The sequence below is a fragment of the Ischnura elegans genome, chromosome 8 (assembly GCF_921293095.1).
Source record: "Ischnura elegans chromosome 8, ioIscEleg1.1, whole genome shotgun sequence".
Classification (NCBI taxonomy): Eukaryota; Metazoa; Arthropoda; class Insecta; order Odonata; family Coenagrionidae; genus Ischnura; species Ischnura elegans.
Genome location: NC_060253.1, coordinates 47175705 through 47464062, shown reverse-complemented (window position 1 = coordinate 47464062; position 288358 = coordinate 47175705). Strand labels below are relative to the sequence as shown.

General features: G+C 39.2%; 6 protein-coding genes across 12 annotated transcripts; 3 read left to right on the top strand and 3 right to left on the bottom strand.

The window, feature by feature from the left end:
* Positions 1–25990: 25990 nt before the first annotated feature.
* Positions 25991–45962, bottom strand: LOC124163655 (nucleoporin NUP42-like). Its single transcript, XM_046540708.1, has 6 exons — positions 45758–45962; positions 45340–45490; positions 43716–43887; positions 38052–38138; positions 34762–35158; positions 25991–26777 (listed from the first exon to the last, which is right to left on the bottom strand). The coding sequence occupies exons 1-6, from the start codon at positions 45837–45839 to the stop codon at positions 26530–26532; spliced, it is 1137 nt and encodes a 378-aa protein (XP_046396664.1). The 5' UTR covers positions 45840–45962; the 3' UTR covers positions 25991–26529.
* Positions 45963–51892: 5930 nt separating this feature from the next.
* Positions 51893–137202, bottom strand: LOC124163338 (putative thiamine transporter SLC35F3). Of its 3 annotated transcripts, none has more exons than XM_046540172.1 (13): positions 137124–137202; positions 99325–99633; positions 93322–93449; positions 90333–90542; positions 88068–88465; positions 87177–87478; positions 85809–85987; positions 84863–84991; positions 83800–83989; positions 82968–83057; positions 80256–80385; positions 68558–68587; positions 51893–57825 (listed from the first exon to the last, which is right to left on the bottom strand). In XM_046540172.1, exons 2-13 carry the CDS (start codon positions 99557–99559, stop codon positions 57711–57713), a joined length of 2136 nt encoding a protein of 711 aa, XP_046396128.1. In that variant the 5' UTR covers positions 99560–99633; positions 137124–137202; the 3' UTR covers positions 51893–57710. The 3 variants fall into 3 exon arrangements, with proteins under 3 accessions (XP_046396128.1, XP_046396127.1, XP_046396129.1); XM_046540171.1 differs by lacking the exon at positions 137124–137202 and adding an exon at positions 119456–119709; XM_046540173.1 differs by lacking the exons at positions 68558–68587; positions 137124–137202 and adding an exon at positions 119456–119709.
* On the bottom strand, positions 134475–151981 carry LOC124163339 (enoyl-CoA hydratase domain-containing protein 3, mitochondrial). Its single transcript, XM_046540174.1, has 7 exons — positions 151893–151981; positions 149664–149791; positions 147834–147969; positions 143154–143341; positions 140399–140559; positions 139151–139265; positions 134475–137333 (listed from the first exon to the last, which is right to left on the bottom strand). Exons 1-7 carry the CDS (start codon positions 151923–151925, stop codon positions 137207–137209), a joined length of 888 nt encoding a protein of 295 aa, XP_046396130.1. The 5' UTR covers positions 151926–151981; the 3' UTR covers positions 134475–137206.
* Positions 151982–152088: 107 nt separating this feature from the next.
* Positions 152089–200623, top strand: LOC124163337. The gene is made up of 14 exons (XM_046540169.1): positions 152089–152167; positions 153141–153292; positions 156604–156798; positions 158606–158821; positions 164944–165097; positions 168580–168736; positions 170077–170151; positions 181307–181509; positions 184820–186592; positions 186679–186952; positions 192737–193012; positions 193713–193967; positions 194069–194386; positions 198337–200623. The coding sequence occupies exons 1-14, from the start codon at positions 152089–152091 to the stop codon at positions 198617–198619; spliced, it is 4410 nt and encodes a 1469-aa protein (XP_046396125.1). The 3' UTR covers positions 198620–200623.
* A 7302-nt stretch (positions 200624–207925) lies between these two features.
* LOC124163640 (androgen-dependent TFPI-regulating protein-like) lies at positions 207926–216584 on the top strand. Of its 3 annotated transcripts, none has more exons than XM_046540688.1 (6): positions 207926–208051; positions 211724–211934; positions 212986–213129; positions 214910–215133; positions 215227–215378; positions 215850–216584. In XM_046540688.1, the coding sequence occupies exons 2-6, from the start codon at positions 211773–211775 to the stop codon at positions 215876–215878; spliced, it is 711 nt and encodes a 236-aa protein (XP_046396644.1). In that variant the 5' UTR covers positions 207926–208051; positions 211724–211772; the 3' UTR covers positions 215879–216584. The 3 variants fall into 3 exon arrangements, with proteins under 3 accessions (XP_046396644.1, XP_046396646.1, XP_046396645.1); XM_046540690.1 differs by lacking the exon at positions 207926–208051 and adding an exon at positions 208100–208263; XM_046540689.1 differs by lacking the exon at positions 207926–208051 and adding an exon at positions 208412–208698.
* A 3792-nt stretch (positions 216585–220376) lies between these two features.
* LOC124164159 (insulin receptor substrate 1) lies at positions 220377–287389 on the top strand. 3 transcript variants are annotated; one of them, XM_046541356.1, is made up of 17 exons: positions 220377–221122; positions 231484–231662; positions 233496–233605; positions 235548–235750; positions 237543–237724; positions 238810–238952; positions 239809–240041; positions 248689–248886; positions 251675–251960; positions 258863–259080; positions 259474–259844; positions 261541–261622; positions 262344–262505; positions 263945–264200; positions 268673–268729; positions 280471–280807; positions 281397–287389. In XM_046541356.1, the coding sequence occupies exons 2-17, from the start codon at positions 231558–231560 to the stop codon at positions 284664–284666; spliced, it is 6213 nt and encodes a 2070-aa protein (XP_046397312.1). In that variant the 5' UTR covers positions 220377–221122; positions 231484–231557; the 3' UTR covers positions 284667–287389. The 3 variants fall into 3 exon arrangements, with proteins under 3 accessions (XP_046397312.1, XP_046397314.1, XP_046397313.1); XM_046541358.1 differs by lacking the exon at positions 248689–248886; XM_046541357.1 differs by lacking the exon at positions 268673–268729.
* Positions 287390–288358: the final 969 nt, after the last annotated feature.

Genomic DNA, 288358 nt, shown 5'->3' with positions numbered 1-288358 from the left:
ACCCCCAACGACGCATCCCCACGGAATTTATGTGAATGGATGGTGACCGCCAGGAGTACACACATTTAAACCCCCGGTATCCCCTTGAAATCCCCCCCAAACGTAAAATGTGTCATTTAGTCTCCTATTTGGGAACTTCTCGCAAACATTACGCCGCACTACCCGTCCCCTCTGAGCTCTAGATCCGGAATATTTGGTGAGGGCGAGCCACCATAAACCATACGGGAAAAATACCAGAAAACCCCCGATCACCTCCTGGAACATCGCCGAAAAAAAAATTAAACAAATTTAAACTCGCCTTTCCGAATAGTTTTCGACACAATTTAACCGGTGCCCCTACCACTTATTAAAACCCCCGATAACCCCGTGAAACCTCCCAAAAAATTTCTAATAAATAGCCTCTCCAGGGAAAAGAATCGTAAGACCACTCTTCCGGTCCCCTAGGACTTATCGGCACGGAATTTATGAGAACTATTAGTGACCACGGGTTTAACACAAGTATATAACCCCCGGTATTCCGTAGGAACCCCCCGAAAAAAAAATGAAAAACATGCCATTAAGTCTTCTTTTATGGGTACTTGTCGCCACTATTAATCCGCATTGCACTACCTTTTACAATCATCGCTACATGATCACTGTGGACTTTTGTGACCGCATGCATAACACATTAAAATCCCCGAATCGCCCTGGGCATCCCTCTCGGTGGGGAAGACCATTTATAAGGACTAGGCGGAGCAGCCGCGGGGGGGCTCCTCAACCCCAAGGCGGCGAAGCCGCCCCACAACGAGAAACTGGCGTAGGCGAGGGGGAGCTTCAGCAACCCCCGGGCGGCGTAGCCGCCCCGATGTTCAAGCGGCGCAACCGCTCTGGACTCCCCCCACCTCTGGGCGGCGAAGCCGCCCCTTAAACGAATAACGGTGAAACAGTTCCGAAATGCCCTCGCCATCTGGCACACTAAACCCCCAGGCGGCGAAGCCGCCCTTCAGCGAGGAACGGCGGAGCCGTTCCGAGAAATGAGTGGGGCACCTCCCTACCCCCTGGCCGGCGAAGCCGGCCCCTAGCCGTGTTGAGATTATTCGAACTTCAAAAGTCTTCGAACGACCACAAATGTAGACGGCGAAGCCGGAACCGGGGTTTTAAGGGGCGGAGCCCCTTAACGAGCGCGCGGAGCGTGCGAGTATATATATATATAATCATAATAACACATAATAGAAATTGAAAGAAAGAGATAGAAACATAAATGCAAGACGATGACACACTGTGGCGTGGAGATGGAATGATGGCCGAAAACACATGGAAAAAAGTTCACCTGAACCGGGAATCGAACCACGGACCTTCGAAGGCGTTGGTAACGATTCCTAGGAACGCATGGCTTATTAAACTTGATTTGAAAGATGCCTTCTGGCAGTTGCAGATTGATAAGCATCACAGGAAATATTACGGTGTCTATTACAAAAACCAAGGTTACATTTGGAATAGACTCCCGATGGGGCATACATTAGCGCCCGCCATTATGCAGAGATATGCAAGGGCAGTGGCGGAGCAAATTTTTAACAAATTCGGTATTTATATGTTGTGCTATTTGGATGACTGGCTGTTGGTGCTTGATGCAGACCAAATTAAACTGGTCGACAGTGTAATTGAATTTGTAACATTAGACTTAGGTATTGTTCTTAATGAAAGTAAATGTAATCTGTTTCCACAGCAACATATTAAGTATTTGGGTGTAAGAATCGACACACAGAATTTATGTTTAAAACTGACAGTGTCTACACTCCAACGAGTGCACTATATTATGTCTATTATCACCCGTTTAAGAAAACGGGATGTGCCAAAAGCATTAGGATTTCTATCTTGGGTAGTGTATGTCTTGAATCTCCCATTGTTTCTAATAAAAGACGCGGCCCAACGCTTCCTCAGATGGTGGCATCAGCTGTGGGATGAACTTGTATTCCATGGGCCGAGGTATTTCGTGAACTACAGTGTGAATGTTGATGTATATAGCGATGCGACGCCGTGGCAAGTAGCATGGGTCGCACCGACAATGGACATATGTGAAATCTGGGTATTACCTAGAGAAACAGCAATATATCGTGCAGAGTGTGTGGCGGCAGTGATGGCAGCGTGCCATATCTTGAGTATCACACCCATTGGGACCAACGTTATTGTACACACGGACAATATGGCAGTGATGTATACCCTCATTAAAGGGAAAGGTGTAGCTTTTAAGAGCAATTATGTAAGAAAACTGTACTTAAAAATAATAAAGGATAAGTCGCGTGTAGTGACCTGGTGCTATGTTCCTCCCGCTCTGAATCCGGCCGACTGTCCGTCCCGGACCGTCCTACCTCCCTATGCCAAGTCGGCGGCTCATTCGCGAGCTGCCGGCTGGGTATATAGGTGGGATGAAGCCTGGGATGGGCAGTCGTTTGAGATTGATCAGAGTGGGAGGACATAGCGCCAGGAGATTAGATTAGCCTGGATAGCTCGGTGGTCTGAGCATCTGCCCGGAAAGCAGAAGGTCCGTGGTTCGATTCCCGGTTCAGGTGAACTTTTTTCCATGTGTTTTCGGCCTTCATTCCATCTCCACGCCACAGTGTGTCATCGTCTTGCATTTATGTTTCTATCTCTTTCTTTCAATTTCTATTATGTGTTATTATGATTGTATATTCGCCTGTGGCGACCTGTGTGAATGTGAATTTGAAATGTATATGACCTATATGGTTCGTTTCCTCTTCTTGGGATCAGCGTTCCCCGAAACGCATGTTCTATATCTATCCTGCTGTGTGTGTGATTGTGACCATCTTTAATTCCATTTCTTCTTCTGTCCGCGTTGAATTCTTCGTTCGTGGCGGGACCTACGCCCAGAGCCATCTCTTGGCCAAATGATAGGGCTAGACCTCGGGGGATTTGGTGTATAAACCCCCGCCGAAAACACTGGAGATTAGATTAGCCTGGACAGCTCGGTGGTCTGAGCATCTGCCCGGAAAGCAGAAGGTCCGTGGTTCGATTCCCGGTTCAGGTGAACTTTTTTCCATGTGTTTTCGGCCTTCATTCCATCTCCACGCCACAGTGTGTCATCGTCTTGCATATATATATATATACACTTACAAACAATGAAAAGGATTACTACATGAAAAACAAAGTAAAGATCACATATTAAAATAATAATTGGCCCATTAGTCACAAAGACCTGTGAAGTCCCCAGACATGTATTCTTCAAAAGAATATAGGGGTTTCCTACGCAACCATTTCTGGATCGTTTTTTTTTTAAATTATTAGTGTCTTTTAGTTTCACCTCTCTTGGCAGTATGTTGAATGCCTTAATAGCCATGTTTTTAAAACTGTTTTTGGACTTTGACAATCTATAGAAAGGTGTATCATGGTCTTCTTTATGCCTGGTGTTGTGTGTGTGTACATCAGACCTACTAGTCATAATTGTAAGGTTGTCTTTGGCAAATTTTAAAAGCTCAAATATATAAAGAGAATACAGTCATAATTCATGACTGGAGGAAAAAAGGCTTGCAGTGGTCCATATGCTTTAGATTGAAAAGTGACCTTATTGCTTTCTTTTGTAGCAATAGTACCTTATTTGCCTTGGGAGCATTACCCCACAATATAATCCCATAGCTGATGTGACTTTGAAAGCATGAGTAATTTACATTCATCCATACTGCCTTAGATACAATGGGCTTTAATTTTCTAAGAAGGTACAGAACTCTACTTATTTTATTGCAAATTTTATCAATGTGGGTATCCCATGACAGCCTCTGGTCTAAGTGAAAGCCCAGGACCTTGACTGACCCTACTTCGTTGTTTAGTATATATTTACTACATAGTTATTTCTGAAGACCTTCTTCAGTATTTAAAGAGAATTGAGAAGACGCAGCTGGAAATTTTAAAGGAAATTCGGGCTTTGAAAAGAGCTAAGTCGAACTGCCAGATGAAAGAGACAACGACTTATTATTGACCTGGAAATTCCCCATGGATACAATGGAAGAATTTGATGCCCTGGAGGTGGAACTCCTCAAAAAGCCATTCCACGCAGCTCTGGTAAAATAAAACTTTTGAGTGTCATTTGTTTGATGGGCTTTTATAAGTAGCTATTTGTGAGTTTTTTTGTGTTGTAAAAATTCCTCTGATTTTTCAGACTGTACAGTTATGCAGACGAGGTCGGAATAACATTACTGAGGGTGTTTTCGGCATGTTATACCACCTATTTACCAATAACCTTGGTCGGAGATTTTCATTTTTCGGCCATTCCAAAATGAACACTAAAAAATCCAGTTCTGTGCCACCAGAACGTGTGCCTGTATAATTGGTATGTTGTGCTTATAAAATTATTTCAAAATGGGAACTGTTCAATAAAACTACTTGTGTCTAAAATCCTTACTAAAATTTAATTTCAGATGCTTTCCGTTGCAAGCCCACATTAAAGGAATATGGCCATAAGCACATAAAGGAGAAGGCAATTGACTGGTTCAGGCACGCTGAGTCAAGGCATCAGAGGGTGGAGGAAAGGAAAACAAATTGTAAATAAGGAATAATAAAAAAAATTCCTTTGAAACGACACAATTTAAAGTATTATTTATTAAAGGTTGCATCACGTTACGCTTCTGGTGGCGAAGATTTGTGAAAATGTAGTAAGGATTAAATTTTGACAGTAAATTGGTTGACGTGAGACGTAGCTGCAACGTTGTGGCAACCTATATGGTTTACAGAAGGTTGCAGGCAGGTTGCAATCATGTTACGTGTCACGTTGCAAAGATGTTGTGAAGACGTTGTGAAAACGTAGTACGGAGGACGTTTGGCAGTAAATAAGACGTTGTCACAACGTTGCATGGAACTCCCAGTTGGTTGCCGTGAGACGTTGCTGCAACGTTGTGGCAACCATTATGGTTTACAGGGTTTCAGATGGCTGACTGCTGGTTGGAAAATGTATCATATTACATGGGCTTTGTTAGATCAAGATTTATGTGAAGTGGATAACACTTCAACTGTTGTCAAAGCAAGTGTATCTTTTTTGTCATTATATAATTATATTATCTTTGCTGGGACTCCATCTATACCTGACCTTGAACTGCTTCAGCTGAGTTTGGATATGACTGACTTTATTTCCCTGTCATCACATATAAGTAAGATAAGAGTTAGGAGGTAAGGAGTAAGTAAGATAGGAGGTTAGGAGTTTGCTGGAAGTCGTCTTCGAGTTAAGAGTATATCGAGTCCACGAGTTGGTTGTGGCGTGTCAGTTATACGAGTGATATTTCTTGGAATTCTTGTGCACTGGAGAGTGATGCTGAGGAATGAATGATGGCCGATAAGTACGTGTGTGGTTCATGCCGTACGAAAGTGAATAATAATTCTCAGCACATAGTGTGTTCTAAATGTGATGTGCTCTTTCACAAAAAGTGCTCTAAGTTGAAGGACTCATTATTTAAAGTATTAATTTCTGAGCCTGAACTTGAATGGTTTTGCCATCGATGTAACCCGCTAGCGTCTACATCTCAAACGGACGGGATAAATGATTCCACATGCTGTTCTTCAGTTTTGGACGACATAAAAGCACTGATCGGTTATCTAAGGAAGGAAATAGAGGCTCTTAAGAAACAAATCGGGGCTCCTGCAGTAACTGCAGAAGTTATTTAATAGTTAACATCCGCGTACAGTAGGTCGAAATGGCTTATAACTCCCCGACAAGTGTTCAGGGTTCGGTGAACCTCCACTGTCACTGGGATAACGTGAATCAGTTTCATATTAAGAACCTAATCACTTTGCGCCTGATTTGCCGTTTCGATCAAAAGGGACCCATCCCGTAACCTTTTGGCCGATTTTATATCACCTGGCACCGTAGAAGAGAGGACTTAACGAATTAAGAAAGGAGACACATTTTTTAGTGTTTCCCCCTCCCTTCTGACATTTCATTATAAGAAATTTATTGTTTCTCATTTCTCCCCCATTCGTTTCCGGACGGGATCTTTTCGTTGGAGGTAAGAAGTTATTATCCATACACATATACAAAATTCATCCCCTGGGCTCCCCACCCACCACGGAGCCACACATTCGGGACGCCACCCGCAAGCCGGAATGGACGTCAGGGATACCCAAGGGATATAGGAACCTTCGATAGGAGGTCTCTTTTGGGTTAGAACCTCCAGCGCGGGGGCCCTCCGAACCCACACGCCTTCGGCCGCCCTACGGAGACCCCCATATCGCCAGCACTAACCCGTCCTGGCGTACGCTCAGAAGGAGTCGCCAGGAGCCGATTGACCGAGCTGGGCTCTTCTCGGCCGCCCGTTTTGCGGGGAATCCAGGGCCGAAGTGGGGTATTCAACTCCGGCCCATACCGGGTTTCCGACGCCCAGCTGGGTGCCGGAGAACTCACCCACCAGGATCCCTTTCTCCCCCATGTACGGGTCTCCACGCACGGCAAACACGTGGGTGATTCTGGACGCCAGATGTTACGGCTACTCAGAACAGCAGAGTCACATGCTGTCTGGACATTGTCCGAGCGAGCGACGGGGTTTTTTTAACGAGCTTGTCTCCTCGGTGGGCTCGGGTCCGTGGGGGCGCGGCTCCCCAAAGGAAGAGATTACTCTCTCCCCCCGTGCGGGGGTGTACATTTGCGTACACCTTTTGTGTACACCTTTGATTATTTCTGTGACACAATATTCGAAAAGCCTGTCTTCTGCTCATATGTGCTTATGTTCATAAACAAGTACTTTCGTTACAGTACAGTTTGTTTCGCAAGCATAGTGTGTTGAGGTGTAACACAACTTCGCTGAACTAACCCGGTGGGGCCTTCTTGATTGCCTTCCGAAAAAAATACCTGTCTACCGATATATACAGGGTGGTATCCAAAAGTAGTAGGACTGAATTTTAAAAAAATTATTTATTGAACATTTTGATACATCGACTCAATACTCTTTTAAATAGGCCCCTTGGGCATCCACATACTTCTTGTAGCGAGTATTCCAGGTCGTGAAGGCCTTCCGGAAGTCGTCCTCCGGGATGATGTTCAGCGCCCTCGTCGTCGCCGCTTGGACCGCTTCCACCTCATCAAAACGATGCCCCTTGAGGTGCCTCTTGATTCTGGGGAACAGGAAGAAGTCCTGTGGTGCCACATCAGGGATGTAGGGGGGTTGAGGCAACGTGGAAACGCCGAATTTGGCCAGGAGATCCCTCACAATCCACGCGACGTGGCACGGTGCATTGTCGTGGTGGAGCTTCCAATTCTCCACCAGGTCTGGTCGCACGCCTGAGATCCGATTTCGCAGTCATGTTAGCACTTCCACGTAAAATCTTGCATTTACAGTATGTCCAGGAGGTACAAACTCCTTATGGACAATTCCACGACGGTCAAAAAATGCATTCAACATCGATTTCACTTTCGATTTCGAGATTGACGGATGCCCGGCGCATTGGTCATCCTCGACGACCTCCCTGCCCTCCCGAAACAACTTGTGCCACTCAAATGTCGAGGAACGACTCATGTTAACCTCCGTGTAGGCCTGCGTAAGCATATTTTTGGTTTCAGTTACCGAGTTTGTAGCAAAACTTGATGACGTACCGCTGCTCTAAATTTTGCTCCATCACAACCAACGACTAGTAGTAGTAGTAGTGTTTATTTTATACAACCAACGACGAGGCGTCAAAACAGGAGGTCACGAAAACAGTTGTCCACACTCAACTAATGCACACAGGCGAATGCCACACATCAAAATCTGTTCCCAAGGCTCCCCCCCACAACATCCGGTCTTGCAGACCCCCCTCAATCTTTCTGCCCGTGCGGAAAAAAAACAGCCCGACTACTTCTGGATACGACCCTGTATTCAGGCCATACACACTGACTCAGAATATAATGAGTTTCGGCGATGACAGAAACCCGGAAGGAGGCTTACTTATCATTAAATTCTTCACTTATTTAATATCCCAGATGTTTGAAAAACACTGCCTTATAATCCCCGTATATCAAGTGGTTATATCGTCGCATTATGTTGATGAATTAGAAATCACCCGACTGAAAACAAGGGCAGCATTCTAGTGCGTCATTAGGTACGGACGTACGCATGAAGTAAAATGACTTAAGAGTAATTCGTCGTAATTTTCGTCATAAAATAATTAATTAATCAAGGTACCTGGTTTGTCATTACAACCATGAACAATACGTAATTATACATTTTCATTAGAAAATTGTGAGAATATTAAAGGTACAGTGTGCTAACGCGTATTAACAACAGTATATTTGAACAGTAGCGATCGAAAAAATAGTTGTTTTTTTCTTTCAAGTACGCCTTCCAACCCGTATCCTTGACTAGTACACTGCAGTGTACAATCTAGGAAGATGGCGGCGTTATTTCTTTAGGTTTCCGCTAGAGGGACTGACGGCCACAGAAACATCAAAGGGACCGCCAGGAGTGACCATTCTGATTCCGTCAGGTTTCTATTCTGTGACATGGCACCAGTTCTAGAGCCAGGTCGCGCTCTCGCCCCCGCGGCCGTTCATATACGGGCAATTCACGTGACGTCAGTGGTCACGTGATATGAGCAACTGACCGTGCCGGTAGGCAAAACAATGATTTGGTGGGCACAGTACACGTGGAAACTGCAGTATATATTTAAGTTAAAATCGAATGTATTGTGTTAAAAGTTTGCATTTATAGTGTGGTACACTATAAATCAAAATGCCAACAAGCTGTGTGGCAGTAGGATGTGCAAATAGGCACAGAAAGGACTCGAATATTCGTTTTTTTCCGGTTTCCTCGGGACGATGGTAAGAGGCGTCTATGGATTGCGAAAATGAAACGAGCCGATTGGAATCCTAAAGAAGGAGGTCGTATTTGCTCGGATCATTTTTTAAGTGGTAAGTAAATCTAATCAGTCGTATATTTGAGGAACTGTGATGTAGGGGAGACCGGGGGAATCGCGCCACACTGGGCAATGCCGCCACCCCTTGTATCTCGCCAGCGGTTGAGTGTGGAGGGGGGCTGTGAGTGCTGACCCCTAGCGGGAAACACAACAATCAGTAGTAGAGACGCTTATGGCCGTGCGTTGTGTTGGTGTACAGTTATAACAAAAAATACGATTTTCAGTGAGTGTCATCTAATTTTGCGTCTTCTGAAACTAAGAGGTAAGTGACTGTCATCCTTAAGTTAGATAAATCAGTTATATATAGTTGAAAAGAGCAACTATTTGGCTATGTTTTGAAGTTGTTAGTTTGGACGCTAGGCTTGCTACCTTCCCCTAAACAAGCCATCTACGCCATTTTGTCTTACCGGGGTTATGCCGCCACATCACTCTGGGGTTATGCCGCCATCCTTGGCTGGGTGGCGGCATAACCCCATAAAATCGAGATTTCATATATTGGTCCTACAACCTATCCGTTTTCTTTCCAGATGCCACGTATCCGGAAAAGAATAAGTGATAAGGCCAAATGGACAGAAGAAACATTAAAACAAGCTGTCCGGCTGGTTTCAGAGGGAAAATCAGTAAAAAGTGTAGCTGTACAGTTTGCCATTCCAAGGTCAACGTTACGAGACAGACTAAAATCAGAAAAAACGTGCAAGCCTTGTATGGGGAGAAAGCCTGTGTTTAATGAAGAGCAGGAAAAGAAGTTAACAGCCAGAGTTATCGATTTAGCTAACATGTTCTATGGAATTACCATAACAGACTTGCGGCGGTTGGTGTTTTCTGTAGCAGAAGAGCTAAATATCAGCCACAGATTTAATAAGGAAACCCAGATGGCTGGTGAGGATTGGGTTGCAGGATTTCGAAAAAGAAATCCTCAGATCAGTTTGCGGAAACCATCTGCTACAAGTCTTCGCAGAGTAATAGGCTTCAACAAATCTGAAGTAGACTTATTTTTTAAGAACCTTGAAAATCTAATGGACAAATACAAATTCCCAGCCAGTCGAGTCTTCAACATGGATGAAACGGGGATTTCATCAGTTCAGAAGCCTGGCCACATTCTAGCGCCAAAGGGCCAGAAACAAGTTGGTGGGGTAACTAGTTGGGAAAGAGGACGAAACATCACCGTAGTCTGTGCCTTCAGTGCATCCGGCCAGTATGTACCCCCGATGTTTATTTTTCCTCGCAAAAGAATGACGCCACTTCTTGAACACGGTGGACCACCCGGTTCGATTTATGGTTGCTCTCACAACGGCTGGTCTAATGAGCATCTTTTTTTGGACTGGTTACAACATTTTAAGCGGTTTTGCAAACCAACTGAAGACGAACCGGTTCTCCTAATTCTGGACAACCATGGGAGCCACATTTCCTTGGACAGCTACACATTCTGCCGCAAGAATCACATTCACATTCTGTCGATACCTCCTCACACATCACACAAGATCCAGCCACTAGATGTGTCCTTTTATGCTCCACTGAAAAGCGCTTTCAATAAGGAGTGCGACAAGTTTATGAGGGCTAATGCTTATCAGAAAATTACACCCTACGACATTGCTCACATTTTCAACCAAGCTTATATGAATGTGGCAACCATAGAAAAAGCCATATCAGGCTTTGAAAGCACAGGCATTCATCCAGTAAATCGAGACAAGTTTAAAGAAGAAGATTACGTGTCTGAACGCCTTTTAAGAGCACCTGTCATTGAGGAACCAGATGGCGAGGAAAATCTTCAAGAAGAATCTCCAACCAAGTCTAACAACAACCTATCTCAGACACCTGTGAACAACGAACCTACGATAGAGCAAAATGAAGTCGCTGGAGAACCAACAGTTGCTATCAATAAGCAGGATGGTTACTTAGGCCTGCCAGGTCCACCGGGAATGTCAAAGAAAATCCCTTCAGAAACAGCCTCTGACAGCAGTGGAAATATTACATCAGTTATAAATAAGTTTTCTCCACTCCCAGCTTTGGCAGCTGAACAGCTAAAGGGCAATGATAGGAGGAAAGGACAGTCATCAATTCTGACATCAACTCCAATGAAAGCAACTCTTGAAGAAGCTTTAGAAAAAAGGAAACAAAAAGACTTGAAAAAATCAAATGCTGCCAAAAGGGCAACAGCAAAACTATTGAAAATTTCTACAAGCAAGTTCGACATAGGCCTTCAGCCTAAAAAGAAACTACGAATTAAGAAAGAAGAAACAAGAAAACCTGGGAGGAAAACGAACACAAAACGTGGCACCTGTAGACGTCAAATAGACTTTGACTCTTCTTCAGAGGAAGATGTGCCATTAACCCATTAAATCCCAAGCATGTTAATAACTTAAAAATTCCAAATATTTTGATGAATTAGCAATAAAACAGACTCAAATAAGGCAAGTTATCGATTTTTATATTTTTATTGTTTTTAGTTTGCCGTTGGTGAAACGTTGCGTATACGCAACGTTGGGAGTTCCCCTGGTCAAATGAGCCGTTTTGCCTTTTTTCGGAACTCTTTTCTTTTAGCAAACAATTCTTTTTTATTATAACCAAAACATATAATTAACCGAAAATATTGATTAAACTTTGTATTGTTCATGAAATTTAGAAGAGCAATCAGTATGTAGATGAATATTGCACTTTTGGTAATCACTAATTTTCTGGCTGCTACAAACTCGGCATCTTCATCGTGAATGTTTCTGTCACGAACAATATTGTGGCCAACCTTGTCTTTCCTTACTGTATTTCGCAAACTATGTATTCCCTTATGTCCTATATTACACACAAAATATATGGAACAAGTAAAGAGAGATGTGAAAGAGAAGAAATACGTAGGTGTGAAAAGATTAGCTGATAGGAGAACTGAGTGGAGAGCTGCGTCAAACCAATCCTAGGATTGTTGACCAGTGATGATGATGTCCTATATTATGGCAATTTTAGTTACTATAAGGGTAGTTTTATTTTAGTTATAATTTTAGTTGTCTAAATCGAAACTTGAAGCTTGTACGTGGTGGAAGGATCCATATTATCAATAACAGACAATTTATGTCACCCACAAAGTATTTACAAAAATTTATAGTACTTGACCGGTTTCGGCTGTTACACCATTATAAAGTACAGAAAATATAAAGCAACCGGTCAAATAATAGGAATTTTTATATCGCGAAAGTAACAAAGTGTCTGCTATTGAAAATGAGTAATTTCTCCTTCACTGTTTCATTTTTTCTTGAGGAAACATAACACTATTTCTGAACAAAAATATGCCTGACTGATGGTTGATCCAATTACAACTTCAAATTTACAAATGGATCCAATATACCGAAATTTGGTAATACATTTAGTTACATATCAAGCCAACTCAAAGAATAACGCATTCTTTTTACCGATAATATAATCAAAACAACCTTACTTTCCCTTGGACAGTTCCTTTTGAGTGCGAGGAAGGCAACTTGCGACTCTGTTTTCTCTCACACTACAAAGTATTCTTTAGTCATAATTGGGAAAAATCCCATTTGAGACAAAAGTATCAGTAAAAAATAACTTGAAATTATTTTCAAAATACAATAAGTGATACCTTGCATCTTCAATAACTTTTGCCAGGCCAACTAGAACCCTTTCCACTAAACTCAAAGACGTATCAGTTTTTTCCAATGCTCATCCATAGACAGAAAAATTTCCCAAGGAAGATATCATCCTCCGCAAATTTATGAGAAATTTCATCAAACCGTAGAAATATTTGGTTGAGGTCGCAAAGTATGGACGTATCTTAGAAAACTTATCCCCCTGGTCCAAACTTCTGTAACCAGTAAGGCGTAAGAACATTTTAGGTTCAACAAAACGCTTCCGGGACATCGTTTGACGCACATTAGGAACGCGTCCTTACTCCAGTAATATTTTTTGCTAAGGTGTAATAACCACTAAACATCAGAACGGAAGAAATATCACGCTATTGTAATATTTTCTGAGAATTTCACGCACTATGATCACTGACGATAGTGAACAACTTAGGCTGCAAATGTGAGTTCAGGTTATTTGGAGGGAACGATTGTTCAACAGATAACCACAGATATAGTAAAAGCAGATGGAACGGAACATCGCCCCTTCTATATACCGTGATACCCAGAAAGCCCTTTACCTGAGTCAATATACCAAGAAATATTTTTCTTGGAATCCCTGTGCATTCATAGTCACTCATAGTTCTCAAAAATGTCTTTCGAAATGACCTGCACCCTCATTAGGAGCCTTACCAGCTCATTATCGTCAGCGGCCAGTGGGCATGAATTTCTCAGAAAATACTGCGATAATGAGATCCCTCTTATCTCTCCATTCATTTTGCTCACTCGCCAACCCCCGCTGTGCACGGAGACCCATTGGTGCCGGGATATCCCCGCCCAGCCTAACTGCTTTTTACCCTCCCGCTACCTTCCCTTTGGATCCTAGTCAACAACACCACGTAAATATGAATTTACGATCTATTTGCTAACCCTCACATACTCACTTGCTTTTTGCATACTTGTCAACTGTGGTAAGCAGATCGTTCTTACCTTAGGATGCCAGTGTATCTTGAAATTGCAGACGCCTACAGAAATCATTATATTTTCTGGACAACTCTATGGCAAAGTTTTTATGCATCCTTTGTTTAGGTCACAGTAAACTTCCACTCTAGCACAAGTAAACGCTGATGTAATCTTGCTCGATGCGTGAAGTTAAAAATATCAAACTCAACTCATCAAAGTCACAACTCGGTAAAAACTCACCACCTGCCAAACATCCTAATAAAGACCCTTCAACACTTAGGTAGATGTATATTTAGGACTAAAATACTGTAAAATTGCCTAACACTAAAGTTTCACCATAAAAAGGTAACATATTCTTGATAAGCTTTTCATTTGTCAGTCCAAAAAGAAACGCTCTACACGACTACCGCCGCGGCGCGCCGTTTCCCTAGATTACCGGGGTCCTCCCAACGTTGCGTGAACGCAACACTTACTTTGTTCTTAAATAATTTGAAAACCACTTAGTCAAAATCACCCAATTTGTTGCAATGGCCTAGACCACAAATGCATCATTGTATTTGCAGAGAGATATAATCATGGAGTGCCTCAGATTTAACATAATATGTAAACTTGGAAGATAACATAAAATAACGACTTACATATAAATGAAAAGGCCATTATAAAAACAAAAGTTATTAAATTTCTTCCGTGAAAAAATTCATAACATTTAAGAAAGCATTGAACTACCTATGTTTAAAATATTAACTACTTATCAATAAAAAATACGGAGAAAAAAAATCGCAAAGTTTGCGTTGCGTTCACGCAACGTTGGGAAGAAATGGGTTAAACAAAATATGTGACGACAATGAAGACGACGATACTTTTGATTTGTTTCACGATGACGTTGAAAACTGTTTAGTGTGTGGGGAGTATGGTCCTACTTCTGAAATGTGGTATCGGTGTGTAATATGTGGAAAATGGGCACACTCAGAGTGCAGTGGTTACGATTCCCCAGAAAACTATACATGTGATTTTTGCTCAGATTAGAATGACAGACTAGGCCTCATAGCCAGTTACTAGGCCTACATATGTTTTTTTAAGAATAGTATGGCATAGACTAACTAATAGTCATTTACTACACATTTTACTTTGTTAAGAATAGTAAGACTATGGCAGAGGCTAAATAATAGCCATTAACTACATGTATGATTTTTGTTAAACTTCTTAATTAATTTCTTAATTTAATTAAATCTAATTTAGTGCTATATGTTGTGCTTTATTACGTCCTTTTCCATTATTATAGATGATTTGCTGTGTTTTGATGGTGTGGTGGCATAACCCCAGTGGTGTGGCGGAATTACCCCAGCCACCGGGGTAATTCCGCCACTGTGCAAGCTTTTAGAAAAAAAAAAATTTTCAGTTTCTATTAAAGATTTAAATTTAAAAAATCACTACAAGATAGGAAATGAACTGTAGTATGCTATATTTATTACAATTTACATTAATTCTAACACAATTATGCATGAAATTTCAATTTCCCTTAAGGTGGCGCAATTCCCCCGGTCTACCCTATCAGCGTTGTTCAAACTTCATATAACTATGGTATTGCGATGAAATGTTTTCATGTACACGGAAATCACACAGTTTACCTAATACAGAGCATTCATTATATTAAATCCAGGGAAGCCTAATATAAATCCGGAGCATCCTGATTATTGCCCCACTGTTTTTGTGTTCTCTCCAAGAAGAGATATCAAAGTTGAGAGATATAAGAGGAAACTGAAGCGGGAAATAATCAATGTGGTGGCCAACGTCAAAGAACCTGCTACTGCTGAAGAACCTGCTATTCCAGAAGAACGTGCTATACCGGAAGAACCTGCGTTGGAAATAAATGAAATAAGTACAATGGACGAGAGTGCTGCTTATGCTTCGCAAATGAACTCGAAGTTCAAGGAAATGGGTGAGTTTTATCTTTCCAATTTATTACTGAAAGGATACTCAAAGGGGATTTGTTTTTGTCATTAAAATAGCTGATGGCCTCCAACTAATAGTTGAACTGTTGCTTTTTTCACTAGCATTCGATGGGGCAAATAAGTCATCAAACTAGTGTTTTTGTAGTGTCACAAGTATCATCATATGAATGGGCAATGTACGAATCCATTGAATTAATACAGAAATTTTGAATGTGTTTTCACTAAGAGTGAGAAATACGGTGTGGAAGCCACTGCAACTTAAAACTTGGATGAAAGCAGGAAGACAGAATTGATTAAATTTTAAATAATTAAAATCTATACTGCAAGCTTTTTACTAATAATATTGCTATTGGAACTATTAAATACAAGGTGTGACTCACACACCTCATATGATGCAGTAGAATTATGCCAGTGTTGCCATGGTCCGTTTATGAAGCTTCTTTGCCTTTCTCACAATGTATCAGCTATGGCTCCAAGTAATGTAAATTTGAATTTTCGTTTCTATTTCATGCTTATCCTTCTATTTACAAAGGACAAGTGTATTCTGAGCATTATAGCCCTTTCCCCATTACCTAATGTTTTAATTAATATAAAATCTCTGCAGTTAGACTTGATCCTATGCTTACTTCATCACTATCGTGAAAATCTCCACCTTTCTCAATGCACAATTTATCCTCTACTGCACACCACCAGTTAAAGTAGCAAAAAGTTTGCCGGCCTCGATGGCGGCGGGGTAAAGTCCTCGCCTGCCAAACCGAAGGTCGCGGGTTCGAGTCCCGCCTGGGTAGGTTGCCCCTATCCAGGGCATGGTTGTGTGTGATAGTTGTTGTTTCATGTTATACCCTCCGATGTAAAAGGCCTTGTGAGCTGTTTTCGGGGCGATGGAAATAAATAAATAAATAAATAAATAAAAGGCAATAGATACATTTAGGATTGAGTAGTTTATGATTGAAAGTAGTATGGAAGTGCGGTTCAAAGAGAGTACTGTACGTGACGAATTATTGTTTTAATAAAAATTATTCACCAGTAATGGCCGTTTTGACAAAATCATTTTTCTTTTATTTCAGGCACCCAGACTGAAAATATGGATGAGCCTTATCTTGAAAAAATAAAGAAGCTGGAAATGGAGGTGGAATTTTTGAGGAGAGAAAAGGAGGAGGTTAATTAGGTTAGGAGGAGGTTAGGAGAAGCTAAATTATGTGCCAGTCGATTTTCGGTGAAGTGCCTAAATGACAGGAACGTTAAATTTTATACAAGCTTCTTGATTGAAGCTTTTATTTATACAAGCTTGTATAATATGCAGCTGTTCATGTGGGTAGTGAAGTTAATTTATGACGGCTTGATTCCTGTAAAGTCAGTGTTTAAGGAGGACCAAGTTCTCATCACTCTGAAGAAGATAATACTAGGGCTCCTCCATAAAGATATCGCTCTGAGATTCAGCACATCACTTTCGACCGTGTCACGCATAATTTCAAGAACTCTACCCTTGCTGGCCGGCCGCTTGAAGTTCTTAATAAGATGGCCAAGTAAGGATCAAATCCAGAAAACACTTCCAAAATGCTTCAGGAAGCATTACCAAAACTGCCGTGTGATTATTGATTGCTCGGAATTGTTTATTGAGCGACCTTTAAATTTAACTACCAGAGCCCAAACATTTAGCTCTTACAAGCGACGCAACAGTGAAGTTCCTTGTGGGCATCACTCCATATGGAGCCGTGAGTTTCATATCGGAGTGTTGGGGAGGTAGAATTTCTGACAAAGAACTCACTGAAAGATCAGGATTCTATAACCTCCTAGAAGCAGGGGATATGGTAATGGCTGACAGGGGATTCACAATTTACAACGAAATTTCATTTCATGGAGCGCAGTTGGTGATTCCTCCATTTACGAGGGGAAGAAGCGGCTATCCGGTTAAGTGGTTGAAAGTGCAAGAAGGTTGTCTTCTGCCAGAATTCATGTGGAAAGAACCATTGAAAGAATAAAAAAATTTAGGATACTAAAATGTACTTTGACGCCATCTCTAGCCCAAGCTAGCAGTGATTTTGTTTGTATTTGTGCTTGTCTTGTAAATTTGCAAAAAAAATATATCCAAGTGACATTTGTTCAGTAATTTTGCTTTCACAATCCATTCCTTTGTAGGTTACTAATCTGTGATGAAGATAAAACCCTCTCAAGCTTTTCCCTTATTTGACTCATGCACTTCATATCAAAATGAATTGGTAAACATTGTGTAAGAAAAAGGTAAGGTTGTATGACATCTTTGTTCTTCAATAAGGGTTTAGTTTGTTTCCTCCTCTCTCAGGCACATTTACTTTATCTATAAAAAATTTCTGTCTTTTTATGCAGCATTTGATAGGTTGCAGAGGCTTAACTGGGAAGTGATATTCTATGTTATTTCATCAAGGCATGACACCCATTGATACGGATCTGGATAAAACTTGGCCATTTTCATCCTTCCATGTGCGAATGAAACCATGTAAAAAAAATCTTGGCTATCTGTACTAGTTTTTTTCATGTGCATTTGAAGTTTGGGTTAAATTACAATTTTCCACAGAATTTCACCACTTCAAGGGCATTGGTACCTGCAGAGGTAAACAAATTGTTTTTTCTCATTGTATTATTCATCCAATTGTAATGAAAATTTGCAGGTATATCATGGACGGCATTAAAATTTCCAAATATTATTTGAGAAATGTCCTAAGATATATTGAAAATTCTCTAAACTCACATGTTTCATATGATTTTCGAAAATTTGAAGTCGAAGACATAGTTGCATAAGACATCCAGGAAACCGGCGTGAGAGCCATCAGCGGCGACGGACCATTCCACGAGCTACTCCGCCGTTACCCGGTAATTACGCAGCCTGCCGGGAGACCCCTATCCGTCAATCACGATGCATTTTCTCCACACGACACCCGGACCGCCGCGGCGGTCTCCAGCGAACCCCGCAGACTCAACCCAGACAGATTGGACGCCGCGAAGCGCGAATTCAAAGAAATGATCCGCCTTTGAGTTGCGCGGCCATCCAATAGCGCGTGGTCATCACCTCTGCACGTAGCGTCCAAGAAGAGCGGAGAATGGAGACCGTGCGGAAACTAAACGCCCGGACAGTGGACGTCAGGTACCCCGTGCCGCATCTCCATGACTTCACCCACGCCCTTTTTGGTAAAACGGTATTTTCGACTATTGACTTAGTGCGGGCCTACCAACAAATTCCCGTCAACCCAGCAGACGTTCCGAAAACCGCCGTCACTACGCCCTTCGGATTATGAGTTTCCCCGTATGTCCTTCGGGTTCAAGAACACCGCGCAAACCTTTCAGAGGTTTATGGATACTGTGGTGCGTAGCCTGGATTTTGTGTACGTGTACATTGATGACGTGCTCGTGCCGTCTTCTTCGGAAGCGGAAAACGAAGAACACCTGCACAAACTTTTCGATCATTTCGCCAAGTGCGGGATCCTAATCAACCGTTTCGAAGCGCGTCCTAGGAGCCCCGGAAGTTAAATTCCTCGGACACACAGTGACGACGAACGGGATTCGCCCCTTAGACGATTAAGTGTCGGCAGTGACAAATTTCCCAACACCTAATACGGTGAAGGAACTGCGGTGTTTTTTGGGAATGGTTAAATTCTATAGGCGGTTAATTCCGAACGCGGCTGCCATCAAAGCTCCCCTACACAGCGCTCTCGGAAAGAACGCCAAAGGCAGTCATCCCGTAGTGTGGACTCAGCAAATGCGACATGCATTCGAAAGTTGCAAGGCATCCCTTTCCCAAGCAACGCTATTGTCTTACCCTGACCCATCCGCCCCTCTTGCAATAATTACCGATGCCTCCCAGGTGGCTATCGGAGCGGCGCTACAACAGCAGTGCGCAACAGGTTGGCAACCGCTTGCATTTTTCACCCGGAAGCTATCCGCGGCTGAAAAAAATTACAGCGCCTACGATCGAGAGCTGATGCCGGTGTACTGTGCTAACCGACATTTCCGACACATGGTCGAGGGCAGACAGTTTTATATCCTTACTGACCACAAGCCGCTCACGTGCGCCTTCCAGCAAAAGGCCGACAAGTGCTCGCCGAGGTAATTCAGGTATTCGGACTACATCTCTCACTTTACCATCGATATACGCCATGTGCCGGGGGAGGAAAATACAGCAGCCGACACGTTGTCACGAGTGTAAGCTATTGACGCCGCCGTGAGCTACGAAGATCTCGCATCCGCCCAGGAATGTGATGACGAACTGACTGCCCTTCTAACATCAAACTCCACTTCCCTCAACCTCCGCAAAATCCCCCACCCCGAAGCTAGTACAAACTTATTCTGTGATGTCACCCGTGCTACCGCCCGCCCTTTCGTACCCGCCGCTCTGCGGCGGAAAGTGTTTACTTCACTCCACTCACAGTCTCACCCAGGGATCAAAACATCGGCTAAACTAGTAACAGACCGATTCGTGTGGCCATCCATCCAAAAGGACTGTAGGAAGTGGGCGCGTGAATGTGTTCCGTGCCAGAAATCCAAAGTGTCGCGGTACGTTTCGTCCCCCATTGAAGAGTTCAAAGCACCGGGATCTCGCTTCGAACGCGTCCACATCGACATCGTTGGTCCCTTTCCGCCCTCCCGTGATTACAGATATTGCTTCACCTGCCTCATCTTCGCCAATGTTTTGCTAAATAATTACACCATGTATATGATTGACCAATCCTCCAGAAAAATGAGAGCCAGCAAAATAAGGAAACTTTAGACCAGGACCAAATGCAGTAGAGCGTGTAAGTGAATTTTTTTTTTCCAGTTGATAAGTCCAGAAGAAAGGGAAAATGGCTTGGTTTAAAAGCCAAAATATAATATCCAAAAAGAAATCATAATCAGCAGTAATGAAGAGAACAAAGCATGTCTGCCATGATCAACTGACATTTCTCAATTGTATTCAAGTAAGTGCAACAGACAGCTATTTCAACTCTGGATCAGGGTCACAAATCATTGATACCAATGACCAACCACCCCAGACAGGTTGCACAGCATGGCTAAGAGCCACCAAAACTGGAATACATTACTTGGACTAATATATTCATCATTATTGTTACTTGACAAAGTCGAAAATGAACAGTCGGCAATCCCTGAGAACTGGCTGGGCTGAGCCCTAATCATCTAGAAATGTATTTCAGGGGCCATTCACTTACAAAATACCCTTTTAGTCGCCTCTTACGACAAGCAGGGATACTGCGGGAGAATTCTCCATCCCCCTCACCGCAGGGGCAGTAAAATCACCTGTTAGACAAGCACTGCATCCGGATGGCATCATTCTGCTGTAGAAAAACTGCAGCATTAGCACCATAGCTAGATGGCATTTTTCGTGGAGGTGCCATAAGCACCAAATCAGCGGTCGCACCACCACATAATGCAAGTGGAAGCACTGATTAACTTACTGCTCTATGACCATTCTTTTTGCAGTCTATTTGTCAGGTCTGTACCTACAGAGATGCACCCTTTCCGTATTTGACAAATAGGACCACTCACTGATACTCACCAAAAATTCAATAAGGTACATTGCGAATATCCCTTGGATGGTCAAAGTCTCCTTCAGATCAGCTTTCGATGAGCTATTCTATGGTAGTAGTATTGGTACATTTTATCAATGACATACTATGCACATATGATGGGAAAAACAGCTTAGACTTTGAGTCCTCTGACGCTATTCCTTTGTATGTGCAGTCGAATTGTAATGCACGAACTGTCCATCTACACCACCCATCAAAAGCTGACATGAGAAGAGACATGAGTCTACATATACCGCATTTTCTGTCACCATTTAGCTGACAGATGACATGTTCCTTCACACGGAGCCCTTTCAAGGCCACCATACTCCAATATACTCACTTATCATTCAAAATGTGGCACACACTATGTTTTTCAGTGCCTGAACTCACCCAGACAAATTCACCTTTGAAGTCAACTTTTAGAAATTCTAAATCCGATGCTGAAGTGCTTATTTGGCTATAACTAAATAAAACAACATGTAAAAAGGTCATTCAATAGGTGTCTCAAATTAAAAAATCATGCACGGAAAACCAGGGACAGGGAGCAAGCATATGTCACCCTGACAAGCAAGACTTATGAGCTAACTAGACTACTAGTTTACATATCTGAATAAGACACAATAATGATGAAGTTTTTGGAACACATTTGGAAGCCATAAACAGAATATTTGAATTTATCTACTTTACAGGTGGTATGGTAGTCGGTTGGGTGCGCAAGTGTTCTACTATATTCAATTGATCAGGAAGAATGGCATAGGGGGCTGATATGCCAACACACATCTCTTGCCATAGTGGGCAATAAGGTAGGAATTCAGACGGAGAGCACCAACACCACACTGTGCCGCACAATATATGGTGCCAACTGATAATTCATTTTTACATTTTTTTAAAGATTCCGAGATCCCAGACGTTTCCCATCTTTTCCCAGTCCAATCAGCTGCATTTATTTTCCCTGTTCTCCCGGTTTGCTGGCACCTTGATAAAACTGGAGGTTAAATGTTACTAAATTTGCTCTCTAACTCACCAATATTCAGTGACACAGACCGAAGATCAATGCATTAGCAATGACTTCTCGAGTAACGATAAACGAAAGGACCTTGAGTAGTATTCGTAAAGAATTTGATAAGAGCCAAAAAGGCAAGTCTTGAGCAATTGCTTAGAAAATAGTATCACAAAGAAAACAACTACAGACTTCATACTGACTGAATTCATCAGGGCAAAAAATGACTAAAGACAAGCATGTAATACTTGGTATGTCAGGTACTTATGAAAATTCATTATCTACACTATGATTAGGAATTTCAAAATATTTTTCCAACACAGTTACTAAAGTTTTACGTATCACAGTTTCATAAATACAGGGTTATTACAAATGATTGAAGCGATTTCATAAATTCACTGTAGCTTCTTTCATTGACATATGGTCACGACACACTACAGATACGTAGAAAAACTCATAAAGTTTTGTTTGGCTGATGCCGCACTTCAGATTTCTGCCGCCAGAGCGCTCGAGAGCGCAGTGAGACAAAATGGCGACAGGAGCCGAGAAAGCGTATGCCGTGTTTGAATTGCACTCACATCAGTCAGCCATAACAGTGCAACGACACTTCAGGACGAAGTTCAACAAAGATCCACCAACTGCTAACTCCATTCGGCGATGGTATGCATGTGCCAGAACTGCGAGCTCGCATCAACGATGCTTTCGAACTCATTGATAGGGACATGCTGCGCCGAGTGTGGGAGGAACTTGATTATCGGCTTGATGTCTGCAGAATCACTCATGGGGCACACATCGAACATTTGTAAATGCCAAAAAAAACTTTTTGAGCTTTTGTATGTGTGTGCAAAGTCTTGTGAAAATATCTCAAATAATAAAGTTATAGTACAGCGGTGAAATCGCTTCAATCATTTGTAATAACCCTGTAAATAAATCAACAGTGTGACATCTCAAAGAAAAATTCAGAGTATATGAATGTAAGTCACTTTCAAACATTTTAGGACTAAGTTTGTGGTGCTACTTCAGCTTCTGAGGGAAATTTAGTTTCCCTCAACCCATTTGTTGTCCTTGGTTACAATCCTCTGATTTACTTTGATGGTGCGAGAAAATATGTGTACTCAAAGGGAGAAGTTAATTCGTTATTCCAAATTTATCATTCCCTTGCTATTTATGTTATTTTGTGTGCATTTACTACTTACTTGCCCCAGTTTTCACTGTTGCTTTGTAATTAACAAATTATACGACTTACATTGCAAGGAGCTGCTGTGGCCTGGCAAAGACCATGTGCTGCTGAGGAAATAAAGTCTAATTATACATATATTAAAAACAGAACTGACCAGCCCTGATGCACATAATAACATAAAACACTTAAAAAGAACACTCACACAACAAAAAATATTTGGAGCTTACAAAACCAATTGCATCTTTCACAATTAGTAGGAGACGACTGACCAAGTCAGAGCAGCAAGAACTAGGGATACCATTGGACGAGAGAAAGGGAGGGGGAGAAGGGGTGATGATGGATGGGGTTAGCAGGATACATGCAGACCAGGGGAGCTGCAAGCTTTTAGGTGCCAAATATAGGCCAATTCAAGGGTATGGAGGTTGACCACTGAGTCTGAGGGGGGAGGGATGCAACAATAGAAACCTTGAAAAAAAGAGTTGCAGAGTGCCCCCTGGGACAAAGGATGCAAGGGAACAGGGAGGGATGCTTGGTGGGATGACAAGCAGCAGGAGGCACGATGATTATTAATTCTGAGGATAAGGGAGTAGAATATTGGCCTACATAGAATGCCGGGCAGAAGTTGTAAAGCGAAAGGTGAATTATGTTGTGGATGTACAGGTGGCGAAGGGAAATATTAGGAGCGGTATAAGTATGGGAAGAAAAGAGGCTGGGGTGGAGAATATCCTGCAGGTTTTGCATCTGGGATGGTTAAAAGGGTAAGCTAGTGACAGGCAGGGATTTTTGAAGTAGTCAGGTGGCTCTAAATATGGTGCTTAAATTTGGTGGCCTTTTGTATGCATTATACGGAATATAACAGAAAATCTGTGAAGTGGATACAATATAAAGTGGCCAAACAAGCATCATAAATAAAACTTATTCTTCCCCTAAAGTGGTCATACAAAAATGCTTAAGATAGTAAAAAAGAATTAAAAGGTAGAGCTCGCGGAGATAGTTTGCTCTAATTTTCGATGGAAAGCAGCCAATCTTTCTCAAGAGAGGAGAGGAACAGGAACTAGGGAAACCAATGAGGAAAAAAGAGAAGGGTGCAATGAAGAGGGTAAATATGGAGGGAGAAAAACAGAGATTAGTGGTGCTTTAGCAGGCACAGTTGATCCCTAATGCAGTAAACATAATAAAAGTCTATAATGCATCCCTGTTCCAAGTCCTTAAGCTCTAGGGGGCATGTATGGCAACTAGAAGAGAGGCAGAATGAGAGGATTCAATATTATAAGAAGAGCGATATCCATTCATTCGGATGCACAGGGGGGTATTGGATAGGCCGATGTAAAATGCAGGGCATTTCTGGCATAGCCAAGAGTACACAACATTTTTTGTAGTAGGTACATGAAAGGTCTGATATTGAAGGGAGAGGGAAAGTGAAAAATATATCGGGAAGGGACTTGGTTATTAGGACACGACGATATATTACATCTTGTGCTGGTTAAGTGAGGGCTGAGATTTTATTGCTGATCTATACAAAGATAATGGTACTTTTTTTTTTAAATATGCATGCCATATATGGTGGTCTCTTGAAGATGAACGCAGGTCAATGCGGGAAGAATCTGGAAGTAGTCAAATTGACCGAAAAGATGGAGAAAAGGCATTTTGGTGTCCTCCATGATGTGCCAACCCCCCAGAAAAAAAGATAGCATAGAGGAATAGTGTGTGTATGGAAATGTCCACATCTTGCTGTTTTGGGACACATGGTTTTCTTCAAATTTTTTGTCAAAGAAGGGATGCCAAGTATTCCTTTTGCTGGAGGGCAAGGTGTAAGGCCTTAGATAGGATGAGTAAAGAGAACTTCTTTTGAGATCTCTGGCATCACAGGAAAAGAGACCTTAGTAAGGCAAGCAAAGTATGATTTGCTGAGGGAAAGTTGGTAATGCATTGGCTAATTATTTAAATGAGGGATGAAATATGTGAATAATATTTGTTAACCAGGTAATGTAATGTGTGAGAACTGATTGGCAGAATTGAAATGAGATTTGGTAGGCAAATAAGTGAAAGGAAGGATGCAGGACAGGTGGCAGGCCAGTCAGGGGAAGTTTGGTAATGAGGCAGTTAGGTATGATACCAAGGCATAAGAATATTGAAAGGAACTCAGGGCGACTAGCGAATTGTGCTAGCTTAATGGAGTATTTTTTTATGGGTTTCAACGTGGGATTAATCATGTCCCCCATGGGCTGATTGGTAGGTAGGTGTGTTTTAAGCAGAAAAAAATTTTAGTGTCCCACAATGGGGGAGCGATCCATCAACAATCATGTTCACAGCAGGACATGATCTCCCACTACGCCACCACAGCTACCAACAATGATAGTTTCATAATACTTAAACTACAAACCAACATGGAAAACTGGGGCTAGTATGCAGTAAATGCGCATAAAATAATCATAAAATCCCACAGACTGAAATATAATCACAAATTTTCAATAAGGAAGTCACTTCTCCCTATGAAGTATGAGTACATATATATTCACACAAAAACAAAATTTTTGCAATGTATAATCAAGGACAAAAAGAGGAGTAAGGGAATCTAAATTTCTTTGAGAAGCAGAAATGGTGCCACATACTTTGTCCTAAAATTTTTGAAAGCGACTGTATATGAAGCATGAATTATGACCTATGAAAACACAAACAGAAGCTAATTAGCATATAAATTCCAAATAAAATGGGTATCTTGGTGCAGGATGATAAACCTATTTATCATTTAATCATCAGTAATTATTTGGAACTAATACAATTGAATTCGTTGAAGTTAATGAGGACAGGGAAAATGATGAGATCTAAAGACAGTCGATAATAATTCTCTCCATGACAATAAATAACTTTCAAGACACTTCAGAAAGTTGCATAATGATACACTCAACAGACTGAATATGTAAAACTCACTCTCAATAACTTTTAATCGGAAGGCAAATCAATTACAATAATAATAAATTCACTCAATCCCCTTAGATAGTTGGAATTATCACCACCTTGTACACAAAACTAGTGTACATGCAGCCATAAGGCGAATGATAAAACATGCACAATAACTTAAGAATACATATCACAGAATACAGCACCATGCTTTTCATTCAAAGGGGTCCTGTCCTAAGGGTCTGATGGCTAATGGTGCATCAAAATTTCGTAAGAAAATATATCCCTTCAGACCATACCTGTAGTGATTATTTTTTTACATTCTCTACCCTTGATATAAAATACAAAAAATGTGAACTGCTCAAAAAAATCACAAACCTGACTCTCGTGCTTCTCTGGAAGCATCTTAATTTCCAATCTCTCTATATTTACTGTTTTAAGTCCATTGTGGTCATTTCATACAAAGCCACAAGTCACAGTGAAAGACTGAAAAATTGGACAACCTTAGGGCAATGTTGGGACTCGTTCATGGAAAGAGAGACCTTTGCACATAAACATAAGTCTCTCACACGCACAATTCCCTTGGAGGGGGGCACAAGGGGATGCAGCCTAGGGTGAACGTCACAGCTGAGAACTCCCTCTGCTCCGCCTCGCTCAGCTCTCCAAGGGGAGTGTACACATTTTGTGCCACCTGCTCCGATCCCGTCTTTGCATGGAATCCACTCGTGCCAAACCCAGATGGAGAGCTAGTGTGCGCAGAGCCAAATGCTGGGCCCTGCTTGTCACCACCAGGCTGCTGACTGCCAAAGAACACTGAAATATTTTGGAAACTTAATGATTTGGACATCATGAGGTCAATAAATGTCAGTAATAAATAACTCCAGGCATACCACAGTGAAACCTTTCCATTATTATTATTATTATTATTATTAAATAATTGGTTACAAGTCGACCATGAAGTCAGGTGGTAACATAAAGTTATTACACAATAATATACATAAACCAAAATGCAAAACAAAATACTTAGTACCACAAAATTTTTAAAAAGCCCTCAAAAAAACCATTTTTACACAATACATGTCCCCGTATGCATAGCACCAAATCAACAAAAATACAATACATATCTACATTTACATTGCCCTCAAAATCCATTTTTACACAATAATATACTAAGACCAAAGAAAAAAAGACAAGAAACACCAAATTTAAAAAATATACTATTACAAAGCCCTCAAAATTCAATTTTATCTATCCTTTTGGTAAATATAGAGGCGTGAGTTGGAAATGGCTCCGAAAAAATTTCTTCCGGTAAGCCATTCCAATCCTCTATCCCCCCTCTATCCGATGTAGGAAGGAAAATTTTATTCTATCTGTGAGCTGTCTTGGGGCCTTAACCTTATAATTATGATCCCTCCTCCCTAGATAACTTGGTCCTTTTAACCGCTTCGTTAGCTCCCTCCACGCAAGATCACCACTGTAAGTTTTAAATACACACTTCAAGCGTGCTTTCTTCCTCCTTGATTCTAAAGAATTCCATCCCAGCGTTTTTAACATTTCCGTGATGCTTGCCTTCCTTCTGAAATTTCCCAAAACAAATCTAGCTGATAATCGCTGAACTTTTGCTAATTGCTTGATCTCACGATTCAAATGAGGATCCCATACTGATTCTAGAATGGGCCTAACAAACATTTTATACGCGAATTCCTTTGTTTATGGAAAATAAAAGAGTAAAAATTAGTTAAGCCGTGTCCCAATTGGCCATTTGGCTATGCCAATTCCAGGATTTAGCCATGACGCCATCTTGGAAGGATGTCCCAACTCGTTAGCCAGCATAAGGGAGGGAATTTAGGCAGCTAACGCGGCCACCAGATTTAGGCATCGAGGAGTGCATCCTTCGCCCCACTTTTCCCATGATTCAAAGCGTGCAAAGCGTCATCAGGAGAAAGGGCATCATGGCTGTCAACAAGGGATAGTACTTGTTTGCAAGTAGTGTTGATATTTTGAGACTTGTTCGAATAATTATTAATTTTTATTTTGTTTATAATAATGAAATTGCGTTAATGGAAGTGTAAGAATTACGGAGAAATTAGTTGAAGAGAAGGCGGAGTTAATTTTAATGCTAATTAATGTTTATATGCTTCTTGTGTATGTATATGTTATTTTATAACTTTTTATACCGATCACATGTTATCTTTTGCTACCGTTTACTTTTCTAACGTGTTAAATAATGCTTATTGATGTTTATATGCTTCTAATATATTCTTAATTATGTAACACTATGTCTAAATTCTTATTTAACACTTTTTGTAAATTAGGTTAACACCCGTAAGAATAAACAATTATTATTATATGTTATTGGACAAAGTCCCAAAATTGGAATCGGAATAAGTAACAAAAATTAAAATGTATGGTGATTAAAAGATGATACCGAAACCTGATTTATGTACGTAAACCATACTTTAAATAAATTTTGAAAATAAATCCCAAATCAGACGGTAACCGTTTGAATAGACTAAATAGATCTGTTCTAATCATACAAAACTAAAAATTAAATTGCTAAAATATAAGGAATTCAAAAAAGTACTCGGTTGAGAGACGATTTAAATATTACAAACCAATTAAAAGGGATATACGTTAACATTTCGCCACAAACTTAGCTAAAACCTCTTTAACAAAACCATACGGAACTAAAAATACGAATTTGAAAGTATACCCCTACTTTACTATTACAAAAAGGTTGTCTAAGATACTAAAATTATGATTAAATACTCTTCTCCGACATCTAATACTCAAAATCACATTTTAACAATTTAGGGTGGGTTTTGTTCATCATTTGTTCAAATCATTCCGATTATCTCTTGTTTTGCATTGGCCTAGTGCCCAGTAGATGGCAGCACCTCCATAAGGATGTCCCAATTCATGCTCCCTTGTGGTTGGCTGCCCAGAATCTGGCTGGCTAAATACATGATGCCTAATGGCTAACGAGTTGGGACACGGCTTTAGGTTCACTTGCCTATGTAAATGGGTATTATTTAATGTAACTAAATAGGCTGGGTTTCATAGCATAGTAAGACCTTCAGTATAACTGACAAGGATGTCGCACCTAATTAAACATGCAAGTGAACCGATCAAAGTTTTATTCTTTCATCTCAGGTGAAAGACATGTTATCCTGAATGAGATTGAATGTTCACATTTTCATACCGATAAACACACAAAATTTAAAAACAATAGGGTAGTTTCCTTCATCAAAGAAAACGATAGGCATTGATTGCGATTCGTTACCCACCATTAGTGTATTCATAATACACAAATTTTTTGGTTTTTGAAATACCGGTTTAGAAGAATGGCAAGGGTCAAATTTTATCCTCATTTGAAAAAGGCCAGATTGGCACCCATGCGATTCCACTCCGCGTGACGTCACAGGGACCTAGTTTCTACACGAGAGGATAGGAGTTATACATCGTATGAGGTTACCAATGCATGCATGAGGCACAGAGCTCAGGGAAACATGTCTTAATAATCACCTATTAAAACTGGCCTATTATAAAAATCACCTATTAAAGGTCGGAATGTTTTCTTCGTTTGATAAGGTATTAATAAACCTTTTTTAAGCCAAGCGCTACCATTCAGCAAGGTACTCAGCTATCCGCTAGCATCCTGCGTCCTATCAGCGCTCAGAGCCTCGATCAAGGTCACTTCACAAGGAGAGAGGGGGAACCAGAAATGCGTCGCACGGACTTTCCTACTTACGCGTCGCGTTTTTGCGCGCTTGAAATTTTTCACTTTTCATTTAATCGCGAAAAATAGATATCGTCATTTAAAAATTTAAAGCGCGAAATACGTACTCTAGGAGTAATAATCTTTCGATTTAGGCAATAAAAAAATAATAGGAAACCACCCTATTCAATCCCTACAAAATTTCCCCAACACAGAAAACTTCACACGGTGGATCACAAGCTATCTGATCAAGTGTGTCCTTTTGCACAGCAGTCTTAAAAACTCCAAACAGTATGTCCCTTCTCTCTTGAAGTCAATAAAGAAAAGTGAAGGCATTACAAAATGTAAATATTTTAGTGACAGAACTGCAAGCCAGCATAAAAATTTAAAAATATAAAAAATATATGCTTGCATTAATCAGGCTTTGATTTGTCAGCAGAATGGCATTTTTTGCTACAAGTCATGGAAAAAGTGTACGTGATTAATCGGGGGAACGGTAAAATGTTTACCTACAAGAGCCTGTTTACAACAACCCAGAGGACAAAACATTTTATCAGTGTGTGATTTGAGTGAGTTGATAAAAATGTTGAAGGCATAAAAACATCGTATGTTTCCAGTGATGATGTAGAGATTTGGAAACCAAAATTGAACATGCGGTTTTAAAACTCTAAAACAATTAAGGGACAAGACCTCATCACTAAAACATTTCAATCAGTGAAAATGAGTAACAATTCAGTGGACTTTCTCTGCCCAAGTTCAGAGTGCCGAAAAAAGTTGATTTACAAAATAGAAAAGGAAAATCATGTGCCAAGAACATTATTAAAAACCCTGGAACTTATGCCACCATGGTATATAAAAACAGATGGTACATTGGCTGTGTTATTCAAACAGTTGAGGATGCTTACCATCAGGCTTAGAGGTCAGAGGTATGTACTTATCCTTCAAATAGGTACATATTCAACCAGTTTTTGCCTAATTGCAAATATCTAGTAAATCCATATATTTGCCAATATGTTTCCATTTTATACTATTTGAAAATTAAAAATAGATTGCCTGCTAAATTTAAAGAATGATAGGGGTTTACAGGAACTTTGATACTCAAATACAACTCCCCTTTTGGGAAAAGCCCTGAAACGTAAGTGCTGTAGCCCGCCATTTTACAACCATCAATAAAATAAATCATAGAAGCACTATCCATCACGGGAGCAACTTCAGGCTTAATTTTCCTGAAAGAGGGAGTATATAGCAAGTTATATTAAAAAACTCATTCACCTAATTGGTGTCCCTTTTTTGTTATTAGAAGTTGAAAAAGTGGCATTTTTCAACAATAAACATTAGCGGAATGATGATTTTCATAAGATTTATTAACAAATAAATCCAAAATTGCCCAAAACCTCACTCTATATTAAAGTTGGTGGTCTTTACCATGCTTACAGAGATTTTTATGGCTTTCATTTGATATATGTGATTTTTACAAGTATTTGAAAATGTCACTTTTTTGTCGAAATTTGTCAAAAGTGCAATTTTTGAACATTAATAGAAAAAAAAGTTGTAAAGTGAAAATCGTTTTGATAACATTTTTGAAAACTATAGCAGCATGTATAGAGCCTTCAAAATCTTTACTAGCTTCACTCGTTTGGTTTAGGTTTTACAGGGGCACAAATATGGTAGTTTTGAATAATGTGACCGGTGCGCAGAATTTTTGTGTGTGCCTCATTGACTTCAAACACTCATATCTTGGAAAATACTTGCAATGTGTCTTTAATATTTTGGATTTTTCTTAACTAAGGTTGAAACTAACAACAGGGAAAAAATTATCAAAATCTGAGATGGTGAGCGTGGGACCCCCCAAAAATTGGTTGAGTTGACATGGAATGACCCAGCAGCATCCAAGGATGAGGATAAGAAAACCAGGAGAATGGAGAAAAAAAAGGCATCGATAAATGTATGGACGTGGAATGTGAGGACAATGATGACGGAAGGTAAACAAGAAAATATCAAAAAGGAAATGGAGAAAGGAAGGATAGATAGATATCTTAGGATTATGCGAAGTGAGGTGGAAGGACGGGGGAGACTGGAGTGATGGGTACAGGGTTATTTGTAATAGTGGTGCGGAAAGTCAACGAGTAATAGCTTTAGTATCAAAAGGGAAGATGGGTAAGTCTTTTGAATGATCATTCGAATTAAATTCATTCGCCGGTACCGCTATACATGGTGAATGATTTCGGCAAATATTCTGTCTAGAAATGATGTGCACTGCTGCGACTATCGATAATGTATTTCGATTTTAACGATATTTCCGACCGTTTCTGATCACATGATTTGTTTTGGAAGTCGCAGACGACAAAATGCTTTGTTTACATGAGCGCTTCAATATACTTTTGTATTGCTTTGACTTTCGGTGGGATATGACGTACTAAGTAATGTGAGGAATTAGAATGGTACAAATTGATAGTGGAAAACCACTTTAATAAATTGTGCATTTTGTGATCCCGTAACGAAGAACATAATAGGTTGTTTTCGCTGCACAGCAACGATGATTATGCTTCAAGATAGTGTGCTCTAAAACATGATCATAAGGAAACTTACTCTTCAAATGGCTACCAGAGATCTTTTCCCTTCCGATTAAGTAAATTATAAAGTACGGGAAAAAATAATTGTGGGCAAAACTGCGCATTATTTCTCGCTCAGAAAAATCCTACCTTATGGAGATGAGTCCCGTATTGATGCCGCACTGCCCAGCTCCAATTAAAATAATACAATAAGATTAAAGCAAAAGCTCCACAAGGGTGAAGGCTGGTTGACAATGAGGTTTTATGTTTGGGGTCCCTTCGGGTACACAGCCTTCACAATGCAGTCGAGCAAAGGTCATTTCTGTGCGAGAGAAAAAGGTACCGGGAAGTGAAAAAAGGAAGGGACCTGCTCTATTTTTGAAGGAGTGCACTTCATCATGCTCATACTTTCTACTATGAAGTTGGCTCAGTGTTATCTCATTGCTTGCCACTTCCCCATTACCGCAAGGCTACGAATGCTCTCAAGGTATCTTGCGGGATATCTTGAGAGTGACATTCATGGGCTAGCTTATGGGGTTGTAGGCAACCCTGTAAGATTTTGTCTTCCTAGGTGGGCCAATATGATGTCACGGCTCGTTTTGGTTAGAATGTGTTCAACGAATGAACAGAGATTTTGTCATTAATTGGAAGTCTCACCCCAAACTTTAGCCTTCAAATCATTAAATATAGTTAGATAATTGTAAATCTAACAAAATATAGACACAATCGAGGATAAAAACGATGTTTTTTAACTTAAAAAATCCGGAATGTTTTTTTGGAATTACCCTATTTAGAGAACTGATATGGTGAATTTACTTTCTTTCAAAGTAAATATTAATTATTTGAGCTATCGCATGGGTTGCTATGCTTCCAAAGTTTTTATACATGATCTTAAAATTCAGAGGTGTATGCCAATGGCAAGATGGAAGCCGTGCGCTCATATCATTCGCGGAAATCATTCAAGCTAATTAGAACAGGCCTGAAATTTCAATTGAATGATCATGGGAAATTTCTGCTACACACGGTGAATGATGGTCATTCGAATGATCTTTCAAAAGATCTTTCGAATGATCATTCACCATGTAAAGCGGCCTTTAGAAAGAAGAAGTAGATGAGGAGTATGAACAGCTTAATGAAATAATTAGAGAAACTCCAGGTAAGAAAAATCTGGTATTGATGGAGGACTGGAACCTTTTAGTAGGGGAAGGGAGGAATGGAAACGATGTTGAAGAATTTGGACTAGGAATTCAGAACGACATGGGAGAGAAAGATGCAGAATTTTGTAGGAAAAACAAGTTATTCATCACAAACACTAAACACTTGGTTTAATCATCATACAGGGTGAAGGTACACACGCAAAAGTCCAAGGGAATACCAGATACACTACTTCATGGTTATACAGAGGTTTAGGAATAGTGTGAAAAACCCTGGCAGTTTCCCTGTAACAGATGGGACTTCAGACCACAATCTAGTACTTATGAAATGCAACTTAAGATTCAAAAGGCTCATGAAAGTTGGGAAGGCAAGGAAACGGAATGTAGAGGCTCAGAAGGGGAGTACAAGGAGAGAATATATAAGGAACTTGTGGAAAACAATACCTGGGAGATTGAACAAGACTACAAACTGTAGAGGAAAGATGGGATAATATTAAAACTGGAGTAGTCACAGCAGCTGAGAAGTCAATTGGCTACATTGACAGTAGAAAGATAAAGAAGCCGTGGATAACGGAGGAAATGATAAAAGATGGAAGAGAGGAGAAAGTGGAAGAATGTGGACAGAGCAGGGCAAAAGGATGTATAGTCAAATAAATAATTGATTACGGTGTGAAACAAAAAAGAGAGCAAAGGAGGTTTGGTGGAAAAAAGTGTGAGGAAATAGAAAAGTTTCAAAAGGAAGGAGAGGTGGACGCGTCGTACGCCAAAGTTAAGGCTAATGATGGGAGGATGCTAACAAAGTGAGAAGAGGTACAGAGTACATGGAAGGAATACGTGGACTTGAGAGGCCAGTTTGTCAGTCACAACGATCGGACGTCCACTCTATTTACACTGAGAACATTAGTTTGGCCATTTTTAACCCATTTCCCAGACAGAAATTTCATTCATTACACTGTTTCCATTCACTTCACTGACTTGATAAATTTCTATCTGTTTTAAGTTCGTGGCCAACAAAATCATATCACTGACCATACCTCAAAACTTCCAGTATTTTAAATTGCAGTTTTCAATTTGAGCTTCAAAAGAATGGGCAGCACAGAGATGTGCCTGTCATCACAACTGGGTACCAACTGAAGAACCAATCTCACAGACACCAAGATATATGGGACTGGTGCGGGCCAAACAGAGACAGGCAGAAAGGTTCCTTACTTTGTGAATAGCCCCAGCATATATGAGCATAATTTTCAAAAAACGCAAACTCAGATAATCGATGGTCCGGGTTTGAGTGGATAAAAAAATGCCACCTAATATAGGGAGTTGACAAATCCAACAAATCACAGCATTTACAAAGAAATAACAATTTGAGACATTACCAGAAGAGGAGGTTCCAGTCGTTTGCTGTTGCCCAATATCGCCACTGCTATTCCCTCCAAACATCATTCCGCCACTCTGACCAAACGAGGGTGCTGGGGATGCCATCCCAAATGCAGCCGTGCCAAAAGGTGTTGTTGCAGTGGTTGTTGCTGAGCCAAAAGGGGAGTTGGCAGGAGGGGAAGGTTGAGGGTCCAGCGAGAAAGTAAAGTTGGATGCGGGCAAAGAGGGTTGGCTAGGCTGGGAGGAAAATGCTGGTGCTCCAAAGGCAGCATTGCTACCCAAAGAGAAAGAGCCAGTAGGTGGAGCAGAGGATGAGTTGAAGGATGCTGTGAAGGAGAACGATGTCAGTCCACTGGAGGGCTGCGACCCCACTGCCTGCCCACTAGCCATTTTCTCCTGGAAGGACATTCACCATAATTGAACACGGACAATAAGTGGTTGTACATGTAAAATACTCTCCAATAAATGATGCTATGGGCATACAAACAAATGTGCACACAGCGCCACAGCCAGAGAGCAGGCCCGGACTTGGAACACATAGAGGTATTCGCTCTTGACTAATCGTGTTAAGTTATCACCATAGCTAGTCCTGGTATACTTAAAATTATTCAAGTGCGAGCACCTCTGTGCATTCCAAGTGTGCGCTTGTTCTCCACTGTGCGCACGATTTAAACTGCTTGTGGCATCATATGCTAAGCAGTCCATAACACGTAGTCCAGTTGTGTCCACAGATGTTTTTGGTTTTACGCTGAAAGTTTCATAAGTGAGGTTCTACTGTATTTTTCCAATTTCTGAACAACGTATCAACAAATGAACCATCATTATTGGCAGTCACCATTAACGTGATGTTTTCATACTGGAAAAAGTTGATATGGTCAAAGTTAAATAAAACCTTACATACAGTAGAACCTCACTTATGAAACTTTCAGCGGAAAACCAAAAACAGTTTCATAAGTGAGGAAGTTTCATATGTGAGGTTTTTCGGTATTCAGCATGAAATCCTTTCCTATAGGGGCCGGTTTGTTTCCAGGATGCAATTACTCATTTGGAGGCAAGAAATTGAAGCCTAATAATCTTATTTTCACACAAGCAACACCACAGATGATGTGTTACGTTAAGAGAAATATAATTCTACATTCCTGAACAACATTATCCGCGGTTGAACATCTAGCATTTCTGGTACTGATCTGCAAGGCTATCATACTGGAGAGATTTCGGAATGATGACACTAAATGTTCACAGAGAAGCCAATTTTTTAAAAAAGTTGACTCATTAAAAGCAGTTTCAGGAAATTCATTTCACCACCTATAGGCAAACCCATGATTGTAGATTAAAGAAATGAAATACCTAAGGAAAGTCATCCAAATTAACCCCATAACTAGGGAGCAAAATTTCACTAATGTATCACGAAGGCTTCCCACCCTATGGACCAGGGTTCATGTCATGGCCGAGGCAGAAAGTTTTCAGAGATGGCTGTATCCCTGCTTGAAAGTAGTGTGGACGGAACTTCCAGTGCAACACCATGTCCGGCAGATGGAACATTAAGCCCTGGTTAAGCCTATTGTTACAACCTGGCTAATTCCAACACAGGGTTTCTATACTCCCTCCCTTACCTCATGTCGAAAATGACCCCAGCTGTCGGTTTCTTCCCTCTAAATACCATGCCATAGATAATATGGAGCACCCGGCAGTGGCGTAAATATGGTGGGTCGATGAGGGGATAGATCCCCCTCCAAAGCCGCAGAGAATTGAAAAAAAAAAATTTAAAACAAAAGTCTAGCTTTGATAAACAACAACTGCATCTACTCAAAGTTAAATTTTAGGAGCCAAAATGATGTAAAAGATATTTACAGGCATGCTCTTTTTTTAAATTTTCCGGGAATCCCCGATGCCTCGGGGGGGAGGGGGGGGGGCGCCCCTCAGGTACTACCATCACCCCCAAAGCATATTCCTAGTTGCGCCACTGGTATCCGGGATATTCCGTGACTAATTGTAAGACTTTTCCGGTGCTTAGATCACTTTTTTTAAGTGAGCATTTGAAATAACCGCACAACTGCCGTCAGTGATGATTGAACAAAAATATATTAAGAGCTCGAAAAAATCTCCCCTCTCAAAAATGTTTACGCACTAAAAAAGAATTTTTCCGTGAAATTTTAGCAATAGTAGATTGAATCTACCGGGTATAGCTTCTCTGTCGGCATTCTTACGCGAATTCAGCGCCGGGAACTTCGACTCACAAGCCGTGTGACTCATCTTCACGTAATATTTTGCTTCCCCAAATCTGATCACAACATCAGACTGTTTTTGTACTTCGGTATAATGGTTATAAGTCATTCCAGAGTCGAAAGGAACTGCCTTATCTTTCGCGTTTTGAATTTGACTTTAATGATTACGTTACGACTGACGACGCGAGTTATTCTCAGAGGACATTCGTACTAACTCTCGTTCAGTTAAAAAATAAACGCTTGCCAGCAGGCAGACTCAAGCTAATAGCTACTCAAGGTCCAACTTTGTTTGATTTAAACCCACTGAGATACAAGTTAGGTCAATTTTGATCGGCGCGCCGCGTAAGCAACTTTCCCCCGGCTCAATTCGTCCCGCGGATGCGGGATTAGCCCGCGGAATGAGACCATGCATGCTGTTTTTACCATCGTGTTGAATCACCATCGACTTACATCTATACTGCAAATACGATAATCTCTTTTGGATGACCTTGGAAGCCAAATTTTTGGTACGGGAGGATTTTTAACGGCTCATTTAGGTGTTATTTCGCTGGGGCGACTGAAAACATAACCTTGGAAAATTCTAGACAATCTTCCGTTAGAGATAGATATTCCGCATTAACGATCATCTACTGCAGTTAAAATTAATATCTAATAAACAGCATCGCTCATTATTAAAACTTAGTATTCTTCATTGACATATCTATGTGATGAGCACATACTACCCCTGCTCCTGTGACTAAAATCGGCGCGCGTACCGCAATCTTCTCGTAGAGCAGTTATCTGAAAAGTCGTATAAGTGAGGTATTTTATCTCATTGGACTGGGAAAATACGTTTCGTAACCGAGTTTGTCGTATAAGTGAAAAGTTTCATAACTGAGGTTGGAAATACATGGGTTCATATGGGGTTATTCACCGGACCAAAAAAAATCGGCGTATAAGTGAGGTCATCGCATAACTGAGGGTCGTATAACCGAGGTTCTACTGTATTTAAATAATAAAAAATAAATAGTTAGTAGCTGTTTACAATTCACTGCTAATGGAATGTTATGTTCAACATCACTTACAATAACACTCATCACTTGTCCAGATGGATTCTTCAGCATTCCCCATTTCATCCTAGTGGCTTGCATTAGGCTCTCAAATTTCTTGATCTGCAAGAAAATAGACCATTACGTTTAAAAATAAACATTTCTCAATTCAACACAAGAAATACATGTAAAACTTCATAAAACTACCCTTTTAGCAGCATCCATGGTCATGATTGGGGGTACAGTGGAACCCTGATTTATCGTTCCCGCATTCATAGTTTTCCCGCATCCATCGTTCGCCGTCCCTGGTCCCAAAAAAGTCCCATAAAGACAATGTAATTTTTTCCCGCATCTATCGTTCCCCGACGTATCGTTTTCCCGCATTTGTCGTTCGAAGATCACGGTCCCGATGTATTTTTTTCCCGCATTCATCGTTTGACAAAAATGAAACGACGTATTTACAATGTGACATTCGCGGATTCGACCGGCACATAGTATTAATCTTCCCCAAGAGATGGAAGCACCATAGGGCCCTCCGGAGCAGCTCGGGGCCGTGGGATTGTCTACGTTGCACAGTTCTCACCGTTCTCACAATCAGCTACCCCCGTCAGCCCTTGTCCCCCACCCCCTCCGACTCTTTCTTCCTCTCTGAAACCAACCAAGAGGCATTTAACGACCCGGGTCAGGTTTCGCGACGGGTTCGTGTTACGAAGACCATAACTCATTAGCTTCGAAAGGAAATATCAAGTTACCCGAGAATGATAGAAAAGTATTTCACCCCTCCTCCTTTCGCTCCCCCTGACCTTTTTCATCTTCAAAGCTCACATTTCTGGAAGCCAATTGCTGTCTGAGTCACCATTGGCCCCAAAGGTGAGTAACAAATGACTGGTAAAAGAGGAGGCAGACGAAACTCGATACCCTGGCATTTGAGCTTCTCGGCCGTTGATCCAACATTTTTTTACGTAAACAATATCAGATAACATACTATGACTTGCTATAAATCTCTCTTGTCAGATTCACAAACAAAGGGATATCTCAGGATATTTTGTTACACACTTTGGTCGCGCTTCACCCTCGACAATTGGCTTAGCGTCAGTTCCGAACTTCACCTCGTACGAGTGGTTCCGTATTTTCCTGTGTTCGCTGAATTAAAGCCAGTGTTTTCTTTGAGGCTTTGCGAAGCCTGGTGTCATTTTAATTAGTTCAATTTTTATTCGTCTTCTGACCATGGCCGTCCCGATGAAGCAAAAGAGAACTTCGAAAGATCGTCTCAAAATAATTGAAGAAGTGGAAAAAAATCCGAGGGAAAAGCGAGTTGACATTGCAAAACGTCTCGGGTTGCCAGCAAGTACATTGAACTCTATAATGGCCAAGAAGAGTGAGATTCGAGAGCAAATAGACAGATGTGGAAGCGCATCCAAGAAGAGAAAGACTGGCAAGGAGTCTACATTTGCCGAATTGGAAACGGTGCTCTTCAATTGGTTCCAGCAGGCACTGGAGTCTAATATTCCCGTTGATGGAGTGATATTAAAGGAAAAAGCGAAGATTGTTGCCACCCAATACTCTAGAAAGAATACTCTAGAAAGTGTTGGTGCCCCACAGGCACAATTCGTCTTCAGAACTCCGACGAAAAAACAGGCCTGCAACAGATTTCGGAATACACTTCTGATGTGCACAAGTTTTGACTCAAAGCATGCGTATTTTAGCATGCAGTTGAATTTCGGTGATGAGAGATGGTCGTAATAAGACTGCCGAATCCGTCGTGGCAGTATGAATGCTGAGACGGCGAGCAAACATTTTTTAGTGAGGTGTCGCATTCCCAAGGATTATTGAAAGATATATTAGTAGAACCAAGTATATGCCCAAAAGTATTACATAAAATTCAAATAAAATATTCAAATAGAAAACAGCTATATTCCTGCATGAATCCTTTATAGAATATCACTATTACGCGCCAACATCCTGCGTTTCCTGCCGCATAGGCAACCGCGCCAAACTTTCCCGTATTCATCGTTTTCCCACATTCGTCGTTCATTTCGTCCATCCCCTTGAAAAACGATAGATCGAGGTTCCACTGTATTAAAAAACTGTCCTTTTAACAGCATGTGCACTAAAATAATATGGGTTCACATATTTTGAAAAATTCGACCATCTGAATTAAACTAAGTGTTTTGCTTATGTCCTTTGCAATAGGATTGTGCACCACTGTTGAATATGGTGAAGGAAATGGTTGAATATTAGAGTTAGAGTGTGAAGTACAATTTTAAGTCCAGGGAACCTCTCTCATATGTAAAGCATGAAAAAAAAATACGTAGAAGGCCACCAAAACAGGAGGCCATGCCAAAAATTTGCCATGACATCAGCTGGAAGTAAAAATTCTCTGTTTCAGAAGAAAGAAAACACTATGCGAAGGAACGCCCAAGAATTACTCGGCACAGAGAAGACAGGAGATTTCTGATAGTCAACCTGACCACCACTCACTGCACACATCACGGCTGTCGCACCCCAACACCAACTGACTTCCCTTAGATTTTGAAGGTTTTTATACTCAAAATCTTGTCCCCCAAGCCTTATCTCCCCTCTGGTGGACCTATAGGAGCATATGGGGCTCTTATTTTAACTAGGACGTGGAGTGTTTGTTACGACGACTCCATGGCATCAAGGTGTCGATCTTCCACTTTCTCTCCAAAAGTATTTTTGTGTGCCATATATTGCTTTCCCTTTCCTCGCCTTAAGCCATCCTCCCCTACGCCTCACTTTGCACGCATAGGCAACTTCTTGACCAATTTGACGCAAATATTTTTTACCAAATTTGCTGTCACAATACCACTCCCCGCGACTCGGAAGTGGATATTAGTCACGTACAGAGGCGGAGAGAGGCCCCCCGTCCACTCGGCAGAGCACGTCAATTGACGTACTCCATATTTCAGCTTAGACGGGACCACGTCAATTGACGTGCTCCGCGCTGAATGTCTTAAGAGACCAAAAAAAACCAAAGATAGAGTTCAAAAAAATAAAAATGCAAAAGTTCTCCACCCCGGGCTTCAGTCCAATGCCTGTAGGCGATGCCATCTACTCTCCACTGGACCTCAGACAATGGCCAGGGCTGAAGATTGAGATTCGGCACGTCTGGGTCATCAACCGTGTTGAAGATTAGGGCTGCATAGGTGCCATTGGGGTCCCGGAACCGCAAGAACCCCCACACATCTCGTCTCCCGTCTTTTGCTCCTGCCACAGGTGGCTCTCTGTCAGTTGACCGGCCACCTTCACGTCCCGCAGCTGTTGATCGATCCTCATTTCCGGCCTCAGGCCGTCCACCCTCACCCACCAGGGTTCCCACTCCAACTAAATTATAAAATTCACGGTTTTTTCCTGGTTTTCACGGTTTAAATGTCGTCAAATTCACGGTTTGTTGACAAGTCATTTTTTATATAAATATTGATCACGTAAAAATCACAGGCCGCACGTTAACTAAAAGTAAAAAAAAAAACGTGACAGGCGCCTTGAATGCAAACGCAGCTCTGTAAGTGTTACCTCTAATGACGTCACCTATCTTTAGCAAAACTCAGGGCCGGCTAAAGGTTGTGAGTGGGAAAATTGAGGGTAGCAGGGAAGTGAAGAAGTGTCTGATTTTTTTACAGGGTTAATGAAAACTAAGCCTACCCGTCTTCCAATCACAGGCTAAAGGCTCTGTGTAGTCATGGCACACGGACCAATAATTGCGCTTCGAGTATACGCGTGCAGATAAATGCGTGGACAATGTCTGTGAGTGATTGACATTTTTGATATTGATTTTTCTTTTAATCTGTCAATTCTACAATCAAGTTTGAGGGGTTTTTAGGGTTTTATGATGAAATTCACGGCTATTTCTAGGTTTTTTCATGGTAGACGAAATTCACGGCTTATTATCAGTTTTAAGGTTTTCACGGTTGAATGGGAACCCTGCCCACGTGCTATCTAGCATCTACCCGCCGTACCGACGCCCAACGGGGAAGGGATGAGGTAAGGTTTGGGAAGGACGTGATGAAGGCATAAGTGGTCTAGGATGTTTTGGTGGATCACGTAGCATGGCGTGGACCACAGATATGGCAAAGAGAAGAGAAAAAACAACATAAGTTGAAATAATCGGAGAAATAAATTTGTTTTTTAATTGCTACTGTGGAGCTTGTAACATCTCCATCTCCTCAGGTGCTGATGGTGCAGGCAGGGGTAGAATTGACCACTTCAGGAACCGGCAGAAGATAGCGACCCCCACTGCGCCAATGTCGATCCCTATCATAACGACCAGGCCAAGATAGAAGACTGTGGGTACAGTGGGTACGCAAGATGTTTCTTCCTGGGATTCCGCTTGTTGGAGCATCTTGTAGATGTGCTCCACCGGGATACCTTCCCGGCTCCCGAAGGTGCAGTGAGACTGGTGGGCAAGGTTCTCCATTCTCCACTGTTTCTCCACCAAAGGACTGTTGATGTAGTGATGTAAAGGCCTTGCAAAGTGTCCCTTATTACCAGCATGCAGATGCCTCTCTGTCAGGTGGTGAGGGCCAGTTTGTGACCGCAAATTTTGGCACAAGCTATTCGCATCAAATTTGGTCACAGATGTATTTGCGCCCACTCAAATAGGTGGCTATGCATGCGAAGCGAGGTGTAGGGGAGGACAGCTTAAGGCGAGGAAAGCATAAGCGAAATATATAATAAAGGCACACAAAAATACTTTTGGAGAGAAATGGGAAAATCGACACCTCAACGCCATGGGAGTCGTCGTAACAAACACTCCACTTCCTAGTTTAAAATAAGAGCCCCATATGCTCCTATAGGTCAACTAGAGAGGGGATAAGACGTGGGGGGGGCAAGATTTTCAGTAAAAAAAAAACCTTTAAAATATAAGGGAAGTCAGTTGGTGCTGGGGAGTGACAGCCAGGGTGTGTGAAGCGAGCAGTGGTCAGGTGGTACAGCAGAAATCTCTTGTCTTCTTCGTGTCACATTTTGCAACTCTGTTGGCAAATACCTTCTAGCACAATCTGCAATCCTCATAGGAAAAGGGCGAAAACATTACTCAGTCAGAGAGTTGCAGACCTGCTGAACATTCCCCTTCTGTCTGTCTCCACGATCTTTGCCCACATAGCCGTAGTAGGCTTTTCTTTGGAGACCCAAAAGTAAAGTGCCTTTTCTCTTTTTATCAGAGTACAGTTTGAATCCATTCATTGCTATTGGCACCCAAGGCAAGAACCCACACGGCATAAATCACGTTCAATCCCTGTCTCCCAAGGGAGCATGGGGACCGACACAACACATGTTGCAATGGATATTAATGACTTTTTCTAAAAGCCTCTAAACATGATACATTCACATATACGAGTTATTGTCCGATTGCATGAACATTTTTATGGACTGGAACAGAACATGTAAACATGTACGAATCAAATTAGAGCCGGTCCTATTATCTGTTCACTCATACACACAAGTTGGGTGGTTACACGGTGAATTTCAGTGTTCATTCTTAAATTCATAAATTTGGGTATGCACTTGTACGAGCTAGTGTACGATGTAAACAGGCCGTAAGAGACACAACTTTTACCCAATAAAATGGGACCTTAATAATCCTAATCTTACGTTGCTCACTGATTTCACACAAGTATCAATATTCATCAGCCACAGTAAGTGTCAGGACTTCTAACTAAGCATGCATGTGCCTACACTTACATACTGGTTGAATGTCCCCGAGGAGAGAGCTTGGTATGCTTCATAGCGCACTTCCTCCACCGATGTGTCATGGAAACCAGGAAAGCAGCCTAAGTCTTTGGACGGAGTGTAGCAAGTGAGTGGCCACTGGCCCCCTTCCTCCATTGCCACCACATCCTCCTTGATTGCCTCCCTGCAGTGCAAACATTTCATCACATTAAAAAACATCAGGGAGCAATGAAATCCTCAAACCTGATGTGGAGAACAGATAAGAGAAATATTAGTGATAGAGCCCGAAAGAAGCTGGGAACCATCAAGCATGCCATGGGAACATCCTTGGATGAAAAAGTGAGAGAGAGATGCTACTTTGCAATCATCAGGCTGTACCTCAAATACATGGCAAGCCGAAATTTTTAAATTGCCAACAAGTTGGAAGTCATCAGGTACCCTGGCACATAGAACTTTCTTGGTCCATTGTGCCAACGAAATGTTTATCTAGTAGACAGCAGGCAAGAGAGCCTTTGGTTGGTTTCGATAGGTGTGGGTGCAGCTCAACCCGGAATATGCCAAAGCATATGAGTAACAGTGAGTGAGAATTTAACAAAAAAGGGCAGGGGGCATTTCCTTTCTCTAAAAGACCTTCCACTTTGTACAACAAACAAGGTCAAAGTCGTCTGTTAAATGTCGTCAAATTCACAGTCTGTTGATAAGCCATTGTAGGCAGAAATATTGATGACGTAACAATAACCGGCCGCACGTTAACTAAAAATTTATCAAACGCAACTGACGCCGGGAATGCAAACACAGCAATGAAAGTGCTATCTCTCATGACATCATCTATCATTAGCAAATTCAGGTCCGCCCAAAGGTTATGAGTGGAAAATGGAGGGAGCAGGGAGGTAGGGAAGTGAAGAAGTGTCTGATTTTTCGCCAGGGTTAATGAAAACTTTGTTTACCGGTCTTCCAATCACAGGCTCAAGATCGATACGTCGTCAAGGCACAAGGACTGATAATTACGCTTCAAATATACGCGTGGAGATAAATGCGTGGACAGTGTGTGCACATGGCACGGCCTTGAAACATGATCCAAAAATCTATTATTCTTTTCATCTGTCAATCGTAGTTCTACAATCTAATTTGAGAGATTTTTAAGGTTTTAAGACGAAATTCACGGCTATTTCCAGGTTTCTTTTACGGAAGACTAAATTCATGGCTTATTCACCGTTTTAAGGTTTTCACAGTTGAGTGGGAACCCAGGTAACGAAAACTCAAGGCGGACCCGCGAGGATACACTCCTAGGACCAGCCCCATAGGTCAGAGACCGCTATTAGAAGGCACCTAGAAGGGAGGGCAAAGGGTAGGTAAACAGGACAGAAGCACCGCCGCGAAAAGGACCCCGCCGACGCCTCCAAGGTAGGTGCGGAGAGGAATGGATGAAGAAATCAGACTACGGCATGTGGACGATGTGGACTACCACTAGCAACACCGAATTTACTATTCCGAAAGAAATGGGAGACCATTATATTATAATGATTATTCTTTAGATTCCACAAATAATAAAAGCTGGAAACAGATGAATTAAAGTGTAAATGGATTCACCAAAATTTATCATTCATCGTGCTTGTGAACGATCCGATTTACTTACGCCAAATCCAGAGGATTTAGGGAGGCTGCGAGTGGAAGCTGACCGCCAGAGACAGGCGAATTAGCCCTTCTGCCATAGTGATCCTCCTCGTGCTGAGGCGGTGCATGCCACGACCGGTTGTAGCCACGGTAATTGGACACGGGGCTAGGACCTGAAAGCAAATGTAGATGATTGGTTCATAAATAGACTCTATTTAAAAAGGAGTCCTCAAAATAATTCATGGAAATATCAGCAAAAAATACATGAGCTCAGCAACGAGACTTAATGTACTAACAACGGTTCATTCATCCAAATCCAAAGAACTAGTTAAAAATACTAGAGTTAACCACTCAGTAAAATGATATACATGAAACACTCCGAAGTACCGAATATGTACTTAATAATTTTCAGCAAGACGCAAATATGCAGGAAGACTTACTTCGATTTTCTTGATAATGCTGGTATCTGCAGCGGTCCCCAAACTTACAGTAACCTTGAAGAAAGAATCTACAAACAACCATTTTCGTTAAGTAATCACGGTGAACTAATTCAAAAGCGTAGAAAACATTTATTTTTTGGATAAACACTTCGCGCCCATGCTGTCCTAAGTCCGAATCGAATATTCCGTTGATCGAAATGGATCGAGTTAGGTCGAATATCCGTTCCACGAGGTTCCACGGTTCGACTTGCTGCAGTCGTTCCTGCAATCGGTCGTTATCGGTATTTATTTCGATATGTCGGTCTCGATAATAACCCGGGAGAATACATTTTAATGTAATATCATGATGTAATGTATTAACTGGTATTACCCATGATAATAACTGATAATAGCAATCAGTAAGGTATTATTTCTTGCTTGGAGTAGCTTGTACGTGAGAGTGTCAAAATTTTAACTTGGTTAAAATGTACCTATATTACACTAACTATATCGTGTTGCTTTGTTTAAAAAAGAAGCTGAGTTGGTACTAGATGTTCATCCAAGAAACCTGTTAAATAATTGCTTATTTTTAATATTTAAACGAGTCATTTGTTTACCGTTGCCTCAAATTTCTTGAAAATTATGCCATAATGTGCACTTTCGTATTTTCTTCAAAATAAAACAAGAATCATTGCTCTATAGGCTTTGGTTTCATGGTGGTGTTTATGTGATTTTTCATTTTTTGCTCCAAGGCTTGACGCACCCATGGTCAAAGGTTCATAACTTTCCATAGTTTAGATTCTTTCACTTTCATATAACTTGATAAGAGCAATCAGGGATGGTCATCTGACGTACCCCTCCACCTGATTAGAGATGAAATGGCTCTGCTATGCCATCAAAATGGCACTTAAAATTCATCTCATGTAAGTATATAATATTATTTCCATAAAATATGGAATTTAACATCGAAAATGACAAATTCATTTATTACTTTCACAGTGATAAACCATAAAAAGTCTTCCTACTACTTATACCAACACAATTATAATTTGGCGACATTTGATGGGATTTTTGCCCCTTAGTTGCTCCAATGTTTATATTAATGTATTCAACTGTTTCTTTAAATTGTCGATGGAAAGTTGCTGTAATTTACAGGGCAACTGCCTGTATTGTTCTGGCTGGGTAAGGTTGATTCAATGAATCAAATGAATGGCACAGAGAAGCAGGGAGAACTAAGATGCGCATCCAAATATTTGTCGAGTTTGAAATCACTACGGCTCTGGTTGTATGATTTATTAACACCTACAAAAGTTATAATTAAAATGCACTGTATAAACAACCAACTAATACAAATCCATGAACAGAAAACAGAACCTTTCTTATTCATTTCTTGCATTTGTACTTGAACCTTTCCAGCCCAAAAAATCATTTATGTATTCACACATTGACGTTAATCCATATGGGATAATATATCGTGTAAAGCCCTTAGCAGAGCTGTATAATGCACGTGAACAGACCTCGCATACAAACTTTTTCTCAGAGGGCCCAGCTTCTGTAGTAAAATGCACACAAAGATGTACCCACAGGCCACCAAAGTCCTATTTCAGGTGGCTGATAGAGTAAATATAGGTGCTCATCATGAACAATCAGTGGCCTACCACCCACATGCAAACAGCATGGATGGAATCTTCCATTGCCATTTAAAGGCTGCCACTTATGCTGAGGTGGAGTAACTATTGTTTGGCTGCATTACTAACATGATGGAAGGACAATTCTAGCAGTGATAAGGGGCACCTCCACCAACCATATACATATGCTTTTGATTCCTTGCAAGGCTTTTCCAAGACAGCAAGTCTGCTGTTGGCAAGTGCAGCAATATGCACGGCCAGAAAGCCTTTATTGTTCACGGTGCCTAAGTCACCCATCCATCATGAGAGATATATAGCCAAGCAATTTCCTCCACCTCGGCACAATTTGGTAGCCTTTAACTGTTGATAGAGGTTTTCATCCACTCCCCAAGTATCGTTGGTAGGTCACATAGGTTAATGCTTGACACCTGCTAGCTCTGCCAGCCCCTGGATTGGGATAGCTACCCACACGGTAAATAGATATCTATATATTGTCTATTTTCATCTATGTATAGAGATAAAAATCTAATAGATGCCTATTAGACATCTACTATTACATATATCTCTCTATGTAAGACATCTATTAAATGCACAGGTGACGAGGGGTGGTTTTGGATGCATCTCCAAAGTGTCTTTTAAAACGCGATTCATGAGCTATGGAAGCGATTTAACATTTGATGAAGGGACAAATTTTTTGGTTCCTTACTCGAGCGATGGCAGACTTGACAAGCGTCGAATGATGCCAACTGCACGACGTCAGCAATCATCTGTTCCCCCTAGCTGCCGTTCCCTTTGCTGCCATTCCCCCTATAAGAATTAAGGTGATTAGTACTAATAATCATAATTATTATAATTACATAAGATTTTTCCTCCCCTAACTGACAAGGGGAGCCCACATACCTTGCTCCACCTTTTTCAAAGCCATATTTTTTATGGCATTCGGAATAGCGAACACATCTCTGAACTGATAGTGGTTCTATTAAATGGGCCTTAGTTTGGCTGTAATTAATTAATTTCCGAGCAGTATTTTTAACAAGCATTTTATAATCCCACTATCTCTCCAAAAGGATCGGTTGGTCTAGTGGTGAGCGTGTCCGGCTATCAAATGGGGGGACCAAGTTCAATACTTTGTCACGACAGTAAATTTTGTAGTTTTCATTTTGATCATATACGGCAACAAGTTTTTCACTAATGTTAATTGCAGCAAGCACAGGCATGAGAAATTTTTTTTATAGATATAGATAAGTACAGAACACATAGATCAGTTATAGTTATCTAATAGACATCTTTCCGTAAATGGAGCAGGATACCAAAGTCGTCTACAGACAATTCCGAGACCCGACGCCGTCCTCAGTCGGTCACCCATGTTCGACCACTTGGGGGAGGCATCCCGTCTGCGCTGGATACGCCCCGGGAGCCCCGGTTTCCCCGATCGGCAAGTGGGCTCGGATGCCGACGCACCCCTAAGCGAGGCGCGTCGACTAAGAGCAAGAAAAGTGTCTCGAGCCTGCCGGCTCTCGGGTCTCCTCAAATCACCGTTGCCTCATCGGCTAGAGGGGATTCTGCCTTAGAGGCGTTCAGGCATAATCCCAAGGATGGTAGCGTCGCACCATCGGCCGCTCGACCGAGTACGTGAACCAAATGTCCGAACCAGCGGTTCCTCTCGTACTGAGCAGGATTACTATCGCAACGACCGGTCATCAGAAGGGTAAAACTAACCTGTCTCACGACGGTCTAATAGACATGCTGCTTCTATTAGACATGCTGCTTGTTTTGACAATAATAGGTATATCTAATAGATATCTACGATAGATGTCTATTAGATAACTATTTATCTATCTTCAGATATCTAATAGATGTGTATTTTCAGTGTGGGTGCTTGGTACCCACCCAAGGTACACCCTTGGTACCCACATGGATGTACCCCGCCAACAATTTCCACCAAATTTCCTACTTATCATCCATGTGGTTTCCACCAACTTGTTCTCTCGAGGCTGTGCAGCACATACTGACGATTCTAGTAGTCTGAGGTTGGTTACACATAACTTAATTAATAATCACTTGGTATGCTAATATTTCACTCTTTCGTAACCAAATATGGCACAAAAATACAATTCCAGCTCATTGGCTGTAACTGCTTTGCAGACATTTTAATTCCCATCTTGTTTTATATGACGATACCTCTAATACTCACATAATTTTTTCATTGCAATCATTCATTTTATGAACACATTCAAAGTCTACAGAAAAATCTTAGGATCATTCTTCTCAAGGATGGTCACCCAATTCAAAAAGTAAATTTGGTTTCGCTAGTGGTAGCCTGCATCACCCTAATGATGGCATTGGAATTCCCAACGTTTCCATTCTGAACCTATCCCTATCCCCAGGAGCGTCGGTGAGCTCCTTATCACAGCAGTGCCTTCTTTCTTTTTCCTTTCTCTGTCCTCCTCTTTACATCAGACTTATGATGTATTTCTGCAGGCTCACCCTGGTTTTCTGTGACCATTACAAATTCCACATGCCTTCCTCATTATTATTAATACCTTATCATACTAAGTAAACTTTCCGACCATAGGCAGTAGGTGATTATTAAGAGATGTTTCCCTGAGCTCTGTGCCTCATGCATTCATTGGTAATCTTGGATGATGTAAAACTCCTATCTACTCACATAGAAACTAGATCCCTGTGACGTCACGTGGAGTGGCATCGCATGGGCACCAATCTAGCCTTTTTCGAAAGCGGTCAAAAGTCTTGTACCATAGAAGATGGCTCAGCAGTGGCGGCGCGTGCGTATACGCATGTTAGCAAGTGCACACCCAAAGATGAATAAATTATAAAAGAAAACTATTCCTTTGCAGCGCGAAGGATAAAAGTACTGTCTGCATATGCACGAAACATGAGCCTCCGAATGCTACAGCTATCTCCTTTTCGAATTCACCGCTCTACAAGTGTGCGATCCCGTGGCATCATGCCGGGCGCATTTTCGGTCTGTGCGATCGCTTGAGGGAGCTCTGGCGGGACGAGGTAAGCGGGGGGGTATGTGCTGTTCAAAGGGGTGATGGGAGCAGACTCAAAACCATGCAAATGCGCACGCGCATGTTTTTGGTGACTGACTAGCAGGTAGTGTAGTGGTGTAGCCGCCACCTACACTACCTGCGCCCAGGATCCTAGTCCGTCTACAGAGCCATCTATATAGCCGTTTTCTTCACTACTTCCTCATAAGGTGTAAGGAAAAGAGAATGAATTTCAACTACCGTCACTTGTAAAGGTGTGTTGAGAATAATTATTTTCATACATGCTAATATTATTTCTGTTCATGCAATTTTAAGGGTAGAGTGTACCAGTGATATGTTTTGCTTGCTATGTATTCTATTACAACGAAATATGACGCTCATGGATTAGGATTAACATAATATAATCATCCTATATCTGCTCTAATGCACACCCTAGATAAATTACCACCAGCTGCCACTGTGGCTCAGTGAGCCGAAACGCATTGTACGCATTAAAAAATCTTGTGGAAAAGCACTACGATCTTTTATTTATTTAAATTTGACCATTGCCATTCGTCTAAACTGGGATTTCTAAAAAACCAAATAATTTGTATATTATGAATACACTTAACACTTTGAGTGCCGGCTGCTAAATTTAAAGCCCTACAAAAAAATCCAGCCATTTTTACTATATTCGTACATTTTTTAAAACATTAGCATCAAAATTATATTTATATCGATGTGCATTCCAATAAAAATTGACTTTGCTCTTCTATATGAATGAGTTGAATAACATTTATTGCTAATTTTTAAATATATAATTTGACATTGAAAACCTACTGTTTTTGAAAAATAAAAAAGTTGCAACATATGATGTACCGCCATAACATGCATTATATTTTTTAATACGCTCAATTTGAACTGTTTAAAGCATGGAAATCATAAAAAAGCATTGTTCCAAGCAAAGCATTATAAATCCTGGATGACAAAAAGGGTCAATGCACCCTCAACGAACGGTCCATTGGCCCAAAGAATTTTCACATAAAGTGGCCTAAGATGAGGATGCCGGTAGCTACAGAGAACTTTTCATCCTCAAGACATAAAGTGAACTCTTTTTCCATCGAGCAGTTGATTTTTGAAAAAAACAGAACCCCTAAGCAGTAAACTGGAAAAGTACCACGGGCGAAATATTACGGCTTCACGCATACAAAGCCAATTAAATGGAAAGACGTAATATTACGTCCATGGCAATCCTCAGAAGGATTAGCACGACGTAATATTACGTCCATGGCACGCAAAGTGTTAAGGGTGGACAACGAATCGCAATCAATGCCTTTCATTTTCTTTGACGAAGGAAATTACCCTTTTGGCATAAAAATGCACTGTAAAGGCCCTTAAGCAGCCATCACACGCCACCTATATTTCACTCTTTTAAGATCCAAAAGATCAGAAGTTTCATTCCTATTCCCTCAGCAACTTCCACGCACCACTCTAACATTAAAAATATGGTAAGGTGATAAAATGAAACTGCTTTGTTAAAACATTGTTAATTAATGTTTATTGAAACACATATCAAAACATCAATGGATCATTTTCATCAAAGACATTTAGTTGTTCTTAATGCACTAGAAAAGATGTCTGAAAATGTTTTTGTAAAGATTTAATGATGAGATTTACATTTATAACTATAAGAGGAAAGTGTTATTTAAAATACCCTGTCAAACAACAACACTGAAAATATCCACACTAAGTCTCTTCAATGACTTGTGAATATTTGAAGGGAAACAGACAACAATGGAAGAAGGGCGTAGGAAGGACAAAAGTGATATGTACGTGACAAGAGCATTCATTAAACAGTTCATCATTTGATGACCTCAGCCCTTCTATATCTACTCCCAGGCTGCAGCCAGAAAATTTGTTGGGGATTAAACTGGGAGGGTTTCACCTCAGGCTGTACTGCCCAAAAAGTTGGGGGGGGGGGGGGGGGTTTGACCCCCTGGCTATAGTTTTGTTCCTCACAACATCACCATCATTATACTCATTAACATTTCAACAAGAAAGTACACAAGGAAAATGGGTTGTTTCCTTAACCGCGAATTTGATCAACTATGGGATTCAAAAGGAACTTTGGCACAATAATTCATAATGATGCTAGTTGAAATCATTTCGCCCAAGCTCCCACATGCCTAAAGACACAATTCCTCAGACTGCTCTCGGAAAAGATATAACTACCCTTAAGTTTCCAGGAGACTAGAAATTCTGTTCTGCTGTGAGATGCACGTAATCATGATATCAGCACATAGCATCAACAGGCCAACATTTTTCCTCATTGCAAAAGTAGATAGTTGGCCGAGGGAGATTTTATATAATTGTGTTTTCTGATTCTCTGGCCACCATGTGTGTCGGTACGTATTGATTAGAGCAAAAAATAATTCACAAATCCTTCACATTATGGAACAAAAGACTATTGGCATTGCAGTCAATAGAGTGATACCTTTGAATATCTACATATTTTCACCACACTCACCCACATTTTGTGATTAGCAGTAGCATTACTGCAGCATTCACTTATGCAAGCATCACTTAACTGTGGCGATGAAAGTTGACTGACCTCAAGAAAATACCCAAAATTTACATAAATGTAAAATTTGAGCAAAGAAGAAAAGGTTTTTCTTACTAAGAATCTGAGGAAATGGGTTTGGCAACAAAAGGCACACATCAGAAAATCAAATTTTAAGCTGTAATTCAATTTACACATCATCATAATGCTGCTTATATGACTCCCAGAATCTCAAGTGAGGAAGCATCTTGTATCACTCATCACTTTATGAACAATTTATCATTTCATGCCAGAAGGCCAATCCATTGGGCCATTTCCCAGGAGTGTTAACTTTAGAACTTAATTCTTTCCAATTTTTTTTCTGGAGTAGTAAATACAAAACGAATTTTCTTATTATTTTAAAAGTACTACGGGAGTAAAGAAAAATTCAGCTGCAACACGTTCACAGTAAGTAGGCCTCAAATACATTTAAGAGTACAGACATAAAATTTCTTCAACACACCCACTGCATTCTTCATGGTATCTTGGTAAAAGAGTCTGGCTGTGGAAGGGTATAATGACTTGATCTCCTAAATGCTAGAGGATACATTTACAAAGGATATTTTCAGGCAGGTTAATTTTTGGAACAATATCCATTGATAAAAACACAATCCTGTTCAGATGTGATGGGTAGGATAGAAAAAGAACTTGAAAATTAAATTGGGAAGCAGCCAATTAAAAATTTGCATTATATATACAAGGGTCACTTGAAATGTTGCCAGAATTCCAGATCTTAGAGTAGTTACAAACTGTATTCAACTCTCAGAAGGAATAACTGCCTCTAGTATTTGTTCCATTCCAACATTATTCAACTAATTATGATCGATTATCTGAATTCACATGCTGAGTCCCTAAACACATAAATACACAACTATTTTCCAGCAAAAATTCTAACTTATCCTCACAGCTGTTTCCTCTAATGGACTGTTAATTATGCTCTTTTAGCTATTGTATTGACTGATGGATAGCCACATTTCAACCAAAGGCCTTTCATATCTTGGTTTTCAATGTAAAACATGCACCAAATTGGGGAAATTATTTTCTTAAAGTAATAATTCATACATAGTTTAAGGAAAGGGATAGCTTGTTCATTCACATTTAGGAAAAGGGACAGCATGGGAGGGTTTTTGGTTTGAGCTATTGGATACATAGTGTTGGGAACCTGAGTGAAATGCATAGCATTGCAGTGACAACAACAATTGACATGCACTGTGTAAATATTGCACTACTGCAGCCTTGCAGCCAGTTCTTGTGTAATACAGAGAAAAAACGAATATATGCAAATATGAATCTGCTTGGTCTCTTGTGTGTAGGTTAAGTAGCTATGTACCATCTAAGTTTTAATAAGCCCATCTGGCTATGAATAAACATCCATTCCTGAAACTTACTTGAAATCCTGAACCAAACACTTGATCAGTTTGGACTCCTGATTTCATAGAAATATCAAACAATTTCATCATGACTTGAAAATAATGGGTGGAGTAGCTGCAACTCCACAGGATAATAATGTGGTGGTTTCCCCTCACATGAAAAATTCAAATGTCAGTTGGTGGTGGAAAATAAGATGGAAATATTTTGAATGTTTCGTGAAAATTATATTCCCTTAGTCTTTTCATGGAACTTCCTTATAGCATACCAAAATTTTTTCAATATATTCTTCGTTAGTGGCAAGTTTCATAATTTTTAATTTCTAGGATGAACTGGGTTCTCATACAACCTAAAAGGGCTCATTAGGTACTGCTTTTTCTGAAAGATATTACTATCGTGCACTCTTTTTCAGGGGGATATCATTAAAAAAATACATTTATTGTATCTTAATGCTTAGCAGTCATTTTTCAAGGCAATTTAAAAAGTTGTTTTATAGCACAGGCACAATGCAAAGGTCCAACACAATCTCCTTAAAAAAACACTTCGTTCTGAAACGCTTATCCAAGGAAACCTTGAAATGGATATTCCTTCTTTTATAATGGGGGCATGACAATTTCAACTTTTACACCTTTGAAGAGTAAATGTTCTTAAGTTCTTTATCAGCAATCATCTAAAGCTCAGCACATCAAACAAATATTCAGTGGTAGTATATCTTTCAATTCTATTCCATTCAAGTAAAATCTCAAGTTGATAGAGCAGGTTTAAAGCTGCACAGTTCTTTTTTGTTTTCACTGTCTATAAAGATTAATATCTGTGAGATGGGGTAGCAAAAATGTTGTGCTCATCAAAAGAGTCCATATTTCGACTGCCATTATGTACGAAAGACTTTCACCGACTAAGCACCATCAATATATTAGCCATTGAGAATGAAGACTCAATTTTTCCAAGGCCAAGGCCATACATAACTTTCAATTCACTGCATTTCCAAAAATTATACATTATACCCCCTCAGCTTAAATAAAACTATTTCTCGAAAATGTTTTTGTAAACCAAAAAGATGAGCACTTACCTAAGTACTGGGTGAGTAGCTACCTATAGCAATAGCTCCCACACAATGAATTGACGGAAGAAGTGATTGTCTTAATTGAAAATGTTTCTATAAACATTTTTCTCTGTCAGCTAATTCAAAAGCTATGGAAATTAGTCACTATAATGAGTCATCTATTTGAAGAGACGTTAAGAAATATGAATTGATGAATTTTGATTAAACAACAGACGGGTATAATTATGACCAATAACTACATACTTTGCTAAACAGTAAGATGTAAAAATTAGGTTCAAAATTTAAATAGGCAACGAGAGAATCTTTGTTCGCCAGATTGAAAATTATGGAATGAGGAAAATGAAAAACAGCACTGCCATATTTCAAAGTCAATGTGAGAGTCTAAAATTTTACTCCTCTGTGAGAAACATAATCTAATGAATACCTACACTGAACTTTCGCTATAATGTTCAAAATTTTAAAGAAGGACATATAAATAACAAAGTGAGTTTTTCAGAGAATGATACTTATAATTTCCATCGCAATCTCTTTATATTTTCATACCACTGTGGATGCTGTAAGAGCAAGAGGAATAAAGGTGAAGTGGGCACATATACAAACTTATGCATAATTGTATCCACTATCTTTTACGAGCTTTGCAAATAGTAAATTGGTACACGTACTCTGGCAATGAAAATAAAGAGTTCGATTGACACTGACAAGGAGCACTGAGGCTTAGCTTACTAAGACAACAAAATGAATAATGTTCTAACATTCATCCTTTGGAGGTATATATCATATATAAAGAGAAACCACAATTAGAATAATAATTTGCTGTCTCATTAGCTAGTAGGTATTAGTCTATTGAAATTTTTGAATATTTTGTGTAACTCACAAGATTCCAAAGCAGTTATAACTGTGAAAGGCAGACAAGGGTTTCATGCTCCATTCGAATGGATCCCTGTAGGCTGCATGGTCAATTTTTGCGTAGCATCCATAGGGCACATATCATCTCACAAAGACCCTAATTTTTGCTTCATAACCATCCATCACCTGAAATTTCTGCAACTCAAATTATGAATTAGCTCATTCTCGACTACTCCAAATTATGGATATAGGTGCATCTATTCTATTTCACGAGAGGGACATGGCTTGGTCACTCAAGTGCAAAAATCTCTACACTACATACATTGTTACTTTACAAAGAGGACTTTCCAACTGACCCACAATTTGTTGAGAGAGAATAAAAACACTCGTATTTAAGAATGCATATCATCAGCCCGGTCATCAATAAATAAAATATTTGCTGGGCACATATTCTCTGCCTAGTCTGTTCTTAAATACCCTATTTAGCCTCATTGAGCTACTGAATGATAAATAGCATGAAAGTGGCCAAGGACTGACCATAAAACAAAACATCTACGGACAAGTGATTGTCATTTGAGAGAGGATACAGCAAAAATTCATGCTGTTGTGATAAGGGAAGAATAAAAAGCTTTGAAATGAGTTTGAATGTTTGATGTCCTACGAAGAAACAAAGTGCAACAAAAGGTTAAGGCACACAATGGATTGGTTCACGAGTCACAACTTCTTCTCTCATAGAGGAATTGGAATTCATAACACCTTGCTTTGATATATTAATTATAAAATCCAAAAATATCCTGAAATCATTATGCATGAAAATAATAGAGAAAAGAGTTAAATTGCACATCAGTGATATAGCTACATAATGTTTAAATAAAATAATATGAATTTGCTGACAACCTAATTCTCTATTTCCTGACTCAAATTCAAAGTTGACAAATGAGAGCTGAATGTAGGGCAATGAAGTGATAATAGACTCCACACAAAAAGTGGAATACTATGATTCCAAACTATTTTGAGCTAAATATTCAATTATTTGGGTTGAACATTACCAAGAGTTGTGATTGGCCTTTTGTACAAGGAAGTAACCACATTTGAAAGAGAGAGAGAAAACTCAAAAGCAACAGATGAGAACTACTGCATGTCAAGAATATAAAAAGTCCCTGTCGTGTGATGCATAATATCTGTATTGGTGACAGACGTCGGAGGCATTTAGAAAGAAGACTGTTGTCAGTGTGAGTTGTTGTCGTCATTGCTGTTGTTGTTGAAAGAGACAAGCCACCCAGAGGGAGAAGGCGCCGCAGAGGCATGCGCAGCAGAGGAGCATCCACGCATGCACGCAGGGCGCACTCTCGGAGGAGGGAAAGGAACTAGCTCTGGCATGTGGGGGGAGGGAGGTTTTTGCATAGTGGGTCATCCCTTAAGGGGCAGACCCATCCCCACTCCCCTCGCCATCCTCCTCTGGGTGGCTGGGGTCGGGTCATCTAACTCGTCCCGATGGCGATCGCAGGTGGCTGCGGATGTACCCCGTGCGGTAATCAATGACGTCGCGGCGCTGCCCAACCGTGGCTCCATGCCGCTGCCTCCTACTCCACCTGCAACGGGGAAACAAGTCTGAGAAGAGGGACCAACAGTAAATTGCTTGAGTGTGGCCATGCAACACTTCTTCAAAACGTTATTTCCTGCCTTAATGTGGTGACGTTCTTGCATCCAGATCATAGTCAACTCAAACATTCTTTAGATATTTATGAGATGGAAAAATTTTGTGTACTCACTCTCTCTTTTAAGAATATCACATTTAACTTTATAGGAATTAAGCTCACATCAAAGAGTGATTAATTCCATTTTAATTCCCCTGATTACAAATAATAATTAGTGAATGAGTTGCAGCTCAGCTGTTTTCATGGACTACATGTAGTGGAGAGCCCATCATCTGAGATAAAGGCAGCCAATCATTGAAAAATATACATAATTTGTTAATTCCTTGAAGTTTTGAATTTGGTCTCCATACCATTCATTGCATTTTATGCCAATTCTATTGAATTATTCATTGTACTTCTTGCAGGAATGGCTTGTGAGAAGATAAAAGTCAGCAAAACCTTACTCAGATGCAATGTGTTGCAAAAAAAATTGAGCAGCTAAGCAATGTAGATGACGTGGCAGCTGTCGGTGAGAGTAAATTTAGAAATGGTATGAGGAGGGAGAGACTGGTTGACACAATTTAAAGAGTGATTAATCAAATGACACTGAAAATTGGCATTACCCTGTGTAAATCCAGAAAATTATCTAACAGATGATCCCTGAATTATGGACAAGAAACATACTGATACATGATTCATACTGACGTCAAATTCTGATGAATAGTTGAGTCGACAACTGGAATGGCTGTTTCACCTTCCAGAAATGTTTAAGGTTTACTTCAAACAAGTTTTCTATTTCCAGAAAGAAAGGAGAATATGATGGTGTAATGAATTACTTAAACCCGAATAGTCTTCGATGTAGAAGAAAACAATTTGATGATATATTTCTATATTGTTTTGAACAATTACATAAAGTGCTCAACTTTATTATCATTTCTCTCTTTCAGAGTACCTTTGGTGAATGCCAGACTGAGAAATTTTTTTAATGTTCCTTATCTACTGAATAATTACTCTTTTTACATGCCACTGTACCGTGCAATGAGAGATGCAAATAAAATCTCAAGGGACATTGACTTTTTTGCCTCCTCTTCAAGCACCTTCAAAAGATATGTGAGAAGCAATGTTTCTTGACCGTTTTGCCTTATTTTATGTAATGTAATATCTATATTCCTATTTAAAATTTTTCTTATTTCAGTTGTTACTATTGTCATGACATTTTTATTTGAAGTTTTTCCTTTACACCCTTGATGTTTCTTTTTTTCTTTCTACTTTGAATACTTGTAATCAATGTACAACAACATAAAGGGTTTTCTTAATAACCCGTTAAATAAATATATTACTATTATTTCAATGCCCACTGATTCTTTCCATGCAATGATTAAAAACCAATTACTTTCTGTAAATAGATGCCAGTATTTTTCATCAATAATGTCCTTTCATTCTGCCCATGAAACTTCCTAAAACTGTTGAATTGAGGTTACCTAATTATCCTTACTTAAAACTTTTGTTTGTGAGAACAATCAGCTTTTAAACACTCTCAGGTAAGCCCTTAGATTAGGAACTGCCTACAATTGGTATCTCTTACAAAAAGAGTTATAAATGTGCCATTGAGTCGAAGACACATACAATTTCAAATTTATGGAGTTATGCATATCTAAACATTGTAGCTTAATATTGCTATATCCAAGCCCATACCTGAAAATGCCACAGATGTTATCTTTACTCTGGGAACTTACAGGACAAGAAAAGTATGTATGTACCTGCTCCAAATACTTTAATTACCTAATGAATGTGTTATTGATGACATCATTCATGCAGATGCTATGTCAGCAGCAGTATGAAAAAGAATGATAAGGAGAAATTTTCCCTCCTCATCCTCTGGTGCCACTGAATTTCCTAAGAAGTACCTGATGTTTTCTAGAGAATGTGTTAAGCCCTTTTCACTGAGTTCTCCCAAGGCTCAATCAAATGATGGACATAGAGGACTCTACCATGGTGAAAATCAAGACTACTACATCATTAGCAAGTTTATGTGATCTCAGCCACAGGGCGTTCTCTAATGGCATTATGTGTACTTCTTCCTTTCATTCCCTTGCTTCTTCCTTCACCTTGACTCGTGCTGACAGGGGCTAATGAATTTTATAGGAACGAATGACCAGTGACCAATTTCATCGATAAAATATGGCAACAATGACATAGTAGAAAGAGAACATTCCAACTTGTGAATGGGGATTAACTTGAAAACTAAAACCACAGATAGTATTTGCTCCCTTGGAACAACACTTTCAGTCAGAACTCCCCGAAGTTGACAGTCAAAATGTGAGTGAAGCACATATAACTGCAGATTAGAAAGCAGCTCCATTGTTCATAGATTAAAGGCACAAGTCAAGGCTTGGATTGATCTGTACCCTATCTTCTTAAAAAACTTTGAGAAGACTTTGCCAGGTAAGAGTAAAACATTCGTTTGCCCTCATAAGGACAGAAATGAAGCATGGTCCCCCCAAAATAGGAATCTATCAAGGGATGATTCAGAAACTTAAGGGCTCCATGTTCATCATTGTTCTCTTAAATGACCTTAAGGCTCTCAGCTGCAAATGAAAATTAGTTTTTCATCAGTTTTAATAAACAGTCTTGTTAAAAATATAAGTAGTATTCCTTAACTGTTTTAAACAATCCATTCCATTGATTCCTAAATAAAAGTTGCATTAAAAACTGCTTTGTTATGTTATATTTGATTAATATATGAGGATTTCTTGATTGAAGCTTTCGCGGCTCATGATGATTAAAAATAAGTCACATACGGGTGTATGCCGCATGTCGTGATGGAGATAGCCCCGGCGTTTCGCGACCGACTGCTGGTCACTTTTTCAAGAGAATAAAGTTTTTAAAAAGTAAAAAATTTTCATTATTCCCTTGAAAAAGTGACCAGCAGTCGGTCGCGAAACGTCGGGGCTATCTCCATCATGACACGCGGCATACACCCGTATGTGACTTATTTTTAATCAATATATGAGGAGTTTGTTCATGTTGGTTCAATACAAAATATTCCATTAGTTAACCCATACCCACTCTGTGGTTGGCTTATAATTGGCCACTACAGCCTTTATGGCCTCAATCCCAATTTATCAGATGATTAGGAGGGAAACGGTCAAGAGTGGGTCTCATTTCAGTTTTAGGTATTAATGTTTATTGAGTATGCAGTAGTACTTTATGCTACTATGAATTTTAATGCTTTATTTGAAACTAAGACAAAGAATGACCCGAGCAAATAATCACTACTTATTGTTTTCACCAGACTAAAAGGGGTAGGAATACTATTCAACTATGGTACATTACATCTTACTAAACACAATTCAAAGCCATCAATACAAAAAATACTAAAACTAGGAATTATGAACCATATCACATGAGTTATTATTTTCAGTGACTAAAAAATTTAAAAAATTTGAATGGGAAAGAATCCTGACAAGTAACATTCGATAATTTAGATGCTGTCATCAAACTAAACCCAAATAATGGCCCAACTTTGTTATTTATAGTCTTCTATAAGTTTAAATTATATTCTTCAACATCATGGAAGAAGTGAGCTGATCGTAGATCACAGAGTTTTCAAGGATACAAGGATGGGAGAAGATGAGATAATGATCTTCAATGGCTCACATACCGAATCTGTGTGCTCAGCATGAATGACCCTGAAGTAAGTCATATTGTTTATATAGTCAAAAGAACTATTGTGTGTTTTTTTGGTTAACTCATCCTGTTTAAATTTATTGCGGAAGATCCAAAGTCAGCGCAAGCAGGCAGCCATTTCATTCATATTTCAGTGATTACAATGCCTTAAAAAATGCAAATATAATAATATACATTAGCAAAATTACTGAAAAAGGCACCTGCAGATATAAATAAAATATTTTGCAAAATGAAATGATCTACGAAATCTAAGATCCTTATCTTCAACCAAGACAAATAGCATTACCATAATATTACAAATTAATAATAGAAATCAATACATAAATATAACTTTATCAAAACCATGCTCACCACTATTATTTCATTTTTGACATTATTGAAAATGCCATGCTTACAACAATGAAATAAATGTAGCTCAATACACGAATGATTCTAGGTGAAAAGAGAGAGCTTCAAACAAGGATGTCTGAGGCTCTTTGATACGTGAGTGGGGGCACCACCACATACCATCACCAATGTAGGTATATACTCACCTAAAAGGAGTAGGTGCAACGAGATGAAAACCCTCCATGCATCCACACTCCAACATCTGAGTTTGTTAGGTGACATTCCACTAACCAGGAAAATATTACAGGGATTGCTTGGGAAGCATGTGGGTTGCCTATACTTATATTTTTCTATCACTATTCACGCAAATGAAAACCATACATTTAATTGAGATGGCTATATATTTAATTTGCCTAATGTTGAAAGTTAAATTCATCATACTTTATTAGCAGACATTATGAAATGTAACCATAGAGAAAAATGCAGTTTCTCAAAATAGATGCACATGGGCTGGTGGTGTACTCAGCTGATGTATCATGGGCCGTTGCCGCAAGGGGAAAAACTTTGGGCAATATTACTTTCTGTAATGTCTGGTTCTTTTCCGGCAAACAATAGCAGTGTAGATTTCTCGGGTTTTGCACAGGCAAGGTCCTCCATATCTCATTCCAACATTTCGACAAACAACTCACCCATCGTCTTCAGGGATTCAGGAATCCAATACCATCTCCTCCATTCCTCGGGATATTTGTAAAAATACCCTGAGGAATGGATGAAATGGTATTGGATTCCTGAATCCCTGAATATTATTATTATTATCATATTATTATTAATATTATTCTAAGGGCGGTTTTTTTTTAAAGGTATATATTTCCGTCACCACCTTGTTTTATAGATACATCAATATATCATCATTATTCTTTCATTTTCTTCCATTTTCATTCATTTATTTTTTCCGTTCAATATCTTTTCCATCGCCCTTCCACTCTCTGAGGGGAAGGGCCGCGCACAGGGGAGGTCCGCCGAAGGGGCTGGTTACCGCAACCTTGGACCCCATCCCTCCATGCATGAGGCCCCCCCACCTCCGAGTGGCGATGCCCCAGTAAGGCTCCGCCCTTGATGTTAATATATGGTTGCCCTGAATATGATGGGCAAGTTACTTACGGAAATGTTGGAAGGAGATATGGAGGACCTTACCCAGTGCAAAACCTGAGAAATCTTCACTAGCATTACTTTTTGCTGGGAGAGCATTGCCTTTCATTATTATGGCTGCACATCTGTCAGCATCTTTTCACAGTAGATTGCCACTTGCACATATACCTAGAAACCCATACGCTTATTAGTATCCAACAATTTCTGGGCACTAAGTAAATTCTTGAAGAATCCTGTAATGTCAGCAAGAGTCTCCTAATCTTGCTTGGCATCTGATCCTTTTGCTCTATGCCTGGTGGCTCAGTTTTCAATTTATCCATACTAACTTGCCACTCAGAGAGACTATGCAACTGCACTTCCCAACAATGTCACACCCAAAAATTTTCATTTTTCCTCAGATTACCAAAAAGAATTTCCCGAATTGAGTTTCATTCACAGGATTGTCTACCCTGTCTGATGGATCAAGCACATAATTTTTTGAGAGCCGCAAAACGATGCATACACACATATCTTACGCTGCACTTGCTAGTGCTTTCACAATAATAACCAATTTGAAAAAAATTAGTTTCTTTGTGGCGAAAAAATTAGCATGCTGCAATTCGCTGATGACATAAGTGTGTCAGAGCAGAGATGAGAAAGGGACCTGAAGAAAATTATAACAATTAAGAGTAAGACAATGTTAGGTATAGGCAACAAATCAATATGAAAAATAAAATATTAGCCTGTAGTAAAAGAGACGAGGTGAAGACCAACCTGAAACTATGAAACCAAAAACTTGAGGTGATGGAATTCTGCCATCTGGATAGCTGAGTGACCAGTAATGGACGATGTACAATGGAAATGGATACTAGAATAGCCCAAGCAAAGCAGGCTTTCTTCAAAAAGAGGAGTCTCCTAACAGCTGAAAATATGAACATTGCAGTAAGGATGCAATATTCCTTAGAACTTGCATTTGGAGCATTCTTCTTTCTGGTAGTAAGGCATGGTCGATAACAGAAGCAGAAAAGTCAAGTTGGAAGCTTTTGAGATGTGGTGCTACAGAGGAATCAAATGAATAGATCATGCAAGTAATGTGTGAGCCCTAAGAAAAGTAGGAAAGAAGTCTTTTGAAAACATTGGGAAGAAGACTTAATCGGCCACATCATGAGACACTATAGTCAGATGACAATAATCACTGAAGGACAGGTTGAAGGGGAGAATGTCAGATGAAGGCCTAGGACAAAATGCATAGAGCAGGTGATGAAGGATGTAAAACAGAAGAATTAATAGGTTTTAAAATATTTGCTGATACGAGAATTGAATGGAGAGATATATCAAACCAATTTTGGATGGAAGAGTGTTGATGATGATGGTGAAACACTCTGATTTCAGATGATGAAAGAATCAAACATGTGGTTGAGTGATTTGAGAGCCCCTGACAACACAGGAAAGGATTTGGTGAGAAGTTCTCAGCAGGCAAAAATAGAAGAGCATTCAAAATCTTCCAGGGTTACCATTCAGGTCTACAAGCCGATCAGCTTGAGAAATAAATACTCATTTTTTATTCATAGGAAATGGATTTCATTTCTCTCTAAACAATAACTTCCATGTGTTGCTTGGTGATAGCTTACGCAGTGGCGGATCAAGGGGAGGGGTAGTCACCCCACCATAATTTCTGGAAAAGCTAAAAAATCTTTGAGGCGGCTCTCTGATGAAAGTTTCCATCTCACCACCTTAATAGACAAAGTTTAAAAATAATTTAGGAATATCTAATTGCCACTTCTCCACGCATATCTGACTTTAGGTGCATTATCACGGAGAGGTATTGCATACCACCAAGGAAAGTAATCAACCGCATCACTAAAAAAAGACCAAAAGCCCCACTTCAGCTTAAACAAACTAAATGACAGCGTGATATCATCCCTTCTAAATTTTGCAAGACAAACCTGGGGGTTTTGCCAAGCTCATCTTGATTAGAACCCCATTTCCTAAATCCTCCCCAGTCTCTTCTGATAATGCAGGGTCAAGATGGATTCAGTGGTGGCTGGTGCTTGTGAGCTGAAGAGCTGTAGCACATTAAATATTCGAAAATGAGACACAGGATCCTTTCTGAATACCATTCAAGTGATTTTTCTGCACTAATCTTACACACATGTATCATGTCCGCAGAATTCTCCTCTGGACAAGGGGTAATAAGACGGCTCTACAGCTACTGCTTGTCAGCTCACAGCCAACAAGATTCTGCAAGGATTCTCCTCATCCATTAGAAAATGTGGTTTTGCTAACCACATGCTGTGCTGTGCATCAGACCCTATATAAATCTCTATCCACCCCTTTATATATTCCTTGCAGAGGCAAAGTGTTAATTTTGGCCACCGAGTAACAGCACTTGTTACACAACTTTGGTTACATGAGATTTTATGCACCACTGATAACATGTACTGTGGATTAGTCTGGCGTTTGCGGACTAAAAACTTAAGAAAATTTAACAAGAAAGGGTACAGCCATGATTGGGTGTGTAGATGTGAAATTAAGAAGGCCTGTTTTTTTTCCGTGTTTGCTAATAGGGTGGTTTCCTATTTTTTTTTATTGCCTAAATCGAAAGATTATTACTCCTGGAGTATGCATTTCAAACTTTTAGATTTTCAAATGACGATATCTATTTTTCGCGATTGAACGAAAAGTGAAAATTTTCAAGCACGCGAAAACGCGACGGCTAGGTATGAATGCCGGGAGAAAGCCCGTGTGACGTCATTCTGGTTCCTGCTGCCGCAAAGTGAGGTGACCTTGGGGCGAGGACATGTGCGCCACAAGGTGCAGGCTGCTAGCAGGTAGCCGAGTAACCTGCAAGCAGGTAGTGCTTGGCATAAATGAGGATTATAAATACCTTATCAAACGAAGGAAAATTTCTGACCATAGGCAGTTCTAATAGGTGATTATTAAGACATGTTTCCCTGAGCTCTGTGCCTCATGCATGCATTAGTAATCTCAGACGTTGTAAAAATCCTATCTACTCATATAGAAACAAGGTCCCTGTGACGTCACATGGAGTGGCATCACATGGGTGCCAATCAGGCCTTTTTCAAATGAGGATAAAATTGACCATTGCCATTCGTCTAAACCAGGATTCTAAAACCAAATAATATGTATATTATGAATACACTGATGGTGGGTAACGAATCGCAATCAATGCCTTTCGTTTTCTTTGATGAAGGAAACTACCCTATTGGCTAGAGTGACTACATTTCCACATATTTCAATGTTGTGTGGGAGTGAGGAGGGTTCAATAGAGGGGATTCAGGGGGCAGCACATTGCAGATCTTCATCTTCAGCCGCCACTATATGTATTTCACATTCTGCCTTCCCCAGAGAAACCAATAAAAATGCTATCATGCCAGACACACTGATCATTCAGCCACAATACTTGCTCCAAAATAAATTAGCAAACCTGCTCAGCCAGCTGATGTGGAATTTTCTCTGGCTTCCTGCAGTGGCCGACATTCCAGGGAGACAGAAAGACTTCCTCACCACAGGGAAATTTTTTAGTTTACTGAACAAGTCATATACTTGTAACATATATAGCAAAGATGTGTATCTAACAACTGTCCAACTCTGGCTGAAATCAAATAACTTGCACTCTAATAAGGTGCTATTAAAGTCAGTGCTTCACTCAAACTACCTCAAAAAATGATAACATAATTTTTTAAACCATGTAAAAAATATTTAAATGCATTCCGATCTTAAAATTCTGACCACACACACACACAGCATTTGAACGGTCATGAGTACTAGACACCAGACTGATCCACAGAACAAGTACCTAACTTCTCTCACAAAAAAATTTGTTTCACTAAAAGTCAAATGTAACAAGTGGTCTCACCTTGCAGCCGAATTTAACACATTGTCCCTGCTAGGACTTCAAGGAGTACCAGCACTGTTCAATTCACAGCACCATTTGCATAGCATCTGCATGTGCAAAATTGCATTTTCCAGTGCTTAAGGAGAATCCCAGTAAATACTTGCTGGCTGTGAACTTACCATCAAACCCCACAGTCTCATTGAGTATTACCCAATGCCTGGAGAGAAATTAAAAAGACTTCATACATGCATGATTGATAAGTACAGAAAATCACTCCAGTTATATCCAGAAAGGATCCTATGAGTCTCATTTTAAAAAACTAACTTGTAGCAGGTCTTCAGGGCACAAGCAGTAGCTGTGATGTTAAGTGACGACTAGTCACTTTGTTTCCTAAGAATAAAGTTTACCATTTTCAAGACAACAAAAATCAATCACAGACGTTCTTGAAACTTTATCATCTCCAAAGCTAAATTCTTCTTTTAAGTAGAATGTACTACATACTGATACTGAGCCATTGTGATTGAACAAGGATAGATTTAAAATTCCAATGGCAACTGTCAATAAAAAAAGTGCCAATCATCATCACTGATACATCCTGAAAGATGTATCTTTTCCAGAAGTCATCTAGTAATGCCATGACTGGGTACTACATTGTCTTATGGGTACGAAGGAAGGTGGCACATTTTTTTCCCATTCATAAGGTGCAAATAACATTTATTCCTTGGTCCACTTAATTCTTGTCACTATTGGAGGAAGAACTGAGATGCTATTACAGAAATCCATTTAGGTTAAAAATGAGCAAAACTAGATCTGCCTCTGTCTAATGCACTTTCTCACTCTAATATCTGCCACTCTCACCATTTGTACCTAAAGGTTCCAAGATACACAGTATGTCTTCACAGACCTCTGGGAGCTGGCAAAACTTATGAACATTATTTGGCTGTGGCATCTCACACTTTGTGAATATGTCAACTTACTGACAATATTTCAATTCATACCCACTACGCAGAAATAACAGTCATTAATGTAGCTCCATCCAAACCTTAGGCACACTGAATTTACATACTTCATTATACCAGTAGTCCATAGCCGTAAATGTACATCTCTGCACTTCTCTTACACTTATTCCCAGTTTTAACTCTATTTTTTTCTTATCTTACAGAGGGTATTATTCATTATTATTATTTTAATAGATGTGCATCAGAAAATTTAAAACCAGGGGAGCATAAAAAAATTAAATGAAGCACATCATGCACAAAAAAGGTTAATTCATATTATGAATTCTACACCTGCATAATTTAGGGGAGATCTAAAACGTAGAGCTGACAGGGAAAACCTAACTACATATATAATCACATTTAGGGGCAAAAATACCGTTGAAGCCTACTAAAAATTTCCAGGAATTAAAAACTTTTCCAGTAGAGATGCACCATTGATATTTTTTCCCTCTCCTCACCACTCAGCAGTGTAAAAGTAGAAAATCTTTAAGTGTTGGAAAGGGAATATTGGGCACTAACAATAAGCCCATTTCGTCCCAATCCTAATATGTACAATGTAAAATATATCTCTAATATGCTCCATGGTTACAGTCATCACGAAAGAGAGAGAGAAGGAGAAGAAGAAGAGCACCGACAACAAGTTAAGAGAGAGGGAGGCGATATTTGATCACACTTGTGACATTACCTTGCACTGTGGCTCAGCATGATGACATTCCTGGGGTGGTGAGTGTGAAGATGATGGTGGTGGTTGATGTAGAAGTCAGTCGCAGGGGTTGACCGCGTGCAATTGTGACAAAATGGAGCGGCATCACGCAAGTGGTGGTGGCCGTGGTTGTGTTGCCAGCAGAGGGAGAGAGAGAGAGACAGAGAGGGGAGGGGGGATTGTGTTGTACACACAAGTGGGGAGGGGGCGGAGAGAGGGTGAGTCCACCCAAATGCGTGCGCAGCCCACAACATGGGTGTTGACCATGCGCACTCACATTGTGCTTGAGAGCACACATTCACATAAAGGTCAAAATACTCTCAATTTTCTATTGATTTCGTTTCATTTTCTCTCCACCAGTTCTGAAACCTTCTTTTTTACACCCAATATTCTTCAAAAATCAAAAAGGAGGTAAATACTTAGAGACATTCTCTGAAAATGCACCTCTTAAGGTTAAAATCTCCACATTTCCATGCAAGTGAAATTTTTTTCCACCTTATCAACACAAAAAATTTTGATAATTGTAAACTTCACATCAAAATTTTTCAAAAAAATGTTGCCTACATGAGGTTCGTTGTTTTCAATTTGCATTATTTAGTTATGACTTTCAGTCCTTGGGGTAATCTTTCCAAAGCACGTCCATCTATGAGACCCACCCCCAACAATGCCTGACTCAATCATTCAAACTAGTTGCCGTGGCACCCTTTCACCCACAGCTCCTACATCACCAACAGCTGGCCCTCGTCCATCTCAAGGGAAGAGCAAGCTCTATCACACACAGGCCTTAAGTGTACTCATGACAGCTCTTACGTCACTCATATCTGGGCAACATGGGCATCTTTACAAATCGTTATCATTCTATTTCATCCAATTTATGAGCTCAAATTGTAACTACGAAGGCAAAGAGACTTATAAAGAATACTCTATGACAATTGAATAGGTACTGAGTATGTAATACACAGCCACACATACAGTCACACACAAGAAGATTAAATCTATGCAGTAAAATCACATAAGCTACGCATAATGATGAAAAATAGAAGTAAAGAGAAATACATATGAAATATGGGCATACTCTAAAAAGGTTGAGAAAATATTGACAATCTAGATACGAATAGCAGCAATAAATGCACTACTCATCAGAGCTTTCTTCTGTAAAACATCGCAAAGGATTCGACATTGCAGGGAAAGCACTGTGGATGTTGGGGTGGTTAAGACAAGAAGACATCTCATCATTATATAAAGGTAACGTTTCCCTTCACATCTTAGGACTAAGATACAATATGAGATTGCAATTCAATCTTAACTTTAATGTTATCCAGGATGTCTGCACAGCTGAATGGACAAATTACTGAAGCCCAGGTCATTCCACCATCACTGCATAATATTTATTGCTTTACACATGACACTGCAATTGGTGTATTCTTGTGTATATCGATGTTTAGTACACCTCTTTTCTTTTCACATCTAAAATGTTAGTACACTTAACAATGCCCATATAGGCCCATCCATTGCCGGGATAAATTAAGATAACTATCCCAATCGCCCATTCTTTTTATAAATTCATAAAATTTAGATATCTCACTACATTAGAAACTCCCTCATAAAAAACATTGACAGCTTATAACGAACTATTCCTACAAATTTAAGGTCGTCCTCTTTCCAATAATCGCATGATATCAAAAGTCTTCTAATTATTAATTTAAAAAATATTAATATAATAAATTCAACTTATGAACATTAACCATTCTCCGATATTCTTGAAAGTGCATTTACTTGATTGATTAATAAATTTAATGTAGGCTAGTTTTCAATGGAGCAAGCAGCAGATTGAGTTTGATGGTTGAGAAAGAAGTACCGTATTTCTTCGATTATAGTCCCCTCTCTGAATATAGTCCCCCCCCCATAATTTTAAGGCTTCAGTTTTCGGAAAAGTTAAAAAAATGCGTTTGAATATAGTCCCCCCCTTCACTTTTACCACAGGCATTTTTGGAAAAAAAGGGGGGAATATATTCAGACATATATGGTATGTGAAACTCCTCCCACATATAAATTGGTTGTGCGTGTATCTGAATGAAACCCAGTCTATATCCCGGACAAACTGCAATATTGAGAAAGGTACCAGAAAAAGATTCTTTCCATATCCTTACTGCAAGTACATCTCCCTCATCCAAATCATTAATATTCATGAAACAATAGTATCCTAAATTCTCAAGGATAATGTGCATCCATGCATAATGTGCAGGTTAATCTTAGGCTGTTTTCAGAATATCTCAACATTTTAAATTATAACACGCAATAATATTATGAGCAAGAAATCTGCCTAACCTTGGTTACAGAAATTCATTTTCACGGAAATTTGCAAGCAATGTCACCATTTTACTGATTTAATTTTGAATGCTCTATTAAAATTTGTCGTAAAGTACCTACCAAGTAAGTTTTACATACAACACTTACTCTTTCACTGTAGGTATAACTTGCATTAAAGAACTTCAAAACTCTAAAATAAAACATACATATCACATGCTTTGTACATGAGAATTTGGGGTGACAGCGCAATGGAAAATAACATAGTGCTGCAAGAGGAGGTTCACTCCGCATAGTACTCACTAAATCCTGGCCATAATCTGGGAGAAAGAGAGTCCATACATTGTGTTGCAGTGCAACTGGGAAGGCCCTGACTGTAACTTTCTTCAATACATATAGCAAAATGCTATCCACAATATTGCCAAACAATTAAGCTCGCTTGTACATAGGTAGCCACAGTAACATTTCCAAAAATTTGAGGTACTTAGCCAAAAAAACATGTTTTATACGTAATTGTCAAGGGGAACATGAGTAGAGCACTTGGAAACTAAGCAAGGGTCATCGGTTCAAATCCAGAGTGACACCCACAAACAAAATTCCTTTAAGTGCATATGGTAGCCCATGGGAAAGGATCTGGCTATCCCACTGTGATCATGTGTTTTTCATATGCTAGTAACTTATTCTAGGGTGATTTCAGCCCTTGCCAATCCAAAATAACTTAGGTATGGGTTGTATGACAAAGTGAGTAATTGTGAAGTTTCAATGTTTCCGTGTTGGATTCAAATTCTTGACAGTCATCAGTTTCAATTTTTCTACCTCCCGCCATGAGCCCAAAATGCTGAAATTTATTTTTTTTGTATGTACTAAAAGTTGAAACATTATTTGGAAACCTAATGAATAAATATTCAAGAAGTGAAAATTTTGTTCTCAGGGTTTGCATCATTTATGTTAATAGACAAAATTATATGTACGGCAAGCGGCATTCTACACAATGCTTGAAATCAAGATGATTGGGTTGGCAAGATTGCAAGAAAGATATTTCATTTTCATAAGATCGATAGAGACAAGGTGTTATGCCTCTAATTCCTGAACATATGGGTTAATGCTCCATCTTTCTCCATCATATAATTATGTCTAGTAACAAGTAATGAATCAGAATTATCATTTGCTGTCTTGACAATTTTATGGTAGGACACTACAGTAGATCTCTCACCAAAATTTTTGCACCTACGACAATTTTCTAGAAGCCAGTTAACTCTCTTGGAAGAGAATAGATAGAGATCAAAGACGAGCAGCCACTAGCTGAAAAGGGCACCAAAGAGTAATGGGATGGAGCAAACTGGTAAATGAAAACAGTGTCATGCACACACAGAATCGTTTATTAAATACTTCATATCAAATGCAAAAAGGACACAGGGTTCAATCACTGAATGCAATTATAAGTGAAAAGAGATCACTCAAAATGACCGCTCCATAATTTGATTGGAAATTGAGAGGAAAAAGGATTGGGACTAGGACATCAGGTCATTGGAGCAACTTGATACTTCAAAATTAAGTATAGACAAAAATCAAATATTATTATTTAAGACAAGGATTTTATAAAAACTGCTTCAAATTACAGTATTCCATATTTTTATATAGATTTATGGAGTCCTTTACAACATAAATTTATGGGCATGATTATTTCGCCATAGGATTCTCAATTTAAAAAAAAATATATTAATCGCTGCAAGTAGTTGCCACCCAGTTGACTCTTGAGAGAAAATGCTTTTTGAACTTTATAGATGTGATGTCATATGGGCGAAACTACATTTGCGAGAGTATTAATCAAATATTACAATTTCACTCTTCAAAAGCCATTAATTTGAAATTTTTAGACGAGGTATTAGTATTTAATAATTGTAAGGTATATTCACCACCACAGGGATAAGTTAAGTAACTTATTAACAGTGTGATCGAGGAAATTCTTAATCTTTCAAAAGTTGATGTAAAAATTGACTCAAGATAAAAATGAATCATTTTAATAAAAGCATTATTGAATGAAAGGCATTCCAAAAATCTTCACTTCCAGCCAAATCCTCTTCACACAAACAAGACATAGATGCAGACTCTTTCCACCCATCAATTTTGCTCTTGTTAGCTTGAATTTTTCTCATGAAAAAGGCCATGAAATAATATGGGTACATTTCCTGCTCCTTGACAAATACTTTGGCATAATTGATTTTCCTTGTAGATTGCGAAAAGTTGATGGTGACAGTTCTGCTAGTAGGCTTATTAGTTCTCTCTTATTAGCATCCATTTGTCACATGATAACAGTCCCCTTAGCAGTGCAGTGGCATAGCGAAGGGTGGTCCAGATCCCCCCCAAAATATAAAAACATACTTTCTTCATAAAAGAAAACAAAATATTTGAAAAATCATGCATTTAAAAAAGATTTCTTTGGAAAATGTAGTTTTTTCGATAATGAAAAGTGTTCAAATTAGTTTAAAAGCTTCTACCTGTTATCCTGTTTATAAAAAATTTTGCCCCCAGGTTTTGGACCCCCTCGGACGAAATTCCTGGCTACGCCACTGCCTCAGGGGGAAAAAGATTGAATTAGGTACTGAATTTTTAATGCTAGCTGCATTTGCAGTTCCATTTAATTACTTTGCCCACACATGTATGTGCCCTTTCATCCCGAGACACAAATTTGAGAACATAAAAATTCTCTGCTCTAAGAGCATAATTCCTCACACATCACATGATGGCTGCCTCATTTTAGAGCACCAAGATGGGCCCAAACATAATATGCCTCCTAAACTGTTAGCAAATGCAGTGCATGTGTTACAGCAGGTAATAATGTGCAGGCGTATGTGAGTCCACTACAGACATTGGGAGGGGAAACCCAGCGACGGGGAGGCTAGGAAATTTGACCAAACCTACATCCACATAATCATATGTAACATTGTCCTTAACAACATTGCCACAGGATGAACTGATTTGTGTCTGGAAGCATGAATCTGGCAATGTTACCTGTCCTAACAGCCTTCAGCAAGTTAGCAACTTTTTCCAGCTCAAAATTACTTTATTTGTGTCGCCCTACTGTCCAGTTCCATAGCAAGATTTGTTATAATGGCAACTTTGTGTCCCCACTTTACCAGATGAACCTATCTCCGTATTGACTGAATCCAAATTCCCTAGCAACTTGACCTCCGTTTCATGATAAAGAAGCTGTTATAGCTTGTATGTCATGACAATTAATGCTAGAAACATGCTCTCTATTTACTTTATTTTAATGCATGGGTTCTAAATTTTTCTATTAGAGATGGGTCGAATAGCAGATTCCTCGAACTCGAATGTCAAATTCAATTATTAAATCATTGCTCAAATATTCAAATACCTTGAATACTAGAATTGCGCAAAGCATATTAAATGCACTTTTTCTTCTATTTCACTTGATGAATTGAAAGGTATATATCAAATTTATTTTTAAAATGAACTTTTTCATTTTTAATAAATTCCCCACATTGATTGTTGTTGCTTAACATCAGCATTTCCGTAGCACTTTTCCGAAGGTATCTGTTTTTGTTGGGTGACTTTGTTGACAGACTTGTCATCTCCAAAGCCAACTGATTTTTATCGTCTCACTTTATTTGAATGCTGGATGTTGGTAATCACTGATTTAGAATCGTACATCAAGAATTGTGGCAAAAGTGAATAATTGTTCTTTTTCCAGAAATTCATACCAACTTTTATGGAAAACAGGAAATCATTAACCAAACCTTGTAGATGACTATGTGAAAACTTCTTAGTTTCTAGGAATTTAATAATGCTATTCAGTAGGGGGATAACTTAAGAAACTATGACTGCACTTCCACGAGCGAGAAATGTTGGCTCCTTCAAAAACATCCAGAACATCAATCAATTGCTTGATGGCATCACACTATGGTGGAGTTATGTCTACATTAAAACTCAGGTTAGAGGCAGCTAACGTTATGGCTTACTTCTGTTCAGGAAGACACCTCATCATTTGAAAAAGGGAGTTCCATCTTGTGAGTTCATCCTGGATGAGCATAGAATGAGAAGTTGTGAATATAATTTTTAGAATGTTGGTATATTGATGGTATGCATTTAGCCAGGGGCCTGCGCACATGCCGTTTTTACTATTATTTCAATGAAAATTTCGATCCTTTTTCAACTATGATGCATCATTGAGGAGCCGTCGTTCGGCTTAAAGAAACAAAACTGATGTCAGAGGAAGCCTGCATCCTTGCAGTCTTTGAATTCGTGATGGTCTTTCCGATAAGTGGAATGGTTCGGGAGCAGTAGCTGGATGCGTAACCATGTGCCCAATGCGTAACAGAAGGTACCCCAAAAGTCAATTTTTTTCCCGCCATTTGTAATTTTTTTGAGAGGTTTCGAGGCGGAAACCGGGGATTTTCTGATTTTTTTCCCCCGATCATTTTCGGTTCCCCACGTCGAACGATATCTTTTCAGCACTTTTATCTGCGAATTTGAAGTAATTCATTAACTTGCCCAAAACGGCACTGCATAGCATAGTCATTCGCAAACGACTAGAGTTCTATAGGTTTATCTGAGTCAACTACCAATGACGTGCGTGTGACAGTGCATGGCGCAAAATTCAAAGTATTCGAGATCGTACTTTTAGCATAATTATTTGAGATCTCGAATATTAAATACTGCCAAGTATTCGAGGTATCTGAGTAATTGTGGATACTATTCGCGCATCTCTAGTTTCTATCCATGGTTTCTGATTCCGCTTTGTTTTTCATTAATTAAGCAGTTTTTTCCGAGTTCCTACAGAAATATCTGCAAATAGTGTTGTTAAATGAATTTTCCCTTGAAACCGATACATATCCGTAATTTTGGAGTGACTAACCAACAGTTTATCGATCGAGTTTCAAACAAATATGTAAATCAATGCCAAAAAAAAACAAGGTAATATTTTGGCAAAAAGTTATGAAAATAAGAATAGCACATGATAGTATCAGCATTAAATTAACATACTTGTTTTATGACCTCTCCCCTCAACTTGCTTGGATGGAAGATGAAGATGAGAGGATAGTCAGATGAAACAAGCAGGGTGCTGCAGCAAGAGAGTGCCACAGTAATGTTTCCTTATTGAAAAGTTCACATCTCAATTCTCAATTGAGATAATGATATGCAACCAAAAAAGGATATAAATTCTTGTTCTCTCAAAATTTCATATGCAGTAGGTATGTGTAAATCTAAATTATATGATACCTCAGCTTTCAGGCAAAAACATTTACAAAAATTACATAACAACAGATCAACACTTTTTGATCAAATGCTATTCAATTACACATAACAACCTTTTGTCTCAATCAACCATAAATGGAAGTACGTCATTATGGAGAAAAGGGTTATAAACTTTCAGTATAAGTTTCAAATCAGATTAGAGAACAAGTACCTAGAAATAGCTTATGGGTCTGGGCAGACATAATTTAAGATAACTGAGTCAAGAGGGACAACAAAAGAAGAATATTTGCAGCTGAAGGAACTTCTCTATTTTGTATCAGTGACTCATCAGTCAATATACATACTGGGTGATTGACTTATGGTCTAAGAGTGATCAATTTGAGATGCCATCTTGGCATCCAATGAGAATAGATCAGAGAAGTGACAAGAGCAGAGGTGGGCCAGCCAAAATGATGATTGAATTTCAGCAACTGCAGCCATGAAAACAAAATTGTAACAGTGTGGTGTACAATAATGCCTGGAGTGTGGATAAAATAAGTGCAAGCAGCGTGTGAGAAGACAACAGGTATGCTGAATATATGCAACCTGATCACCATCGATACCAAGATACTTCATGACCTTGAAATCAACATTTTCGGGCTACAAAAGTATATGTTGTCAAAGATTAACAATGTTATCTTGCTGGCATCCTCTTGTTTAGAAAACTGTTGTGAATCTATGTCAACAGCAGAAACTTGCAAGTGAACACTACATAACCTTTTCAGTTTTTTCCTCCATATGTGCTAACCAGACAACTGCTTCAGCAAAGATTTCGACAATAATAAAATATATGCATACTTGCAACATGGTATATTAATGTGTACATGTTGAGGAATATGATTCTCAATAATGTAAGATTAGTAAGGGGTGTAGCCAGAAGCTCACTAAGGTCACATGTAAAACTAATTGGTGATTCATTGCTAAGACTTAATCGTGTACACTATGCAATGAAGATTGTTTCAAGGGTACATATTTTTCCTTCAGTGTTGCTCTTCTCTTGATCCTCAATAATATCATTCAGATTCGTCAAAAGGCTATACCATTTCAAACAAAGTAATCTATCTGAGCTTCCTTGAATTCCCATTTGATACATCATTGTGAAACTCTCCATTTTAAATGCTGACTCTACTCATTGAATGGGATGAATATTGCCAAAAGTATTATAAGAGTTAGGGAATGCACTCACAGAGATAAGCTGTATATGCAAACCTGGAATAGCTGTGCAGTTTGCACAGTTTAACGGATACAGTGTTCAAATTAAATCGCATCTTCATCTATGACTCACTCTCTCAATAAACAAGCACAGTGATATAAATATGATTTCTCATTTATGTAAAAATTTACTGGTATTAAACCCAAAAAAGGGTGATATTTCACTGCTCTGCAAAATATCAGCTAAAATAATAGTCTTCTGATCCACTGTGTAAAGAAAGACAAAATACACCCATCCTCTTATCTGGCATTCAGGGAGAATTTGATAACCTCTCCAGTCTTCGGGTGGGTTCAATTGTAAACTAACATGTCCCAAATAGCAGTCGTGTGTAGAGATGTATTTTTATAGGGAACAAAGATTTTTGCAAGGCTTGATCAATTCATTTTAATAAAGGACATACCATCATATTTTATAGTCAAAATTAATCTGATATTTAAAAAAATAAGGAAGTATGATGGTGCAAGTAGATGGATTAGAAGTTCTATGATCCTTGCGGTGGGTGATGTACAGCTTGAATGCTAAAAATTTTCCTCATTTCGAGGGGGCGTCCTGAGCTTCCTTCCCCTCTACTAGATAGCTAAGTTCAATCGACATTTCTTGAGACTGATATGTAACAACCTTGATATTGTTAAATCTAGGCAAATTGGCTTAATGTAAATCTATTAAAATTTACGTACGTAAAACTTTTTGAAGTCAATTAATAATAGGAGGATCAATTCAGGGCAGACTGTATGGAAGTAACAAATTGTTATGCTTAGAACAGTTTTGAAATTAATCCCAATAAAAGTTGTGGAGATTTATGAGCTACACATACACACACACACACATGTATGACAGCAGAACAGCAAATAAGTTGCATACACGTCCCACAATCTTAACCCCTTCATCAACAGTGCCTTCCCAGCCAAACAAAACAAAAAGAACCTTTTTCACTTTCATCCAAACTCTTTTCTCACCTTGAGTGGTTAAATAATTGCAGTGGGTACCAACATGTGCACTTATAAATCTGTGACACATTTCAGGGACACAAGGGGAGAGTTGCTCTATCTACATCACAGACAGCCAATCAAACATTCATCAATTCAAAGTGAAGAATAATTTAAAAGCAGAGATTAATAATGTACTAAATTTATATTGTTAAGTTAAGTTACAACTTCTTGAAGCAAATCACATAATGATCACAAAGGTTATAATTTGCAAAAAATATAAATATAGTGATAAGAGAAATATGAGAAAGCTAGAAGTCAGCATTCTTGAGCAGAAAGAAGGTAAAATATATGCACAATTACTTATAAATAAATGATACATGAATGGTAGTGCATAAGTGTGGATGTGTATGGATTGAGGCGGCAGTGTTGGACGATGAGATTTCTTATCAAAAAAATTGAAATCAGGAGAAAAGGCATCAAATGGCCACATCAGTGAGTCATAGCTGCAGAGATGCAAGTGACAAAGTAAAAAGGAGCGTGCAAAGGCAATATCAATTGATGATGTCATCGAGTTCTCAACTTTGGGCTCACAATCAAACTTTCTCAGCAATCAGAAAAATCAATTGTGTCTGTGTTGTCTTTTCTGAATTGAGGTAAATAATTGAAATATTTAAGGCCAAGATCCTAACCAGCAACGGGGGTAAGGTGTTCAAACCCCCCAAAATATTTTAGACATACAATATTATGAACAAAATGGATCCCTATAGGGATCCCCACCAAATCCCCACCAAAAAAAAGTTAATTTTTCTGGCTACTGACATTCTACAGAGCTAAGAGCCCCAAAATGTGTTCCATAGAGCCAATCATTTCATTATAATATTTATCTCTGGCTCTTAACCTGGTTGAATTAAGTACTTACAATGAATTTGCTCTTTGAACAAACATTTAATCACAAATAAAATGCAACCAATGTGTACATTGAAAATCCCTTGAAACCAGAAGCTATAGCTTCATTTACCATTAAATTTCAAGAGTGATAAAATCCCTGTTTCTTTCATGGTGCTTTGCCATAGAAATATACCATCTGTGAAATATTATTACTAACGAGAATCATGGAAATGCAAATAACTTTATTTTTATTTAAATGCAACAATTTCACAATTTTGTAACTATTACAATAGTTTATTTTATTAGTAACTATTTTTCTCAATCAGTTAAGTTACTAACTTATTATTCCTCATTGATTATTAGATGCCATAGCTCAGTATTGACTATATTTTATAAAATAGCTGGTACCTTCATAATGTTTGCAGTATTTTTAGGAAGAGCATTTAATCTGAAACTCTTTAACTTTCGTAGATACTCAATCTATCACAAATTCAACTGTTTTCTAGATAAAAGTTATCACTCCCATCAATTCATTGAATATATATCACCAGAAGCATTTTACATGACAAAATACTTTCAGTTTTTATTTTTGTTCACAATGTAGGAACCATTTATGTGAATGGTGCATTGAGGAATGCTAATAGTCATATTTTCTTACCAAATATATTGGGTATTATAAAATATTTACTTCACCACATCACAATGGCAAGTAGTATCAAAATGCCCTCTAGTATTACTATATGCTAACAGTTTACACCATGTGTCATACTAACTTCCATCTTTCATAAATGGTTATAAACTTATCACATACATGTGAACATTGCCAGGTAACAAATGTAAGTTTGCCACCAACAATAAGTGAGCAACTGTATTATCATCAAATCCTAAGGGTTGTTTAGTTGTCAACCCACAAAGCATGAAGTTTTTAACATTTTAACATAGTTTAAGTGTTTTCACGCAATCTGCACTTGTTACAATTATGAACACCATCACTTTTGTGCATTATCATAATAAAGTTGGCTTAGGTTTCCCTTGCGAACTTGAACAAAAAGTCATAATGGAGAGAGTAAATCTTAAACCATACCTGAGGAGACGTGTGATGTAATCAGGCCAGTTATCCGGGAACATGACCAGGAAGAAACCGACGGAAATTAAAACAATACCTGCAAGCTTCATTCCAGCAAAGTGAGCACCATACAGCACCACATCCAGAGCTGCGGGAAAATTTATTAGAGACAGTTTACTAGATAAATATGTACGAATACACCTAAAGAGCGATTCATTGAACAAGAGCCCATTAGAAATTTTAGGCAGGAAGAATATAGAAGTGCATAATACCAAGAAAGAAGAGAATCTCTGATTTAAAAAATTTGCTATTAAAAGATAATTTTTTTATTCAAAACTTTTATGTTGTTGTAGCTTGAACATTATGTTTCAAGGAATCCGATTGCATGGATTAAATAGGTAAGAACACATGTCCAGTAAAAAACACAACAATTTGTAAAAATTAGAGATTGATCAATTAGCTTTTTTCTCGAATACGAATACAGTGGAACTTGGTTAGTACGTTCCTCCTTAGTACGTTTTCCTCCTTAGTACGACGATTTCTCTCGGTCCCGGTACCATCGGAACAAAATACAGGTAAAAGTATTTGGTTAGTACGTTTGAAAAAATTGCGCTTTGCTGGTTAGTACGCTCAATTGCTAGCCGTGACGCAACCCGCAATTCGTTCTCCAGTATCTTACTAAGGGTCGTAAAGCTCCGAATTCATGATTTAATTTATTATTACTAGCCATTAAAATTCTTGCATTCATTCCACATATCTTTCTTCGACCGTGATTTATCCAAATGCATTTCTCAATTCTTATGACGCGATGAATAATAAAATATGGCCATTTATCAGGAATGTCTGACTATGCAAAACTGCAGCCAATGAGAAGCCCCAATTTTCCCCACCCCGAGCTCCTCACCTTCTGCTGCCTCTGTAGTGCCCACTGCGCACAAATTTCACGAGTGAGCAATTGTTGCTATTGCACGAGTTATCATGATGAAGAAATGAGTCTTATCAAATTCCCACTTTATCTAAAGCAGTACTGCACGACGTCAACGCTACGTAGTAAGTGCGTATTTGACTACTGCTGCGGGAGCAGACGATGCTCAGGATCTCCACGCGAAGCTTAGCTTAAAAATACTTGATCTCGGCACGAAAGCAGACGACATTAAACAAATTTTAAAAGTAAAATTCAACTGTATAATATAAAATCTTCTTGTAATTACCTCGTAATCTAATAACCTTGCGTGTTATTATTCGATATATTGATCGCTATAACAATCGATATGGCTTTATTCCAGAAGCGCGAATGTGTACGGCTGTTGCCGTAATTTAAGGTCAATATAATTTTGTCAAATTTTTATGATGTTTAAAAACAACCCGTTGACATACTCAGGGTTGTTTTTATATTCTCCGAGTATGCTGTGACAAAAAAGAAATGACTTAGCTATACTTGTCCTCTTTCTATAAATACATTTAGGATAAATCACGGGAGAAAGACGCCGTTTTCATGTAATTGTCTTCGGGAAATCTATGAAACATTGTGATTTTTTATTCACATGGTATTGTTTTTCAATGTAGCACCCATTTTCTTTATTTTAAAGGCTAAAAGGGTTCAGGAAGGCGATCCTACGAGAACTACCGATAGTGATTGTAATTATGACGACTTTTCCACAGATTGCAATTACCCCAACTGCTATTATTTACTTTCCTCGTTAGCACGTTTTCCTGGTTAGTACGTTCATTTTTTGTGGTCCCTTCAGAAACGTACTAAACAGGTTCCACTGTACTTAATTCTTTCTGAATACCTCACTCAAATATCAAAAATTGCATTACCAAAAAAGCATTTTTCCACCCATTTCTAATACAAATGAAAATAAAATTGAAAATTACTGAACACAGAAACTTGGAACTTTATTTGGGACGAGGAACACAGAATGATAAAAACAGGAAAACGATCAATGCAGGAACAATGGATCAAGGTTCCAATGTTGAATCATCGATTGGGGGGTCTCTTTCAGGTTAGAACCTCAAGTGCATAGGCCCACCTAACTTGTATCCCTTCCAGAGTCCTACAAACATCCCTATACCTCAAGCAGTACCACCAACATGTATCACCTTGTAGCAAGCCCTGAAAAAGGAGACCGCAGGCACCAGTCCCCCATTGCCGGCAGAGTGGCAAGCCGATTGACCCAACTGATTATGTCTAGGCCGTCCATTTTAAGGGAATCCAAAATCCCCTTACAGGTCTCTATGCATGGCAAACACATGGGTGAGTCCATAAGCCAGGTGTCACAGCCACTCAGAACAGTAGACTAACCTACTGCATGTAATATTACGTCCATATGCATTTCAACAACAATGGTGGAAGATGAAATATTACGTATCCCACTGTTTAATGAAATTTCTTTTCTGTCTAAATGTAAGAGATAATTTAATTTTATATCATACCATGTGAACTAAATAAAGAAGAAATATAATTTAGATAAAATAATAATTAATCAAGTAGCTTAAGTCACATGTAACAGACAAATTTTCAATATCATTGAAACAATGGACAAACGAACGACACCCCTTTATAGCAGGCCACCCTCAAAGTGCTATAACATTTGCAAAAATGCAATAAATGTAAATGGATGGTCTCAAAAGAATATAAAGAACGAGCATCAATTTGTATCTATGAAATAATTACTGCTCTCAATGCTTGCAATTGAATGGTCAACAATGTTCCTACTGTGTACATACCGGCAGAGACTGGCACAGCTGTAATGTAACCGAGAGTAATGAACAGGTCATACGTCACTGCAACACTGAAGCTGCTGAACAGGTTAGCCACTGCAATGGTAAAGTTATTCAGTTAACTCACTCATTTAAGCAAATGTATCAGTGAAAATGATCCTAAACATACTAGTCTACTTGTCTAAACACTTGATACTGTTTTTCTGTAAACCAATCACTCCAAAACTAATGAAATTATTGAAACAAAATTAGACAGAAATACACACTTTGTTCACGCATAGACATAAAAAGGACCTAAGAAGATTCCCAGTTTCCTCACCAAAATATGTCCCTGATAGAGAATTCTTCCCTGTGTTAGAGACATGTAAAAGTAGTGTATGCAGATATTTGTCGTGATATGGGTATCATTGACTGAGTTGTAGGGCCTTCACGTTATCATGTAAATCTATTTAAGATGCATACTAATACAAGAGAATACTCTTGTCTTAGTATACATCTTGACCCACTCTTCTTGAGCTTATTCTCCGCGAATTTTTAGCCTGTGTATCTTTGTGCGTGTGTGTGAGTGAGTGAATGTCAAGGCTTGGTGGTTGAGAGGCTGTATTGAGTCCCTCCTGCGGTACCTACCGTGCGGTATTAAGTCCATCCCTGCAAACCAATATAGTATAACCCGGGTAGGTGTAAAGCGGACAAGTGCAAAATGTTCAGGCTCTTGGAGCACTTCATCTTACAATATCTATTCAAGGGTGTATAGCTCTAATACTTATATTCAGGACCATTAGGGTTAAAACCAGAGCAGTGATTTGGTTGGGCATATGACGTTCTTAAGGCAACTCACGCAGGGAAAGTGAGCCAGCAAGCAGGAGCTCGAGCCAGGGCAGGTGGTTCCAGTGGAAGGTCTCGGCTCCAAGTAAGTAGAGGGCGAGCAGGAGGGGCCACAGGAGGAGGGCATTGAGCAGGCCGACGATGGAGAAGAAGAGTGCCACCTGTCCCATTGATGCCTCACCCATCACCTTCTTGAAAAGCACCTACGGATGCAATAATCACACTCTTGAACAATACAACCCACACTCTGGCCAGAGTGAAGTGTTGGGATACCCAGAGAGGGGACAGCAACAGCCTCTGTACAAGAAATGTTCACTTTTAAGCTTTATTTGTCTGTATTGTTATTATTTCTATGAACACAGCTTCATCTATATTTGATGGAATTGAAAGTAGGGAATATGGCCATAAAAATGTAACCACAATGCCTGAAATTTCATAGCAATGAATACCAAAAAAGGTTGAATACTCCACTGAGTTTTTGTACGGCTTGTAATCCAGCAGCAATGGACATTAGGTAATCATTTTTTTTTGCCACTGTATATTTTTTTAAATTCTCCGAGCTGTTACGTACAAGCACAAAAACCACTATTCACACTTCTGTACAGCCAGCATGGTCACAAGTTGCCACACTGTTTGAGAATGTAGAGAAAATTCTCTTCTTTACGTTAAATGGTTCCTTTTGGCCAATTGTTAAGAGCTATTCAATAAAAATATAAGAGAATAAGTATGCATTTTTCTATGCACTCTAAACTGTGTACTTTTTCATCAGAACATTGATATTCTATCCATAAACACACACAAAAATACATAGATTTATCAGCAAAGTACAATTTCTTGTGTGGAAATCAATATCAAATCAATACGATGGCCACAATATCATCAAAATAATGAATGCATCATTATTGAACAGAAGACCTCATGGTGTTCCATTTTTTGTAGCAAATTATTAAGTTTAATGCTAGTCTGCATGCAGAAGGAGCAATATGGGAAGGAGCTGCTCAATTTAGGAGAAAAGCACAGAGCACATCATTGAGCAGCAAAGAGAGTTTTGGTCAGAGGCAAGATTATTTGTATACCTTATAGACAGCAGATCCAGCAGCAGCACATGCTGCCAGCAGTACACATCCCAGCGTAGGACTGCCTGTGATTCCGTCCATGTAAGCCAACAGAGCGATGCCAGTGTCAACCGTTATCACAGCCACAATCTGCAACCAGAAGAGATTCTACACATTAAAAACCAATTCCACCATTCGCACAACCAGTCAGGGGTTGACATGCAGCCATAAGGGAAGGGGGGAGAGAGACCTTGGGACCAATACTAGCCATTTGCTGTTAATCAAAACGGGGCCACTGGTTCATCTGACAGACAAAGAGTTGTACTCTCCATAAAAATTAACAATTAGGGTAAATAATGATTGCAGCCTTTCTGGGCATATAGTATCGTGGAAGGTTACTTGGGATTTCCCCTGGGTCAGGTTCTCCATCACGGACGACATTTTGATGCACAAGTTCATCACAAGATCCAAATCAGGGAATCAAAATTGACGTGATGACAATGCATGACTCATGCATCGAAAAATAAGCCATGATGGAAAAACTGATCTGGGGGAGATTCTGAGTAACCTTCCAGGGAACAATTAGAGTAATTTACTATAGCAGGTAACATTTCCTTAATCATCCATTCCTGTCACTAATTGTCACTATTGCTCCCTGAGATGATGATGCAGGGGAGACATTATCATTTGCACAACTATTTATCTGAAAAGTCCCAGAGAAGTGATATGGGTTTTTGAAATCATTGCACAATGAAGATGAAGTTACAGAACTGTTTTTCACTTGATTCATTATCTCCAGAATCATTTAATTCATTTACTCATTTCACTAACCAAGGTGTTTTTGAGGAAAGATACGTAGATGACTTTACATGTCACACTCTCGGGTGCTTGTGCATTTCACCTTAAAAAGGCAGCTTGTGTTGAACTGGAGCAAGCAAGCATACACAATGCACACACATCCACTCACCCTGACACCCACAAACTGGTGGTGGAGGAGTACCCAGGAGAGGAGGTAGACGCAGCAGGCATGGGTGGCATACAGGGCCATGGCATCCGTTGAGAACAGGATGCGCAAAGAGTGGACGTACATATAGTTGTAGCCAACCCACAGGAGGCAGAAGAGACAGCATCGCGTCAGGAAGCGAGCTGTGCCAAAGCAACAGAGAGAGTGAACCTACCAACATGAGCACTCATAATGTTCAAGAATAAGGCAGAGCCATTTCCAGAATATCCCCACTGACATTTGCCACCGCTACCAACGATAAATCTCATAACCCCATGAATGTAATCCTAAATTAACATTTGTGGAGAATAAACCCTATAATATTATTTAAAAATAAGGGGTATGAGAACAACTGAAAATCTGAAGAAAAATACCTGACTCGACTCAAAGAATTTTTTGAAAATTGAGTCAATTTGAGCTGGCAGTGGTTGATTCAAGAAATTTGCAAAACTAGATACAAGGATGCTTTAATGCCGGTGAATTCATATGGTTAGAATAGTTTTAAATTTAATTCTTCAATTTCCTTGCACATACAATCATTGCCATACAGTCCTAGGTTATGTAATATCAAAGATATTATTTTAGTCCTAGGTTATGTAAGATATTATTTTTGGGATGATAGCATATACTGTTTTATGGCAATTATTAAATGCATTATCTTACACCACTAGTGAGTGGCTGTGATTTATCCAGCAAAAAATATGCAAATATTTCGCATAACATTTCTTATGCACCCACATCACTTTCAATGCATTGACCAGTGACAAGGGAATCGCAATTTTACCTAATATCCAAAAATTCAGGAGCAAAATAAAAAGTTCATCCATCAAGTGCAGAACTCCTTCACCTTGCATTTTGTTGGCTATTTTGATGAACAAAAACCTTTACTGGTAACCTAACAAACAACATGAAAATATTCTTGAAGCCTTTGCTCTATGGCCCTTAAGGCCTGATTACATGGAAAATTAACACATTCAAGTCCAAATGTTTAAGCCCAATAAAGAGCACAAAATTAATAGTCTAACCACCCAACTTGTATGAATGAATGAACATGAAATTAATGATACAAAATTCATTCTTATTTGGTTCATGCATAGGTAAATTTTCTGTTCTGGTCCACCAGATTTGTTCCCGCATTCACATATCAACTCGTACGTGTTAATATACCATGTATCCAAGCCTTTACAGCTGATTCAGGGCCATTTCCTGCTGTATTTTTGAACAAAATCATTTTTTGATGAATTGAATTAGAATGAATGATGTGAATTTGAGTAAGCATGTCATAATTGCTTGCCCACAGCCATGAAGCAGCAAGGAGGGCATCTCACTCACCTGGGGTGAATCCCTTGTCTCTGAACCTCTGCATGGTGTCGCCAAGCAAATCGCAGCACTGTCGCCCTCCAGCCTTGTGGTGATGATGGTGGTGGTGGTGATGGTGAGCCTTGCGTTCCTTGCGGCATGCACACCAGTTGCAGCAAGAGGTGGAGCGTGAGGGGGGAGGTGGTTGCGGGGAGGCCACCGCAGGGGATGACGGGGCCAGCGATGGAGGGACTGTCGCGCGCCTCCTCCGCTTTTTGCGTTTCCTCCCTCCCTCTCCTCTCTCAGGAGAGGACCCTCTTGATGAAGACGAACCGCTGCAAACATTCATCATGGACACAATCATCAACCCCGAAATTAAATATGTACAGTATTACTCTTGAATTAAATAATTTTGAAATGGAGAAGTTTCTAATGTCTACGCGCTCATACTTGCATTGAACCTGTTTAACCCTTAGATTGCTGGAACATTCTTATGAATTTTGCACACTGACTGCGGGATTTACCCAAAATTTTTATTGCTGCCTGGATATCTATTACTTGGGCACTTTCCCACGCCATAAGGATCGCTAAGGGGCTTAACTAGACCAGCTCTTGCGACAGGGGGTTCCTCCAACACAGGAGGTCTCTTCTGCATTGTCTGGCAGCTAAAATCGTGAACTCCCACAGCTCAAAGGTTACACACGTGTCACAGCAAGATAAATATGAGATTGAGTATCTACATGCTTGCTGAATTCATGATCAATTCATTTTGAATGAATATTTTGAATGAATTGATCATGAGAGACTTACTGCTAGTACAAGACTAGATATATTTTTTCCTTAACGTTAGCAGGCATTCCAATTGTCATGCCTTTGGAAATATTCAACAAAATTGTGAATGCAGGGAGGAAATGTTTGGCGTACCCATTGCCTTCATCCTCAGAGGAAGAGGAGGCCGATGACGACGAAGAAGATGATGTGTCAGCATCCGATGATGCTGCCCCGCCTCCCCTATCCACTCCCCCACCTCCACCTGCCTCCCCTCCATCACCACCCCCACCATCCCTGCGCCTGCGACGCCGTCGGCAGCACAGGCAACAACAGCAGCAAGAGCAGCAGGAGCGCCAGCAGCGAGAGCGCTTGGGGGGCGGAACCTGTGAAGGCCCGGACGACGTTTCCGCCTGCTCCTCCTGCTGCGCAGACTTCTTGGAGTGGCAGGGAGAGGCGAGGAAGTGCCCAATGGCATAGATGGGGAAGAAAAGGATCGTCCAGTTGGTGCAGAACCACGTTGTGAGGAAGGGCGCGTCGTATGCCGGGGGCACCTGACAAACAAGCAGATTCAATTGCTCACTCACCTCCTCGAAAGGCTAGTCGATCACAAAAAGCATTCACTTCAGCTTGCAAAGAGTGACCCACACTACACACTCATGGCATCAGGGGCAGGTTTAGGGGTAGTTTCAGAGGGGTCATGACCTCCAACCAAATTTTACCAAAAAGTTTTAAAATATAACTGATAGCTTCAGGCTTGACTTTGTGAAACCTCTCCATATTGGAAATAAAGGAATAAAACTTTGTAAGGTTCACTATTATATTACTATGGGCATGACCCGGGTTTTGTAACATAGTTACATCTTCAGGTCTTCACCTGAAGATGTAACTACGTTAAGAAACCCGGGTTGTGCCCTTATCAATATAATAGAGAACCTTACAAACTTTAATTCCTTTATTCCCAAAAAGTTTTAATTTTTATTTGTTTAATAGTTTTTTATCCTTGTAAAGGAGTAAATGAAGCCTATATACAAATGCATGGTTACAAGTCCCATATGTGAGAGAAGTTTGAGTTTTATTTATCGTAGAGCATAGCACTCCCTACAAAAAAGTTTTAACAGTAAAATCTCTCCTAGGTGGTATTCCATACTCCCTGGACCCAGGTCATAATTCCCCCAACTTGATGCAGAATTCACCCCTGCATGGCATAGCTAGCAGAAGGTATCTATTGATATCCAACATGGAGTGACTGGAACACAATAGACACCCAGAATTCATTGAGTCAATGCCTCACCATATGATTCATGAAGCTGCAGCGAGTAACCTGTTGTTCACTGGAGATGTTGAAGTGGATAATTATGAGCCATACATACCTCAATGAGGAAAGAATATTATCTTAATAATTCTGCATGACATCAACCTAATAAAAAATGACAAAAGAACTTTTGTTCCAGATATGCTCATTATTAGTCACCTGTATGACCCACCAGTTCCAATGAAGATTCAATCATTATAAGATACATAATTTATCCCTCGAATCGTTTCCCCTCAACTCAACAAACAATTCATACTAAGGGTTGCAGATTTTGATCAAAGTTTGTGTGCAAATGCATAATCACCTTAAACAACCTACGAAAGTTTTGAGAAACATAATGATATAATTTATGAACTTTTAAATTTTTACATAAACATTGCCTTAAATCATACTATTTCTGATATCTCTATTCAACTTTGTTGCTAAGAAATGATTTTTAACTCACTTTACATATTGGCATTTGTTTTAGGCATTCAGAGTAAATTTACCTATGTTCCATTTCATGCCATTTCCCACCATAACCACTCTCTTATAATAATGAAATACCTTTCCCCAAATGCTATATCTCACAATCAGATAAAATTTTTTCAATAATCTCAACAAATCTAACTTCCTGTTCCAAAGAAAATGTAAAAGGGAATTCATACGGCATTATTAAAATATAACTGATGATTTAAATTTATTCTCCCTGCAGACGAAACACTGAAAATAATTTGATAAAATTATATGGTACCAACTGAGACGAAGAGAAACCAAAACTCTTCTGCGAACAGAAATGGAACCTTGGAGGACTACAGTATACAATCATGTGCCATCCTCCAGAGCCCGAGACTTTATTTCCCGGGCGTCAGAGAGGGGATGACAGACAAAATAAAAAAGAGAGAGATGCCAGCATGATAAGGAAAGCACTGACTCCTTCAGTGGTAGGGATAAGAGAGGAAGGGAAAAGATAAAGAATCCTGATTCTTTCATTTGAGCAACATGGCCTATCATCTGCAAAACCTAATTTGCTGTTCCTAAAGAAATCGGAGATCATCCAATGAGCATAAAAACACAAAGATTTTTCTTCAGATTATCCTTTTGGGCAAACAGAAAAAGAATCTCACCTTATTAGGATTCGGAAGTAGGAGGCGTGTACTGGGGTCTCCACCTGTAGGGGGGGCTGGTACAACGCCACCAACATCACCTCCCAGTGGGTCCACCCTTAGCTCAGGCAACGGCTCCGATGGCCCCACATGGTACAGGTACTTGATGGAATGCGTGGCACCCACCCATGATGCTGTCACGCAAACCGTCACACACACACCACAGTACATCTGTGCATGGAAAGCAAAGATGAGACAAACATGTGCAAAGAAAGCACAAAAGAGAGATTAAAGAGACAAGTGGAGCTACAGGGCCTTCAATTTCTCGTCCCATTCTCATTCTGCAATGAGAATAGGGCCATTAGGAAAAACTTAGGAGAAAAAAAGGCAACTTTAAGACCTGGAGCTGGCAGCAAGTGCTGAATATCAAAGGAATGGATAGAGTGAGAAACAAAGGGGTGTATTGAGTAGAAGAAGTAGAAATGGAACTGTGAAGCACCATGCACTGGAGAAAGAGCTGGTGAATAGCCCATCACATAAGGCATACTGATTACAAGAGAAAAATAATGAGGGGGAAAACTGAAAGAAATGATTCAAAGGAAACCTCAAAAGTTTTAGGATAGCGCCAGTTCGCAAAAAGAATGAAGTTACATGGTTTCGTATTTTCAAGAGCAAGGAATCTGAAGCTAAACATATGAGAAGATGGTTGCACTTTTCCACCTTGTTATTTTAATGAGTAAGGGAGACTAGGGAGGACTGGAACACATTTTGGAATACAATTTTTTGTGAAAATGTTAGCTGCTTAAATTAAATATTTTTGCAATCCTTAGTTGCCTTGACCCTTCTACATTCCATAGAAAATTCCTCAAGAAATTAGAATGGGCGATTACTGTGGAATTTAGCATTTTCTGAACATATGACATTTGTCCCAGTCCTCCCTCATTCCAGGAGGAATGGGACGGTTAGGTGGGAGGAATGGGACACAACTTATAGGAGCAAAAATGGTAAGAAAAAATAAATGATTAATTCAAAATATGTAAATAATAGATATTGTAGTTATTTATGATCACATTTATACAATTTACGGTATCAGTAGTAAATGTAAGCAAGGGTTTAACTTTTTCAGTGTCTTCAAAGAAAATTGGAGAATTAAGTTTTGAACAATATCTTTTTTCTATATGAAACTAATATCTTCTTGTTCAGGGAGGAAAATTTTTAAATTGGCTCCCCATTTTCGCATGAATTTTACAGTATCTCCATCATCATAGTCATTACTAAAACCTTTCCCTGTGTAGTACAAAAGAGGAAAACCATTCCACATAGCAGATTGCTTTGAAAAATTACACTGTCCTTGTCCTTGGAAGCCAATGCTTTCATTGCATGTCTTGATAATGCAGATTTTGATGATTTATTTACTCTTGCTACCTCTTTCACACTTTTGCCTTCATCACAAACCATCTTCACAGCTTCCAGAATGGTAAAATTTGGTACCGGTAGCATATCTGGACTTTTTCACTATTACCATTCTGGATTACTTATTAGACATAATAGGGTGGTTTCCTATTATTTTTTTACTGCCTAAATCGAAAGATTATTACACCTGGAGTACGTATTTCACGCATTTAGATTTTTAAATGACGATATCTATTTTTCGCGATTAAGTGAAAAGTGAAAATTTTCAAGCGAGCGAAAACGCGACTCGAAAGTATGAATGCAGGGAAATCTCTCCGTGAGACTTATTTCTGGGTCCTGCTGCCCCCCTGTGAGGTGACCTTGAGGCGAGGCTTAGCGCTGATATGACGCAGACTGCTAGCGGGTAGCTGAGTACCCTGCTGGCTGGTAGCGCTTGTCTTAAATAAGGATTATTAATACCTTATCAAATGAAGAAAACTTTCCGACCTTAGCCAGTTTTAATAAGTGATTATTAAGACACATTTCCCTGAGCTCTACGCCTCATGCATGCATTGGTAACCTCAGACGATGTATAACTCCTATCTTCTCGTATAGAAACTAGGTCCCTGTGACGTCACGAGGAGTGGCATTGCATGGGTGCCAATCTGGCCCTTTTCAAATGAGGATAAAAATGGACCATTGCCATTTGTCTAAACCGCTATTTCTAAAACGAAATAATTTGTATATTTTGAATACACTAATGGTGGGTAACGAATCGAAATCAATGCTTTTCGTTTTCTTTGATGAAGGAAACTACCCTATTATATAATACTAAAAATCAGCACTCCTTATAAAATAAAACAAAAAAATAATAGTGCTTGGAAGGAGTGGGACACTGTCCCATTACTCCCACATATCTGATGTACCAGACCTCCCTTAAGGGCCATTTTGTATTTCACATGTAATATTAGGTTTTAAAAAACAACTAAATGTTATTATAATTATCAGTTATAAGCCTAAAAGACATGCATTTTCATCAGTCCTTCCAGCGAGAGAAAGTCATAATTAAAATAATAGAAATTTAAAGTTAAAGCATCTCACAAAAGTTTCCAAAATTGGTGTGAAAACCAATATCCTCTTCTTAACTCACAATGAGAGATGTGAGCCAGGAGCCATTTTAGGAGGAAATGCAGCTACTGCTCCTCATACATGTGAGAAAAGCAAGAGCTAAAAAACTTAAACCAAGAGAGAAATTTTAACTGTCCCATTCCTCCCTTGTTTCCCCTAATTATTTACTTTACAACAGAGGATTAATGAAGGACGACACAAACATCCATGCCCTGGATTGGGACCACCTACACAGGTGGGATTCAAACCCACGACCTTCGGCGTTTGGCAGGCGAGGACTTCCCCACCGCCACCGAGGCCAGCTGAGTGTGTTCATTGGCTGCAGGAGACAGTCAATTCTGACCAACCGTGGAAGACCCCTGCCAAGAGCACCCTACATGCATTCTGCATACTCATGATCTTCCAAATGTATTTATTAAATCATTACGTACCCATTGGAGGGACAACTTAAAAGGATGGAAGAAGCCATAACTGGCATATGCTTTCATACCTTCCGTGCTGACCTCGAGCAGCATGACTTGCGGAAGTTGCGCAGACTCTGCATAGCAGATGCCCTGCGCCGTCCACCTCCATCTTGACCCTGTCCAGTTGACACCTGCTGACCATGACTCTCACAACCTGATCAAGGAAGCACAAACAAAATTGGAGGATGTATCATCATGTTCCCAATGATTGTGAGTAAAGGCAGTAGCGTGTTTAACGTGACCTTGAAGTGATAGAATGTCATACCTTTCCCATTCCCTTGAAATAATATTGCATACATGTCACAAAGCTAGAGTGAAATGTTATGTTATTTACACGGTTCATAACCTCAAATCTAGCAATTTTACACATTTTTCATTTGTTTAAATTCTAACTTTTTACATAGAGTACTTGACTTGATTTATAATACATTGCCGTGTACTAGCAACCTTAGAAGGAGTAAAAAGTACATAAATATTTAAGCAGAATTTAATTCATACGCTGGTGCAAAGTGATTCCTAAGTAATGAATTAGAAAGATTGTATTTCCTGTCTTCCACTTAGACCACTCTCATTCAATGACATGAGCTTCATAATGAAGTACAACTATTACTCAAATACTAGAGTATCTTAACTGGTATCATCACAAACTTCTGAACGTGTTTTTAAAATACCTAAAGAAATATAAAATACCTGAAATGAGAGTCTTAACCCTCCGGAACTCGCGCTGAGCCTGATAGGCTCACATTGTTGATATTTTCTTAATAGTTCTTCCACAATTCTCAATGATGCGCTCAGATTTTCTCTACCTTTTCCTTACTCTTTTAGCAACGTTTTACATGCGCAGAATATCCCGATGAACTTATCATAAGGTTGGAATATGATACTTTTGCTTCGCATGCACGCGGTGTGAGCCTCTCAGGCTCTACGCGAGTGCTCGCGTTACATTTTTGATTCTCACTCTTAGCCTTTTCTTTTTCTCTGATTGCCTGTATAGATACAATGTAGGCTGTTATGGATAGCCTCTAACACTATACTCCTAGTAAAGGTTCTTTTTCTGCCAAATTGGCTTGATATTTTGAAAGTTAAAATATTTACATGGGTGTATGTCTGAGAAGCCATTGTTGCTCTTCCTACTGTAATTACAAGCGCGCTATAGTTGACGCAAAGTAAGCTACTTGTATTGATTTCACACAATATTATAAGTTACAGCTCGTTATAATTACACCTCTTCTCGAGAAGTGTATTCACTTCGCCACTCGGTGGCCATAAAATTCGTAGCACATGGTCATTCTGACTAGAGAGTGCACAGATATAGGAGGTGCTCTTCTCGCTGAAGTTTCAACTGCGCCAGTTTCCGCCACAAAACCGTGAGTATTCTGTTTCAGCATGCTGGCAGTGATTTTTTGATTGCGAAAATTATAGAAAATACAATGAATAACATCAACGAAGACAAAAAATGATAGGATAGCTGCAATTCATGAGTTATTTGAAAAATTTGACAGTCAATCGTAAAAGTTCTTACATTATTGGTGAATTCACAACCCTTTATGAGAAAATTGTGGATTTTCGAGGTTTTTTCGCATTCCAGCAATAAATCCCTAGTATGCCCAACAAATACGGGATAAAAAATTTTGCTTTGCTAGGTAGATGCTAGAATATTTTATACTCAGAACTTTGAAGTGTATGCTGGTAAACAACCTGACGGATCGTTTTTGGTCAACAACAGCCCTTCTGATATCGTGATGAGGTTATACTCCCCATCAGCAGTACTGGTAGAAATATTTCGATTGACAATGTATTTGCCAGTTTTTTGTTTAGTAAATGAACTCTTGAAATTCCAACTTGCCGTGGTTGGAAGAATTCGCAAAAATAAGCGGGAATTGCTACTTTTTTCGTTGAAACAAAAAATAAAAAATACAGTTTATTTGATTTCTGCTAGAACTGTTTTTTTGCGTCATACACTCCAACAAAGAATAAATTTGTGTTTATGATATCAACCATGAACTATAATAAAAAAATTATGAATGTAGTGGAGATGAAAGAAAGCCAGAAATGATACCTTTTTATGACATGACAAAATCGGGAGTAGATACACTAGATCAGTTATGAACAGCATACAATGTATCAAGAAATGCACGGCGTTGTCCTATGCCAAGTATTAAAGTTATGCTAAATATTGCTGTGGTAAATTCCTACATTTTTTACCTCGGAAAAAAAAAAACTTAGAAGTAAAATCTCAGAGAGCGTTATTTAGGCAATTGTCAGCTGGGCTCGTAGATGAACACGTGTAAAGAAGGGGAACCATAAAATCGCTCCCCAAAGAGTTAGGGCTAATTTTAAGACGAGCCTATCAAGACTAACATAAAAGATTAACCAAATGCAACTACAAGAACAAAGAATCCAAACTTTTTGAAAAATGAAAGGAATTTGAAAAATGTGTGCAGACTGTGGATACACGAAAAATATATTTACCGGGTATGTCTGCAAAAATAGTAGAAAGGGTATTTGTCTCGAGCATACACATTTATTGTATAGTGCATGCTTGCAGTATAATGTTCATTGCTAAATTTGCCTTATAATATTTTTTCTGTTCTAATATTAACACTGTGTAGTGGTTTAACGAGTCAATAAATCAATAACAAGTAATAGTAATCTATTTTATATCATACTCGATATGAAGAAATAATTACATATTTTATCAGATGTAAATGGACTTGATTTTCATGAAATGGACCATTTCAGCAATATTAGTTTGATTTAAACAAAAGAAGAGGAATAATAATCGACTTTAATAGGTGAGGACTTGAAAAAGAAAATTGAGCCTGACAGGCTCAGCGCGAGTACTCGCGTTCCAAAAAGGGGAGCGAGTCCTGCAGGGTTAAAATCCTATGCAAAATGAATCTTACGAATATGTGAATGCTGAGGAAACATTGCCTCTGAGGAGGAGTGAGTTTTGAAGTTGTGCCACTAGTGACATTACCCATGTAGTCACTAACGACAACTTACATAATGCTATTAACACATTCAATGCAGTTGATATTTTCGCCATAACCTCCAGTGACGGATGGGTGATTTTCCTTCATAACAGTGGTGTTGGAAGTAATACAACAGAATTTGCAATTTTTTTTGTTTCTAAAAACGTTAATGACATACATGTATGCCACCCGTCACCAGTAATTGACAATTCACGCTACCCGCATTACACACATGCAATTTTACTTGTGTGAAGGAGTAAACTTTTCATATTTCCGTTTATAATACTTCTTCTACCGTTGATTCCTTAGGTTAATGACGAAAATATCTTGGAATTAGTCTTTACGTGTAATTTTTTTGTTTCAAAGGCCGTAGATTTTTTTTCAAGTAACAGAAGTAGAACACACAATGAACGGCAATAAAAATATAAATTTATGAAATAAACATTTTTTTTAATCAAAGCAAATCTATGTTACCTCAGAGTTATTGCAAAATTGAAACATTTCAATAAAAATTCTTACAAATTTTTATGATATATTTGAAAGCAAGGCCTTAGACAGAGCCCTGGTTGACCTTCACATTCTGGGCAAATCGTAGTCACTGTCCTACGGATGCCTTCACGGTTAGCAGAGAAATGAAGAGCCTGCATCATTCCTAAAAACCTATCATGGCACATTTTCTCCCAAATATCGGTACTCGCACTAACTCTGGCCTCCTCCAATCGTTAGAAATCGTGCTAACCCTAATTGCGCCCATGTGGAGAAGAAGGCCCAGCCAAGTTTCCAGTTCTTCCCTGCCCAACGGCTTCCAATCCATTATACCCTTAGTGAAGGCCCTTGGTGAAGGATTTCGGAGGAAAATGCTTTCTGCATTTTTCTCTGTCTATGAGAGGATTATTTCAAAGAAAATATCATTTGCAAGTTGAAATAATCCCTGGGAGTGCCGCTGGTAGGGAGGAACTCCAACCTTGAGCCTTAAAAATTATCCAGCAAAATAGTACAATTTGTGTAATGGAGTGTTGCATATGTGATTAATATGTTAGTTTTTATGAAAAGGAAGAAAATCTGCAACTAACCCCAAGACGTATGAATAATTCAGAAAATGAAATAAAATCGAAATGAATAGAGGATTGGTAATTGACCTAGCAAAACGAATGAGAAAATATGCCGTAAAAGTAGGAAAAAGACCCAAAAAATCACCCAGGATAAAGGTAATTTGCAATAATAAAAAAAGTTCCTATTAAAGAAATTCAAATATAACATAATTAACTGAAGCACCGCACTAAGATCATTTTTTTATAATGTAGTGAGTCTGAAACGGGGATAAATATCTTCAATAAAAAAGTTAGTCTAATCATAATTTTTGTGATTGCACATAAAATATGAATAAATTAAAAATGAAGGTAAAAAAACAAATTAAAAAAAATAATCCATTTGTAAGACATGATGATGATATTTACAATAAGAATAATGAAAAAGAGGTGAAGGAAATGAAAAGAAAAATCTCAACCTGCCAAATTGTTCCAAAAATAGCACTAAAGAAAACAAAAAAACACTAAAAATGAAGGAACACGTAGAACAAGGAACGGATACTTCTGCAATGATGTAAGGTCACTCCCGAACTGCAGGAGGGTGAAAAAGTAACGCTAGGCACGCTTGGAGCACCCTAGTGACCAGCGGAAAAACGAACTCCCGAAGACATACATTTATGTCTTCCGCCTGAGTGGAAAAGCCTTCATGGCATATATATATGTCATCCGCACTGAATGTGTTAAGAATATTTACACGAAACCAACAGTTTTTGCCCTTGTTCAAAATAGATATGAGCGCTATGAAATAATTACAATTCAATAAGAATTAGATAAGAAAGTGAGAAAAGATTGTTGTGTTTTACATATATTTAAACATCTTTCATGCTTCCATTGTATTTTTTTTTACCACTCAGGTGTCTACTCTTGATAGCCATGTTGGCAAATTCCTATTGTGTTTTGTTGTTTGGCATTTTGGGATGGCTTCTTCGGTGGTGATGCTCTATTGTGAACCAACCATCTTTTGGAGACTAGATGTCTACTAGAATTATGTATAATTGTCGATGATGGTCAAATTCATGGTTATTAGAAGACAAAAAATACGCTCACACATTGGGACTGTACCCACCACGCTGCTCTAGTAAAGCCAGAATGATTGTATAGTAAGCCATTTAGCAGTTCAAGCTGTACTACTACTTCCAGGAGTACATAACTTGTTGATAGCCACCAATTCTTCCTAGCAATCAACTAATAGGGTTCATACCAACTTTCCATTTATATTTCTCTTACATTTCCCTGATTTCCATTTCGAATAAAAAAATTTCCCTGACTTTATATTAATGGTAAAGCAGTCACATAGTGGGATTTTAATGGAAAATGCAGCAGGGTATTCAAAGAAATTAAGTCAAGTCCTGTGGCACCCAGCCAGGACGGTAACATAACTTAATGGCTTGAACATAGCAACACTCCTTGCATTCAACCAAAATTTCCATCTTTTTGCTGCGCTTCTGGAATTTTTCACCATCATGCTTTAATTTCACTGACATTTCTAAGACTATTAAGTCCCAATCATTATTTCCCTGACACATCCCTGACTTCTCTGACCACTATAAATCATGAAACACCGCCACAAAGCAGCATGTGATATTCTTTCGATCAAAAATCTTGCACACTGTCATCTTATGGGCATAAACATCTTATTTTTACCCTCAAATATCCATTTTATGACCTCTCTCAAAATGGCAGCTGAACAAAAGGGGAGTTTTGTTTTCAAAGAGTGGACTTAACAAATAACTTAGGTAAAGGGAAAGGAGAGCAAAAATGGTCAATCCAGCAAAGACAAACTACACAGCATGGGAAAATTAATGAAGGGTGTCTATTCAGATACATTCTTGGAAACGCTAACCTTACGCTGTGCCAGACACTAACAATTGGCGCTAACCTGAACTGTAAAAAGGGAAAAGTCTTCTGCCAAACGCACCTGGTGAGAGTGAATGCAAATTCAGGCCTCCAAGCAAGGATGACTCACCGAGATTGTGGGGTGAGTTGCAACTAGGAGGAGCAGGAGCAGGGGGTGGGTGCAGTTGGCCGGGTGCTGGCGCCTGAGGGGAGGAAGGTCCATTGGCCACCACGTCACCCCCACTGTCGGGGGCCGTCACTATGACGACAGAAGGTGGGGCGGGGCGGCCCCCAGATGATGACGAAGGCCCCGCCCCTGCTGTACGCCTCGGGTCGAAGATGGTCGTGATCTCCTCGCCCCTCATGGCCTACTCAGCCAATGTCCATTCTCATTCCCACTCCTCACACACCACATCGACTGAGCCAGCAGCAACTGCAACTGTGAGAAAGAATTATAGAGTATATCTAGAATTAAATAAATATAGAATTATAGAGTATAATTATAATTCATGATATGATTTTCTATTGGTCCTACGTTTTTCTGTTACACCTGAATATTTTTCTTTAAATGAATTGTGATACTGTTTCAAATGTATTTCATATGTCTGAAATGTTGTGTGGCTAGATACTTGGGTATCTGTATTCATGATATAATTTTTCATTGGTCCTACGTTTTTCTGTTACACCTGAATATTTTTCTTTGAATAAATTGTGGTACTGTTTCAAATGTATTTAAAATGTCTGAAAATGTTGTGTGGCTAGATACCCGGGTATCCGCATTCGTGATGCAATTGTATGTATATGCATGTATAGGTTTATATTTTGTTTTTGTTTGTAGTTTTATTTTTTCTCTATTTTTTGCAATTACTGAGTCTTGATGTACTGTTTTTTTCCTTATGAACATTTGTTAAATGAATTTTACTGAATTGTTGTAAACCTGTAAATTATCTCATGGGCCAAATGGCCCACGATAATAAATTAATTGAAATTGAAATATATGCTCACTATTGGGTGTCTGAGTAAAAAAAATCTGTACCATCCAAAAATGGTTAATTTCAAATCCATAGGAGGTTTCACTAACATATAGTTAACCTTTATCATCCTTGCGGACCCAAAGGGGACCACCTAATGTTTGCATTTATGGCCTTGTATACCCTTCAGGAACCACTGAGACACACTTCATTTAAAATCGGCTTCTAATGAGTTTCGTTGCTCAAGAGTTAACTGGAGAGCTGCTTTTATTTTAAACCTCATCATCATCATCATCACTGGTCAACAATCCTAGGATTGGTTTGACGCAGCTCTCCACTCAGTTCTCCTATCAGCTAATCTTTTCAAACCTACGTATTTCTTCTCTTTCACATCTCTCTTTACTTGTTCCATATATTTTGTTCGAGGTCTTCCTTTTCCATTCTTGCCTTCCACCTGTCCTTCGACGATTGTCTTCATCAGGCCATCATGTCTCAAGATGTGGCCTATGAGGTTGTTCCGTCTTCTTATTAAGGTTTTCATGAGGCTTCTCTTCTCTCCTACCCTTCTTAGGACTTCCTCGTTACTAACTCGGTCGATCCATTTGATTTTCATCATTCTTCTGTAGCACCACATTTCAAAGGCCTCTATCCTTGCTTTCTCCGCTGCGGTCATTGTCCATGCCTCACTTCCGTATAGGAGCATACTCCAGATGTAGGTTCTTATAAATTGTTTCTTTACTTCCATACTTAAGTTTCCTGCTGTAAGCAGGTCTCTCTTTTGGTGGAATGCTCTCTTCGCCTGGGCTATTCTGCTGATAATTTCTTTCTTGCTTCTCCCGTCACTAGTTATCTTGCTTCCCAAATAACAGAATTCATCCACTTCTATCAGTTTTTGCCTCCCTATTTTAATGTTGGTCTTGACTTCTTCTCTTCTGCTGCATACTAAGATCTTGGTTTTCTTCGTGCTTATTTTCAGTTGATATCTACTCAATACCCTACCCATATTAACCAGAATATTTTTCAAATCCTTCTCTGTTTCTGCTATAGTGGCCATGTCATCGGCAAATCTTAGCATGCTTATTTTTTCTCCATGGATATTCACTCCCAATGCCTTTTCTTTGATTTCAGGCCATTTAAATGCTTGGCCATGCAACGATACATCTGGGATTTAAATCTATCCTTTAAAGGTTAATTATTAAAATATATGGAATTGTATTAAAACTGAACACACACATCCTCAATCTTTTTTATATGTAACGTCAGCTTGCACACACAAGGATTTGGCTATCTTGCATTTTTTTTTATTTTTGTTTTTTTTTTCGGAAACTAGAGATTCTCATTTCTCTTCAGAATTCTCCAAGTGTTATTAATTTAGACTATTCAATCAAATGGGCTTAGAGTAAAGGAATAACTAGTTCGAAAAATTCTTCATAACAGAGGAAAGTACTCCGTCAAAGTAAATTCCATGCTAGAGTGTGGAAATTGTATTTTTTATTCTGTGGTGTTGTACAGTGTGTACTTCCACACTTGGACAGGTTTTTATAAGTATGCCAATCAACCCTTAACCCTATATACCTGAAAGGAGCTTTTCCCTATAGATTTGCTATAGTTTATACAGAATAGAACAATTTCCACCCTATAAGTTTTCAAGGTCTCTGTTATTGGCGGAAATTTAGTAAGCCCCATCACACCATGGGGAGAAAGAAACCATAGGAGAGAGGGAAAAGACATGAGTCACATAAAAAACGCCATTGGTGGGATTGCAAAATGAATAAGTATTCATTATTGTATTTAAAGTTTAAATAATTGTACTTTAATGACAACCAAAATAAACCTTATGCTTAAGTAATAGGATTTTTCTCGGTGCATGGTCAAAATTTCGCATGAAAAAGAGTCAAAATACACACTTACTCGAACCCAAGAGAATTTTGAGTATTCGCCGCATTACCGCGGTAATTCGGTGCCTTTACCTATTTCCAAGAATATTCCCTATACCCAGCTCCCCGTCGATGCTCATGTAATGCCTCCTCGATAAGTTAATGTAAGTTAATAAATTAAGCATTTCCTGGTGCGCTATTGAGATAGTCAAAGTAACATATTTAATAACAGATAAGAATCAGATCTAAATGTTCCATGAACTAATGGGGCTTATTCTGTGCTGGGAAGCAACGAAAATTACTTCTAATTTGAAAAATAAAGGAAGGGAAAAACTGACCCATAAATGGCAATTGGAAAAATAACAAAAAGTTCCAATCCAATTTTCTCCTGGACTTAAACGTGAATTCCCTAACTTTCTCAGAATTTCAAAGTAATAAACACATTAACATTCCAATTCCAGGTTTCCTTTAAGATCTCCAGCCTATACCAGCGTAGTAAATGAACGTATCAAAAATACATTATTTTTGCATTGATTTACTTGAAAAAATTAACTATGTATATATATCTCGGAGTTAAGACGCATTTTCGAAGAGGCCCGCAAGATCATTCTGGTCGGTATTCTTGCCAGAAAACCTTCCCGAAATCCATCCCCTTCAGAGGATGCAGGGGAAAAAATATCCATCAGTCGATACGTCCTGCTACAAATCGCGAACCCACAATACCGAAAGACTTATCAGTACGCACACAAACAAATGAGCTCTGCGTAGAACGTGAATGCACATTGCGGGGGACCGGATTTCCTGACGATTAGGCAGCCCACACGGCATTTGTGTACTCGCGGGTTGCAGGTCACACAGGGAACAGCGTGTCATGGCGGCCTAGACGATGACTATGATTTTAATAAATAAATATTGAAGAAAGTCGGATGTGTGAGAGGCTGCGACTCCACGATTTCATCCTCCTGGGGTTATGATAATGAACTAATCTTTAAAGCGTGCCTCCTAAATTAAGTCATAAATATTTAAACATCCAGCGCCCTTTACATGAAGAATCACGTACCAGAATGCAAAGCCAATTCTGCACTGGACGTAAGAGCTGAGTTTTAATCAATGGAAGAAGATTGAGCAGCCGTACGAATACTTTGAAATGATCACAGTTCCAGCCTCCCTGAACAGCCAGAGACTGTTGCAACCACATCAATGCAGTAAAATGCATTTATCCTGGTTCTTTTGATTTGTTATAGCTTACACTTGAGTTAACTTTCATTGTTTGCAATGCAAAGCAAAAATTCGTGCAATAATTATACCTAGGCTTACGGATTAGATCAATTGGACATATCAATATACGATCCAATCCACGCGTTGGTTCATGAGCCCCTTCTGTTGAGGCAGAGTAGGATGGTAGCTCCAAAGAGATTTTCAGTTTTCAGATCATCTATACTTTCAGATATTTTTTTTCATGAAAACCTGTTTTCTAGAGAAATAATTGCATGTTTTGATCTTTTAATTATATGCAAAGAAAAAGAATTTTTTATGGATCGAATCGAAAACAATTAACGCGCATGATGTACGAATATGGTCGAAGTCGAATGGGAATGTTTTTAGTAAATAAATAGAAGACTTTTGTTATCAAATAGATTATCTGTATTGTACACTAAAAATTATATTCTCCAACAGTTAACACATTAAATTATGCTCTTTGTAAAATAGTTAAGACAAGAGTAAAACTCATTATCTTTAGACCGTAAGTGCGCAGTTATCTACTCAAAATTGTTATCATCAGAGGCGAACGCTGCTATCGCAACTTACGCATTCTGACGAGCGGTTATTTCCGTTGGAAGATATGGTTACTCATCCTTTAAAAAATGAAATTTACTTACAAGGAGACATCGCCAAAGTGATGTTCGGGATCTGAATGCGGATGTTATTTTTTAAACTATATAGGTAAGATAGAAAAATAGTCACGGCTTTCTTTCACATAGGCCAGGGTTCGAGAGATATTCGCATGTTAAGATTTCGCGCAGCAAGAAGTGCCTTGAGTAAGCGCTCCCTTTCAACTATGGCCGTGGCGCGCGGTGCGGTCTAGGGCGTTAGTCCCTAGACCGCACCGCATCGTCCAGTAGTTGGTTCCCGGGTTATCCCGGGTTCGAGTCCCAGTGTCGGCCATATTTTTTCTCTCTTCTAATTTTTGAAATCAATGTTACATTTTATCCCCATTCGTTTTATTAAGTTACTTCGCGAATTTTTAAATTTAATATAAATTTATGGATTTTAAACGAACCTCCGAATTGTGCCCTAACACGCGAATTGGAAGGCGTATATAATGACTTACCCGCAAATTCCCGGGAAATTTGATCATCCTCGCCCTAGCCATTGCTCCCACAGCCTCTTCGTATACTCGTAATCTCAAGTCTTTCTTCTCACTTTCTCAGAAATAAACACCATTGCCTATCCTCACATTCAGTTACAGAACTTAACCAGTTTCCCCTCCAACCCATCCAGTACTATGACCCTGCTTTCCAGCAGCCTACTCAAGTCGTTTTCGAGGTCTTCTTTCTTTACCTAAGCCAAATGCAAATGCAGGCTTGCATTTGGCACTTTCAAGCCAATAGCTTTCCGGGTTTGAACGTGGCATCCTAATGTCTATTCCTAACCCCCCCTCCCCATACACCTCTCCCTCTTTTCCCTTTTCTAACACTCTCCTTTCCAAACCGTTCTTACTTAAGCTGAGGAAGAAGTCAGTAGTGCTTCGAAAGCTTCGAGTTTATTTTTCCAGTGTGAGTGTTTATTTTTTGTGTCTCTGTGTTTATTGATATTGACTTGAACTATTTATATATTATATAGACGATTTATATAGTAGTAGTATATATATATATATTTATTTATTTATATAAATAATATAAAGGAACTTCTTCTTGCCCTAGGGTGGGCACACAAAAAAACTTAGAGATTGATAGAAAAACGAAAAATAAAAAAGTGGGGAACTTACGGGGAAAGGTTGTTTCTACAAATTTTCGATGGGACCCAGCCCATCTTTCTCAAGTGAGAAGAGGAGGGAAAGTGAGGAAAGGGCATAAGGAAGGGTGCAAAGCAGAGGGAAAAACGGTGGATGGGAATTGATTGTGTTCTTTCTAATGGGCGCGGTTGATTCCTGGTCCAGAAAACGCACGGAAAGCCCAAATACATGCCTGCTCCACATCCTTCAGCTCTAGGGGGTGGTGGACGGGGGGAGGGATGCCAATATTCCTACTGTGTAGCACTCGTCAAATAATGATTTATGGGAGGAGGCATGAACGGCAACTGGAATGGAAGCAGAAACAGAAGAAACGCTATTGCACGACGAGCGATGCCCGTTCATTCGGATGCAAAGGGGAGTGGTGGATAAGCCGATGTAAAAGGCGGGGCATTTCTGGCATAACAGTATACATACAATGTTTTTTGTTGTGCAGGAAATGTCAGACATTGAGGGGAGAGGGAAGGCAAAGAATTGATCGGGAAGAGGTTCGGTGATGAGGATGCGACAAGTTTTGCACGGTTGCATGGCGAGGGTTGTGGTTTAGTATGTGTAATTTGCTTGGGCAGCGGTTTTGTTTTTAAAATGCTGGCCAGATTTGGTGGTCTTTTAAAGACGAGTGAAGGGCATCGCGGGAAAAATCTGGACGTGGTTGCATTGTCAGAGAGGATGGGGAAAAGGTCTTTTAGGGACCTACGCAGTACGTCCACGCCCGGAAAAAAGGTCGTGCAGAGGGAAAGAAACTGCGACGAATTGTCCCCGCCTAGTTGTTTCGGGACATACGATTTTTTTCGGATTTTATTACGGAGGAGGGATTCCGGGTAACCCCTTCTCCGAAGGTCATGGTGTAAATTGGAAAGAAATCTATTAAGGGAGTCTGGAATGTTGCAAATTCTGTGACCACGGATGGAAAGAGAAAAAGGGAGGGATCGTTTCGTATGTGTCGGATGACAGCTATTGTAATGTAGGTATTGCTGTTTGTTAGTGTTTTTAATGTGTGCAGATGTGTGAAATTTATTGTTAGTGAGAGAAATGTCCACATCAAGAAATGTGACACGAGTGGAGGAGGAATAGAATGTAAAATTTACGGATGAAAATGAGTTGAGGCAGGAGATGAAAAAATAAGGAATTCCATGCCATGTGGCCACAGGAGAAAGATTTCTCTCATCGTAAGTGAGTGCATTAATACTTACGACAACATAAGGAAGAAAGTCAGAGTGCGAGGGATATTCACGCTACATCTATTAATATGAATATAAATTAAAAGAGGAACCAGACTAGACAAGGCGAAAAAATTACGTTAAATAATTGCAAAAGCAAATAGAATCCCACTCCGAATGCCGGTGGTCGCAGTAGATTTTAATCGGAATGTAAAAGAAATTATGTAACAGCAGCTGATGTATGCAACTGAATGAAATGTATCAACAGAGTATTGACGAAAACTGACCTGAATAAAAAAATCATTGAAAACTTATCGATGTTGATGATTTTAATCATGACCCTATCACTTGATAAAAACAAAAGATGCCTTATTTTTTCGCAGGGGCACCTCCGGAACCTCACCTCACTTCATCCAACCGGAATCTACGGTCTTCATCGATTGACTGACCTTATCACGGTCAAATGATCTAATCCGTCGATCCGACAATATACATATTTTTAGCTAAAATATTTATTTAATAATTTATAGCTTTTAATACATTTCATAAATTTAAAAAAGTTATTAGACAATCTATAGAGTGCCATCCTGCAGTCAGAGGTGGAAATTACTGCAGTAAATAGTGGAAATTTCAACGACAACCGCCGATTCCATATACACTTAACTTTTAAAATATCAAATACTATTTAATAATAGACTGCGAACTGAAAATGTACATGCAGCTAAAATACGATTGCTGTAAGTTACCACTTTAACTTACATAAATAATATTTTATAACTAATGGACTTAGTGTACGGAAAACATCCGTTCTAGTAAAATATGATTGAGTAGGTCGCCAACGATTCGTCCGCTGGGAAAGAATGGAAAATTATAATATAAGTTATGAATTTCTGACTTCACAACACGGAGGCTTGGAAAAATTCACCCACCCATGGTGAAAAGCGGTATAGTTCATCTACTGTTTTGTTCATTTGAAAATATTCTTACAATGGGGCAAGTAATTACAATCGTATTGTTTTGAATTCGCACATAGATTCGATGATCTACTCATAATGCTTTCAAACTTTTCTAAAAGTTTGAAACGTAGGCTTACGCAGCGAGACTCATTGGTGTCAACGGCTTCCGGGAGCACCTGCGTATTGCGCTTTGTCACGCGAGTTTTCGCGGTCATTGCAGGTCGCATCATCAGGCGATGAATAAAAAGTTGGTGGTCAATTAATATACTCGTTAACCCTCCTCACTCCACCGGAGTGGTGGGGGAGAAGGGGACAGTTCGCTCATTGCTCAAGGACAGTGCTGAGAGTTCTTCTGACGTCAGCGTCACCCTTCTCCCCCACGAGCGGGGGTGGTAGAGTGAGGAGGGTTCACGAGCATATTAAATGACAACCATCTTCCAATTTCTTTTCCTAAAAGTCTTTTGTATCACACTGGTCGCTGATATCATTATCGGATGAATTTTAGCAGTTTTGGTATCTGATTTCTCTCCTTTCTTCGGCAATGGGCAAATATAACTGAAAATTTTCCTATATATCAACTTTAATCCAAAATTCGGAAACGATGTGACTTTGCGTACGTTATTCTATCCCATTTATATAAAATAGTAATATATGGTCAATTTTTGACAACAGCCGGCTACGATGCTTGAATTGTAAGACAGTTAATAGAATCATTGTAACATTAAGGCCGTTTTACTCGTGGCATGTATTTGCACGACTTAGGACCGCATTCTTCACTCATCGAACGATCAACGGCGCGAATGCATTGACGCAATTAGAGCACGGGCTATTAAGCCATCTCGCGGTCATGCGTTCTCGCATGCGTTCAAGCAATTCACCGCTTTACACATCACAATTTATGCAAGTACATGCATCGTTTAGAAAGGGCTTTACAAGTTACTGTAATTTGGAATCATTGTTTGTCTCCAAGAAATTTATTAAACTTTGGAGCAAATATTTGCTAATATCACCATGCCCGAGTTTGTCTCCATGCCTTGCCAAAGCCCTGAATCCACTTGTAATATGTTCTATTTTTTCAACCATTGCATTGAATTTTCGACATTTGTCGATCAAATTTGTATGCTTCCTTAAGTATTAACGAAACTAACCGTTACTAATAAAGTTAAGAATGAAGAGCTATAAAATTCATTCCTAACAGTGCGTGAAAATCTCGCTGGATCGTAATCGGGCCAGGAAACAAAATATTGCCAAATTAAACGTTCAGTTCCTCACCCACCGGGGCTTTGTTAGAGAAATTTTCATACAGATTACTGAACCTGTGTACGGAGCAGCCCAAAACAAGGGGGCCACGCGTTGTTCCCGCTGCCGCTATCTGTGGGCTATCGGAGGAAGGAGGGGCGAAACCATAGAAACGAAGAGGGATCAATGCGGTGGCGTGCGTTCTCCACTCGTCATCCGACGAGTTCTTCGACCACATAATTCCTGTAAGTCGTAGACATAGCCGCAACAGTGACTTAAATCAATGGGAGAGAATGTTGCAAAGATGTTGCAACATTGCGAGACGTAGCGATTGGGAAAGTTCGCGTGATAATTACATCCACTAGATAGGATTCAACGTGTCCTCGAAGATCATTTTATCATATTTCTTCAAGTTCAAGAGATTTCGGAGAGCTGACGAATAAAATGGTATGGACGAATCTAAGAAGAATTAACGAACCTAGGTATTTTTCGCAAGGAAAAGTACGGCAATAGTGGGCCAACATTTCATAGGTGGGCACGGTTTATTCGGTAACTGACGGGCAAGGTTGTTGAGGTTGTCTTCCGTAGCTGAAGCGAATAGCCAGCTCCTCTTTATGACGATAAAAACCATTGCAGTTCCACTGCAATACAAAATTCAAAATAAATAAAAAATAATAGGCGAAAACAATTAAATTGCGCAGCTAAGAGTTTGGAGGATAATCGCTTAAATCGATTTTCTTCCTCTTAATAAAAACGGGCAAGACGTCGGAGTCTGACAGGCACTCGTCAACATGCAAACTTTCAGAGTTGATTTTTCAAGACTTATTTGATGGTTCGGGTGATTGAGAATTAAAAAATAACTAATAAAAAATGCAGTAAAAACGTGGAAATTTCCACGTGGCCCAGGTAGATGTTTTGGTTGGGTTCTCTCGAAGAGAACTCGAATCAGGTTTTCGTCGTATTAGCCCTCGCTAGCGCGGCCGATTTAATCTCGGTGGCTTTCGTCGGGTATACTTCATCCTTCGTTTGAGTCGAAATGGTGACCTTGAAGTATCTTGCGGTGAAGGTGGATGCTATTTGCTCTCTGTATTTTTTTCTAGCCCCGAAGAACCGTATTTCCACAACCGTCTTCCACGATTTCCTATCCAATTTCCATGATTATGCGCTCTTCCATTAACTTTGGTAAAGTGAGAGAGTGCACGGGATGGGTATCTTTGCAGTTTAAACAAAGTAGGCCACCCTAGCATTCTGCACCACTGTGACTATCCAGGCTGCAGCGCAGGCAGGTGTGGCTCTTCCCTAGCCTCGTGAGGCCATGTGCGGGCACTGGCAGCATCTTATTGGTGCCGGTACAAAGTTCCGCACAGGAACCGATTCATAGTCAATTAACACCTTGTCGGGGGAATGTCGGGCGTAGTTAGGACGAGAGACGTCAAGTTGGTTCTTTCTCCGTTGCGCTTTATAGTGAATTGAGGGGTATCGGAGACTCCTTGCAATGCAATATCGGGTACAATTTGGACGATCTCTACATACAGAAGATCAAAATGGCTTACCACACCCCTAAAGGAGTTCGAAGTGTGGTGCAAATACACGTTGACCGGTATGCCGCCGAGTTTTTAGTTTCCAGTAGTTTCTCTGAGCCTTTCTCGCTGCTTCGATAAGCAATGTGCATTCAGGCAGTTTTCCGACGGACTTAAGGACTCCTGAGACCAAGCAAGATAAAAATTTGTTGATAAGAAAGAGGGACACCTTTTAAGGATCTACCCTTACTTTTGGCACCTCATCAAAAAATAGCGCTCTGAAAGAGGCCGGATGCTAGCTCGTCTTATTCCAAAGCACCTACCTAAGCACCCCACGCTCTCTCCGTTTTTCCTCTACTTGCACCTTACCTGCACATTTCTTCGGTATCCGGACGCTCCTTTCCCACCCATAGCTACTGCAACCTATGCGACCTACGAGCCTCACCACGGCAATGACAGCGAATGGGAGAGGTGAGTGCCGATCACGTGGGGACGCCTCATATGGACTTCGGAGAGCAAGCAGCTTTTCAGCGGGCAGTTGACCGCGAGATGTAGTGTGTGTAACATGTGTTAATCGATATAATAAAAGCATGATCTTCACAGCGGAAAGTGTTTCAATCCTGTTCCCTGTACTTCCTCTAACGGACCAGTTGCGGTCATAATTCTTACAGCTGACTAACGCGCGAAACATTATCCCTCCAGTCTGAATCCGGACAAGATCTTTTCGTTGGAGGAGGATATTCGCTCCCCATTCGCTACCAAGGAGCCACAAAATCAGGACGCCACACCGCGAACGGGTGTGGGCTTCAGGGCTATCTTCCGCCGAAGGGACCCTTCACAACCAGCACGCCTTCGGCCGCCCTACGAAGATCCCTTTATCTCCAGCACTACCACCGACCCACAGCGGTCGTCCCCATCGCCGGCCGTGCGGTTAGCTTATTAATGAGATAGGCTAGATTTACGCCTCATGTTTACAGAGAAGGGGTTCACACCTGGCTGGGTGCCGGAAAACTCACCAATCAGGATACCCTTCTCCTCGTTACAGATCTCCAGGCACGGCGAACCCTTATTGGATCTTCCACCAGATGGTATGGTCTCACACAATTTTCCCACAAACTCTAGATTCAACCCTTTTTGGTACGGGGGTTTATTTTCGGGGTATCTTCTCCCCGCCATTTTAGCCGTCACTTTCGGCAAGAAGAGATACTGCTGGAGTATTCTGCACATCCCCACCCGCAGGGAATAATTATTCTTGATGGAAAGCAGCAGCACCTGTTTATATTTTGAAATATCAAGTGCCGACAGTAATACTGATCAATAAATGATACAAAGCCAATATCATTTCAAGCCTTCCTATAGTATCCGTAGGATGAAACACATCGATGTAATAACGTAGAAAGCTTACTATTTAAGTATTAGACGGTTGTTACAGCCTTTAAGGCATGCATTCATATTTTTCTCTGGAGATATTTTTTCACCGAAGATCAGCTTACGGCGCTCAACGCGATGTAATTCATTATCCAAGCGATTTCAACTCCTTCACTGTATGAATAATGAATTTGCCCAAGTGCAAAGTTATACAAATTTATACCAACAACCCTAGATTTACAACTTGCATGAGTAAATAATAAAGACAAGAGAATTGCCTTTTCCCTTTCATGTAATACAAAATAAGCGGATGAGAAAGGTCGATCGATCCCCCTTAAATCTCGAGGATTAAGGAGGGGGCGACCATATCTTATTTCTTTTCTGCAAAATAACGACTTTATCGATCTCTGAGTGTAAAATAGCCGGATATAATGCATACGACTATTCAAAAATTTCGTGTCCTGACAGTCTCATATTCTTATCGTATCTTCTCTATCGTTTTCTTTATGGGTTGGGTATGAGGATTCTTTTACACGCACTGATGTGGAATTCCATTCATGAAAAGCCGAGTTTTCACGATTTATGAAAAGACAAGAAAATACGAAAGCCGCTGACGGGAGAATATAAAAGAAACTGAGACGACAATTGAAAAACTCTGCACTGCAGTGACCTGAATATGACGCCTGAAATACCGACGAAACTATCGTGCTTGGAAATGGACCAACGGGATAAAAATCTCGGAAATCCTTCAGCTGAATCTAAACTCTATACCAGAGGCATAGACAAGGATTTCATTTTTATGAATGGTGCTGTTGTGATCTCGCTTCGCATCGTCAACAACATGAAATCACATCTTGCCGCAAAACCTCAAACAAAAGAAGATCCAAGGCCTTCAGATCGTATACACACAGGGCAACTTTTATAAAATGGCAGATAAAATAACGTTAATGTAAATAACAAGAAAAAAGTTACATTAATAGCAGAAAATGGAGAACACGAGTTACGTCTCAGATATTATAGTCGTTCACGATGCTACTAGATTCAACGGGATAACGATTAAATCTAGTTCCAATCCCTGAAAAATAACAGCGATCCTCAACGACTTGAATAATTAATAGGCGTTAAACTCTCGTTAAACTAGATATTACATGCTCACATTGGTCACCTGCAGGCCAGATGAAAAGCGTTTATCAAGGTGAGCGAGTAACAAACTACAAAATAGAGTTTCCATACATGGGAGTATACCAACTACTGAAAATTAAATGCCTTACGAGATAATCCATAGAGTATGGGAAGCTAATAAAGCTTATTTTGCAAACTTACCTCTCCTCGAATCAACTTTGCTGTCAACGAACATAACTGAAAACTTATAAAACCAAAAGTACCTTCAAGGGCTTGGAATTAATGCATCCATGCAGAATGAAGAAATCCTTGAGGAATTTGAAATTCAGATCATAGCCATAAATAATATTCTAGAAGAATAGGACATTGATTATCCAATTTACCACAACTGGCATGCCTCGCAGAAAGAATGGGAATAAAAGAGATATCAAAACTTATTCTTAATAATAAGATGGAAGACGTTCGCAGAAGAAATAGGCCACGGAAGAGATGGTTACAAGGTGCGAAACACGACTTGGAGTGCATGGGAGACAAGGGGGAGAGGCCAAAACGCAGAACCTAAGAATTCGAGACATACATTGCAGAAGAATCGATCGGGATGAAAATGCGCATCTGGATGGTTCTTCCAGAAGAATTTGTTCCATACGGAGAGTTTCTCGTCGTGCTCAACTATTTTAATGTCACATGTTTTGTGCTGATCGAGGGCATGTGCCTGGCAGACTTCTAGAGCTTCAATATTAATTAAGCTGTTTTTCTACGAAGAAAAACTAGGACAATGCACCACATCACCATCTGCATCGGTACCAATGCAGTCACTTATCGCATCAGAACCAGTGCCTCCTTACCAGATTCCTAACGCCTCGGGGTAATTTTGCTCTTCCATCCTTTACTTCTCTCGTAGAAGTCCGTAAAAATCCTTCAGGCCGGATGTAATTAGCACTCTACCAAAGATAACCTCAATTTCGGCCTCTTCGGCCCTTGCAATATTTAGAATAATTTCTCTGTACTTCTGAATTTCTTTGCGCCTGGACTCCCGGGCTTATAAATTCCAATCGGGAGTACTACTTCCCTAGCAATGGGGAAACTATAGTTTATGTAAAGTATGATTTATTTAGACATATGGACATATATTTAGACATATTTAGACGCTTTAGGTGGCGAGAAATTTTCATCCGAGACAACGGAAACGAATTATGAATTCGAACTCGTGTCAAAATTAAGGATAAACCAGATTTTGTAATTAACCCTTTAAATACCGAATTAACTTACCAAATGATTTTATTATTTTTTGCTTATTCTCTTTATTTTAAAACTAATTGAGAGATACTACCAATTAAAGAAAAGCGAACAAACATTTTCAAATCTTTTGAATGAGCATTTTTCACTGGAGAGCTAGTATAGAGGAAAATATCGAATAAACCGCATATTCACTACAGACGTGATGAAAAGAACCAATTTTGAAAAGGTATAATTAACGACCAATATATGCACAAGTCAAGGGATTCCCTTTGAAAAATACTTTATTTCCACAAAAGCTATAAAAGTAATCACGGATACGAAATATGATTTTTATAAATTTATTCCCAAATGGGAACATTGGACTGTAAACGGAGAAAGATTGCCGAAGAATAGAAACAGTGATTTCGATTTCCGACTACTCCTAACTTTGCATTACGAGCCGGATAAGGATGGTCGGTACTTCATTAATTCAAAATAATGAAACTGGAGGGAGACGAGTCAGGTGTTATAGGATGTCAATTTCGGCGATTAACTCGGCCAAATTTTTACGTGGTCGTCAATTTAACTTTACACTTAACATCGAGTGCAAAGGAACAGAATTTTCAGTACAAGTACACTGAAAGAAACGACAGTTTTGAAGCTGAACGTTTCTCCGCTTCGATTAAATGCCATCCGCAATGGAGCGGGATGACAGGCGACTGGTTATCAACTTGATTGACCACACACTTGAAAAACCGATCATATTGGTACTAAGCAAAGGACTTCATTTAACTCCTGCCCCCAGGTCCATTCCTTACACGGACTTCGTGGGGAGTATTGAAGTTTTGCAGTTCCTGACCCTGTGGCGATCCCGAGAACTCTTCACGGAGCGGGAGCAAGTTGGGGCAAGATTTTATTTTACAAAAAATAGAGAAAACATTGTTCTTTTTGGTTGAATATCTACCTTTCGTTCCTTTTACGTTCTATTTTACTTTTGTGTAACTTAACGTGGAAACTAGGAAAACAGGGTCCATTCGAAATATTCATAACTACCAGAAAAACGAAGTTAACGAAATAGGCACATCGATAATTTATTTCCTTAATAATAAGAGTAATATTTCCAATTATATTTTTAAAATAACCATAGCTGCTTTCATATGATCTGAACAGCCACGTGAACATACGTCGCGGCGCGAAAAAAAACTGAGGATTCAAAATTTTTGGTCTACTTTATCGGACTCTCCTGATTGTGATGAAGGTCTTACCAGTGGCGTAACTATGGTGGGGATGAGGGGGGATAGATATCTCTCCCCTCCCCCCCAAATACTCAAAGAAATAAAAATTTGATACGTTTGTTTTACATTTAAGTTATATTATTAAATTTTATTCGCCAAAATAATTTAAAACGTATTTCCAGGCATGTCATTTTTCAAAAATTAACCCTCCCCAAAGAATATTCCTAGCTACGCCAATGGGTCTTACAATTTATTAATTAGAAGTTCCGGTACCTAGTAACATAGCTCCTATGTAAGAAGGCTGTAATAGGGAAAAACTCCAGATCGAAAGTGAAAATTTTGAATTTTGGCCTGCTTTTTTCGATTTCAGCCCACTGTGTGGCGTCTCGAACGCACTCTTCCCATCGGCGTGACCCCCATCATCATCGATAAACCACGTTCATTCAGAATACTCGCAGAAAAATAATGCTTCCTTGTTAAGTCAGTGATAAGATGACCTCAAAACTAGCTTCTCGTTGTCGTGATGTTAAGAACGATAAAATAATTACATTCAATCCATTGGGCTTAAAAAAAATTGTCGCGTTTCACAAGATTGCGCGTTCTACTGACTCGTGTTTTCCAGATATTTTTTTTCTATTAGCAAGCATTAAATACAAAACGCGTATTATTAAACCCTACATGCGTTGATAAACGGTTACAGACGTAGTAAGAACAATATTACTTCATGGACTATGCCGAAAATATTATTTTATCTCTCAAACGATGGTAGCTGAAGTTAATTTCATTCCTCGAAGCGCTTACTACCTCCCTATTGCGCAATTGATGATAGAATCAATGAGCTGTAACTACTTTCAGCGTCAAATTGATGTGCCGCTACAGTTTGAAAATTAATATCCGAGCTTGCGTGAATGCATGGGTAATGGATGATACGCCATTTTTAACTCTGATTTGCTATTTGTTTTACGGCAAAGTAAAAAAATGTAAACACGTCAGTGCAATATATAACTCCGCGCATCGTAAAATTAGCCGTCTTGTCAACTTAATGAACTTAGTAACTCAAACCAGGGAAAACTACAAAGCCTACATCATATATCTTCCACGATAAGCTGCAACAAGCAATAGAGATACACAAAATGGCTTTGGCGTATTTTTAGAACGCGAATTTTGTTTTAATTAACGAAAACGCTTATTCATTATCTGGTCCTACAGTATACCCCGAAAGAAAAAAATAAACTGATAGAAACTATTTTAATTTATTTGTAATTTTTCTATGATCCATAATCTATCAAAATATTATTATTTGTGAAGGTAAATAAATTATATTAATGCCATGCCGCCAAACGGGGTCGCACCGGGCCACTGTCAGTTCCCCTGAATCAAGTCTGTAGGAACGCGGAAAAGGCGTGCAAGTCCGTTGAGCCTGCTCCAACGACCGACTGACTTGTCCAATTTTTTTACTTTGTCAAAAACAATAATCAAATCAAAATTTAAAACGAAATTATCTTTAAAGAGACAATTAATCATTGTTATAGCATGAACGCAAGCCCAGGTATAAATTTGAAGAGCACAGCGGCACATCATTTTGACGCCGATAGTACTAGTATGAATAAGATGACCATAGTGCGATGCGGTTCCCGCCGCGCCACCGACTGCCTCGGCCGACTCCGCCGCCCACTGCAACCCCAATCATAGTCGCCGCGCCGAGCCGATGTTTACAGGTCGAATTGAGACGCTTGACACCAGCTGCATGCGTCGTGCCTCAAATGAGTGAGGAATCTGAGGTCTGAGGGTTTGTTGGGGGGGAATGTGTTTCCAGGAATGAGGTCGATGCGCGCGCGCGCAGAGCTCGTCTGTCGCTCGATGAGAAGGGGTGCGTCGAAATGCTTGCGTTGAGAGTGCGGGTTAGTTGCGGAGGGGGAGGAGGAATTGCTTTCGTAATAGGTGACATGTTGCTGCGTTGTTATCAAACATTTTTTCTACCACGTGAGTATTTTACGTATTCCAATCGATACAAAAACCATGAAAACAAAACCTGTCATCGTAGTCAGCCAATCAGATCCAAAACGAAAGGCAAATATTTTCGCCATTTCAATCTTGGCTTATAATAAAGAAGCCGATGCGCGCTCTTGCATAATTTTAGCCGGAAGTATTCACCACGAATTAGAAATTAACACTAGAACCAACGAACGAGATAGAATTTCCATCACGATTTTTGCAACTCCGCAGACACGAACAGCGCTCTACAGGTCAACATTAAAGCCTACAACTTCTATAAGATTATGGGAAATGGACTATTATCAAATGATATCGTTTAGGAAGGATTTCAATTGATACCATCACACTTCTCCTTTTACGTACGTGTTGATAAAATTTATTGAGCTTTTTCTCAATTAATACACGTCTTAAAGTTTTTGAAGCTCAGATCAATATCGATTTTTTTTAATTAACCAATTTTATTGCCAACGTTTGGCGAAATTTATTTCTTCATCATCAGGGCATGAGAATTTTCATAAACTAAAACACAAATGAAAAAGTTGAACCGAAATTGAACTGAAGTATTAGCAACTTTCTTCAGTGTGTTCGTACATAAAAATTCTCAAGCTCGAATGATGAAAAATAAAACTAAAAAAAACTAACGCAAAAATGAGGTGATGGATAAATGAATACAGTGAAACAAACATAAATCTCTTTCATTTTTGCGTGATATGCCGATCATTGTGGAGAATATTGGAGTAAATTACATCTCAGTTACACGAGTGAAGAAAGACTAACCTTGGAACGGTAATTTGCATCAGGTATTACCAATATGTACACGTGTAAATAGCGCTCGGTGCTTATGAGTTGGCAAGACTATTAGTCGATTAAAAAACATTGATATTAACCTACATTCAATAACTTCACGATATTAATAACTTCAATTAAATGGGAATTAAATTTCCAGTCGAAAATAACAACACTGAAACACACGCTTATACCGTAACCGTCACATGATCTCGGATTTGAAATTTCAATTTGGCCTTATGAGCGGAAGCTGATGATCCCTCTTCTAATCGCATTTACTGTGACACCTCCACTAATACAATGAGGTTGACGCATAAGCTGAGGCTTTGTGGCGTCCTGCATGCACCAGGAATCTTTCTCTGCAGAGATCGAAAGTAGTGAAGATGAGTCTTGGATGAATGGCATTGACTCGGTACTTAAAATTTTGGCCAGAATGCTGTTCCGGCACCTCTCAGGGAACATAGGGTCGTGCCAATATATTTCATTGTTTTTTATAATTGGAAAAACATGATTCTTCATTGTACTTTTATTACAAGTTTTAAAAAATTCGAAGTTTTACGAGGGGTCTTATATTTTAAAATTGCGTGGATCAAACGTGTTGGTATGCGTTCAAGTACCTAAAATTTAAGAAATTAAGCACTGGTTTGACTTAACGCGAATATTGACTTACGCCGTGACAATATCAATGATTTTCGTGGTAAACTATCCCTACAAGCTTTCATTATATTTGAAGCCCCACCAAATTGTTTGAAATAAAAAAAATCATTAGGTAAAACGATTTTTATTGACGTCTGATTTTTTTCAACTCAATAATGATTTAATATCTTTTTCTGGGATAGTCAACCGATAAATTTGCTATTCAGTTTTACGTTCTATGAGATCCCTTTCAAATTAATCAGGAGACAACAAACAATTAAGAGGGTGCATCACTGCCGCTCTCAGGGGCTTATAAAGGGTACCACCTCCAACCCTCTTTACTCTGAGGTCGAGAGCATTACCTCAAAATTTTGTGGGTGCACAAGAAGGAGGCAACGACGGAACGAGCGAAAAGGTATCTTTGGTAGGTGGGTTAAGAGGAGGACTGTGATTGCCTTTTCCTCCCTCCATGTGAATCAAGCTAAAGGGGTCGATGCAGCCCTATCCTAGAGAGATCTCTGCAGACGAGAACGTCGAGGGGGACGACATCTTGCGCGGGATAGTAGAACTGCTGCTGACCATGCGCCACCCGCCGAAGGAATGGTCGTATAACGATAACGATTATTGCGGCCGTGTAAGTGGCTCCATTTCTTTTCGAAACAAATGCGCTTCTCCACTACCTAGATGCAGAAACTTATAGCACAAGCATCACTTGATCATTCCTCCTGTTCTGAAGCAGAACTTATCCTCAATACTAAATTGGTCCATGAATAAATTGCCGGAGTTGGTTATTCTCTACAGCGCTTTGCCACTGATGTTAGCAACCAAAATGATTAAAGAGGCGACGGTTACACCCGTAAGAAGCACATCAAGGCGAGGAGGGACACGCTCGTGAATGCATAATATGTGCAACGCAGGTTGGTACATGTGACAGCGGATTAATGGACCAACACATCGACTTCTCGACTATGACATCCGCGATGACATTCATCCTTTCGTAGATACATAACAAAACCTGTGTCTCCATTCCGTTTCTTTCTTCGCAAAATGATTGTTACAGCTACCATTAGTTAGCGCTACGACGGTAGAATCGCAACGATAGTCTCAAACGTCTACAGTTAAGAACCGATAAAAATAAGGGAAATAATTACCCTGCACTACTCACCCCTGCCTGTGGCTATCGTCCCCTTCGTGTCGTGACGGCCATGTCTGCCCCCCTATATCCACTGCAACAACATTCGAACACCACACGATGATGACACCATTCTCACATACACCAATCGCGGTTTACACAAACAGAATTCCTACTGATGCACCTTCCTCACTCCTTAATTCACAATCATTACACGCACTTCGTTGACGTAAGCTATATCCTCGCTCGTAGTGATTCCGTCAATTCCGTCTGCTCGGGGGACCCTGCCTCTGTGGCGCCAATTATGGCCAAAACGAGAACTCAGACAACAGGGGCGCGTGCGCTGCCGCTGGTGCTGCTACCTGCTCAGCTGTAAACGAAAACGCGTTGGGTCGTGGCGCCACAAACGAAGTCAAAATGATTGTGGCCATCTCAAAGTTGAACCTCTTATAAGATAATCCTTGAAAAAATACCCCAATTCTCCCATACGATGTACAAACAAATTCTGTGACGGTAAAGTTTTATCGAATCGCCAATTTTCGTCGGATCTTCACCAAAATTAATATACATAACTTATTTTACATTCTAAACAATCCTAGGGGTGGGTGAAAGCGCTTCGAGTACGAATAAAAATGTATTAATTCATTACTTATCTTGGTGTCGCATGGGTAACGAGCCATCGTAGATGAGAAAAGACGATCGAAAACTAAAATTGCTAAGGTGAACAAATTAGTTTGTATCAGAGAGTTTTGATATAATTTCGGGGGACGAATTAATATTTTTAATACAAAAACCATGCCTCGACCCACCCTGGCATAATCCGACCCGCCCATATAATTTCGCTAATGCCGTCATAAGCCCGTCTGTCGGTGTCAGTCGACACATAAATTAGAAAGAAGCCGCGCCTACGGCCCTTACGCTACCCAACCCACCGCTCCGGTCCTACGACCGTACACTAGGAATAAGCCATTCATTCGCTCGGATTTAACAAAATGTAGAGAGGAAAATTTGCATACTTTACTAGACACACCCCGTCTATACCCAAACGCAACAGTTTGTTTTCGATTGTCTTTTCTCATCTATGATGGCTCCTGCAGCGTATAAGTTACCCATCCGACACCAAGATAAGTAATGAATTAGTTCATTTTTATTTGTACTCGAAGCGCTTTCGCCCACCCCTGGGATTGTTTAGAATTTGAAATAAGTTATGTATACTAATTTTGGTGAAGATCCGACGAAAATTGGGGATTCGATAAAACTATACCGTTGCCAAAAATTCTTCTATAAACATTTTTTTTTAATATTTGAGGACTACCCAGCTCATAAAATTACTAAACATTTTTGAAAAAAAATTCATCCTTCCCTAAGTAAAGGAATATGAACTGTAAATCAGTACTTGTCAGAAATAAATAACAAAAATACAGTTGTGAACTTTAGTTGAAAAGACAACTGCCGGGACTGTGTGCTTGAATACTCATCTGGCAGTAGTTGCCTAAGGAGAACTATTGGCTAATATCGACGAATTTGAGCGTGATAGAGTGGAAGGTATCCATAACAGAAACACTTCAGGATTTCATGATTATTTGAACACCACACTACTTCCAGCTCACATTGTCATCTTCAGGGCATCGATCTTTGAGCTAAAATTAGTAGCATGTTTGAAAAATAAAAAACTGGAAGTTGTTCAGTTTTACAATAGGGTGGTTTCCTATCACTTTTTTATTGCCTAAATCGAAAGATTATTACTCCTGGAGTACGCATTTTACACTTTTAGATTTTTAAATGACGATATCTATTTTTTGCGATTAAATGAAAAGTGAAAAATTTCAAGCGCGCGAAAAAGAGACGGGTAAGTATGAATCCCGGGAAAAGCCCGTGTGGCGACATTCTGGTTCCCGCTGCCGCAAAGTGAGGTTACCTTGGGGCGAGGACATGCGCGCCACCAGGCGCAGGCTGCTGATGCAGGCTGCTAGCAGGTAGCCGAGTACCCAGCTAACAGGTAGCGCTTGGCTTAATTATGGTTTATAAATACCTTATGAAACGGTGGAAACTTTCCGACCATAGGCAGTTCTAATAGGTGATTATTAAGACATGTTTCCCTGAGCTCTGTGCCTCATGCATGCATTGGTAACCTCAGACAATGTAAAACTCCTATCCACTCGTATAGAAACTAGGTCCCTGTGACGTCACGTGGAGTGGTATCGCATGGGCGCCAATCTGGCCTTTTTCAAATGCGGTTAAAATCAACCATTGCCATTCGTCTGAACTGGGATTTCTAAAACCAAATAATTTGTATATTATGAATACACTAATGGTGGGTAAGGAATCGCAATCAATGCCTTTCGTTTTCTTTGATGAAGGAAACTACCCTATTGTAGAAATATGTATTGGGAATATTTGACTATTCAGCTTGGAGCATAGCTACGGGGGGGACTCTTGAGATAGCATTGCCAATAACTCACTTAATGAATGTGACCAAATGACTTTTTTTACTCCTTATTATAGTGCATAAGTAACACATTTGTTTAAAAAACATATTGTTCAATAAATTATAGTATATTTTCGCACTGAATTGAATGTAAAATTGCTTCTTAAGAGCCTTCAGGAGTTCAGAGTGGACATTGAGTATCTCATAGAGTGCATGAGGCTGGAGGACTTTTCCAAGAGCTTAGCTTTAGAAAGATTCCTCTATTCCACCTACGGGATGCAGCAGGGAGTTAAACTGGCTCATCCAAAGGCTATGTACCTGAAACACGGTCTCAAGTATTAGAGTTTGAGACTGTCAAGTAGCTTTGGCGGAAATGCTTGAGCATGAGCTCTAAATAATGGTGAAGTGGAGGCTTTTGGACTTCAATACCCCATAGAGGACATTGTCTAGAAAGTTCTTAAGGGAATGAAATACAGAGAATCTGAGTAATATTGCTGGATTGGTGGAGAACGTGGACAGGGGCGCAGCCAGGAATTAAGGCAAGGGGGATGAGTCGGTTGTTAGGTAGGGATGAGTCGATTCCAAATGTCGATTCTCGATTCCACCGATTCTCGAGCACGGAATCGGAATCTAGAATCGATCGCCTAAAGTCGATTCTGATTCAATCGATTCCAGGAAGATAAATGTTTTGAGCACAGACTATAAGTTTGGGGCATAAAGGCTGCCACACACCTAAGCGGCCGCGGTGTCAGCTTTGCCGGCGCGGAGGATACGCGCGGCACGCGGGTGCTGCGACGAACATGCCTAAGAGGCCTCGGAAACATGAAAATGTCGGCAAGAGCGACAAACCGACGAACCCTGAAATGGCGCGTGTTCGTGAGAAACTCTCAGAGAAAAAAAATTGGAAACCACGGGATCGGGAAGTTTTCCTGTGAAAAAAGTATCTCATAAATACACGCTGAGAGCGGGTTTTTTGTGCATGTAACTTTTTTAGACTAACACGCGTCTGCGTCAATAATAAAAAAATTTAGACACATTCGCGTTTGCATAGCCCAGTTTCATCAATGCAACCCTTGAGAAAGTTGATACTTGCTTGGCATAAGCCGCCGCGGCCTCCGGCCGGACTCGACAGGTTGCGTTCGGCCGCCACCGCGCTCCCGCCAGGCTGCTCTGGTATGTATAGACGCAATGGACGCTACATTATTGTTAAGCCACCGCGGCCAAACGAGAATGTAGCCACGGCGGCTATTGTTATTTTTAGGGATGGTCGGATCGGATACCTCGGATTCAAATATCCGAGGATATTGCCCTTCATAGGATACATCGGATCCAAAGTCGCGGAAGACATCGGATCTGGATCCGAAATTTTAAATAATAGCTTCAGTGAATGCAACGTCCCATCCGGGTGGAAAGAGTTCCGAATCTTTCTTCGAATGCGCCGTCGCATGCGATTCTTGTCCTACTCATGAACCGTTTTGTTAGTAAGCTCTCGCCGAGGTTATGAGTAGAATTTCAGCCGTGGCCAGGATTTTCAGCTAGAAAATAAAAAAGGCAAAATACGACTGGCACATAGTGTGACTCTTCCCAAGAGATTGAACAATAATCGGGGGAATCTCAGCGCCGTAGGAGAATAAACACGTCAAAAGTAACTACGTCGCAGATTTCAGAAAACTACCCTCGGCCGTCCCCATCAGTCCGTGTTGCTTTTTTTTCGTTTCCGAAATCACACGGACCGTGAATCATTGTCTTCTAAGGAAAATATCAAATCACACGAAAACAGTTGAAGCGTGTTTCATCCCTACCTCGTCTCACCAACTGACCTTTTTTGGCCTACCTGCTTCAATTCTACGTTTCTAGACGACAAATTCTAGGAGAGTGACTTTCTGGGCCCGAAGATATCTTGATAGCTTCGAAAATTAGATGGCATGCACGAGATTAATAAAAGAATTAGACCAAACGAGACGCATTCCTGACGATATTTCTGTTTATATTTCAGCTCTAATGGATTGCCACTCAGTTTTCTATCCACAATTCTACAATTAAACTTTACTGTTATGCAACATTGTCCAAACTGCACAATTTTCAAAGAAACAAGCGCAGCATTAACCCTTCAAACAATTAGAGACGGACTGGAAACGCCAACTACATATATCATGTAGCGCGCCCGGCTTCGCTTTGAAGGCAACGACGCACAGTGGGCCAAAACCGAAAAAAGCTGGCCAAAAGTCGAAAAATGAAGTTAGCGCAAATCAACCAAAAACAGTTGATATTTATTATTAAGCATGTACTCTTTAAGATAGGGTGCCATACAGAGCATAGAATGCGTTAATATAATTTTTACAGCTGGTCAAAGTAGAGCATGTCAGAGAGATTTTAGTGACCTGATTTTTTCCGTTGAAAATAGCTAACTTTGTGGCTTCATTACAGAGTCGTTGTTATGAATATTGGTTTCAAAGTATTTTTATCCATAAAATTGATCTTCATTTTATGAATAGAGACAGTTTTTGTTTGATTTTACTTGTTAATTAATATTTTTATAATTTTTCAAAAACTGTGTTGATTTTCCATGAAATTTTTTGTTTAACGGTAATTATCGTTTATATGTACATCGAAATACACGGAGTTATTTATACTGTGAGATAGACAAAAGCATATAGAACAATGCCCAGAATGCAGTTTTTGCGATAACTTGCGATCCTAATTTTAACGACCATATTTATGTGAATCCACCCCGGCCACTCGGACCACTGTGGCGGCCACGAAACGGCGGCGGGACTAAGCGAGGAAAGGATATGATATCCGTGCATAAAGACGACGGAATGCCTGTTCAATGACATAAGTCACTTGAATACATATTTTATGAATACTAATAACCTTGATTTTTGCATATTATACTATAAATGGCTAAATTCAACGTACATCTTGGCGCAGATAACAGTTTCTTGCTAAATTGGTGACTGGCAATTCTACGATTAGGTCATTGGAAGGGTACTCGGCAGAGTTATGGCTAAAATATATTTGAAAGGATTTTCTCAGAATTTCGGATTTCCCTAAAGCATCATGGGCAGGCTGCGGTCGAGGGGTTTAGGGAAGGTCATGCACGTGCAGCGGCAGGCGCCCGCGCCGGCTGGTTGAGGATTTGCGACCCTCCGTACTTACTGGCCCGACAATGCTGGTTTTACAACCTTGCCGGTAATGACTCTTTTCTACTTCCCCTAATTCATCGGTAGCTATCCCAAGTTATGCTTTTTACACGTTTTCGCCTCTTGCCGACCCTTTCCGCCACTTGTTCCGACAAATGGAATTCTCAGTTAGTGTCCCTAGGGGTTTTCCGGTTGTTTTTGCCTACCACATGCATCAGTTGTCCTAGAGAGAGTGTCGAGTGAACATCCACTGTAAGTGACTGTGCTGTGTTATAACACTGGATTGATCTGTCAACGTTAGAAGCACTTCAAAGGAGGATATAGTTGTACCTGGGAAGCAAAGCCTCCTTGCAACCGCCTCCGTTTCGTTGTGACTACAATAAGTGTACTCCTCATTCATCGAAAACGATTTTACTCTCCATTGTGGTGAGAAGCAGTGCTAATGGTAAGCAAAATTTTCATTTTTAAAATGGATTCCTAGTTGGAGTCCGCAATTTTTTTTGCTACCCATGTATGACTGATGATAGTTGGGCTGTCGATGGAACTGATTACCTGATATTTTTTTATTTCATATAGTAGTGTTTGATAATAAATTTGTTAGAAACCATGGAGAGTAGATTGCATTGCACTGCACTCAACTACTAATTATATGCGGTGCCTTTATGGTATGTACCCTTTTATGACGGTTTTACCCTTGATCCTTCGCGCGGAGGCCGCGTGCAGACGGTAATAAACCTAACGGTTCGCGCGCTCCCCAAGCCCTTTTCACTCGTCGGCTGCCCATTTGTGTACCCAAATTTGTTCTTTTACTTTGAACACGTGCAAATATTTCCAATATAGAAATTTAGTTTTCCCGAAATAAGCCGTCTATGCGATTGGCTCGCTCATTTCTAGCCGAGTCAGTCTCCTTTCAGTATTCCTAGTCGAATTGCCGAATGACGTTCACAGAGTAGTTGCTCAGTTATGGATACAACGAAAGTGACTAGTCAAGATTTACATAATGTGGTCTTGGCAAATAGAGAGGGGACTATTCACAAAGTTTTAATACATGGAGCGGGAATTGTGAAACATGACATTCTTCCTATTGGACAGCTTTCCGAGGAGACATTGGGAGCCCGACACGAGGAAGTTAGAAGATCAGAACATATCGGGAAAAACATACCAGAAAAGTTTCAACTGAAAATTTAACCTTATGGACTCAAAATTTACCTTATGCACAAGCTTTGACAGCTTCAACGGCAGAAAAATTATATTTTTCCCTTGATATTTCCATAGCAGAAGGTAGGCATGCCCCTGTAGAGTTTGCTTCCCGCATCACATTTGCCTATTTTAATTGTTATCGCCCTTCTAAACAATATTGTGGCCTACATAATCCTAAATAAGTTCAATTGTATTTTTATAATACACAATTTGTAAAAAGTTTCGTTAATTTACCAATTCTTTAGACTCTAGCAACTTTTGGCCAGCTTTTTTCGATTCTAGCCCACTGTGCGACGTAACTGAAGCAAGATCAGACTTCTTCGTCCTTGACTTCCTCATTTCTAGCCTTGTTGTTTGAAATACGGAGGGAGCGCGATACTTCCTCTCCACATCTCCATTACGCGCTCCTTCCCAGTGGCGTAGCCAGGGGGAGGGTCTGGATCCCCCCCCCCAAATATAAAAACACAATTATTGTCCTTCACAAAAGAAAACAAAATATTGAAAAATCAGGGTTTTACAAAATTTTTCTTTAACAAATTAAGTTTTTTCGATTATAAAAAGTGTTACAATTAGTTTAAAACCCATTATTTAGTGCCTGGTTTTTTAAAAAAATTTCCCCCGGTTTTGGATCCCCCCCCCCCGAACGAAATTCCTGGCTACGCCAATGCTCCTTCCCCTCCACCTCTCCTTTACGTGCTTCTGCCGCCCACCCCTTCCTCATGCTGAGCGGTTGAGCACCTCATCGCACGTGACGTTAATGCCGTTTTAAATACTGATAATTGTGTTGCTAATTGCGCAGTTGCAATTCAATTTAATGATACACCGATAAAAATGTCTTTCATTGTGAATAAACATTTCCATTGAGATTAGGAGAACCAATGAATGCCGTGTGCGTGCACTGTGGCGTTAATTATCGCGAGGATGTGCTAAATCCACCTCACCATACTGAAGCATTTTCGAGTGAAACACAAGTCCGTATGCGATGAGAAAGTAAAATTCGGGGGAAACGTGCGTGAGGAAAATTTGAATTCAGTCGATGGTCGAGGGGGTAGGCAGGATTTTTTTAAGGGAGGGTCCAAAACCAGGGGGGGGAAATTTTCAAACAACAGGGTACAAAGGAGAGGGTTTCAAACTAATTTTAACACCCTTCGTAATAGAAAAAAACTTCTTTTTTCAAAGATTCATTTATTTCATTTTTCATTTATTTTGTTTCCTTTTATGAAGGAGAGTAATTGTTTTTTTTATTTTGGGGGGTCCTCCCGCTACGCCACTGGTCAGTTGTTCATCCTAAGATTTTTCCTATTTTCATTTCCAAACCCAAGCGTAACAGTTTAGGCCCTGAGTATGTAAAGATGTTTAAAAAAAACAACTTGAAAGCCTATAAAATAATTTTTTATGTATAAAAATATTAAAATGTGTATGAAAATCTAAAAAGCATTCCATTGATTGTATGTACCCAGAATAAACTTGAATAATTTTTTTTAATGGCAGGAATTTGAAAATACATTTGGAATCGAAAATATCCGGTTCGAAAGATCTGGCTCCAAAAATCCTGGATCCGTCCATCCCTAGTTATTTTATTCCATTCAATTCTTAAATTTTAATGACAGCAATGCTACAGATAAATCAAAATCGCACCTGTTAGAAGGAATAAGAATCGATGGAATCGGAATCGAGAATCGGGAATCGATTTGAAGGAATCGTAATTGGAATCGGAATCGACTCATCCCTAGTTTTAGGCGCAACTAATACTTACGGGTGTGGGGGTATTGCATACCCACCAGGGTAAGCAGGAGTTGCTGGGGACCTCCTCAAGAAAATGTTTCAGAATAATGGTTTAAAATGGCGAGTTTTACGGCTTCCTGAGAGATATTTGATTAATCCTAACACTATTTTACAAGTAATACTGATCCAAATAAGTAAAATGGATTAAACTTAAAAATTTCTCTGAGCTCTAGGGGGGGGTTTTGTCCCCCAAACCCCCCCCCCCTCGCTGTGCCACAGAACGTGGACACTTATGAAGTCGTTACTCTTAAAACCAAATCAACATCAGGGAATTTAGATAGTCAGTTGAAGCCACTGATTCATCCCCCTCTACCCCAAAAGATTTGCTTAGTGCTGGAACCCTCAACTACAGAGCTACAAGTATAATAGGGAAGTGCACTAGTGTTTCAAATGCACCAAACACATTTTTAAAATTAGAGTTCAGAATAACATAATGTCGTAAAACCACAGTTTAAATCCTAATAGTGAATACTTTATTCGAGATGACCGTCTGAAATATGGAAAAATTCAAAGGCCGCGAAAACGGGTGTCCATGTTGAATATTGGCCGTGACGTCACAAGGCAGTAGCAGAAGGCAGCTTCTACACCGTTTTGTTCTACCACTATTATTGCATAGAAAAATTACAGAATTTGAGGGTATCCGTTTTTTGCTGTCATAAAATATCTTCAGAATATATATGTGGCTGCTTCTCTTTTGAGTAAACGACTTCATCATTGCGTAATATATTAATATTCATTTACGTGTCAACTTCAAGTTTGGAAAGAGTAGTACGAATAGCACATTGAATCTTTAATAAATGCATGATGGCATTTATTTTTAGCTGGGTATATTTTGACACAATGCCGTTTATCATGCCAAAACTTTTTTTGTAAGAACCGAGTCAAACTAATAAACCTATTTCAGACGTTTGCTGCAAGACTTATTCATTGCGTATGTATTCACGCCGGCCGGAACGTTCGCCCTTCGCAACTAGAATCATGGGATGTTAGCCTTATTTCCGAGCTGGCTGGTTGTTGCAATGGTTCGCTGTCCAGGATGGGTTCAAGAAAAGATAATCTTGGTTGGGAGAAGGAAAATTCCAACGATTTATAAATGGTTTACCAAACTTTGATGTATTAATGGTTACTGAATTTTTGAATAAGGAGGACAGCTTCAACGCTCCATAGAAATGCGAGACGTTAAGGCTAACAAGGGGAGACCGCGTACCTTGCTGCATCTTTTTCAATTAGGGCGTTAGTTAGGCTGTAATTAATTAATTTTCATGCGTTCCTTTTTACAAGTTATATATATAAGTTCTAAATGACCACTCTTTTCCAATGGGTCGGTTGGGGTAGTGGTAGCGTGCGCGATTTTAAGGATAGATCTCACCCGAAAGACCGTGGTTCAGGACTGCGTCATGGCATTATTTTTTGTTGTCTTCATTGTGATCATACGGCATCAAGTTTATCATTAATTATATTTGCAGCAATCATTGACATGAGACAATTTTTTTATCATCATTATGGCGTTTAGGTATTTTAGCAGTGTCATTACAAACGCCGAGATACGATGACTACAAGGGTTGGTGTGCGCTAAAATGTTAATTTTTTTCTTTGCTTATACTGACCAACTTCCACATTAAAAATGAAAACCTCTCTTGCAAGAGCACATACCATTAAAGGCTCGCGGCAAGCAACAATATGCGTACAGGCATAATTAATAAGAACACAAAGCGAATATAAAATGCCATATATCTCGAACACTTGTAATTCACATTACTCCAAAGGGAGTTTACTTACTCAGTTCATACCTCAGTACCTTGTACTCAGTACCTACCAGTTTACCTCAGTAGCAGTGCTAAAAGAACCATTCTGAAATATATAATTTCAACTAACAAATAGGATGAAATCAAAGGAGATAACCCTGGACCGGGCGCGCTGGCGTATAAAATACGTCAATCTTTGAAAACCAAGGATTTCGACATTGTACGTACATTCTGGGCTATAATGGTTTCGTGTATTCTTACAATGTACTTTGACTGCCTATATTGCGAGTTTTCAAAGTTCGAGGTATTGTAGCTAATTTTTTGGATCAGCAAGATGAACCCGTCACCAGTGGAGTACAAATTACGCCGCGCGACCTGCCGTGTACCTTTATATCTGTATCACCTATAAATGTACTAATTTCAACAAATAAAGATTAACTTTAACAAAAATCGTTTGTTATCATATATGCACATATCATGGGCAAAGTACGCATTTTGCCCGGTCGTGTAAAAAAACAGTCGCGCCATAATTCTTTAACCAAACTACTTTCAGTTTATAAATTACGTAGGTCTACACGGAAGATGCTATATTTTGACTCAACACACTTTCTGATGTGACTGAGGTACCTATTAAGTAAATTATTATAATATAAATATCAATTTGATCTTACAATACCTTCAAATGATCTTCAAAACAGAATATCATCGATAGGTAGGAGTCAGGAGCAGCCTTGAACCATTTATTCCGTATAGCTTGTGCTTAAGGCACGGGAATGAATATCTTCTCCAGGCTTTTGTTTCGACGTCGAGATGAAATTTGGAACAAAAAATCATTTATAATTCTATTTTGAATTCATGTTTTCGGTACTAGACGACATTTTTAGGAAGCAAACTCCACCGATTCCCGGAAACTCTCGCCGCGCTTAAGAAGGCGACGGAATTCAGCGATACTCCACTGGTGACTACTGCCTTGTGACGTCACATCTCAATCAAGATGGAGGCACTGTGTTTCAGCGCAACATGAAATTTTCCGACTTTTAAAACGTTTTAAAGTGCATACCCCAGATGCAGAAAATAAAAGTGACTATACTAATGTTTCTTTTTTAGGCTAAACTTTCAAATTCAGCAATAAAAAAAAATTAGTGCACTTCCCTATTATTAATTAACTTCTCTCTGTCAGACACCAAGACCTGTTGCTGTGTACAGGTGTGACAATGACAATAGTCCAACTGGAGATAGAGGAAAAAGAACAGATCATCCCAACTTGATGTACCAAACTTAGTGTCACAAAGGAAATGCTGAGTGCCCGCTTTCGCATAAGAGACACTAATTTAAAGCAGTGGGTGTTGGTTGCCAAGATGGAGGAAGACTCAGAATGGACGTGTTGATGGCACTTAAGCTAAAATTAGACCCTGAGGTGGGAAGTCAAGGTGAATGAAGAGGATGAGGTCCTTAATTATGAAGGATTTTGCAGCACGGGCAGTCTGAACCTGAGGATACCATGATAAAGGAAAACCATGGCCTTGGTGAGTTTGGATGGTGAGGTAAGTACCTGAAGATCGTGTAACCATGTCAGGACCATTTGAGGAAAAAAAGACTTGCTAAGGAGTGTAAATGGGCTCCAGAAACTGGGAGAATTGAAGTTGGAAGACCGAACAAGGTCAGTTGATGAGACGGGGTAGGAATGAAACAAGTTCCGATTGTTCCCGTGTAACTTGGTATTTTCCTTTGAGGCAAGTGATTTATGGCCTGTGGGTTCTCGGAAAGGAAAAAAAAAATGCCAGAGGCATGGGCTGATGTAGGGCCAGGGGTGATTTTGTGAAATCTACACCATGTTTATTATCGTACCGCGCTGAGATTCCCCCGATTGTCGTCCAATCTCTTGGGAAGATTCACGCTATGTGCTTGTCGTGTTTTGCTTTAAAATTTTCCAAGGCTGAAATTCTATTGCAATACTCCCACGAGAGCTTTAAAAAAAATTCATCGTGAGTAGAACAAGGATCATAGTGCAACGCCGTACGCAAAGAGAGGATTGGAACTCTATCTACTCCCTCTTATGGGACGTTGCATTCACGAAAGCATGGATTTAAGGTTTTGGATTCAGATTCGATTTCTTCGACGAATTTGGATTCGAAGTACATGAAGGTGAAGGGCGTTATTCGTGGATATTTGGATCTGAGGTATCCGATCCGACCGCCCCTAGTAAGCATCATAAGTTTAAGACTACAAGTGAATACCTACTCATCTCCGAGCGCCATACATATCATGTAAATTTAGCTGAAAAACACCGTGTGAATTATTAGTATTGAAAGAGGAAATTTTGATGACTGTCGAAAGTCCAGGCATAAGTCTACAACAACGTGCGATAGCATTAAAAAAATGCTGAAAAGTTTTTTTTCTGAAGCTCCGAAGCGCAAAATAAGGGTGTGCCTCTTACACGCACTTATACGGTACCTATTAGCCTCCAAAAATATTTTTTTATAGAATGCTCACTACACAAAGAATGTGAGGATAGGAGCATGTTTTTGAGGATGGTTTTAATTAAGGATCAATGATGGTTCAACCACATGTGTGGCTGGGCACACAAGCGTCCGAATGTTACTCAAAGATTAAATCGAATAGGCATGTTAATCAGGAACTACAGTGGAAACTCGATGTATCGTTTTTCAGGGGGGGGACGAAAAAAACGATGAATGCGGGAAAACAGATCGATGCGGGAATGTTTGGCTGGGTTGCCTATGTCCCAGGAAACGCAGGATTTTGGCACGTAATTATGATATTCATTAAAGGATTCAAACAAGATTTTAGCCAATTACAGGAATACTAGTACTTCATCGAGAAACTTAGGTCATGTTGTTGATTCAAATAATATCTCTTTCAAATAGCTATCCCAAAGGAACACGCCACCTCGCTAAAAATGTTTGCTCTCCACTCGACATTTACCCTGCTATTATGGATTTATCTCTGATGTTTAATTCTTATCCATGAAACGCCATTTCCAGTACACGTATTCATGAGAGCAATGTGCATGTTATGCCTAAAACAACCGCTTTCGCCGGTGCAGTGATTGGTTGTGAGATGGATCACATAGGCCACAAATAGTCAATTATTTGTAATGTCCCTGTCTATTAAATACAATTTTCATGTAATTTAGGCAATGTGTAAAGCATGAACAATGTTGTGTTAATCGTCAGCGGTGCGCCCACCAGAGCCTCGGCTTCATCCCACTTCTTGTTTTCACCAGGTATCTCGCTCTACCCCTACCGTCATGTGCTAGTGGACAGCCCAAGGCGTTTTCCAATATTCACAAGCTTCTATCCCAGATGCTTTTCTTCATATTCAATTATTTTCAGTCCATCTTTTAAAGTACTCACTTTTTTTCAGAAGGGCGATGGTTCGAAGACAGATAAAAATAAAACTAAAAAATAATGAAACCTTACTTTATTAAACCCTCATTAAAAACACTCGCAAGTTTGAAGTCAACCCACATTGGAAAGTACGGAACCACTCGTGCGAGGTGAAGTTCGGAACTGATGCTATCGCGTACGTCTTACGCAGAACATACTGCAGAGGGTGAAGAATAAACATATGACTGTGCCATGAAATTTTTTGTCCTAAAGAGAAGGCAACTTACACATTCTTTTCTAATTAGTGTAGCGCCAGATAAGTAGATGAATTCGGATTGTTAGTAGGGAGAAACAAAATATCCTGAGAAGATATCCCTTGCTCAATAACTCTGACAAGTGAGACTTAATAGTATTACTCATAATTTGATAACTGATAATAACCTGATAACCTGTTTTCGGAAAAATGCCACATAAACTGCCGAGAAGCTCAGCTACAAGGATGTCGAGTTCCGCCAGAAATCACCATTGTATATTTCCTACTATTTCCTTGATTTAAATGCTTAAATAATGTTATCAAAACGTCGTGTTTGGTCTCATTCTTTTTTGAATTACGTTAACATTACAAATATTTCAACCTAATAAAAGTACATATAAAACCAATTGCCAAAATTCATTGTGAGACACCTTTTGGGCTAATAGGTGATTCATGCAGCAGTTGAAAATGCGAACTTTGAAGCAGGTAGGCTGAAAAAGGTCAGTGGGTGAGAAAAGTGGGGGGGCATGAAACATGTTATTATTGTTCTCAAGTAACTTGATATTTTTTTCAAAGCTAAGGTCTTCGTAATACGATCCCTGTGCGAGCTGGGACTTTTTGTTCGACTTTGGAGAAGAGGAAAGCGTCGGAGTGGGGGAGGTGAGTGCTTTATGGAGGGGGATAGCGTATCGTGGGAAATGCGCTAATGTAACTATCCCACGACACTCAGCTTCTCCCTATGGTATTTCAATATCCTGGGGAAGATTCAAACTAAGTGCCTGTCGTTATTAGCCATAAACGACACTTGGGAAACACTTCGTCTCATTTTTGTCAAACGATGGATGCGGGAAAAAATTACATTGCTTTTATGGGACTTCATTTGGGACCAGGAACAGCGAACGATGAATTCGGGAAAACGATGAATGCGGGAACGATAGATTGGGGTTCCACTGTATATAGTAAAATGGGATACATGAACTTTGTATACATACATGAGGCACTTTCCTAAATACTGACTATTTCAAATCATCATATATCATTCAAAATAAAATTAAAGTTTATGATTTAAGTTTTCTCCAATACCGGGTAAGCTTGTTATTAGGGAAAATATAAATATCATTATGTATTGAAACTAAAAATTCAATTATATCCCGAGTTAGACAATTTTATTGAAATTCACGGGAAATGGAGAGGGGAATTTTTCCCAAATCAATAAGTGATGAGTGTGACATATGTTTGATCAATCACAATGTAAAATTGCCTTGAATTCTAGCCCATCACTTCAGTGTTGTACCTTCATGATATACATATAAGATAGCGTGATACCTTCTAAAACTAATTTCAGTACCACATATCACAGAAAACAACTAGGTGACAATTATTTATTGCATTCATTTTTTAAGAAAAATAACAATTGATCATGATAAAAAACATAACAATAATAAAAATCTAACTGTACTTGCAATTATATTGGCATGGTGAACATGTTTAAAGATTCACAGCTATCTCTCAAGCATCCATGCTTATCAATGAAAGATGAGGCTTAGATGACAAAAAAAAAAAAAACATTACCTAATATGCCAAAGTGAAATTGACATTCTTTAAGATGAAAAACACTTCACATAACAACAAATTACAGCAGAGACCCAATTATAACAAATTCAAAACAAAATATTGCTATCAATTCAAAATGGAAAAAATATTTCAACACGTTAATTATTTTATACTTACATAATTACAATGAGATATTACTTTCCAGCAATGGTAAGAAAATAAACGAAGTTCAAAATATTTAATATGTAACACTTGAAAACATTAAGAATGAGGTATTGTGAAATCGTTAACATTCATCAATAGATGTTTCATTTCCTTTTGCTATCACAGTGTAGATTGGCACAAGGGGTGGTCATTCCTTTCACCCCCAATGCTGATGGTGCATTCCCCTAAAAAATATCAACTCCCCCTGCTCACCAGTATACAGTATGCATTTTTAATATCCCTTACATTTTCAATCCAATTTAATATTTTACCATGCACCTTACGTTGGATACATCAGGGCGGTCTGATTGATTCTCACTGCTGTGATTATCGACGCTACAAATAAGGCTGTGCTGTGCCTTTCAATTCCAATATTACCTTGCAATGTTTAACACAGCTGCTTTTTACTTTCAAGGTATATGACACAAGGCTTATGATTTCTGTCAAGATTTCAGCTCACTTGTCATGCCAAACATATTTACCGTCGCCTCACGTCAACAATGTGATCTACTTTAGGCCACCTTGCATGCCTACCTCGTAGCCTACTTAATTTACACATCTTCCAATAAGGCACACATTTCAGTATCAATATCTAAATTGAATGGAAATCACAAATGAAAAGAGACAGATAATAACCCTTTTATGATCATAATTTTCACAAGTTTAGTTTCAGTGTTATGTTTTCTCCGTCTTTTCCTTCCATTCCACTTGAGGCACAGTAGGAATGATATAAATGTCAACAGGGAAGAAGCTTAGCCAAAAAATGGTCAAAATCAAATTACAAATTGCAAAAACTCTACTGCATTTCAATTAAATACCATTTCATACCATCAAATTCCTGTAAATCAAATACACAATGTCACTTTTCACCAATTTACACAAGGAAGCATAGCTATGCTGATGGATCATGTGGCACAGGAGATCTTGAAGTAAGTTAGAAATCCACCAACAGGGCCACAGGGGATTCCTGTGCCTTAATGAAAAGTTAATATCATACACTGACTGATGGCAGGGAATGTTGATTTAGCTTTGAATTTGTTAATTCTGTCGCAATATCATGAACTGGGGGGTGTGATAGTCAACAAGGTAGCTCATTGGGCAATTGACTGAAGAGTCCTGAGTTCAAATACCTTCCTTCTGCCTTTTGACATGACAGAAATATTGTCATATTGAGAGACAGCCGGGAAAAGATCTGATATCTCTACCCTGATTGAGTGGAATTCACATACATGTGGCTTAGTCTTGTTTGTTAGGATACTAATGACATTCTAAGAGGTTATTCATTCCCACATTTGGAATATTTTTCAAACTGCTTTAACTTATATGGGATGTGGGAAAAGTGCATATGAACTCCAAACTGCATTTAAAATTGAACACTGAAAATCGAGAGAAAATTCAGGGCCACCAAATTGCCATTTAAACTCGTCCAAGGGGCACACCTAATTTCCACAACATAGTACAAGCTGTAATGTGCCTGCCAAGCTGTAATCTCACAAAGTTACAATCCACTCGAGTTAAGCTCTCAGAATCCCTTGGCCTTGTATCTGGTTGGTTCCCACTCTGTATGAGTCCAAAAAGAGACTGTTTGCTTTTTTTATCATTTGCTTGCAAGAATATGCAGAGTTAACACACTGCCTCATGATATGATTGAGAAAGTACCCTTTACATGTTCTTCTCAAACTTAATACTCCTAAAAGAGATGAGCACCTTATACATCTCTCTCAAAGTACAAATGGTGCCTCTCACATGAGATAGCATTCCAACAAATTCCAAAATCAACCCAAGCATAAATTATGCAGAGTCCATTTGAAAGTGGGAAGTTTTTCCTTGATTTAAGGGCAAATAGAATAAAATACAAAACCCAACACAAAACCCTACAGGAATCAGAGCTCATGATCACTTATAACCAAGTCTAGATAAAAGTCTACCATAGAAAAAATAAAATGCTCTGGTAGTTGCATATCCACTTGAAATTTAAACTTTAGTGCATACACATAAGTCCATCAGTGTGTGATAGAAACAAAGGTTATGTACTCACATACCTTTTTCAGAGCTTGTTAAAGACCACATCAACTTGAACTAGAATGAGTAATTCACCACAGTAAGATTGCATGTTCTTTGGTAATCAGGCTGTTGAGGTTGGACCTCCTCCACTCTCTTTCCACTGGGGCTGCCTCTTCTCAGCAAAACTCTTCAAGCCCTCCTGGCCATCAGGCAGGCCAATGTTCCCCACCATCACTGACTCACCCAACCTACAAGAGAATAACACCACTTCAAAAAAATTCCGTTGCATTCCACACCAATGATGAATGTGGGTCATTCCGTCCACAAAAATGAGTTGACCTAATTATCTCAGATCCCCGAGAAATTTATTGAGTGTTTTCCTCAGGAGGCCATCCTGTAGTCTGTACTTTCAATTTCTGTTCATTTTGCACAAAATTGTTTTACCCATCCTATTCTAAGTTCAGCAATAATTGTTTTAAATATTCAAAAATTTATGATTACACTTTCAAAAAGAACTCCAATGATTTTTAAAATTGTGTGCTGATTCATCGTAACCTGGTCTGTGCAGTGCTGGCCTTGAGGCTGAGACAGTCTGGTGCCAGGAACAAGGAACCTTGCAACCCAGAACTCAACTGATGTTGCAGCCTTGACCAAGCTGGCAGTGGGATTAGCTCCTCAAAGCACTCACAAAAGCATCACTTGGTGAAGGTTCACAACACGCTATTCACATACATCGAGCATTAAAAGCCACCACCAATTAGCCAAAGTCCAAATTTATTTCAAAACAACTCATTCCATTCAGTTGCTTCATTTTTGTCAGTTTTCTCTGATCTATTTCATCAGCTCGTCTACCTAGTCAAAATTAATTGATAGGTAGCAATGCAAACGCAATCATTAATAGATTGTGAAAAAAATGAACAAACTCATATGATATTCAAAATTAACTATACCTATTTTTCAGTACCTTCCCTCTTTCATTCTTAATTGGTAAGTACAATACTTGATACTCCTTTGATGGTATTCACCAATAGACAGTTATTTTTTTCACTCAGGGTGACTTCTAGTCAAAAATATGAAAATAAATTATTAATAATATTTAACTTTTTAAATTTCCATCCTTCAATAATGGCCTTATTTGCTGTTCTATGAAAAAAGTTCTGCAACACAAAGTAAAATGTAGATATCATAACCACATTAATTATATTTTCGAAAATTTGAATCAAAAATGTGCCTTTAGTTGTGAATGATAAGGGCATAGTTTAAAAAAGTCTCGTAAAAGTAGAGAGTCAATTAAAGAGTTAAGATGACTGAGAAAACTTAACTAATGCAAATATGAAATTAAGGATAGTAACAATGAAATTTCCCTCTTTGTATTCACTTGCTGGTGACTCCATTAAGATTTAGCATCAATAATTTTGCTCTTTCACTACACAGACTAGTCTTCAAAAACATCATAGTTTTCAAAGTTCAACACTAGCCTTTGAACAGCGGTGCTAGGTGCAAGTGTACCTTGTAGAATTATAAGTCTGGGTGAATATGCTACCTTAACCTCAAAAAGTTACCATAAATATACGGGGAAGGGAAGTGCCTTGGTAGCCCAAATACCTAGTTGAGAGCACTTGAGATGAATTGGGAGATCCTGGTTTATGAAATCAGCTTTGAATACTGAGTGCTTACAAAACTTAGCGTGACTACCACTGGAACTGCAGAGGAGCATCCCATGTAGGCAGAGGGTGGATCCACGATTTTTTTGGGGGGCACAAGACAAACGATCTTCTCATAATTGATATTTACAACAACATACAACAATTACTGTACAAAATATTCTCTTTGTTTAATCATAATAGTTGTTCCCCTCTCCTAAATCTGCCTATGCATGTAGGTATGAGAAGGAACACTCCTTTAAGAGCTACTGCATCTGTCTCATTTGTTACACAGATATGTCAATTCTATGTAAAGTACATTCTGTATAATGATGCTGGCCCACATTTTTTTAGAGTGGGTCTTGCAAACATACGCTCACTAGATCTTCATTATCCATTATCAATCTCCACCTGCCACTCACCTGTAAGCAGAGCAAAGGTCCATCTCAATCTGCTGATAGAAAAACTTCTTGCCCAAAGCCAGCACATCACGGCTTTTCTTCGAAATGCTCTCAACCACCTTTGCCACCTCCTCATCTGTGAAGAAACCAATATGCTATGTCATTCATCTTCCTACCTCAGTAAAATGACCTCAAAAAACCTCAAGTGAATACAAAATGTGACTCAAGTACAGCAAAGTCAAGGATAAAGAGCTCTACAAAGGAACCCCTATACAAAACATTAAAGTTCCTAAATGTTCAATAATAATGTACATTCTGAAATAAAAGGATAAGACACAAAACATCCAACCTACACCAACATTATCCAATACCTGTTCAACCCAACTTTAATCAAGCCACTGCAACATAATCTAAGCCATTGCTAAGCCAAAGGGTTGAAAATTGGGGGACAATTGACTAGCAATGTGAGAGAAAGGAGGAGCAAAGAAATATTGACATCCCACTTGCTGAGCCATCTGGTGGGGGAAGGATGCAATGGCCAATATTGCAACATAAGAGAGTAAAAGGACATTGAAAAGTCAAAATCGAAGTTAGGAGAAAGACTTAGGCCCCTATTTGCACAACAAGAGTGATATTAAAGTTAATCCGAAAAGGGAATAGACGAGTAAGAAAAAATGCATTTCTCTTACTCACAATGGCCTACTAAAGGTTTCTCTCTCACAGTTTGTGTTGGATACAAGCATTATATGAAATTAAAAGTTGAGCACATACTCCTCAAAGCATCTTGAAAAGAATATTCTGTCATAATACAAGGCCATCCACCATCATTAATTGTGAATGAGAAAAGCCTATTCCACCCTTCTGGATTTTTGTTAATACTACTGGTAACGACATTATGGGTAGGTAAAAAGTTGTCAAAGGCCCTAAAAACCCAGAAAAGTCTGGCAACTTAAACATTTAGATTTGAGAAAATCATATTTTCCCTTTAAGCAATGCTCAACACTGGGAGAAAAGTTTTAAGCTAGAAGGTAAGGTAAGGAAAAGATTCTGTAAATTAGCAGCTTAACTGTAGCACTAATTGTTGCAATAATCATGAATTTGCCAAGCAAAAGTCTGACACAGTGAAAGACCAAAGGGGAAAATGAAACATCAGCAATAAACGTCAAACAAGCAGAGGTATTAAAGAAGAGTTATCCTCAGGTAAGACAGTCCATTCCAATTATAATACAGTATTGAGCATAATTCAGTAGTAGTGAGAGCATTGCTCACCCAATTTCCCATCGTCAACCACAGATGACACCAGTCCAGCTCTGAGCGCCACTTCGGCTGAAATTGGCAACCCTGTGAACAGCATGTGAGCAGCTACCTTGCGTGGCACAGCCCTTGCCAGAGGAATACCAGGAGTGGAACAAAACAAACCCCAACTAGCTCTGAAGAGGAAATGGGAGAGAGTTTGCTCAATGGAGAGCATGAAGTCTCTTCATCGTAACCTTAAGACACACTGAAACTGAAGGTTGATCCATTCAAGCCTAAGCGATCAAAAACGACTGGGCAGCCTATTACCTTAGAAGTTGAAAATGACCTTACTTGTATTTCTCACCTATAATTGTGTTCTTTTAACACAGATAATTTAAATAATACAAATATCTAATGTTTTCGCACACCAAGAGATACTTATTTAGTGTATGACTGTGAAATACAATCGTATGCTTGATACATTTTATAGCTAGTTTCGAAGTCTCATTGCAATCACTATTTTTTGTCTTCCGCTTATCTCAAGTAGTTGAAACTTACAAAACATTTGGTCAGTCTGTTTCAGTAGTGTGTATGACATAACAATATAAATTCTTTATGTAATTTATGAGAGAAACCATTGTTTTGTAATGAAATGCATAAAAAAGACTTGAAACTTCCTAGAACTGTGTTTAACTCCCTTGTTCCTAAGGCAGTGACTAGTGATCCTGTTGAAACTAATACATGCTATCGTTGATGTATCTAAAGATGTGTTGGTACATAATTCTTGAGGCAAACACCAGCTATTTCCACCAGCTAATCTTTACTTTAGGTACTTTCCGATGAACCCTCGAATGGTTTCAACAACTGGGTAAAGTAACAAGTATTTTGACCCTAACATAAAACTATGTAGATAAATATGGAAAAAACGGAGTGGTACATGGTAAGAAAAGGCACCGAAGCATATAAAATCCCAATAAACCAGGAAAATTGAGGCATTCATTCATAATTAAACTGATTGTTATCCTCCAACATACCAAGCTGCTTTAACAATGTCAATTTCCACCAATGTATAGCAATCATTTATCACAGCAAATTCCATTTTTCAGGTATACTGAACTGAAATATACGAAAACCTTGTACATATTTCATCATCGTATTTTTAATAACCAAAGTAATAGTTGTGGCACAATAATAATATGAAAACTTACCTAAGAATAACAGCACATTAACAAGTGATGATGAGCGACTAAATGCTCCCTCAAAACAATGTTTACAGCATGTGTAAAGTGTATTTCCCAACTCCAAATGGCAGTTTAGGCAAAGATGACGTCACACCTGGCCTCGGAAGAGCTTAGGAATCTTCGCACAATAGTTAACTCAGACAAATTTCCTCGATTTCTAAAGCCAATTTTTTTTATTTCTTTTGATTATGAAAGGAGAAACTATAGGTATTTTTGCGAGATAATAAATGTTTTTCCAGTTCAAAATAGTTTAAATAGCAATTGAAGACTCATGCAAGTTCCCCATTTTGGATTTCTAGTCATTCAGGGGTAATACATCCACCATAGTTATGGGCTTAAATAGGTTAATGTTCACGGAATGTAACATAAACAATGAGGCATGATATACCTTCAGGGGGAGGTTTGGGGGATTCAGTCTTCCTTCTGAGGGGCAGAGAAAACCCTCCAAAATTTTTGCTTGAGGCAACATTTGGTGGTTCCCCTAGCTATTACATGACAGATAAGTGAAAATTAAAATCACTGCATTAATAAACTAATAGTCACAGATTTAAAAAATATTTCATTAAAATTTTTCTAAACTTTGTTTGATTTGATACCAAACAAAGAGGTATTCTGTCAATATTTATTTACTTCCAGCAATACTACCAGAGCAAATGGAAGATAGCTGGAAGAGAGATTTGTAGCTCATGGCAATGAAAGCTCCTTTAGCCACTAAAGAGCAAGAGGGAGGGACTAGTTAGGGTAAAAATAGAGGGCTGTCAATTGTTTCTCACAAGAAAGAGTTGGGCCTATAAAGAAAAGGTGGTGGGAGAGCAGGTAATAAGAAAGTGTCAAATAAACCCCTGATTTTTTTCTGAAGTTAACTTCATCACCAAAGTAAGTGTAAACAGATGACTGCTAGCCCAAGCAATGCAATGTGATCTTCTCTATTTTATGAGTATGGATGATGTGATGGCATTCTCACTGTCAGGGGTGGATGTTCAGGTTTTGGGAGGGCAAGTTCATTACTTTCCCTTGTGGCTTGGTGGTACGGAATACCTCTCAGCAAAAATGTGTCACAGATTTGATATGCTGGCAAAAGTAGCTTTCCTATACTCATCAATTATTTTTAAACAAGGTTGTTAAGCTAGTGACATAAAAACTTTCATCTTTTCAATTTTTCGATAAATTGATAATCGGTTTTAGGGTTAATTCCGCATCGACGCATTTTTGGCAGATGACAGTTTCAGGCACATTCCAGGTTTTGGACCCGAAGACGGGAGCTGGAACACACCTGAAACTGTCGTCTGCCAAAAATGAGTTGACGCGGAATTAACCCAGAAACCAATCGTCAATTTAATCACCACCGAAGCCTCCTTAATAATTTTTTCCATAAATTATTGAGGTCTGCCCCATACATCCCACACCATTAATGCACCAATAACCACAGGTGAAGTGATTCGCTATCTATACTGGCATTGATTTTGAATAATGAGAAATTGCCTTCATGGCAGCATGGGAAGTGTACCCTTCCTACTACCCCATGCACTTACAGGTACACATCTCACCCTGGAGTGGAGAACGTGGAGCGCTGAGTGCATACAGCTAGATCACAGGCAGCAACCAGTTGGCAGCCAGCGGCAGCAGCGACACCATCTACAGCAGCCACGATGGGCACAGGTGCGTCGGCAATTGCATTCATTAGAGTGGAGCAGATGGCAAATATCTCAGCACAGCCTTCCTTCCCTCTACCAGCCTGCAAGTCATATGAAGGTGGATCACATTAGAGTGGCAGTAGAGCAGATACCATTATTACTCTGGACAGGATTGGAACCATCCATCAGCCTGATTTAACTTCTCCAAACACTTAGTTAACAAATAAAGATTGAACATCTTGGAGAACATACATTTCATGTCCTCTTTCTCTGCAAGTAGAACTCGTTCAAATCGCCCATTGCACAGCTTTTAAATTTTCGTTAAGCCTTATATGGATTTGCTGCGCCTTAGCGGCACTCGCGGTTTTTAAAACGTTGTAAAAATTTTCCATTCGAATGGATAATATTGAAAATGTCAGTAGTCTATTTTTCCTTCTTTATTAGTCCACAAATATATTTTTGTTTAGATAATGTGGGTGGTTTTCATTTTATTGGCCTCTAATGAAAAAAGTTACGTCGTTGGATTTACGACACCGGGAATTTCCTCATCGCTACATAGAGGGCTGCACTATCAATGCCAATTTCAAAGTTATCATGTTTCGTATGAAATGCTATAATCTATTGATAATCATTAAACCATATTAACAAAATGAAATTGTTTGATAAAAGGAAAATATTACCATACCAATTTTTCTTTGTCTTTTGGCTAAGAACATATTGTTATCGTGTAGTTAGTAGCCATTATGATGATAATAAGTTTCTCTCATGCCTATGTTTGCTGCAATTAAAATTACCGTATAAGCTTGTGTAAGAGGCGCACACGTGTAAGAGGCGCACCCCTATTTTGAGGATCGAAGCTATAAAGAAAAAAAATGTTGCTACTTTTTTTGTCCTATCGTGCGGTGTTGCAGACGTATACCTGGAATTTCGACAGTTATCGAAATGTCCTCTTTCAGTACTATTTGAAAAAGGAAATTTTGATAACTGCGGCGGCATAAGAGGGAGTAGAAAGAGTTCCGATCCTCTCTTTGCATACGCCATCGCTCTACATTGCTTGTCCTACTCACGAACAATTTTGTTTAAAAGCTCTCGCAGGCGTATTGCTATAGAATTGCAGCCGTGGAAAATTTTAAGGCAAAACACGACAGGCAAATGGCATGAGCTTTCCCAAGAGATTGAACAACAATCGGGGCAATCTCAGCGCCGTAGGATAATAACCACGTCGTAGACTTAAGGCCTGTTGCACACACACCGATTTTGGACGGCCGGTAAAATATCGGCCATCCACATTCCAATGGTGAACAATGGGAGAGCATTGGAGCTTGCACACGTACCGACCACACGCCGGCACCGGTAAAATGCCGTTTAGCTGCCGGCTATTGTCACTGTGGATCGCCGGCGCCAGCTCAAAAACTTAGCAACGTATCGTTTGACCGGTAAAAATCCGGCGTGTGTGCAAGCATCGCTTCGCCGGTAAAATATCGGCCAATATTTTACCGGCCGTCCAAAATCGGTGTGTGTGCAAGGGGCCTAACGGAACTACACTCGGCTCTCCATCAGCTAATGCCTCTGCCGTTTTTTTTTTCCTTTCCGAGACTCCACAGGAAAATATCAAGTTACAGGGGAGCAATGGAAACGTGTTTCATCCCTACCCCATTCCACCAACTGACCTTTTTCGGTCTACCAGGTTCAATTCCCCGAGTTTCTAGAGGTCAAATGCTACGTGAGTCACCTTCTGAGCTCGAAGATATCTCGATATCTTTCAGCAATTGTATGACACGCACGAGGTTCTAAAAAGAATTAGACCTAACGCGACGTATATCTTACAGCATTTAAGTTTTTTTGAGCTCTAATTGATTGACACAAAGATTTATAGCTAAAATAAGGCTATTAATATTCAACATAGTCCAAACAGCACAATATCGGAAGAAACAAGCGTAGCATAAGCGCATTCAAACAAGACGAGACGGACTGGAAACTCAGGCAACGCAAACTGCGTATATCACATTGCTGCGCCTTCGCCCCTTCGCTTTAAAGGCAACGACGTCACATACAAGATCGGACGTGTTCTTCCCTTTCTCCTTCGCTCGTAGCTTTAAATACGGAGGGGAGGGAGCCCTCTTCCCCTCGACCTCTCCTTCAGCGCTCTTCACTTATAAGCATTTCCGATTTCTTCTATCCACTATTAAGTCCAACAATGAGCACACTCGTTCGAATTTTTTCAACCGCAGGTTTTGACACCAATATTACTATATGCAGTATAAATGCCGCGGGATGCCCACTCGCGGCAATAAATTTAGCGCGCGCTCCGGAGCGAATCACCCCGCGCGATCTTTTCAATGTTCACCTCTGGGGTACCGAAGTGACGGCGCGATGCTTGCAAGAAATTCAAACAGGAGCATTTTAAAAATACGTCACTAAGGGAGAAACTCCCCTGCCTGCCGCTTGATTTTGACCCAGGGTTTCAGATGACTGACTCACGCTGAAAACCAAGGCCACTCAGTTCCCCTTGAACTTGCAACCGGTGAAGGGGAGGGGGGGAAGATAAGAAGTTTGTGTAAGAGGCGCACCCCCATTTTCGGCTGCAATATCTGGGAAAAAAGGTGCGCCTCTTACACGAGCTTATACGGTAATGAAATATGTACTTGTCGCCATACGATCAAAATGAAGACTGCAAAATACACTGCTGTAACAAAGCCCAGAACCCAGTCCCTCCCTGAGTGAGAATCGACAATGCTAATCACAATACCAACTGACCCAGAAGTAGGGTGGCACGGTAATTTGGATTTACAGTACACTCCCAATTATCCAGGCTAATGATGGGGAGGGACGGCACGAATAATCGGAAAACACGGATAACCCAAACTTTCACTTTAATGTCTTTTAATGTTCATAACTAACATAAAACAAACAATATATTATTTATGCAGTTATTCTGTTATTTAAGAGTGCTTCCCGGACTCATTGAGAGCCTTCTTCGCCAGTTCGCTATCTTTTTAGTGGAGATAACATGGTTGTACTCATATTATTAATGCTCCATGTAAGGCCTGGTTTCGGAAACCACACATCCGTGGCTGCGTGATCATGGATACAGAAAAGTGGTTAGCACAAATGCTTTAAAACCACTGCTCGACGTCGAAAACGACTCTGTCAGGCACTTAGTCGCGTGTTGCAGAAGTTGCCCGGGTTGAAACTGCTGAGCAAGGTGTATCCCTGATCAAGGAGCGCAGTCTTGCACTGTGAGGCTTGGAAAACATGAATACAGTGCTCCTGTGAATGCAGCTAGCACATGATCACTTCCGTTTTACAAAGGGGATTCTAACGGAAAAAATAAGCCCGGTGTATCCTAGCATTAATGACGTAATTCCGATGATTTTGCGCCCAATTTTTTTTATAAAGATCGCGGAAAAAATTGAGCTACAGTGAAAATAATGCGTGGATAATCCGCAACCCGGATAAACTGCAGCCGGATAATCGGGAGTCTGCTGTATATAAGGCTTGTTATAAGTACCGCATGAAAATTAATTAATTACAGCCACACTCAGGTCCGTTCAATGGAACCATTACCGGTTCAGAGATATGTTTGCCATTCCGAATGCCATAAAAAATATGGCATTGAAAAAGGTGGAGCAAGGTACATGGTCTGCCCTTGTAAGCTCCAAAGAAGAAAAAAAGTAGCATATAAAAGATTATCATATTCTCTGTTTGTTATCTGAACCTATTAATGTATTAATGTCTTGGACAAATAAAAAATTTATTATTATTATTATTATTATTGTGCAGGCAAACGTCCTTCAGCGTACACATCAGCTCATCATCAAAAATTAGTCATCATATAATTTAAAGCTGTGAGTTAACTTCAAAGTTGATAAAGCTGCTGATGTCTGGTTTTCAGCTAAGAAGTGACAGTTTTCAATATGATCCTAATTGTTTCTGCAAACTTGTACCCACAAAATGAAAATATTTGCAGTAAAAAATAATTTCATTTGATATGGATTTGAACTCAAATCTCCAGATTCATACCTCAAGTCATTTTCTATTGTTCATAAGTCATTCCACACCAATTCAGACTGGAGTTGAGACTAGAACTCTCAGATTTTTATGTAAATTTGGTAAACATGTTGGTCTTCTTAAAAAAAATACACCATTTGAAGCATTTTGCAAAAATTGAAGAAAACGGTCGAATAATGGATGTTATAAAAATGGTGGTTTTTTCATGAGCAAAAAATATTTTATGTCAGTTTTTTAGGGAATACATCAACATGGGCTATGAGATCTTTGAATACTTAAAATATACAAATTACACAAGAAATCCTTAAACATATTCGAAAGATTGCTGTGATTGTCAATTACGTATTTAAACAGATCAATATCAAACCATAAAAATTTTAACATGTTAATGATAATTTTTTTTATTTATTTTAGCTATACTGATGCTTAGTTCAACTAAGAATTTCACATCTAAAATTTAGGAGGGTGGAATATGGTGCCTCTTAATGCATCAAACCACAATGCAAGCATGCTTTAATAGGAAAATTACTAAGATATCTTCATATTGATTATATCTTAAGAAAATATATCTACACAAATTACCAATTCCTTGAGATTATGGCCAGAGGAGAACACAGGCCCTTCAGCTGAGATGACAATGCACCTTACTTCAAAGTTGTTCTGGTCAACCAATATATCTTCAATTATGTCTTCCATCATGGACACAGAGAGGCAATTCCTTCAAGAAATCAAATCATTGCTTCAACTAAAATTGACTAGAACAGTTGGGGAATGCAGTGGAATGTAGTGTATCGTTCCCACATTGATCGTTTTCCTGTAATCATTGTTCACCAATTGTGGTCCCAAATAAAGTTCCATACAGACAATGTAATTTTTCCTCGCATCTATCGTTCACCAAAGTATAGTTTTCCTGCATTAATCATTTGAAGATCACGGTCCTGATGTAAACTATTCCCACATCCATTGTTTAACTAAAATGAGATGAAGTATTTATACTGTGTCATTCATGGCTAATAATGACAAGCACACAGTTTGAACCTTCCTCAATAGATAATAAACTACCATAGGGAGAGGCTCAGTGCTGTAGGATCCACTAAGCCCCTTCCATGGATATATATGTACTGTGTATGTTTAAGATCTACCGCCTTGCCAACTCCCGACATCGGGCTACTCAGGATTTTGGCCAGGTCAAATGCATCAAAAACGATGATCACCAGATACTACGAGACCCGCCTGCCATCCTTCGGCGCTGGAGAGAACACTTCTCGAGCATCTGTAACACAGAATTTTCCCACCCACCGATTATTAGCGTGGACCCTATATCCATTTTCTTGTAAGCTGGGTAAAATCCTTGCCTGCTAATCATGGGTAGGGTTTTCACCACTTAGGATATTGGTGTTATAAAAGTTGTTCTCATGATATCTCTAGAAAACTCAAAGACTGTCTTGAGGAAGACTATTTTTGTCATAATATAGATCTCTTCCTTTCATCGAACTTATCTTTTAATGAATTGCCCTTTAATAATTAGATAATGTTTACACATTTTCGTTAATTTACAATCACCTATGCATTCTAAAAGTATGCCAAAGCCATTTCATTTACCTACATTAATACTTGCAACTAATTGTGTTAGATGAATGCTTTAGGCATAATAGTTTTCCCTAGGCTGAGTCAAAACGTTCATGAAGTTGACAAAACGATTAATTTCTCGGAGCTCTGAGTCACTTATTGCACTGGTGTGTCTATATATGTACTTGAATTTCCATAAAATATAAAATAAATCACAATTTAGAATAAAATTTCCTTTAAAATGACATATTAGTCATTATTTTAGCATGCACACAAGCCCATATATAAAGTTAGAAGATCAGCGGGACATCATTTTGAAACTGACAGTAAGTCATGGACGCCATAGAGTCACACAATGCACACTCTCAAGGCCTGTTTACACGATACATTAACCCATATGAGTTAATGTCTAAATGTATAAATGCGAGAATGAACATGAAAATGAACTGTGTAACCACCCAACTTGTGGGAATGCATGAACAGAAAATAGAAACTGTAATAATTTGGTTCATGCATTCGTACATGTTCAGTTCTGGTCCACAAAAATCATTCACGCAAGCAGACATTAACTCGCGAGTGTTAATGTATCACGTAGACAGGCCTTAATACACATTAGCATACCCAGGATTTTGAAGAGGGTCTTCTGGAGATTTCAGGGCTCTTCCAGGGTGTATGGAAAACACCCCAGGGCAAAGGTGGGTCTGGAAAATTTTTGATATTTTTAATGTTGAAAACGTGATTTTTAGGGCTCAAAAACAGTAATTCTCTATGAGTATTTATTAAAATAAAGTACTAAAGGCTCAAGGGGAGGGTGTAACCCATAAACCCCTCTAAATGTATTACCTGGTCTTTGGATCACTAAGGACAACACTTTTCATTCCATTCCGAATGTTGGTTTTCGTCAAACCACGGGCACCAAAACAAGTGCTTCCAGTGGATATGTACCGAATGGAAGTCAGAGCAGTGTTGATCTACAATAAGAATTTAAAGAGAAACATATTGGTTTACAAGTCAGAAAAAGTGAGTGGCGAGGGGTGGTGGGGGTCAAGGATTACAAACATCCTTGAAATGCTTGGGAGGTACAGTCTTACGCATAACCTCTCCACAAATAATGGATTACTTCAGGCTTCTTTTTGTGGAATGTTCATGTATTCATAATAATAAATTTGTACTTCCAAAATTATTTATTCATTAGTACTACCAGTTTTGCTGATCTACAGTATCATCACGTATGTATCATATATTCTGGCAGATAAGACATTTTAAGTCAGAAAAATCTAGTCAAAAGTCAGGGTTCATCTTAGTCACTGGGTCTTATCTCATAGTTCCAGTTTGCCACACTGGACTACTGAAGTAGGGTGGGGTCAGCTCAAAAATGGCTGCAACTTATCTCCACCATATGCTGTATTGATGCACCAAAGGCATCACTGTTCAAGCAATTATAGATAACATAAAAATATGTATAGATATATCATTATATATCACACATTGGTGTGTGTTTGATAAGGGGCAGTGTAGTCTTAAGCCTGAATCACACAATCATTTTTGAGTGTTCACTCCAGCGATCACTCGAGTGATCACTTGGAAATGATCGTCGTGCGCACTGGTTTTTTGCGATCACTCCGATGATGAGGATTCCCATCACCTTTTCATCGTATCAAGTATGAATACCATCTTTCTTTGTGATTTTTGTTACTATATTTTTTTCTTATTTATAAAATGTCATTTAGGTGATTAAGAGTACATTTTCGTAGCAGTGCTTATCGTGTTAATAAGTGTATGTCGTGGTATGGCTCTTCGAGCCATAGGTTCAAGTAGGCATTACTGTAATTTAATTGGACATTCCCTTGTCCTCCATTTGTATTCTCCCTAGTATTTCTTTCTGTAACAATTTTGCATAGGTAGCTGGACGGAACATTGTTGAATCTCCCTCACAAATTCACCCCAATGCAAAATACTCAGTTCTGTTAGCCCAAAAACATTTTAATAATTCATTTCCCAGTATTTCAGGTACTAGGCCCCACAATTCGAATTTATCTAGGCCTATTGTCTCTTGGTAAAACTCTGCCTTTTCAGTAAACCGATCAATCGTATTGCCTGGATCTTCATCAAATCATACCACCCACTTTGCAACCACTGCTACTTCTTCTACTACTTCCCAACACTACTCATCCTGATTTCCCATTCTTCATCTTTCTGTCTCTCTGTGTCTGATCCTGGATTCACAAGTGATATATCTTTTACTGAATCTTTTTTCACATGATTCCTGAGTTTTCATCTTAATTCATCTTAGTTACCATAGCCCTGAAAACCTATTTTGGATTCTCATTTTACGGCTTCTATCAATTATTCAAGTATCCAATTGGTACTGGCCAGTAAGTTGTGCCACATAACTACGTACCAAATTCTCCTTAACTATCAACAAAGGAAAAGAGGATGATGTTCATCTTGCCACTAAGTTCCGTTAGATCCATTAAGGGATATAGGGTTGGATAATGTCTTCCACAACAATACATCAAATAAATAATTATATTTGTCGTAAAATATCAAAGATTAATATGGATGACATCAGGTATGATATAACGATAGTATGGGTACAGTTTTAGCAGTGTAAAACATTTGTGCTCACTAGTTATTTTCTTTGGTTATTTGCTTTGAGTAAATAACATTAACTTTCACACACCTTGAGGGAATTTCCAGTAAATTTAAGAGTTACGTCTAAAGTTCTTTTTGCATATCACTACACTCATCTCGCAAAAGTATGTCATAAAAACTATACAGTCTTGTCCATAGTTTTCGATAGTTTATGACTTTGGTTTTGGGTCATCAGTTACTGACTTTAGCTTTGGTTAATGGCAGGTAACACTTGTTCCAGACAACAAAGGCTTTACAACGGTCCTAATTAGGTCCTTTGTTTCACCGGTGGAAAGGCTGACGAGAGTAAGCAATACCACGGGGAGGAATGCAATGATTAGCAATTAACCTTAACTCCAGAATAAATACAGAAAAATATGACGAAATGGCCTATGCCAATTTGAGCCACTGGAATTCACTAATGTTTACCGTATTTACCTTCCTGACGACAGGCCCCAAGAAAAGAGCCATCTCTGTTCCGCGTCAATGTACCACAGCCACACAGAACGCACTCAGTAATTCGTATGACGTCCTTAATAAAGACTTGGTCTTTAAAGGCTGTTAGGCGATTCCTTCACAGGTACCTCATACTCATGTTTTCATTTCTCATGGCTCATCAGGTGGACATGTGGGGATGAGAGCATGGCGTATTCCGTTCTTCGAATGTTTGTTTTGTGTGTTGCTCGGAGCGACGACGATGGCTAATGATGAAGGTTAGCAAAAATATTTTGTTTCTAATTAAATTAATTTTTGATGTATTTATCGCAATATAGCTGTAATACATGCCGTATTTAGACATCTTCCTTTACTTTTGGTCTTATTTCCATTCTGTGAGCTAATGCTTGCGTTCTGTAATGAAATATTCGTAACTGAAATGTCATGTGTCGTGTAAACCTACGCGCGAATAAAATGAAAATTTTGTCTGGTTTGCAGGATAATACTGCACTTTTGCTTTTCTCGTTCTCTGTCAAGTTTAGAGGCAATGAATCGCATAAATTATTGTACTAGTTGTTCGATGGTCTGCCTATACTCTTCATTTGTCGAAATGTTATATATCCAACTTTTTATTAGTACAGACGAAGCGCGATTTGCAAAAGAGTATAAAGTGAAAATGATTAGGAGGGGTCTTTAAGAAGTTGATACTGAGCCTACGAATGAGGAATGAGGCAAGCAAGAAAATACTTGCCATGCTTTGAAGTTGGCATTCTCCTAAGATGGATCTGAAGTTGATATTCTCCATAATAAATTTGGTGGGACGAGGTTCTTAGTGACTTGACCGACTTAAGGGATTTGAGAGACTATCAGTAATAAAATAGAGGATACCTAAAAAATTTAAATATGTTGTTGGATTTTGCCAGAAAAAATCGATTAATTAGTAGATGGATTCATAGTATTACCTTCATTTCAATGAAATTTTCCCTGAATTTCGTGGTGTTGAAGACACGTCTACGTCTTTAGCCACGGAAAATGAATATCTATAAAACCATGGATGCACCGTATTTATTATTTTGGTGTCCTCGAGTAAAAAAGAATTCAACGAAAAGAAGCAGGCAAAGTTGTCCGACAATCAGAGCCATTCCTAGATGTTCTTATCGATGCCCAATTTTTCGAGGCTTCATATTCTTTTGTAAATGACATATAAAGCTGTATGCAATAATTAAGTTGTTCCTTCTTTCTCATTTATAGCCATTTCGTCCTGTCCTTTGGGCCCTGAAGCCGAAGAAAGCATTGAAAATACAGTTTTGATTCCATGCGGTATATGCGGACGTACATTCAAATCGGAATCTCTTCTGAAGCATCAGTCAGTATGCCAGAAGAATGCCACGAAAAAGAGAAGGGTATTTTATTTTATATAGATTCCTTATTTATTTTGTGTTCTCTTGTATATTTTAAGTTATAATCATAGATACCATCCTTTCTGTGATGGCACATAAGTACATCAAGAAAGCCCACAGAATGTCAGTCCTGGGAATAAATGAGTGCTAAACCTCAGGTGACAGTCACAATTTCAAATCTAATACATCTTTTTAACCTAGCTGCTGTTGTGCCTCATCTTAGAGATGACTTTTTGATACTAAGGCATGCCATTTTACTGACCTATGAACTGGGCGGGAGTGTCACTGAGACCTGCATTATTCTAAACTTTTTTATTTCCCTGTAAATATTTTCTATTGATCTGTGCCTTCGATTTTTTCCATCTACTTTTCCTCTTTATCATTTACTTCATGATACACACTTTCCTTTATCCTTCTACCTTCCATGTTACGAATCAACCTATCTACTACTTTGATTATTCCTGTTTTAACTGTCTCCTATCTTTCTTGAATTATAATCTTGTCCCGTATCTCTCTCTTTTTATTCTCCATCACATTGTAATTCCTTTCTCTTTGCTCCCATTAGGTCATCTACGTTCCAATTCCTTGCCTTTCAAATTTTTAAAAGTCTAATGGTACAAAGTTTTTTGATTACTTCATCGAACTCTCTTACCATCTCCTTCATCCACTTACACACCTTTGGTTTCATCTCATAATTGGTTAGAAATTTTTTTCTGCCCCATGTGAGGTTTCAGGTAAATGAAAAGATGAAAATCTGAAGGCGCTAAGTCCGGAGAGTATGCAGGGTGTATCAAAATGTCCTTATAAAAAAATTCAAAAGTTCCTTAGTGGAGTTGGTTGCATGTTGGTAGGAGTTGTCATGCAATAAACACATTACGTACCTTTGTCAAAATTCCTCTCTGTTAATAATTGCTCTCCTAAGTTTTTTTAGGGTCTCACGGTAATGTGCTGAATTGATTGTCTCCTCCCTGGGGGAAAAATTCAATTAAAATGTCAATCAAACATTTTTTTTAAATCTCTTTTAGGTCCCAAAACACAAATGCCATGATTTTTTGCCACCACTGTTAGGACTGCATTTTTTGTATCAGGGGTGTAACTAGTACCATCACTGGTCTCAATCAAGCTCAGAAAACCCCCACCTTCCAATTCAGATCGCTCAAGGAACTTGCGAGCACTAGTGGATTAATTCAAATTGTGCTGCTCTGTCAGTTTGTTTTGGGTCCCATCTTGTGTACAATTTTTGGAATCCCAGTGTTTCTGTAATTGTGAGAGAGATTTCTCTTATGTGAGAGAGACTGCAAGATTTGTGGAAACATCACAGAAATTTCATCCACTGTCAAGTGGCGGTCTTTGTAAACAGTCTCCTCAATTTTTTCCACCAACTCATTGATCAAAATTGAAGGTCTTTTATTCTTTTGCTCATCATGAATATTCATTCTTCCTTCAATAAACTCACGACATTTCTAAAACATGTTAGTTCGGTTGATCTCACCTCTGCCATGGGCAGTTTTGATTCATGCAAAAATTTCAGTCAGCATTTTTCCTTCCGCGACAAGGAACCTTATTACACCGTTCATCTCGCAGTTGGCAGGATTTCTAATCGACATATTTCACAGAAATGGCCAGTATAAGGCGAGTTTTGGTAATGAAGGTTGCCAGTGCCCATTTTCTCTGAGACTGTCCCCACTACCACTTGTTGTTGCCGACAAGAAAAAAAAACCTGGAGTGTGACAGCTCAAAAATACTCTTACTTTCTAGACATGCCTTGAAGTATTTGGTAGAATAAATAATGCATCGTTCTTTGTGATATTACTAACATCTCATAGGCCCCTGTCTCCTTAGGTGACTCTTTTATCCAAATGCCAACTTGCCTTACACAAGTCATGAATTCCCCATACTTCTGCATATTATTCATGGGCTGTAGATTATTGTTCCAGAGTTTGATTTTGGAAAACATTATATTTTCATGTATATTTAGATTTGAAATGGAGATTGTTGCCTGTAGATAGTGATTCAAAAAGCTTCTTCTCTTGCACCAGGAGCCCTGGACTGGCTCTTTTTGGGCTTATTTCCATGTGTGATAATACTATATAATAATAGAATATAATACTAATGTCCATTTGTCTCTGAGATAAATGCCTCAAGTTTAACATGTGGAAGCTTACCATCCTTTAAGGGATGAAAGCACAATTCTAACACTTCTAGAATATATTTTTAAGTTACATATTTGAATGCTTCATCCCCAAAGTACTCCATCTTGGAATCAACCAAAAACCTAATATTCGAACGTAAAAACTTAGGCCATGGTGGAGGTTTAACTCATCCGTTTTATTGCTTATGTGTTCAGTTTATACATCAATGCTTGTTGAAGTTGACAAAAATCCCAAAAGTATAAGCGCGGGTGTGAGTTGATTTATCCTTCTAAATTGTGCACTGCAGATGCTCTAATGAATTTAACTAGATCTTTGATCGTCAGTGTTTTGCAGGGGTGCCGACTTATAAAAAATATTGGGGGGTCCCATATCCGAGGTCTTGCCCCGGGAAGAGGTTAAATTCAAAGTGTGTCGCAGCACCGAAACACTATCATGATTCACACCACCTGATTCAGTCAACCTGCTTCACCTTATAAATTGTTTGTTTTAACACATTGTTGAATTTATTTTAAAAGGTAACCAGCGTCAAACATGGGAAATAAAAATTACCAATATATTTTTGTGATTTCACTAATCATAATATAACTTAATTATTTTCTTGAAATATTGAGGGGGCTCCGCCCTCCCAAACGAATCTTTGAGGGGGCTCGGGCCCCCTCAGGCCCCATGGAGTCGGCACCACTGGTGTTTTGTGATTCTTAATAAATTGTAGTGTGCCATGTTTGCGGTTCAGTGGCACCAGTGCCTGAAATTATCAAAATTAGCAGTGTTTCCTTCGTTAATTTGGTTGGTGGGCCATTCCTTGATGCTTTCCTTTCTGGTTAGAGGTTTTTCAATAATTGTGGACTCCTTGCTCTGAGGGTCCATATATGGAAAAGTTCAGTTTAACCAAGTAAGTAAATTGTTTTCCCTCTCAGATTCAAAATAAACAGGCTCCACGATATTCAACACACAAGTTTACAGTGAACTTTTACAGTTGGCAATTAGTTTCTTCAATCTTTACTTCAAAATAGGTGTATCAAATAGAGTACGAACAAGTAGGTATCATAGGGTAAAAGGACTAGTTGAAATTTATTCCCACAAAATAATGAGTTTTTATTATCATCTTAATTGTGACTGATTCTCCAGTGCACTAATTCTTTCCGTATATTTTTAATATAGGTATTTGACTCAATGAAACAGAGGATTCGAGGAACAGAACTTGCCGAGTATATTCCAATACCAGTGGTTCCTCCTAAGCCTAAATTGATTCCTGTAAGTAAACCAGCAGTAAAGAAAGTATCCAAAGATGAGCTACGTACAGGAGAGTCACCAAATGTTGGGCAACATTCAAACACTCCAGCTGCTGCAGAAAAGGTTATTAGTGACTTAATCTCAGTGTTGTTCGTATTTCTCAATAGACCTCAGTGGTGGCTGGTACCTCGGAAATAGGGAACTTATCTTAGTACCTTGCAGGTTTTCGAAAATATTCTCGTAGACTAATGCATAAAATTTGATGCTTTTATGCACAAAATGAGTTTCTTTGTATCTAATGGTACATATCTTTTATGTAAATTTTAATCCATCATTACCCAGTTAGTTTTTATAAATCTTTGAACATAAAGCATTTCAAGATTATTTGTTGACAACTTTACTGCACATTTTGGGAAATCATAGATAAATCCAATACAGCAAATTAGTTTACCTTAACAAAGTGAATGTTTGAACAAATTAGATTAGAACAGATTATTGATCCTTATCATGAATTGAAAGCTTAGTTTTGTATTACAGCCCATGCTGTGAAAGGAAATGTAGCTGCTACTGAAACTAATGCTTTTTCTTCAGTTGGGTGACCAGACGTCCAGACATGTCTTCCTTTTTATGTGTTTATCTCATGTGCCAGTGGATTTTTTTAGAATCGGAAAATGTCCTCCTTTTTGCAAATCGTGGTTATATGTATAGTGAATCAGTTAATAATCGTTCAAAACTTGTCAAAATTTCTGAATGTTTCCTCAGCATACGAGGGGACAATACTAATGCAGAAGGGTATTTGCTCGAATTTCATCTCAGTGGACTGCTAAGATAAACGAATTGAATACTGCCTCAGTTCAAATTAAAAAAAAAAAAAGATTTCTGTTAAAAATGCAAAAATTGCTTGAAAAAATTAGATCCTCGTAAAAATATACAAAATTATAGTGCTAATAAATTTTTATTGTTCTTAATTATGAAATTGTCGTCATTTTTCAAGTCTCCTACTTTTTCTCCCTTAATCCTGCTTTTTCGTAGTGTGCTGTCCTCTTTTTCACCTTTTGGCATCTAGTCACCTTACTAAAATATCCTGTAGGCAACAAACAGGACTAAATAGCACTTTTAATAATTTAATATTTTAAATATGGTCATTCTTTGGATTATCTTGGAGTGTATTTTTTTGTTGATTTGTGTTAGTAGAGTTGATTTCTTGTTCTTGAAACTATAGGGTGTAAATTAAAGACAAAAATACCTGAGTGAGTATTCTTAGGCCCAATGCAAAGTATCTTAGAATTTTGATCATTTCCCAGGAAAGTGTAAAATCATGTACATAATAGTTATTTCTGTTTCCATTCTTATTTATAGTTACACTTTTCAATGAGTAAATTTATCTCCTCATATTGTTATCCCTACATAAGGCTCAGTGAAGGTTATTGCATCTTGTCTGGATTCCTGTGAAATATCTATTATACATATGGAGGGCTGAGAAACATTGATGTAAGTCAATTTTTGTTGAATTTGAGATATCCATGGCAACCGGCTCTAAAATAGTCTTATCTTCCTGGAAACAAAATGGCGCAAGTCATAGTTACAGATGGGACCACCAGGTAGCAGCACGTGATTGGAACCCTCGGCAAAGTTCCAACTTCTTTGAAACTTTATTGTTTAATTATTGAAAACTTTGATTTTTGACTTACACCAATATGTTTCTCAACCCTCCATATGTATTACTTAATTATTTTAAATCCCTGTGGAAATTTTGTCTTTTCGTCCAGAGTTTCTGATGTATGAATCTGATTTATGCTGGTGAATATTTGTAGCCAATCTAGAAAAAATGTGATTTCATTGGACATTTGTCTCGTCAAACATTCTCTTGGAGGGCTATTTTGGGCACCTTATGGGAAGATGCATCTGAAATTGTTGTCCCACCTTGCAGACCCCCGTGAGGCTTGCTGTCACGAGGAGCAATAGCGTGCCGAGAGGGGGTGGGGCATTTCGGGAGGAGCGCTGCCCGCACTGTGACCGCACCTTTGGCTGGAAGGCATTTTCGCGACATGAGGAGTGGTGTCGTGAGCACAAGTCTCGCCTGGCCCAGGCTCAATCGCCAGCTGCGGTCCTCAAGGCCAAGGAGATGCTCGAGGCCAGAATCAAGGTGTGTTGACTGCATGGGATCCACATCTCGTACAATCATATGTATGTGATCCAATGGTAAGACCACTTTCAAACAAAATGATTTTCCACCAGCCACCGTTCACAGTACATCACACAGTGTTGCATAGAGTCATCTCGTTTGAAAGCCGCCTGAATTCCACGTGAAAGGCTGCTGAGTAAAATGCATTTTGTCTGAAAGTGGACTCAATGTAGCATTGTCTGTATTTCACAACGTAGATGGCGCATCGCCAAACCAAATGGGCACCGTGTCGTTGATGGCACGATTCGACTCCTTTGAAGGCATCCATAGACACCGATGGTAATTTGAAAGAATGGCGCCAGGCAAAAAGTCAGCTCATTTGAAAGGGAAAATGTTACAATGTATGCATGAGCCAACTTAACTAAACTTGACTAACCCTTAAATGCCTGAGTTAGCGAGCAACCATGAACAAACCACCAACCAAAGTGGAAGCCATGCAATCGGATAGAATTATATGCGTTTTTTAATCCTTTTTGTTTACATTTTGGGCTTGAATACGCTGCAGACCATTTCGGCTTTGGGCACCAAATTCAAATCCTCGCTACCGTACCAAGCCTGTCCCAAAGTACCGGCGACATAAAGTACCAAAGACTTTATGCGATCGGTTCTCGATAGCGGTTCCACAGGCCAAGAACCAGCCGTATCGAGAACCAAGTACCGGAACCGACCCATCTCTAATACCATTATTCAACTTTGTCCAAACAGCACAATTTTCAGAGTAAGAGACGTGGCATCAGTACCGTCCTTGCGATGCATCTCTGATGATATTTAGGTTTTTTAAGCTCTAATTGATTGCTGCAAATGTTTTTAGTTACAACTAGACTATTCTAATATTCAACATTGTCCAAACAGCACAGTTTTCAAAGAAACAAGTGTAGCACTAGCCCCCTCAGGCAAGAAAAGACGGACAGGAAATGCCAACTGCATATAATCACAATGCTTGGGCTTTGCTTCAAAGGCAACGACATCAAAAAATAGCAAGATCTGGCATGTTCATCCTTGACTTTCTCATTCGAAGCCTCATTGCTTGAATGACAGAGGGAGCATGCTCCTTCCCCTCCACCTATCCTTTATGGGCTTCTGCTGCCTACCTCTTCCTCTGGATGAACAGTCGTCTCGTTCTGTTCTCGCAACTCACTGCATGTGACACTAATGTTGTTCTAAACATTGTTAATTGTGTTGCAGGTAGCAAAGTTGCAATTCAATTTAATGATATACAAAAATGTCTTTCATTGCGTAGAAACATTGAGAACCATTTGCATGCACTGTGACATGAAAGTATCGTAAGGAAGTGCAAAATCCACCTCATCGCAACTGAAGCATTTGCCGCTGAAACACAAATCAGTATGCAATGAGGAAGTGACAAAATTCAGGGAAAACTTATGTGATGAATTTAGTCAATGGTTTATTCGAAGATTGAAACCTATTTTTATTTCCAAGCACAAGCGTAGCGGTTTAGATCCTGAACGTGTAAAGATTTTATCGTTTTTATAAAAAAAATTTGAAAGCTTATAAAAATGATTTTTAATTAGTAAAAATATTAAAAAGTACATGCAAATCTAAAACATTCCTATGATCGTATGTACCCAGAAGAAACTTGAATAATTACGTCGTTTTATAGTAGGAATTTGAAAATGCTTTTGGATCCGAAAATATCCTGGATCCGTCCATCCGTTGGAGCTCAGATCTTGGGAAAATCTGATCATTTCTATTTTTGGTTAAAAATAGAATTTTCTATTCAATTCATCACTATATAATATCACTATATGTTGCATACTTTCTGCTGAATTTAGAAAATACTTTGTGACTTCCAGGATCATTAACCCTTTGCCTGATGAGTTTTCATGAAGATATTTTTTGGAAAAAAAGCAGGTTTTTTTATTCCAGATAGTAAAAGTATTAATCATTACATAATGGAAAATAACAATTTACTTTTGTTGTCTCTATTTTTAATGTCTTTATTGAATGTTTAAACAAATAATTATTCAAGCCGTTTGAAAAGCTCCACACAGAGTTTTAAATGTTTTTTGGAATAAAATTCAGCTTTTAATTTCAAATTTCTCAATTTTCTTATGTATTATAAGCCACAGAGAACTATTTTCTCACTTATTTCAATTAGAAAGATATCTAATAGTCCTTCTTAGTGTGGTAATCCCTAAAACATGGGGCTGCACAGAGACCGACGTCACAATCTCGACAATAAAATCTCGTTTCCTTCCGGATTTTTTTATTATTTTCGTTTCGTCTTGAGCAACACACGGCACATTGTCTTGCTGGATTTTGCTTCTTTTCTGTAGGCGGGATATATTCAGGGAAGTGCCGTCCCGTTAGCCTTAGAGGGCTGGGTTCCGTCGATGGACGACCCCCTTTTGCGCTGAAAGTCTCACTGTGATATTTCTCTATCAGTTCCTGCACCAATGTCATTCTGTATTCCAGATGTGTTTTGCTGCCATTCTTCTTCTTATAGAGCACGTATGAATTCCAAATTGCCTGATCAAGCAGGTGGTAAAAAAATTTTTTGTAGTACTTGCGGCCCCTCTTCTTGATTACTGGGTAATACGTCAGGTTTTGGTCCATCCTATCAACACCACCCATCACTCCATTATAGTCAACAACTACTGCTGGTTTCATGTGCTCACCTTTCCTCCCGCTGACAGTAATTTTGGTCGTTGTATGGATTGAAGAGATCAAGGCTACATCTTTTTTATCCCTCCATTTCATGACACAAATTTTTCCGCGTTGATACCCCACCAAATCACCTTTTTTCAGCTTCTTATTTTTTACTTCTGGTGGAATGCCTTTTCTAGAAGTCCGCAGGGTTCCAAATACATCCGTCTGGTTTCTTATTAGAATATCAGCAAGTTCTGGAGAATTGTAATAATTATCCATGGCAACACAGTAGCCCTTTCCTAATAATGGCTTCATGAGTGAAAGGACAATCTGTGTTGACACAGGCAAATGGCTGTATTCCTCTTCGAATTTTGTACCTTTTCCAGTGTAAATTATACTGGACCAAATATATCCAGTCTCTGCCTCGCAAAGCATGAAGCTCTTTATTCCAAAACGTGATCTTTTCAAGGGCAGATATTGCTTCCACCCTAGTCTACCTTTGTAGAGAATTAGGCTCTCATCAATGGACAAATCCCTTTGCGGCGTCAAAAGTGATGAGTACAGTTCATTTAGATGCTCAAACACAGGCCATATCTTGTACAGTTTTGGGTATGGATGAGTTGAAGCATCAAAAGTTTCATTATCACAAAAGTGAATGCATCGTTTTATAAATAAAAATCTCCTGTAGGACATGACTTTTGAAAAGAAGGGAGTGTGCATCATGGGTTTTTTTGACCAATACATCTCCTCAACTGGTTTTTTTATAATACCCTGGAGTATATTCAATGCAAAAAAAACTCGCATTTCATTTTCTGACACAGTTCTAGAGTCGCTTTTACCGGAAGAAGTCCGTTTATTTTTCTCAGCATGGCGATTTGTTTCTAAAGTTATCATCCCGATGAGGCTATCATTGAAGAATGCCTCAAAGAACGGAAGAATACCTCCGTCGACATCGAAGTTTACCCCTGGAGTACCGGAAAAGGGAAATCTTGGAGGGGCAGGGGATGTACTGTTCACCTCACACCAGATTCTTGGATCAACAGCCTCTTCTTCGTCAATATCATCTTCTTCTGATTCGAAGCTGTAGTCTGTAGAAGAACCTGACTCAGATATGCTCAGCGATGACTCAGATTATAATCACTCCCTTCTGAATCCGCCTCCATTTCCATCTGATGAACAGGAAAAAAAATCATCTCTTTTGATGCCAGTAAAGGCAATATATAACAATCATATGTCACGTACACGATATGCACAATCAGTCGCGATGAGCGTAATTCTGTATTTTGAAGGCATTCGTAACGACTCAGAGGACAGTAAAATATCCCTCGATTTTCACGGCAATCGCTTGATTATCATTGTTGGTAAATAATAATGATAACTGTAAAAGGTTGATATAATACCTGATAGTGAGTGAAAATATTGTTTGTTTTTATGCGAAAAATATTTTCCTTACGAGATAAATAAGAGTAACACGAGCGTTTTCTACGATAGGACTTTCATTATTCATATTTACATGGAAAAACATTTGTACCGAAAAAAGTGAAAAATACACAGACTAAAAAAAACACACTCACTTGATACTTGAAGAATTGGATAAAAGGTAACGAAACAGTTGAAACAATGCAATAAAATGTGACGAAGATTGGCTGAAAAACCACTGCTCAATCGCAAAAACACTGCTGACAAGAAAACCTGTAATGTTGTCCTAAACACACCAGATAATACCAAAATTTGGCGTCAGAGTTCACTACAGTCCACAAACATAGAGACATCATACGGGAAGACGTTTAACTATCAGAGAAAAGAAATACGGGCGTATCAGTATGAGCCTTTTCCAAGCGGACGTGCCCGTATCACATACGGGCAAATCCGTGAAGGCCAGTTTTTATTTGCCCGTACGTAGTACGGGCAAATCGGGCAAAGGGTTAATGAGGAATGTATGGTTCAAGGTAAAAGTAGAAAAGGAGGTCATAAAGTATAGCTGGTGGAGCAGTTCAACTATTTAAGCAGCACACAAAGGACAACAGGCACAAGAGTTAGGAAATCTGGAAAAATCATTATGTTAGCAAAGGAGGCATTTATGAATAGGAAAGAGTAAATCAAAGGGTTTTTTAATAAGACTCTAAGGAAAGGCTAGTTATTTGTCTTTTCCAGGGTGTAGCACTTGATATAGTAGAAATAGGGATGCTGAGGAAATAGGTCCAGAAGAGATTGGAGACTTTCGAAGTGTGGGTGTGTCAAACAGAGAAGATGAGGTGGAAGGAGGAGCATAATGACTAAGTGCTGGACATGGTCGATGAAGAGAGGTAACTTTTACGAGATGTGAACGAGACTAGGCTTGGATGGAGGAAGTACTTAGCCAGGATTTGATTGTAAAACTTACCTTTGGAGGAAGAATGTTAGATAAGTAATAATAAACAGACTTAGTTGGGCAAGATTGGGACTAGGAAATCCCTTCTTCCATATAAGCCCTCGTCATATATTAAATTTTTGCAGTTAAGTACATTGTCAAGTAGCTCTGGAAATTACATGCTATCAATTATGGCAAAAGATACATAGAAGTACGCTTTTCAATTAAAAAACAAAATTATAAGTTAATAAAGTTACCATTTGCCAAGGGTAAAAATATGTGAACAAATGTGGGAAAAAGCTAAGTATATTGTCTTTCGTCCTTGTTGGAAATAACGCACTGCAGGGAAACACCCACACAATAAGGGGGGCATGGAAAGCCTGCGAAAACGTACTGGGAAAGAGCTGATGTAGACATAGGTGTCTTCAAATACAAGAAATAACAAGAAAATGTCATCTAGTTCCTGGAAAGAAAAAGAGGGGTAAGGAGAAAATAAGTGGGTAAGGAGAAGGAGAGGGATGATTACAAATATGGTCCTTGTAATGAACAAGTTTTTCAGGGGGGACAAAATTTTAAACACCAAATATGGTAAACCACTGAAGGAGTAACTGCCATATTTTAGGTGATAGTGTTTGTAATGATTTGAACAGTTTTTTATGAAATACAGTACAATTTTAAGTCATGATGGTATCACATGCAACAAAAACATTTTCATCAGTTTAATGTGCTCTCCCCAAAGAAGGTCAGAAAACAGCTATAAAAAGGGAAGTACAATGAAAGTATTTGCTCCTGAAGATTTAATTGTTAGAGGGGAAGAGCAATAACAGAGCTTTAGTAAAATTGTTTATTTTTTATGCCCAGTAGCTGCCTCTAGGGATACAAAATTATGGATAGTACTTATATCTGAAAATCATCTTCATGCTCTGGTGTGAACATTCTTAACCTTATTTTCATTTCCCAGGAAACAATATGTTTAAAGGTTTGGTGTTGATTGTACTACAAAGTAATCAAAACCTGAATTGTAGATATAAATAACGGGTGGCTTATTGCAAAATTTCTTTCATTCATGAGTGATAACTGTATGGTGTGATCTAGCAAAGGTAATTTTTGCATTCATTTTCAGTATCGAGCACCTTCACTGGGTAAATCCAAGCGTCCCACCAATCGAGAGAAATATTCAGGTGGAGTCCACATGTCGCCAGCAGTCCACAAGTTGTCTGTGGACAATAGTCCAGTCCTCAGTAGCATGAAACCGACAGTTTCCAGTTCCAATAAAGGTGAGTGCTCTGCTGTTTGTTTTATTTTTAGCATATTTTTTTCTATTTGGTTTGTACTGTTAGCATGTTGACTGCCGTGCAAGTCATAGTGACCAGCAATGAAACTTCCCGCCTCGCCATGATGTTTACATTGACCAGCCACTGAGCAACTGAGTACCAGGAGAATTCTTGCACCCATGGTTACTGGGAAAGATTGTTTAGGGATAGACCATTTCTGAAGAGGTCACTATGGCCGAATTACTTCAAAATAGACTGCAATTCATTATAGATTCATTACCAGCATATGCATATTTGACACAAATCAGTAATATATAACTGATGAAGAAACACCAGTGGCTTCCCTAGAAATAGTATGTACTAAAACACCATGGCAGTCAACATATTAATGTGCTAATCTCACTGTGGAACCAGAGGTGTGCGCAGCTGATAATATTAAATAGTGCATCCTATGGTGTTGATGCCAAGACTGCTGATGATAAGCTTGCAAATTTCCCAGAGTAAGTGCAAGGATACATACTCAAATTTTAATCTCAGTTCTGCAATTTTTAATTCTTGGAACTTAATTGTTAATTGTCATTGGCCAAACTGTGAGAAAACAGGTGCGAAAGATAGACTAAGAAGACTTCGAGAATGGCTTGAGCAGGCTGCTGGAATGTTGGGTCATTGCAGTGTAAAGCGTAGGAGGGGAAACTGGCTAGGGTCAGTCGCTGAATGTGAGGATAGGCAATGGTGTTTATTCGGTGAGAATAAAGAGTTGAGATTATGAAGAGGCTGTGGGAGCAATGGCTGGGGTAAGGATGAGCTCATTACCCTTTAATTCTTGTGTAATTATATACGTCCTCAAATTCGGGTGGTAAGGCACAATTCGGAGTTCCATTTAAAATCCACAAGCTCATATGAAAATAAAAAATCACCAAGTAACAGTCAAGCATCGGTCTAACGTTGCGTGAACTTGCCCCAAGAACGGGGCAAGACTTGGACCTAAATCATTTTTTTTTTACAGTTAAAAATTAAAATAGGCCAAGAACTGAATGCATAAAATTTTGACATTATTAACTGCTTTATAAAATCACAAAATCTAAAATTTCTTAAGTTAAGACATAAAAATTTGAAAATTCATTGAAATAAATCCACGTATGCGTGCCCCGGTCTACCCTATGTAGTTTGAAAATAGAAAATATGTTTCTAACAAGACATTGTAATGCTTATTTTTGTAGTTTCATTGAATTTATTTCTTAATTTATTATAATAGGTCAAAAATTATTAAAATCAGTAATCTCCCTTGACTTATAAATCGTGTAACTAAACTGTTCATTGATGGTGGTTCGACATTTGCTGGGTCAGCTACTATCATATATAGTAAAACTTTGATTTTACGCAGTTGGAGGGACCAAAATATGGGCACTGTGTAAAATTAAGAGTGGGTATTGAGGAGGAGTATAGTTTTCAGGATTACACTTGCTCATTATTTTTAGAAGGTTTAGTCATACACTTTTGTATAGTTCTGATTTAAGCCAGAACCGGAACTAGAAAAAGTCTCATATGTGAGGTTTTATGGTAAAAGAGCGTGAAATCCTTTTCAATGGCTCACGTCTTGAATTTGACTTCAATGATTACATGACGATTGACGACGTGAGTTTTTCTCCAAGGGCATTAACTCCCATTCCGTTAAAAATAAACGCTTGCCACCTAGTGGAGTTAAGCTAATAGCTATTCAAGTTCCAATCATGTTTCATTTAAACCCACTGACAATGAGATACAAGTTGAGTCAGTTCTGATAAGTGCGCCGCACAAGCAACTTTCCCTCGCCTCCATTCGTGCCACAGATGTGGGGTTAGCCCGCAGAATGAGACAACGCATGCTGCTTTTACCATCGTGTTGAATCACCATCGACTTATGTCCATACTAGAAGAAAGACTATCTTTTTTGGATCACCTTGGAAGCCAAAATTTTGGCATGGGAGGATTTTTAACAGCTCATTTCGCCGATATATTTTGCTGGGGCGACGGAAAACATAGCGTTGGCAAAATTCTAGAAAACCTTCCGTTAGGGATAGATATTCCGCAGTTCTTAATTCTGGATTAACAACCATCTACTGCAATTACAATGAATATGTTATAAAAAGCATCGATCAATAAGTCGGATAATAAACGAAAGGTGATAATGTTAATATCTCAGGCGATCATCTGTCTTAATCAAAAGTAGTTATGCATATGCGGCGATTGCTGTATGTTTTAGGTTTCGATATCCTTCAACGGCAAATTTGTACTAAGAGCGATATTCGCATTCGTAAAGGAGCCTGAAATATTACTGAGAGGGTGCAGGGGGAAGCAGTATTTAGATTCGCGATGTTTTTAGCTTTATGCTCAACAGCGCGACTTCATTTCAACTGTTCCTGTATACATTTTTGCAGCTCATTGAGACGAATAAATAACCTAACTTCTTATTGCTCCAGTTGGGATTTTCAAAACAAGTCGAAAAACAACTGCATAAAATCAAGATTAGTGGCCTCTTCGGCGCTGGGGTTATGTTGCTCAAAATCGAAAAACTGCATAAAATCAAGAAAAGAGAATATAAAATCGAAGTTTCACCATTGCAATTCCCTATGCTTTCCGGCTGGACTTGAGTGTCGCTGCGTAATAACAAGACTTGATGTAAAATCAAAGTGCGTAAAATCGAAGTTTTACTGTATGTCTTACATATCGATGTATAAAAGAACCTCTCTTATTTCGGATTAATGAATTCTAGGGTTTTTCCCATCCCTTCTCAAGCATTCAATGATCAACGCTTTTTGTAAAAGTAAAGACTTTGCCAAATTTTTTAATAATTATAGACCAATTGCAAATCAATATGGCTTGTCTGAAGTATTAGAATTTTTTCTTACATCCAATTCATGTCATTTTTGGAAAATATGCTTTGCTCTCGTCAAATCAGTAAGGATTCGTGAAAAACACATTGGCACATTGCCACTGACTTGTCTTTTTTCGAATTAAAAAAAACTTAGAATCTTTTATGGCTTTTCTAAGGCATTTGATTATGTAATTAATAGTTTTGCAGTTAGGACATTGCCAAAAAATGGCTTTACTCATACCTCAGCTGTGAGTTGCCAGTTATTTCAGTTATTTTTCTGTTGTGAAATCACATGTCGTCCTTCATTAGTGCCATTCTAAGTTTGTTCATATTATGGGATACATTTTGTATCTTTTATGTATTTAATAGATGGATAGCACATGCTATTTTACTTTCCGATCTTAATGTGTATTAAATTGCTCAGGCTCAACATCATACCCTCTTATTTACTTTTGTGTATCCCCATAATCATAAGCATAATCGCTCAAAAGATCTGAATGAAATCACTCTTTCCCTCCTTACTGTATACAGTGGGCGTGTCCAGAATACATTCTCAAAGAGTTTTAGGGGAGTAATTTCTTAATAGTATTCTAGTTCCTTCTAATAAATCTTATATTCCATGCTTTTCTCAGTTGTTTCAGAGAGCAGGCTGAAGGCAGTATCAAAATCGTCAACACCTCAAGCATCTGCTGCCATGCCTCCTCACCAGGCAAACACGCCCTCTGCACCCACTCCTCGGAGAGCATTGTCTCCCTCCAAGAAAATTAGTCGTGTCATCCAAAATCCCTGGTAAGTTCTGTCTGTTTCTTGATGAATTCTGGCCACATTGTTTGTGGAATGAGATTAGATAAATGTACTTCTCCACATAAAATACAATTCTGAAAAAATTTCAATATACAACTGTGGGGCTTTAGTTTGGCTCAATGTCCAGCTCCAGCTCAATGCTCAACTCCAGAGTAGAACCTACCAGCATTTACGTATGGGTTCAAATTTTCATTACAATTATAGCAATAGCTTTTAGAAAATACACGAGAAAAAGCATTTAAGAAACAAAAACAAAGATATATAAAAAAGAGGAGAATGGTATATAGTAAACAAGTTGCTTAAAATGTTTTAAGAATCAGGGAATGTAACAGTGGCAAAATCATTTACATTACATTTTCTTTATTTAATACACAACCATGAAGTCATTATGAAACTTCCATATCATGGTGAGATAATAGCTAGGTCATAGTTAATCTAATTTACAATTTCCTGACCCTAAATAGACTTACTACTGATTTTGCTAGTGAAAAGGCTCGTTCTACCTCAATTGAGCTAGTAATTGAGGTGCCCAATGTTGACCAAAATTGGTAATTGTGAAGTACAATGACTCATCCTATTTGTTTGAAATTTTTAAAAATGACTTTGGATACATCCTGCGAGCAATAAAATATTTTTTTCTTTGCACTGATTAAAAATATTGCTGGAAATTGTGATTTTCTTAAGTATTTAGGACTCTGTGAGAGCCAGGCAAGTTGGGGAAGAAAGGGAAAAGTGGTAGCATGAGTCATCTGAGAAATTATTGCAGGTCACATTGTTCTCTTTAATTGCAGTCTTCTATATTTTTAGGCCAGTTATTGGCCTACTAGGTGTTTTATTTGGTACTGTCTACAAGGTTGTTATTTGGAGCAAGTTTGTAATACAACTACCATATCCACACACCAGCCGTGAGTGATTTTTGTTGTTTAAGTGAAGTGTCTGCTTCATAAATGTAGATAAAAAATGGTCCAAAGAGGAGTTCAGGATATTAAAATAATGACTAAAAGGGCTAGTGTATAGAAGAATGCGTATTTATAAATGCTTAGCAACCATTTGGAATGCTTCGACTGGAAGTTTTCCTTAAGCAGAGCAGGTCAGGTGAGCTGATTTCATGCAGCTTTTGGAGAAGAGATTTCATAACCATTGACCAGTTTTGGGCAGGTAAGGAAAATATGTACACCAATGCATTTATATTTTGGTAGAAGGATTAATTTCAATTTTTTTATGATTTTGTATTTTTTATGACCTTTAGATTTTTTGTTAGATTTATTCATAAGGACTATAGTACATGGTTGGTCTGATGATTTTATGGCATTTCTCATCTCTAGGCAGTCAAGTGGTGGTGTGGACAAAAGTTCTGGCAGTGATGAAGTCATCTCTCAACCTGTGGGTGGTGGAAACAGGTTAGAATATGCTTGCTCACTTCTAATGAGAGATCATGGATAAGTTGCTTGGCCTTGGTTAGCCCTCTGATTTTGATATCAAGGGCTTCACACTCTTTCAATCATGAGAACAGGGCTAACATACATCTTGTTGGACAAGTCATTCACCTTGACTTGGACACTCCCATTTACTTGTCTACAGCACTCCGGAAATATAGCAGACATTGATTGCTTGCTCATGCATGCACACTAGGTTGGTAAAAAAATTAAAGTGCCCAATTTTTGCATTTTCCCCCTAATTTGGTTAAAAATACATTTAAAATTATTTTATAAAAAACATCAGATTGATGCGGTCACTAAAAGCTGTGCCCCAAACAGTTTTAAGTTTTGGCTCGAATGCCTTTGAATCCTATGTCAAAGGCAATACCAATTGGAAGTAATATTTCCCTCTGGGGATTACGCAAGGAGTGACACAGGACAGGTGTTATGCATACAAATTTACTTTATTTGGTTGAGAAATGAATTTATTTTCCACCGTGAACACATAGTGTATACACCCATGCCTCGCTTAGCACAAGAGATGCATTCCTTGGGGTCTTTGCACTATTCGAATTTGCGTTATTTGAGAGCATTTTAACATTGGGAAGATAGGGATGAATTCCTGGTAGTGTAGCTGTTGGGTGTTATATTTCCTAAAAACCATGTGTATTCCTATTAATAGCCGTATAAAACCTGATTATTATAATCATTTATAGTTTAAAGTATCTTTAAAGATATTATGTATGCATTCAAATACGATATTTCTTGTAAAAAAAATCGTACGTTCTTTTGAAATTCCCTCCTTTCGTGCGGGTGGGCTAACATCTAGGAAATAAATGCATCCCAGGTTTTCATAATGCAATTCCGGCAGTTGGCAAATTTTCAATTATTTACAAGTTTGGGTTCGCTCTCTGCACTCACTTAGGGCCGGTTTTATAATGTCTGGTTAAACCTCACGTTAAGTTGACGTGGAGATTACGGTAACGTGGAGTTTAACGAGAGGTTGTGTTTTATAAAGCAAATCCTACCGCCGGTTGGCTGATGGGAACTTTAACGAGAGGAAAGCGCAGCTACTGTAATTCTCATACCAACAATTGATCGCGAAAAGTGAAACAAACGAAAGTCAAAATTGAAAAAAATCGAGTTGGAGAGTGGTGAAAGAATTGTTTACGTTTGTTTTGAAGTAATGGTTAGCTTTGAAAACGAAGATGACGCCAATATTTTCGGTTTTAATCGTTGACGATCTTATGGTCAATCATCAGTGTGTCGTTAAAATAAAAATACTCGCCTCGATCTGTGAATATTTGGCAAGTTCAAGTGTTAATTGTGTAAACCATAAATTACACGGAGATAATGAATTACTATTTGTTAATGGATTGAATCAAGGTGGAGTCCCTTTGCAAGAAATAGTGGTAGATTAACCTTGTTTGTGCTTATTATTCGAGAACGAAGATTCTCATTTGTATTGTGAAACCAATTGAAATGGTTTTCTATTGAGTACGCCACCAGAGCGATTTTAGGAACATTTTGAGGCTACAATTTAATCATAATGACGATAAATTTTAATCATACTTTTGCAGTAAGATATATCTTCTTAGCGTTAGTATGGCCCCTACGCTAATTTATTATCATCTCTGCGTTCCCTACGGAATTAGGAACAGCCTGCAAGTTGTGAATAATCAAAGCCTTTCCCGTTTTCAAAGTACTCACCATGGCCATAATTTAAATAACAGAATTTATAACCAACCACCGTCTAATAGAAAAATTAATCAGTGTTCATTAAAACGATAACGAGGCTTCTGTCACAATGATGTCATTGTTATGATCAATTCATGGTAATTCCTTTGATGATTTTTGTGTTTTTATAGAAGCATTTTCAGTTTTATTAAAATGTTCACAATAAGGAGGTATATTCAGCCATGTGCCACTCGTGTTACAGACACGAAAAGAATTGAGCCATATAATTGTCAGCTAGCAGCAGATATTTCATAACTTTAAATTATCTCATCTTTTTTATGATTATATATATACATATACTGTTAAGAAGCAATATGTTTCATGAAATCCATAATCTCTGGCAAATAAATTTTCAATAAGGGACAGAACTAAGTTTAAATTTCTTCATTAGAGATACCAAAATCTATTGCATGACACCAAGTAGCCCTTACCATTGAAGTATAAAGTGAAACATATTTTGATACTGGCTGTCAATAGTGTAGTTGATATTGTAATAGGGATGACTGTGAGTCTTTATGGTAATGCCATTGAGAATGTATTCATTGCCATTTTAAATTGAATGGATGTTCAGAAATCACTGATTATGAACATAGCTTCACAGTCAAAAATTATAATTAGAGAAGAATGAATAAAGTTTGAATAACTTATGCATAACCCTACCACAGTTACTTCAAGGGCTCCTGCTATCCAATTATTAAATAAATGTACAGTTTGCAGCAAACCTTTCATACTTTACAAGTAGGCTGCATGTTGTTATAAAAATATGCATCTGTAACAAATATTGCGACTCTTTTTGGCTCATAGCTTGGGATGGGGGATCTATTCTTTATGTTAATACTATTTTTGCAAACCTTGTGTAAGAATAAGTTTTAAGTGCTAACGTTACGAACTTCATATCTAATCAACAGCAAAGGCTTGTGTTGTATTTAAGATTCAAGGGAAAGAGATGGGGTGCAAAGATATTAAAGTTTCTGGGTTCAATTTATAAAAAATCTGTCAAAAAACATATCTAATCAGAATGAAAGCATTAATTTTCAACTCTCAGTGGTGTTTATGAATACTATACTATATATGTGATAGATATTTTCTTTTATTCTCAGCCCACAAAATATGAAGCTTTCATTGAACATGTTTTAAATATTTAGCAGATTACTAAATTATACAAAGACAGTAGTGGATCCAGGATAGGGACAAGGGGGTGGGCTAGGTGAGGTTAAAATTCCAGCTGTAGTGGGAGTCGGAAATAAACCACCATTCTATCTAGTGTAAAGTGGATATCCAAGGGGAGTAAATTGGATACCCTCCTTAGCCCCCCCCCCTCCATGGATCCGTCACGAAAGATACAGTTATTTATACAGCATTTAAAGAATTTATTTGTATCAAATGCAAAGCATAAGGACTCCATCATGATGACTCCTTCATTGCAACTGTCTTTTGGGATATGAGTTTTCAATAGAATTATGTTGTTACATGTAGTCACAGTAAATAATTTTTTTTACTACCTACTTCTGGGGTAATCCTTTTGATTGCTGTACCAAGTCATCTCTGAATGCACCACACTGACATCACTCACTTATAATTAATGTATGTGCTTCCACTATCATTAATGCAATAGTATGACTTCCTCACAGAATTTTACCGTACCATGTTCTATTTATGAAGTGATCATAGAAGCAATTTCCCTTACATCCACTCCACTTCCATAAATCTATTAAGAAAATTTGCCTATGTGACATGAACATAGACTGTTTCTCATTACATACGTTGCAGCTATGCATGTTAAAATATATCTTTAGTGATGCAGATCGCAGCGAGACAGATGAGACAGAGATAATCCTTGGAATAAATAAAAAGAGGAGAATTAAAGGGAAAATCACAGGACCAAAGTGCAAATAGAAGTCTGGTTAAGATATATGGAGTAAGGTTTGCTATGGAACTGGTATTTTTGACCCAGAAGGAGGATAAGAATGTATAGATACAGGAATGTATAGATAAGATTGACAGAGGAAAAGGAAGTAGGAAGTGCTAGACGAGATAAATGAGGCAAGGGAATTAATGCAGGAGATGAATGTGAAGTGTTCATCAAGCTTGAAATGCTGACAACAGGGATTAAGGTAAGGATTTTGAGTAACAAGCAAGGGCAGGGAGACAATGGTTCTGGAATAAATGGAATAACCATGTATGTTACTAAGAAATATGTCAACCTTAATGAGTTAATCACTTATAACAGTAAGGAATGGAATGAGATATCAAGTCATGCATGATTATAAGTGTTGATGATGTTATACCTAATCGATTTTTTGAACGTATGTACTCATTAGTGACAGTTCAATGGATGGAGCATGAAAAAATTAATAAAAGCTACGTATGGGATTGAAATCCCAAGAAACTAACGAGTGTACCAGATATGTGATGTAAATTGGCTGTTATAGGAATATGTCTTCACTTATCCTTTGAAGACTTATTAAACATATTAGTTAATTAAACGTCGACAAGTAGTAGTAAGGGTTAATATTTTAGGAAGAAACCATACCAAGGATCCCACTTAAGACTTTGATAGAGTCATTAGTAAAATTAGACATTGCAATACTTCCACTGATTTTATTATAATAAAAATCAGTGGAAATACTGCAATGTTTTATTTTACTAATATGAAGAACTTCCACCCTATCTCGCTCAATATCATACAAGGTACTTTGAAAGAGCTTATCGATGAAAAAATTTCAGTGGCCACTGATAAGCATAGAAAATAATGAATGGAATGGTGGTGAATGCAGTCATTTCCTGTAAATTCATCCTCATGAGCAAATACATATGTACACAGACAACAGCTTTCCCCAATAGCAAGCAAGAGTAGCCCAGCTGGCTCAATATTGTAAGAAATACAACTGACTCTGATTGTTTCAAACATTCCCTTAGCAGACAATGCTTAAGAACCGTAAAATAATATTTATTTGACTGATCTGGCTTTGATATCATATATTCCATATTTTCCATGAGTCTTCAGGTACAAGGGTCCAAATTCTCTTGAATTAAGGCTCAAATGTATGGAATAAAATTAAACTTTTTCAGGATAAGTATCGAATTGTTTATTTTCACCATATTAAAACATTCAAGCCTGAAATAAGATAAGTATTGGTAACCAAATTGGCACTCTTATATTTTAACATGAGATATCTAGATGGGCACCACTGATTCTATGGCTCTGAAGCTACTTTTGATGGCAGATGCACCACTGATTCTATAGCTCTGCAGCTACTTTCGATGGTAGATAATTTGCTAGGAGGTTTTAATAGTACATAACCTGTGTTTGGCTACGAACAGCACTTAGGCAATAAAGTCGCAATTTTTTCCGTTGAAGGCTACACATTAGAACGCTCAGAGAAGAGAAGACTTTTCTTGCTTAAGGTGCCTTTCCAAATCTTTTTCTATCAAAAGGATAAGAGGTCATTACTTTAGTCACAAAACGTAAAATAATTAGTAAACTTCCACACTCCAAAGGCTCATTTGCCTCACAAATTCATTGATATATCATACCATCTTATGAGCAAATCAGTCATTCTTACTTTTTTACCCACACGAGCTGTGTATCAATTTGCCTTTCTCAGCTTCCAAAGAAAACTCCAACAGTATCTTGTATACATTACGTACGAAACGTGCTTAATACTTTCTTTTTCACGCAATATTTCACTTGCCTCACTTATTCCTATATATTTATCTCCAAGAAATACCAAGCCGTACACCAAATATTGTTAATGGACTTACCTACAATTTTTATAGTAGTACTTTGACAAACATCCTTTGGAAAAGGAAATACGAAAATACTTTCACCTCATGACATATATCCTCACAATTAATTATAAATTCTATAGTGATATCACATGCTAGTAAATCAGAATGCAATCAGTAAGTACGATCTTTTTCTCTCTTTCGATTGCCAAATACGAAACTTGGCTGTTCTTCTAATTCAAACTGTCTTTGTAAACACCGACACATTTTGAAATCGTTGATGAAGTCAGCAAAACCAGGTAATAACAGATTTCTATAACTACACTCCTGATACACCTCCTTCCTTCCCTCCGATATGTAATTCTAGTATTTTTCATCAACTCACTTGGCTGGCACAAATCATAACAAACTCCTACGCCGGCACAAATATTGCATAACTTCAACATTTTCAGGGGTTTAGCACACGATCTGCGACTGCAGTCCATAGAATAGACAATATTATTTATTGGATGGTGATTATTATCAAACTTGAGATGTTTGTAAGGATTTCGTAGCGAATACCGTAGAATAGTGGTCCGTTCCGGATATATCACCGGTCTTATGGAAATATTTCACTTATTACATTGCTATTGTGGTGCTAAAAATATTGGAAATTGATTGCTGATATCGTAGATACGGATAAAAACGGAGGATGCTGCGCTTGGTCGATTATTTCTTCCGTATATTATCGTAGGGTTCTTCGGCATTTCAAAACATCCGCCATTTTCAACAATTTAAACTTCACGTTAACTTTTTACCCGAGGGAAATCCATGGTTTAGCTTGACTACCACTTTAACGCTCAGATTTGGCTTAACCATCGATTATAAAACAGAATTCTGGGACTTAACCGACGCTTAGCTTAAACTCCAGTTTAACCAGACATTATAAAACCGGCCCTTAGTATCAACTTTAGTTCTGGTTATGGTTAAACTGATGCCCTAAAAGGAAACAAAGCAAGGGCTACTTCTCACTCCTACCATGTTATGGGGAATCATTTCAGTGCTACTGTTTCATTTTATCCCCAAGGCCCTGGACTCGCAGTCTTCCTGGGGCCGTATTCTGTATTTCGTCGGTACCGCACCGGTCGGTTTCCCTTCCCAGCCCACCGACAGCACATCATTCCGTACCGACGACGGTTTCCATACCGACGATGGCTAATTCAGCGATTCAGTATGGTCGTCAGTATCAAACCAGTCGGTACGGTTCCCCCTCCTTGTCAAACAGGGAAAATCCGAATATATCCGAAGTTAGAAGTCATCTAACGTGTTTCCACTAATGAAAGAAGGGTAAAAATAAGTGAAGACTCATTGGCACAGTTTGTTGTCGTCATTCTCAATCTTTTTATTTGCGGAACTTACGACTTATTGCTAGATTAAGATAAACCTCAGATATATGAGATAAAAACAAAATAAAACGTACAATGCACACCGGGGAGTTGATGAAACCCACTAGTCAGTGGCCGTACCGACACCTTTTTGCTGTCGGCAAGGCTACCGACGATCTCTCGCCCTCACGTCGGTGCCGCACCGACCGGGTTCGTACAGAATCGCACGACTTCTTACCGGGAGTCGGTGTGACGTCGCACCCGACGAATCGGTGCCGCACCGATCGGTTTGGAGTTACAGAATACGGCCCCTGATTTACCCACGTTGCAGTTAGTAATAATTAGGGATGGTTGGATCGGATACTTCGGATCCAAGTATCGGTGGATATTGCCCTTCATCAGATGCTTCGGATCCAAGTTTGCTGAAGACATTGGTTCTGGATATGAAATTTTAAATTAATGCCTTCGTAAATGCAGCATCCCATAACAGGGAGTGGAAAGAGTTTCGATCCTCTCTTCACATGTGCCAATGCACAGCGATGATTTTCCTACTCAGAATCATTTTGTTTAAAAGCTCTCGCGGGGATTACATAACAGAATTTCGGCCGTGGAAAATTTTAAGGCAAAATAGAACAGGGACATAGTATGAATTTTTCCAAGAGATTGGACAATCGTCGAGGGAATCTCAGTGTCGTAAGAAAATAACCATGTCAAAAGTAACTACCTTGCAGATTTCAAAAAATCACCTTTGGCCCTCCATCAGCCCTTACCTCTGATGTTTTTTTTTTCTATTTCTGAGACCAAACAGACCATTAATCATTAGCTTTGAAGGAAAATATTAAGTTACACGAGAACAATAAATGGTTTTCATCCGTCCCCCATTTAAGTAACTGACCTTTTTCGGCCTACCCTGCTTCAATTCTCCTTTCTGGTGGACAAATGCTAGGCAAGTGACTTCCTGGGCCCGAAGATGTTTCAATAGCTTTAGCAATTGGATGATATGCACAGGATTTAAAAAAGAATGAGATCAATCGCAATGCATTTCTGGTGATATTTAGTTTTTTTAAGCTCTAACAGATTGTCACAAAGGTTTTCAGTTACAACTAGACTATACTAATATTCAACTTTGTCGAAACAGCACAATTTTCCAAGAAACAAGCGTAGCACTAGCCCCCTCTAACAAGAAGAGACAGACTGGAAATGCCAACTGCATATAATCTCATAGCTCTCCTGCCTTTGCTTTGAAGGCAATGACGTCACAAAATAGCAAGATATGACATGTTCGTCCTTGACTCCCTCATTTGAAGCCTCGTTGCTTGAAAGACAGAGGGAGAGTGCTCCTTCCCCTTCACCTCTCCTTATCACGCTTCTGCTACCCATCCCTTCCTCTCGAGATCGCTGAGCGGTCGTCTCGTTCTGTTCCCACACCTTGTCGCACGTGAAGTCAATGTTGTTCTAAACATTGTCAATTGTGTCGCAGATTGTGCTCTTGCAATTTAATTTAACTATATATTGACAAAAATGTATTTCATTGTGTGGAAACATTTTATTGAGATATAGAGAGCTCAATGTATGCCATGTGCGTGACTGGCGTGAAGCTACCAGGAGGAAGTGCAAAACCTATTTTCATAACCAAAAGCAAGCGTAGCAATTTAGATCCAAAGTGTGTGAAATATGAGTTTTTTTATGACTTGAAAGCTTAAAAAAATATTTTTAATCAGTAAAAATATTCAAATGAGAATGAAAATGTAAATAGTGCACATTTGATCATAAGTACCCAGAAGTAACTTAAATAAAAACAGTTTTTTAGCAGGCAATTAAAAATGCATTTGAATCTGAAAATATCTGAAGATCCGACTCCTGAAATCTAGAATCCGATTCAGATCTGGATTCGAAAAAAAATCTGGATCCGTTTATCCCTAGTAATAATGCTAGTAGTGGGAAAAGCATCACATTTCAAGTGCATATTCCTCTAATTGGTTTTCAGTCAGATAATGTCTTAGAAAACAAACTGCCATCAAAAAAACTAGTTTAAAAAAATCATAATATACTGGAATGGTTCTAAAAAAGACTTTAGTGAAAGTGCGCACCTTTTGTATGAAAACCTTGTGACATTTTGGCTGGGAAGAGTTTTGGTGAAAAAAAAATGAAATGTAAGTTTTTAACAAAAAAAAACCCTTGTAGTAGTATACCTTTGTGCACATGACACCAAGTCCCTGGTCACACCGAAAGTGTTACTGGAAAGAAAAAAAATTATCCAAATGGTGTTGCCCATTCTGTAAAATTCTAAGGGTGTTCATGCCAAAACAAAACTGCGTGGGGCATAGCTTCAATTGGTTCTATCAATCTGAAATTTTGGAAAAATTGCTTAATAGTTTTTTTCATCAAATTGGGGGCTGGCATGCAAAATTTGGGTGCTTAAATTATTTTTTTCTCATGCGGTATTTATTTTTATATTATTTAGTTTGCTCAAGTTTACAGATCATGTAAGTAGCATTGTGCATTGAAAGGATGTGAGGTGGAAAATATCTCGTCTTGCTGAGGCAGTTATGAGTAGAAAGTGGGGTAACCTGCATATGTGGTCCTGGAAGTGCTTCTTCATTTGTACCTACCTGTGGAATCACAAGTACAGTAAATCTTTATTATCCATCCCATTGGTGTGGTAATTCCAAGTGGATAATCTTTATTTGATCTCTTTCACTGCAATTTTCACTTCTGATTTTGTTTTTGGCTTCTCTGCATCTTTTGCTTCAGTACCAATGAGAAACTAGTTGTTTTGGGTGTGGAAGGGAAGGAGAATGGAGAAGAATAGGAATTACAAGGAGAATAAGGAAGAGGCCAAGTAAGGGTTTGGCAGAGAGCAGATAATTGGGGCTATACTGCAATTCAGTCTTCATATAGGTAGTCCCTGAGTTATGGACCAAATAGCTTTGCAATAATGTCCAAAAGTCAGATCTGGGTAAAACTTGTTTACTGATGAATAGAGGCTAAGATTTATGTTGAATAAAACCTTCAAATTTTGTCAAGTAAATTTGTTTAATTCAGTTTATAATTTTGTCATATAAACTATATTTTAATGGCACAATCAAAATATTTTCATGTAAAAAATGGCTTAAAACATATTTGCTATGGTATTTTGTGGCAGGAAAATTTTTACGAACAGGCGTTAAAGCATGTGCAAGGAAAAAGAAATAAAGTTGCTGAAATTTGTATAAAGTAAAAAAACTCATTTTATATATTGCCCTCTATGTATGTATACTATCCTAAGTGTAGTGTATACAGAGGGCTATGCTATCATCTGTGATCCGCTCTTGATTCTGAAGTGACATAAATAATCTAATATGTATTCTCTTAATGCGTCACGGTTGATAGCTTTTCTCTGCTAATTTTTAATATCAATTTATTAGCTATTTACTTAGCAAAACATCTAAGAAACCTTGAAAGAAAAAAGTTCTTGACTAGCAGAGGTAATGAGAATGTGTAAAGTTCTGGTGCAGGTCTATTTTGTGGGTATTCAGCTCACTCTTCCAATTTTCAGCTCCAGTTGGAAAGAAATAATGACCAATTTCTTGGGGGTCTAAGTTTCAGAGAAAAACAATGTTGGCTCAAATGCTGTTTCCTTACTTTTGTATCAAGTTACATATTCAAAGTCACCAATGCCAAAGCAATGATTTTGATGATAGCTTATGAAGCTTCCATGTGCTTCCATGAAGTAGGGCCATTGCCACTCATGGGAATTGAATTTATAATAGAATACAGTGAAAATAGTGAATGGGATAATTTTTGGGGACATAATGGCACAAGATTTTTGCCGACCACATTAATTACTTGGCATGAGCTACAGATACTTATCGGCTGGAGAGTCAGGAAACCATTTGCTTAAAAATTGTGTGCAAGTAGCTATTGAAATCATAATATTATGTCTTTGGGGTTCAAAGTGAGACCTGCAGTATGTCTGAAATCACAGATTAGTGGTGTAGTTTCACTGCATAAACATAAACCAATGTATGTCTGTCACATGATTTAGAATAGCTTTAGATCAGTTTTTTCCAGTGCTATCCATCCGTTTGTAGAAAATGTCATTAATTTTATCTCGTGGAGGATTTATTTTGATTGGGAAAGGGTATATTATCTGTTTTCATTGCTACTCAATTGAATGCCATTAAAACTGACTAGTGAAATAAATCATGGATGATCCCTGAAATGAAGTGATCCTAAAGTGAGCTGAGTGGACATGCAAGGCAGTGCACTTGCTGTCTTGGAGCACCACCCCCTTCATACCAGTCCATTTCCTCCAACTCCTTCAGGAATAAGCTCCTTTCCGGTATGGGTGTGGACTCCAGCCCTATTGGAGACTACGACAAGGTGTTTGACAGCATACCACCACTGGAATATTATGAAGATAAAGATAAAGAAGAAGAACTTCTGCGATGGATTAGACATGTCAAGACCATGCTCAAGAAGCAGAATAATCCTCATTCTGAGGAGAAGTGTGAGGAAAGAGCTGTGGGTAGGCATGAATAGTTTCTGGCAGCAATTCTAATTTGATATTACAGATAGGAAATTTTAAACTCTGAAATGATTTTGCTTTATGTAGTAGTTATGAAGTAGTTGGGAATATTTTATTAGGTGAGCAGATGTGAGGAAAAGCTTAACGTGTAATATTAGGAAGCCCATGATAGAATGTTTGCTGGGTGTAGATTAAATTCATCTGATGTTTGGCTCATTTCACGTCAAAAAACAGGGAAATGGGAATTTTTGCTTGACCCTCTCCAATTTTGAAAATAATTTTGTAAGTGTACTCCATGTTTCAGACTTACCATGTTTGTGTTAGCTCTTTACTAATAGTTGAGGGTATGTGTCTTTGCTGTGTCCTACTTAGAGATTTGGAAAAGAAACTTGCTTTTTGCTATTCACCATTTCCATTTACTTTGCCTCATACTGGGTTAGCAAAATAAATTTCTAATGCTTTACTGATACCATCACAACTAAGAGCACTATTCTTTGATGCCCTTCTTCAGAAAAGGTTGTTTCAAATATTCTCTTAATTATTATTTGAAGCATCACCTTAGCCATTCTCCCTCCCTAATTTAACTTCTCTCTCCAAAAACCAGCATATCCACCTTCCTTTCTTTCTATCCATAAATCCTGTTCTCTTCTTCCTCCTTACCTTCTTACCTAATATCCTTCTCTCTGACATAGTTTCCATTCTCCCTTTTTTCTCAGTACTCAATCCATCCACAACCTCTATCTCCTCCTTAAATTCTCTAAAATTTCCCTCTCCTCACTCACCATGTCTAGCACATATTGTTTGGCGTTTGTTTTCCTCTTTGTCCACTTCACCTTCTGCATTCTCCTCTGTGCCGTCACCATAGAATCTTCCAGTCTTTTCTGATCCTCTCTCCTCAACATCCATGTTTCCTCAAAATAAATCCTCTATCCTGTGGAAGACTCTTCACAATCCTGTTCTTGACTCTCTTATACAATGATTCTCTCATCATTTCTTTTTCATAAATGTCGTCTCTGCTAATGAAATTCTCTTCCCCATGCTCTGCAGTGTCCATTTTCCTCTATTTAACCTTCTTGACATGCTTAAGCTTGTGTCCATCCACTTTTATGGCAAGCCTCACATTCCTTGCCCTCAATGCTTTACAATACTACAATTCCATGTCATTTTCACAACTGCTAACATAATCTTACTAGTAATTATCAAATCCTCTAATCAGATGTAATTCCACTTTGAGTGCATTACCATAAATAATAACCGATTGTGAATTTTATCTCTTAAATTAATATTAGTTGCCGTAGCTAATTTTATTAGTACGGAGAATGCAAGTATTTTGAAAAACTACTTGCCATTAACTTCATAAAAAATCTTCATCTAGTCCACATGACTCGTACGGAGAGAGGCCCTTCAGGTTGTGGGCTTCGCTTAGGACCAACTCGAGAACATAATGCAGGAAGGCCTTTCACTTCTCTCATGGAACTGCCTATCTCAATCCCAGGTTTCAGGAAGGGCTAAAAATGTTTTAAGAAAATTACTTGTGAAAAGGGATTGAAATATCCAATATAAGAACTACTTTAAGGCTCGTACACACTGGCTATTTCACTCATGAATTTTCAGAAAAAAGACTAACTTCTGATCGAAAAGAGTGCTTTCACTTGGGAGAATTGCATCCAAAGAAACGTGTTTTAAACAACATGTTAATTCTCACTGTTGCCAAATAAGTGCGTATAGATTTTAAAAATGTCAGTAGAATTCCTTTTATTCATGGTTGGAGCTCCATGAATGAAAAAGTAATTAATCGTATTTCAAGGAGGAAAATGAACAGTTATCATTCATATGCCACACATTTTCCATAAAACTGCAGATCTCCTTGGATAGATTTTAAGTAATTTTGGGTGTACGGTAGGCACAATCTTATCGTATGTTAATGCTGTGGATTCTGTTGTGCGAAATCGCCACATCTAGGTATCCCAAGTCACGTAATCAAATATTTTGCTGAAGAAAACTGCAATTAAGTGGACTAACTCTCGAGGGATTAGCATGAAGACTGCCAGGCTCTGAGACGGCAATTAAACCTCTTACATAGCCGTATTTTTAGGCATGCAACTTAATAAAGTAGAATTTTTGAAAAACTATAACTCCTGAAAACCTGGTTAGATCATTCCGTCAGATTTCCAGATTATTAATCTTCTATTGTAATACGAATTGACCCTTCTTGAAATTTGCTCTAAATTGAGCACTTTTCTGTTTACATCACATTGTTAAATTTTAACATTTGAAGTTTTTAATGATCCTTTGGAATGATATCGTTAAGCAAAAAGCAAACAAAATAAAATTAATTTTTCTTTTAACTTAATTTTTTCATATACATACAATTGCTTTTATTTGAGCTTTGGGTTCAATGCACAGTCTTGAGTCTTATTCTGGATTTGAGTGCAAAACCATGTCCTTGCGAACTGAAGTGAAATGAGTCAATGTGGAATACAATCATACTCCCATTCACAATATGACAGAGGTGAATAAATGAATCTGTACTAATGGATGGAAGAGGAGTGAAGGAGATAGGAACATGCAGCTCAAAATGAATATAGAAAGCGCTGATTTGGATGATAGAAGATGGTATGAAAGATGTTTTATGACAAAAATCATGGGGTAAAAAATGTGGCCCGTCTTGAACTCTTACCTAAATTCCCCCAATGATATCCATGGTGTGTGCTATCCTGTGAATCTTTGCTCTCCTACTTGTGATCTTGTCTAAACTTCTCATGGGGAATGGCAGGCTGCCTTGGTTACGCATATTAGACACTCATGTGGGTCCATGATGTTCAGGTATTTTGTGTAATTAATCCCTGCCATAATCATGATCAACCCAAATGTCCTGGTAGCATAACTAGTACAGCACCTGGAATCATATGTAAAGGGTCTATGTTTGAGTCCCAGCAAGCCTCATTTTTACCCTCTGATTTCTGGCTGACACCATCTTCCATATCAGTGTTATTGCTGTCCATTTTATACATAATATAATGTATAATCTGGAGGAAAGTGATGAACCATAATTAAATAAGTAAGTAGATTTTAAAACATGGAAACTCAGAGGAAAAGGACACACACTCCCACTGAAACATTTGGTGAGTGTCCCTTTTTTTGTGTTTCTATGTTTTAAAATCTAGGTATTTATTTAAATTGCTGAGTTATTTTCTAGCCAGGTTAAAAAGAGAGACTTAAAGAAAGGTTAAGATTTTCTTGATGATACATAAATGGAGCTTGAAGGCTCCCTTTCATTGCCATTGCAGAATGTAAATAAATTTTTCAGACTTACCAGACGACCAATCTGAGATGAAGAAGGGATGCACTTGGGAATTAGAAGGAGCAGGTGTTGATGAAAGGATGCGGCGGACATTCGTGTATGAGGCTTTGAATTCATCAGATGAGTCAAATGATGACAGAGTAGTCTGTTCATCTGATTTGAGCCATCAGAACAAAGAACTGATTGGGTTCAATTTTAATAAGTCAGGGAAGCAGTTTGAAGAAGAGTGCAAGGAGGGCTGCAGAGATCTCCCAGCCGAGATCCCTCGGAGCACACTTGCCAACCAGAAGACTGAGAGTATGTCCTCTGGTAGTGCTCATGCTCTTGGTGAGGTGCCAAGTAACGTGAAAGGAATGTCTGTGGAAAATTCCCTCTCAGGGATGAATTCACCTCTCATTTGTAGTCAGTCAGTTGGTGTGTGCCTCAATCCAGTATGTGACACTTCTTATGTATGCAAAAAGATGTCAAACAATCAGCCCCGCAAAACTGCCTTGACAAAAGATTGTAAGGGGAAAAAAGAATTGGTTAAAAGGAGGTCAAAACTTCCAGTGCCAGTTTCCAATTTTTATGGGCGGCAAAAAAATGTGAGAGCCATTTTAGCTGCATATAATGAAATGATGACTGCCAGTCAACCCCCACCTTTGGTTGATTTTTCAATAAATTTGCCCGCAAAAAAGTTGAATAACACCTTTATTCTTCCGGAGAAGGCTCTTAAAGATTGCAGCGTTGGAGAGCAGAATAGTCACTCAGATGAGCTCTCTCACCAAGGCTTGGAAATAGACTCTTTGGAAAGTTCCTCCGGTGGGACGAGCCCCTTGTTGCAAAAGGGCATCATTCACAAGTACGATTCTGGATCAAAGACTCTGGAATATTGTATAGTTGAAGATGACACATATTTGAGAGATAAATCAAGGGCTTTGGAAATACTCAGTATCCCTGGTGGTATGCATGTGCAAAATGCTAAATCAGGACCAGAAAGGGTTAATGATGTTTCATTTCCTGATGACAGTGGTAAAGAGTGTTCTGAGGAAGCTTGCAGTGTTCCTGTCCATTTGCTAATGAAAAATAGTGACTCCAGCAGAGAAAACAGCTGTGGCTTTGGAGTCTGCAATGATTTAAATGGCAGCGGAAATAGCCCCAAAAGTCTGTATGAAGCTGCTACCTATATAAGCCCGGTTGCGAGAGAGGCCAGAGCATCGCAATCACCTTTCAGAGATCTAGATTACTGCCATGGTGAATCAAATGATGATTGGTCTCATCAAATTTCTGGAAATATCAATTCAAAGAATCCATCCCATGCCGTATTGAGTGAACTAGAAAATGTGCCTGACTCTCCTTTGGATATAAAAGATTTATCAGTTTCCTCTGAAATTCGTACAAGGAAACGAAAGAAAGGCAAGGGCAGGAAACGTTCTAGCCAAGAGCCAAGGAAGGGTGATCAGGAAAAAAGCAAAGGCGAAACAGCAAGCTGTCTTGAAAGACAACCATCCCCATTTCCCATTGCTGAAGAAATGGAGTGTTGTGGTGAGGGATTTGCAGTAGAAGGACCTGGTGATGTCCATAGGATGTCTAAAGGTTTCCTGCCTGTTATTCATGGAGAAAAAGATGATGACCCTAAAATTTGTTCAGACAATAGTGTTGAGAGAGTGACCGATTCACAGCACAAGTGGCTGAAGCTCATCAGGAATCTGAGTGAGTCAGAAATTGGTTGTGCTAAACCTCTACCAAAGGTCTTGGAGATGCATGCAAGCGAGGACATTGACCTTCCGCATCGGAGAGGTAATGAAACTTAGGTTTTACTCATTTTTTCTAATGCTGTAATGAAAATCATTTATCTTTCTCTGATGAAAATTTTCCCATGAAAGGAGTATCAAAGAAGTCAAGTACCTTTGGTTTGACTCTGAGTGATCGCAAGGCAGCAGAGAATCGTGTGAAAGCGAGGTTGTTTGGCAAAAATTGGCAGGAGAAATCAAATGTATCTTCAAGTGGTTTAACTGCAACTTACAGTCATAAGATGGTGACTGTTCCTTCAGCAAGAGCTCAGCCTGTGGTGACTGCTAGCATTCAAGGAAGACGGTCCTTTAGTCCAGTCATAGTGCAACCCAACCTTAAGCCTTCTCTGTCATTTCCATTCAAAAGGTCAGCCTCAATTTTTACTTTTTTTGGGCGTATCCTAAGCATCAGTTATTGGCAATGACTCATACCAGTATTCTCTGACTTCATAACAAGTCCTTGTACTCTTCAAAGAATTTTCTATCCATTTATTGTTCATTGTTTAGGAATTGCTTTAAACATTTAAAATGTCTGTAAAAATGTTCCTTTTAATTTGCTTGAAAAAGAAAATTATAAAACAATATTTTTTATTAAGGTTATAGATGGTGCTTTAAATACAGTATGAAAGTAATTTAGTATCCCAAACGACTTTTTTGACCATTGACCAGCCGAAATGGATGATATAAAGATGCATTTAAAAAAATTGATTTTTAGAGAAATAATAGTGCTTTTGTCTGCTTGGCAGATATATTGGTCTATTATGTTATGATAAATTTTGTTGAACAGTAGGTTGCTGAATCCCCTGCGTGGGGTGAATGTTGAATACGTCTCTATATTTTCACTGGAGGAACACAAATTTCGTAAATTAACTCCTTGTGATTCTCTGGGAAGGAAACTGTGAGCATAGTTTTTTCTTGACCTCGCTTGGAGTCACACTGGTTTTACCTAATTCAGGGCTCAGTATCAAGTCCTTAGTGGGTGACATGCCCTCTCTTTTTATATCCAGTCATAGTTTCCTTGGGTTTAGCATCACATCAATTTTAATAAATTGATACTAGAAAATGGGAGATCCATTTATTAATCATTAAATACTCAAGAGCACAGAAAGGAAGGTTAGATATTATGAAGATTTGTCTTCGAAGAACATAAAAATTCTTGAAATTCTCATCAAAGGCTGTGGACATGTTTCAAGAGATATCAATAACCGTGTAAAAATGCGCCTAGTCAGTTAGTATGGTAGGTGGATGAGATATTCATGAATTTTCATAATACCCTTAAGTAAGGTCATTAGTGCGACAGCCACATATCTTAATCCATGTGTGCTGAAAATTTGTGTCTTGAAAAATGATAGATAGTACTTCAAAGTCTTAATTTTAGCTTGGTATTTGTTCACAGGTTTAAACTACAATTTAAGGTATCATTATGCACTTTGCTCATGTTTTTGTGTGAAATGGCCAGTCAAAGGTAAAGGAGCTTGAGTTGTTTCCATAAAAATTCTGTTAACGTTGATATACTTCCTTAGGAAACTACTGGGATTATTATGGCCTCTTCAGTGCTAATGTTCCATTAAATTAAGAGACATTAAAAAAAAAGAATGTAATCTGTAAAATTTTTAATCGAAGATTATTATTTGCAAGACATTATGGAACCCAAACATTTTACATAATATACTGAAAAGGATGAGCCACAGGTGAAAGAAGTCTGTTGCTTTTTCTCAGATCTAATTTAGCATGTCCACTGTGGAGCTGGATTTTCTTTCCCTAGTTCAGGCTGCAATGGGACCCACCGGTGGGTCATGGGTATACTTCAGTAAGCACCAATCCATTAATACCTCATCTCAAACCCTTCTACATTGAACACTGGGTAATTGTTTCTTATTATCTCTCTGAAGACAGTTTCAAGTTGACATAATCCTCCAGATGGTCATACCATGAGAGCAACATCAACATTTATCTTTATGACGTATATGCACTTCTTGAAGACTTCTTCATAAATACATGAAAATAACTCACTACTCCAGCAGTATTTTAAGCAAAATTCACTTAGTCCAATTATTGTAGCGGAAAATTAGCTGTAACCTCTGAATCCTTGGAAATAAACCAATTGACTTCAAATCATGATCACAGTTAGAGAATATGCCACCAAACATTAATGACATAGTAACGACTGACTCCTGCAATCTAAGGGTGGGTTTTACCCCTTCTTAGGTGTGTGTTTTTTTTTTCGGTGTAGAAAATTGGTGAAAGACCAAATTTCAAGAAAATATGGAGTACCGTATAAGCACGTGTAAGAGGCGCACCTTTTTTCCCAGATATTGCAGCCGAAAATGGGGGTGCGCCTCTTACACAAACTTCTTATCTTCCCCCCCCCCTCCCCTTCGCCGGTTGCAAGTTCAAGGGGAACTGAGTGGCCTTGGTTTTCAGCGTGAGTCAGTCATCTGAAACCCTGGGTCAAAATCAAGCGGCAGGCAGGGGAGTTTCTCCCTTAGTGACGTATTTTTAAAATGCTCCTGTTTGAATTTCTTGCAAGCATCGCGCCGTCACGTCGGTAACCCAGAGGTGAACATTGAAAAGATCGCGCGGGGTGATTCGCTCCGAAGCGCGCGCTAAATTTATTGCCACGAGTGGGCATCCCGCGGCATTTATACTGCATATAGTAATATTGGTGTCAAAACCTGTGGTTGAAAAAATTCGAACGAGTGTGCTCATTGTTGGACTTAATGGTGGATAGAAGAAATCGGAAATGCTTATAAGTGAAGAGCGCTGAAGGAGAGGTCGAGGGGAAGAGGGCTCCCTCCCCTCCGTATTTAAAGCTACAAGGCTATAAGCGAAGGAGCAAGGGAATAACACGTCCGATCTTGCATGTGACGTCGTTGCCTTTAAAGCGAAGGGGCGAAGGCGCAGCAATGTGATATACGCAGTTTGCGTTGCCTGAGTTTCCAGTCCGTCTTGTCTTGTTTGAATGCGCTTATGCTATGCTTGTATCTTCCGAAATTGTGCTGTTTGGACTATGTTGAAAATTAGTAGCCTTATTTTAGCTATAAATCTTTGTGTCAATCAATTAGAACTCAAAAAACTTAAATGCTGTAAGATATACGTCGCGTTAGGTTTAATTCTTTTTAGAACCTCGTGCGTGTCATACAATTGCTGAAAGATATCGAGATATCTTCGAGCTCAGAAGGTGACTCACGTAGCACTTGACCTCCAGAAACTCGGGGAATTGAACCTGGTAGACCGAAAAAGGTCAGTTGGTGGAATGGGGTAGGGATGAAACACGTTTCCATTTTTCCCCTGTAACTTGATATTTTCCTGTGGAATCTCGGAAAGGAAAAAAACGGCAGAGGCATTAGCTGATGGAGAGCCGAGTGTAGTTCCGTTAGGCCCCTTGCACACACAGCGATGCTTGCACACACGCCGGATTTTTACCGGTCAAACGATACGTTGCTAAGTTTTTGAGCCGGCGTCGGCGATCCACAGTGACAATAGCCGGCAGCTAACCGGCATTTTGCCGGTGCCGGCGTGTGGTCGGTACGTGTGCAAGCTCCAATGCTCTCCCATTGTTCACTATTGGAATGTGGACGGCCGATATTTTACCGGCCGTCCAAAATCGGTGCGTGTGCAAGGGGCCTTAAATCTACGACGTGGTTATTATCCTACGGCGCTGAGATTGCCCCGATTGTTGTTCAATCTCTTGGGAAAGCTCATGCCATTTGCCTGTCGTGTTTTGCCTTGAAATTTTCCACGGCTGCAATTCTATTGCAATACTCCTGCGAGAGCTTTTAAACAAAATTGTTCGTGAGTAGGACAAGCAACGTAGAGCGATGGCGTATGCAAAGAGAGGATCGGAACTCTTTCTACTCCCTTTTATGCCGCCGCAGTTATCAAAATTTCCTCTTTCAAATAGTACTGAAAGAGGACATTTCGATAACTGTCGAAATTCCAGGCATACGTCTGCAACACCGCACGATAGGATAAAAAAAATGTCGCAAAATTTTTTTTTCTTTATAGCTTCGATCCTCAAAATAGGGGTGCGCCTCTTACACAAGCTTATACGGTACATATAAATTTTTCTGATATACCTTTATGCCTACTTATACCTTTTTAGTTTTTCAAGATTGAAAACTTTACTACATTTTTTTTTTTTAGAAAAAACAGTTTTCAAGTGTTTTTTCATGTATAACTAAAACACTGCCTTAGTATTTCATAATAAAATGGTGCTGACAAACCAAGCTCCTAACTCAAGTTTTTGCTGCTACACACTTTCTACAATTACAATTTATTACTAGTGCATAGTGGTCCTCTTTGGTACCAGTAAAATATTTAACATGAGAACCTCCATAACAATTCACATATATCAATGTACAATGCTTCTTATGAAAGTTGAGTTCAACTAAGTGCATAAGAATGTGACCATATTTTCGTTCAATGTTTAAATGCTAAGTGAATTAAAATTTATGTATAAATGTAAATTAAAATATATGTGCCAAAGAAGTTTTATGTTCATGCACTAGGAATGAACGGATCGAGGATTATTTTCCGACCCGGATTCGGATCGGATCCTTGATTTTCGGAGCCGAATCTTCGGATATTTTCAGACCCAAATGCATTTTCAAATTCCTGCTAAAAATGATAACTATTCAAGTTTCTTCTGGGTACATAGAATCAAAGGAATGCTTTTTAGATTTACATACACATTTTAATATTTTTACTGGTTAAAAATAATTTTTATAAGCTTTCAAATTATTTTTTTTATGATATAATCTTTACACGCTCAGGATCTAAACTGTTACGCTTGCGTTTGGAAATGAAAATAGGTTTCAGTCTTCCATAAGATAAGATAAAACATTCACTGAATTATTCTTCACATAAGTTTTCCCCCAAATTTTGTCATTTTCTCATCTCATACCGACTTGTGTTTCACCCGCAAATGCTTCAGTTGTGGTGAGGTGGATTTTGTACTTCCTTGCGATAGTTTCACGTCACAGTGCACGTACATGTTTCTCTTTGTGTCTATAAAAATGTTTCTACACAATGAATGACATTTTTATCGGTATAACATTAAATTAAATTGCAACTGCAGTATCTGCAACACAATTAACAATGATTAGAACAAAATTAGTGTCACGTGTGGCGAGTTGCAGGAACAAAACGAGATGAACGCTCAGCGCATCTGCTTCATTTGCCAAAACATAAATTTTAAATTTCGGATCCAGATCCGATGCCTTCAGCAAATTTGGATCCAAAGTATCTGATGAAGTTTTCCTGGATATTGTACAATTACGTATTCCACTTCTTTTTTACAGAGCGCAACCCGGGTTTCGATGAATTATCATCATCTTCAGGCGCAAATTAATTGAATTATTAATTGTAGATAATGAGAATTCATCGAAACCCGGGTCAGGCTCTCTAAAAAAGAAGTGGTATAAGTTATTGTGTAATATCCAAGAAAACTTATAATGGAATACCACAAAGTTAATCATTAGTTAGTGAATTTTATCCAATGAACGGCAGTATCTGCGGATATTTGGATCTGAGGTATCTGATCCAACTATCCCTAATGCTAACTGAAAATTCTCAATTTTCTTATGCCTTTAAATATGTTCTTGGACAAAGTTCAAGCACTGTATGGATAAATATTCAAAATGTGCATATAAGTTTTCTTTCTTTATTGCTGGCTGGAATTTTTCTTTATTGCTGACTGGAATTTTCAAACTCTGTAAATTTGTAAAATATGGCTGTATGAGAGCAAAGTTTTTTGTATAATATTCTTCAACATATGCCTTTTTATGCAAAACTTGCAAAAACTCTATGAAATATTGACAAACACCATGAAATTAAGTTCAAAAAGTTGCTACCTGTAAGCATCACATGGTACTATTCAGCATTGATGTGCAATGCACCATGAATCAACTCTTTCAGTCGAAATCCTTGTAAAAAATACAATGATCATGTGTTAATATTCATGGGAGAGCTAATTTACAGTGAGATTTCCTACTTCATCTATTCCCTTATGCTTCCATTCTATAACAAATCTTACCTTATCTCCATGACAGTTTTTGAAGCCTAGACCTTTCCATGTTTTAGCATCATCTTGATTTGTGCTACATCCTAGGTGTATTGCTAATGGCTATGCTTTGGATTGCTTTTTTAGGCTGAGTGGTAAGGATGAGTCGTTGCCTCGATTGCCACCTCCTTCTCGCCAGTCCACTTATGACCCATTCAGTCGGGCTGAGATGCAGCTGCAAGAGCTGCTCTCAGATGGCACAGCTAGGAGTCACAGCTCACTTGCTGCCCCGAGCTGCAAAGAAGCAGTCCAAAATGGTTCCCTCGAGAAGCTGGAAAATATCTCAGCCAAGACCAATGGAAATAATGAAGTAGATCGCCACTGCATCGAGAAACAAGCGAAGGAAATAGAGCTGCCAGACATGTGAGTTAATTAGTTTCAAATTTTTATGCATTGTCAGAGGATAAATATGAATGAGGCTTCTAAGGCAAAAAGAACTGCAATTTTCATTGAGTTTTCTCAAGATGGCACTACACACAAATGTGATGAAGTTAACCTCGCTGCATACATATGCTGACACCGTATCGAAGTGTGGAACTGCCATCTTTATATATGTGTATTTTACAGTCACTCCTGTTGGTAGGATTTGTATGATTGGGAGAGATTTTGAGAGCTGAAGAACAAAGTAATAGACAGGAATTTTATTTTCAAGTTCATAACATTAGCTATTCATTAGTGCTGTGCAGGCAGGGATTTTTTAATCCAAAGGAAATCAAGTCAGAACTTGAAAAAATATGTTGAATCTTGGAATTGCATGACAGTCATAAATCTATGTACTAATCAACCACCATCTAGGTTGAAAGGTGTAAGCGGTCGCAAGGAATTCTTTTGATTGTTATAAATAAATATATGATGAACATTTAAGGCATTACATAATTGGAAAAAGTATATGAAATCTAAGTTACAATTCTACTGGACATATTTTCATTACTCGAGAGACTCCAACTAGAAATTCATCATGGTAGTTTTTTCAAGGAAAGGTTCTGCACATCTTTGTAGCTCTCCCTGCTATTGACTTAGCTGTATATTGACACAGTGTTTTTGTGTGTTCATTCATTTTAAGATTCACTGAGACAAGTACGCAACTGGACTTTGAGATGCCAAGCGTAACTAGGAGCAGGGATCGCAGTGTCAACACCAAGAGGCGTGCGCTCAAGCCCACTCCACAGAACATGGGCATAGAGTTGATTCGAAGGGACAATTATGCGGGGCTGTCAGCATCACCCATGGAAAAGAGCACTGGGAACATATTTGAAGATGAGGAAGTGGAGCAGATCACTTCCATCATGGACTTGGGATTTTGCATCCCTCATCTGAGGTGAGTTTCTATATTTTATGAGCCGTTACGCTTTTTTAGTGAGGAGAGCATGTTTTCTCATGAGAAATTCACCCAATCACCCCCAATTTTATTCTTTGCAGCCAAGGGGGTGTGCAAGCACGGGATGAGATTGAATCAATCCACCAGAGCATCAATCTAGTGGCTCTGGGTCTCTCCAACTTGTCAGCTGCTTCCCCACGCTCCATGGCTGATAAGGACAACAACAATGGGCAAGAGGAGGAGGGCAAGAGAGGGGGAGGCTCATTGGGTGACTCTGACTCAGAGGGAGGAGGTGAGCGGGTACCCAAGGCACCATTGGCTGGGAGAGCGCCTGCCCAGCAGGCATCATCGCATGAGAGTCTGACTGGCACACAGCCGCTGATAGTTGGCAAGCCCAGTGTTGATTCTGCTTATAGCAGGTATGAATTTGATGCCCTTGTAATGCGTATGAGCAAAATACGATAATACTTACTTGACTTACCTTGCAAGACCATCACTGGCACTTATAGCCACCCCTTTCCAACTCTGCTATCTTCCTGTGTTCGTCATTCTCTGGTGGTTTTCTTTTGCATCGTGTGCTGCGTTTTCTCATTGTGCAATCATTTAAACGATCATGTGATATTGATCATTATGGCAGCCAATAAAAGAAGGAGGAAAGTGTAAAGTATGCAGGACATAGACCATAAGATAAGTAAGGCCTGTGTCACAAAAAAGTATAAGATTTCTCCAAGTACTTTATCAGGAGGCATAAAAATCGAGAAGAAATTGAAAAATCAAGTGTGCATGTGACTTTTGGAGCTCGTAAAAAAAAATTGCTTTTCTAATCATGGAGATCCTATGTTTCAGTTGCCCCTAATAAAAAAATTCCAGCCTCCAAAATCCCACTTCCTATTTCCTTACCTCAGCTTCATGTTGCTTTTCCCAAAATCCAAGGCAATTATTGGCTTTTCCATTCAGCCCACTTTCTTCCTTTCTTTGTGTTCTGTGTTTTACTCCCCAACGGTCAATTCCATCTTCTCCTCTTGGCATTGCCAAATACAGCTCACTGACATTGCTTACTAGTGACTAGTTTTGATGATGGTGATGATCAAAATGCAATTCATGGTTTTTATAATTATTGCACCCGAAAGCTCTAACAGAAATCTATTCTTAATATCTGAACACTTGTTCCTTGGCTATGAATAGGTAGTGAACTTCCACAACTGTCATGCAGTTAGCAAAACCCACATCTGAATTATGTGAGGCATCTCATAAAACAAAGAAGTTGTCAAGCATTCACCGATCGCATTGTCTTGGGGTTGAAAATAAAATAGGTAATATAATTACTTATTATTTGTTACCATGGAACAATGTGAAATCGAAAGAGCCACATATAGCTCGCAAGCCGTAGGTTGCCGACCCAAACTGATGAACTAAATCAGATAGAGAAGAGTTGAAAAGTAATATGTGCCAAGTGTTATATGTATTCAAATTCTCAGGGTGGTAATTCAACCACAGATAATTATTTTGATGTGTAGAGTATTATATGCTTATCTTAAGTGAGGAGTGTATTCACTCAGACATAAAAGTGGGTTGAGAGTGAAGATTCCGTGGAGGGTGGAGAGTATTAGCTGAGGCAAAGAGGTGGGAACGAACCAGTGAGAGAGCTGTATCAGATATAGCAGTCACCGGGTACCCACCCCTATTGTAACGTGATTGGGGAACTACAGGGCCCCTCTATGGGAATGACGGGGCCCACCACTAGCGAAACCATGACTTAGGGTATCTACAGAAAAGAAAAAAATTCCCTATGAGGAAGGAAATTTCTATGATTTTTCATATATTATGGAGTAAGATGACAGTGAGAGAGGAAGTTAGTTCCCCCATCCTCTTTGGTTGGCAGAATGGAGGGAGACCACCCAGCTGGAAACCCGAATAGCCTTTTTCGGACTGTAAAAAATTTTGTAGAAGCAGAATAAAGTGCTGATTGCAGAAATCCTTTGCTTCGCTTCCAATCATAGTGAATCTTCATTGCCTATCTCTTCTTCAAACTCTCTAAAATTCTGTGCGATTCAAAGTTTCACATCATATCAGCAAAACTGTGCTGCAATCCCTTAAATTTGTTTAAATGAATGGCTTAACTTGGATGCAGATTACCCTCAAGGGCTATGTACTATGCAAATTTTGCGACGCAGCATATGCTTCCTAACTAATCTGATCCCATGCAGTGCTTTTATCGTAGGTATATAAACCGCCCAGGGTTATTTTATTTGGAGGAACTGAAGATTTTGTACATTAGGTAAAATATTTTTATCATTGCAATCGCTTTTCAAAAAAATTCTCAGACTATGGAGGGGTGAACTAATGTGCCTGATCCTTTGGGTACGATTCTAGGCAGAAGGTTGATGGAGCTTCAGCATTCAGTAGTAGAGAGCAATTGAAAAACTTCTACCATCCCGTCAACTGGATGCGCCCAATCACACAGCAATGGAGAGTTGGGATGTGGGTAAGGGGTGGAGTTCACTCAGTCTTTGGGGCGTAGCAGTGTCAGGTGGTTTGCACGAGTACATCATGTCCAAGAAATGTAAATCTTTGGACCTTAAAACCAAAATTAAAATTATAGACGAGTGTGAAAATATCAGGACTTCAAATACTGATATTTGGAGGTGGTTTGGTGTTTTGTCATCTATAATATTCACAATTTTAAAGAACAAAGGTAAAATTAGTGCAGCAGTGGCCGAACTAGGAATGCCTAGGAGCCAAAAATATTTGCGGCAAGTGGAACACCCTCAAATGGAATCTGCACTATTCAAGTGGTTTTGTCAACAAAGGTCTGCAGGACTGCTCATAAACAGTGTGATGTTAAAGACAAAAGCTGAATACATTACCAATGGGGAGAAATATCTTTGACCACTGAATCATGCCATATTTTAGTGAATCTTTTGTCCAATTTTCCCAACTGATTGACATACCGGTTAAACATTCGATAACTCGACAAAATTGATATTGTCGGCATGATGTATTGCAAAAGTATCCAAAACATTCCACCTCATACCAAGTATATTAATGCTGACTAGTTACGCTGTTTTTACAGCTTTCTTTGGCAATAAAAAATATAAGATTGGGAATAAGTCATCAAAATTGGGGGAATTAATATTTTATAAAATTGAAAATCCCCTGTTTCTTTGTTTAAAGATGTTGATACTCAACTTCATATATTGTGCCTAATGAAGACTCTTTAACTGTTTAACTTTGTTAAATACCACGCAAACAAAAGAAAAACTGTAAATACGAACGATTATGAGACTTCGGTTGGTTTATTCAACACCTTCAGATACAACGAGTTCGGTTTTGGAAGTAATTTCCGAGGCATTATGAGCACTCGTTAAACCAGGTGTCTACTGTATTTCTCTGGCTGTTCATCCAAGGCATGGACTGTGATGACTCATATGTATGCAGCAAGACATTATACATTATGCAGCCAAATTAAGCACTTGTTAGATCGATATCCTTCCCACCTTTGTTTTAAGTTTTTAATTTTTACTTTTCACAGAAAAAGAGCTGTTATTGTATGTTAGTTGTGAACTTACAAAATTTGAACATGGCGAGACTGCGGCATCATAAAGTTTTCTTCTTGATGTCATAGTTATTCATTGAATTTTGAGGAATTCATAGTTCATATCTAAATATGTATCTCAATATATTTTCTAATTTGTAATCAATAAAAATGAATGTGTGAACCAGGGCTTCAGGTTTTACTCCAACTCTATGTCAAAAGAACCATCATTTCATGTATCCACCAAGCCTACTCTTGTATTGGTGTCGTCACCACTCATTATCAATATTTTAATTTAATAGGCTTTCAATAAAAATAAGGATTGGAGGAAAATGGAAACAATATGCTGTGAAATCTCTCATATATGGACTCTTACGGTCCTCGAAAATGTGTCTGTAAGTTTGAGGTGTCCGTAATTCAAAGGTGATGGAAAGAAAACCTTATTTTTATGCTTAATATTACCCTGCAAGCATAATAGTGTTGGAATTTAAGCCAGTTGAATGAATCCTTTTATTTAAAAAAACTCAATTTTTTAGAGATTGGTCAGAAAACCCTTGGCGAGTAAAATTGTGTCCAAATAGTGTCCATGTCCATAAGTGGGAGAGTATGTGTGCTGAAGGTTCTATCCTTTTATAAATGCATATTCATCTGCGGGGGAATTGATTACTGTCCTTAAGTCAGAGGCGACCATGAACAGAGGTTTCACTGTATTTTATTTTACCCTCTTCTAATAAAATGTAGCTTAATTATCCATTAGCAGCATTCGGATCAAATTTTAGGAATCGTTCTTTGTTGCAATGAATATTGGTCATCAGATTCCTCTGCACCTTTCAGTCTCAACAGGCCAGCATTCCGCACAATTGAGCAGGCCAAGGAAGCTGCAGTGGTGAGTGCATTTGACCTTCCACACCATGGCAGCTCATCGTCGGAAGGTGAGAACGAGCATGAGTGGTCCGATGGAGAAGGGGGTGGCACCTTAAGAGGTAGCCGCTTGAATGCCGAGGCCAACAGCAACTCAGTCAAGTATGCCAAATTCTGCCACAATTGTGGCTCCAAGTACCCACTGTCTGAAGCCAAGTTCTGCTGTGTTTGCGGGGCGCAAAGGCTGGCTGTTTGACGGCAGGATTTGGGTGCCTGCCATTGGCCCAGAAATCCTTGCAGTGAGCACCTCATGTTCTGCTCTGTCGACACTGAAACCATCCCCTATTACCATGGGCACAGCTTGAGGCTGACCAATCGACCCTGTCATTTGCCCCCACTGCCACCACACTCGTTTGCTATGCCCATGACGAGGGCCCCCTTCCCGCCTCTCCCCCCATTCCCTCCCCACAACCTCTTCACCCTCTGAATTGCATTCCCCTCTCTCTCCAAAAGTGCCTTCTCTTTATTCATAGAAATTTCAAGTGGATGTCCATTGGGTGCTTTTTTGTGTTGACATTCTATTTTGTATCTATTTTTTTAAGAACTTCAAAAGCATAGCTGTGTGGGATGTGAGTGGTGTGGAGTTACCTACCCAACCTTTGGTGCTTATACTTTATATATTCTCTAATATATAATTTTTAATGAATTTGAACTCTTAATGGCTTGCTTACAAGTATGCATATTACACATTTAGTGTATGTGCAATAACAGACAGTCAGTGTCATTACTCCTGGCTTCATTAATTTTAATTGTACTTAACATGTTTACCATTATATTTTGCCATTAATGCTATTTTTGTACTGGTAATTCCGTCAACATTCTTGATGTGGATTCTGTCCTGTTTTGAGTCATTGCTGTATTAAGTCAGGTGCGCACAATTATAAAGTATTAGATCTAATCTGGTGGTGACAAAGTGTCCCATTTTTGATAGCTTGTATTGTGAGCATGAAGTCTGTACACAAAGGGGAATTTAATGTGTTTCGTGTGATAAGAGTTGTGAAGTTCTCAATGAGAACTTGAATAATTGAGGTCCATGGTGAAACTAAGGGTCCATTTTTAACCAAGTTTCATAATCCGTCCAATGATTGTTGAATACTGAGTCACTATTATTGTTGTCTCATCTTGCCTGCGTTTCAATCCTATTTGAAACTTGCCTATCCATATCCCATTTTTCTGCATCGGCAGCGATGATTTCATGGCAAATGAGAGGCAGAGGAAGGAGTGCTGACTGTGAATAAAAGAAAATCCTCTGTCAGAGGCTTTCGAGTCATTGATGTGCCTCTCCTTATGAAAGCATTTTAGCCTCTGCTACATTTTTTAAAGCCTTCAGCCATTCAGACTTTACAGGGTTGTGCCTTACGGAGGTAATTTTAGTACTTGCTGTTTGAATCTCACCTCATATTTATTCTTTATACATTAAGGTAGAGACTGTGGTCAAATGTGTCAGGCATGACATTCTCATTTCATTCATAGAATCTCCCTCATTTATTCCCAATGTGAGGAAAAAATCTGATTTGCCTTTGGAATGGAATAGTATCGATGCATGTTCCAATGTAAGTCTTTGTGAAAAATATGTGCACTAAATTAGTCTATGGAAAATAAATTCTATCACACATGTATGGTTGGGAAACATTTGCTGATGTTCTATGCTTGACTTTCTCCTGTTTTGGGGAATAAGGAAGGACTTGTCATTTTTTTAAATTGAGAGGGATTTCAAGGCTACCCTTGCTCTTATACTCAAAACCCATCTGATTTGATAGTAAAACAAGGAAATATTAATATGTTAACTCCTTATTCACCAACTGATGTGGTATCTTAATGTTTTGTAGAATTGGTCAGCCATTGATTGCTCAACAGAAATTTACTTGCGTACGATAGTGTCTGACAGATTTCTTAACTGATGACTGCTTCCTTGGTATCTGGAATGATTTGTTTTTAATATTTGCATATCCTTCATTATCCTGAGTTTAACTTGAAGCTGTGATAATGTTTGGGATACTGAGTAGTTGTATGGTATTTTAACTCAATTAATTGTTAAGTAGCATGGTAATGTGCCATACACTACGGTTCAATGAGTTAGGAACAAGATGTCCTGGACAGAGGAGAGAGAAATTGGGCTCTGATGCATTCTGGGAGTAATTTCTTATGTGTGCCCATGGCGAATCTAATTCCATAGTGTTTCTCCATTTCATTTTTGTCCTTATAAGTCATGTTCAATTTTCTCCTTCAGTTGTTTAAACCTTGACTGCTTACAATCCTTGACCCTCTCTTCACTTACCTTTGTGATATGCATGCAATGCGAAGTTTTACATTTATGTCAGGTTGTTTTATTTTTGTCATTTTCTCTGCGTCACAATCCACGTCTCATGTAGATATTTTTTTAATCCAATGTTTTTGAGTTGTAATAGTTGTGACTACAGAACAAGATTCTTTTAGCAGAATGGTCAAGCCATATTAAATGTCACTTTTATTTTTGTAAATCCATATTTCTTTAATTTGATGTTAGTGCTGGGTGTTTTTTTGTGTTGAGTCATAATTTTTTACTGTTGCATAAATAACTTATTGAATCAATGTGGGCCTAATCACGGGTTTTGAAAGATAAGTCATTAACTCATCAAACTACTGCTGTACAAGGGACCACTTCTTGCCGACCATTCCCAAATTATATGATTCCATACCCTCTTTTGCATTTGTGTCAGTTGTGGCTGTTTGCTGGTGAAGAAATCCTTGCAACACACCCCTTGTGGTGTAAGCCTTTATTCCAGGAATGACATTTCTCTCTGCAACTTGTGCATAGTTGTCATCTTTAATTGAGTGATGTTAGCAATAATATGCAGCAATTTTGGCTATTATTTTGTGTACCAAGTATATTTTTACCAAAATGCCAAATTTTTTTGGCTTGCATTTGTGTGCAGTTGTTTGATATTATTTTCTTAACAATAATAAACCTAATGCATAAAAAATCTTATTTATTTGATTTCAGCCCTCTTTAGCCTTGAATTTTAAATGACGCATTGAGATTTATCGAAAGAAATAAATTGCTTCCTTTAATATAAAGATGGTCATATAACACAGTTCTGATAGCACTTAGAGTTTGCTACTCAAGGTGTAAAGCAGTTATGCAAATGACACCTACAAATGATTTCAAACTTATTTATGATCTCTGTTCACACGCAAATGCAAGTGATAGCAGATGAGTCTCCCATTAGAAAACAGTGGTGTGAAGAAAGTATGCCTTTTATGAATACAGTTTTGGATGCAGCAAGCACCACAGAAAGAAAAAAAAGAAGAGAATGATGGCCAGCTCGTTCCATATGCCAAGACACACCACATGGATTTTGTTTGTGTTTGAAGGATTTATCGTGATTTGAACCCTGTTGGGGTTTTCTGTGACTCGATAGTGTGCCTTATAGGTGTTGCTGTATTGCTATTGCTAGCTTACCAAAACTCCAATGAAAATATTTTTCTCTAACCAATCCTTGATGAGTTCTGTCGTTACTGTCTACAAAAATTATGGGAAAGCTATTGAGAATTTCACAATAAGCTTAATTTCATATACACTAGAACAGTAACAAGAGTTTTGGGCATCATTAAGCTTATCATGAAATTCTCAATGCTCTAATAGCTTTTCAGAAATGTTTGTAGACAGTGACGACAAAACTCTTCAAGGATTGGTTAGAGAAAAATACCACTCCAAGGTATTGGAAGGATTTTCAATATTTTCGCAAGGTAAAATGAATGAATATTAATTGAATTAAGTGTCATTTACGGACTTACTTGCATAAAATAATATTTGCTTCATCATATTGTTAAGTGTCATCAAAATTTGTAATTTTATCTTTAAATCATCATAATCAACATTGTATTTTCAGAGAATTGAAGTTCAATTTTCAACTCCTTCAATATAACAGGTTAATGGCTGAATAGGGTGGTTTCCTATCTTTTCTAAATTGCCCAAATCGAAAGATTATTACTCCTGGAGTACGTATTTCACACTTTTAGATTTTTAAATTACGATTTCTATTTTTTGCGATTAAATGAAAAGAGAAAATTTTCAAGCGTGGGAAAACGCGACAGTATGAATTGGTATGAGTGCTGGGTAAAGCCATGTGACATCATTCTGGTTTTGGCTGCGGCCGTGTGAGGCCACCTTGGTGCGAGGCTATGAGCACTGCTACAATGCAGGCTGCTAGCAGGTAGTGCTTGGCTTGAATAAGGATTATTAATACCTTATCAAACGAAGAAAACTTTCTGATCATAGGCAACTTTAATAGGTGATTACTAAGAGATGTTTCCCTGAGCTCTGTGCCTCATGCATACATTGGTAATCTCAGATGATGTAAAACCCCTGACTACTCTTATAGTATCTAGGCACCTGTGACATCACGTGGAGTGGCATCGCATGGGCGCCAATCTGGCCTTTTTCAAATGAGGTTAAAATTGACCATTAATATTTGTCTAAACTGTAATTTATAAAACTAACTACTTTGTATATTGTGAATACACTAAGGTTGGGTAAGGAATCGTATTCAATGCCTTTTGCTTTCTTTGATGAAGGAAACTACCCTATTTAACTTTAGATAACTTGTAGAAGGAGTACAAAGGAGTGAATAAAAAATAAACTCTTGGAAGTGAATGGAATAAGCCATACAATTTCTCAAAGGAGACCATTTAAGAGCACAAAAATTCCAGAGGGAAAAATAATTTGTATTGATGTGGATGCCAAAGCTAAAGACAGAAGCCAGAACCAAAAATGCTAGTCTTTATCATAGACAGTTGAGATAGTCCACTGGTCAGTCCAAGGGCATTTTCTTGAATGAGGTAACTATTCCTGCGCTCTGCTACTTTTCTGCATCCAGCAGAATGGGGTGCAAAGCAGGAAACCTGTTTTTATGTTGAAACAGCTGTAATATTGGATCAAAAAGTACTTTTTCGCAAGCTAATGTGTTTTTATTGGAAAAATCTACCAATGGTGCAAAATTGGTGTATTTTTTTGTCACTTCCCATGTATATGGAAGGAATAGTATCTACGAGGGATTTCTAAGCAGTGCGGGAGTAACCTGGAAAATGAACTCAGCTCTCCATAGAATGTTCCAATCCAAGGAAGTGCTTTCATTTGCAACCTGTTATCATCCATGATTTGTCGAGATAGAGAAAACCTTAAAGGGACCCTTCAATCTCTTGCCCTAAAATCTCGCATTTGGCTACCATAATCTCCTCACGATGTCTGTCAAAACGCAGTAATTGTCAAAATGTGCCAAGGAAAAGCTTAAGCTACTATTCTGCTAAAATTGTTTTGCAATCTGTATGGACAGCTGATGCAACCAATTGGAAACTTAATTCGAAACATCAGCATTTTAGTTCATATCGTTTAGGTGTTCAGTCACCCCTTTTACCTCAAGTGTTGGAATCTATGGATGGAATCCACACTTGTGATTGGGGAGTTCTTGCATGTGTTTGAGTCAGAGGAGCCAAATTCCTTTTGCTGCCTCCCAGACCAATATAATGTACCAACATGCTAGATTTATATGTATTCTCCATAATGGTTACATGCCCATGCAATTTCTTTCTCTATTCGTACAAGTAATATGAAATTGATGTCTTCCCAGATGCCTTGCTTGCACTTGTTCAGAGGGTCTAGATATGGAGGTGTAAAACGAATTGGTAAATTTCCATGTGTCAAAGGCAATGACACATTCTGTATTATCTTCATATTATGTGGGTCCCCTCATTATATGACGACAAATGATTTTGTATCTGTAAATGTGATGTATTACCTCATTATCATAATTTGAATTTATTGAACCAAATTATTTTCAGAGGGTGGTGGTTGAAATTTAGCACCACTAATTGTGGTCATTAAACTTTATAATCATTTCCTTGAAGGTTAATTCACTCCATTGTTATCAGGCAATCAAAAAGGTGAAAGAAAAACTTGAGGAAGACATTTAATCACAGCTGTCAGCTGGCCATTTCTGTGAAAGCGATTGTCACCCGTCACATAGGATCAGTGGAGATAACGGCAAGATAACATCACTCTCAATCAGTTGAATGATGATAATGATGCACCCGACTAAGATAACCTTTCACATTTCAGCAGTGATCAACTTAAAGTACCACAAGAAAATATTTTTGATGATGGTGTTATGGTGATGCGAATTCCCTGCAGGTGTTCTCGACGGAGGTGAAAAAAAATTTTATTCCTGACGATGCAAGAGTCTCTTTCCCAAGAGATGGCTACTGGCATTGGAGGATGTGAACCTAATGAAATGTAGCCATAACAAATATTTTAGCTCCTGTGAGAACCCCCACACACATACTCGTCGCCGGAGTGAGATGGGCGGATGACTCATCTTACTAGAAGTAGTTTCTGTGAGTGTGAACAATAATTTTATTTTCAAGAATGCCGTTGCGGAAAACTTATGGGCGTATCATTCCTCCCGAAGCGTGTTTATTTCCATCGTTCACTTTCGACTGGGTAAAGGCGTTCTTCGTAGGACTTATCCTGCGAGCGAGTGTGTGAGGGCGCTGTCAATGAGTCAGCGCCGTCGCAAGGTCGCCCATTTACAGCCACGTGCGTGCTACTCTTGCTACGCAACATTATCTCTCTGGGTCGGCCAAAAACAACAGATTAGGAGATGATCGTTATCGCGAAGGATTCTCAGAGTATTCCAGCTGTTTCGAAGACTGGGAATGAGAAGAGGGAAGATAAGACTTTTCGCTCTATTTAATTGGGCGTAGGTATACACAGTGACTCCTAGTTTGCGATGTCTCTGCCCTTGTATACTACGTCCCCGCGCCCCCGCATTAGGCGGAGGGGACGATTGCGACCAAGACCGAAGCGAGCGAGCGTTCTTCGGGTTCAAACGGTTCAAATCTTGCGCCCCCCTTAGAAATGCTTGAGATACTTCAGCTTGACCTCCGAAATTTTTCTCTGGCTACGGCTTTGGTTTTTTTCCTCGTGGAAGATAAATCGTGACGAAAAAATTATGACTGAAAATTTTTCTTCCAGAAATTTGAAGGGAATGAAGTTGTAAGTATTAGCGAGACTCAAGTCCTGCTCCCAAGAATTGCATTCCCCTTCGGTGTCAACCCTACTGAAAGCATCCCAATGCGACGAGCAAGAGGGGAAATCTAACGTCCACGCAAATAGGACACCCAGTAATGCCTTGACCTCCGCTGTGTTTCGAAGAGATGAGCAGCTTGGCGCTCACGCGGCAATTGTAACTGATGAGTATCGTTGAGCAACGCCCCCGATCGATTTCATCTATCGCTATCGTAAGTGATATGGATATGCCGATTTCGGATATATATGTATTTATCTTGGTGGCTTTGGCCTGTGAGGTATTTGCCCTCAGTCAAGGCTTGTTTTCCCGGAAGCTTGCATTTGTTTCTTAACTGATCGGCCGACGTTTCGTTCTACTATTAGCAAGAGATAATCATCTCTTGGATATGTTTTTGCTCCCTGACCCATAGCCTCATCTTCTGGCTCTTGAGTAGATATAAGGCTTTGAGGCCGAAGAGATGAAAGACATTCTTGAGTTCCCATTCTTTCATGACGTGTTCTACCCAATTCGCAGCGGCGTAGCCAGGAATTTTGTTCGGGGGGGTCCAAAATCAGGGGGGAGAATTTTTGAAGAACAGGGTACTAAGTAATGGGTTTTAAACTAAATTAAAAACTTTTAGTAGGTAATCGAAAAAACTTCATTTTTAAAAATAACTTGTTAAGTCATGATTTTTAAATATTGTTTTCTTTTATGAAGAAAATTATTGTTTTCATGTTTTTTTGGGGGGGGGGGGGGTCCGGACCCCCCCTGGCTACGCCACTGCCCAGTCGTGTGCGATTTTATCACCTTATCGCATTGTTCCATTTAAAATTTCAGAAGTTTCTCATGGTATAAAGAATATTTTCGGCGTATGATGAACCTTTCATTCTTGACGATCTCTCGTTAATATTTACATATTTTTATAACTTTTATATTAAAATTAAGAATTTTTTCGTAGATTAATTGTTTTATGTAGTTTTTAAAACCAAATAATGAAAAGACCGTTTGCCTGTCAGACCCCTTTGTGCCCCTGAAAAATATCCTGGATCCGCCCTTGACCCTGTCCTCCCTTCCAATCCCCCAATGACCTTTTGGGAGAGGGACCTTCATCTCACTGATGATATAATATCGAGGGTGAATTGCGGTGTCTTTAATAAAGAATAGGGTAGTTTCCTTCATCAAAGAAAATGAAAGACATTGATTGCGATTCGTTACCCACCATTAGAGTATTCATAACATACAAATTATTTGGTTTTAGAAATACCGGCGTAGACGAATGGCAATGGTCAATTTTTATCCTCATTTGAAAAAGGCCAAATTGGCGCCCATGCGATGCCACTCCATGTGACGTCACAGGGACCCAGTTTCTATACTAGATAGGAGTTTTACATCGTCTGAGATTACCAATGCATGCATGAGGCACAGAGCTCAGGGAAACATGTCTTAATAATCACCTATTAAAACTGGCTAAGGTCAGAAAGTTTTCTTCGTTTGATAAGGTATTAATAATCCTTATTTAAGCCAAGCGCTACCAGCCAGCAGGGTACTCTGCTACCTAGCAGCCTCCGTCGTATTAGCGCTCAAAGCCTCGTCCCAAGGTCACTTCACTTTGCGACAGCGGGAACCAGAATGACGTCACACGGGCTTTACTCAGCATTCACATTTAGCCTTCGCGTTCTCGCGCGCTTGAATTTTTTCACTTTTCATTTAATCGCGAAAAATAGATATCGTCATTTAAAAATCTAAGAGCGTGAAATACTTACTCCAGGAGTAATAATCTTTCGATTTAGGCAACAAAAAATAAAAGGAAACCACTTTATTGTAAATTAGCGGCTGTACAACGCAGCATGAGCTACGGGTGGCTGAACATCCAAGGGACGAAAGGATCTATTGTATTAATGCATTTGCATTGTATTTCCGATAGTTAATTGCTTATCGCAGTTTTAGCCGTGAGTTACTTTTTTTTAGTTTAGTTCTCGCTGATATCGGAGTTTATGATACATACGAGTCACAAAAGAGAGAGCGAAATCATTTCGATGGCATTTTAAACTGACTAAGTTCTGGTCGGGAAATCATTCAGCCTTGCTCCGAGTAAGGCCCTGTGTTCAATGAACCCCTCCCTTTTTGCAATTTATGTGGAGTTCGGGGTCGGAATGTTTATTTGAGGAAAAAGCGGCACGGAGAAATGATGTTGCGAGATCAGTAAAGAAATGCGGCTTACGAGGGGCCTGATATAATTTGTGGACGAATGAATGCCGGAAGCATGGAAATACTCGAGGATTGTGCAGGAAAATAATTATCCGTGCAGAGGCCGCAGAGGAGTTTCCCGTCGCTTCGGGAAGTGGCATTCGACGCGGGCAAGTCCAGATACCAGAGTAACGGTTACAGCTCGAATCGGCTCGAATCGCCTTGAGAGAGACGGAAGGAGAAAGTAGTTCCCCCTCCGAGTCCCGCCCAGCTCCTCCAGGTTGTGCAAGGTCGCAGCGATGAGCGGGGTGGAGATGGACAACATCAGCGAAGACACTTCTCGTCAGTCGCTCTACCGGCAGCCGAGGAAGGAGGATCGACGGACGCAGTGTACGGTAAGTCTGTCAGTCGCCATCGGGTTCCACCTCGTTCCACCATCCCAGGCCACGGTTAAGACATTCGTTGACACGGCCCCTATAGATGGGTGCGGGGAAGTGATCACAGGCCGGGAATTGGAAGCAGCTTCGTCCGCGCGATGGCCGAGAGGTCTGCATTACCGGCCGTCAGCGAAAATCCAAGGACTTCAGCTGGCTATGGGTGCCATTGGGTGCGCCTCTTTCTTGCCTTCCTTATGCTTTTGCGTCACTAATGTTGCTGCGCGTAATGATATGCGCTTGAAATTGGCCTCCGTTTTACTGGTGTGGTAATGTCTCCGTGTATCCTCCCCTCCTCTTCATCGGAATGCGTCTTCGCGGATGAAACAACTATTATTGCGCGTCGATAAAAGGCATTTCAAAGAATCGAAGTCCAGGGAGAAAAACGCGTGTTTTTCAGAGCAAATAGCTAGCGAAGCGACGGCGATCATTGCATGCCTTCCTGGCTGTGGGGTAGTGGGGGTGGCCAATCTATCCGTAGTCTCCCTTTCATGACGATGTTACAGGGAAGTTCGTATTGCGGACTGCTCTGCCACAAAGAGGATTCCCATATGCAATGACAAGAGAGTAACAGCCAAATGTTTTGGGTAAATCATGAATTTGTGGGAGTAAGTACAACCAAGAGCCTCCTTCCCCCTCCTACAATATTTCTATGCGAATCGTTGATGGCAATAGTGATTTCCCCTGCACTGCACCTTTCGGGGCAACCAATCATATTTTATTAAATTTTGTATAGGTTAAAGTAGGTTTACGTTGAGCATTTTGCAAATTAGCTTGGCTCATTCCACTGCTTATTGATAGGACTACCCTGATCAGTTCATTACAGGACCTTCTCACATTCATTCTATAGGATTTTTTAGGGATTCTGAGATGTTGATGAAGCTAATCCAGACTGTTTTGCACCAATCATAGCATATGGGAAAATGAGTAGCCCGAAGGCATACAGAGATCATATTAAAAGCGTAATACTCGGGTAGCAAAAGGGAAAATGAAATAATTGAGATTTTCGCCTAACATGCCCATTTAACCTTCTGAATTCTCCTACACACCCACATCTGTTGGGCTTAGTCTTTTCTGGTCCTTCCAAAGGGTCCACATTTAAGCATATTAGATGCTCATACATAATGATCCTGACATCAACTATTTCCTAGTCATAAATTTGCTAATTCAGTACTCTTTGTAATTTCTTTACTAATGTATCCATTTTCCTCAATCGTGGTACCCAAATAATTGAAGTGACTGTGTCTTAAGCAATAAACTTGGTATACTTCAACACTTTGCAACCTGGCTCAATGAGAGATTAGGCCCAGCATTTGGGACCTGTACATGACTCTGACTCATTATCTATAAATCTGACAAAATAAATTTGTAGTAACTTAAAAATACATATAGAAAATGTTTTGATAAAATAGTACTAAACACCTAAATGAAAACATGGAACAGACCAATTTGGTATATACTGAGTCCCTACACATCACAATTGAAATCCTAGTATTCACACTAATAGAATTCTATTATAGATCTCAGCAAGGGCGTACCCAGGATCAAAACTGGGGTGGGTGGAGGGGAGCAAGCCATGGTTGTTCAAGTTATGGGTAAGATTTAAGCATGGAAAAGGTGAATGAAACCAACATTTTAAGGAAACTGTAACAGCTCTTTATTAGTTTTTTAAAATTATTTGCTTGAAAAAATATTATTTAATTCCTTAAAGACATTTGCAATTTTTGCTTCTAGGGGGGCAGCTTTCCCCTCCTTCCCCTCGCTGGGTACGCCCATGGATCTCAGCACAACGGAATGGTTCGGTTATCAAAAGTTGTTCATCTGTAATCAGAAGACTTTGTCTTTTGATTCTAGATTTAGAGTAATCTTATTTCTTACTTTTTTTCATTTGTGGTAACATTTATTTTTCTCAAAAAGATTGCTAAAATTTTGGTTATCTTTGGAAAATAATGCTCAAGTAGTGTACATATAGTAATAAACAATATTTATATACCAGTGATAGGCATGGCATAAAAATCAATTTATTTGCGATAGCAGGCACTAAGTAAAAAACACAGGCATTTAGGTATTACTATCATTACAAATATCTAGTATTTTAATACAATTTAATGGGTTGATGTTGATCAAAAATACATCCAAATAAAGTCATGTTCTTAACTTGCCGCCAAGGAAACCTCCAATTTCTTCAGAGAAAATGCAGCACTTTGTGATGTAGTCTGTATACTATAGTCAATTCTAAAATGGTGTAAGGTGGACAGAGGTTCTAATACATGTTAATGATAACTCCTTTGCTCCTAAATACAGTAGCATTAATGTTGCAATGCCTCTCTGACTCTTAATACCGCAGTGTATTAATAGGTGCCAACAACTAGGGGGGTGCCAACCATAGGGCATTCTACCCTAGTAGCAGGATGGGAAATAAGGCTTTGATATTATGGAGGATTATAATAATAATAATAATAAATCTTCATTTGCCCAGAGATCTGATACCTTTGTATGCGTAGATATAAGGCATATCATAATCAAATACATGTATTCACATATTATGTACAATTGAATATTTTAGCATTAAGAGTCAATGAGATATTCATCGATTGAATAGAATAGCTTATTTTTTAAGTACCTTTTTAGATAGGATTAAAAAACATTGATGATTTTAAGTTCTTTTAAACATAATGGCAAATTATTAAACAGTTCTAATAATTCACTAAAGCAGTAAGAAATTCTTATTTTCTTATATTAATGCTAGAATTTCATTTAAAAAATCAGTAGCTCAAGAGAACAACACCAAGCACAAGTGAACAACATTTAAACTAAAATCACTGATATATACAGCTAATTTTTGTTTAAATAAAACTATTAATTCAATAGTTTTGCCACCTATTCATGCTGCATAAACAGTTGCTAATCCATTGCAAGGTTAAGGCTATAGCCTCAATATATATAGGCTAAATTATAATTGATGTGGGAGGGGTGGGAGTGTGCATCCTGCTGAGTTGGGTCTCGAGGATGGGCGATGGGGACAGCTGTGCAATTTTACTCTTCCGGAGAGCTCCACGTAGAGAAGTAAAAATTTTCCTGAGGTGTCCATGCCTGGAAAAGCATTTTCCTTGGCTGGGATCCAGCAAAAAATGGCTAACACTTGGATGGCTTCTTACTAACTGTGATTCTAGTATTGTGTGCCAGCTCTCTTTACATACATCCCAATTTTGGTTGCCATGAAAGTTTTCCATGAATTTCAACCAGGCCTGTAGCTAGCTGATCTGGCGCCCGGGGCGAACTGGGATCGTGCACCCCCTCCCCTCCGCCCCCCGCCCCATAACATTAATATATCTGCAATCGGGAGAGTTGAAAATGTAATTGAAAACATTTTTTCGTAATAAAGATATTTTATCAATTATGAAAGTAAAACATTCAAGGATATTTAAAAAATTTTTTTCGTCGGCGAACACGGTGCGCCCCCAACTTGCTGCGCCCAGGGCAAAATGCCCTGGTTGCCCCGCCCTCGCGACGGGCCTGGGTTCAACCATGTTGATAATTATAATACTTGCTGTTTTTTTAATTAAATTGAATTATTTATGATTTTTTTTAATCAACATCCTTTATACTGCTAACCAATTCTTTTTATTTCAGGAGCAGAATTTTGAAATTTCTTTCTAGAGTGATATAGTAAACCAGAGGGATGTTGCTGCAAGGGCTGCATGCATTATTTCTTGGATTTCAAATCCTGGTGGCGTGGGAGTTTCTTATTAAAGGCATAGAGCTTCGGCCGGAAGTTATTGATCGGCTTCATTTAACTGATATCAACCGTCACATTTATCCTTACCTCACAGTATGGAATCTGGTAAGAAATCAGCTTCTTATTAAATAATGTGTTTCATAAAGCATTTCTTTCTCTACCAATAGTTTTAATTCTGCTTTATTACTGTATTGCATTTTTTTTCTAAATGACCTCTTGTTTCATCCAGCTATGTATTATGTTCATTCCTCATTCATTTGCTCCTACAAATACACTATATGACCTGACATGGCTTAGAATGTATTATCAAAATTAACAACATCATGCGTCTACATTTTAAAAAAATATCAATTTGCCTTTTCTAAAAAAGCATGAAATAGGCACCGTTCAGTATTCAAGCGTTATTTCTACATATACATACAGTATCAAGACCGTGGTTGGCACTCAGTATTAATCCTTTGCAACAAAATTAGCTCAAAATATCGTGAAAGGCAAAGTGGGAAATCCTGCTTTATTTACAGTACAGTTTAATCTAGTACGTCAGTTCCCTGATTTCTGAATAGATCTTTGTATACAACCAGTTCTTTTCCTTCTGTGTAAATCAAGCATTACATTCAAAAGTACCAAATGCAGTAGCCGACTGGTTACGCAAGGGCCGCAATATGGTCAAAGGGCCTCAAGGGGCAAAGTGAAGTATGAAGTGGCACTGGGGTTAGATTTGAAAACTAAACTGAAAAAGGAAGGAAGATTGGGCTTCCATCCCCAATGTATCTTGACAATCACAATATTTAGAGCATTGATTAACAAGTGCGGGATCTCGCATGCTCTTTTGTTTTACAGTTCACGTAATTGCAGGGTCCTAGACAAATGAAAGGTAATGAAAGATTGCTGGGCTTCCTGGGAGGCCATCGAGGGCCTTTGATTCAGGAGCCCACTGCATTGATGAGACGATTTTTAAGAGTTGTTTTATCCACACTAGTTAAATGTCTTGAAAAAAGAGACCCTGGAAACAGACCACCCGCAACACATACGATGTCTGTTTCTGAGCTTGAATGTCATGCTTCCCCATTGTCGTCTGTCATTATACCTTGGAACTATTTGCAGTATTTTTATTCTTGATTTTTATTACTCTGCTATTAAAAAATATCTTTTTCAGGTTTTACACATTGGATACTTAGTAGCTTGTGCTGCGGAAGATGTAATGGTTAAATTCTCCAATGGCAACCATTTAGCTTGGTTTAAGAAGTACCAAAGAAACAGGGCTTTCGTATTTGAAACATTAGTGTTCCCAGGATCAATGGTACGTATATTGAGTGTTTTCATCGCAAGAAAGACTTACCTTTTAGAACATTGTCACGAACTTTTGAATTAATGCGTGAAGTAAATATTTCATGAGATAGGCCAGATATATAGAATACTTCTCCCTCAAAGTGTTCACTAAAGATGAGAATGGTTTTGCGGTGAGCTGGAGCTGGGTAGGCCTGGTGAAAACATCAAAGTGAACAGCAGCCACAGTCAATGCTGCAATTTGTATTCATATTTTCCTTCGCCCCTCCCCAAAATTTTTTCCCTTGTGGCCTCTACACAAAATATGTACTGCTAAGGTGGCCACCAAATTATGGTTTTCCGATGCATGCAAATTGATAACAAAATATTAGAATAGGCAAAGTGCATACCTCCTAAGAATCCACTAAAGTAATGTTCTGGCTAAGTGCCTGAATACTTAATGGCACTAGTTGAGAAAACCCTTTTTTTCCTATGTATGCACTCATACGTTGTGACTTTTTATGTTGATTATTATAAAAATGCTGATAAAATGTTGATATAGTCTTCATTTGGAAAAAAGTCTAACAAATTAAGAGGATACAAGAAATATGTATTTCAAATTTATCCTCAAAACATACAGGTTGGCCATTCAACTATTGATTTATCCTTATGGTCGTCGATTTTTATCAGAATTTTTCTATGTCTATTCATCATCAACTGAATAACTACTTGAAGATGTTTGGTAAAAAACATTGTGCTTTCCCTCCATGGATTTGGAAAATTGCTCTTTGTTAATGCTTTCCCTCTGTGGATTTGGTAAATTGCTCTTTTTTAATGCTACAAATATAAAAACCTTTTCAGTGCTTATTGTTAATCATAATAGATATAGCTCATATGGTAATGGTCTGGGAGCATTTTATACAACCACTGGCTTTCCAAATTAAAGTGCCTGTATCATGATTAGACAACATGTGAAGCTGTATGTTTGGTGCTATTGGGCACAGATCATGTTACCTTTTCAAATAGGTTTATGAAAATGATGAGTGATGTCTCTTGGACTTGGCCAGCCATTTCAACTTATGTCATCCCATCAAGAAATTTCACAAGAATTTGAAATTTAACCTTTTTTTTAAGAAATCGAAACCAGTATGATAGCCATTGTCTTTGCTTTAATAGAATTTTAAAGCTGTAAATGATCATATTTTATTTTATATTATGTATTTAAACTTTTGTAAGGTTTCTGCGCAGGTAAGATATTCGAAGAGCGCCGAACATATATACATACGTTTTATATTTTCAAGGTATTTGTGTTTTTTAAGGTCGAATGCAATTGTTTCTAATGTAATTCTATGGCTTTACACAATGAAAAATGTAATTATCCTAGAAAGTTGCTCCTATTTTGGATTTTATGTTCAAGTTACCAAATGACCTTTTAATATTGCAAATGTCTTACATTTTTAAATATATATAATTGTATGATGAACCAACAAGAAAAAATTGGCACACTTCAGCAGGATTATTATTTGTAATGAGCATGGTTTAGTAAAATAGTTGATATTATCAGGTCTGTTTACTAAGTTTTCTTGTTTATTCATGAATTACAGATTCCATAAAGTTATGCCAGTCACCATCCTTTTTGTCTATATTTGCATTGTTTTACTGGTGAACCTCTCTGTGAACTATGGTTTACATAAAATGTTTCTTTGTGCTACTCAAAGGACATAGTGGTGCATAATGAGAAAAGTGCATTTATGTATTTGTTACCTTTGTTGTGCCTTAATGTAGTAGTGATTATAGTCTTGTCCTCAATGCAGATAGTGGTCACTTTCTACTGGATTTTGACCCTAATGGATCCCCTCTACCTCTTCCCTGGCCCCATAGAAGACCTCATTCCCTCGTGGATCAACTTTCTCATCCACTCAGGCGTGGGCTTGTTTGTGGTGGGCGAGCTTCTCCTCCGCCCCCAACCCTGGTCCACACGACATGGCATAAAGCGTGCCCGAGTGGGTGCCACTGTGTTTCTCACGTATGCCATCATGTGAGTCTAAATTTGAATTTCTCAGTAATGCTTGTAGAAGTAATTGGTGATTCAGCTCATTAGAGAAAATTTTATTATTACATGCATCAACAGAATCTGCCTCCACCGATATTTGACGGGAGCATGGATATACCCGTTCCTAGAGTTGCTCACGTGGCCACAGAGGTTTATCCTATTTGTCACCCTTGTGGGCGCTGCATTCACATACTACTGTGCTGGGCAAAGGCTCAGTTCCTCGATCCATGGTAAGGAAAAATTTCCTCTTAAGGTGAATGAAGAAAGAACTCACACTAGATGTCATACTCTCATATTCTCTGAATTTAAAAGGTTGCATTACTCCCACTCAACTGGGAATACTTTGTCTCTCTTTATGATGTAAAACTAGTTCAGAATTTAGAGTATAATTTTGAAAATTTCAGGTGGTATAGTGTTGACAACCTTTCCCAACATAGTAATCTCAAACATGAGAAAATTTTTTGTGATAAAATACAGAGATGAAATTTTACAAATGGAGATGCAGATGGAGAGATGAGATTAGCAAATTTGTTGATAAAAATGTACTCTATAAAATCTTTAACATTTCAAAATGATAGGTTAAACTAGTAAACTTGTCATATGTAAAGGAAAAAGACCAGTGGAAAGAGAATGGTTAGCCTTCTTAAGTCGAACTCCTTAGTTGAGTTACGTACTTATTATTTAAAATATTCTTCTTGCAGGCAGGAGTGGAGCTGAGAAATTGAAGTGAGTCTAGTCTTTAAGAGGTGATTAATGTCTGCCTGTGATGAACCTCAGACCAAACCTGAGAAATGCACAATTTTGTAATCTCACTGTCCCAGACTTCCCAGCAAATAATGTATTTAACAAAATGAACTTGTCTGTTATGTGTATAATTTTATGTTTTTAGCAGTGTATGTATTGTTGAAGGAGAAAGTATGCTCAAAGCTCATCCTTGTGTTTTCAAGATGCGAACATTGGTTTTATTCCTTTTCAGAACTATATCTTAATACTATATTTTTTCATCTTTTGAAAGAATCCAATTCTTAATAGAGGTGAGAAAATGTGATTGAATGGAAAATGGGATTGCTTGCCCATAGGTGTGTGTGTGTGTTGCATTCAGAAATGTTGTTATATACATAATTAATTATTCTTCCATGTACAAATAAAACCTTTTTGTTTTCTGTTATTTGGGATTTATTTAAAATTCATTTTATTTTAAAAAGTCCATGGCTCCTCAAATATTCTCATCGGGTATTGGCTTTCAGGTAAAAACAACCACCAAAATAATGTACCAAGTACAATGCATTCCACCATAGGCACACATCATATGCCAGTGGCCCTAACTTAATGTATGGGTGAGCATAGTTATCGACTCTGCCACTGTTGGAGGGTGCATTGACTCTTGGGTGTTGATCTAGAGTTAAAATAAAAACTTGGAGTATTGTTTACGAATAGATATGCTGTTGTCATTTGCTACTGACTAAAAGCAACGACACTGTTCATGGACAGAGTTGAAGCCATTGGGTAAATACAATCTTCATATCTTCACGAGAAGTACATATAGGAGTCAATAGTGGGAGATTCATAATCCAATAGGTAGTATGGGGGAGAAGGGACAATACTCCCCCAACACTAAATACCCAGTATCCTATCCCTTCGGTAACATGTCATGATAGCCAATACGCATAAGTTTGAACTACAGCAGAATCAGGCAAACTTATTCCAAAATAAACGAGATTGCCATGGATTTAAATGCTGTGCATTCATTTCCAATATGACACAAAACATGCAGTATGGAGAGTAATGTGAACCATGTGATTTTTAGACTAATCGTTACTATGTACCTATATTTGTGGATGACCTCCTCCTCTCTATTTCCTATTGGGTAGTGAATACACTGTTGTCTTTCACAAATTATTAGTCAGCATTCTCACGCCAATAAGATATTATAGATCAATGAGAAGGTTTCTCTCAAGGCTGATTATGAAGGATTCTGCCCAAATACAAGTCAAGCTTGCAATAGCTTTCAACAAGTACCATACATATACAGCCCTTGATACTAAAAGACTAGATGCACTGTAGCATTTTTAAGCCTATCTTTCTTTTCCCAGGAAGTTTACCCTCCTGGACAGATGTAGACTCCTCCTCTTAGACTTAGTTGCAAGACTTCAGCAAAGGACATTGAGCAATGCATACTACAGCAAAGTATAGCAAAAGGGCCTCTGAAACGAACAGCCGTAGACAATAATTTTATATCACTGCAATAAAAAAAAAATTACAATGCAAATCAACCACTTGAACCAATTAACACAGCAACAAATAACCAGGCTAACCATACCAGTCGTCACTATGGCAGAATGGCATATGAATCAGTGGGTTTCAGGGGCATCTGTAATTAGGCACAGGGCCACAGCTAGGAATTAAGGCTAGGAGGGGTTTACGCACCACTAATTCTGGGAGTATGGCCAGGGTAAGCAGGAGGTATGGGGACCTTCCCCCAGAAAACTTTAAGATAAATGGTTCAAATGGTAAGTTTTACCGCTGTGTTAATACAGTTGGATGTTTTGTTTCATCTGTCTTCCTAATATTAGTCACAAAATATTTTTACAAAAATAATTCTCTGCCCTGGGGGTGTTATATCCCCCAAACCCCTCCCCTCACTGCAGCACCACTGATAAGGCTCACACCCTATATTCTATGGGTTGTGATGAGATTTAGTCCGTAAAACTCAAATGGCCTCTTCCTTTAAGTACTTACGCTCATATTTCGTCTTTTGAAATTACCTATTGCTGATCTCAATGGATTCACTCATTCCATTTTGATCCTTCTGAAGAGACCCCTCCCCACATTGACAAATAAGAGGGGGGGCCAATAACACCTCTACATCCTATATTCCCCTACTTTTTCCATTCAAATTAGGCAATTCCCTGTTCCCTAGACATCCCATTCCACCCTCATCTAGTGAGAACAATGTTAGAGAAATCACTTTAATGGAGGTACACAATGATGCCCCTCCTTTGATGAAATCTTTTCTGGGTCTGTCTTCTTTTACAATAAGGTAAACTTCAGATGGACAACTTAGTCCACCTAACATATTCTGTGGCATAAACCCTAGATAATCTATTGCAATGTGAGTACCAACAATATGTTCATTCACATCCATCCATTAAGGCCTGGTTACATGATACATTAACACGTACGGGTTAATGTCTAAATGTATGAATGCGTGAATGAACACGAAAATGTACCGTGTAACCACCCGACTTGTGCGAACGCATGAACGGAAAATAGAACCTGTTCTAATTTGGTTCATGCATTCGTACATGTTCCGTTCCACCAAAATCATTCACGCAAACGTACATTAACTTGTACGTGTTAATGTACCGTGTAACCAGGCCTTTATGATGTATAACTACACATGAATAAAATTTTAATTGTTTTGACGCATGCAAGTTATAGACTAAATTTGGTGCTACCAATCCTGAATCTACTATGTATTTATCAAAAATTGAAATAGGACCTTTATTTTGACAGACTTGCCTAAAACATTTGTAGATTTTTATTTTATGTTTGCTACAAAATACTCTAATTAATTCAATTTTAACCACTGTCTTGACAAGTATTGAACACATTTCCTAGGTAAACCATGGGTCTGCTCTGTGAAATATATGTGCCTAGCATGAATCACAGTAACAAATTACTGAGCTACATTACATATCATTGTCATGTCACAGGTAATCCAATGTAATGCTCTGCAGTTAAGTTTTAACCAAGATACGTAGCACAGCTGGTTGTACTTCATAACTAGCACATAGCATTAATTTGCATGCAAGGGTGTTGAAAAATATTTTATAAATCACTCAGTGATTCAACCTGAAAGTTGGTTGGGATCTATGTGGGTAAGGTTCACCCCTGATTAAGCCACAGGTGTGTAAACCTTACACAATCAGGATAATTCTTTTCCCTGGCCCACCTCCAACCTGGAGGAATTTGTGTGGGAGTCCCAAAGATTCACCCAGTACCCCCTTGATCAGCAGCATAGTGCTCTCCCCACTAGGCTCAGGCACTCCCCCCCCCCTAAAGGTTTAAGATGATAGCACAAGTTTCACTCACCTAGCGATTCAATCTGAAGGTTGGTTTGCATTTTAAGAATGGATTTCGTAGACTGGTAGAAGCTATATCCATGATAGTTGGATACTGTACTAACATTGCCTTAATGTCAGAATATGATGGCATGGTGTTGTTCCTATAAGTCAGTTAAAGATCAGTTCAACATTATAATGTGCTATAGGTGCTGAGGTTGGCGAAATCTAAACATAGTTATCATTTTGACAGGCTGATGTCAGCTCCTGAATAGGAGCATTGCTACCTGACTACATGCTGGATCTATGTTAGATGAAAGCTATACCAAACTGACTTCGTGTCAGCATTTCAATCATAATGTCATTGCTAGGTCAGTAATTTATTTGAAATTTTATGCAGATATCTGCTGTAGCCTGGCTATGTTGTGAAAGCGATGGTATGCTGAAGTTAGCGGCTGATATAGAGCCGATAGTGCAACGTTTTGAGCATCTAAAAATACGCCTCTTACCTTTAAAATGACTTAACATATGATAGACCGTACAACGAAATGATGAATGGATTCTTGAAAGCCCTTCTCCAGCCACGATTAATCCTATCTCAGCGATGATGAGGAGCTTTATCGCCTGATGATAGGAACGGCGCGGTATGCGAATACAGAAATTAAGACTTTTTTTTTACGTTTTTCTATTCTTCATGAATGTGTTCCACGAAGTGTACACAATCGCGTTTCTTAAAGTAATGCATTTTGGTCCAAACAAACCAGCAGCACCCCCAGACTTCGCCTTAATGCAGGATTCACACAGGAGAAGTTTTGGGACATTATTTTGGCATACTACTCCACACCTCATTTCCGCAATGGCCTGAGTTCCAACGACTTTATAATTTTTTAACTCGGAAAAGAGATTTTAGATGGAATATGAGGTTCCCCTATGGTCCAAAAATGTCGATTCGTTGAGTTGAATATATGTTTTATGGAGGCAGTCAAGATTTATAAATGCTTCTCACGTAAGGGGGGTACGGGAGTTACGGGGAAGTACTACGGATGCGATCACATAAGATCATGCAATTTTTTTGAACATTTCACGATTTCACAGTTTGAGAATTCCATTCAATGCAGATAGACATCTATCGGCAAATGTGTGCATTATTGGGTGGATCGAGATCGAGGTGCCTCGCACGCTGACGCATGCGTGGAAGTTGTTTACACTGCTCAGTTTCCAGCACACATGACCTTTTTCTAAGATGGATGCAGATATATGCATAGTAGATTCTGGTTGTTTTGGAAAGGGAAGATGTGACCAAGGACAGTTTTACACGAGTTTATGTTTCAGGCCCAGGACATTATTTCCGTTTACGTAAGTGCCTGATGCTATCGTAAATCTTTAGGACTGCTGTTTTTGCCGCCTGCCTAGTTCTCTCAAGAGCACATTTTGCGTTCGTGAATCTGTGTCCAGGAATTGGAATAGTGTTGCCGTGTTTTGACCAGTTTGGTGTTGTCAATATATGGACAGCAATTGAAGAATGTTGTGTATTCATATTTTTACTGTATATGTGAGATATATTGCGGAAACAACGATTTTACAATTGGGAATATTGATGCGTGTTCTTATTGCGTCTGTAATATAACCGTGCCCTTGGCTGTATTTCACATCCACAGAAAATGGACTGTGCGGTTTTTGATGATGACCAAGGTATTTTTTGGGCAAATGTTTCGGAAGAAGTGTTCTTTTATGATGACCATAGTGAGTTGCTGGTTAATGTTTTGGGAAAAGTGATTGTGAAGTGTGAAGGAAGAAAAACCTCAACGTTAATGGATTATTTTGAATATTTCGACAAAGTAATGTTGTACTGTCATTGGCTGAGTTTATATTCTACTGCTGGGAGTAAAACGAAGGGCCTATCGTTTTTGGTAAGCAATACAAGAGTGCTCTTTATTTCTTGTTATAATAAAAAAACATCGATATGCATAGTTCGCATCGTAATAGTAGCTCTAAGCATGATGATCGAAACATATTTTTCTCGTGCTTTTCTAGGATAATTACATAACTGTGTCGTGAAAATTAATATTTCCGATACTCCATGTGTTTGTTTTTCCACAAAATGTGTTGATTGTAGTTTGTGTTAAGTGTGTCAGATTTTTAGTCAACAGTTTAAATGTTGTTCCTACTGTTCGTGTATAACCATGTGACTCGTGAACTCCTGAGTTGGTTAGGGTATATGCTTATGATGGGAAATCCATAGCACGTAAATGGAGCATTGGAAACTATCTGATATCGTTTGGAAGTCGCTGAATGCCAAAATTGAGACATTAATAATGCGTTAGTGATGTTAGATGCAGAAGTCGCTTGTTGTTTTAATTTCTTTGAAAAATCCTAAGAATACATTCAGTATAAAGATTAGTTGCATGTTATGATAACGAATTGTACGGTATTCATAACATTTTATCAGTCATGTTAATGTTTTGGGGATTATACTTAAGTAAATTCGCATTGCGCATATTTCATGGGATGACATGTGTTTATTGACTAAGTTACGAGTGCCTCAGCCCACATCGTAGCGTAGGGAAGCCTTGTGGAATATTTCGAGATATTTCTACATGGGTTGTGGAGGCGAATAGTGAAAACGACAAAGTATTTTAATGTATCTTTGTTTTTAATATGTTGTTGTGGAGGCCAACGTACCAAGTCGAGCAGTATATTCAGAAATGGTTGTTCCTTCTGCAACCCCGCATTGTTCCATACTCTAGTGATTTATTGTTTTGTCGCCAGATGACGATTGAACTGGTAGAAAGGAAGTTGTTTTTCTTCTGAAAGCTTCCTCTTTTAGTAATGGGCTGTTAACGTGTTGTTGTTTGACCACTGGCGATTGTGATAACAGGGTAGACTCGGTTGGCGATTGTGGTCTGCCGAACTCGGCTAGTTTCAGGGAATTTAGAAAGTTGTCTGTATGTTGTTCCTTCTAGTTCTTGTAAACGAAGCAGTCACATACTAATATTTTGGTGACTTGAATTACTGCATTTTGCCTGCTGCGATATGATGTTCAAGTGGGCTATTAATTATGGGTATTTGCGTTGAAAATGTGTTTAATCCTGCAGTTATGTTTTTTCCTGGTGGCCGTGTTAACTAAGCGATGATAGATTAAATGGTGTTGCCGCCACGCGTTCTTCCATATCTCTCCTACTTAGGATACGCCTCCAAACAGCGACCCAGCCGTACCTAGTACCTCCAGAAAGGAATCGGAATTTGTGTAAACTCGTAATGTCGGGAACAAGGAAGGATAATTGCGATTTTTTCCATTAATGGGAAAGAGTTAGTTCGGGGGTCGTTCCGTGCAACAGTGTCTGCTGTGAGAACGCCGTTGTATCATTAGAGTCCAGAATAGTTGTTGTGAGTCATATTTTTACGCGAACCACACGAACTATAATCTTGAGTATATCATCTGATGTTATCATGGGAGGTAGTATTTTGTCGCAATGAGGGCGATCTGTGTGTGGATTACGTACGTGTTGGTCCGTGCGTTGGCATGTGATTGCGCGGTGACGTAGGCTGCAGCAGCACATCATCGACGTAATCCACCACGCGTGTATGTGTGCATGTAGGAGGGTAATGTAGCGAGCGTGCGGGAGGGGCTCGTTCTCATCAATGAGCGGCCCCACCTCGCGTGTGTACGCCTCTCGCCCCCTGAGTGTGCGCCATCCAGCGTCGCGCTATCATTGTTGTATCTGGTGATCTCATTCTTCCTTCCTTCCCTCAGGCTTCCCTTCATTAGTTTCTTTGGAAATTTTCCCTTGTTCGTGTAATCCTGAGGGAAGTTTTCAATCTAGTTTATGTATCTGGAGTCTCAGTAGGTATCCGATCGTGTCTTTCTGGTTTTGCGAGTTTCCTCTTGTTGTCCCGAAAGGAATTCAACGCACGGCTTGTCAATTTTCTTCCTGTAAATCTGGTATCTACCCGCTAATGTCACCCCTCGTGTGATCATAATGTATGCGGAGTTAAGCAACCTACTTCCGTCCTTCGGGACCCCATCTCTTCATTGTGTAGGCCTCTTCGTCGACGCATTGTCGTCTTCTTCACTGTACGATGGCAACTCGTCTTTTAAAGCGATCACTGAACGAATTGGCCGAAATGTGGACATGCATGTAATAACGGCGCGGTAGATTTAGCTTTCTTCATATTCCTCATCATCCCGTGCATAGTAAACACTTCAATTTTTAGGCGGTGTTTTCGCAACATGCCGAAAGTTTATTTTTCATTCGTGATTGTATTTAATTCAGTCGTAGACTTATGTTTCTGTGCATAGGCTCATCTCCAGTGAAGGTGAATATTTGTGGAAATACATATTAGAAAAAAGTTTGGAAAATTGCGATAATAGCCGGAAAAAATTAGCTTCGGCTGGATAGTATTAGGACAGTGGCCGCATCGAGCAATTAATCCTTAACACCCATGTCAAGTGAACAAAATTAAATACTAAATCCATTAGTATTTAAATGTAACCCAGTGGCCTATATCTGCTCCCCCACAAAATTATGTCGCATGACGTTTTGGTCCTCGTTATTTTGTGTATATACTTCGGTTATGTTTATACCAGTATCGCTACCCTTCAATGTTTTTACCTGTATTCACCAGTGATATGAGCTATTTAACTCTCATGTGACCCGTTCATGATTTTTATCATCATCTAAACTACTGTTTATATATTATATTTCTAGTAATAGAGGCAGGGGCTTCATTTTAAACGTAGGTAGGAGGTCATAAATTATTTAGGATTTGATGAAATGGAATTGTAATTTACGAAAATTCTGTCATCTCCAGTCTCTAATATTGAAAATAGAATTTGGAATAATGGTATCCTTCATTTATGAGAATAAGCTAATCAAGACCAGCTTACAGTAGCTTGTGTTCAGTTGTTTTCTTAAATTGGCAGTGACACTATCAAATGGTGAACATGTAAGAAACGAGAAAAGCACTAATGGACCTCTATCTGACCACATTTGAAGCCTGTAGATAAGCCCTTTCCTTTTATTTAATTTCTCTTGAATTAAATGAAATGAAAGGGCTTATCTAAAGCTGATAATGATTGGATTACGTTCGGCAATAGCCTCATAAATATGTCAATGAACACTGTCTATTCCGACACCATGGTTACACTGTACATTACCCTCCAAAGTCACAAAATTTTCGATGTTGCTCAGGTGACCTTTTTTTACCTCACCAAGAATACTCCTGTATTTTATATGGTGGCCAAAGGATGACTCCAATAAAAGGACAAAAAATCACAACTTGCTCTAAATATTTAATTGAAAGAATTCGCAGGAAATTTGCCCACTCTAGGTTTATAGTCCACGGAAATTCAGGATATAAAACAGCAGCTAAGTAGTTTACCATTAATGTCAACTTCACTGATTGATATGGCTCGTCGATTTTCATGGTTAAAAATGTTTGTGGTTCAATATTTTTTTCATTTAGTATTTGTGGCGTTAATTCTATTTTCCTTATTTACGAATTGTGTTTGGTCCTTATTATCATGTTTAAATACTGCCATCACAAAAATTATATTCACATAACTCATGGAGCACTGCATATTGACCATTATTTGAATTTTCAATTGGCCATAAGATTCAGGACACACAATTCAGGACCAACAAGAGCACCAAAGGAAAATGAAAAATAAAATCCTTTTAGTTATGGCTGATTATGCCTTGTCATTTGTGGCCATAAACTTGATTTTGGTTTGATTAAAATGGTTTCATAGCATTATTGAGAGTCATGGTATTACAGGAGAATATTTCTTATATTGAATAAGACCATCGAAATAGATAAAGCTCCATTTCATACGTGGAAGCATAAATGCATTTGTTGGAAACCCATGGCAAATTTAGCACATATTTATGTGCGTTCATCAAAAAGTCTACTTACATATTTTTGAACCACATTGAAGGTGTTATGTAGCTGGTGAGGGTCTTCCTTGTGGAAGGCTATACAGGATTTCCACCGGGTCAAGTTCTCCAACTCCATCTCGGCCGACGTTTCGATGGGCGAGTTGTCCATCGTCTTCAGGGCATAAAATGGTTATAGTTTTATCCTTAATAAGTAATATGGGCTTTAACATGTTAGATATGTCTTCTGAAGAAACATTTGTTGAATTAACTTTCGTACAGGGAGTTCTCTACTCTCATTATTGCCTCTCATCAACCAATTACCGTTGCCTGTCTATCAATTGTTTTTTTTATGCCAATGATTGCATGTAAGACAGTCTAAGTCCTTTGGCCCAAGAAATTTTGCATCAACTTATCATTCATCATGGATGGCTTGGAGTTCAATTGGTAAACACAGTGTAGTGTGAGTTAACCTCTCTAGAGCATATCAGAAGTGAAAAGTGTGATTCTCACTTTTGGCTTAATTTCATCTCAGGGGTGTGCTATGTGTAGGAAGGTGTGGGTTTGCTAGAATCAAATTTGTGGCAGGTGTGACATTTTATCACAGCATCGAGTGGATTATCCTTTGTTCAATTGATGGTTTGTTAAATTATTATTTGCATATGAAGTAGCCAGCCCATTAAACACAATCCCCTACTCTATCATTATTCGTACCATTTTCTGTTCCCACACACCTTTCCTCACCACAACACAACTAATTTATCAATGGAATGGGAGCATAAGATAATGAGAACCCGTGCCACAGAAACGTTCTGAATAAATTAAACTCTTGACAAGGCTTCTATATAATGATGTAATTTAGGTATCGTTTGTTCCTGGGGTTGCTCCATTTTAATCCAATTGCTTGGTTAACACTTTTGCGGGCTTTAAAGCTTACTTATACTTCTGCATACTACCCTACTCTTATCTGTTCACTTAATGTAGAGCAGGAGCAAACTTAGCCACCCTAGTTTGTCACTAAAAACATATGCGTCATGGGTGGCCACTGGTATTTTGAGCCCGGTGCCAAGACAATATACCTACTTATTTGGAAGATATTGGGGATTATCCCTTCACAGAAGCCCATTACATTATCAGGTAACACACTGAATGTGGCATCGTTGGTGAAAGGCATACCTAAAGACCTATTAGGAAAATGTGTGAGGTTTGGCAACTCTGCTCCAGCAGCAGATTCATGGTGTTAACGCTACAGAGGTTTGGGAGCGACTGAATTTTGGGAAGTGCTAGGCCATGCCTGCTGTCTGCTGATTGGCAAAGGGAAAGTCACATGTCGAGAAACTTTCCCTCTTCTACCCCCACTTACTTTAGCCACACCAGCTCACCCGTAAAGATAAAATGAACAGAGTTCAGCCTCGGTATATGGTGGGTGTTGTTAGAACACTATATATTAACCTGTAATAGATTGCTATAAAGTTAAGTTGCTCATTGTGAGAGATCTGATGCCTGAGTTCGATACATTTAGGAAGGGAGAATCTTGCACTGTCTTTGAGGCTATTGGTAGTTCAACATGGTAGTTAAAGTTTCAAAAGAAATGAACCCATTTTTTTCTATGTCGGCGTTGGTGGCAGCAGGGATAAGTCCTTGCCTACCATACCGAAGGTTGCAAGTTCTAGTCCCGCCTGGATAGGTTGATCCTTCCAGGACATGGGTGCATGTAATCGTCTGTTGTTGATTGTTTAAACTGCCGATGTAAAGGCCTCGTTGTGCTGTTTTCGGGGGTAATTGAAAGAAAAAAACTAATAAATATTAGAGCATTGATTATTTGTGGGGCAGTTGAATCTCATTGCTGTGTCGTGTTTCTTGGGCAAATGAAATTCTATGTAAGATGTGATAATGGGGCTGAGGGTTTTTGTCTTTTCAACTTGGAGGAGATAATAGTGGACAAACTCATGTAAATGTCCACTGAAACCCCAAATGAAGAAATAACTACCTTTGGAGACATGGAGAACATCAACCGGTGGAAAACCTGAGAAACTTTTCTATATGTACCTTTGCTACGTGCTCTTTTAACTGTTGTTGGAATTCATTATAAGTGAATGAAACCTATTAAAAAAAATTTATCTGTGGGACTTAATTAAGAAAATTTTGGAAAATATACCATATTTGAGTGAAAAAAGAATCAATGCAGGAAAAGAATAGAAATAAGTCATGTTGTGAGTTTCCTTTCATAGAAAATGATTACCTTTTGGAGTGTGGGTGGAGGTCTTCTGATTGAAGAAAATTTGGTACATTACCTGCATGTTGAAGTCTGGAAACTATTTTTATCACATATGACAGATCTCTTCACCTAAAAATATGGTTTGTCCGACCAAGAAACACGATGTAAAAATTTTATTATTTTTAAAAGTTTTGGGCAAAAATTCAGATAGAAGATGTTAACCAATTTAAAAAATTGCAACATTGTGAGAGAAGGAGTTGACAACCTTAAGCAAACTCAGTAGAAAAAGTAGCAAAACAAGTCTTTTTATCTCTTTTGTCTACCCTTGCATTCTTTACAAGAATGATTATAATCCATAGCCATTTCTTATTTTCACTGCCCCTCACATGTGTCTCATCATATATTCAATTTGGTAGTCGAACCTGGTGACTGACTGACTCAATGCTTATGAATCTGACTGTGAATGACCCGTAACATTGAATGTAAGGAGCATTTCTAATGACTTAACTTGCAGAAAATGATTAAAGTGGGACTGTTGACCCAATGAATTCCTGCATGTGCTTATTCTCCTATTTGATGCTCATTGGTAATCTTATGGGCACATTCAGGGGGAGTGACATCTTAGTGCTCCACCACAACAGCTATGGAATTTACCTCCTGACAGCGAGCAGCTCGGTGTGAGACAACATAAATATCTCATAGTAGGTGTCCAATTATAACTGAGTATACCAGTAGAGAAACTCCAGAGGTGCAGACAAAAGATATAAATCATAGATGAATGTGCGAAGTGATGCAGTGTTCAAATGGCAAGGTGTACATTTTGTTGCTAATCTGACTGGGCTGGCTGTACCATGTTGCATTTTGCCATTAAATTCCTGGACTAAACTGCATTGCCAATGATATTATCATGCACCTAGGAGTTCCAACTAGTAGTCATAGAACTCAGATTAGGAATCTCATTCCCTCAACATTGCAAACTGACTCATTGGCAGACTGCAGAAGGGAATAATGTGGGAGCGGTTGCACAACCAGTGAGGATGATGATATGGATGGACCCATGGGCATTGGGTGATACCGGTAGGGGGCGACATTTAGGTGACTGGTGCTCCTGTGTGATGACTCTAGGCTAATTACAATAACAGCCCCAAGGCAAGGTCAGCTAGTACTTTCATAATATCTCACCTTTTTGAAAGTTTAAAAAGAGTTTCATGATAAATAATTTAGTGCACATTTGTATAACTTGATGTGCATGTGACCTCTTGGTTATGTGTCACTGACCGGATTCCCAGATTCCCCTGCTGCACTTTGATCATGTGGCACATTCTAATGTGAAACAAGGACTCTCACTGGGATAGGACTGGCTTGTAGGATGCTGAGGACCATACATGCATGCCTATTCTCCAAAACGGCATCCTGCTTGATGAATGATATGTTTATTCAAAATTAGGAAGACTGATGCAATCGCAAGGGGTAATTGTATAAGCTTCCCAACTCCTGAATAAGACAATTTAAAGTCAGGTGAATTTTTAAAATTTGGGGTGGATATCATGATACAGTCGGGGAAATTGATAATGGAAAGTTGGTATGAATGAACCCTGGTGTGTTGAGGTGCTGACACCATATTTTGCGGAGAACACTCAATCCTCTGAAGAGCACTCTTTCCAGTCATGCTATCCCCACTCACTTCATTGAGAAGTCATTGAGCAAAATTGTCAGCGCTGACGAGGGAATGTACCTTAGTGCCACCACCAGATTAAGTTCAAACCGCCGGCCTCGGTGGCGGTGGGGTAAAGTCCTCGCCTGCCAATCCGAAGGTCGTGGGTTCGAATCCCGCCTGGGTAGGTGATCCCTATCCAGGGCATGGATGTTTGTGTTGTATCTACTTTGTTAATATTGGAAACCCTCTTTGTAAAAGGCCGTCATGTGCTGTTTAAGGGGAAATTGATAATAAATAAATAAATAAACTCTAGAATTTGATAGAAAATGAAATTTTAACGTATATATGCTTATGTTCAAGCATCCCTTGGGGCTTAATTTTCGAGATGTTATTGGTAAAAAGTGCGTATAAACACTAAGAAGAAAGTGCTCATATACACCTATAGTTCTGCTACCATGCATATAACAACACTGCAGCATAATACAGGGGTCTTCAGCCTTTTATAACGCAAGAGCCAAAAATTGATTTCACATCATCTGGAGGGCCACAATGCTCCACGTCAATTGCCACAACATCAATAAAATAAAAACAAATATCTAATTTCAGAGTGCAATAATTTTAATTGGTTGAAAATTTCTATCAATCAATGCAATGTTTGACATTGTTTATTTTTGACGAGTGTGTCAATATATATTTAATATTGTATGAGGCGATACAGTATTTTCTTTAGCCTCTGTGACTGCAAGAAATTAGCTGGTGGGCCGCAGGTTGAAGACCCTTGGTGTAATAGGTACATAGCCTAATTCACATTTACAGAAACTCGTCTACTCCATTGATAGAAAGTGGACAGAAGAGGCTGCTTTTATTTTAATTGCATTACGTCATTGATTTATCGAGGTTTTCTCAATTATCTGCATTTTACAGGTATTTTTAGTGTATAATATCTCGAAAACTTAAGTATATCTTAAGATTTCTTTTTCTATCACACTTTAAAGTTGGAATGAAATCTGGTTATGACTCTTGGGTATCTTTCCTTATGAGCCACAATGATCCCTGAGTGGGTTTTCCTTTAAGGGGAGAGCAATGCTTTCAATGGCATCCAACTGCAAGTATGTGGTAGTAGGTGGTGCTCTTAGGCTGAGAGTTGAATGGGAAAAATGCAGTGAGGATGCAACCAACCACATGCTTCTTACACTCTCCCTGTATGCTCCAACAGTATGCCACTCCACAATCACTCTACATTTGTTCCTTGATAAATAGCATTTGCTAGCAACACTTTATTCTCAATCCTCTCTGGGACGCAGAATCTATCTTCCCCTTTCCTCTTGTGAATACTGAATTTTGATATAAAAGTTGGCATATGATGTGGAATAATTTATGGGAAGGCAGTTCATAAAGATATTTTATTAGCATTATTCTTATTATTTTATTGTTGTTTAAAAGCAAAGGAGAAATGCGATTTTTGGTCTGAAAATTCAAATAGGATCCAGACTGGCCACGATTTTTCAATTTGGCTGATATATACATATACAGTGAAACCTCAACGTAGTGAACCTCTTTACATCATAAACCTCCATACTTCATACCACACCTACGGTCCCATCAGATTTACATGTAAATTTATAGGCAAACCTCTATGTAGTGAACGTCTTTACCTCGTAAAACCTCCATACTTCATACAAAGGAGACACCCCCGATACGGCCTAACTACCTCAGCAAATCGTACCGAGACAACTAGAGACCATTAATGCAGCCACGATTATGTATATGGATTGACATTTTCAGCAATAAATTTTTCACCCTTTTTTTTCTTATACACCTTTATTATGTTGTAATTTTCACGTTAACCATTAGTTGTGGCCATTTTGTTCCATATGAGAGCATACCTAACAGTAAATAAGAAAAAAGATATCCAACTATCCTAATCATTTTAAGTGACTGTTGAATTATGAGAGATCACAACGTTTTCTCTCTAATCATGGTAAAAATCACGTGATGGCACTCACTTTTTGTTATCATTAAATAATAAATATATGTTCACTAATACATGCATGTTTTTTTAAACGCATAAATTTAATGGTTTAAAAGACAGTAAGTAGTGCCTTTCATTTCCAAAGGGTATGAAAAAATGGTGCATATCACTAAAACCTCTCTTTAGTGAACCTCAATGTATCAAATTGCCTAAATTTTGGTCCTCTCCACTATGATGTAAAGAGGTTTTACTGTATATATATTCTGTAAAATCATTTCTTTGTCACAACTGTCTCATCCTGAACCATTGATCCCTTCGCCAATTGGCTTTCATAATAAAATCATTGCTCACGAAAGGTTCTTACGGAATCCCATATTAACTCATTGCAAGTGTGTTTATATTTTTTTGTTTTTATGGTACTCTCACCGCCTACCATATGTCTAGACAATGGTTGGCTTATTTTGGCTGTTTCAGCATTTATTCATGAGCTTGAGTATATGTTGCTCACGCTGTTCTCATGTACTGATGATGCCTTTCTTTTTTTCTAGTCTCGAATTGCATTCCTGCTGAAACAATGCTAATTGACCTCGTGGCTGATCCTTGAGAGTGGTGCATTGTCGCCATGTCGCTCAACTGGGTGACAGGGGGGAGTGGAGGTGGAGGAGGTGGCCGGCCAGCGTCCAGTGGTGGTGAGGTCCTCAAAACTGGCTACATCAAGAAGACAAAGGTGAGATAGGAGAGTGACTGTGTACCTAAAATTGGGTTATGCTCAAAATATCCTCATTATTGTACTTGGGGATTGAGCAGCTCCTTCTTTTGTTATAGGCGACTGTTGTACCAATGAGCTTTGTAAAACAGAGATTAGGGACTGGCTACAAACGTACTTTGTAAAACAGTTGAGTGGAGGTTCTGCAAATTGAAAATTCTCTTATGTTTATAATTTTCCCTATGTGTACAATCGGGACTGGGAGAGAAGTTGACAAATTTGTAGGGGATAGGAAATGGGAAGTTCCACTGTGAATTGAACACATGTCGTGTAGTTCAACCACAGAGAGTGGGATTCAGAGACAATAATTGCCTTTACTCATCAAAAAGCCTGTACATAGAGTCACTACCAGAAGGTTGATAGGTGAGAATTAAGTTCACCCCTTACTATCTCTTTTTTCCCGACTCATGGCAGGTTACAATGAACGTGCTTGTGTCCCTTTCACTCTTCTGGCCAATCAGGGTAGAATGAAATGTGAAAGTGTGGAGGAGGATCTCTGACTTCTGTGCAGTAAACATAGCTCTCCAACCCACAGTGTTGCCAAATGTAATCTGTGGAGATGACACAGCGTTCTTTTGTGTGGTTTGCATTTGAGCAAGCGTGCATTTACTTTCAAGGACTGGCAATGCAGGGTAGCAGAGGGAACAGTGAAATGGAAGGGACAGTGCCTCTGATTGGCGACTGGTTCTTTCATGTCCAGCTGCCAAGAGTCAGGTTTAACATACTGGAAAAAGGGTATAAGGGAAGGGAACCAGGAACCCTTCAGTCAGCAGCCAAGTGCTCTACCGGCTAGGCTTCTAGGCTCCCACATAAATAGAGTTTCATATTATTTATATAGTTTTTCCTTACATACCACTCCCTCCATTAGCTCTTGCCCACTATTTTTGTAGCTTCTTTTTTTTTATTCCAGCAGTGTAAAGTAAGTCTTTAGGCATTTTTGAGCTACTGCTATAAAACTTGGATTATCCATGCTAATGAATATACATCTACATCTACATAATACCCCGCCAGCCGCTTGAAAGGCATGTGGTAGAGGGAGCCTGAGGTGAGGCCTGAATAACCTAAAGACAGTGGTAGTTTTAAGTATAATATGTTATGAAATCAGCATTATTCTCTGTGATGTGGTTAATATTTATCATAATAGTGGATTAGAGCACTATCCAAAATACAGAAATAAAATAATATGTCCCTCAATTTCTTTTGTATTATTCAAACATATGAAAAAAATCCAGAGTTAAGGTAACTTATTGTCTTCTCTTGACAGAAACTGTAGTATCTGCCCCAGTATGATTTTTCATGGCTGGAACAACTCCTTGATCCTTTAATTTATTGCTGTAATGTCAGTATGCAGAAGTATTACTGTGCTTCGGATGTAGTTTCATTATTCTAGAATATATCTTGAACTGTTTGCAATCCTACATCATCTTCTTAGGCTAAATTATGCCTAGTCTCTCATTTTGTCCTTGCGATCAAATGTGTTTTAGCAATGGGCATCTCAACTTTTTTTCCTGATTTTCTGCTATATTCATTACAATAGCAAAAACAGGGCACAAAAATTTGTTGTAGCTTTTAAAACTTGCCTCAGAAACTATGCAAAAAATGGTAGGGAAATGTGTATAATTACATAACAGACATTGGTTACGAATTGAAAGGCATTTTTATGATGCAGTGAAGTCTTTTAGGAAAGAAAGGTTGTAAGAGTTGAGTGTTGTTTGCACCTGTGGTGTGAATTGCATGTTTAAATTCACCTTTTTTAAGCAATGCAATAGAGTTTTGTGTTTGTGCATTTTTCAGACTATGAAGAAGAAGTTCTTTGTCCTCCGAGCTGAGTGTGGAGACCATCCCTCGTGTCTCGAGTATTATGACAGCGAGAAGAAGTGGAAGGCTAACCAGCCCCCAAAGAGGTTTGACAATCTCTCTGTGTTTTTGCACTTGTATGCAATCCCTTTGGTTCCTTGAAGAAGGTACAAATCATTTTGTTGTTAGTCACTTGATTTGTGTACTTTCATTTTTTTGGATTTAAGAAAATTGTAACGGAGGATGTGATTTCTATTATTTCATCCTCCGTTGCAGTTTTCTCCTACAAAAATACACATTAATTATTTTTCGAATTTTCTATGGATTCAGTTAACACCTTTATCTGAAAATAATACTTCCACAAAAATTACTGGGAAAAATGATGTTATTGAATAGCTGTAAGATTTATCTTTATAATGTAAAAAACTCCTTTCTTCTGGTTAAGGGGAATTTTGTCCTCTGTCCCATTTAACTGGGTTTTATGCTGACTTGTTACTTTACTGCACACTCCTCAGGACAATTCTTACTTAAATCTCTTAAAGTATATACAGTAGGAGATAGACAATCCAGAAATCTAAATAACGGAATGATCTAAACCAGGGAAGGTTTTCCAGAGTTTTTCAAAATTTCTATTTTTTAAAGATGCATCTCCAAAAGTATGATTATCCAAGTGGTTGAATTGCCATCTCAGAGCCTGGCTGACTTTGCACTAATCCTGCTAGAGCTAGTCAACAAATTGCCATTTTCTTCTGCAAAATATTTCATAACTTGACTTGGGATATGTAGATGCTATGTTATTTTGTACAACAGAATTCATGGTGCCAACATATGATGTCTATTCCTCAAACTCTCCGGACTTTATTAGGAGAGAATTGAAGTGGGTTGAAGTTTACGCTGAATATGACGCTTGCCTAAAATTGCTTAAAATCTATTTGAGGAGATCTCTAGTTTCATGAAAAATATGTGGCACGTGATTATAACGGTTTATTTTCCTCCTTTAAATATGATTCCTACTTTTTCACTCATTGAGCTCCAAAGACATGAAAAGGAATTCTACTGGCATCTTTCATCTACATGCACTAATTTTGATTTTTGCTTTGCATTGAATTTAATATTGGCAGAAATGTCCTTATCTCAGTGGCAAATGTTCATGTTTTAGATGTTTTCATATAATTGGATGGAGAAAGTTCAACATTTTGAAGTTGAAACATGCAGGATATCTATGTGTGTACTCCGATGTGGAAATAATGTGATCATACTTGAATTGACACATTCAGCGGGGAGCACGTTAATTGACTAGTTATGTGACTAATATCCACTTTCGAGACTTCTGATCGTGTGCTTGGCCTTCAGCAAGCTACCCTCTTTCGATCCGTGTACGCCGTTTGTAAATAGCAGTATTTGAATGGAAGTTATGGCACGAAAACCTCTCTTTATTTTTCTTTCTCATTTTATTGCCCGATTGTGACGACCTTCTTGAAAATTGGGCCTGCATTGAATGTCTTAAGCCACCCTAGCCTTTTCTATGCAGAGAATTGGAGTGGAAGCTCATATTAACAAATATGCGGTGACTGTTGGGAAAAGCTGTTTATGGTGTGAAAAAGTGGTCAGTTAATGTATGGCATGGTTATGCCTTTCCATTTTTGAAACATCAGTTGTTACAAATTTGGTCGGATAGATTTATATTTCTTTTAATTTTTGTTTATTTCTTGATTCTGGGCAACTTATCTAAAATTCAAGAAAAGGAAATATATAGCCTGTGGCATTAGTTGGTGAATAGTTCTTGACTTACGAAAGCGACTTCAGTATTTGTTTTTAATGGTTGAGGGTACATTAATATATAAAAGTCTTAGGATTTTTTCCAACGATTGTTTACAGCTATGGGGGAGTTTAATTCTGGGAGGGGGACTTAAAAATTGAGAATTTAAATAAGTTTTTGGAATTCACAGAGAATATGTTCTACCAAAATATAAATATAATTTGCTCATCACATTTTCATCTGTGTGTGTGTGTGTGTGTGTGTTTGCCCTAACTTCGCTGTGGTTACAGGGTCATCACGCTGCAGTCTTGCTTCAACATAAATCGCCGCAATGACTTGAAGCAGCGGTATGTGGTGGCGCTCTACACCAAGGATGACTGCTTTGGCCTGGCGCTGGACTCTGAGGAGGAGGCGCAGCAGTGGCTGGATGCACTGCTTGAGACGCAGAGGGGAGACGACTCGGCTGAGGGGGAGCGCCCTAAGCCTGCGTTTGGTGAGTCATGGAGGCTATCCCAAATTGTGTTGCCTATGCACCAATATGTGAAAATTTTACAGTTGATGGATCGAGTGGACCCCTGATCTCAAAGTGAAGCAATGGGACATACTGGTCTCACTACTTCCTGTAAAATTTATTTTATGCATGTTTCTGTTGTATATATCTCCTTCCGTTCAAAAATTAGGCATAGAAAGTCATTAAAATGTCATATTATGGGTGCTTGACAGCAGATGAAATGTAAGGACATCTGCACTCATTTACATTCCAAGAAACTTTTGATTGGTAAACTACGTAAAAATAGTATAACTTCAATTTTGTAATTGGAAACATACAGAAACATGGAAATATGATACATGGCCATGGAGGCAATATAAGCCTGCTTGCCCAACACCTGCAAAAAGTCTCAAAAATCACTGCTGCATCAAATATAATTTGGCAATCGAAAAATGCTAACTTTGTTGGCTGTTATAACATCTAACCCAACACTTGTATCCCAACACTACTTTGGATTGGAAATATAATTGAGGATATAAATGAAGTGTGTTTGTGATTTGGATAATTGTTCAACTTATGATTTTATATTGTTTTTCACTTGGATATAGCTGTTGCTTTCAATGTACTGGTTTCAGCTATCAACGTTTTCTGAGTTTATGAAAATTTTCTGATATATGATGAGCGATCAAGAAAATTTGTAAAGGTAAAAGTCAATTTCAAGTTAGATATCAGTAGCCACCATTAATGTGCTATCTGTGGTATGGCATTTTTATTCATTCCATTTGGTAAATTTGTACGTACCACCTTAGTAAATACATGGAATATTTTGGAACCGCATTAACATGACAAAAACAGGAAATTTATGGTTTTCAAAAATGAGTTTTTCAGCCTAATTTTGAGAAAAAAATTTCACTGAACCCAAAAAAACCATATTGGAGTGAATTTTTTTATTATTTTTGTAAGAAATAAAATTATCCACCATTCAAATATTAAATACCATACAGTACTCTAGTTAGGGTTTTATGACGTTGACGTAGCCAGGGGGACCCATAGGGTTCAAACTCCCCCGAAATATAAAAAAACAATTATTTTCCTTCATAAAAGAAAACAAAATATCGAAAAATCATGCATTTAATAAATATTTCTTCAAAAAATGAAGTTTTTTTGATTATGAAAAGTGTTAAAATTAGTTTAAAACCCATTGCTTAGCACCCTGTTTTTAAAACATTTTCCCCCTGGTTTTTTTCCTGGCTACTTCACTGTTGTATGAGTTTCCACATTTTAAGATTTGAGTGAGAAATCAGTGCTCAACTTTCACATGATGTTGTGGTAAATATGCTGGAAAACTGAGTCTCCAGTTTGCCTTGAAGACAGGGCTTAATGACAATGGGCGCACAAAATTTCCACGTATGAGCATTGGATTAAAAACCAAGTCCTTGCTTTGACAGGTGACAGAATAATAGAACTTCTTAATGAACTGTGGTTTGCAATTTTATTGAAAAATCTTACTGATGATATAGCTTATTAGGCTGTTGTAATGTAATTACCATCAAATAATGTGGAAATATGTACTGTAGTTAAATAGTGATGCAATGTAGAATGTTTTAGTGGCAATGAAACTGGTCAAGTGGAAATAATTTTAGTGAAAAATATTGCAGAAGTCTAATCAACACCTTTTCAGTTGTATTTTGTGAATCCTGTAGTTTTGTTTTGAAGCATACAAGGTTTAAGTCAATGACTTGGATGTTTATGAAGTTTGAAATGCAATTCACGTTTATACGAATGCCATTTTCAGAGCACGTGTGGCAGGTGCAGGTTCAGAAGAAGGGGCTTGGCAGCAGCCGCAACATCCTTGGTGCATACATGCTGTGCCTCACGTCACACTCACTCACGCTGGTGCGTAATGGAAGCAGTACCCAGCAGGCAACACCAGCTGGCGGTGCTGCCGAAATGCTCAGTGACTCGGTGGAATTCTTGGTATGTGTAACTAGAGGAAATGCTTGGTTCCCATTTCATTTGGCATCCTGTGAACAGCAAAAATTTACTTGTATCCTTTAACACCAATCGCATTTCACGTAAACAACTACAGAAATAATATACTTCATTAATGTTGGTGGTTGCCTTTGGGAAATGCTGCATAGATAACATTATCTTCTTGAAATTCACTCCTGCTACTGGGAGAGTTTTCAAGAGAACTGGAGCAAACGCTAAAGTAAACGCTCCCAGTGGGAGGAGTGATACGTCGAGCAGATAATGTTGCCTATACAGCATTTCCCAAAAGCAACCACTAACATTGATAAAAGAAGCTGTGAAAATCTTTATACCAAAATATACTTCATTATAATACTTTCCTTTGAGTTTTCATATCAATATGCTAATTTAATTTTGTTAACAGATGTGAAGATTATTGTTGATATCTGACTCTTAACACTTCCATGGCTTATGTCCATGGCTTCCAACTACGTTAACACTTATCCAAAGTGTTGACGTAGTTGTGGCACTGCTGGAAGAGAATTTTATGTGCACAATCCCATTCCTACATGTTCATCCTTGGTTTGCCATCAGTTTTCATGTGATTTCCATCTTCTAGTCTCCATCCTATGCAAGTTACAGTAAAAATACACCAATAAAATTAACTGCCATCGTTAATACATTGTTATCATTGGTTTTATAGTTGAGTTTTTTTCCCATTTTTGTGAAAAAGGATATTACTTTTTGAGGGTCAAGGTTTAGATCCACAATTTAAAAATATTTTGTAGTTTTGAAACTGTATTTTCAAGTGTGCCATGCAATTAAGGTAAGCTTTTTTTTGGGACTTACAGTTTCGCGTTGTATTAGAAACATCCTATTATCCTACATTGTAAAATCATGAGTTAATGGTATATTTGCCACCAAATGGAGATGTAAACTAGTTGTTTTGTTTTTGCCCTTCCTTGCCCCTGCATGTGATCACTTCCAGCCTTGGTCCATTGTGTAACTATACTGATCTTAATTGTATGGATTGTTTCTCTCACTTGTCTTGGAATTTTTTGGTTGAAATGCCATCTTCATTCTCATTTCAGTTGAACACAATCCGTCGCTGTGGCCATTCTGACTGTTTCTTCTACATGGAAGTGGGGCGGTCATCCGTCACTGGTGCTGGCGAGTTGTGGATGCAAACTGAAGACCCAAATATTGCACAGAACATGCATGACTCCATCTTTCAGTGAGTGGGGTTTCTTTCAAGTGTACTCCACACTGTACGGATAGGATTTATTGACATAGCTTCCCAAACAAAACACCTGTCACTCACTGATTGTACCAGGAAAGTTTTAGGCATGAAATTGAGAAGTCTTTCGATGAATCATTTTCAAACTGGTTATCAGTTCAGATAATTCTTTTTCTTTGATTATTAAATTTAATATAAATTTTGAGCTGAAGTCTTAGATATTGTATTTAACAGACATTTGCATTTTATCCTAACAAACATAATTTTTCACTGTGTAATCATTTTATTTGCAAAAATTAATTCAAAGCCAATAACATTGCACCTAAAATATAGAAGACAGCATGTACAGCAAATCTCTAAAGGGAAACATCTCTCAGCTCAGTCTTATTATTCTGGAGAGGTTGAGTGCCACAGAGTAGCCTCAGATCTCTTGAAACCTGTGGTGCAGACTCTCCTTTCAATATGATGGTGCATTTTCAGTATTGGCCATTTAAGGCTGAATTTAGTTAGGCTATTAGATATAAATAAAAGCTTATTAAGTTCACTGAAATATTTGTGAGAAACATTGACCTCGTTATTTGAGCCATTTTCCTGAAAATGTTAATTTTAGTGTATATAAAGCAGTGGGGCCCGTTTAGAAATAGGTTTAAGAGACGAAAGTTTACTACATTATAACTGAACTTTGTTATATGTAGACAACATTCCTATACAGGGCAAATTTGGTTCTGAAAAAAAGTCATTTTTCAGCCCACCCTTGTGTATCTCAAATTTCACTTCGTGGATGAAGCTTATTTATGTATGAAGGCGGTGTATGGTTTGGGGATTGATGATTTCGACTCTTCTCTTTGTGTAGCGCTATGATGTGCTGCCGCAACAGTGCGTCAGCACAGAAGGCGGAGCGTGGGGGTGACCCTGACCTTGCCCCTCACCCCAGGACACGCTCGTCCTCAGCTAACGAAGCTACCAAGCCTGTGTCAGTGTTGCAGAGAGGTGCCAGCGCTCGCTACGGAGCACAGTCATCCAACCAAAGCCAGCAGGGCTTCAATGTACCTTCGCCCGGTAGTGTCTCTGCACCACAGTCTGCTGGTGAGTCTTGTTAGTAATGCTGTATGACTGATATTATCTCATCTTACAATGTAAGCCCCATTATATAATCAGCATGATAAAATGTTATTATGTATAAGGCAAAATATGACGGGCATGTAGTGCAATGTATGAGATTGTAATGAGGCCACTGTCAAATCGCATGTGTGATCAATATGCTTATGATGGGAACCAATTTCGAGAATAGATCACCCTAAGTATTGTTTTTCCCGCTCTAGTGCCTCCTCTTGATTACCACTACCCCAAACTCATCCTGCTGAAGGGCATTGTTCTTACGTATGGTAAGGTTGCCTAACTTCATGGCATGACAACATTTATTTTTCCAGATAGATTTTCACCATTAACAATATTGTTGGGAAAGGTTAGGCATTTATGAGAATATGAGAGGTACAAATCCCAAGGAATAGTCTCTCACACCTGGCTATTCTCATAAGTTGCACAGGGGTCATTCCATGTCAATTCAACACACCTCTCAACCCGACCATGTCAGATTTCTTTCAAATTTGGTGTATTTAATGGTACTGGTAAGTGATGGAAAAATACCAATTTGTAGAGGTAAATGTTGATTTTGACAAAAGTTACAGGTCCGCAAATGTTGTGAATTTGTCGAAATTTCAGCGTGTCTCTCTAAAGGTAAATGGCTATAACTCCGGTTCTGTTCAAGGTAGAAAAATGAAACTTATGTTTTTGGAAAGGTAATATGTAGGGCTTTACATTGATGTACAACATGGCCTATTTATAATAATTTCGATACTCGAGGTCATTGACCTTGACCTTTGACCTTGAATATCTCAAAACACCCCCCCTTCAATTTTTTTTATAAAAATATATGTTATTGCTCATACATTTTACTACATGCATACAAAATATCAAGATGGCACACTTAAGGCATCATGCCCGAAAAATTATTTGTCTACGGGACTACACAAGCAAAATGCAAAAAGTACCACTTAAATATGAAATACCCATTGTTGAACGGTATAGGTCATGGCTATAATCATCGCAGTGTTACAGAAAACAATGTGATGGGTAGCTTCAATGAAAATACAGTTACAATTGGTAAAACCTAGGGGTGGTTCCAAAGAGGGGCTAGCAGTGCTAATCCCCCATGGGCTATCCAATTTACACTAAATAAAATGGTAATTTTTTCAGACCCCTCCACTGCTGCAAGATTCAGGTCCATGCCCTCACTATTATTGTCACGATGAAAGAGGAAGGAAACGACAAGGCAGAAAACCACAGAGGAAAGCATTCAGCTTCCCCACATAGAACACAATCTCTAAGAAAACACATAAATCGGACCTTGAGTGGAAGAATATCTTCCGTGAGGGTCGACCAGATGCTGCTAGAGGAAGCATCCTAATAAGGGCTGGAAAAAATATTATAAAATAATATGAGCACACAAACAATGGCGATGAAGAGGCACAAAATGAAATCAGGCAGATATGTCTCATATATACTCACTAAAAGTACATAAATGGAAGCTTAAGAGATAGGAATTCTTAATGAAAGATTCGGACACCTTCGGTGTATCGCGCATGCTTTAGGCATGGCATTTAGAAGACGCATGCAGTGAGAGAGAGGGATCACAGGCATTTAAAGTCACGCTTGAGGAGTTAATCTAATTAAGACTAATTTGCAGTTAACCTAATTACATATTTTCATTATTGAATCAAGCTCTGAGAGACTAATCTAAATAGATTCAGAGAGTTTAATTTAGAGTGAGAAGTAAAGAAAAATTTGAGGGAAGCTCAGGAGTGGATGGCAAATGAAAGACTTAATGTGGGAAATTGGGAAATACGTGTGGGAAAATTTGCAGTAAATGCTGAAAAAAAAATATCACAGAAGCCATCAGAACATGCTGAAGTAGCCTCTGCTATGCCAGGGACTTCCAAAGAAGGTGTTAGTGAAGATGAAATAGCACCTTCTGTTGCCTTGGATTATTTATATAGTAGCCTTCAGAGTTTAGGCGAATCTCCTGTGAAAAAAAGAGACTTCAAAATGAGAAAAATTACCCAAAAGAAAAATGTAGCCTCAGTTTTGGAGCATACTTTTTTGGTGCAACCTGAAAAGGAAGAGAGTGTAGAACATGCAGAAAGTGAAATCATAGCCCAGCTCAAAGATAAGTGTCATAGTTCAGACAGTGTACATGTGACAAGGCACAGATTCTGACTGTGCTTCCGAAGAGCTGGAGTGTTAGGAAAACCGTGAGAGAATTTTCTGCCTCAGGTTGCATGGTACGGAGAGCCAAACAATTAGTGGCCGAACATGGTATTTTAGTAACACCAAATCCAAAGCCAGATAAGACATTATGTGAGGAAACAGTTCAATCTGTATGTGACTTTTACTGAGACTATTAACATGAGCCGTATGATGCCAGGAAAAAGGCAAATGTGTCGGTGAAAGAAAATGGAGTTAGATTGCATAAGCAGAAGCAGCTAGTGTTGCACAACCTTAAGGAAATGTGCAGATATTTCAAGGAAACATGTCCAGTTTTAAGAATTGGAATCTCCGAACTTTTTGAATTACGACCGAAGCACTGTATTCTTGCGGGTGCTAGTGGAACCCATACTGTTTGTATGGGTCTACTCTTGGCATAGATGAAGTTTTGTATAAGAGTTGGTTAACCACAGGCAGGACAGTGTTAGAGACTTTAACAAAATCAAGGGATGATATCCCAGAAGCTTTTTCATCCAGTTTAAAGCATCTAATACCGCACTCATTCATAACACAACAGCAGTCACAATTCTTTAAAACTACGAAAGAAGAACTCAAAGTGAATGAATGTCTTGTGGTTTGAGAATTTGCAGAGAACTACTCCTTCATCATTCAAGATGAAGTTCAAGGATTTTACTGGAATAACTCACAGGCCACAATTCATCCATTCGTGGCTTATTATAGAGACGTTACAGCTAATAAAATTCAACATGTGTCATTTGTAGAAATATCTGACTGCCTTCATCATGATACCGTATGTGTGTATTGTTTCCAGCGCAATTTCATCAATTTCCTGAAATGCCACTTTTCAACTCCAAAGCACATTTATTATTTTTCGGATGAATGTTATGCCCATTACAGACACAGAAAGAATTTCATCAATCTGAGCTACCATCAGGAAGACTTTAATGTCACAGCAGAATGGCATTTTTTTACAACAGCTCATGGCAAAGGACCTTGTGATGGGGTTGCAGGGACTGTAAAAATATACTAAAAAAAACAAAAGAAAAAATCCTCAAGAGACCTTTCGATAACAATATACTGACAGCACGAGAGTTATTTCAGAGTAGTAAAGTAGCAAATATCCCTTCATGTACCTTCAACTATACACTGACTTCCCATCATGACGAAGACATAGCCAAGCCGAAGCAACGTTTCGAGAATACTAGGACGATTACAAGTAGCCATAAACTTCATTGTGTAACACCTATTAAAAAAGGTTAAGTGAAGAGAAAGGCATATTCCATCTCATCAGAGTGTAAAGAAGAGTAGGTGACAGCTATGGTGAGAGGAATGGTGTTTACAGACATACATAGATTGGTTGCCTGTTTATGCAGTAATCACTGGTGGGTTGCATATGTCGAACACACTTACCAAAAGACAGATGAAGTACAGACCTGATTCTTGTACCCACTTGGACCATCTCCATCGCTTGTATTCCCTACCAAACTAGACAATCATATCATCAACAGACATGACATTCTCAAAGGGCTTGATCCTTTGATGCAAACTGGAAGGACATACAGTCTCCATGGATTAGACCTGGTGACCATCAACAATTTAATTGGAGACTTATGAGGTGAGTTGAAACAAAGTTTTACTGTATTTTCATTGAAGTTACCCATCACATTGTTTTCTGTAACACTGCTATGATTATAGCCATGACCTATACCGTTCAACAATGGGTATTTCATATTTAAGTGGTACTTTTTGCATTTTGCTTGTGTAGTCCCGTAGACAAATAATTTTTCGGGCATGATGCCTTAAGTGTGCCATCTTGATATTTTGTATGCATGTAGTAAAATGTATGAGCAATAACATATATTTTTATAAAAAAAATTGAAGGGGGGGTGTTTTGAGATATTCAAGGTCAAAGGTCAAGGTCAATGACCTCGAGTATCGAAATTATTATAAATAGGCCATGTTGTATATCAATGTAAAGCCCTACATATTACCTTTCCAAAAACATAAGTTTCATTTTTCTACCTTGAACAGAACCGGAGTTATAGCCATTTACCTTTAGAGAGACACGCTGAAATTTCGACAAATTCACAACATTTGCGGACCTGTAACTTTTGTCAAAATCAACATTTACCTCTACAAATTGGTATTTTTCCATCACTTACCAGTACCATTAAATACACCAAATTTGAAAGAAATCTGACATGGTCGGGTTGAAAATGTCCCTTTTCTGTGTTGAATTGACGTGGATTTACCCACAGCACATTTAGGCAAACTTCTGAAAATGGAGTTCTTGATTATATGGATCATTACAATTGGGTAAACGAATACATATGGGTTCTGTGAAAAGTAAACTCAGGTGGTACATATTTCTTATCACTGGTGGAAAAAGCTGGCATTGATATGATGTCATTCCAATGGAACTGATGTTATACCTTATATATGATTTAACAGTTATCAGAAATTTAGCATTAACCTTATTTTAATCAGTAGCCTTGAGAATGGGCAACGAGACGGAACCTGAAATGCCAGCTGCCTTAATTTTTCTGACCCTTGTGCAAACCCAAGAGAAGCTTATAACTTGTTATATCTTCTTTTCATGTTTCTCTTGGTGTAAAATGTTGTGACTTACTGCTGTTGTTGGAATCCCATTCGGATTCATAGAGATCAATTGCAAGTGGGTTGCCAGATTTTGTTCCGTTCAAGTGTGACTGTTGGCTTTGGATTGTCATAGTGTGCATGCGTGTCGCTGCGTTTTATTTGGCTGTGCAATGCCCCTTTGTGCCTGCCTGCTTTTAGCCTTCTGCTTCTCCCTCACTCTCCTCTCCAAACACAATTCCATTTCATTTGAGTGTGTTATCGTGTCTTCCATTCCTTCCTTATTCCTACCCAAGACACATTGTCTGGCTCCTTGATTGCGGTAGTGCCTCCTTACTTTTTTCCTTGACTTCCTACCCCCTATTGAGATGCAGGGTCTAAAAGTCTATGGTGTATGGGCCTTACCTCAAGTGTGTGTCCCTGTGGGATCTGCCCAGGATCTCCGTCCAATTAGGTGTCATCATCGTCATTAAGGTTATGGAAGAGAAGAGGGGCTTTTGGATACAGCTCCCTCTGCCTCTGTTGAGTGTAATGGTAGATTGGTCCAATAAAAATATTTTGAAGATTGGAAGAGTAGATGAAATTTTTGTTGTAGTCTAATTAAAAAACAAACTGCTGTAAAAAATCTTCTTTGTCACGCAATATTTGTCCCTGACTTATTAGGTTTTAATTTTCTGCTGTATTTTATCAAACTTTGCCTGCTTAATTCAGCGATCCGTGGGTTTTCCTGGTATATCTAGGGTATATATTGCAGTTATTTGCTACGAAAACAACCTCTGGTGATATATTTTACAGTTACTAATGACAATCTTAAATTTGTAATGGTTAAAACTGTTCATACAAACTTTCACCTCAACCATAATACAGTATACTCCAATTAATCGAGCTAATGATGGGGAGAGGTGGCACGAATTATAGGAAAACACGAACAATCCAAACTTTCTCTTTAATTTGTTGTAATTTACATAAATCATTTTTTTTTTAATTTACGCGTCATTTCCTGTTATTTTAGATTGCTCTCCGAAATCATTACGAGCTTTCTTTTCCCAACATGGTCTTTTAGCGGCGATAACATGATTGCACTTGCATTCCTACTGCTCCATGTAATACCTGGTTTCCGAAAACCACGCGACCATGGGTGCGAGATCACGGATTCAGTAAATTGATTTCCACAAATGCTTCAAAACCACTGTGTGACGTTGGAAACTACACTGTCAGATACCACGCCATGTAGTTGCGTCTTACCCGAGTTGCCCGGAATGAAAATGCTGCAGGGTACAGATCCGTGATCAGTGAGTGTGGTCGCGCACTGCGATGCAAAGATGAAAGGAAAATGGAGCTGCCATGAAGGCAACAGTTGTGTGATCATGTCATTGCACAGCAGCGGTTGTAGGAAACAGGACTTAGGCAATTTATCTATGCAGGCGAGTGCATGGCTATGACTCATGTTATCTCTAATTCCACTTCCCACTCTGCCTTCACTTCTACTATTCTCTTCTTCTCCAGTTTGACCTTGACTAGTCACGGCGTAAATATGTCCTAGTGCGGACAAAATCCCTGGTTCCTTTGGGTCGTATTCGACTGAATGCGTGGCCATGGCAAAAATTGTGCATTGCAATATGAAATGTACTCTTATAGATAGTAGGCAAAATTTATCTTAATTTGCAATTGCTAGTTAACCCTTGAAGAATCTTCTAAAATTAATCAAGGGTTTTTTACCTGCCGTTGATTGTCATCTGCAATGCTAGAGCAGACGTTCAAGTAAACTTGGAACATTCCTTATCAAAAAGTAAATAAAATAATTCCCTTTTACGAAGAGGATTCCAATGGAAATAATAAGCCCGGTGTAGTCTTGCATTAAAATGCAAATATCCCAGTGCTTTTACTTCCAAATAATTTTTCATTAAAATCGCGGAAAACATGGAACAAGTGTAAAACTTATGCACGTATAAGCCGCAGCATGGATAAACCGCAGTCAGATAATTAGGAGTCCACTGTATTCCCATACTCGAGAAAAATTTCACTACGACTTAGTCACAACCATTCAATATTGTCTTTCCTGCACATTATTTGTGTGTTATCTACAGAATAAAGTCTCTGATAAGAGAAATATCCTTTTAATTCATGTGATTTATCTATTCATATTAACTGCGCACAAAAGGGACAAATATTATGCATTCAAGCTGAGATTTTCTTTGATTTGTTTTCTATTACAACTACACCAAAAATTTCATCCTCCCTAGCAGATACTGAAAAAAATTTTGAACCAGCATGATGCGATTCAGCAGGGTATAATTTTGTGTAGTTAAGCTGATTTTTTCTGTGGTTTGTTCTAAGTAACTCAGCTACAGGAAAAATTTCATCTAGACTTGCATCTTAGAAAATTTATTAGACCATTTTTATATCACTGTCATTGCTTGTCTTTCAAAAGAAGATGCTAATGAATTGATCGCAATTGCATCCCCAGAAAATGTTTAATGCGAAATAATAGTATTTAATGTTCCTTTTCATCAAAACTTCTTGAATAAATATTCGTAGATACAGATTTGTTTGGCTGGTGAAAGAGATCATTGACCTTGCTTAATGAATGGTCTTAGTTTGTCGTGCTGACTGTAAATTATATGTCAGAGTTCATTGCAACTTAATATAAATGGAACTATTATGTAATTTAAATAGGATTTTATCCCTTTAGCTGTATCATCTTCTTTGAATCAGTTCCTGTTGCGATTTGGTAAAAGCTATACTTTTGGCCTTGACCAGATTTGACGGGGTGTATGAATGTTGTTTTTGCTGCTGCTGAAAGACTGAGAGAAAGAGTGTGAACTCTACCATTTATTTTTACCTTGTTTTATAAATGAATGTATAATTCTAGAACAGATGTAATGACAGGGTTGTTACAGGCAAAGGAAATCAAATTAATCAGAGGAAAGTAATGGGATATTCTGGTTGGTCTGAAATTGATCTGGGAAATCTGAGAAAAATCATCAAATCTTGTCCATCTATGAGAGATAATTTGTCGTGAGCATGAGTCAAAAAAGAGTTTGCCTTCAGAAACTTAGGGTTTCTAAGATCCTTTTTTTGACTGCAATTGAGTTACTTTACTTTGTGTGTACATTGTAAAGACTTACTGCTTGTTATGTCAATTTAAAGTGGACTCCATATTTTGCCTTTTATGTGACTGAAATTAGGTTGACAAATGTTGTTTTTCAATAGGTTCATTGCATAAAATATTTCTAATATATTCAAAGAATTTTGTTTTTTGTCGACTCTTCCTCTTCAAATATGTTATGTAATTATCAAAAAGAGATAGAGGGCAAAATCAGGGAGTTGAAGTATTTTGTTAGGGAAAGTTCATGTAATGTGAGTTCTGGAATCTTGTAACTACCCTGAATATCATACCATCTTTGATATATATTTTACCACTGCTGGTTCAAAATATGTGCAGTGTAACTAATGTATGTATCTGGTCTTGTTGTTGATGATGAAAGGAAGGTGATCATGTCCTACTCTTTATGGTGGAAATCTTTATGGTTTGAGTCATGTGTTTTACTGTTATTTTCCATGCATTTTTCCAACTGATCCCTCAACCCTGAACATTCCCATGAACTAATTGCTCATAATTGTGTGCAAGAGGATGGTTTGAAAGTGTGCGCACATGATTGTGCTTTTTTTTCCCATCAATGGCTATGCAGGGCTGCCTGTTGTGGATGTTACCCAGGTGGCTGTGCGGGGACAGCTCACTGCTTGTACCCTCTCTTCTTTGCGCTCTCGTCCCCCTTATTGTCGTTCTTCCTCTCTCCTTCTCTTGTGTACGTGGCAATGCGTTCCCGCTCGAATGTTGCCACCATGCTAGGTTGGAGGCCCGTTTCACACCATGCCATCGCTCAGCAGCCACCACACTCGTCCTTGCGTGGCACATGGGTGGGTGGGGGGGGACAACAGCCGCTGCCGCCACCCTCGCAGCGCCACACCCAGCACCACCAGCAACAACAGTACCACCTGGCAGCTGCTGCCCTCAATTCACCCTCTCAGAGGCGCCATTCGGTGTCAGGTATTGGCCCCCAGCCCAGTGCGTGCGCCTTGCTGGTTTTTGTTGGTTGGTCTCCTTTGGTTGTGGTGCTTGCGTTGTTTTCTTCTTTTGAGCTGCCTGGTGTGTGGTGATGAGGAAGGTGTGGACATTTTGGGGTGTGGTGTGTTCTCTCTTTGTTTAGAGAGGCCTTTTGATCACCTCATGGCTCCTTACCCATTTTCCCCTACAACTTCCCCTATGCCTCTATAATTGGAGTGCTTGGCCACATGGTTATCAAGGACACCTGTGTCCTTTAGGTTACTTGTGCACCAGACGAAGGGCTGCAGTTCTCATAATTCATGCATGTTTATATAGGAATTAAGAATTATATGAATCCTCTTTGAATTGCAAACTGCCTGTGGTTTGACAACGTGGGCCAGTTGTTAGAACCAAGTTTTAGCTCGTTGAAATAAAAAATAACTCCTTAATGGGTTGGAAGTTTGAGGCTAAGCTGAGTTTCAACTCTTATGTCATGACCCCATTGTTTGGATGTTGTTTGATAGGTAATTTTAGCTTGATTCAGGCATCTCACTTTCAAAATGCTGTTATCTTTTAAGATGTAGAGGGCTTGTGAAACACAAATGGGTTCAATCATTGAGGGTGATCACATTGTCCAAATGTTGAAAATGCTACCTACTGCATTATTGCTTTTCTAGTGTCCTTCCATCTTATTTTAATGGCAGTAGTACAAACACTTATAATTCAGGAATACTTATCAATACATGAGTTCAGTACTCTTTTTTCCTGTTGTGGATTTGAAATTGCTTTGGTGTATAATAAAGATGTGATTTCTATCCATTTGTTATTTATATTTTGCTATTTATATTTGTATGGCCAAGATTATGAAATCAATCACAAATCCTGAGTTTGAATTTGTCTCCTAAAATGAATAGTAACAATGGTTAGCATTTTGTGGCCTCAATAATTTATGAGATATGAAATATTTATGTCTGCTATTGCATACACCAAGGAGTGTAGAATATCTAATTGCTTATTTTGAAATCATAGCTGATTAAAGTCACTGTGACCACCTTGTATGTTTTGAACTACTCACTCCAACAGTTTCCAAGATTGTTACAAATCATCAAAATATATTTGTTATTTATCAAGAGTCTTCTTAGACTCCCAGTGGAACTGATTCTTGTAATCTGGATTTGTGCAGAGGCTTTGCTCTGCTTACTAGTGGTCAGTGTTAACCAATTATCTTGTTATTATTCTTGATGCTAGCCGTGTGGATTGGAATTGGATTGATTTGATTGTAATGTTAGGAACAAAATTGGCTCACATTTAGATCATGTAATGAAATTGGCCCGGGAGAACGGCGAGGAGTCACTGCAAATGATTTTGGATCCATTGAATCAGTGTACTGGCAGATGCCTTTAGTGTTGGGTATTCCTGTTCTTCGTGATAGGCATTCCTTGACAGAGGTGTGCTCCTAGTACTTCCAATGTGTGAGAACTCCCTGTGTTGTGGTCACAGTTGAAACCTAGAAACTTACAGTTGTTGGGCGACTAAGGAAAGTTTTCTTTTGGTCTGCATCATTGGTTGGTGGAATGGACTAGAATGAGTGCTGTACATTGTGGTCGTGGAGTGTTTTACTGGAGAAAATGGCTGAACACATTATTTAGACATTGAAATGGCTGCCTCTTATTTATTTTGGTTGCAGGTTCTCTGTTATTTGTAGATGTAGTCTCTAGAGGTTCGTCATTATGCATTTCCTTAGTGGTTGTTCATTTGGTGATGCAGTTTTGGTAGCCCAAATGCATGCTGCATGAAGCCCCCCCCCCCCCCCCTGCCCAATCTCTGAAACTCTGGCCTATTCCTTTGGTATGAGCTCCCTTGTGAGATAGATTGCCAGAGAAGGCAGGTCCATTCTTCAATCAGAGTAGCTAAATTCTTTTTTAACTGGTGTCAAGGACATTCACTTTACTAGAGTAGCAAGAAAGTGAATGAATTAAGGTTTTCATTAGCTAACAATCAATTTTCATCAATGTACAATGTTTGCTTTCAAATAGTGAGTGGGGTGGGTAGTTAATTGATTATTTTTAAACTTTGTGACAGTAAATTATAACTGACAAAGCAGTTTTCTTACTCTTTTTTGCAATCAGTTTAGTCTTTTTTAAGTTTGAATTTTAATATTTAACAGAATTCCTCGTTTAGAAAATGGTTAAGCAATGCACTTCAATTTCTTAAATTCCTTGAAATCCTTAAATGCATTCTTAATACATATTTATTTTTTGAAAGCTATCTTTCAGATGAAATTTCAAGTCATATCAGTAATTATTTCCTTCTATTGAATAAAGTATTAATTATATCAGCAATATATGAAATTATTCTTCCTCCAATTTCTTTGCTCTTCCCATTGAGAAAATCAGCTGACTTTGTCCTAAACCCTCCATGTGGTTTTTGCAAGTTCTAATGGTGAGTAGGCATTGCCCCACCTCTTTTCCATCTCTCTTACCTATGGTGTAATTACTGCCTTCCCTATCTCATTTCAAATTCAGTTAAGCACCTTTCCTTCTCATTCTCAATGTGTGCCGGTTTTCGAGTGTGCCCCTTGAAAAGCCACATCTAGATTTATCCTTGCTTTGCATCAAAACACATGGGGCTGAATAATTTTTTGTCCCTCTGCGCATACAAGGCTGATTCTCCAGCTGTGGCTGATCATTACCTCTCTCAGCCTGTGAGTGGGTCTCTTTACTGTGCGAGAGAGTGCTTCTCCTCCTATGGATGGCTGCTAACTCCATTTGTTTTTCCCTCTCCTGAGCAGGCATGGGCAGCCGGGAGCGGTGCGACAGCCTGCCATCGTCTCGTGCCAGGACGATCAGCGAGGGGCCTCCGTCGTCGTCTCTGCCTTCATCGCATCGTCCCTCACCTCCCTCGGCTGCCCACTCCCCCTCCTCCTGTGCCCCGACCCACCCCCCTCACGCGTCACACCACCCCCATCACCACGCCCCCAAACATCTTGTACCGGGTGGCATGGTGCGCCCACACTCTATGTACTCACGTGCGGCTGGCCTTTCGTACTCGCCACCCATCGTCTCCAGTCCTGTCAGGTGAGTCCTATCCCCTCATTCCTCTTACTTCCTGCCCTCCCAAAGTGCATCTTCCCATTGCTCCACCCTCACCTGTATCTATGTTTAATATATTCAGCCAAGTTCCAGTCAACTTAATGTGTTCAAATGCAGTCCTCATTTATGGACTCGAAATTGATAAATGGCTTTGCTTAAAGTGAAGTCATACAGTAAACTCTTGATTTTACGAAGTCAGTGGGACCGGAAAATTGGCACTTCGTAAAATCGAGTTTCGTAAATTCAAACCTTTTTCATAAGTCACGAAAAAAATGTTCGCTTTTGTTTCTTCCGCCGTTTTTTGTCTTTAGTGATCTTATTTAAATGTTTTCGGTGGTTATTCTCGGTATAATTCATAGAAAAGGCTTTTTGCTATCGATTTATGATGTGAAAAATCGTTAAATAATTATACCACCATAAAATTCCCATTTCTTGTTCATACTTCAACATCAACGATCGCTAAAGAAATTCCCGACCAGTTTAGAAAACGTAATCAAAGAATGAATTGCGATGTTTATTATAAGAATTAACAGTAATAAATTTGTGGTTAGGAGCCAATAGCTACTATTAAGTATGCAAAAGATAGATATTTGTTTCTGACACCCACGGAATTTTAGCGGCAGCCGGCCTAACCGCCATTTATGTCGCCCTCTATCGCTCAGTGACGAGAAAAAAAGAAAAACAAGGGTCTTAGCCCGTTTCCAAAATAACCTTCGTAAGTTAATATTTCGAGTTACTTCGTATTTTCAGCAGAATGTGCTCTATTTTCACTGAGATTCAATTGCGATCATAAATAACGTAGGATGTGATTATCTTCTGGCGAATATTTGAAGTAAGTTCTGTTTGAGTTCTCCGTCCGACTACTGTGTTCCATCATCTTCGCAGACGTTGCCATAAAAGACTTAATTCTTCATCAGGACTGTATTCTTCTTACCGGGTTTGAGGTGACCTGTTCATATAGTATGTTTCTCTCCTTTTATGCCGACAGGAGCAAGGTTCCAACCGGAAAACGACAGGAGAAACATCTTACAGTATCGGAGAAATACAGATAGAAACGTTATTATCCACATTGATTGTTTTCCTACAAGAGACGTTTTATCATTTCTCAACGTGGTTAAGTATTGGTTCGCTAGCGTGAATTCCCAAAAAATGACACGCAAAAACCTGTACCGTCACCTCATTTAGTTTTCGTGTTCCTTTCTCCGCCGTATTGAAAGTTAGGCAAAGGATCATTGACATAGAGAAAAGATTTTCTTAGTTTTAGCACTAAAAAATAGTCGCACCATAATCGTAAATAAATATAGTGTGGAAAGAGCAAAGAAATTAATTTCAATTGAAAAGTCAGCTGAGAAGAAGAGAGACAATTATAAGTGCGGCACCATTTTCCCGATAGTGGAAGATACTTCTTCCGCCTCTCTCCGGTTAATAACTTCCCCCCGTTGCAGGAAAAGATGAACCATGCCCTTCTCCACAATCGGGGAACGTTCCCAGTGGGTGGGGTGAATAAGAGTGGGATGGGGATTGCCTGAGGGAAGAAGTGTGGTCAGCACAAGGACTGGTGAAGGGGGCAGGACAAAGAAGGGTGGGGAAATGGCCTTCAGCTCTGCCTCAGTCTACTTTTGGGGGCCGTATTTTTTTGCGACGCACACAAGCTCAGTCTCCTTAGGGAGGGAGTGAATGGGAAATGCTGGGGAAGGAGGGGTTTGGGATGCGTGGTGTCAGCAAGATCAGCCAAAGGCGGCAGGAGGGAAGGGAAGGCTTTGGAAAGACAGAACCCCAGCATGGGAGAACGGGGAAGCGCGTGAGAAGAAAGTTCATGGTTCATATAGACTTGGAAGTGCGTCTTCATTACGAGAAGCCTGAAATATAAATTGGCGGTAAATAGAGCCCAGTACTTAAGATATTTAAGTTGTTCATTCACAAAGGCCAATATATACACGAAAAGATATTATGGCGCGGATTGCATGTATCAACCTCCATTTCGGGATGTTATTAATTTCTGTTCCCATTTATAAAAGTAGCAAATAAATTTGAAAGAATGATAATCATGAATAAAAATATCTAAATCGATATCCAAACGCACATGAGCAAAATAGATGAATGTATACATACAGATCCATCGCAAGTAATACCGCTCAAGCTTCTTCCGGTATAGGACTTTAAAATCCTGGATAATGCCTTGGTCCAAGGGCTGGGACTTGCTCGTCGAGTTCGGGGGTAAAAAGAGGACTCGAACATTAGCCAATTTTAGATCTTCCACGTATTTATGAACGGTGGCATTATCCATTATTAAAACAATTTTGCTGTTCTCTCCAGCAATTTTTCTCTGTAGACGTATAACCGTTTGCTGGAAAATTTCTCGGGTCATCCAGCTGTTTTTTTATTTGCATGGTAAAAAACGGGGAGGGCTTCCAATTTTACATGTTTTAAGCACCGTGGCCTTTCAAATTTCCCAATGACACCGGGCTTATCCGTGCCCGTTTGGTTGACGCACAGCCCCACAGTAACACGCACTTTACTCTTTTTTCCCCCCATGGCACCTTTGCCCTTTGAAACCCAGGGTTGCGTCAGGTAATGCATTAAAAATAGCCCAGTTTCAGGGGCCAGCGAGGGTGAGCTCGTCGAGGAAAGGGTCCCAGATTAGGGACCCTTCGAAGTGCTTCTGCGAAAAGTAGTCAAGTAGTCTTCGAAGTACGTTCACACAGGTGCAAAGGGTTAATTAGGGGTGTACGAAATACTCCGCGCGACCTTCCTGACATGTTAAACTACGAATTATTGTCGATGCTATGTTTACGAACAGGCACGTAAATAGGGGCATAATGTCAGCCGCGATATTTTAACTGAACTCCTACTCCCCCTAAATTCCCACAGTGAGGTTTTTGGCGACCCATTTCTCTCCAAAGTTGCATTATCATTTACGATTTCGCACTTTTGATGGACCACAGTTGGAAGCGCTGATTTTTTAGCTACTTACGCCGGCGTAACTAGTTTTGTTGGCAAATTTTTCGCCATAGTTCGTATAAACGAATGCCATTTGCTCCTAGGGACCGAGCCGAGGTTCGTAAATTCAAAAAATTTCGTATAATCGAAACTTCGTATAATCGAAACTTCGTATAATCGAATAGCGCCATGTATTTAGCATAGGCTTTTCACCGGGACCGCAATATCACTTCGTATAATCGAAAACTTCGTAAAATCCTGCTTCGTAAAATCAAGAGTTTACTGTACTACCAAATGTGTGTGATTGCTTACTTTCTTGTTTTTTTATAACAATCTTCTTTGACAGCCAAAGACGGGTCATAAAATTGTTTAAGACTCAATGATGTGTAGTTGTAAATAATAACTGTGAATGAGTTGGATTGAACTGAATAAATAACATGTGTTGGGATGCCCTCTAATTTTCAGATGGTTTGCACCTAATCAAGTAGGCCGTTGAGTGCGATATTTGTACAATGGTAAAGTGTGCAGTTTGATGCCAGAAATGGGTTCCTGAATAGGGGGTGTTGTGACCGTAATGGTCGTGTTTGGTTGTGGAGCTTTATAACTACTGCAATACACTTTGTCATTACAGTTGCATTCTGCAGGTAAATGATTTGTGTTAAGCCTTGACCCATTTGGGTGTGGTTTTGGGATATTGCTAGGTATTGTTCAATTGCAGTGTTAGGGTACACACCAGAAACCCAATTTCGCTCCACCTTCCAAGTACATACTACCCACTCCACTCTGGAATAGAGGCTGTGTGATGTCTATTGTGACTTAAGAGACTGAGTAATCCAGCATTTATATTGCTCATGAATCTAAATGCCCAAGTTTTAACTTAGGATGGATAGAGTATAATTAATTTTTTTGAGTGTAGTATATTGAATGTTTGGCTTCTGACTGAAGTGTTGAAGATGAAGCCTTCAGTCAACTTAAAACAAAAATCCTCAAAACTGGAAGGAAAGAACTGTCCCCTCCCACCTTGATTGTTTCTCATAAACACTCCTGTGGCTCATTCTAGGGTGAGCTCTACTATCATATATCTGAAATGACTTACTGGTTGAATCACTGTGGGAGGTAGTGGTAGCATTATGGGTAAGCTCTGACCAGTAGGTCCCAGGTTCAGATCCCAGATGAAGGTGATCCCAGGTGGGACACCCCACAAAATTCCTCATGAATTAAGATGTCCCAGGGAAAGTAATTGCCCACTTCATCATACTCGAAGTGTGTAGTATTTTTTGATCTATAGCTCACAGTTTTCACCAATTATGTACTAAATATTAGGGATGGGTCGAATAGTAGATTTCTCGAATTCGAATATTAAATCATTGCTCGAATATTCGAATACCTCGAATTTCGAATACCTCGAATACTAAACGATGAATGTGAAAATGTTTGACTAGGTCGCCTATGCAACAGGAAACCCAAGATTTTGGCGAGTAATTGTGATTGCCTTTAAAGGATTCAAACAGGAATTTAGCTGATTAATGGAATATTTTAATTTTATGTAAACAATAGGGTAGTTTCCTTCATTAAAGAAAACGAAAGGTATTGATTGTGATTCGTTACCCACCATTAGTGTATTCATAATATACAAATTATTTCGTTCTAGAAATACCGGTTTAGACTAATGGCAATGTTCAATTTTACCTCATTTGAAAAAGGCCAGATTGGCGCCTATGCGATGCCACTCCACGTGACATCACAAGGACCTAGTTTCTACGCGAGAGGATCAGAGTTTTACATCGTCTGAGGTTACCAATGCATGCATGAGGCACAGAGCTCAGGGAAACATGTCTTAATAATCACACAGTCTGTTTGATAAGGTATTAATAATCCTTATTTAAGCCAAGCGCTACCAGCTAGCATGGTACTCGGCTACCTGCTAGCATCCTGCGTCGTAATAGCGCTCAGAGCCTCGCCCCAAGGTCACCTCACTTGCGGCAGCGGGAACCAGAACGACGTCACGCAGAGTTTTTCCCGGCATTCATACTTACCCGTCGCGTTTTCGCGCGCTTGAAAATTTTCACTTTTAATTTAACCGCGAAAAATAGATATCGTCTTATAAAACTCTAAAAGCGTTAAATACGCACTTCAGGAGTATTAATATTTCGATTTAGGCAATAAAAAATAATAGGAAACCACCCTATTTGAGCATTACGCCTCCGTCGTATTTCATCTTCTTCCCGGTATTTATTTTCCTGCGCAAAATGCTTAAATGAAGTCAGAAATATGTCGTGTTTGGTCTTATTCTTTTTTAAATTACGCGCACATTACTAATATTTCAATCCAATAAAGGTGTAATAACAATTGCCGAAAGTCATTGTTAGACACCTTTCGGGCTAGTAGATGACTCATGCAGCAGTTGACCTCGAGAAAGGGGGAAATTCGAAGCAGGTAGGTAGAAAATGGTCAGTGGGTGAGAAAAGGGGGTGGGTGCGAGACACGTTTTTATTTTTCTCGCGTAACTTGATATTTTTTGAAGCTAAGGTTTTTGTAATACAATCCCTGCGCGAGCTGGGATCTTTTGTTTGATTTCGGAGAAGAGGAATCGTCAAGAGTGGGTGATGCGAATGCTGAATGGAGGGGGATAGCAGATCGTGGGAAATGCGCCAATGTCACTATCCCACGGCACTGAGTTCCTCCCTATGGTAGTTTCATCTCCTGTGGAAGATTCAAAATAAGTACCTGTCATCATTAGCCACAAAGGATACACGGCAAACACCTCATCTCATTTTATCAAAAGATGGATGCGGGAAAATGGTCAGTGGGGAGAAAGAGGGAAGGGTGAAACACGATTCTATTATTTTCCGGTAACTTGATATTTTTTTTCAAAGCTGAGGTCTTCGTAATACGATCCCTGCACGAGGGGGGACCTTTTTTTGTTTTCGGGGAAGAGGAAATCGTCTGAGGGGGTGGGGCGAACGCTGAATGGATGGGGATAGCGGATCGTGGGAAATGCGCCGATGTTGCTATCCCACGGAACTGAGGTTCTCCTGATAGGGGACACCTGGGATTTTCGGATTTTTTTCATCCGATCAATTTCGGTTCCCCACGTCGAACTCTTTTCACCGCTCGAACCCGTGAATTTGATGTATTTCGTCAGCTTGCCTAAAACGGCGCTGCATGCACTAGACGACTAGAGTTCTCATTTTTCCGAGTCAACTACTAACGACGTGCGAGCGACAGTGTATGACGCGAAATTCAAAGTATTCGAGGTATTCGAGACGGTACCTTTGGCATAACTATTCGAGATCTCGAATATCGAATACTATTATTCGAGGTATTCGAGTATTCGCGGATACTATTCGCACATCTCTACTAAATATGAATTTTAGAGAATCAATCCAAACATGTGTCTCAGGTAGGACTTGACCTTTATGTTGGTTTTTCACCAATTATGTCCGGTAGTGCCCTTGCATGGTTGAATTGAAACTGCCTTCTTTGGGGAAAATGATTAGTCATCTACAAAAGTCAATGACATTTTAATCTTGTGACTCAAATTCAGTCTGTGGCTTTTGAAAAAGAGAGTTGTAGGGTAGGCGGGTACTATCAGGTTGGTGTGATGGCTGGAGTCCTAGCTTCCCACCATGTGGGCGAGGGTTCAATTCCCTGCATTGGTGGAGTTTTTTCAGGCTACCCTATCCGTGGCCGTGTGCTTTGTGGAGAGCACTTTATGCACAGCATTCAATTCATGTGATGAAATGCTAAGCAGTGATCCCCTTGGTGCCTTTTATTAAGAGCAGGCAGATGCCAATGCAGGGCTTCTCTCTACCCTTCCTTTCTTACCATTCCCTCATAGTACATATGGCCTCAGCTGTAGGTCGCCTCCTCTAAATACCATAAGGAGAATCGGGTGGCAGAGTTTTTGCATTGTATTGATTTAATGATTATGTTTCTGTTGGCAGCCCTGCATCGGGAGCATGCTCCACCACGGACTCAGCTGGCTCATCGCTCTCAATGGAGGAAAGTGAGGGGTGGTGCGCGTCCAACGGAGCAGCTGAGGAGAGTGCGTATGCACCCCCGTATGCTTCTCGCTTTGGCCACTCCCTCACGCCGGACGAGCCGGCCATCGTCGAGGAGAACCCGGATGACGAGTACATGACGTGGGTTCCTGGAGGAACAGGTGAGGCTACAGCGTGCAATGCTGATGAAGTAGGCATGAAGAATTCTCTCAGGAAATTGTTTTCCGTGACAAGAATAGTTTTTGGTTTAATTGTATCTGGTGAAAATGGGGCTGGATTCAGCATCAAATTTGGGGTAGAGGAGTGTCATGAGGTCTGGGAATTATGGAGTATTCCCTAGGAGAGAGGGGCATTTTTACAGTAGGGAGTGCTGCGCTTTACAATAAATATAACTCAAATTTTTACATGTGCACTCCCTTAACTCTATTACAAAGATAGAAAAACTAAGAAAAATTTAAAACATTGGATAAAACTTTTGGGGGAGTCAGGTCACCTTTGACCCCCTTAAATCTGCCCCTGTGTGAAGGGTGGTCATTGTGTTTATCTCTCTGCAGGGTTGGACATGGATGAAGAGGAGGAGGGGGAGTATGCTGTAGGGGGCGATGATGAGGGAGAGGGGAAGGGCGACGAGGTGGATGGACCGGCGATGCGAAGGCCCAAGCGTTGGCGTGCAAGAAATGTGCGCCGCTCCTCCAAGCAGCAGGCTGTGGTAGGTCGCCACCCTGGTGACTACGTACCCATGGCGGCTCCAGGCGAAGCCTCTCCCCTCAGTCACGCCTCTTCACCACCACAGCCACCCCTGATGTATGCGGCCACCCCTGGCTCCCTGTCACTGCCCTTGCAGTCGGTGTCCCTCATTGGGAGGTCACGCCCTCTTCCTAAAGCCTCCTCCCCACCCCCAGCCACCGCTGGCCGATCATCCCAGGTGAGTACACGTGAGCCCTCCTCCAGTGCAAATACTATCATCCATGAATGACTGCTCGTGTATGATGATAAATGTCCTGAAGTAGTTGAAATCTCAAATGCATTTAAGGAAGACCTTTGCCTTTAGGATGAGTTTGACTTAACTTGGATTCAGCTTCAAAATTTCAAATTTCACTCGATTGTTTTTCTACTTGCACTATGTAATCCACTATATGATTCTGTGCCTTGTATGTTCTTAAGACTCATTTTATGTCATAACAACATTTACATCCTCTGATGCTCTTTCTATTAATTTCTCATAGAGAAATAATGCTGATTCAACATGCAATGAAATAAGGTTTATGATTTGTCCTCCTGGAAGGATAAATGCCGTAAAGGAAGGATTTAATGCACAGGAAATCCCCTGTATAATGTATCTACATGCAGCAGCATTTTTATAAAGCCCTACTTATGGTGAAGTCATTGCCCATGATCCAAGTCATGGTCATGGTCCAAGTCCTATCCCATGGAGAAATACCTCCTGTAGCAAACCTCTATAATTATGAAACCTCACAATAACAATATCTGTAAATAAGTTTCAATAAGGAAAACTACCTCCCCGTTGAAAATTCTTCACTTATGTAATTAATCTTTATAAACTGTTTTCCTGTGTGTTTATATGTATTTTCACTTCCAAAATCCATATTTCCCGTAGAGTTTCTTTTTGTGGCCTATAAACTTGATTTCACTCATCTGATTGAGCATTGATACCACCTGTTCAGCTTATCAGTTGTAGGAATGCTATTGTGGATTACAATGGCTTATACTTTGAACCTCTCTACAACAAAGTTATCTTTTCCCTGGTCAATGCAATTCGTAAAATGGAGGTTTTACTGTATTTTTACCGGCATTTTGGGGAGTTGCAAGTAAATGCAGTCGCAAAGTTGCCCAAAAAAGTTATTTTGTTTCTAATTCTACTACCAGACTAACATCCATTGTACTCTCAAGATTCTTACATGATACTATCTTTACCTTGGCGATGTCAGTGTGGTGTAGGTGGAATGATAAAGTCAATGGAATGCTACTTATTGGAATTACTTTCTTTTAGTTAGAAACGCAGCCTGTGCCCTGAAATAATGATGGTTTACCTCATACAGCCAATTGCAAAAATAAGGTTCTAATGTGTTGGTTTAAACTGAGCCCTTCTGGGCAGGGCCTTGCTCTAGTTTTAATTCGGACTTCAAGAATCAGTTATATTAGTAGTATATGGAGTTTGTTGATGAAGAACTTATATGCTTTGATGATAGAACTTTGATATCAGTTGAATCAAGTAATTCAAAATAAATGAAGAGATGAGAGAGTGATATAAAAAGTTCTTGGGCAATGAGCTCAGGAATTCTGATTAAAAATTTGTAATAAACCTCAACAATAGAAGCCATTTTGGATTTGTACTACTGTGCATTGACAAATAACAGCACCTTGACTACAAGTTGCCTGATTGGCACTGAAACTACCTTCTCAGTATAGCCTAAATTTTAGGGGCTGTAAAACATTTAAAATTCATACTAGCCCTGAACTTCATTCTTATGAGCTGTTTTGTGATTTTATCCTTGTTTTGACTGAGACCGAGTGAAAACTTGATTCTTGCTGTCTGCCTATGGAGTTTATTGAATGAGTGCCTGTTGATATATTCATCTCTGACCATATTTGCATTGCAGGAGGCTCCATACATGGAGATGCACAGTCCATGTGGCACCTCGCCCCTTGAATCAGCAGATGGATATATGGCCATGAGCCCAGGTGAGGAATTTTCTCTGATTCTTCTCATTTTTTTCTTGTCTCTCATTATTCTCATTTTTTTGTAGCCTGTTGAATGTCAACAGTCTTGTCTGATCAGATATTCTCATCAGATTGGATGAAGAAGTGTTAGGCAACAATGCATTAACAGGGTACCAAGATGTTCCTGTTGGTTCAATGTTGGATGGAATCTTAGATCAAAATTGGCTTTGACTTGGAAAAATCGTTTCCACATGTGAATGAAATGGGTTCTTTCAAATTTTTCATAAAAATTCGTTGTTCTCTTTAATTGCATCTAGGAAGCTAATCAAAATGCCATACACCATCGGGACTTATGTTTCAATGGCATCATATTTCAGTAGATCCCTTGCTTATTTTTTCTGAGTTGATACCGTATTGGGGCTATAGAGGTTGTAATTATAAACCTAACATGGTGTGGAAACTGTCAATTTTCTCATTACTTTTTCACATTTTCTGCATTCTCCCCTCACTAAATGACACATTTTTCTTTATAAAAATATGAGTCGAAGCCATGTAATCATTTACAAAAACATCAGCTGATATTTTTAATTTATTTAATGACACATTGCAAATGGGCTAATGGCCAGGTGGCAAGTAATTAGCAGCTAAAATTTAAGGTCTCATTGAAGTGTTGGATGAGTTGAAAAAATAGAGAATGTCTATTCTGATGTTGTTTGTGATGTTTGTTTCTTTGTGGTGGCAGTGGGTAGTGGTGGAGGGCCATTGGTGGCTGATGGGGGGACCTCTATGAAGGCGGCTGTGAAGCAGGAGGATGGCTACGTGCCCATGACGCCTGGGCATCCCACAGATGATGGATATGTGGACATGGAACCGCACCAGCACAAGCCTCATCACGATGCCACTGGTGAGTATCATTCTCACCTCTCGTGCACACATCCTGACCATGGAAATGGGCCTCCATTCCACTTTTCTTTGCAGCAGGGAATCCTCCTGACAGAATGGGGTTGTTCACTCACAGCCAAAATCATCAGCATTTAAAAGAAGTTGGTAGATGGAAGGAAACGATATGTTAATACAAAAAAAATATATTCACCACTTTGCCATTCTCTCTTAAGTATGTATTAATATGTTGACTGCCACACCGGTCATAGTGATGGGCAACGAAAGTTTCCACAATGCCATGTCTGTTGTAGTGAGTGGCCAAAGAATGACTAAATCATGCCATGAGTGACTGAGGGCGATTGTTCAGAAATGGATGGTGACCGAAATGGTGGTTATGACCACAGTACTTCAAAATGAGAAAAATTCATTTTAGATTTATTTGCAGTGATATCTCTACATGTCATCAACCAATGATACTCAATTGAAAAAAAAATGCTGATGGCATTACTGGGTATATGTACTAAAAAACCATGGCAGTCAACATGTTTAAGAAACGTGAAAGTTTCAACCTACTTTTCATGAGTTGGTAAGGTCATTAGATTTATGATTCATTCACTCATTCAGCGAGAGCTTTCACTGAGAGGAGAGCTTTCTCACTCACAAGATTGGTAACAACAACAAACTGACTGAGGTCCGTGTACAAAGCCGAGGAGTAGTAGAGAAGTAGTGATGCTCTTAGCATGAATCCACAGGGTTATCAACTTTTCTGCAAAACAGTTAAGCATGTAAGGGATTAAATGTGAAGGGATTTTTCTCAATCGCTCGAGAAGTAGGCGATTGAAAAACGATTAAAATAAGGGTCTCTTTATTGTTCAAACTGAATTCAAATCAATAATGAAATAAATTCCCGAATTGGTTTCCACCCCTACCCTCCGACCCTAGCCTCCAGTGAAATGAGGGAAGAGGACATATTTGGCCCATTTGAAACTGGCTATCGTGTTTGATAGCAGGTCTCTGTTATATTCACTGGAAAAATGAGCGTGAAAGGATATTTCTCTTATGATTGCATCTGTACATGTTGACTGGGAAGCAGGCACATTGCCATGGGAGGGGCTTTAGGGGCTTCAGTCCCCTCATCTCTCCAAAATATTTTCTCATCTGGCATTTACCCGTGATACATCTAACGAGGAGACAACCAGCCCAGGGCATATATCCTCTGACACTTCATTTTTTTTTCGATATTGTTACATTTTATAACGTCTGCAAATAATGAACAATAAATTTTGCTTTCATCATTATGCCTACTAAATATATTGCTAAGTTAATTCAGTGTATGGTTTTTTGATGCATGTAAATTAACAGCAAAAAATCAGTATAGGCAGCCCTCGTACCTCCTAAGAATCCAGTGTTGTAAATTTCTGGCTATGTGCGCGTGCACTCAGATTATTGCTCTCTTTGTAGATGGCAGTGGGGTCAGTCGGGGGGAGATGTCTCCTGCAGCGAGCAGCTGCTCAGTCACCTCGGGAACACCTTCCACCGACACTCGCTTTTCCGAGTACCACCTGGAAAAGGTGAGCTCATACTTTACACCGTCGGAGGAGGAAGAGGATGCAGGAGGGAGAGGTGGTGGAGGAGATGATGTCCTGCCTATGGAGTTGCGTCCTGTCAGGGCCTACTCAGTGGGATCTAAGCCGGAGACCTTCCGGCGGAAGAATTGGTGAGTTGTCCATACACTATCTGCATGTAATCTGTGTGCTTCTTCAATATTATTCATTTGCTTTCACCCACCCTCACGTAATACCTGTCAAGTGGGAAGGTTTTATCCATTCCCAGTCCTATTTAGTTCAAGGAGAGAGAGGACCAAGTATTCTCAAGTTCAAAATGTGTATGATTCTTCATTGCTTATGCCACTCATAGTCAGTTTAAGTTATAGAAATTAAGTTGTGGAAATCACTTTTATCAAGTCATTAACAAGCCACAAGGACGTTATTATTATTTTTTTGTATGAAGTGGAAAATAGTTCAGTTGAAAATTTTGGAATAGATATGAATTTTTCACCACAAGGTTGTACGAGGCAGGCACAACCTGGCCCTTAATGGTGATACTTTAATTTCCTGGGTCTGCATTTTGAGTGACCAAGACAATGCTCTTGTCGAGCTTCAGTGAATGGTATGCATCTAATCCAATGTACCGTATATCTCCGAATATAGTCCCCCCCCGAATATAGTCCCCCCCCCCAATTTTGAGACCTCAGTTTTGGGAAAAATTTTAAAATGTAAAGGAAGGCAATTTTTCTGTGGTTAGCAAGTTAAGATTCTAGATTCGATAAAAACTATTATTTTCTGTGAAGATTAAGAACAAATCTGTTCACATATTTTCCATCACAACAAAATAACTATACCTAAAACATGTTGTGATCCATTGCATGTATCAGTAATTTATAGTTCCTTAACCAGATGTAATGAAGAAATGAGAAATTTTTTTAAGTATCCAAGGCTATTGTATTTTTTAAACCTTCACAAATTATTAATATTTTTGATTTCCAAATGACTACAGACAATGTCAATATATAAGCTTTAACTTAAAGCCCATAAACAGTATTGCATTTGGCCCTGAAACTTCCTTAGATCCAGTGTAACACACCCATCAACTCATCACAAATCCAAGTGACCTGAAGAATTTAGGAAATCTAAATAAAATTGTGTTAAATAAATTATAAATATTATAAAAATATTGCTATCAAATGTCTGCTAAGCAAAACAATTAAACTACAGGACTTACAAATATCAAAGTAATAAAATTAAGAAATAAACTTTTTCCAACAAACATTAAAACTGAAAAAAAATTACATCAATTTTCAATGCCTCGTCGCGAATCATTGCATAAGTTACACAAAGAGCTTCTGCTCTGCATTTGCGCACAAATTCGACGATATTTTCCTCTAATTCTTTGAATCTGCCGCGTCGAGACCCCCGAAATGACTTCCGCGATGTATTAGCGCTTTGCTAGCGCTGTAAATACTATGATTTACGGCGTATTCTGCAACGGCTATTTTTAAATTGGCATCGAAACTCCGTCTTTGAAGGCCTCTAATCTGCGGCAGGATTGATCCTCATCTTTCTACTTGATCCATCACCTCACTGTTGAACGTAAAATTATTTTTAATAAAGAAAATATCGCGGAAATAATTGCGAAACGTTATGCGACGTAATTTATCGATCCTATTTACCCTGACGAATTGAAGATATTCCTCAATAAATTGATTACACTTTCGATGCTGAGTCGTTGTATTTCGATCAAATGCAGTAATGCCGGCGCTTCTGGTTTAAAGTCGTCGATTATTGCGCCTTTTCAGAAACAAATGCATCAACTATTGCGCATTCTTGTTCTGTGAAAGCGGCAGTGGTTGTAAACACGAACCGCACGGACGTATAGTAGCTACGGACGCAATGAAATGCTAAATCGTCACGAAAGGTTCACTTTATCTGTTTATTTTTCGCAATTATTTAAATCGTGTAGTTATTAAATGAGCGACGGGTACATATACTATTGATTCAATTCTAGTGTTCGATTAATGTAATGATAGTGTGTGTTTAGTTTTCATTTTAATTATTTACTGTTTTGCGTCATTAAGTGATCAGTGTCGATTGAATTATTCTAACAATACTTTTCCAAGAAAAATTAGCGGCTACCCGATGGATTCCGTGAAAACGCATATTCGATATGCTATTTGAATCGGAATAATCGTATCTGTACAACATTTGTGGTAAAAATTGTCTTAATTTCCGGTAAAACGTGGCAGTATTTACTAATATCTCCGATTATAATCCTCATAAATATACTCAAATAGAAAGACTACGAGAACATTAGCCATTATGCCGTTATTTATTACTTTATGGTCACCTTTAGTATGCTAAATTGGATTACACTCGATTATAGTCCCCCCCCTTACTTTTCCGCGGCCATTTTTGGAAAAAAAGGGGGGACTATATTCGGAGATATACGGTAATTAGCAAGAAACATCATGGAATACTTCAAAGCATCTGGAAGGCCTGGAGTTGAAATTGCTTTGCTTGGATGCAAGTGGTGGTTGAAGCAGACAAATAAATACTCCCATTTTGAGAGCAATTTGGTGTAATTCAAAAAGGAAATAAAATAATATATAGCTCAATAGGCTTTCAATAGATCTTCTTCTTGTGTGCTTGATTTATTTCAAGCAGGGTGGTTTCCAATGTGTAACTCCTTTAAAAAATATGTACAAAATGGGGAAATTCTAATTGTTCATTTTTTAATTAAAATTTAACGTGCCAGAGAGCACTTGGTCTGCTAGTTGCATTGGATGCTCAGCAGCCAACACCATCTTGTTCAGTGTAGTCCAAAAATGTCCACAGAGGGGAAAGACTAACTTAAAGATAGCTTCACAGGCGAAGGCACTCAACCGGAAATTGGGTGATATGGGTTCGAATTCCAGTCAAGAGAATGATTTTTTTCTGTGTGGGTTTTTCTTTAACTCAAGTTTCAAAATCCTAGCCTGTCTGCCGTGTGTACCTTTCTTCAAAATCTCCTCAAAATAGAACATATACTCCTTTAAATACAACATACCTCTGCATTTTATCAAATCTTTGTCTTCTAGTACAGTGAGTCCTCGTTCAACGTCACTTACCGTTCCTGAAAAATGTGACGATAAACAAAATGACGTTAATCGAAACATAATATCCCATAAGAAACAATGTAAAAAGTGAATATCAGCTCCTAGACCTCACAATTCCTACGCGAAAAAATTTTTGCGTATCATATCTGGGGCATTTTTTACGATGGGAATGCCAAGCTACGGCATAAATACGAGTTCCTGTCTTCATCGACGACAATAGCAGCACTGACATAAATCCTTCTCCATTTTTGAATCTTCCCGTATTTGCTTTTCGGCTTCGCTATGGTGGTTGCCCGGGCGAGCGTCGCCTGGGCATCATCATCGCTGAAATATCGTCGCAGTTAGTGCCCTCGCGCACTGGCAACTTTTACAAAGCAACTATTTAGTTGCTTTGCGGAAGTTCAAATGAAACACACGGAATTGACTGTGGCCCCGTGCATGGGCGACTTTTTAGTTGCCGCAACTAACGTGTGTTTCATAGGGACTTCCTCAAAGCAACTAAATAGTTGCTTTGTAAAAGTTGCCAGTGCGCGGGGGGCCTTACTGGAACCAAAATTATTGTGAACACGGCGAAAATAGTGACGACAAAAACTCCGAGTTCCACACGGAAAAATTCCTTGAAATCACTCTTTAGGTTCCTGAAAACCATTATGTCAAGTAAAACCTTGCGCACCTACCTAAGAATTCATTTAGCAGAAAATTTGCTAAAACCGTAATCGCAATTAACAATAAACACACCGTTTTACACTTCGTTTAGACTGACTGTATTACCGCCCACAATACGAACAACCTGCAACGCCCGCCGCTTCGCGTTTTTTTCTCGCGCGAAATTTAAAAGCCCTGACGTTACCGCGAAGCGAAGGTGCGATAAATGAATGACGGTCTCAAAATTTTCGTGACGTTATTGCGAAATGACGTTAAACGGGGTGACGTAGAACGAGGACTCACTGTATTACATATCATTTTATCAGCATTTTTTAAGTTTTCTTTTTAGTAGAGATACAATCCCAAATTCATCCTAGCCATCATATAAAGCTATTCTTTTAATTGTAGAGAATCCAATATTAACATTATTTGGTGACATAGGAATGTTCACAAATTGATGGATCATTTGTAATTATATATAAATGAACAAATCAAGCATGTGTCCTATGTTTTCCTCTAAGTTAAAAAATCAGAGGGCATCAGCATAACTTACACGAGTGTGTTTTTCACATCTTGAATGTTGGCCGATTTATTTATGACTCATCGTCAGTCAAAACTCAATGTCAGGCTGATCTTTCTTGTAGCCATTTTTTTGGATCTCCCTTTCTGCATTGTTTGGATTTGAAGCATGGGGCTTAGTGCTTATCTAGCCTGGAAAAAACTTTTCTATAATTGGGGGAAAATAGGCAAAATGGCCAACCTCACTTGATGTGAGAATGTTTCTTGCTTGACTTGAGGCACAGTATAGGTGCCTCTCTGTTATACCATTGCTTGGTTTTCAAATTTCAAGTATTTGTTCCTCCTTTTTCACCCAACTTTCCTGCGACTTGAAGCCTTCCAGTGCCAAACAGTCGGGCAGATCTCCACACATCTCCTTCTTCCTCATCCACGTAAATATGCATTAATTTATACACAATTGTTAGCTTTGATTCGTGTCAGCTAAACCCAAAGTTCTCACTCATTTTATGGTAGTGTTTCATTTCCATGGGTGAATCTGCTTGTACATTAGCATCCCCAGTCGTAGGCTGCAATCTGTCTTGCAATTATTTAGTACCTAGTGTATGAAGGCTAGTTTATTATTTCATAAAATTGGCATTTTCAGCTTATCTGCACACTTCAGTCAACTCTCGGTTTGACTGATGTGGTGCACATTTGGCTTAGTGTGTAGATTTCTTTTGTGATGGATTTCTCTCAATGAGCAACCGTTATTACTCTTTCCTTGCACTCTCTGCCCTTAATTGCTCTTGTTCTCATACGACCAGTGGGTGTTGTGGCACACAAGAGCTCCAGTCATGAACCGCAAGGCTAATGCCATTAAACCTCCCATGTAATGAATTCCGGGGATGTGTAATTAATGAATTTATTAGAAGAATGATCACAGGCTTTCCTGGCATATCAAATCGTGGTAGGTTATTCGGGCATTCCACCGGGTCAGGTTCCCCAACCCTCAGCCGACTCAGCTACCAACTCAGCCAACTCAGCCAACTCAGCCGACGTTGGAGAACCTGACATGGTAGAATGCCCGAATAATCTTCCACAAATGACTTCATTTTAAGCTGTTCTTACATGGAGTATTTGCCTGTACAAGTAAGTGGCAGCATGGATTGCAGGCTGTGAATGATTCACCAAATCAGAATGGGCTATTTCCAGGCATTCGTACATCTGTGCAGTTTTTGGGTGTTTTTATGCTGCAATGTTGACGGTAGGGGTCGACGGGGCCCCGAAATTTTCGGGTCGGGTCGGGTCATCGTCCTGACCCGACCTTCGGGTCGGGCCGTTTCAAATCTCGGGTCAAAATCGGGTCGGGTCGAAAATCGCGAGAATTTTATCCATCGCGAAAAACATTTCACTTTTCTTTTTTATAACTTCTATTGTCCCCAGCAACATTTTAAATTGATTATGGCCATCATTTGTGACAGCGCTCTCAAAATATAACATATTTCATACATTTTATGGCGTTAAAAGTCGTAAAATACAAGCCAGCGAATATTTTCTATGTAAATGGCGATCTTAAGAAAACCTAAGTAACGTTAAAGTTAGACATTATTTTATATTAGAATGCAATAATCAGAACTAGCTGACATTAGAAGGCTAGCATCAATTAAGGGCGCTAAAGGCAGAAAGTAGTTTCTAATATCTACGCAGTAGCGAGGAGTGGCGACAGGCAGTCGTGACGACTGCCGGCCCAATTACGTTTCAGTCTGACTCCGTCACTGAACTATGAAATAGTAGGGACTATAAAGAAATATTCACGGGTGATTGGTATTGACTTCCATATTTTCAGCTGAACATTATACATATATGCGTTATTGGGCTGAAATATTATTTCTTTCCGATCGATAATAACTTGACAAATGGGATACGGCATATATTCCATTTCTTATCCATTTTAGCACCTGCGGTAACGAATAAAACTTCTCGGCTAGGCACCAGGTTAGGCTGAAAAGTTTTTAAAGCCTAACCCCTAGAGATGTGCGAATAGTATCCGCGAATACTCGAATACCTCGAATACTAGAAAGTATTCGATATTCGAGATCTGGAATATTTATGCCAAAGGTGCCGTCTCGAATATGTACTTTTAATTTCGCGTCATACACTGTCGCTCGCACGTCGTTGGTAGTTGACTCGAAAAAATGAGGAGAATTCTAGTCGTTTAGTGCATGCAGCGCCGTTTTAGGCAAGCTGACGAACTACATCAAATTCGCGGGTTAGAGCGGTGAATAGAGTTCAACGTGGGGAACCGAAATTGATCGGGTGAAAAAAATCCGAAAATCCCAGGTGTCCCCCATCAGGAGAAGCTCAGTGCCGTGGGATAGTGACATTGGCGCATTTCCCACGATCCGCTATCCACCTCAATTCAGCGTTCGCCCCACCCCCTCCGACGATTTCCTCTTCTCCGAAATCAAACAAAAGGTCCCGGCTTGCCCAGGGATCGTATTACGAAGACCTCAGCTTCGAAAAAATATCAAGTTACCGTAAAAAAATAGAATCGCGTTTCACCCTTCTTCCTCAGGAGATGAAACTACCATAGGGAGGAACTCATCAGTGCCGTGGGATAGTGACATTGGCGCATTTCCCACGATCTGCTTTCCCCCTCCATTCAGCATTCGCCCCACCCCCTCCGACGATTTCCTCTTCTCCGAAATCAAACATAAGGTCCCAGCTCACGCAGGGATCTTATTACGAAGGCCTTAGCTTCGAAAAAAATATCAAGTTACACGAGAAAAATAAATACTTGTCTCACGCCCCCCCTCTACTCACCCACTGGCCTTTTTCTGCTTACCTGCTTCGAAGTTCCCCATTTCTGGAGGTCAACTGCTGCATGAGTCATCTACTAGCCCAAAAGTTGTCTAACAATGACTTTCGGCTATTGGCAACAGGAATCAAAGTAGCTGACATCTGGTGGCCAATTTCAGAAATGAGACATGGAGGATCGGCCGGTTTGTTTACTAATGCTACAGCCTAGCGGTGTGCGAAACGGATGTGTTTTCAGCAATTTTGTGAAGCGAATACTGATGTATATGGTAAATCTCAGTTGTGAATAATGGATGAAGTAATTTTCTCCACATCTGACGTTTTGGAGTTCAATAGAGACATCAAGAGGTCCCTCGTTGAGGGCTATGAGGTGGAATGCTGTAACCTGTCATGGTTGAAGCACTGTTGGAGTATTTGGTTCTTGCAATGGGCTTTAGCATACAAACAAGCGTTATTAATGGCATGTCACACGAGATAAAAGCTTTTCAGAAGAAAATTGACGCTTCTTTTTCCGTTTTCGTGTGTATTGTTTGACGATTTTATCCACCATCATTACAAGAGATATATCATTATTAAAATCATCAAACAATATGATAGGCATCTACTCACATAAGCCATCCGTTCTCAATAATCTATTCTTCTTAAGGGAATTCGACGTCGGTGTGGTCGTGCGTGGAATTCCCCTTGCATTGGCGTTTTGACTGCTATGTGGAGTCACTCGACTCTCACCGGCTAGCGAGGATCGATGGGGAAGTGGCGAGACGGGTCGCGCGAGGGTCTCCGTGCCTCGGCCCCGGAATTTTGGCCATTTGGGCTAAGCGACTCGAGAAATCCTTTAACCCAACGAAGCACGCAGGCCTTAGAAACGTCGGGGTTTCGCACCGCATCGTATTCGGAAGAGCAGGGCCTAGTTATTGAATGAGAAAGGGACAGATGTTTTAAGGGCCGACCCGGTTTTGACCCGCCCCCGGGCGGAAGATGTCCCGGCGATCGTGGGGGGGATCGCCTGCGAAAAGTTTGTGCGACTTTGGGAGAAATTACTTGTCTCAAGCAGACTTAGTCCCGGCAATTGGTGGGTAGTCGGCCGGGAATATTCATATAATTCTCAGTTGTCGCGATTCGAATCATTTCCCCAACCTTAACTTTCCTGGCTTATTGGATATCTGAAAATTCATTGATAGTTATTGCAAGTTTGTTCAACCTTCTTTCCGTCTGCATCTCATCCTCTGACACCTCCATACTTACGCGAACAATTTTTAAGTAGGCATTAAATGATACAATGAAGGTGTCATGCCTTCATATGTTTCTCTATGACCCATTCTTGTTTTTTCTTAAATAAAACTAGCATGCTAGCTCACTCTTGCCCATTCTCATGACGTGCTCCCACTTCTTTCCCAAATTAGGGGTGTTGCGGAATCTATGTAGAGAGATAGCTTTTGTCTCACACTGGTCGGTGCAATCATAAACACCGCACAATTTGTTGCTCATGAACTTTTCCTTATAAGTTTTTCATCATAATCCCATTGATATTCGGCTAAACGGTATAGTGCTGGCCGGCTAACGTTTCACACGAACAAGCGTACTAATGCATCCGATCCTCAATATTCGGCCATGACACCTAATTTAGTGCTGTCACCTGGATTCCCTTCCAGATGCAATTGTCAATAAGAACAATGACGCTTTCAATAAGAACATAAAACTCGGGTATTCGCAGGTTATCGTTCCACACAAACAAACGTACTAAAGTGGGCGATCCTCCCTATTCGGCCATGACACCTAACTTAGTGCTGCCACCTGGATTTCCTTCCATTTGCCAATAGATATTACGCTTTTATTGGATTGAAATATTAGTAATAAGCGCGTAATTTAAAAAAGAATAAGACCAAACAAGACATATTTCTGACTTTATTTAAGCATTTTACGCAGGAAAATAAATGCCGGAAAGACGAAGAAAGACGACGGAGGCTTAGCATTTTGGCGTAATGCTCAAATGCGGTGCTCTCCTATTATTTTTTATAGCCTCAATCGAAATATTAATACTCCTGGAGTACGTATTTAACGATTCTAGATTTTTATAAGACGATATCTATTTTTCGCGATTAAATTAAAAGTGAAAATTTTCAAGCGCGCGAAAACGCGACGGGTAAGTATGAATGCCGGGAAAAACTCCGCGTGACGTCGTTCTGCTTCCCGCTGCCGCGAGTGAGGTGACCTTGGGGCGAGGCTCTGAGCGCTAACACGACGCAGGATGCTAGCAGGTAGCCGAGTACCATGCTAGCTGGTAGCGCTTGGCTAAAATAAGGATTATTAATACCTTATCAAGCGAAGAAAACTTTCGGACCACAGCCAGTTTTAATAAGTGATTATTAAGACATGTTTCCCTGATCTTTGTGCCTCATGCATGCATTGGTAACCTTAGACGATGTAAACTCCTATCCTCTCGTGTAGAAAATAGGTCACTGTGATGTCAACTGGAGTGGCATTACATGGGTGCCAATCTGGCCTTTTTCAAATGAGGATAAAATTGGCCATTGCCATTGGTCTAAACCGGTATTTCTAGAACCAAATAATTTGTATATTATGAATACACCAAAGGTGGGTAACAAATCACAATCAATGCCTTTCATTTCCTTTAATGAAGGAAACTACCCTATTGTTTATATAAAATTAAAATATTCCATTAATCAGCTAAATTCCTGTTTGAATCCTTTAAAGGCAGTCACAATTACTCGCCAAAATCTTGGGTTTCCTGCTGCATAAGCGACCTAGTCAAACATTTTCACATTCATCGTTTAGTATTCGAGGTATTCTAAATTCGAGGTATTCGAATATTCGAGCAATGATTTGATATTCGAATTCGAGAAATCTACTATTCGACCCATCCCTACTAACCTCATTAAGGTTTGTGAAGGTAAATGATGATATTTATATCATTCTTTTAGTTTACGGAGACATAGATGAAGGAGACTCCCGACCTGTTCTTAAAAGGCCGTTGCAGATGCCAATGCTGTTGTCAATGCGACTACGACTTTATCTCAGCAGCTGATATCTTAGAAATGTTTAACATTGATTTAAAAGGATTGTTTTTGGCTGGAGTGGAATCAATATTAACAGCTTTATTTTTATAAAAATTTTTAAGTTCATTTATTTTTATAAAAACTTATAAGTTCATTAAAATTATATATGTGAGGATAAGTTTATAAAAATAGCCATGCTTTCCATTTTTGCCTATTTTAAGCGGCTATCTGCGAAGTCTAGAATACGGAACGAGTATTTTCCTTCCATCTACCCGTTCATATAACAACTCTTGATGTTACCCCTGCCCAAACGCGTTCCACTCCCCTTGTTTACAAAACTCCAGAAGGGTTCGGTGTATTTAATTTTCCATACGGAAAGCATAAAAAACGAAACCAAATTACTGTCGACACGTCGACTTACTGGAAGATTATTTAACCCATTACTTCAATCAGCCAATCATGATCACTGCTAAAATTACTTAAATAAACCCACGTTTATCAATCTTCCAGTTTTTAATTGTCTCGGCCGGTTTTAACGTCATAGTCCAGTCGTTTTAACAGGTCTGGAAAGAAACCTGATGTGCTGCAGTTGTAAATGAAAGGATTTCTTCGAATTAATGGAGAGCGCTCTGTGGGGTTCTTGGTGCAATTGGAGTGCCCTGGGTGAACAAACTGGAAGAGAAAGGAGAGAGCAAGGAATATTTGCAAGGTTACGGTGCGGGGAAGAGAGCGGAAATGGGTGGAGTAGTGTGTGTGGCAGTTAAGATTGGCCTTTACAGAGATTTATGGCCATAAAACCAATCGGAACCATGCGGTGTACATTGGGGTACAGACTTTTTTTTAGCTAATAGGAACCATATTCCTGAATATCCGACTTTCTTTGCCCTTTCTTCCAGTTTACTCTCCCAACGAATCCCAAGTGCACCCTGAACCCTTCTAGAACGTTCTCCTTCCCATGTCCCCGCACCCTCAAGAGAATTGTATAGTTAAGACCTTGCTTTACAATTTTTATTGCCAGACGTCCTTAGAATGACGTGAGTGTGGCGTCGAAACGGGTTGAGGTTAAGTATACCCTGGTGAAAATGAACTGTTCGCTTAACTGTTCGTAAGCTGTGCACGTACTGTGCAAACGGTTCACAAATTTTCTGGGCCGTTCATGAAGTGTTTGGGAATTGTTCGCACGCTCTAACCTGGTACCCACGAACGGCCCATGAACGGAAAGCCTTGTGCACGGCTCCTGCACAGTTGGACATGAACGCTTCCTGAATGCTCCATGAACACATATTTTAGTTCTGCACATCTCCTCCACAACTACTAAATGAAATAATTTATCCATGATTCACTATTTTACATAATTGATCATAAGGAAAACTACCATCATTGTGTTCATAATTTGCTATGCAAAATTAGGATCAGATATTGACTTAAAACTTGAAAAATTTCCTGGGCCGTTCATGAGGTGTTTGGGAATTGTTCGCATGCTCTAACCTGGTACCCATGAACGGCCCATGAATGGAACGCCTTGTGCACGGCTCCTGCACAGTTGGAGATGAACGCTTCCTGAACAGATATTTTAGTTCTGCACATCTCCTCCACAGTTACTAAATGAAATAATTTAGCCATGATTCACTAATTTACTTAACTGATGATCATTAACATATCACCACGAATTAAGGAAAACAACCATCATTGTGTTCATAATTTTCTAAGCAAAATTAGGATCAGATATTGACTTAGAACTTGACAAATTTCCTAGGCCGTTTATGAAGTGTTTGGGAATTGTTCACACGCTCTAACCTGGTACCCACAAACGGCCCATGAATGGAACGTCATGTGCACGGCTTCAGCACAGTTGGCCAAGAACGCTTTCTGAACAGATTATTAAATTCAATAGCCCAACCCATTTCTTCCACAGTTACTAAATGTAAAATTTAATTAATGCTATTCATGATTCACTATTTTGCATAAATGATAAGCATGAATTAAAAGAAACATGAATGAGAGCATTATAATGGAAGACATTTAAAATTAGAGCTAATATGTTCAAAAATTCAAAAATGCTAACTGTGAGTGAATGTTTATGCTGAGTTATTGGTGAAATACGCAAGAATTGCCAAATTGGTATAATGAGGGTAATATATATTTACATTGAAAGTTTTAATAAAAGTGTAAATATATAAGTACAAATGTTTTGAGGTTGCTATGCATTTACAGCAATAATGTGAGCAAAGTAAATAAAGTGGTGAATGTGTGACTTTCAAATGCAATCCTGAGCTTGTGCAATAACTAAAAGTACTGCAAATAACCCCAGAAGATTGAAAATCTTAATTCCCCAAGACTTGAGAGCTCTTCCTGAACAGTTTAGTTTCATTGGTATGCAACACTTCAGTTCAGCCTAGCTACAGTTTGTAAACATATCTACCACAGCTTCCTGATCAAGCACTGGTATTATTAAATGGATTTCTTTTTCTTGACCTCAATTATTTAATGATGATTAATGTCTTGGTGTATAGGTCTGAGAATGATATACAATTGTTATGAATGATAAAGGTTGCATACCTGGTGAAAATAAATTGTTCAAGAACCATTCCAAAAGTGTGACACGAAATGTTCAGAAACTGTAGCAGAAGTGTTCTTGAACTGTTGGGGAACGTTCTTGGAGTGAATTTTTGCCCATTGAAGCGTTGCAAACTGTTCAAATAAGCTATTCATGGGGTATTTTCCTGCTGTTCATGAGGTGTTTTCAGATGTTCATGACACATTCTTTTAACTTTACAGGAAGTGTTTACAATTACACCAATGATGATTAATGTCTTGGATTGTAGGTCACAAAAAATATAGAAAGAATTCAATTGTACACAAATGTAAAAGAAGAGACAAGAATTTTGGCATATTATGTATGTAAAATTGAATTCTATTTACATATATTCTTTTACTGTAACAAAACATTGTAATAACCTTTCATTCCTTTATGCATAGGCTGATTTAGGGGGGAGGGGCACGTGCCCCCCCCCCCTAGACGCTTGAAAAATCGACAAGATTTTTAGTATTCTTTTTGTTTAATTGGGAGTCTCAATCATTTCCATAATTTTATATTAATAAGTATCTTGTTAAGATAAAGAAAACATATTGTACAGTAATTTTTCTATGCATATTGTTACCCTCTAAATCTCAAATATGAGAAGACTGTTCGCCTGTCACACCCATTTGCCCCTCCCAGAAAAATATCCTGGATTCGCCCTTGCCTATTCATGTATCAATTTAATGTAACCATTATCATTCATAGCCCAGAATAAGGTATAAGGAATATATCGAAATGTTAGTAAACAATTTTGCATATTATTCTCACAATTGTTATTTACACAATTATTATTGTCAGACCTACACTTCGAGATGTTAATCATCATTGGTATTATGGTAAACGCTTCCTGTACAGTTAAAAGAATGCTTCACGAACATCTGAAAACACCTCATGAACACCTGGGAAACGCCTGCTGAACAGCTTACTGGAACGGTACGTCACGGTTCAATGGGCCAAAATACAGTCCGTGAGCGGTTCAATAATAGTTCATGAACACTTAGGGAACAGGTTCTGAACACATCGTTCAACACTTCCTGTACGGTTACAGAACACTCCATGAACAGCTGAACACCTCATGAACAGCTGAACACCTCATGAACAGCTGGGAAACGCCTGCTGAACAACTTATTGGAACGGTTCGTCACAGTTCAATGGGCCAAAATACAGTCCGTGAACGGTTCCCGAACAGTTAATGAACACTTAGTGAACAGGTTCCGAACACTTCGTTTAATGCTTCTTGAACGGTTCGTGAACAGTTCATTTTCACCAGGGTATACAGTAAATAAAATAATTAAAATGTGCATTTACAGAACGGTTGTATGAAAATATTTCATGTTGAAATATATGTTAGCAACAATGACACAATATCTATGCTATTACATGAAATTAGTTTTCACTGACCTCAGTATGTACATGCATTCATTTTTATTTGAATCATGCTGAAAAATCCAACGGCAAGCGAAAAATCACGTAATGAATATGAAAGATTAGTACTAGCAACAACACAAATATTAAGCTCCTTCCATTCTAAGTTTAGATATGTTTCTTAGTGACCATTAGTGTTCTTACACCAAAATTTAAAAAGTTTGGATGTATAATAAACTTTTAGAAGACAGGAATGCTGTTGTTTTTGAAGTGTTAAAACTCAAATTTTTATTTCCAGATTATATTTACACGAAGGACTACTTCATTTGTTCATGTTACTTTCATCCTTTGTATTATTAGTGTAAAAAAAATAGGTTTAATATTTTTCACTTCTGGCAAAAAACTAATAATTTATAGATTGTGTAATTAATAGTAAATAACTAGACATAAGTCATTATTATAAGGCAAATATTAATGGATAGTGATAATTGTTATTAGCTTTCATCAGTTATCATTCTATTTTTTTAAGACTGAGTTTTTGGTTTCTTTAACCTTTTGTAATTAAAGAGTAACACATTTATGGAAACAAAATATTTCTTGTGTATATTTGTCATTGATTTTAAACATTTGTAATATGGGCCACTGAGTTTAATAATAGCCTATCTGAAATTGAGTGCACTGGAAGAATTGACTTTGGGATATATTTACAGGAAATACAGGAAGATGTTTGTTTTACCTTGACCTCATTATCCAACTTAGTATTGTATTTATTTGTGTTATTTTTGTAGTAGTCTGTTTCAGATATGCATTTGCATTTCTGTTTTGAGTGAATACACTTAAACTAATCTACCATTTAGGTATAGATTGTTTATTTTTATTTCCTTTTATTGGCCTTCATAAACATATTTTTTGACATTTCTGCTTCAAGAAAAAAATTATGATCAAATTATTGGATACGACCCGACCCGAGACCCGACCCGACCCGAGGGTCAAAAAAAATACCCGACCCGACCCGACCCGAACCTTAAAATTTTGACCCGTCCACCCCTAGTTGACGGTGAATGAGGCTACTCATTTAACCAATTACACTTTGGTAAATGCATTGTGTGAACACTTTTTTATGCTGAGGTGACTTTTGAGCTGCATTTTCATGCTATTAACACCTAAATTATGAGTTTGATTAGATAAAGAAAGAACAACTACATGAGAACATACTCACCCTCCTACTAGATTGGGTAACTTCAATCAGATTAAAGATGGCAACTTTGGAAGGTTTATAGGTCCACTTTGGCATTTTTGCCTCTGATAAGCTATATTACTTTATGCAATGCCTTATCAGTTACATAAAAACAAGGCTTGTGGTGTCACATTTTTCACCAGCGACTTCTTATCCTTGTATCCTGTTGGGTACAAGAACTTTTTCCATTTTTCAGTGACAGTGAGTAAGGTAAACTCCACTTTAAATTAACAAAATCAAGAAAAAGGCTACTTGCTAATGTATTTTAGTTCTATGAATGCGTGTTCATGGCATGCCATAAAGATACATGGCAAACAAATTTATGAATGCCTCATACTCCCTTCTTTTTGTTCAGAAGAAATATTTGTGTTGTTTTTTCAAAGCATGTCTCGCAAAGATATTTTTTTCCTTGCATGCAAGCCTTTTACTTGCTAACTACCCCTTTTTTATTTTGTATGCACCAAACATTTTTTAGCCATCATTATATGAAAAAAATTGATTTTTATGACTAAATGAAGTTTATGTGGTGAAATTATAAACCAGAATTGACAAAATTGGATGAAATGTGAAGTTTACTATGATACAAACAGGATCAAAACCGGCAGTGTAATTAACCGTTTGTGTGGAAAATTGCCAATCTAATTTATTAATATATTGGCTTTCATTTCCACCACCTTCCAAACGCACAAAAATACTGAGATGATTTTAAAGGAAGTGGATAAACTCCGAATTGCATGTGTGTGTTTACTGAAGAGCACTTCTTAGATTTGGCTAGTTTCCTGGTCTGATTCCAGGGGCAAATGTGCATGTGTCCATCATAGATTACTCTTATAATTTCTGCATTGGGGTTGGATGGAAAGGAAACACATTTTTCGTTTACTTTTTCTGAGAAAGTTTGAGATGGGTGTGCATCATATCTAATGTAGCTGATTAGTTTGAAGAAGCATTTTTTTCTTAGCAATTTTGTGTCAGCTGGTGGAAATATTTTCAGAAAATGAAAGATAAGCTTCAGTGTTCACTTATTTACACGTCCTTCAGCAAAAATTGTTCTTTTGAGAGGACTCCGTCAAATTTTGCATTTTTTATTATTTTGGATGAATATTCTTCAAGTGATGTTCCTCACTTCTATTTTTTCCTCTTTCATCACCTCATGGACTGTTGTGCATGTTGTTTCAGGCTGGAGGTGGGGGTGGTTGACTCTGTGCGTGTGCGTGCCTTCTCTGTGGGCAGTCGCCAGTGCCAGGGTCTGACATCAGCAGCTGCTGGTGGAGGGGGGCCTTCGTCATCCCCCCTCCACCATTCCCCTCACCGCCATGTGGCACTGCACGCCACAGGCGTACGAGGCTCGCCACGAGGGACTGGTCACTCTCCCAAGAGTGGTACCCAGTCGTCAGCCAAGAAGGGCAGCAAGTCGTCGAGTGCACCAATCCTCCCGGCACTCTCCAACTCGTGGTCTGGCTCATCAACGCTCTGTTCCCCCCCAGGGTCGGTGGCGTCGCCCTACACCTCTCAGGTACTCCCACTCACTCTTTGCTTCTGGCAAACCTCTTTTCCTATCATATTGCCTCCAAGGCTTCGGGAACGCTAAATATTTTACTTAGTCGTATTCGAGTTGAGTGAAACTAAAAGTTGTAAGTTTCCAGTTGAGTTCAAGTTGAAATTTTAATTTAAGAAAATGTTTTCATTGAAAATTACATTCATTTTCCTAATTTTAAGGTAGTCTAACTTCCTGATCATCATCAATGCAACTTATGCAAAGAAAGTGTTCAAAAAAATTTTTTAGTTTGGTGGTGTGATGTGACACTTATGATGTTTTTAAGGTCACTGAAGATGTGTAAAACATCAAAAATACACATACTGGAAAGGCTTTTGGTATATTTTCTATTTTTTCTATGAGTAATTTCGTTTTAAAAGTAGAGGAAAATTGAAATTTTGAATGAAGGTGTTAACAGCCTAATTGCCGGAAGGTAGGAGGAATTTTATAGTGGAAGCTGTCTGATGAATTAGTAAACACCTTCCTCTGTTGATACTTCTCTCCTACACATACCTTGGAATGGCATTTCTCTGTGTGGCTGTTCTCATATCCATTTGTTTATTTGTAGGTGAGTCAAGGGTCCAAACCTCCTGCAGCAGCAGCAGCATTAGGGGCAGACCACGATCTAATGGAGCTGGACTTCTCGTCTGGGGGTCGCAGCAGGGCAGAAGGAGGGGAGAGCCCGTACGTGCCAATGGGTGTTCCGCCCCCTGCCCAGCAAGCCTTCTCACCTCCCGTGCTGCTATCACCACCTGGGGCTTCCCCCAACTCAGCCTCCTCCTCATCGGTTGGTGAGCCCTATGTGGACATGCAGTGTGGCAAGAAGGCCAGTGCTGAGCCTCTGGCTTACATGGAGATGTTCCCTGTGGGTCGGAAGGCATCTTCAGCCGAGGCTCCCCCAGGGGACTATGTCAACATGGATGGGGGTAGGGGCAAAGGGGAGGCATCACGCCCCATTGCCATACGCAAGGAGCGCAGAGAAGAGGGAGACAAGGAGCGTGGTGGTTCAAGTCCCAACTTCTCACTTGCTGGCCTTCTCTCACGCAAGAGCTCCTCTGGGACGCCTCCCAAGGGCCCCTTCAATACCTGTGACAGTCCCTTTGGCTCCCTGCGCAGGTCACGTAAGAAGAGGGGTGAGGAGGAGGAAGAGGAGGAGTCATCGGAGGGGGCACCAGCATGCGACCTACCCACGCCCACTGCCATCTTCCCCTTCAGCCTCAACAGCCCCGGCTCACCGGTGCGCCCCTTCCCACCCACACACTATGAATCGGCTGCCAAGTGTCCTGTTGATGCCACCAGCGGCTCCGTCCATATCTCCTATCCCCCATTCTCCTCAGCTCCCACTACCACTTGCAACAGTGCTGGTCCCAAAGGACAGGCAAAGTCTTCTGATGCAAATCGCAGAAGGAGCGAGTTCTCACTACCTCCAGCTGGTGCCGATCGCATTGCACCACAAGATAGCAAGCCCGATTACACCAACAGCAGCCCTGGTGCTGGCAGTGAGGGCGACTACATGCCCATGGCACCAAGGCCTGGGCGGGTGCGCAAAGAGTCAGTGGTCTCTGCACCTGCAAATCTCAGCACTCCTTCATCTCTTTTCTCGTCTTTCTCACCCTCCTCAAAGTTTACTCCACAGCCCTCGTCTGATTATGTGTGCATGAAGGCGGTGAGGTCACCAGAAAGTGCAGTGCGCTCTTGCGCACCTCAACGAACAAAGAGCTCCTCTGCAGACTACATGGACATCAAAATTGCATCAGAGCCTCCTCCAACATCGTGTGCCGCCCCAGTGGTAGCTTCTAGTACTCCTGGCACTGGAGGGAGCAGCAAAAGTGACGATTATGTTGAGGTTGACTTTTCACAGAAGCCATCTGCCGCTAAGCCTCTGCGTGCTGTCTTGTCAAATGTGGGTGCGTACGTGCCAAGCCACACTGGTTTTGGCTTTCTGCCCCATGTCCCATCTCCCTCAAGCCATCGCCCTCCCTCCACGCCCACCACACCCACATCTGCATCGTTGTCCTACACGTGGCCCCGGAAACAGGGCACTTCAGCGCAGGAGCAGGCAAGGAAGGTGGCAACGACGACGGCGGTGGTAGCAAACCCAAAGACTGATGACTATGTGCCCATGGACCTCGGCAGGAAGTCGCTCAGTCCAATGGACAGTGCTCCGCCTCCTGCTACCACAGCCTCCATCACTGCCACGACGACATCGCTCGTCACCTCACCTCGCCCGCTCACGTCCTTTGTTACCTCCCTCTCCTCCCTGCCACCCTCATACAAGTTTGCCCTCACTAGTTCTTCGATTGGTGTAAAGAGGTTGTCTGCTTCCTCCAAGCCTTCTATCACCACTACTTCCTCTTCCTCGGAAGGCCCAGTGTTATCATCGTCATTGGCATCACCGGAAGCCTCCAATGGCAATCCACCCCCCTCCATCACTGCTTCCCCCACCACCACAGTCGACTCCGAAGCCACAGTCACAGTCTCGACGACATCCGCTTCCTGCGTCGTCCCATCTGCAGTCCCTGCTGACAATGGTCCCTCCTCTCCACCCCCATCACCCCTAGCCGTCTCGGGGCCCATTGCCATCCCATCAAGGACAGCTCCACAACACACCCTCTTGCCCTCAGCACCACCTTCCAACTTTGCAGCCGAGTGTGCCTCTTCTGCTGCCTTAGATAGGGTGACAGCCTCCAGCTCAGAGCGGCCCAAGGCGGATGAAAATAATCTGGAGCAGCCGCAGACTGCTGAGAATAAGTCATCTCCCATCAAGGTCGTCACTGCTAAGGCAGCCGCTGCTCCTCTCTCCTCTGTTCATATCTCCTCCCTTGCACGGAGGGTCTCTTCTGGCAAGGAGTCACGGGTAGTGGCAGGCAGCAATGGGAAAGAAGGGAGTCCTGCGGCAGTGAGTAGCACGAGTGGCAGGGAGGTAAGCAAGGAGTCTGAGCCCAGTGTTGAGGAGGCAACAAGGCAGCCTCCATCAAGGCGTGGCGGTAGGGGCTGTGCTCGGAGGCACAGTGGCGACAAGGAGAGTAGTGAAGTGCGCAGTATGAGGCCACGCAGGCGTAGCAGTGATGTGTCAAAGGGTGCAGCGCAACAGCAGGAGGTGACAAGGGCGGGTGGCAGAGGTGCAGAGGACAAGAGTGGATCGTATGAAAAGCTACTTCTAGCACCAGGTAGTCGAGCGCAACAACGCAAGTGGGGTGCACACAAGAGCCTTGGGGAGCGAGCGCCTAGCCTTGGCTGGGGCCCCTTGCGCAGGCAGATGTCCTCGCCATCAGCTGTACCTGACCCTGATGGTGCATACGAGAAGCTTCTGCCGAGCAATGGGGGCCCCGTGAGTAGGCGCCGCAGTGGTGACAAGCCAGGGGGGCTGCTAGACACAACTCAGGGGGCTAGTGGATACCCCCCTTATTCCCCCGTCTTCTCAGCCTCCTCCTCATCTGCATCATCATCTTCATCACTGGCAAGCGTTGCTAGCAGCATTCTGTTGACACCATCTGTCTCGGCTGTCAAGGGGCCCAGCAACAGTGCTACGGCCTCACCCCCACCCACTACCACTACAGCTGCCAACTCGACCACATTGCCTGGGGAGATACACTATGCCTCACTCGACCTGGCACCACCGACAGGTGCACCCGTGACTGCTAGCAGCAACATCAACAACAACAACCAGAATGACAATGACAATGAGAGGGGTGGAAGGCGCAGTCCAAGAGTACAGGGGCATCCATCAGGAGCAGAGTCTCCGTCTGGTGGCGAGCAGCCCCTCAATTATGCTGAGATTGACTTCTCTAAGAGCATGTTGACGTCGGTAGCTGGCAAGAACCGTGTACGCCACTGAGAGCGAGACACGAGGTGGCAACCGACCAGAAAAGGGGGGGAGGCGTCGTCACGTGGCGGCCGTCGTCGGAAGCAGCAGCGGGCCTCAAGCCGGAAGTGAACAGCACACACAAAACAAGCATTTGCAGGGAAATTGTCTTCCCTCTTTCTCATTGTTAATATACTTTTGCGGGTGCCATATGTCACTCGTGGATCAGGGAAGACAATTGTAGTGAAACGGACGACAATTGTTTTCAGTCCAAGGTGCCGTGTTGGATTGTTGTCATGAAGTTTTGTGATTGAATGGCATGTTATGACAGTGGGTGTGGCTATGTAGTTCGGGGGGGAACCCATAATTGCTTTGCTTGTGCTTTGTTGCATCACTTGTTGCAGACTTACGTGTGTGTGTGTGCCCTGACTGCAGTCCACCTCGTGTGTTTTGTTGAAAATGAATCAAATGGATTATCTTGCTGCTCTGTTTGCTCAGTCAATTTGATATATAATCAGATTTTGAAGTCACCTTTTCAGACATTGAGAACATTTCTGGTCTCTCCCAAATGATTTATATATAAATATATACATACACATTATAACCGAAAATGTTCCAATATTCATCGATTTATAGTCCATGATAATTTATCTCTCTTTGTAAAAATGTATTGTGTACTATTGTTGTTGGTATGGATTCCTCCAAGGGTGTTCCTCACTGCACTCTTGTTCCCACTTGCTGGAGGGTTTGTTTTGATAATATTGCAGTTCCATTACTCTGTCTGGTAAACTATTGTTGTCCTGTGACTTCCGTCAATGAATTGTGAAACCTGACAAGTGGATTTAATGTGCAGTATTGGTCTTATTGCCAAGCGTGCCATATATCCCCTACAAAGACAGAAGCTGGAACACACGGCAGTTATGCGTGCATACTTTTATTTTTTCTCAATTGTTGCAAGTGGACCGAAGTTGCCGAAGGAAGTAAAGCGTTGTAGGGAGAGCTGTTGTGGTTGATCTCCGCATTTGTCGAGGCCCTGCAATGCGATGTACCCACCCCATTCCTCCCCCTCCTCACGTCCAAATGAACAAAGCAAACCTTCCCCAAATCCCAGCCTGAGGCTATGTATGTATCTGTAGAGGCGGTCTACACTGTTTCACTGTTTTCACACACTGCCGCTACTACTGTTAGGACTTGCAGGGGTTATCATCTCCTGCTGTTCACTTGCTCGTGCCAAGTTTGGTGACTCATTCACATGAATAGGGTCCGACAAGCACTCACTGTTGACAGACACTTGTTAAAACATGATCTCTCCACCGATTTCCTCTTGTTTTTTGTATCTAAGATTTTGAACCGTTGATCTCTTGCAATGAAAATACGAGAGATGACGTTTGCACTGACGGATAACACTCTCCTAAAGTTCCAGGCCTAATTGTTTACATGTTTCAGAGAGTCTTGGATAGGACATTTTTCGACTGTTGTTTAAACAGATATGTTAGGATCCTGAGGTAACTCTTTTTGGAGGTACGTGCCTGTTTGGTCTCGACAAGAACTGTTATTATTGTAATTATTATTGCTTATTGATTAATTATTGCCATAACAGCGTTCATCACCAAGTCTTGAACTACGCAGATGGCCAAATGGCACAGTTCCTAAGTAGTCGTCGAAGGAGGAGAGTGGGTGAGGATTTGCGTCTGTTCTGCACAGGCCAGCTCAAGCCCTGCTGCTGCACCCACTTTTAAGGGACTTGCATTCATGGGAGAGAGGCTTTAGAAATGGTGCCTTATGGATACAAGGCAAGATATTCTCTGTTATTATCATCTTCATTGTGATTTCTGTCACAAATAGTTGCCGAATAGCATAAAAAGGGATATGTTAGTTGTGTGGGTGATAATGTTTGGCTGAGGACATTTGAATGGCTCATGCTCGTGAGGTTAGCGTTTGTGTTTGTGCAGAATGACTCGTGTTGCTCCCTCCCTGTGCGTAGGCCCTGCAGGCAGGAGCGAGTTGAGTGTTTTGCTGTCCTGTTGCCAGGTGTCACTAGTTGAGGGTGCGTGCTCTCTTTCCCTGATGGGTGAGGAGAGAGTCCTCTCTTTCTGGAATGTGCAGCAACTCCCCTCTCCGCCTTGTCCCCCTCTCCCGTTGTGTATTCCGCCATGCCCCGTACCAATTCCTCACCTGGCTGGATTTTTAGCCCATGTTTGGTAGAGGGTCATTGTACATTTTTGATCCTTTATTGCATACTCGGAAGCATATTGTTGATAATACTTGTTGGTATTGTATTTAATCTACAGTACATGAAAGAATGTAAATGGTATCAGTGTAATAATGATAATATCATGTTATCAATATAATTCACATTTGTGAAATGTTACCAGTCATTATTTGTTTTTATATTTTATTTTTATCACTTTATTGTAAACTGCCACATTGCTAGTAATTTTTCTTCTTAATCTGTTGTCGTAACAATCGTCGCCCTCCATTCTCACACTCATGTGATCCTCGTGGCCATGCATTTGATTGGTGCATTGCCTTCTGCTCTCCGCTTGAGGCTGAAATTTTAGAGGGCTGAAATGGGGACGACAATTTGTTGCTCTGGTTTCTAAAGCTATTAATGCCATCACACTTTTGTTAGTATTTGTTGATCTACTGTTTTCTATTGGAGATACTGTTTTACAGGTTATGCCTATTTTTTGTGTCTATTTTCTGAGTGGTGTACAGAAGCAGCCATGAAAATAAAGCATCAATTCCCCAAAGAATGGTTTAGCCTCAATTCTCCTGCTAGATCATTTGTGTCTTTTCTGTCTCTGTCTCCTGCTTCCTTTTCGCTCCATTTGGCTTGTTGGCTGATGTGGCCATGCACTGGCAACAGCTGTAACCATTTAATATCAATATTCATTCACTCATTCTAAACTGTGTGATATCCTTATGAGGTTTTTTTGTTATAACTTTTACTCACAAACGAATATCTTTACCCATCCTTTTCCCCTACTTCAAAATTCATCTCATCCTCCATAAGGTAACAAGGTTGCAATAATAAGATAAATACATAATAATACACGTCTGATGATGATTACTCATGAAAACCTAGATATGTAAAAAAAAGTAGTGGTATCTGTCAAAGTTAACTAACCAAAAAACCATTCACTATCATTTTGGTTCTGGTGAGCAGGTGGACTTGGCATATGTTCCAGTTCATATGAAGTGCCTTCTGTAGAGTGTGTGAATCTTTCCTGTAAATTCATCATTGAATGCATGAATTGCATTAAGATTAAGTTTCACCTATAATGAACTCATTTCAATTTTAATCGAAATAAGATATGTGTTCAGTCAGGTTCTCTTATTTTCTACATATGTATAGTTATACGTTTATATTTGTTGGGAATATTTCTCTTGTGTTACATTTGCTCTTGAATCATATCGATTTGATTTGATATTTCGTACTTGACTTTCATTGAAGGAATGAATAGATCGCTATGCCCTCATCGCTGCACTGCGGGCATTTTTGAAAATCGATTGAAATGCACCCGAAGTGGCATTAAAAATCAAGCTTCTACGGTACGGACTAGGGCCTCCCCGATGGAGTCCCCTTGATGGCAAAGGTAGTGGCGCTTGATGATAGAGGTAAGACGCCCTCTAGCATCGTACCCTATTGACTGACTGTGAGTGACTATCCCTAGAAGATAGGCACCAATCCAGAGTACCGTTAATCTGGGGTATACGGGTCC

Excerpts from the sequence above, each read along its gene's own strand:
- LOC124163655 (XM_046540708.1), bottom strand. The coding sequence starts at position 45,839 with ATGGTTGTTTGTAGATTCTTTCTTCAAGGTTACTGTAAGTTTGGGGAC. Across the intron at positions 45,491-45,757 it reads GCATTATCAAGAAAATCGAA|GTCCTAGCCCCGTGTCCAAT; the intron begins GTAAGTCTTCCT and ends ATTTGCTTTCAG. Across the intron at positions 35,159-38,051 it reads GACAAGTGATGAGTGTTATT|GAGAAAATGGCTAGTGGGCA; the intron begins GTAAGTGATGTT and ends ATGTCCTTCCAG.
- LOC124163338 (XM_046540172.1), bottom strand. The coding sequence starts at position 99,559 with ATGAGGGGCGAGGAGATCACGACCATCTTCGACCCGAGGCGTACAGCA. Across the intron at positions 83,058-83,799 it reads TGCTGGCTCACTTTCCCTGC|TGGCTAACCTGTTCAGCAGC; the intron begins GTGAGTTGCCTT and ends TTACCATTGCAG. Across the intron at positions 68,588-80,255 it reads TACATCACACGTCTCCTCAG|GAATGTCATCATGCTGAGCC; the intron begins GTATGGTTTAAG and ends TCACCACCCCAG.
- LOC124163339 (XM_046540174.1), bottom strand. The coding sequence starts at position 151,925 with ATGGCTCTTTTCTTGGGGCCTGTCGTCAGGAAG. Across the intron at positions 149,792-151,892 it reads TGGGGCCTGTCGTCAGGAAG|ATCAACACTGCTCTGACTTC; the intron begins GTAAATACGGTA and ends TTCTTATTGTAG. Across the intron at positions 143,342-147,833 it reads GCCATAATCTCAAGGAATTG|GCTGGTAGAGGGAAGGAAGG; the intron begins GTAATTTGTGTA and ends TATGACTTGCAG.
- LOC124163337 (XM_046540169.1), top strand. The coding sequence starts at position 152,089 with ATGAGAGCATGGCGTATTCCGTTCTTCGAATGTTTGTTTTGTGTGTTG. Across the intron at positions 181,510-184,819 it reads GTGTGAGGAAAGAGCTGTGG|ACTTACCAGACGACCAATCT; the intron begins GTAGGCATGAAT and ends TAAATTTTTCAG. Across the intron at positions 193,013-193,712 it reads GAAATAGAGCTGCCAGACAT|ATTCACTGAGACAAGTACGC; the intron begins GTGAGTTAATTA and ends ATTCATTTTAAG.
- LOC124163640 (XM_046540688.1), top strand. The coding sequence starts at position 211,773 with ATGTTGCTGCAAGGGCTGCATGCATTATTTCTTGGATTTCAAATCCTG. Across the intron at positions 215,134-215,226 it reads TTTCTCACGTATGCCATCAT|AATCTGCCTCCACCGATATT; the intron begins GTGAGTCTAAAT and ends ATGCATCAACAG. Across the intron at positions 215,379-215,849 it reads GCTCAGTTCCTCGATCCATG|GCAGGAGTGGAGCTGAGAAA; the intron begins GTAAGGAAAAAT and ends TTCTTCTTGCAG.
- LOC124164159 (XM_046541356.1), top strand. The coding sequence starts at position 231,558 with ATGTCGCTCAACTGGGTGACAGGGGGGAGTGGAGGTGGAGGAGGTGGC. Across the intron at positions 259,845-261,540 it reads CCGCTGGCCGATCATCCCAG|GAGGCTCCATACATGGAGAT; the intron begins GTGAGTACACGT and ends TTTGCATTGCAG. Across the intron at positions 262,506-263,944 it reads GCCTCATCACGATGCCACTG|ATGGCAGTGGGGTCAGTCGG; the intron begins GTGAGTATCATT and ends CTCTCTTTGTAG.